The 288,358-nt window shown below is 45.2% G+C and overlaps 1 long non-coding RNA gene across 1 annotated transcript; it reads right to left on the bottom strand.

Annotated features, from left to right (window-relative positions):
* Positions 1-87,029: 87,029 nt before the first annotated feature.
* On the bottom strand, positions 87,030-259,890 carry LOC146835022 (uncharacterized). The gene is made up of 5 exons (XR_014960368.1): positions 259,780-259,890; positions 255,145-255,256; positions 113,699-113,779; positions 109,667-109,738; positions 87,030-87,119 (listed from the first exon to the last, which is right to left on the bottom strand). It is a non-coding gene; the product is annotated as an uncharacterized LOC146835022 (long non-coding RNA).
* Positions 259,891-288,358: the final 28,468 nt, after the last annotated feature.

Genomic DNA, 288,358 nt, shown 5'->3' with positions numbered 1-288,358 from the left:
CTTAGAGGACTCTCTATCGGCAATACAGAAAGATCTTTTGGCGGCCAATAGAGAGAGAACCCAGATAGCGGAAAAAATGCAGGACCTTGAAAATTATAATAGGAGGTCTAATTTACGCTTGGTAGGTATACCAGAGGGATTGGAAGATAAGGATGTAGTCAAGTGGTCAGAGTCCCTTTTGAAAAAAGCTATACCTGAGCTCCAAGGAGATTTAACGATCACAAGAGCGCACAGAGTCCCGGCGTTTAAACCAAATAATCTGACATATCCGCGTACAATTCTGCTTAATTTCTCTGATTTTAGGGTAAAGGAGAAAATTTTAAATACTGCATACTCTAAGAAATCATTTAATGCTGATGGCGCAAATAATTTTTGGATTTTTTCAGATATGTCGGCAGCTTCAGCTCACAGACACAGGGACTTTGTTAAATTGTTTGACTCTTTTAAAAGCAAGGGAGCCCAAGCTATGATTGTGCAGCAATCAAAACTTAAAGTACTGGCCAAAGGGAAGTTTTTTATCTTTACAAACTTATACGAAGCTCAGGTATTCCTTGAAGGTTTAGGTGCATAGTTCACAGCTAATTTTCTTATCATCTGATTGGCGGGTCCACGACGGGGACAGGAAGCACATAAGGATGCAATGACATGGCATGCAAAAAGAAGAAAATTGAGAGAAGGACGGAAGTGGGACACGGGGGGTACCATCCGCTCTGGGGGGGGGGCGTGAAGGGAGGTGAAGGGGGGTGCTGCAGGGGAAAAATAGAGAATTCATATATTGAAGAATTTTATGTTCTAATGCTAACTTCAACACAGTTATGGCACGGATAAGGTCATCTATTTCATCATCTGGACCGATACGTTCGTTATGGTTTGCATATTTGCACAAAGAGAGGGTTTTGCTGCTATTATATGATTGCACTGCTGGCTTGCCTATTTTGCGCAAAGAGAGATTTCTGCTGCTATTACATATCTGCACTGTTTTGCCTATTCTGAACAAAGAGAGATTTCTGCTGCTATTATATATCTGCACTGTTTATTTGCTTTTTTGCACAGTAAGAGGCTATCTGTTGCCCATCTGCAAACTATTGCACAACCGTACTATTTATTTGCTTATTTGCACAAAGAGAGGTTTTGCTACTTTCATATAACTGCACTGCTTATTTGCCTATTTTCCACAAAGAAAGGTTCCGCTGGTATTGCACAACCATACAGCTTATTTGCCTATTTGCTCAGAGAGATGTTCTTGTTCCTTATCTGCGTATTTGCACAAAGTGAGGTCTCGCTATTATTATTATACAACTGTACTCCTTATTTGCCTATTTGCACAAAGAGCCTATTTGCGGTAGTTCTTGTATGATTATTTATTTGATGTATGTTGCTTAATGCTCATCTGCACAGGCTGAGGTCTAAAATTGCCTTAGCCATATTTATTTGTTACGGCCGTCTTTTCGCATGCTCTATCATTCTCCTCTCAAAGAATTAATAATATGTTGAAGTTTGTTTCTTTTAATATAAATGGTCTTAATAATGTTCGAAAAAAAAATGCTATTGAATGTTTGCTTAAAAATCTAAACCCGGATATTATCTATTTACAAGAGACCCATTACAGAGATCAGGATGATTCAGATAAAATTTTGAAGAACTGGGCCGGCCAAAGGATATTCTCATCAGCTGGGCTGGCTCAGAGAGGAGTATGCATATTAATAGGAAAACACGTAGGTTTTACTCTGGCTGGTACAGTTATAGACCACAAAGGTAGATGGGCAATTGCACACGGTAAATTAAATAATATAGATATAATTCTTGCTACAATGTATGCACCAATTTTAGATAACTCTTTGCCATTTTTACAGCTGAAGAATGCCATAACAGGGCTCCCCGGGTTAATCTTTTGGGGGGGAGACTTTAATTTTCTCCAGAATCCTTCATTGGACTCCTCCAAAAAAGATCGCCGGCAAAATAAACCCCAAACTGCTTTGGCCATCCAAACTTGTAAATTAGATCTTGATATCATGGATCATTGGCGATTCTCCAATCCTTTTAAACGAGAATATTCATGCCATTCAGCAAAGTACAACTCTGCATCAGGACTAGATTTTTTTTTAACCTCGCATGATTTAGAGCTATATAATTATGTACATCTGTTTAATGCTGTTTCCGATCATGCGGCAGTCTGCATGGAGGTAAACTTGGGATTACAAGACATAAGCCCTATTAGAAGATGGTTTTTTAATAATCTCCACCTCCTTGATCCTAAATGGTGTACAGACATTGAAGAATTTATCGAGCAGTTTTTTACACAGAATAGAGGTACTGCCCCATTATGTACGATTTGGGACGCATATAAGGCTACACTTCGCGGGGTAATAATATCTAAAGGAATACCAAAGCAGAAGGCAAGAAAGTAGGAGAAAATAAAACTTCAAAGTGATCTCACGGAGGCAACCCAAGAACACTTCAGGGTCAGATCAATGCACTCTGGGCAAAAACTTTACGAGGCTAAGAGCAGGATGAGGGATTTTTATTATGTTTTAGGTGAAACTAATAGTAATCTCTATGCCCAGAAGATCTATGAGGAGAGCGAATACACAGGAAAGCTCTTGGCCTGGCAAGCCAAAGAAAAGCAGGCTCGTAACAGAATAGATCAATTAATCAACCCCATCACTAAATTATATGCTAAGACCACAGCCTCTATTGGCGAGTTGTTTTTAAAACACTATGAGGGAGTCTATCAAGCGACCAAAGGGGCCTCTTCTGTTTCCATTGGAGAGTTCTTAGAGCGATTGATAATACCGAAATTAAATGATGGGGCAATAAATGCCTCACAGAGGACTTCTCACTGTTAGAATTAGATGAGGTCAATAGCTCCCTCCCCAACGGTAAGGCTAACGGTGATGATGGTCTTCCGATTGAATTTTTAAAAAAATTTGGAGGAACCCTACATAAAGAATTTTTACTTTTACTAAATGACCTACTCCAAGGAGGCTCCCCGCCAGACTCATTCCATTCAGCTGTGGTGGTTAGCATTTAAAAAAAAGGAAAGGACAAGAAGAATATAAATTCATATAGACCCATAAGTCTCCTAAATACAGATTATAACATTTTTACAAAACTGTTAGCAAACCGATTGAACACAATAGTGGGATGTCTGGTAGCTAACAACCAGTGTGGTTTTGTTGCAGGCAGGCATCTCCATTCAAACATGAAGTTTGTACTGGAGGCACTAGATTTTTTTTAAACTAATAAAGTGAAGGCTCAAATCTGGCTTTTAGATGCGGAGAAGGCCTTCGATCTAGTGTCATGGGACTGCCTTTTTGCTATTTTGTCCAGCTTTAATTTCCTGGAGGCTTTTATCATTCTCTTAAAACATTTATATATGGATTCTAGGGCACAGATTATCATCAACAATTCTCATATTGGGACATGTCTGGTCACTAGAGGCACGCGACAAGGCTGCCCCCTGTCACCAATTTTATTCGCGTTATTTATCGAACCTTTGGCGATTGCCATTAGGAAAATACGGACCGACACAGTCCCAGTAGATGGCATGACTAATATAAAATTATACGCCGATGATATTGCCCTTTTTTTAGACTCTAAACCCTCTAGCCAATTGAAAATTTTAAAAATATTCTCGGATTTCCAAAAACTAGGGGGTTATAAAATTAATGTTAATAAGACGGAAATTATTCTAGTAAACTGCACTGTAGATACTTTAATACCAGAATTCAGGCAAATATACAACCCATCCCCAAAGAGGTATTTGGGAATATTTATATCGGATAATTTGGAAGATCTGTTTTTATTGAACTTTTCACCTCTGTTAAAAAAGGTTGGGTCTCTTTTAGATCGTTGGAATTTATTACCCCTGACCTTAATGGGGCGAGCAGCATTAATACGAATGTCGGTCTTACCTCTTTTTAATTTTTTGTTCGACGCTGCACCTTGCGCAATCCAGGTCTCCTTTTTAGGTCTCGTATAGAGCAGCGCATGCGCTGCCTCTGCGAGGCATCAAGTGATCAGTAGGTTATGTGAAACTCTAGGTAATTTCTCAGGCTGCTTGCCATTGGTTTAACTCTGGCATTGCTCTTCTTATCCGGCTTTTTATTGGCTGTTGTTCCCATACTCACTTTCGGTTATTCCAGAAGCAGCACAGCCCAACTACAGTTTTTATCCGCTTTTGTGTGTTCATCTGTAGTTGGTGAGCACTATATTCTTTTAGGGTCTCCTAGTCTTCCTCTTCCGACTTCACCACAGACTCACTTGCGACCCCCACAGAAGTCGGTAATGAGGAAGGAAGTCCCGTGCTTTGGTCTGCTCTGGGTGCTCGCCTATATTATATAATTAAGCTGTTTGGGATGCCATTCACTTTAAAAGTTTATTTATTTTATTTAGTGTGGATAGAACATTTCCAGGATATTAAGCCTACTGCCCAGGCTCGAACTTGGATCCCCAGCTCCGAAGCCTGCAGCTCTGACTGCTGAGCCACGGCTTCTCGCGCTGGGGAGACCTGCTGGAGTCGATAACTCTGGGCCGGGCACCTTTGGTCACGATCCCCATGGAGGCCCAGGGGAGATCCAGTGATGCCACTCTACACTGATTGCTGCCAAACTGCGCTGAGATCAGCGGGTCCCCCTAGAGTCACCATTGCAGCAGAGCAGCGGTCCCTAGGCAGGCCACTCCGACCACTGTCCCAAGGAGCCCGGGGAAATCACTGAGCACCGCTCATGTTTTTTCCCGTCTGCCTCCCACAGCAGCACAGGCTCGGTGCTTTGGCAGCGGCTTGAGTCGCAATCAGCTATTGGCACCGGGAAGGGGGTCCAGCCCACGATCGAGCCACATCTGATGCCTAGCGCCACTGCTTGCAGGCCCCAGAGGTCAGGAGATGCCTCATGTTTGCCTTTATTCACTGTGAAGGGAGGCGGCTGCCAGGCACAATCTGCAGCGGTCGCCTTCTCCTGGTCGGGTACACCCGAGGGCTTCACTGAGCTGCTCAAGTCCTCCGCATAGCCTTCAGGATCATGTGGGGTGTCGATGGGGCTCAGGGTCGCCGCATCATGACAGGATTAAGTGGGGCCCAGATGGAACTCCGTGTGGGGACCAGAGGCGGCCGTGGCGCGGACCAGGTCAGGTAAGTTTTCAAGTTTTTTTACTTTATTTTTAACCCCCCGGCCCCCGCGCTCCCCTCCTCCTCCCCCCCCGCGAGTATCGTGAGCCGCGACTTTTGTGCCCTTCTCCGAAGCCTCGCCAAATTCCACGCGCGCTGCTCTCTCTCGTTTCGCTCACAGGCCTGAATACTGGAAAGTTAGCTCAGCCTTAAATCATTCCAATGTCTGTTAAATTAGTACAATAGACTTGAATAGCAGCAGCAGTTATTTACAGCCCTGTGAAACTGTGAGACTATGTCAGCAAAACACTATTGAATAATTCTGCATTTTATTCTGTCCTCGGGGGACATCATTCTGCCAAGCATTAAAACAAAATAAATGCGAAATGTACGGACGTTATTTTTCACGTAACTGTGAGACGATCTGCACCTCTACGAGTTCTCCCCTACTCCCAGACACACATTTTCCTTGTCCCCACGTCCACTTTCTTTTTTAGCCCGTACCACTCTTCAGTCCCCCGATTTCTTATCTTGCCCTTCTCTGCTTATTTTTTTCCGCTTCTCATTCCTCTTCTCCTTGTTCCACTCTTCTCTCCTTTTTTGACTTTTTTATCTGTTGTAAATTCCTACTCACTTTCAACTCTCATTCTCTGTTCTGGCTGGCATGTTGTACTATGTTTTCCTATGTTATGTTGTGATGTAAGAGCACGCACTAGAATTAAGACGTATTTGCTAGCGTTTCACCTCAAGCTCCACAGATTCAAATTCTCACTTGTGAATGATTTACTGTGCTCCCCGGAAGAGCAGTACTGGTGTCTGTACTAGAATAATGGTGTGTCACGTGAGCACTGGTCTTGAAGTCCTGGTGCTCCGCCGCAGCCATTCTAAGAGCAGTGTGATGCCTCACTGTGGACACCACAGCTGTGGTAAAGATGTCTCACTGGAACTTCTGGAAAAACAGTACTGGGTCCTCACTGCAACCTACAGAACGATATTTACTGTGACCACTGATAGAACAGTACTGGCACGTCACTGGAAGCACCGGAGTAGTGGCACTGGCATCACTGGGGACACAGTGCGGTTCGCTCATTAAGCCTACTGTAAGAGCAGGAGCGTACAGTACTGGCGCCTCGGTGTAATGAGCGACAGAGCAGTACTGGTGCAGTGCCAGATAGTGGTATTCGGGGCTCACTGGAGGAACAGCAGCGCTGCCTCGATGAGAGCCAGGGCTTTAACTGGGAAGGAAAAACTGTGTGTGTGGGGGGGAGGGGAGGGGTCTCTCAAAGGTACCTAGCCTATGTAATTTAGGGCGTGGCTTAAAAAAAAAGTAAACTCAAACCCTTAGCATAGTGTGCCACTGACTGGTATTTTGCTGTTTCTATCATTGCATTCAGATATATAATACCGCAAGTAACATTACAACTACAAGCCAGGACTGTTGGCGTTGTCAATGGTTGTTAGTTGCATAAGATAACAAATAAACAACTATGGCTTCGTTGTCTAGAATATTGAAAATGCCACAGTTTTGAAATGATGAGACTGAAATAACTATAACCAGTTTCTTTGAAGTTACATCAAAGGCAGTGAAGGGTAGTGTTGATGCAGAGTTACCGTTTTTTTCACCCTGAGGGTGAGGGCAAACATGGACAGCACCCGTTTGGGCATCTGCTTTTTAGGTCTCGGCTAGGCAGCGCACATGCGCTGTCTCTCCGAGACTTCAAGTAATCTGTGTTTCAAGAAGACACACACACGTAATGACAGGAGGTAATCTGAGACGACAAAGGCAAGCAGTCAGAATGGCAAGAGCACCAATCAATGTTTTTGGTTCATATAGAAAACGATGCTTATGCATCACAGACAAGTGACAAAGGTCTGAGTGTTCGAACAGGATCACAATCAATCAAGGACATCTGAGCTAGCACAAGGGAGTGGAGCAGACCACATTTGTGCATGATAATGATATGAAAACATAATTAGAACATTGAAGTGCCAACCGCAGCACTGGAAACTCTGGTCAAAGATTCATTGCAAAGGTAAGTGGAGCAAGACAGAGAGCTACGGTGTATTGTATTGTATTGTAATTGCATTTATATAGCGCTTACTACCCCTGACGAGGCGTCAAAGCGCTTGAGACAAGGAGGTTCCAACTACAGTTCAGTTACTCTGCAGCGAGTGGGAAATTGATCTTTTTCATCATTCTCCTCCCTCATTTCCCTTTATTTATTCTTTACGTCTTGTCCATACCCCTCCCTTATTTCACTCAATCCCTCTTCTTCCTCTTCCTTGCTTCCCTTCTACTCTCTCTTCCCATTTTTTCTTCTTTACTCAATTTTTCTGTACACCTCCCCCTTTCCTATTTTCCATTTTACTCCCACTTCTTCCCCTCCTATCACTGCATACCCCTCATGTTCCTTTTACTTTCCCCCGCCCTCTTTTCACTGGTATTGCTTTCTTTTCTATATACTTTCTCTTGTTCCCTTCTTTTACACACACCCTCCATCTTCTCCTTTCCCCCTTCTTTCTTTATCTCTTTCTTTCTTTATCTCTGTCCCTTACCTTGTTTCATTGTTCACTTGTTCCATTTCTCTCTACCCCATGGTTGTCATCTCTCCACAAGCTTGAAAAGGGTACAATTTCTCCTTCCACCAGGTTTTAGAGCCTCCTTAATTGGTGCAGTGGTTACCTACTTTCTAGTTCACACTAATGTTCTCTATTGGCACTTTGTTAGGAAAAGCCTCAAATCCTCAAAAAAGCCAACAGGCAGGAGTTTGCTGCGTCTATGGATCAGCTAAAACAGACCAGTTAGACAAGCTCTTCTATGGCACCCTGCAGGCACTAGAATTCAATTAAAGCGCTAGTGCGTGCTCTCTCAAAAGCTAAGAGGGAACCCATCCTCTTCACTGAATGAAAATGTGGGCGTACCTTCCTAGCAGAATGCTGCTTTCAGTTGGCAGCAATTTGCTATGCCAGAAGGGTTTTTAACTTTTTACTGTCAAAGGGCATAGACTAGGAAGTTTGGGGATTTGGTGGTGGAAAGTCCTGTTAGATAAGCTCTTACAGGAAAAGTTTTTATATCTTCAAGACAAGTCGTAAAGATAACCTGTTCTAACTCTGGTCCTCACAGGCTACATTATCAGTGTGAGGGCCTAGAAATAACTTTGTGTATAGTGTGCAATATCTATCTATCTATCCTCCTAGTCATTCTGCCACTCAGTCCCTCTCCTCAACTCTCGATTTCACTCTCCATCTCTTTCTATCCCTTTTCCCTCTGTCCTCCTCCCTCATTTTTAGTCTCATCCTACTTTCGCCCACTCACTCCTCTCAATTTTATTGCCTTCTATTATTTCCCTTTCATACTCCTCATCACTTATTTTCTTTCACTTCTTTGTTTTACATTTCTACCTTCTTACCCATATTTTCATTAGCTCGTGCACACTTTCATTACTATTCCATTTCCCTTCCCACTTTTCTCTCTTACTCTCCCCTTGCCTTATTTCACTTTTCAGTTCCCAACTCCCTCTTGCAATATGTTAGCTTCTAGTTTAGGAATCGGCTCAAAATCCTGTGTTTTTGGGTAAATCACTTAATCGCCCCCCTGCCTATGAACAATGAATATCATCTTATCGTGTAATATAAGTAACAGTTGTGTAAAGTGCTCAAATACATTTGGGCCGAGTTCATGCTATATAAAAACTGCTGAAAATCCACAAAGAGATTAAAACAAAGCCTTAACAAGACACCTTGGTGCCCATTTCCTGGCTGATTTGCACAAAGTTAAAATAGAAAACATGGATAAATTGCGGCTTTTCAGCTTAAATTGTGTGATCTTAGACAAATATTTTATTTCACTGAAACTATTTTTTTCTTCATTAACACTTATGAAAGCACTTTCAGATATTTGAGTTCAGAATGCCAGTTGTAAACAAGCATTTGCAATGCAATAGGTCTTGCATTTTAGAAACTTTGACCTATTGGTATTGTAAATGACAATGCCTTTTATTATTGCATGTTTTTTTAAACAAATAAATAAATTGCATTGCCATTTACAATGCCTTTAGTTCAAAATCTTGCAATTACGAGACCTATTGCATTGCAAATGCTTGTTTAATAAAGTGGATGCCCTGATTTCCTCTTTTCTCTGGGTTAAAAAATCTCCTAGGCTTGCACGCGACACTTTATACCTTCCTTTTGCACAAGGAGGGTTGTCCCTTCCAAATATTAGAGAATATTATTTTGCATCCTTTGCACACCACAGTTTTAGGTTTTTTTTTTTCAGACACTATCGTGGCAGACAATTTTTTTATGAAGAAGATGTTGTCAGAATTAAAAATAATTGATCCGATTAGAATCATAAAAGACCCAAAGAAAGTTTGTTACAAGTCCCTTCAGTGGATTTTCAAACAGAAAACTCAGTTTTTGAAATTTTACTCTATTCATAGAATAAGTAATGCAACGGATTTGAACAACTTTAACTGTGGAGAAGAGGGAGGTATGGATAGTAAAATATTAAATATTTGGAAAGAAAATGGCTTTGTGAAGATTGAAGATTTCCTCACCAGAAATAGGTGGAAGTCATGGGATGAAATCTCCAGACAGGTACATCATTCTTATTCCACCTTGAATTGGTCTTTCTGTATGTTCAATCCAAGGCTTAGAGAGTTGGATATAGGAAATCTATACCACAAAGAAAATATCTCGACAGCTTTGAATAATACATTTTAAAAAAAGATGAGTATCTGGATTAAATTATTAAAAGAGGACAAAGGGCAGGTACTCTCCGGTAGGATCATTGAGAGGTGGAAAAAGAGGGAAAATATTGAAATCAACAAGCTTGTATGGGATAAGATAAATACATTTAATAAAACAATTTTCCGTGGTGCGAATTTTAGACGCATGCAATTTTACAATAAATGGTTGATTTATAGAACTCCCTCTTATCTCCATAGTATCTTCCCCCTAGTTGCTGATAAATGTTTCCGGTGTGAGGAGAAAGGGAACTGGAAACACATTGTCTGGGAATGTCCTAAAATCCAGCCATTTTGGAAGGAAATTGAAAAATACCTCTCCCTTGAGCTCAAAGCCACTATAATATTTGACGATTTAATTCCTGTACTAGGCTGTCCTGTGAACCATACTCCATATGACGAGTCCCTTTTCATAGCCTCTTTAATAGCCAAATCCCTTGTTTTTCAGTCCTGGAAAACCGATCAAGTACCAACTTTTCAGGCTTGGAAGGCAAAATTACTACGAATCCAGGGTAGGGAAAGAAAATACGCATTGAGATCAGGGGCACTTAAGAAATATGAGAAGTTTTGGAGTGTGTTTGAAACGTAGTCTTTTTTATTGTATTTTCTGACAGCATTCAATTTTAACTATATTATCTTAAATAATAGTCTGCTAGACTGCGCTCCATTATGCATTCGGCGCTTTACAAATTCAACATTGCACTGTACAATTAAGATCTGAATTGTTGAAAAAAAGATTTTTTTTTTCTTTCTCTACACTTTGCACTTTATAATCAAGCTCCGAAGTGATGAAATTTGAAAATGCTTTTGTACCTACGTGCCTTGTACCGTATTAATTCTATTACAACTGTGCTTTGTATCGTTTATTCTGCTTTTATGAACTCTCAATAAAAATAATTTTAAAAAAAAAAGATGTTACCAAATGCTTCTATCACAATCCTTACCCAAATTTACACAGACTCACAGTGTGATTTTAGACAAGCAACACTATCCTAGGTGTTTACCAAAACTCATTCACTAGTCTAGAAGAGATAAGGGTACTGTACACAATCTACATATTTAAGTACAGCACATTAGTGTCAAAGCATGACTCATTTTATTAATGCATAAGCAAAGACTGGCTTCTAAAGCTACTAAAACTTGACAACATGACCGGTTTTAAAACAGTTATCTGTCAGCAAATACACAATGTTACCAAATGCTTCTATCACAATCCTTACCCAAATGCACACAGACTCACAGTGTGATTCTAGACAAGCAACACTATCCCTAGCAGCTTACCAAAACTCATTCACTACTGTGCAAGGGGTAAGGAGACTACACACAATCTACATATTAAAGTACAGCACATTAGTGTCAAAGCATGAATCATTTTATCAATGCATAAGCAAAGACTGGCTTCTAATGCTACAAAAACTTGACAACATGACAGGTTTTAAAACAGTTATCTGTCACCAAATACACAATGTTACCAAATGCTTCTCTCACAGTGCTTCCCAAATGCACACAAACCCACAGTGTGATTCTAGACAACAACCACTATACCTAGGAGTTTACCAAAAATCATTCACTACTGTGGAAGTGGTAAGGGAACTGCACACAATCTACATATTTCAGGACTGCACTTTTGTGTCAAAGCCTAACTCATTTAATCAACGCATAAGCAAAGACTGGCTTCCAATGCTACTAAAACTTGACAACAAGACAGGTTTTAAAACAGTTATCTGTCAGCAAATACACGATGTTACCAAATACTTCTCTCACAGTGGTTCCCAAATGCACACAGACTCACAGTGTGATTCTAGACAAGCAACACTATCCCTAGCAGCTTATAAAAACTCATTCACTGCTGTGCAAGGGGTAAGGAGACTACACACAATCTACATAATAAAGTACAGCACATTAGTGTCAAAGCATGACTCATTTTATCAATGCATAAGCAAAGACTGGCTTCTAATGCTACTAAAACTTGACAACATGACAGGTTTTAAAACAGTTATCTGTCAGCAAATACACAATGTTACCAAATGCTTCTCTCACAGTGGTTCTCCCAAATGCACACATACTCACTGTGTGATTCTAGACAAACAACACTATCCCTTGCACTATACCAAAACACATTTCTTCATCTAGAAGGAGTACTACATTTTAGTATAGAAACATAATTCATTTCACAAATTCATAAACAATGACTCGTTTCTAATTCTACCAAAATATAAAAACAGCACAGTTATCTGTCTGCAAACACATGAAAAACATAAATGCTTATCACAGAATGGTTTCTACATGCACACACACTGTCAATAAGATTGTAGAGAAAAAAAGTACTCCCTACACTTTATCAGGAGAAATACATTAGTCTGATTAAAATCAAAATAGTCTACATACATCCCCTCACAATTAAATAACTCACCTTTCAAGTTATTTTGTAGATTAAGAAGTATATCAGTCACACACCAGATTTTCTTTTACAGAATCTCTGCACTGTGCACCTCTCAGCAAAAACAAAGATTGGAAAAGTTTCCCTTTCATTTTCCACACATATACATGTAAACATCAAATCACAATCCTTCACACATAAATTCAAAAGCAAACACACATTTCTATTGGTTAAACATTTCAACCCTTTCCAAATGAAATACATTTCAACCCTTCCCCCAATCTGCCTTCTGCCTGTTACCATAGAAACAGGTCATGAGCACACAGGTCATAAGTTCAGCGCACAATGTTGCTAAACAAGACAGCAAGTGTGCTTGACTTTTCAACATATCAGCTTATCATATATATTTGTTCCTTACAATAAATTTTTGTTAACCAATAAGAATCATGCCTTTAAAAAACAGAAATATACACCCTACCTTTCAGTGTAGAAAGTTGTCATACAACCAATGATTTCTTGTCTTTTTCCCAAAAAAATTCCTTGGATCCGCGCACCCAACGCGAGAGAATCCGTGCACCCAACGCGATAGGATGCACGCACCGTGCGCGCATTTCGCAGTTTAAAAAAAAAAAGGGGGCCCCAGGGGGTCCTTCTGGGACCCCCTAAGCACCTCTAGAGGGTCAGAGTATTTCCACTCTGCCCCCTTTATATGTTTTACACACTTATTCCCCTTGCTTCTTCAGCCTCGCTTCTACCAAGGCAGAAAATGGCCGCCAACAGTTCCTGGTTTCGAATGTAGACAGACACTCGATAGCCAATTAGCATTCAATGCGCAATCGGGAGGGTGCACGCCCCGTTCGAGGAGGGTGCGCTTACGGTGCGGGTAGGGTGCGCGGATCCTCCCCGGCCACAGATATATATGTACTTTTAACTCTAATTTTCTCAGGAACTACTGAACGGATTCACACCATTTATGCAAAAGGCACGAGTCTGAACTGAGGACTACCTCTTTGCCAAATTTGGTGTCATTCCGTTCAGAGGTTCGGGCTGTAGCTGCGACAACAGATCCTATTGGAAATTGCATGGGGAAAACGCGTTTTGGGACCCCCCTTTTTTCTCGGCCCCCGCTTGACGGATCACCGCACTTTCAGGGTAGGAGTGGAGCAGAGCCGGGCAAAAGTTTGGAAAATTTCGCGAGGATTCATCAACCGGTGCCAGACTTATTGGGAATTGAATGTTGTAGATTTCCTATGGAAAATAGGTCCTATCTATAAGGGGACGCCTTGCTGCTTTTGTTTCTGCCCGTTTGGAATCGCCTGCTGCCAGCCTACTTCTTGCGGAACCCGCTCCGCGGGTCCCGCTGCGTGAGGAGTGTTGACCGCAGCGCCTTGAAGGGGACACCGAGGGAAGTACTTGCACGGGGCTGCGAGCGAGTGCGTGAGCTCCTTGGGACTGCATTTCCCAGGAGCACCCGCCAGCCCTGATCAGCTACACCTGGGCCGCTCTCCCCGACCCCTCCTACCCTTCCACCGAGCCCTTATCATCTGCTCTCGCTGAGACGGCGAGTGGGACGCCTTGCTGCTTTTGTTTCTGCCCGTTTGGAATCGCCTGCTGCCAGCCTACTTCTTGCGGAACCCGCTCCGCGGGTCCCGCTGCGTGAGGAGTGTTGACCGCAGCGCCTTGAAGGGGACACCGAGGGAAGTACTTGCACGGGGCTGCGAGCGAGTGCGTGAGCTCCTTGGGACTGCATTTCCCAGGAGCACCCGCCAGCCCTGATCAGCTACACCTGGGCCGCTCTCCCCGACCCCTCCTACCCCTTCCACCTATTGTGTTCATACTCCTTATTAAGCCACAAGTACTCCTGCAGCGCGGGAGAGCGCGCGGGAGAAGCCCGGGACAAGGGCGGGACCGTCTGTGGCCGTCCGGGGCCGAAGGAGGCCGGGCTGGGCCACCCCCCTTACCAGTGACATATAGTATCACCTCCAGTAAGTGGCTTAGAAAAGTTGGATTTGTTTAGTGTTTAACATGGCAACGTCTACATCAACAAACTCTGTAAATAGCCATCAAATAACTCCTCCTGTAGAGTCTGGTCCACTGGCAATTGGCCCCTTAGATAAATTTTTCTTTAATCGTTCACTGGTAATAGACAAAGAGTTGACCTTGGCAGAGAAGCGCGCAGAGCGTAGGCTGTCAATCGAAATACTTAAGAATTCAACGGATAAGTTTTCAAATCTAGCTTACCCCACCCTGGTAACTCCTCTGTCATCAGTGAACCTGCCAGTTGTAAACGACCATTTTGAGGTCCAGGCCCAAAAACCAAACAAGGATGTTGTGATAGAACTAAATAATCCTTGTGGCGGCAAAATCCTACCAGCACCGCTCACTGATTCTGGCGCCCAGGTTACATTGGCCCAACCCAAAATCGGGTCCAAACGGAAACGACCAGCATCTGTAAGAAAATGTAAAAGGGTGGTCAAACCCCCTCAAAAATTCAGGAAGTTACATAAACTCGTGAACACAGGAGAGGTAGCTACTAACGAAACTCAAAGCACAGAAAGTGTTACACCTACTAATCTTGTCTCCTTGAACAGCCAGGACGGAGATGACAATCCTTGTACCGACTCCACTGTACCATGTAAAGATAAGGAGCAATCACTTGTAATTGTTCTCCCTGAACTGGAAAAATTGTTTAGATCACTACTCACCCCCATTGAGGATAGAATTGCAAAGCTTGTAGATAGGCTAAACCATTTTGAACAGACTACCTTAGACAATTTTTATTCCACAAAATCACTGATTAAAGCGAATAGGGTGGAAGTAAGCACAAACTCTCAGGTCCTAAACAACCCTGTTATTCAGGATAAGGGAAGAAATCCCCGAAATAGCTCTCCTTTACCTCCCAAACTGAGCAAACCTACAGTTAAAGCCATTACAAAATCCTCAGACAGAACAGAGAGAGCAAACGTTGGCCCTGATTTACCTCAGTCGACCATAATACACCCTACACAGCCCACAATCCCCCCGACACAAAATACACCAATCGCAACGAGTGCTGAGGCTACAGTGCGTCACCAAGCGGGAATAGTACCAACAAACGCAAACGTAACTAATAGCACGCAGAAAGCTCAGAATATTCCGGTGGGAGGGAATAGGGCTAACACAGGTTTGTTGGTAGGTAAAACTTCAGTACCGTCCCAAATAAATAACAAACAACAGGCGCTGAAGCCTGTCCCCCAATATGTCCCCCAAGTTCCCAAATCTATCCCACCGCCCGTGGCAAAACAACCCCACAGAAAACCACCAATTAATCTCACCCCAGACTCCTTTCCCTATGTAGCAGTTCTTATAAACGTCCCACCATTACCCCCAGGACAGAGAGAAACTTTCCAGATGCTCAAAAACAAGATCATGCACTGGCTAAAGGAAAACCGTCCTCTGCCTGGTGACATCGACGGGCTAATCATAGGGGTAAGGAGAATAGATTGGATGGGATATACATCGAAAACCTTGGGTGGGGATTGCATAGTGGTCAATTTCCAAGACCCAAGGGTGGCGGGATGGATAACAAGGCAGGGATGGGGAACAAATAAGGGAGGTATCGGAATTGTAGACCTTACCTTTTTTTACCCCCGACCGACTAGTGTAACGACTAGTTTACTCAATGAACCCCTTATTCCCCCTACTGTATCATGGCCAGTCAATCCCTTACCACCTCCTCCTGTAGGTCATAATCATACCACTTACACATATTACAACCCTCATGTAGGATGGCAGGAGCCGGGATGGGGATATTGACAAACCAGTACTGACAGTTTAGGAGGGAACACTAACGAGCCAGAAGGGCAATGTGATGTTCATGGTAATACAACTGTTACAAACTTATTGGTCAATTACATCGAGACGGGGGGTTTGGTCGAAGAAGGTGGTTTTAGACTGGGAACCCTAAATACAAATGCCAAGATAACATACCCAGCCAATACGACAGTAGATCCGACAGATGACCAAGAAAGGCAGACTAATTCTACTGAAAGCCCTATGTTAGCCCAAGTATTTCCATTGACTAACACCCGAGATGGGCTAGATGCTAGCATTGGTACGCTTTTATCTTGGAATGTCGCTGGGCTGGCAAGTAAATTGGATTCCCAATCCTGGGTGGATTTTATAAGTGGGTATGACATCTGTTGCTTCCAAGAAACCTGGGCTTGTGATCCCCTTTTCTGTCTTGGTTATTTGAACTATTGTATACCAGCGTCAAAAGGGGGAAGAGGGCGGCCCAAGGGAGGCTTAACTGTTTGGGTTAGACAGGACCTGTAGGTCAACATCAAAATGTTGGACCTGGGAAATTGTGATTTGCAATTATTAAGAATCTCCGTAGCAAAGGGTCAACTAATAGATTTGTACAATGTCTACGTGAGAGGTAGCAACGTAACCAATTTACCCACCATTGAGCTGTTGTCTACTGCCATTGAGACCAAGTCCCAGGAAAGTGTAACGATAATTGTAGGGGACCTCAACAGGACTTTTGAACCTCTGGACTGTACAAATGACCTCTTGGAGAGCGAAGAGGATAATCTCTGGGGAGTACCACCTCTATGCCTAAAACCTGTAAGGAGATGGACAAAAGAGATCTTATCACTGAATGGAATTTGTATGGAACATGGCTTAAGAGCACTGAACGGGAGGACACCTGGGGACAAGGAGGGCAGCTACACTTTTGACAATGGCATCAACAGGAGCCGAATCGATTACATTTTGTGCAGTCTCCAACTGTGGAAAGGGGTTGTTGACATGACAGTTAGGCCCCGGGTTGAAAGTGACCACAACCCCCTCTGTGTGACTCATAGGTGGTGGAATACTGGTGCGGGTAACCCTCTAGTGATATACGATGAAACCCCTGTTATGAGTAATGATGAACGCAGGTTAAAATGGCCCAAGGTACTGGCAAACGAGGCCACTATGACTTACATCAATAATGCTGTTGATTGTGCAATTTCCGCGATGGAAACAGCGGTTCCAGTGGTTCCAGGGGATAGTGGAATCACCGAAATCCACAATAAGTTATTCTCCCTCCTGAGACCATGCTTCTTCATTAAAAAAAGGAAAGGGAAGAAATCTAAAGAAGTGGGAAGGTGGTTTGATAGTCATTGTAGATCAGCACGATTAGCCCTGGGACAAGCCATAAGGAATAGGGACCGCGCCGCTGTGACAAAGAATAGGGAACTGTACAAGATGGCCATCTATCGTGCAAAAAAGAATTGGGATGAAGGCCACTGGGCCGAACTAAAAGAGGCCTCTGATAGTAAAGACTCCAGGGCATTCTGGAAAATCATCAAGTGGGGTAGTGGAGCCGGTCCTGCGAAGCCAGACAACAATGTAGCAGAGGAAGCTTGGGTTGATTACTTCAGACCTCAGTACGCGGAAGTTAACCATCCTGTGGCAGCTGATAGTATAACACCGGTTTATGCAACCGACGATTTGTTCTCCCTTAGAGAAGTGGAAATTGCCATTGGTTCCGCGAAATGTGGGAGGGCGCCAGGTCCAGATGGCATTCCACCTGATATTTTTAAACACGATATGACCAGATGGGCGAGATATACCCTCCTTGTAGCGAATGCCCTAGCCAAGGGGGAAGTGGTCCCAGACCTCTGGAAAGGCGCAACCATTATCCCCATCCACAAGAAGGGAGATCGTTCACTGCCTGCAAACTATAGGCCCATAAGCTTAATAGCCACCATACAGAAAGTAGTTGGGAGAATGGTAACAAACCAGCTTATGGACTGGGTTGAAGACAACAACGCCCTTTCTCCATACCAAGCGGGATTCAGGCGAGCAACCAGTACCATCGATCAGGTCTTCCGCTTTACCATATTAAGGTGGAAGACCGTTGTACTGGGAAGGGGCTGCCTGTACGTCGCGTTCGTCGACCTGCGGACGGCGTTCGACCTAGTCCCTCGGTTTAAGTTATGGTTGGTTTTGCAAAAGTTGGGGATCCCTGCTGATCTGCTAACATTAATTATGCGACTGCACGAATCCAACTTCGCTAGAGTCCAGTGGGGTGGAAGTGGAGAGACAACAGAGGATTTCCCAGTGGAAAGGGGTGTTCGACAGGGCTGTTCCATGGCCCCTTTACTTTTCTCGTTATTTATTAACGGAATCGTTGAGAGGATGCTGAAGGCTAGTGTTGATGCCCCATCGTTAGCGGACACCAGGGTTCCGATCCTGATGTTCGCTGACGACACTCTTATCTTGTCTAAGACCCCCATGGGGCTGCAACGTGCATTAAACATTTTTGATGCTTTTTGCACTGAGCATGGGCTAGAGGTAAATGTGGGAAAAACAAAACTAATGGCTTTTTCCCCCGGACGCAGGAACTACCCCAAGGTAACCTTAAACAGCAGTAGGTTAGACATTGTCAAAGAATTTACGTACCTAGGTGTACAGATCGCAGAGGGCATTGGCTGGACGCATCATGTAGATAAAGTGGTCTTAAAGCACCAGCAGCTTTCTGGTGCTTTAAGGGGGGAACACCGCAAATCCAAAACAAAACCCATAAAACCCGCATTAATAGTGTATGACGCGAAGGTTTTGGGTGCCACATTATATGGCGCGGAGCTATGGGCCTGGGATGGTTTAGCGGCTCTTCAGACTTCAGAGAACAAGTTTATGCGAGGGATTACAAGACTCCCACAGAGTACCCCCTTAACTCCACTGTTTTTGGAGTTAGGTAGACGCACCATTGTAGATAGAGCCCGATTGCGCCCAGTCCTTTACTGGAGACGTCTCTGGACGACTCCAGAAATAAGACAATATGCGGAGGGTTTTCAATGGATTATCAAGGAAGATACCTTCCATAAGATAAAATGGCTAAAACATCTGAAGTCCATGTTAGTAAACTTAGGGTTTTCAAATCTTTGGAATAACCCTGAGGGAGAGATCTTCCCTAGCAAAGAAGCCCTTAAAGAACAATACTGGGATTGGGTTGGCGGTAAGATGCTGAATGACACCAGGGCCGACTCTATGACTGGTCGCTTCCTGGAGATAAAATTTTTTCCTGCCCTGGAAAATTACTGGGACAACATCACGGTACCAATGGACAGGAAACTTGTATTTCAGCTAAGATCAGGATCTATCCCCCTCAAGAAACTGACATCTGGCTGGCACAGACCCACCAATAACTTATGTCCAGCATGCGAAAATGCAGAGGAGAGCATAGGCCATTTTCTTTTCGTATGCCACGCTTATGTGAATCCGAGGAGAAAATGGCTCTCGTCGGTATGCAAAAACTTGGGGACACGAGACAGCACAGTGGCTCTAAGAATCCTACGTACAACAACTCAGGATTCGATAGTCATAGGGGTAGCTAAATACCTGGGTTGGGCATGGGCAATTAGAAGACGGTCCCTGGGGGGGAAGCAGGTAACAAGGTATTCCTCTCAACAATGATTAATGTAATACTATTTGTAAATATGGTTTTTATATGCAAATGTTGTATGAGCTGTACTCTATGTTTAATGAATTTTTAATCCGTAATAATGTATTATTGTATAACTGTGTTGATTTTATGTGCTTTTATGAGAATTGTCTCGAATAAAGCTTATACAAACAAACTATAACTATCTACTGGCAACCGCCAGTAGATAATATTAAAATATATATATATATATATATTTTTTTTTTATTTTATTTTTTTTATTTTTTTACAAATACTTCTTATAGCTTGCACAAAGAAGATGGGGCACTCCAAGCTGATCCAAGTGGGTATCTTTATTCACGGGTTATCCACCAACCTGTAACGGCCATTTTGAACGGTATTTATAGCAGATGCACATTGCAGGGCGAGTATCAAGTAGATATGGAAAAGTTACTTCACGTTTTCTCAAAAATATCTACCAAACCTGGTAACATTTCCAGAATTATCCCAAGTGGGTAACTGTTGGAGTGCAGAATATAATCAAAATAAAGTAGCAATATCTGCAAGAAATTCAAATCATTTCCTGAAGAATTAACATTGCTAGGTATGTACAACCCAAGTGGGCAATGACAGAGGGTTTCATTCTCAAGATGAACTTCTATGACCTATCTAGCATCATTAAAAAATCAATCCCTATACATATGTATGTTCATATTCCCTACTGGCAGTGGCCAGTAGGTATTTTTTATTAGGACCATATTTCCACAGGAAAAGCGTTTCTGAATTGCCTACAAATTTGCTGCCGTTTGATGAATCTTTACTAAATATTCCAAAGAAAGTCCCCCGGTGAATCTTGTTGGGCATGGAAAGTTTCAGGATGATTCGTCAAGTGGGAATTGAGAAAAAAGGGGACCAAAAAATGTGTTTTCCAATGTTAATTCTCATAGACATTTTAGGCGCAACTACAGCCAGAAACGCTGGACGGAAATACAAAAAATTTGGCAGAGAGGTAGCTCTTGGTCCACAAAGAACCCTTTATGTTATTTGGTGTAAATCTGTTCAGTAATTTTGGAAATATTAAGAGAAAAAACAAATTTGTACATATAGGGATGGGAATCCTCCAGGGGTCCAATAGTCCCCGTACTCCAATCTAATTGGTTGCCAACACTTCAACCAGGAAGTCTTGGCAGCCATCTTGAGACTCAGCTTCACCAGAGTCCCTGAAAAAAAGGTGGGAGGGTAGGAATACCCTGACCCCCAAACTGTGGTCCTGGGGTCCACATGTGACCCCGACAGGGCCAAAAAGCACTTTTGTAAAATTCTTGCTGCAGAAATGCAACAAAGCCATGAATGTGCAGTAAAAATTAAAAAAGCAAGTGCAGGCTCTGTCACCTGTTTTGAATAGAGTCCCCAGGTGGGTCGGGTTCCGAGACCTTTTTTTTTTTTTTTTTTTAAGGAGGGGGCTCATGGGCCCCCTCAGACTTTTGGAGACTCACACTATGAAAGGAGCCTCCAAAGGACCAGAAGGGAACAAGAACGACACACAAAATAATCAATCCCCCACTGATTAGAGCCCATCTTTAATCCCTGGATGGACCGCGCTGCCCAGCAATTATGCCGGTAGACCAGCCTTAGCATCACAACAAAACTTGCCAAGATCAGCTGAGTACATCAAAAAACAAAGCACCGATTTCCAATAAAAAAGGATTTACAAAGGCACCTGCTGCCCAAATATTGGAAACACCTACTAAAAATGCAAACAAATTTAGGCAATTTTCCCGAACCCTGACTGCCTGTGCATATACCAGCAGAATAAAAAAAATTGCCACCTGCAAAAGAAGCCTTGGCCCCCGCCCTCCCACTCAAAAACGCCCAATTAACGACAGAGCTTCGCCTGCTCCCTCGGGCCACCTCATCTTACCTCGCTTCCTTGCACAGCAGCCTCACACCTGAGGATCAAACAATGGGACCAGCTTTGCACACAGATCCCCTGCAAATTATGAGGAGGGGAGATGCCACCTCCACCGCCAGAGTCCCCAGGCGGAGGCAACAAGCTTGCAAATCCACGGGTGCATGGGGAAAAATTCCAGAGATGGCAAAAGCAGTCCCAGGGGAGAGCAGGCAACAGGCAAAGCTGCGAAGCAGAACAAACAAAAGAAACTGTCAGGGGCAGTGAGCGACCACAGCCCTCAGGGGCAGGCAGGCAGAAAGGTGTCCGATAGGGAAAGGTTGCTCTTTTTTAACCTGTACTGCCAGGTGACCCGTTGCCCCCAGGAAACTAATTATTGTTGCCAGCTGGAAACCCACAAAAATTTAAATTATGTGGCCACTGTTGGGCCCTTGACCTTCAACTGTCCAATCCAGCCCGCACCTGTTTTCGGGGCCATTTGAGGGTCGATGCAGCCTCTCCAATCTTGAAACGTGTGTTGGCAGGGACCTTGCTGGGAAGCATGATTGCTTTTTAATAACATTTAAATTATGAAATAAATTTAATGGATGAAATGTCATCTTCAGTGCATTATTGATTAACCACTGTGAAAGGTGATGCTCCAGAGAGGCGTGGAGGTTCTGTTTGCTGAGGGTATCTGCCTTCAGCTTTGTGTGAATTGACATTTAGATGTTGCTGGCAACCGCTGTCTACGCAAGCACCACAGACTTGAATTTGCTGCTGCCCTGCCAAGCGTCACTTATCAGGGGTTTAAGTAATGCATATGTGCACTTGTCCCCATGTCACCGCACTGAAATTAAATTAAATGTCTTTCAAATATAAAATCACCCCTGATCTCAACCTGAAGTTGTTTGCGACATTACAGACCGAGTCTCCTCCCTGTGACACCATTTAGCTGCTTCCCCTGCTGTATGTATTCCGTGGTTGACAAGAGGTGATTGTGGAGGGTTACAAGCTATATGTAAATGGCCCTTGTCCCCTCCTTCCATCCTGATCTCTGACACATCATTTGAAGAGGCCGCCTGATGCAAACTGAGTTAGGAACTATCCACCTACTGACCACTATGAATAAGGGTGAGTGGACATGGCAGCGAGCACACCTGATCGGAGGTGAGCTATGGTTGGTAGCCAAGAAGATAATGAGAATGTTGAACAGCGGCTTCAGAGAACCACAGAAAATTGTGGCCTAACTACCAGCGCTGCCAACTTTAGAACTGGGGAACCAAGTTCGAGTCCCAGCATCGGCACAATATCCTGTGATTCTGAGAAAGTCAGTAAATCTTCCCATGAATTAAAAAGTAAACACACATTAACTGACTTTGCCTAACGTAATCTGATGTTCATATAAAGTGACCTAATGCCCTTGGGCCAAAATGTCGCGCTACATAAAAATTGCTATTTTTAAAAAAAGCCCATACTGAGCATCTGTGGCGCTCAATCTATGCATTTAGCGTTTTGTTTGCAGAAACTAATTTGTAATCAGACTTAAAGGTATGTCTTGTTGCTGTTTTTTTTTTAACGTTCACTGTTCCTATTAGGCTGCCTTTTCAAAAACATTCAGTAAAATAACCAAAAACCACTGAATCAAGGTCTTGAAACTCAGCCCCCTCCCCCCGCGAATGATCTGCCAGTAGGTACAGTTTCAGTCTGAATGAAGCGATAGCCCCAATTCATCTTGCCCACCATCACCTGCAATGCCGCACAGTTTGATGTGTCTTGTAGCATGTGTGCACTGTTTGTGCACCCAAGAGTTGGGTACTCCAAGCTCACCTTGTTACACAGCTGCTGCTTGTAAGTCGTAAAAGAGCCCTCTCTCAGCTGTATGCCTTTGTTTTTTGCAATGCGTCATTCAACCAATGCCCCATTTTCTATAGACGTTTCAACCCCCCAACCCTCAAGACTCCAACTCACTTTCTTACAACCTCCCAAACATCGATATTTCTCAAACCTCTATCATGCCAGGTGCTCGATTATGTCTGACAGAGTGAGTGACAATCTAAAGCTTCTTCATACAGCTGGAATTCTGTTTTAATTTGAAGGATGAGAATCGGATTATTTCTTGTACTGGATATGTATCCTTCATAATCGGTTCAAGGAGCCTCCAGGGCGCTTTAGAGAACAAAAGTATTTGGTGGTTCTCACTCTGTGGTACCAGGCATTTTTTAATTTTCCATTTTTTTAATATATATTGCTACCACAAATGTGTGGTTTCAGGGCTCTATACAACAGGAAAGGACACAGACACAAATAGCAAAACATGCTCTTCAGAATTGCCTATAGGAACAGCTGCCTAGGCATTAGTAACCATCAAAGATGCAGCACTTGGTGTTCTGAAGGTTAAAGAAATTCATCTGTGTAACCTCCTCACACTGTCCGTGGTCTAGGATACTGAGCGTGGAATTCAGAAGGCTGTAGAGAAATCTCAGCAGCTCACAATTCAACCACTGGTATATTTTCAAACTGTACAAAAGGAAAGATGGAACAACTACTTGGATGTAAAAGTAGGCCCATGATGCTATTTGAAGGGAATTTTTTGACCATACTAAACCCACACAGCTATTCACACACCTATATAGTCACTCACACACACACCGATTCACACACCCACATAACCAATCACATCCACTCAGAGACCCATACAACCACTCACACACCCACAAAACCACTCATACACACTCACACACCTATACAGCCACTCACACACCCACTCACTGTCTCATACAGCCACTCATATACCGACAAAACCACTCATGCACCCTTTAACAAACCCTTACAGCCACTTACCGACCTATACAGCCACTCATACACCCACTCTCAAAGGTTACAGTTGGGGGGGGGGGGAAACCTTTGAAAGTTCCTGAAAAACACAAAGGTTACAGGGATGTTAACAGTTAGGAAATTGAATTAAAAAATCTTTAGAAATTCACTGGAGAAAAAACTTACAGGAATTTATAGTTAGGCTCAAATTTCAGTCATACAAAACCATTGAAATTCTGCAGTTATATTTGCCTAAGCTAACTATAACTTACGCCCCCGCATTGCACTGCTTATAACCTCACATACTGCATGACTCATGACATGGTCAGTGACATCACTGATGACATCACTGATGGCATCTCAAATGACATCACTAATGACATTATCCACAGAACTACTCACACACCCACTCACACCCCCATAGAGCCTCTCATACACCCACTCCCACACAACCCCTCACATAATCATTCACAGACCCATACTGTGCCGGCACTCACACAACCAATGACTCATCCATAGAGCCACTCACACATACACTTACTCAAACAGCCACTCACACACCCACTAACTCACCTATATAGCCACTCAGGCACCCACTAACTCATCAATACAGTCACTTGCACATGCAATCGTACAGACATAGACACTTACACACCTACAAAATCCCTCATACAGAAACATATACAGCCCCTCATTCACCCATACAGGTACTAACACATCCACAGACTCACCCAAAAAGCAACTGACATAGCCACTCACTCACCCATATAACCACTCACACACACCCAGAACCCCTTACACACCCATTCACACATCCACACAACCACTCACACACCCACTTAGTCACCCTTACAGCCACTCACAGACATTCACTCTCCAACACAGCCACACACACACACTCACTTACCTATATACACACTCAAACATCTGTTTACTCACCCATACAGCCCCTCACACACCCACTCTCTCACCCAGACATCCACTCACAGTCACCCATACAGACCCTCAGACACCCACTCACACACCTATGCAGCTACTCAGAGCCACTAACTCACCCATACAGCCACTCACATGCCCACACACTCTCCAATACAGCCACTCACAGAGCCACTCACTCACCCATACAGCTACTTACATACCTACTAACACATCCATACAGCCAGTAACACACCCACAAAGCCACTCAGACAGCCACTCACACACTGATAGACAGTCACACAGCCACTTAGTATGACTAAATACTAGTACAGAAGAATAGTAATTTGACTTATGCTGTAGCTTAGTATATATATCTTTAAGTCTCAGAAATGTTTATGAAACACTTACAGTCACGGGATGATGTCATCAGTGATGTCATTTGAGATGTCATCTGTGATGTCACTGACCATGTCATGAGTGATGTAATATGTGAGGTCATAAGCAGTGCATTGTGGGGCCATGAGTTAAAGTTGGCTCAGGTATCTATAACTGCTGAATTTCACTGGTTTTGTACAAGTGAAATCTGAGCCTAATTAAAACATCCCTGTAGCCTTTGTTTTATTAAGTGAAAATAAACATATATATATATTTATAAATGTTGGTGTGGAATATATATATTCTAAACCAAAATACTAGAGCACCCATCAGAGTAGATATATCGAATGTGTTTACACCACACAGACGCATTCGGCAGAAGCTGCTTTTTTCGATGTTGATTGTCCAACAAGCCAATTTCTTTAAATCACTCTCAATACATTCCCATTGGGCAATAGTTTATGGCAAGAAAAAGTGGATTACTACTTCGTTTTGAGTTATTCAAACAAGGTGCCGTCATCATTGCGTGTATTAAGCATTAAGTTTGTAAATCAATTAATGATTTCTATAGTTCTTTCTCCATCAGTTGAAATCACTCAACACAGTGGATATGGGTCAACAGAACATATCCAACAGGAGTACTTTGCTTCAAGAAGGTAATTTTGGTAGGATGAGGTGCACATTACCAGTTTATTTCTTGAAGCAAAGCACTCCCGTAAGAAAGGCTAAATGTGTGCAAATGAACCATCATGCAAACAATGAATTGGATATGTTGTGGTGAGTAATTTCTATTGAAGGAAAAGGAACTTCCCCTAGTTTATCTAACTCATGCAAGCTACATGCCAACTTACTCAAGGTTTTGAGTTGGAATATCGCAGCATTAAATGGAAGCTGGGTAATAGTGAGTGTGCTGATTTTCTTACACAAAATGATTTTATTTGCCCCTAAGATTCATGGCATAGAGGGGCCCTTGTTTTAAATGGCTGTGATACATTTGTGTCACCTGCTCTGCCTTCTCGTCATGGCAGAGCTTAGGGTGGGCTTGTTACCTTCATCAGAACTAATCTCACTTGTAATATTGAGGCTATTTATAGCCCATTTCTGTCTATTTTAGGTACCCGCCTGAGTTTTTGAGGGTTTTAGTGATTTATTTTTATCTCCCCCCTCCAGGTGGGCCTATTCTGATAAGGGAGCTTGCTCATTTTCTTACCCTATAGACACTTGCTTTCCTAGCTTTAGAGTTTATCTTTTGATGGGAGATTTTAATTTGCACCCCTGCTCTGATTGATTTCTTTATGGAGATTCGTCTTTCGACGTCATCCCATTAGCAGGTGATCAGGCCCATCTGAAGCAATCACCTGTGGGGGAGACACTTAATAACTTGCTTGTAGAATACTCCCTGGTGAATCTTCTCAATCGCTGGAATTCCTGCTCCTCTGTGCAGGCCCCAATGTTCAAGGGGTCTGGTGTTCACTCTTCTATAATTGATTAAATATTTGTCTTGAGTTGTCCTTTCAATGCCTTAGTCGATTTTAAAATCGTTTGGCATATCTTAAATGACCATTACCATTTATTGGCTGCATTTAGTTGGCCTTCTGCCAAGGTGGGGTTGGTTGTTTGCTTCCAGGAATCGGTTAATCCAGTAGTGGAGGGTCACAGACTCAAGTGGGCAAAGGTGGTTCCCTCTTATTTGCATCTTTCCATGCTCTATTCCTGTGGTCAGGATGTTCACAGCTGTCAGTGAGGGGGCTTCACCAGCTCATATTATGAGGCTTTTATTAACATCGCTGAGCATTTGGAAACTTGGCCTTACGGCCCTCGTAAGAGCACACAGAGTACGACTGACTAAATGGTTTGATAGGGCTTGTTCCAAAGCTCGGAGTTGCCTTATGGCCGCATTGCATCTACAACCACGGGATGGGGAAATTAAGAGAGCCAAGCCTGCATTGTGAGAAGGTGGCCTGATATATGCTGTCCACTAGTTCTAGTGGGCACCTTGCATCAGTCCAAACAACCCCTTATGGTGATAGGTTAAAGACAACCTTATGTTAAAGCTATCCTAGTGGTAGCTATGGAGAGCAGCCTTCAGGCTAAGTCTTGAAGGAATGTAAAGCAGCTTGTTTTACCAGTCTATAATCTCTTGAATGATCAAATGAAAGGACAACCACACCACATATATATTCAAAATATATGTATTTAAGATAATACACACCCCTCTAGCCTCTTTATGAGGCTGGAGTTCGAAGTACTTCAGTTACAAGTATTTAAGTATCAGTAAAAGCACAAATACATATTTGGGCCCTGGGGCGTGCCAAACCATATACTAAAATAGTGGTATAAGAACCACGACTGAAATAGGCAGGGTGCCTATTACCTCTAGAATCGCTGGGACCCCAAGGAACCACCCAAGGTAGTGACACAGGGGACCCACGGGAGCCGTATGCAGTGTGGGAACACTACCGCGGGTTCCAATTACTTTCTATGGGGAATGTCGCAGTTGGAGTTTTAAAGATTAGGGACACTTCTAATCGAACTAGGACCAAACCCTTTTGGACCTAGACAGTTCTAGGGCTAGCACCCTCGCGAGTACCGGAGTACTTGAGTTACCTCACCCAGGGAAGCCGGGTGCATAGGTGTCTTTTGGTGTCGGTTTGTGTCATCGATTCCAATGGAAGCCTGCAAAGAACTGCTGCTGCCGTGAAGAGGAGAAGTGTCCGTAGAGATACAAGCCTGGATCTAGGATGTAAGGAATCTGAAGGCAGAGGGGACAGAGTCTGGGTCACTGGCCAGTGGCCTAGGGCAGGATGGACCAATGCCCACAGATGTCGGGTGCTTCAGGTGAGTTGATGGGTGTCTTGACTCTTCAAAGCGGTACAAAAGGGGGTGGTGATGGATGGAGCATCAGAACCAATCAAACACTCACACCCAGTCAACAGATCTGGGTTTAATCCATCACCGTTCTTTAGCCCACTCTGCCACCCCAGTTCAGACATGGCCATATGCAAATCCGTCTGACCCTGTGCCTCATGGGAACAGTCCAGCCCAAACTGCCAAGCCATGCCTTCCCTGGACCGGAAACAAGCTTCCTAGGACCGGTTTCTGGCTTTTCAGCCGTCTTCAGCCAGGCTTGCTTGAATCCAGTGGCAAAGTGAGTAAGGGACTCACGTCTGAGCATACCCTGCCAACTTATGGCGAACAAAGCGGTACAAAAGGGGGTGGTGATGGACGGAGCATCAGAACCAATCAAACACTCACACCCAGTCAACAGATCTGGGTTTAATCCATCACCGTTCTTTAGCCCAGTCTGCCACCCCAGTTCAGACATGGCCATATGCAAATCACTCTGACCCTGTGCCTCATGGGAACACTCTAGCCAGAACTGCCAAGCCATGACTTCCCTGGACCGGAAACAAGTTTCCTAGGACCGGTTTCTGGCATTTCAACCGTCTTCAGCCAGGCTTGCTTGAATCCAGTGGCAAAGTGAGCAAGGGACTCACGTCTGAGCATACCCTGCCAACTTATGGTGAACAAAGCGGTACAAAAAGGGGTGGTGATGGACAGAGCATCAGAACCAATCAAACACTCACACCCAGTCAACAGATCTGGGTTTAATCCATCACCGTTCTTTAGCCCACTCTGCCACCCCAGTTCAGACATGGCCATATGCAAATCAGTCTGACCCTGTGCCTCATGGGAACAGTCCAGCCCGAACTGCCAAGCCATGCCTTCCCTGGACCGGAAACAAGCTTCCTAGGACCGGTTTCTGGCATTTCAGCCGTCTTCAGCCAGGCTTGCTTGAATTTAGTGGCAAAGTGAGCAAGGGACTCACGTCTGAGCATACCCTGCCAAGTTATGGCGAACAAAGCGGTACAAAAGGGGGTGGTGATGGACGGAGCATCAGAACCAGTCAAACACTCACACCCAGTCAACAGATCTGGGTTTAATCCATCACCGTTCTTTAGCCCACTCTGCCACCCCAGTTCAGACATGGCCAAATGCAAATCAGTCTGACCCTGTGCCTCATGGGAACAGTCCAGCCCGAACTGCCAAGCCATGCCTTCCCTGGACCGGAAACAAGCTTCCTGGGACCGGTTTCTGGCATTTCAGCCGTCTTCAGCCAGGCTTGCTTGAATCCAGTGGCAAAGTGAGCAAGGGACTCACATCTGAGCATACCCTGCCAACTTATGGCGAACAAAGCGGTACAAAAGGGGGTGGTGATGGACGGAGCATCAGAACCAATCAAACACTCACACCCAGTCAACAGATCTGGGTTTAATCCATCACCGTTCTTTAGCCCACACAGCCACCCCAGTTCAGACATGGCCATATGCAAATCAGTCTGACCCTGTGCCTCATGGGAACAGTCCAGCCCGAACTGCCAAGCCATGCCTTCCCTGGACCGGAAACAAGCTTCCTAGGACCGGTTTCTGGCATTTCAGTCGTCTTCAGCCAAGCTTGCTTGAATCCAGTGGCAAAGTGTGCAAGGGACTCACGTCTGAGCATACCCTGCCAACTTATGGCGAACAAAGCGGTACAAAAGGGGGTGGTGATGGACGGAGCATCAGAACCAGTCAAACACTCACACCCAGTCAACAGATCTGGGTTTAATCCATCACCGTTCTTTAGCCCACTCTGCCACCCCAGTTCAGACATGGCCATATGCAAATCAGTCTGACCCTGTGCCTCGTGGGAACAGTCCAGCCCGAACTGCCAAGCCATGCCTTCCCTGGACCAGAAACAAGCTTCCTAGGACCGGTTTCTGTAATTTCATCCGTCTTCAGCCAGGCGTGCTTGAATCCAGTGGCAAAGTGAGCAAGGGACTCACATCTGAGCATACCCTGCCAACTTATGGCGAACAAAGCGGTACAAAAGGGGGTGGTGATGGACGGAGCATCAGTACCAATCAAACACTCACACCCAGTCAACAGATCTGGGTTTAATCCATCACCGTTCTTTAGCTCACACAGCCACCCCAGTTCAGACATGGCCATATGCAAATCGGTCTGACCCTGTGCCTCATGGGAACAGTCCAGCCCGAACTGCCAAGTCATGCCTTCCCTGGACCGGAAACAAGCTTCCTAGGACCGGTTTCTGGCATTTCAGCCGTCTTCAGCCAGGCTTGCTTGAATCCAGTGGCAAAGTGAGCAAGGGACTCACGTCTGAGCATACCCTACCAACTTATGGCGAACAAAGCGGTACAAAAGGGGGTGGTGATGGATGGAGCATCAGAACCAATCAAACACTCACACCCAGTCAACAGATCTGGGTTTAATCCATCACCGATCTTTAGCCCACTCTGCCACCCCAGTTCAGACATGGCCATATGCAAATCAGTCTGACCCTGTGCCTCATGGGAACAGTCCAGCCCGAACTGCCAAGCCATGCCTTCCCTAGACCGGAAACAAGCTTCCTAGGATCGGTTTCTGGCATTTCAGTCGTCTTCAGCCAGGCTTGCTTGAATCCAGTGGCAAAGTGAGCAAGGGACTCACGTCTGAGCATACCCTGCCAACTTATGGCGAACAAAGGGGTACAAAAGGGGGTGGCGATGGACGGAGCATCAGAACCAATCAAACACTCACACCCAGTCAACAGATCTGGGTTTAATCCATCACCGTTCTTTAGCCCACTCTGCCACCCCAGTTCAGACATGGCCATATGCAAATCAGTCTGACCCTGTGCCTCATGGGAACAGTCCAGCCCGAACTGCCAAGCCATGCCTTCCCTGGACCGGAAACAAGCTTCCTAGGACCGGTTTCTGGCATTTCAGTCGTCTTCAGCCAAGCTTGCTTGAATCCAGTGGCAAAGTGTGCAAGGGACTCACGTCTGAGCATACCCTGCCAACTTATGGCGAACAAAGCGGTACAAAAGGGGGTGGTGATGGACGGAGCATCAGAACCAGTCAAACACTCACACCCAGTCAACAGATCTGGGTTTAATCCATCACCGTTCTTTAGCCCACTCTGCCACCCCAGTTCAGACATGGCCATATGCAAATCAGTCTGACCCTGTGCCTCGTGGGAACAGTCCAGCCCGAGCTGCCAAGCCATGCCTTCCCTGGACCGGAAACAAGCTTCCTAGGACCGGTTTCTGTAATTTCATCCGTCCTCAGACAGGCTTGCTTGAATCCAGTGGCAAAGTGAGCAAGGGACTCACATCTGAGCATACCCTGCCAACTTATGGCGAACAAAGCGGTACAAAAGGGGGTGGTGATGGACAGAGCATCAGTACCAATCAAACACTCACACCCAGTCAACAGATCTGGGTTTAATCCATCACCGTTCTTTAGCTCACACAGCCACCCCAGTTCAGACATGGCCATATGCAAATCGGTCTGACCCTGTGCCTCATGGGAACAGTCCAGCCCGAACTGCCAAGCCATGCCTTCCCTGGACCGGAAACAAGCTTCCTAGGACCGGTTTCTGGCATTTCAGCCGTCTTCAGCCAGGCTTGCTTGAATCCAGTGGCAAAGTGAGCAAGGGACTCACGTCTGAGCATACCCTACCAACTTATGGCGAACAAAGCGGTACAAAAGGGGGTGGTGATGGATGGAGCATCAGAACCAATCAAACACTCACACCCAGTCAACAGATCTGGGTTTAATCCATCACCGATCTTTAGCCCACTCTGCCACCCCAGTTCAGACATGGCCTTATTCAAATCAGTCTGACCCTGTGCCTCATGGGAACAGTCCAGCCCGAACTGCCAAGCCATGCCTTCCCTGGACCGGAAACAAGCTTCCTAGGACCGGTTTCTGGCATTTCAGTCGTCTTCAGCCAGGCTTGCTTGAATCCAGTGGCAAAGTGAGCAAGGGACTCACGTCTGAGCATACCCTGCCAACTTATGGCGAACAAAGGGGTACAAAAGGGGGTGGCGATGGACGGAGCATCAGAACCAATCAAACACTCACACCCAGTCAACAGATCTGGGTTTAATCCATCACCGTTCTTTAGCCCACACAGCCACCCCAGTTCAGACATGGCCATATGCAAATCGGTCTGACCCTGTGCCTCATAGGAACAGTCAGGCCCGAACTGCCAAGCCATGCCTTCCCTGGACCGGAAACAAGCTTCCTAGGACCGGTTTCTGGCATTTCAGCCGTCTTCAGCCAGGCTTGCTTGAATCCAGTGGCAAAGTGAGCAAGGGACTCACGTCTGAGCATACCCTACCAACTTATGGTGAACAAAGCGGTACAAAAGGGGGTGGTGATGGATGGAGCATCAGAACCAATCAAACACTCACACCCAGTCAACAGATCTGGGTTTAATCCATCACCGTTCTTTAGCCCACTCTGCCACCCCAGTTCAGACATGGCCATATGCAAATCAGTCTGACCCTGTGCCTCATGGGAACAGTCCAGCCCGAACTGCCAAGCCATGCCTTCCCTGGACCGGAAACAAGCTTCCTAGGACCGGTTTCTGGCATTTCAGTCGTCTTCAGCCAGGCTTGCTTGAATCCAGTGGCAAAGTGAGCAAGGGACTCACATCTGAGCATACCCTGCCAACTTATGGTGAACAAAGCGGTACAAAAGGGGGTGGTGATGGACGGAGCATCAGTACCAATCAAACACTCACACCCAGTCAACAGATCTGGGTTTAATCCATCACCGTTCTTTAGCTCACACAGCCACCCCAGTTCAGACATGGCCATATGCAAATCGGTCTGACCCTGTGCCTCATGGGAACAGTCCAGCCCGAACTGCCAAGCCATGCCTTCCCTGGACCGGAAACAAGCTTCCTAGGACCGGTTTCTGGCATTTCAGCCGTCTTCAGCCAGGCTTGCTTGAATCCAGTGGCAAAGTGAGCAAGGGACTCACGTCTGAGCATACCCTACCAACTTATGGCGAACAAAGCGGTACAAAAGGGGGTGGTGATGGATGGAGCATCAGAACCAATCAAACACTCACACCCAGTCAACAGATCTGGGTTTAATCCATCACCGTTCTTTAGCCCACACAGCCACCCCAGTTCAGACATGGCCATATGCAAATCGGTCTGACCCTGTGCCTCATAGGAACAGTCCAGCCCGAACTGCCAAGCCATGCCTTCCCTGGATCGGAAACAAGCTTCCTAGGACCGGTTTCTGGCATTTCAGCCATCTTCAGCCAGGCTTGCTTGAATCCAGTGGCAAAGTGAGCAAGGGACTCACGTCTGAGCATACCCTGCCAACTTATGGCGAACAAAGCGGTACAAAAGGGGGTGGTGATGGACGGAGCATCAGAACCAATCAAACACTCACACCCAGTCAACAGATCTGGGTTGAATCCATCACCGTTCTTTAGCCCACTCTGCCACCCCATTTCAGACATGGCCATGTGCAAATCAGTCTGACCCTGTGCCTGATGGGAACAGTCCAGCCCGAACTGCCAAGCCATGCCTTCCCTGGACCGGAAACAACCTTCCTCGGGCCGGTTTCTGGCATTTCAGCCGTCTTCAGCCAGGCTTGCTTGAATCCAGTGGCAAAGTGGCCATGTCTGAACTGGGGTGGCGTGGTGAGCAAAACAACGATGGATTAAACCCAGATCTGTGACTGGGGGTGAATGATTTGCCAATGTGCAACATTCCGTCCATCATCTTGTGTGTTTTGCTGTTCGCCCTATGTGGGAAGGGTATGCCCAGACGTGGGTCCCGTGCTCACTACGCCACTAGAGTCAAGCTATCCTGGCTGAAGAGGGGTGAAACCCCGAAACCTGTCCTAGGATGCTGGTTTCTGGTCCAGGGAAGACATGGCTTGGCAGTTCGGGCTGGACTGTTCCCATGAGGCACAGGGTCAAGACTGATTTGCATATGGCCATGTCTGAACTGTGGTGGCGTGGTGAGCAAAATAACGATGGATTAAACCCAGATCTGTGACTGGGGGTGAATGTTTTGCCAATGTGCAACATTCCGTCCATCATCTTGTGTGTTTTGCTGTTCGCCCTATGTGGGAAGGGTATGCCCAGACGTAGGTCCCGTGCTCACTACGCCACTGGAGTCAAGCTGTCCTGGCTGAAGAGGGGTGAATCCCCGGTTTTAGGATGCTGATTTCTGGTCCAGGGAAGACATGGCTTGGCAGTTCGGGCTGGACTGTTCCCATGAGGCACAGGGTCAAGACTGATTTGCATATGGCCCTGTCTGAACTGGGGTGGCATGGTGAGCAAAATAACGATGGATTAAACCCAGATCTGTGACTGGGGGTGAATGTTTTGCCAATGTGCAACATTCCATCCATCATCTTGTGTGTTTTGCTGTTCGCCCTATGTGGGAAGGGTATGCCCAGACGTGGGTCCCGTGCTCACTATGCCACTGGAGTCAAGCTATCCTGGCTGAAGAGGGGTTAAACCCCTAAACCGGTCCTAAGATGCTGGTTTCTGGTCCAGGGAAGACATGGCTTGGCAGTTCTGGCTTGACTGATCCCATGAGGCACAGGGTCAAGACTGATTTGCATATGGCCATGTCTGAACTGGGGTGGCGTGGTGAGCAAAATAACGATGGATTAAACCCAGATCTGTGACTGGGGGTGAATGGTTTGCCAATGTGCAACATTCCGTCCATCAACTTGTGTGTTTTGCTGTTCGCCCTATGTGGGAAGGGTATGCCCAGAAGTGGGTCCCGTGCTCACTACGCCACTGGAGTTAAGCTATCCTGGCTGCAGAGGGGTGAAACCCCGAAACCGGTCCTAGGATGCTGGTTTCTGGTCCAGGGAAGACATGGCTTGGCAGTTCGGGCTGGACTGTTCCCATGAGGCACAGGGTCAAGACTGATTTGCATATGGCCATGTCTGAACTGGGGTGGCGTGGTGAGCAAAATAACGATGGATTAAACCCAGATCTGTGACTGGGGGTGAATGTTTTGCCAATGTGCAACATTCCGTCCATCATCTTGTGTGTTTTGCTGTTCGCCCTATGTGGGAAGGGTATGCCCAGACGTAGGTCCCGTGCTCACTACGCCACTGGAGTCAAGCTGTCCTGGCTGAAGAGGGGTGAAACCCCGGTTTTAGGATGCTGATTTCTGGTCCAGGGAAGACATGGCTTGGCAGTTCGGGCTGGACTGTTCCCATGAGGCACAGGGTCAAGACTGATTTGCATATGGCCCTGTCTGAACTGGGGTGGCATGGTGAGCAAAATAACGATGGATTAAACCCAGATCTGTGACTGGGGGTGAATGTTTTGCCAATGTGCAACATTCCATCCATCATCTTGTGTGTTTTGCTGTTCGCCCTATGTGGGAAGGGTATGCCCAGACGTGGGTCCCGTGCTCACTACGCCACTGGAGTCAAGCTATCCTGGCAGAAGAGGGGTGAAACCCCAAAACCGGTCCTAGGATGCTAGTTTCTGGTCCAGGGAAGACATGGCTTGGCAGTTCGGGCTGAACTATTCCCATGAGGCACAGGGTCAAGACTGATTTGCATATGGACATGTCTGAACTGGGGTGGCGTGGTGAGCAAAATAACGATGGATTAAACCCAGATCTGTGACTGGGGGTGAATGTTTTGCCAATGTGCAACATTCCGTCCATCATCTTGTGTGTTTTGCTGTTCGCCCTATGTGGGAAGGGTATGCCCAGACGTGGGTCCCGTGCTCACTACGCCACTGGAGTCAAGCTATCCTGGCTGAAGAGGGGTGAAACCCCGAAACAGGTCCTAGGATGCTGGTTTCTGGTCCAGGGAAGACATGGCTTGGCAGTTCGGGCTGGACTGTTCCCATGAGGCACAGGGTCAAGACTGATTTGCATATGGCCATGTCTGAACTGGGGTGGCGTGGTGAGCAAAATAACGATGGATTAAACCGAGATCTGTGACTGGGGGTGAATGTTTTGCCAATGTGCAACATTCCGTCCATCATCTTGTGTGTTTTGCTGTTCGCCCTATGTGGGAAGGGTATGCCCAGACGTGGGTCCCGTGCTCACTATGCCACTGGAGTCAAGCTATCCTGGCTGAAGAGGGGTTAAACCCCTAAACCGGTCCTAAGATGCTGGTTTCTGGTCCAGGGAAGACATGGCTTGGCAGTTCTGGCTTGACTCTTCCCATGAGGCACAGGGTCAAGACTGATTTGCATATGGCCATGTCTGAACTGGGGTGGCGTGGTGAGCAAAATAACGATGGATTAAACCCAGATCTGTGACTGGGGGTGAATGGTTTGCCAATGTGCAACATTCCGTCCATCAACTTGTGTGTTTTGCTGTTCGCCCTATGTGGGAAGGGTATGCCCACAAGTGGGTCCCGTGCTCACTACGCCACTGGAGTTAAGCTATCCTGGCTGCAGAGGGGTGAAACCCCGAAACCGGTCCTAGGATGCTGGTTTCTGGTCCAGGGAAGACATGGCTTGGCAGTTCGGGCTGGACTGTTCCCATGAGGCACAGGGTCAAGACTGATTTGCATATGGCCATGTCTGAACTGGGGTGGCGTGGTGAGCAAAATAACGATGGATTAAACCCAGATCTGTGACTGGGGGTGAATGTTTTGCCAATGTGCAACATTCCGTCCATCATCTTGTGTGTTTTGCTGTTCGCCCTATGTGGGAAGGGTATGCCCAGACGTAGGTCCCGTGCTCACTACGCCACTGGAGTCAAGCTGTCCTGGCTGAAGAGGGGTGAAACCCCGGTTTTAGGATGCTGATTTCTGGTCCAGGGAAGACATGGCTTGGCAGTTCGGGCTGGACTGTTCCCATGAGGCACAGGGTCAAGACTGATTTGCATATGGCCCTGTCTGAACTGGGGTGGCATGGTGAGCAAAATAACGATGGATTAAACCTAGATCTGTGACTGGGGGTGAATGTTTTGCCAATGTGCAACATTCCATCCATCATCTTGTGTGTTTTGCTGTTCGCCCTATGTGGGAAGGGTATGCCCAGACGTGGGTCCCGTGCTCACTACGCCACTGGAGTCAAGCTATCCTGGCTGAAGAGGGGTGAAACCCCAAAACCGGTCCTAGGATGCTAGTTTCTGGTCCAGGGAAGACATGCCTTGGCAGTTCGGGCTGAACTATTCCCATGAGGCACAGGGTCAAGACTGATTTGCATATGGACATGTCTGAACTGGGGTGGCGTGGTGAGCAAAATAACGATGGATTAAACCCAGATCTGTGACTGGGGGTGAATGTTTTGCCAATGTGCAACATTCCGTCCATCATCTTGTGTGTTTTGCTGTTCGCCCTATGTGGGAAGGGTATGCCCAGACGTGGGTCCCGTGCTCACTACGCCACTGGAGTCAAGCTATCCTGGCTGAAGAGGGGTGAAACCCCGAAACCGGTCCTAGGATGCTGGTTTCTGGTCCAGGGAAGACATGGCTTGGCAGTTCGGGCTGGACTGTTCCCATGAGGCACAGGGTCAAGACTGATTTGCATATGGCCATGTCTGAACTGGGGTGGCGTGGTGAGCAAAATAACGATGGATTAAACCGAGATCTGTGACTGGGGGTGAATGTTTTGCCAATGTGCAACATTCCGTCCATCATCTTGTGTGTTTTGCTGTCTTGACTCTTCAGCCATGAGGTCCAGGAGGCGTCGACGAAGTCCACGAGCCGGTTTCGAGCTGTCCCATGAAGTCTGTCGAGTGCTGCGATGTCGGCGACCAGGAAGGACCCAACATACCTTGGCAACGGCAAGTCTCTGGAAATCAGAGAAAGGACTGCGATGCAGACCAGCAAGGTCTGATGGACTCACCCAGCATGGGTAAGTAAGAGCAAGTCTGGAGCAACCAGAAAAGCACAAGTAGAAGTGTAGTTGCCTTCGTGGGGACCTACTAGCGAATAGGCTAGTGATCACAAAGAAGCCTCAAGCAGTCACACTTGGAGCTGGTCCACGGGTCACTCGTGGAGTGGAGGCCAACAATCTTTGGTGCAGGAGGTGCTCAAGGCCGGGGCTACTCGGAGCCCAAAGCACAACTTCGAGGATGACCAGGAAGGTGTTGTTGCTGCAAAAGTTCACAAAAGCCTCGGGCCTCAGCTTTGCTGTGGACTCAGGGTATCCTCAGGGAAGTCTAGAAATCTACCTCTGGGGATGTAGAGACTTCGGCGTCCGGCGGGAGCTTCAGTAATGTAGAACAGTCAGTTGCTTCTTTGGTGCCTGCCAAGCAGGGGAGTCACTCCTTGACCCCAAGGGAGATTTCTTCCGTCTTCTAGTTGTGATACAAAGTCGAAGGTCCAGGAAATATGTTTCAGAGGTTCGTCCAGGGTGATCTAAAGTCCTAGGGACTGGATTCCTATACTTATACTAAGTTTAGGAGATGGACTAACTCTAAGGCTCCACCTATGGGTGGGCCTGGGGTGGGGGTGGTTACACCCCTTCCCCTTTGTCCAGTTTCGTGCCAGAGCAGGGGCTGAGTGCCCCTGCAATGGGTTTGAACTGGGCTATGCACAGGGACACCTTGTGTGCCCCAGGCAATGTCTCAAAAGCATTCTGTGAATGCACCCACCCTGCCCCAATACACATCAGCCTGTCTGGGCAGGTGGTTACAACTCCCTGTGACAGGAAACCTATTCTCCAGGCCTTCCCTGCCGGAGTTTCCCCAGCAGCAGAAGGCCAGACCCGTGTCTGTGGCAGTGGCATCCATTTTGTGATGCCAGGGCTTTGAAAGGATTTAACCGGGTTAAGCCAGTGTTAACATGTCTTTCCCTCAAGAAGGGTGTAATGCTACCTCCGCTGCCAGAACAGTATTCCAAAGCATTTGACACCAAACACGACATGTTTTGATGCAGCCATCCCAAAGTTAGCATTTACCACGAGGTTATAATGCACTTAAGAGTATATGGTATGGCTGTATCACAGAACAGCCATAAGGAAGTATTTCCGAATGCTGCAGAGGGGCTCAGCTCATGCTTGGGCACCCTCTCACATAAAACCAAGCACTCTGCCTTCAGGATTTTCAAGGCCTGCCATAGGAGCGGCTTATAGGTTTATATGTGCCTGTATAAGGTAGTGATATAGGTAGCCTATACCACAGTAAGGGGTGCAAGCACACCCTTACCCAGGTTGCAGTAGCAGACCTGTGGTGTCATTTTGGAGTGCTTCCCAAGGGTGGCATAATACATGCTGCAGCCCCTGGTAGGCCTCTGAGGTACCTATGCCCTAGGTACCTAGTATAACATATACTAGGGGCTTATAAGGCACTCCAGAATCCAATTAGATATGTACCTAATGTACATGGAAACCATTTTAGAGAGGAAGCAGCTAGGCTGTGGTCTTGATTAGCAGGGCCACAGCCAGACTAAAGTCGAAAAACAGTGAAACACCAGCAAAAGTGGGGGTACCCATGTGAAGCAGATCCTACACTCCTACATGCATATCATGCTGCCTGTTGTGAGAGGAAAAAGTCTCTAAAGGGGGAGTTGTGGGACCGTTTTTTGGAGGCTGATGCCCTGCGCAACAGCACAGAGTTTTGGCGGGTAGTCAATCACCCTATTTTTTCTTCTGACCCGGTGAGTGTGCAGGCTTTGACTATTCCCCCTCAGACAGGGTCGGAACACTTTGGGGTGATCTATAGATTAGAATCTGGTCATCGGGATGTGCCTGGGGACTGGGAGATTGTAGGCCTTTGCCTGCATCTTCAGGAAGTTAAGAAAGCTATCCTGCCCCTGCCAGCAGACAAGGACCCAGGGTTTGACGGCTTCCTGGGTGGCTAATTTAAGACACATGTAGATCTTTGGGCCCACCTGCTGACTCAACATTTCAATGCAGCTATAAGAAGGGGGATCCCTGTTAGCAGGAAATACTCTGTTATCGTTCTAATTTTTAAAAAAATATTAGCGCTAATCCTGCTTGTTATCACCTCATTTCATTGGTGGCTAGCAAGGTTAAATGCTAGGCAAGGACCTGCTGGACAGCTTGTCCACTTGGGCATCTGATAAGAACATCCTCTCTGAAGTCCAATATGGATTTAGGGCATGGAGAGGCACAGTGGGCCAGACTCTGAATTTGTATCTGTTGATCACCAAGTACACTAGGGCAAGGGAGGGGGCAATCCATTTAGCTTTCATGGACCTAAGCTCGACCTTTGACAGAGTTAATAGATCTAAGCTCTGGCCCGCTCCCGGGTCCATGGGGGTTGATCAACCTCTACTTTCCTTCTTGGTTTTTATTCATGAGGGCTTAACTATCTCCGTTAGATTTGGGTCGGAAGGGACTGAACCCTGCCCCTGAAGCTGAAGAGAGGGGTGCGTCACGGATGCATCCTGGCACCATTCCTCATTACTTTGTATTTCAATGGCTTGGATCTGGCCCTGTTGGATTTTGGGGTTGCTTAGCCAACTGTGGGCGGGTGTCGTCTGCCTGTTCTTCTATATGCAGACGACGCCGTCCTTATGGCCCATACAGCCAAAGGCCTCCAGCTTTTATTAGATCTTTTTGTCAAGTACATGCATGGCCTTGACCTCTCGACCAACTATGCTAAGTCAAAAGTTATGGTGGTGGGCCCTAGAAGCACGAGAACCAAAGATTTTATAGTGGAGGACCATCTAATCACCAGTGTTGATAATGTTTCTTACATGGGGATACTTCTGGATTCCCGTCTTTCCTGGTAACCCCTTTTTATGAAACATTCTTCCAGATTTAAAGAAGTGGCTAGTGGAGTTAGCCTCTTGGCTAAATGTTTGGGTCACACCAACGAGGAGATGATTAAAGTCTTTAAGGCCAAGTGTGTGCCGTTCGCATGTCATGGTTGTGAAATTCTGGGCCATGTTCCTGCATCTCAGCTTCAGGTGGTTGAAAATGGGTTTTTGAAAAGCCTGCTTAAAGTACCAGCCAGCAATGCTTCCGAGATTCTGCATGAGGAAGTGAGCATGGGGTATATTTCAGACTTGATTGGATTTTGCCTTTTGCTGTTCTTCCTGTCTATTTGGCTTAAGGAGGACCTATCTCGTAATAGGGTCATTAAACGGGACTGTTTGGCCCTGGATGGTCAGATGAGCATCTACTGTTTTGCCTATGTTAGGTGGATCTTTAAGTCATTTGGTCGCCCTGAGTTATTTACGCACCTGGAAGTTATAGTTAGGAGGGACATTCCATGGCTCAAACAGGCCTTTTATGACACAATGGCTGCAGATAGAGAGTCTAGGGCCCTCTTTAAGCGCTCTGTTCATCATTTTGTTATGATAAAATCAGTTCCTGGAGGGGAACCATATTTGGGTTTGGAAATGCCTAATTTCCATTGAAGATTATTGCTTTTTCTTAGATTTAATCTTTGTTATTAACTCTTGCCTCCCAAAGGATCTTGGTGTAAAGTTTCAGAATTCTTGGACGATATTTGCCACAAAATCTCCATTCCCGACACATTTCATATCGTCATGGTCTATCCACTTTTTAGCTAACTTGGGCATAGATCTATTGGTCCAATCCTTCTACCCATTAATTTTATACAAGTGAGACCTGTTTTTTATCTGGGGTCATTCAAGGGCAATGATTTCCAGTGACTTTTGCTGTTTTATGCTATGTTTAACAAGTCAGTTATTTACTCTTCTGCTGACTTCTACAGTTTTTGTTAAAGTATTATGTGGTTTGGTTTTTTAGATTTTTTTGTGCATAAGAAGTTTTGTATCTTGTTGATAGGTGTTTTTATTATTTGTTATATTGTATGATTTTATGATTTTCCTGAAAAATCAAAAAAGGTTACGTAAAGAGGCACCCGCTCGACAAAGTTCGGCATTATCCAGCGGCGTTGGTGAATTGTATGTAACAAAAAATGCCTGAACCGCAGCTACCAAAAGGAATGCCACACCTGTAGATACGAAGTCAGGACATTACTGTAATGGAAAAGCTTCGCCTACTCAGACGACGCTTTGCGGGTATGTGGCAACTAATAAAAGGAAATTGCGGTAGGACTAGGGGCACATTACCAATGTATTTCTTGAAGCAAAGCATAGTTTATGGCAAGAAAAAGAGGACTACTACTTCACTTTGAGTTATTCAAACAAGTTACCATCTTCATTGCATAATTTAGCATTAATTTTGTCGATCAATTCGTGATTCCCATACTTGCGGTAGGATGAGGGGTGCATTACCAGTTTATTTCTTGAAGCACGGCACTCCTGTATGAATGGCTAAATGTGTGCAAATGAACCATCATGCGAACAATGAATTGGATATGTTGTGGTGATGCATAGCCACTGTGGTGAGTCCCGCATTGCCGTGAGGAGTATCCGAGCAGAGGAAACGCTGAGAAAAACGCCGACTTAACAGGAGGAGCCGCGAAAGCTATCGGGGGTTGCAGGAACGAAAGCTAGGCTGCTGCACGGGACTCCGTTGCCCAGGAGTCCGTGCGTGGCCACAGGTGCGCTGCTGCCCGTCCACCCGCCCACCTCCTTTGAAAGGACCTCGCGGAACCCGCTGGCGCGGGTCCCGCATTGCCGTGAGGAGTATCCGAGCAGAGGAAACGCTGAGAAAAACGCCGACTTAACAGGAGGAGCCGCAAAAGCTATCGGGTGTTGCAGGAAGGAAAGCTAGGCTGCTGCACGGGACTCCGTTGCCCAGGAGTCCGTGCGTGGCCACAGGTGCGCTGCTGCCCCGCCCACCCGGCTATTGACTCACGCCTATATAAACGTTTTGCCTGCCGTCTCGCGGGACGCGAGCGGGACGCCCCGGACGAAGCCCGGACAAAGGGCGGACAGTCTGTGACAGTCCGGGACTGTCTGAGGCTGGGCTGGGCCATACCCTTTACTACTTTGCTCAAGATTACCAGGACTGCGAAGACATCTACACTGGTAAACTTGCTAACTAGCATACTGCTCAGTAGTGTTACCAAGCTAGTTCTTAGCCTACTGTTATTGACATTTGTAATCCTGTTCTGCCTCTAAAATGCCTATAAGCCAAAGGGATTTATGTATATCGGGGACAGGTCCTCTTGACAATTACCTAGTGAAAAAGGTCAACAAAATTAATAGTGACCGTAGGGCTTCTTTGGGGATGGATAGCCCCCAAGATAATATTCATAACCCTTTAATTGCTGAGATGGGTACGATGGATAAAGGTATTTGTGACCCCCCCCCTTCAGTCAATGCCACTGTTATGGCTACAGTTCAGGTTCATATGGATCCTTTAGACTTGGACTCAAATACAGCGAGTGAAGAGTTAGAAGAGGTCACTTTTGTACCCAGACCCATCAGGACCTGTAGAAAGCAACAAAGCAAAAAGAGGGGGGTGTATACAAAGGAAAAAAAAAAAAGGGTCGACGGTACGGAAAAAACACAGTCCGACTTAACTGAGCCTTTAAATAGCAGTTATGGTGTAAATACCCTATTACTCCCTGATCAATTCTCCCAATTACTCACTTCTGTTGAGGCTTTTCTCGATGCTAAATTAGAACTACTCATGCAACCTCTAGTACAGAAACTTGATATGGTCGCTGACGAGGTTAAGAGGGTAGGAGGATTATTGACAAAACATTTAAATTGGGTAGACAGCAACAAAAAGAAGGGGCAGTTTGTAGCTGGGCAAGAGAGCTTAGATAGAGTAAAATATCAACAGTTACCATCTCAGCCCTCTAACTCTGTTTTAGTCACGCCAACTCCCCCAGCGACTATCATAACCGCTAATCCTGTTATCCCAGCAGTAAAGGACTCGGTCCCGACGTATAAAGATGAGGTGGAATTGAAAAGTAGAACCATAAATTTACCCCCGGCATGCTCCCCTTATGTCGTGATTTTAACTAATGTTCCACCCCTGGACAGGCATTCAGTTTCTTCGCATAAGGAATCGCATGACTCCCTCAAGCAAAAAACTGTTTCGTGGCTACATAGGAAGTGTGGGTTTCTCTTAATTTTTCTAATGACATCTTAAGTACTCGTAGAGTAAACTGGATTGGGCCTTCCAAAAAATCAACAACTGGAGAGTGTGTCATAGTTAATTTTAGACACACACAACATGTGGCTACCGTTCTATTGAGGGCAGCATCTTTGGCACAAGATGTAAATAGTATTCAGGCGCGTCCCCTTGGTTTCTTTTATACTCACCCCCCTCCCAGAGGACGTTTCCATCTGACAAACTGGAGAAACCACATTCCAGTGATGGAAATGACGCCGTTTCCCCATCAGGGTGTAGGAGCCGATTATCAGTCTATGGGTGGGCCCAATATTCCAACGTGTAATCGTTTTGAGGTACTCTCTTTATTGGATTTGTGTGATTGACAGAAGGATGGTATTCGTGGGGGGGGACGAGCTATCCCCTGTTCAGGTTTCTCTAGTAGAAAATCAACCTCCCGCATCTTCCGTATGTACAATTGTTAGTCACCCGATTGTTGATAATTGTAAGGGGGGATCAATTAAAATGTTAACGTGGAATATTGCGGGCTTACGCTCCAAGAGAGACAATACACCCTGGATAAGTTTTCTGAATGATTATGACATTCTGGCATTTCAAGAGACCTGGGAAACCGAATGTGATTTCTGGTTAGACGGTTATACGTCTCATTTTGTTCCAGCAATAAAATCAGCATCTGGGAGGGCTATAGGGGGTTTAATGGTTTTGGTTTCGGTGAAGCTAAAAGGAACAGTTAGCAGGATAACTTGCCCACGAAATACTTTTCTTATATTGGAGTTTAAACTCGCCAATAATACAAAACTATTACTGATAAATTGCTATAATTCTCAGCAAGGGGATTCACCAAATGCTCACTTGTTATGGCTGGCTGACTTTTTAAAAACTTATACTTTGAAACAAACCACTTTTTGTCATTATATTTTGTTAGGAGATTTTAATGTACATTTATGTAGTCATAATTGCTGCTTAAACGATATTGATGGGCCAGGTTTGACATCCCTTCAACATTTTGAGCATTCAAGTAAGGGGGAAGCCTTGGAAAAACTTCTATCCGAAAATCTGCTATTTGATCCAGGCTTCTATGATCAAAATTCACGGGTTCCCACCTTTACTGGAAGGGATAGTAACACAATAATTGACTACATATTTCTTTCTTCTGGTCTTTTAAAATATGTATGTTTTATAATGCTATACAGTCTATTTTTAGCGACCATAATCCAGTGGTAATTGAATTGTTAGATGGTTTTTCCTTTCTAAATATTTTAACCCTACATACGACGGCCACTGAAGTTAAGGCTAAGGATCAGGGGAGGAGGCTAAACTGGTCAAAGGTAATTCCGGAGGAGTTTTTCAAATCAATCAGGCTCGAGGCGGCCCTGGATTTGGAAATCTGTGGTGACCAACACTACACGGGGAAGAAAGTAATTTCCTTGTTTGAAGTTATCTGCTCCATAGTGGCAAAGGACCTAACCAGTAAGAGTAGACCAGCCCCCAAGAATGTAGTTGCTGGCTGGTTTGATCACAATTGTACCAAAGCTCATAATAATCTCAAAAAAGCGCTTCAGGCTTGTCCGAGGAATAAAATCCTGGTGTCGCAGTTAAGAAGCGACTATAAAAAAGCACTGCTGGTCCGGAAAAAAGAAATTAAACCAAATGCATGGGCCGATCTTATGGATAAAGCAACCTTAAAAGATAGTGCGAAATTTTGGTCAATTATCAATACCCCTCTTTTTTCCAATATTAAAAATGGCATGTTGGAAACTAATATAGCAGAGGAGGACTGGTTGAGTCATTTTAAAAACATATATGGTAGCCACCTCGACTTAGAAACCTTTGCTGGGCTCGTCCCGGGTTCCACCATTACACCAGTCAGGTTTTACATAGGAGAGGTTATTAAAGCGATTGAAGACTCCGCAGGAAAGAAGGCCCCTGGCCCTGACGGAGTCCCCACCGTTTTGTATAAGGCCAATCCGGTGTTGGGCCAATACACTAACTAACGTATTTAATACCTCGGCTACTGTGGGTTTCCCTAAATCCTGGTCTCGTTCCATTATAATACCGGTGTTCAAGAAAGGCCAAAGGGCTGACCCTAGATGCTACAGGCCCATATCCTTGATAGACTCCTCCATAAAAATCCTGGGGAAGGTTATACTTGCTAGGATTACGAAGTGGGCCTCGGATAATAACATCCTGTCAGATGCACAATACGGTTTTAGAGCCGGCCGGAGCACGGAGGATCAGTGTTTGAACCTCCTATTAATAACAGCTAAATATACTAGGGCGGCCGGGGGCTCCATTTATCTGGGATTTATGGATTTGTCCACGGCCTTTGATCTTGTAAACAGGTCAAAGCTGTGGACAATGCTCCTGGAGAAGGGACTTGATCCACTACTTGTGTATTTCCTTTCAGAGCTACACAATGATCTGAACGCATCGATAAGGATGTCGACTGATGGGAAGTGTACGTCTAGTTTTAAGTCCAGCAGAGGGGTTCGACAGGGATGCATTTTAGCTCCCATGTTGTTCACCTTATACATAAATGACTTGGAGCAAAACCTGCTGGCAGCAACGCAGGACATTCCGCGTGTGGGAGGTACCCCGATTCCGGTCCTCCTATACGCGGATGATGCTGTCCTGCTGGCCAGGACCCCCCTGGCACTGCAAAGACTGTTGGACTCATTTTGGGACTTTATGCATAACCTGGATTTGGTGGTTAACAACGGCAAATCACATGTTATGGCGTTAGGGCAAGCAAAAAATAAAGTTAAGCCTTTTTTCTGCAAGGGAGCTGAAATCTCAAGAGTGAAGGTATTCACTTACTTGGGAGTAGTCTTTGATGATAAAGGCTCATGGACCCCTCAGCTCTCAATAAAGGTAAACTCCGCGAGAAATTCATCTGCGGCAATACTTGGGTTCGCAAAGAGGCTGGGAGGAAAGCCGACAGAGGCAATACTAACAGTCTATAAAGCTAAAACAATTTCCATTGTAAGGTATGGGGCGTCAATCTGGGGTTACATTAAACACGACGTGATCCAAACGGAGGAAAATAAATTTTTGCGCTCTCTCCTTGGCCTCCCTCAATCAACCGCTTCTTATTCAGTCCATTTGGAACTCGGGATTGGTTACATAGCAGATATGATTAAATTAGCTCCTCTGCTGCTATGGATTAAAATATGGCTAAACCCGAATCTTACTTTAAATCGTAAAATCCTAAAGGACTGTACTCGACTCGACAACATGAATAAAATTAAATGGTTGTCTAATATAGAGTCGTTATCTGCCTACATTGGGAGACCTGAAATTTTTTTTAACCCAGAAACTTTATGTAAGGCAGATCTTGAGTGGGTAAAAACTAATTTTAAGAAATTAAGGGAGGCCGAGCGGGAAGAAGATGAACTTCGTAAACCCTCTGTTAGGGGACATGTCCTGGTATCCCAGTCTTCAGGGTTGTCATTTTACCTTACAATAGTTTCCAATCCTTTTCATAGATGGCTGTTGACCAAACTGCGGTTCAACCAAATACATATAGTACTATGGGATGTGGTTGGTTGAAATAGATTAGAAGATGTTGCCCCGTGCAAGTGTGACGACTTTTCTCCGCAAGACACTACGCACTTTATGCTCTTTTGCCCATTTTTTAAATACGCCAGGAAAAAGTATATTATTCCTTTGTTAAAAAGTAGGAATTTTACACAGTATAAGCCTGCTTTATTGTTTTTAAGCTTGCTCGAGTGTCCATTAATCATGTTTTGTGTTGCCAGCTTTTTGGTAGCAGCTGTCAGAGAAAGGAGGGTTAGATTAAAATTATTACAAGATGTGGACCCAATCTAACATTAGGTAACTGAACCTGCACGAAGTAATTAAGATGATTATGGTCGACCATGAAATTTTTTAACTGGAATGTTTTTATTTATATTTGTGATTTGTAAGATTTTATATATATACTTGTGTAGCACACTTTTATGATTTTAACTAATCGAATAAAGTGGTTTTGACTTGACTTGACTTGAGTGATCTCTACTAAAGTAAAAAGAACTATGGAAATCATTAAATGAGAGACCAAATTAATGCTAATTAACTACACCTGGGATCGCCGAGTTATTCCCCTTTCTGAGGACGGCAACTCATAGCGGCCGGATTAAAGACCGGATTAAAGAGAACTGGCCAAAATCAAATATTTCATCACAATCCCAAACCCTTGACTGCCCCAGCCCTACCCGCCAACCCTGTAGATATGCCCGCACTTAAATCCGTCCAACACGTAATTAGGACCTATGTGTGTTAAAATACAAAATACACCATTTAACAGTGACATACTATTTAGGGTCTTAAACTGCAAAAAGTCCTTAGAGTGGATTTGGAATTTACTGGGAAATGTTACTGCTCATTGTTACTGGTGTGCTTTAATGTGTACACCCCCCCACCCCCCCCACCCCCCCCGCCCCCTTTAGTCCATCCATCCATTCACACGCAAGCTCACCAGTCAAATTCACCCAAAGGCCAACACAAGCCAGACCTACTTGGTTTCGTCGCTGCTTGTTTTATTATGTTGTGTGTCCATCTACAGCCTGGAAGTCATAGAACGCTAAAATTAAAACTAAAACGCGTGCGTTTTAAAACAGTGTAAAAACAAAAAGCCTGGGTTAAACATCCAGAGGCCCTTTCTCTACAATCTTAGTCACAGGGCGGCCTCTGAACGATAGTGCCTGCCCTTCGAGCAGTTCTTATCTGGGGGATGCACGCCTGTCTCATCGCTGCCCCTCCCGGAGCACACCCGCGGGCTCAAGCCTCGTCATTTGGATGTACCCCCAGCGCCATGATAGCGCTCTGCGCGGAACCGAGGGCGTGCACGAGGCCAGGGTGTTCATCACGAGGCCGCAGTGTGCCCGAGCTCAGGCAGCGCGCAAGTCCAGGGCATGAATGAGTCGAGCAAATGGGAGGCGCTCCCTGTTGACGTGATGACAATATTACTGTCTTGCTCTGGGCGACCAGGTTTTCGCCACATTATTTGTCTACTTACGGTACACAAAGAAATAAATATTGCATAAATAACAGCTGAATGCTTAGATAGAACGTTAACACCTAAGCGTCCACAGTGCTGTAAAAATGCTACAAACTACCCAACAGTAGCTAGAATATAGACTACCAATATTGTGAAGGTAAACATGTGTTGGACAGCATAGATTTACTATTCTGAACCCATATAGAAGTACCGTGCAAAAAAAAAAATATATATATATATACATATATATATATACATATTCACTGAAAAAACCATGGGTTTCACACACGTTATAGTTAGGAATTAGCATTTAAAAAACCTTAGAAATTCACTGAAAAAACCATAGGTTTCACACACGTTATAGTTAGGAATTAGCATTTAAAAAACCTTAGAAATTCAGTGAAAAAACCATAGGTTTCACACATGTTATAGTTAGCTGGACATTTTACTCGTAAAAAACCAATGAAATTGCCCCGTTATAGTTAGTTCAGCTAACTATAACTCGCGCGCCCGCAATGCACTGCTGATGACGTCACATATTACATCACTCATGACATGGTCAGTGACATCACTCATGACATCACTGATGACATCTCAAATGACATCACTGATGACATCACTGATGACATCATCCTTGTGATAGAGTGGCAGACCTCCTCTCACCTTAATATAAGCTTTGATACACACATTCAAAAATAGAGACTAAAAATTTCAAAACAATGGACATACCAATACCAGTTACAACAACCTCTTCAGTAATTCTAAGATCCACATACACATCCACTCATTCACCAACAGTCCTATACAGTCACTCATACATGTACTCACTCATCATATGTACTCATACATCTATACATCCTGTTACACAATGCCACTCATCCATAGAGTTACTCACACACATAGTCACTCATGCTAATAAAGAATAAAACATACATTTACTTGCATATACAGTAATACACACACCACCATACTTACTTCTACGGAAACTTACACATACTTAGTCTTTTAAACAATCACTTATAGAAACACATACTTATTCATACAGGAACTCTTTCAATCTCTCCCTCTCACATATACTCACATATATACACCAATAGTCACATATACTAGTTAAAAACATATGTAGTTACTCCTGAAGACACTATTGAGACAGTCATTCACTCACTAACACACCCATACACACACTCATCCACCCATACAGTCCTGCACACATGCTGTCTTCAACACATACAAACAGTGAGTCACTCATTCATGCATCTATGTACTACGTAATACCCCCCACCGTACCATACAGACACTCAGACTGATACTCAAAAAAACAACTAATAACCTATATAGACACCCATGTAGCTACTCACCAACCCATGCAGCCACTTATACACAAAGTGAGAGATACACTTAATCAGTCAGTAACACAATCAATTTTTCAAAAACAAATCATCCATTTAGACACTTATATACCCATTTATTCTTCCATCGACCTTGAGATACACATATATAAAACATATTTAATTTTCAGAAAAACACACATTCACTGGATGATGTCATCAGTGATGTCATCAGTGATGTCATTTGAGATGTCATCAGTGATGTCATGAGTGATGTCACTGACCATGTCATGAGTGATGTAATATGTGACGTCATCAGCAGTGCATTGCGGGCGCGCGAGTTATAGTTAGCTGAACTAACTATAACGGGGCAATTTCATTGGTTTTTTACGAGTAAAATGTCCAGCTAACTATAACATGTGTGAAACCTATGGTTTTTTCACTGAATTTCTAAGGTTTTTTAAATGCTAATTCCTAACTATAACGTGTGTGAATCCTATGGTTTTTTCAGTGAATTTCTAAGGTTTTTTAAATGCTAATTCCTAACTATAACGTGTGTGAAACCCATGGTTTTTTCAGTGAATTTGCAAGGTTTTTTAAATGCTAATTCCTAACTATAACGTGTGTGAAACCCATGGTTTTTTCAGTGAATTTGCAAGGTTTTTTAAATGCTATTTTTTTTTTTTATTCTTCATTTTTTTCAAACATATTTTTAATTTAATTTTCTTATCTTTTATAAAGACTATGCTTAAATTTTTAAAATCCTTAAATATTTTTTTTATATATATTTTTTAAAATAAACATGTAAAATTTATTTCCAGTTTTTTTTTTATTTTTTTTTTATTTTTTTTTATAGTACGCGTACCGTAAGCTCACGGTAAGCGTACGGTTTACGCAACGCCCGTAATCTATCTACGCTGCTTGCGTATAGTTACGTACTTTGCGTAGCCGCGCGTACTGCGCGTGGGACGCGTGCGCGCTTACGCAACACGCGTACGTTACGCGGAAGTGCCGGGGAGTGACTGTTATGCGCATGCGCGCAAGCGCGTGTCTTTTTTACGCGCACGCGTACTTTTTGCCGTAAGCGTACCGTAAGCGTACCGTAAGCGTACGGTAGGTCATGTGATCTTGAAACACAACTTTTGATTGGTTGAAACTACTTTCAGTTCTAGAACTCTCCTACACCACACCCATTCCCCTCATTTCTGCTTGTGATCCCTTGGGAGAAGGAGCTGGTTTGTCTTTGGGATACGATGGCAGAACAGCAGAGCTCTTCTGAGAGTGAGGCTAGCACCAGCAGCACTGTCTTGAGGCAGAGAGCGAGGAAAGTAAAGCCTTCTTATGTTTGGGATTATTTTACTTTTCCAGAAGGCCAGCAAAAGGTGAATGCACCCTTAGTTACTTGCAAGCTGTGTAAGCGTGTACTTTCTAGAGGTAATCCTAACAGGAAGTATTCCTTTGGGAATCACACCATGAAGAGACACCTCCAGGAAGTACACAGAAGGACACATGGTCATCTTTTTGGAGGTAACTCTTCAGAAAGACGAGCCAGTACATCCACAGCAGCTCAGCCTGGACCATCACCTGCAGGGCAGACTCCTTCTTCTGCAGGTCAGGTGAGCCCTTCATCTGTGGGGGGAGAATCTCCTTTTGCTGGCCCTCTGGAAATTAACCCTCGGTTTGCGAGGGTTGAAGTACGGTGCGCCACTTGTCACGATCTAATTACTTATAGGGAGACCAGTGTTTCCCTGGTGAACAGTAAAATAGATCAGCACACTTGTCGTACCGTCTAATATTCCCAATCTTTCTTTCCTCTGTCCCTGCATGAACACAACGGTTCTTTTAAGAGCCAACCTTATCTTTCATCTTTTTTTTACATATGTTTTTAAAAACTTTTTTTTATTTTTTTTTACCGTACGCGTACGGTAAGCGTACCTTTTTTTTATTTTTTTTAAAAAACACTAAAAATCATTTATCACATTACAAGGTCCTTGAGAGACTACAATTATTATTATTGACTTACCATACTCACTCAAAAAAATATTTATTCATTTGTTTTTTTAAAAAATAGTTTTTTAAATGGTTGCAGTTTCCAAAAAATTTCTATATCGATCTGAAAAAAAAGAAAAAAGTATTAATATTTTTAAACCATTTTATAATACAGTACACATATTTACATTGCTACACTCCAGCAAGGGCAACCAGCCTTACTGATGCTGAATGTATTTGCATTACAGACTTAAACCTGAAAACCCCACTCGCTTCTAATTACTGTGCATCACATTAGTGCCAAAACGAAATTTCTTTGCCAATTTGAAAGCACACTTACTGCTCTTTTTTTTTCGGGCCAAGTGAAAATCTCTTTTTACAATTTGAAATCACTTTTACAGACTGACACATTCTGAAACCTTTTTTTTAAATTTATTTAAATGCACATGTCCAAGCTGTTTTTTTTTCAGAGCACCACCGTGTGTATTCTCTGTGACTGCCTACACTCCAGCAGGGGCAACCAGCCTTACTGATGCTGAATGTATTTGCATTACAGACTTAAACCTGAAAACCCCACTCGCTTCTAATTACTGTGCATGACTATACATGGCAAGCACATGGGTGTGTGCTAAGCCTCTGCTTCTTCCCCCAAAAATTCGCTCCCCCTTTCCATCTACTGCAACTGTGAAATCACCAGAGCAAGACGCAATAAATCTCTGCCTATAATTCTTCTATGCACACAGAGTCATGTTTTCACATTAGTGCCAAAACGAAATTTCTTTGCCAATTTGAAAGCACACTTACTGCTCTTTTTTTTTCGGGCCAAGTGAAAATCTCTTTTTACAATTTGAAATCACTTTTACAGACTGACACATTCTGAAACCTTTTTTTTAAATTTATTTAAATGCACATGTCCAAGCTGTTTTTTTTTCAGACCACCACCGTGTGTATTCTCTGTGACTGCCTACACTCCAGCAGGGGCAACCAGCCTTAGTGATGCTGAATGTATTTGCATTACAGACTTAAACCTGAAAACCCCACTCGCTTCTAATTACTGTGCATGACTATACATGGCAAGCACATGGGTGTGTGCTAAGCCTCTGCTTCTTCCCCCAAAAATTCGCTCCCCCTTTCCATCTACTGCAACTGTGAAATCACCAGAGCAAGACGCAATAAATCTCTGCCTATAATTCTTCTATGCACACAGAGTCATGTTTTCACATTAGTGCCAAAACGAAATTTCTTTGCCAATTTGAAAGCACACTTACTGCTCTTTTTTTTTCGGGCCAAGTGAAAATCTCTTTTTACAATTTGAAATCACTTTTACAGACTGACACATTCTGAAACATTTTTTTAAAATTTATTTAAATGCACATGTCCAAGCTGTTTTTTTTTCAGACCACCACCGTGTGTATTCTCTGTGACTGCCTACACTCCAGCAGGGGCAACCAGCCTTAGTGATGCTGAATGTATTTGCATTACAGACTTAAACCTGAAAACCCCACTCGCTTCTAATTACTGTGCATGACTATACATGGCAAGCACATGGGTGTGTGCTAAGCCTCTGCTTCTTCCCCCAAAAATTCGCTCCCCCTTTCCATCTACTGCAACTGTGAAATCACCAGAGCAAGACGCAATAAATCTCTGCCTATAATTCTTCTATGCACACAGAGACATGTTTTCACATTAGTCCCAAAACGAAATTTCTTTGCCAATTTGAAAGCACACTTACTGCTCTTTTTTTTTCGGGCCAAGTGAAAATCTCTTTTTACAATTTGAAATCACTTTTACAGACTGACACATTCTGAAACCTTTTTTTTAAATTTATTTAAATGCACATGTCCAAGCTGTTTTTTTTTCAGAGCACCACCGTGTGTATTCTCTGTGACTGCCTACACTCCAGCAGGGGCAACCAGCCTTACTGATGCTGAATGTATTTGCATTACAGACTTAAACCTGAAAACCCCACTCGCTTCTAATTACTGTGCATGACTATACATGGCAAGCACATGGGTGTGTGCTAAGCCTCTGCTTCTTCCCCCAAAAATTCGCTCCCCCTTTCCATCTACTGCAACTGTGAAATCACCAGAGCAAGACGCAATAAATCTCTGCCTATAATTCTTCTATGCACACAGAGTCATGTTTTCACATTAGTGCCAAAACGAAATTTCTTTGCCAATTTGAAAGCACACTTAATGCTCTTTTTTTTTCGGGCCAAGTGAAAATCACTTTTACAGACTGACACATTATGAAACCACCATGTGTAACTACAACAAAAACAATTCCCATTTCTATTATTCATTTCTTAAGTTACCACATACATCCCCTCTCAAACTGTAAACTCACCTTTAAAATTAGTTAGTTGTGAAAGAAATGTGACACTCAAACAGCAGATTATCAGAGCCAGGATCTCTGTTGTGTTCACCTCTCTCCTCTCAGCAGAACCAGATAATGGCAAACTTTCCCTCTATTTTTCCACACATATACATGTAAGTTTCAAATCTCAGTGCTTCCCCCTTTTTTTCAAATGTAATGACACATTTCTATTGGTTGAAAACCAACCCTTTTCCAAAAGTACCCTTCCCCCAACTTGACTTCTGCCTAGTACCCTTCCCCCAACTTGACTTCTGCCTGCTACCATAGCAACAGCTCATGGAACACTGCTGTGTGCAGTTAGGTCAGAAGTTCGACACACAATGTTTCAATTCCACATCGCAAGAGTGCTTGACTTTTCAAACCTAACAGCAAATCCATAGTACTGTTCTTTGGTTACACATTTTTTTGTACCAATACAAAACATGCTTCTATTAATTTTCACATACAGCCTAGTTTTTTTTCTAGAATGGTATGAAACAGCCAATCAGTTCTTTTTGTTTTGTAAAAAATATGTATGCCTCCATTTCCAAACTGTCTTTCTTTTCATATTGCCATTCTACTGAAAGACACCTCCTGAGTGCATCCAGTTCTCCTTTGAAGATGTTCACAGTGTGGATTGTAGGGCACAGCTATGTCTTCTGGAGTGAAAAGTTTGCAGAGAAAACAGATATGGTGAGAGACCTTGCTTTGCCAAATGTAGACATTAAATGGATTGGTCAGAGAGGGTTAAAGTGGCACCAATTGATGCCATTGGTGAAATCCTTCATTCAAATCCAACACCCTGACCTCATAATAGTGCACTGTGGTGGCAATGACCTAGGCACTTTGACTGGGGTAGGTCTGGAAATGCGTATGAAGGACACCTTTGCACAACTGTTTACACTTTTCCCTAAAACTGCCTTTGTGTTTTCCAACATATGCCAAAGGCAAAAATGGAACTGGTCCAATCATTTCTGTCCACAGATTGACAAAGCAAGAAAGCACGTCAACAAATCTGTTTCTGCTTTCCTCCGTGACTATGGTATGGGTGCCATTTACCACAACAACTTGCGTTACGACATGCAAGACATTTATAGAGGAGATGGTGTGCACTTCAATGATGAAGGGAACAGAGTCTTCCTCTTGAACCTTAGACTCTGCATCGGTACTTACTTGTAGGTACCACTAAAAAAATTACTCCATAAACACAACAGCTCTTTTTAGAGCTCCCTAATTTCTAAACTCTTAAATCTGATTTTCATTTATTTATTTTTTTTTTTTTTACCGTACGCTTACCGTAAGCTCACCGTACGCGTACCCCGTGATTTTTTTTAAAATCAATAAATGTTTTTTTTGTACTTTTCTGTCCTTCTTTGACCCCCTTACAATTGTTAGGGGGTCTGTAACTCTCCTCATTGCCCCCTTTCCTTGTTTTCACTCTTTTTTTTCAGAGTGAAATACACAAAATGGCGGCCGCCGCTTCCTGGTTTCGGCCGATTCGAATGTTTACTAAGATCTAAGAGCCAATCAGAATCGCGCTCGCGCACGCCACCGTACGCTTACCGTAAGCGTACGGTAAGCGTACCGTAAGCGGGCTCAGATATATATATTGATTTAAAGGCTATTTTCTCAGAATCTACTGAACAGATTTACACCAAACCTACAAAAGGCACTTCCTTGACCTAGGGACTACCTCTCTGCCAAATTTTGAGTAATTCTGTTCAGCCGTTCGGGCTGTAGCTCGTTCTAAAGGTCCTATGGAAAAATGCATGGGAAAAACGCGTTTTGGGACCCCCCTTTTATCTCAGCCCCCGCTTGACGGATCCCCCCGAGACTTTCAGGGTAGGAGCGGAGCGTAGCGCCCCACCTATTTTGAGAAATTCGCGAGGATTCGTCGACCGGCGCCAAAGTTATTCAAAATAGAATGTTGAGGTTTTCCTATGGAAACGTGGTCCTAACTATAACTACCTACTGGCGACCGCCAGTAGGTAATATACACATATATATATATAAATATAGTATAAATATAGTATATAAAATCATCAGAGTACACATATGTGCAGTAATGTGCAGTAAAGTATAGCAAACCTATACACTCGCGGCATTTTAATAGATATTCAGGTTATAATAGCTTGGCGTTACAACATTCAAAATATTCTATATTGTGGTACACCCGTTCACACTTATGCATTTATGTGTATGGAGCTGGCTGCCTCTAGGCACTAGTGTAATAGTGTTATCTAATACATCTAGTAGAAGTAATTTTTTGAGATAGAAAAATCCAAAAATGCAACAAAACCTATTTTCTATTTGACTGGCAAATATTGTTTTCTGTGAGAAAACTACACAATCAGAAAGATCTATTTTAAATATAGGTCTGGTTGGTAGTGGTGACTCTTTCGGAAACTCGAGTGGACCGCTTGATTTCTATTCCCGAAAAAATACTTAAGCAATGTCTAAGTTTTTGACAGTTTAAACAAAACACCCTCTTCATAGACGGGCATGCAATGCTAAGGTGAGAGGCTCCCGGAGATTGCACAAGGAAAGCAACCAAACAGCATGATCAGAGAGCACGAAAATACAAAGTGTGTGCATGCAGACAGCACACGAGAAGGTAGTGCACGAGCAAAAGGATGGGACTGTAGTAGAAGGGCCGAATAGAATCCTATTTCGTGTGCTGCGCCGGAGCACATACATTAACTCCTCGCTCGTGCATGTTTTGCTGACAGCAGAGCACTGAAACACAAATCACCGTCTTCTGTTTACGAGCTCTGCTGTCTTCAGCCTATGCTGAAACACCATATAGTAATGCTCTTCAAATGAAGATGTCAAGACTTAATTTATGCACTAAAGACCAGTTCTTAATTTGAGCCAGTGGTTTTCACTTGTTTTTCAAGACTGGCACTATGACAGTCTGACACACAGTGGCGATGCTTGCATAATTTATAGGTGAGCACAACAACAGTTGTTTATTAAATCAATATACATTAAAACATCTAATACCTACCACCCAAGCCATTCTTAAAGCTTTGGGGGCATGGGATAGTCTGACATTTTTCACTTGTAGGTGTGTGATGGTTAGTACTTGTGTAGGTGCTGTCATTTGTAGCGGTTTCAGGGGCAATGGGTAGTGCAAGCTGCAGTGGCCTCATGACAAGGGCCCGGCACTTATTATTTTACAAATTAAGCACTGATGAAGATGCAAGAAAGAAACACACTGACCCCTTCTGCACCGGCGCAGGAGAGAGCAGAACTTCACTTCCAGGCAGCATATAAAAAACTGTTGTTGCCCAGAATGTAATCCTTTTCATTGAAGTTAAACAACCAGTTACCATACACAACCACCCTACTCATGAAATTATCTGGACACACTGTCCCTCTAAACGACCATCAGTATTCACAAGAATACAGAACCCTGGGGCATATTATCAAGGCAGGCGATAACATTATCGCCGCTTTAGCGGCAGAAAACTGCCGCTTAAACGGCGATAATGGGCTTGATAATATGCTCTATGGAATTCCAATTGAAGCCCATGTTAGATGTCCTTCACAAGCGGCGATCATTTTATCGCCTGGCTTGATAATATGCCCCCCTGTCTCACTTTCTTTCTCGCTGCTCTCTTTTTCTCTCTCACATAACCCTCACTCACACCACCCACACATATATCACACACCCTTTCTGCTCAAGCTCCTGTTCAATGTTCACTTTGACCTCTTCCTCCAAAACCTACCGTGCCTAGCCCTGCATAGTAGCAGTACTGTTCACCAGTGCTTGATGTGTAAACAACATAAAGTGACCCACAGGTTTTCCCAGGAGCCTGCCTCAGCTGCTTCTCAATTCCTGGCTGTCGAATACCGAGGGTGCCTAGTCTTGGTTTCACCTCCTGCCTGATAATTCCATCTCCATACACCTTCTGCCTCATTTTTCTCACTCTTGCAGTTATCATTATTTGCTTCTTTCTCCTTTAGAAACTATTTCATTCCCACCCTCCCTTTTCTGCCTTTTTCTACTTTGCTCTGGTTAGAAGTCTAACCTTCAAAAGTAAACCAGTAGCCACGACCTGCAACCACCAGCACAAATTAAGCACTGCTGTGGCCTTCTCCATATGCTTCTAAAGCAGGCTTCTCCAACAAGTTGCTCATGAGATACTGATAGGTCTCTTACTTATAAGTAGCTCGCCCATATGCAGCCCAGCAGAATAACGTAGGTGATTTTGCTTGTTTGAATCAAATTGTGTATCCAGTGATTGAAAAGCGTGAATTTGAGAAAAAAATCTGTGTATTTTCAGAACTCAGAAGCATAGCAGATATTTGCAGACAAGGCTATATTTCCAAAATATATTGAAAGCTAATATTTGCTGAATAAATCAGGAGGCAATAGGAAGACTTATTACTAACATTTTCCCCATGGTTCCAGGGTCATTGTAGCTATGGTTGTTATGTATTAACCCTGTAGAGGGATTCGAAATGGATAAAGCCATATTCACAGTACTGCTGGCAACTTGCCTGATGCATGGAGGTAGTCACTGCTGGTAATTTTGCATGAGCGTCCTCTTACGTAATCTTCTTTGACATGGTCACCATTATCACACTAATAATATTATAATAATATTAGCAACTCTGTATGATTTTCATTGAACATAAGCAGCTATTTTTACAGAAAAGGTTCTAGACCCCTGTTCTAAAGTATCTTCAGCTATTACCTGAGAAAGCTAGCTGACTCCAGCTGTGTCCTGCTACATTACCCTAATCCCTTTCCAACTAATATTGAGCATCAATATAGGACAGCCAGCACTCTGAAACTCTGATGGATTTAAACTTATGATTTGTAGGTTGCACAGAGATCTCTGCAGCAAACACCAAGCCCAGTAAGCTGGTTTGCCAGTTTGTTAGCAAACAATTTAGTATTAACCAATATTGCAAAAAACCACCTTGGTCAACATAAATCCAAATCGAGATTACTTCAAATATATTGTGATATATGCCCAACATCCCTCTACCTCAGTGCAATCATCAGTCACTTAATTGGGTTGAGTTTGCCCAGTTTCTGTCCACAAGGTTGGATATTCAAGGTTCATATTGATACCTATTTGGTTCTCAGATGTGTCACCGCGCCGCCCAAGATCACAACTCATTCACTGCGTACCCTTGATGTCATCACTACCACTCCTTATGTACGGTTCCTGTTAATTGCTTCATTAATTATTAATATCTATGATACCCTCCTTGGAGCAAACAGGTGCCCTCTTATGTTGGTGTGGTGTGATTTGAATGTGCAAGAGTTGTGCTTTGTCAAATTCCTTTTTCAGAAAATTTACAGCAATGATGTGCTGTTCAGTCACTCCCCATTATCCATTTTTTAAAACGCATAGGGCCTGATTATGAGTTTGGCGGTGCAGGTGCAGGCCCCGTCACCAAACCCATGTGCGCACTGCCCACCAGATTATGACTTTTTTTTGTCACTGGCGGGTGGTTCTTTGGCAGTCCCACAGAGATGCCTACGAAATAGGCACCGCAATGGGACTGTCAAAGACAGTTCCTGTACGGCATGGACTGGGGCAGTCCTAGCCGTGTAGGTACTGGGGTGCATACACACAGGTGGGCACAATATGTACCCCCCTGCATGCACCCCATGGCCCTGAGGCACAAGGGGGCCCTGTAGTGTCCCTTTTGTTTCCTCTGCTCCACCACGGTTTTCATAGTGTAGTAACTGCCAAGCATATTGCGGCCTCAAGACCACTGCGCCACCACCAGGGTTCTCTGATCTCTGGCGGTTGTGGTGGTGCAATGGCAGTCCGACCGCCCTAGTTGTAATAGGGTGGTCGGACCTCCGGTGCAGTTTTGGCTGGACCACCACCACCACACCCCCGCAAGTCTGGTGGTCCTCAGACGGCCAGACTAGTAATCAGGCCCATAGCTGTGGTGACACCAGCTGAGCATATAAGGAGGCAAAGTCATGGCAAAACCACATCATGACAAATGATGCTACTACATACGCGGGCCATATTTTAGCAATTACCTGCATGTCAACAATCATTCAAGTTACTTTCTTTCCTATAAGATGGCCCTGTATTTTGGAGGCTGTTTCATAGAGCTTCCTGCCTCCATATATACTCTTATAACACTATTGAGTCCTTTTCCATATGTACTCTTATAATCCTGTTGAGTCCATCTCCATATGTACTCTTATAATCTTGTTGAGTCCATGTCCATATGTACTATTATAACCCTGTTGAGTCCTTCTCCTGCAGGACCAATGAGTCCAGATTGAGTATAAATCTACCTGGTTATGGCCATGGAAGATCTTCCATCACTGATAGCAGACCTATGGCTACTCAAAATGCCAATGGCCGCTTCTTCCACAAGAAGACTCACTAATATGGTTTACAACTATTGTCAGATGGGAAAAACTGCTGACTGCATCCATGAAACAGTACAGCACCCTCTATTTTAAGATTTTTCAATTTGAAAATGTTACTGAGGTAAATATCCCAGGGAATTACAATTCCTTTATTGACAGTTCACAAAAGCTGTTTAGTCAGATCATTTTGAATAGGTTGAGTGTGTGAATGTCTGACACAACTGTGCGAACTCCCTTACAGGCTAGTTTTAGCAACGGCATAGAAACTATCGACCAGGTCTTCTGCTTACAATTGTTATATTGGAAACATGTTCACCTGGGGGGGGTTGCAGACTTCATGTTATTTTTGTGGCCCTTTGGTCTGTTTTTGATTTAGTCCCGAGAAAATCACTGTGAACGGTATTGACAGAGGTGGGGGTCCCTGAGTTTCTTTTAACTAGATTACATTCGAACAGCTATGCCCAGGTTAAATGCAGGCCTCAGGGCAAATTGACAAACCCCATCCCGGTTAATTGGGTAGTAAGGCAGGTGTGATTGCCTGCTCCTACCCTCTTTCTCTTATATATTAATGATTTAGTGTCACAGGTTGAGGAATGTGAGGGAGCTGCCCCAATGTCTTGCTGGGGTTAAGATCCCGACCCTACTGTTTGCAGACAATTCTCTCCAGTAATAAAAATCACCTATTGGGATCTAGAATCTTTTGGATTGTTTTGGGTCCTTCTGCAGTCAGTGGGGGTTGGAGATTAACCTCCATGTTATAAATGGGATTTCTGGTTGGCTAGGGCAAGCGCCTAAGCCAGGCACAAACCACCACTCTAGTAGTCAGGGCAAGGGGGTTACACACCGAAGATAACCACTGCTCACCCCCTTGGTAGCTTGGCAGAGCAGTCAGGCTTATCCCAGAGGCAATGTGTAAAGCGTTTGCGCAACACACTCTCACGGCAGCGGTTCCTCCTGGCGCCCAGTCTGACAACTACTTGCGTTAGATGGCGTGCTGTACTTAGAAATAGTATGATTTACTATTCCAACTCCAGTGTGTGCAACACTAGGGAAAGTGTTGGAATAATAATTCATACTATTCCTTATCCAAGAGTGCCATCTAGCGCATGTTGTTGTAACGACTTGCATTGTAAAGGTAGTGCTTTGCGGCAACGCGGTCGTTGTAACGACCGTGTTGTGTTTGCATCACGGAGTAAAATCCGCGATGTAAACGTTGTTTCCCATGGTTTATTGACTAAAATGTCTTCCTATCTACAATAACCCCCTAAACCAAACATAGGGTGCACATGACACCTGACTTGCCCCTCATGATTCACTAATAGCATCGTCATCAGGACAGATGGGGTTAGTTTCCAAGTTCATCTTTGGAAACTCACTTCTTATAATTGCTACTCAATGCACTGATATAATTAATTGCACCATAGTGAAATGCTCCTGAGTTGTATCCTATGTTTTCATGATGTGTGTTGCATGATTTACATGCCAAACATTTTCATGGCTCGGCTCACGCTAGAGCTCTTAAAATCTAGCTGGACCATTGGCTTAGCTCCAGCTCGGCTCTCCTTGTTGCTTTGTTGGCTCACCCAGCTCTATTAACTTGTGCCTGTGGTAGCTGCGCATAGACTTCATTTACGGGCAGGAAGTGGTCACATTTGCAACCTCTGGCTTGGCCCTTGCAAACCCTGCCACTGCCTTTGCAACCCCTGGCCTCAGTGACAGCAAAATCAGTGTAAAAAAACATGGACAGCTATCCTTATGAGCATCGGTCTTCCACCCTTTTTTTCTGCCTAATTTATATTACAGTAATAGTGAATAATGCTGTATTATTCACTATCGGTGTAATAAAACAATGGTGTGCCAGCTGCTGGAACAAGACCTCCTGTGAGAGATGATGTAAGTAAAACCCTTTTTCAAATGTATGTTGTGGTCATGCTTGTGGGTGAGGGTGTGTTTTTGTGTGAGAGCGCTTGTGTGTTTATGAGCATGTGCCTATATTTGTGAGGGTGTGTGTGAGTGATAATCAGTAATAGGTACCAAGTGAGAGTCAGTGACAGATAGTAAGTGAAAATTATTGAGATTGCATCTCAGTGAGTTTGAGTGATTGAGAATGAGTGAGAATAAGACTGACTACGATTGACTGAGAGTGGTTGAGTGAGAATGAATAAGAATGAGTGTGCATGAGGGGGAGTAAGTGAGTCAAAGTGAGTGAGAATGAGTGAATCAGAGTGTACATGAGTGAGAAAGTATGAGTGAGTAAGAGTTAGAGTGATTGTGAGCGAGTAGGAATGAATGAGTGCGAGTGTGAAAATAGGTGAAAGTGAGTGAGAATGATTATAACTGAGGGTAAGTATAATTGAGTCTGAATGAGTGAGTGAATCAGGGAATGAATGAAAGAGTGTGAGTGAGTGAATGTAAGTGAGCATGAGTTATAAAGTTGTGTAATGCTTGTTTGTCTGCTGTTGGCCCTGTCATAATGAAGGTACTTTGTGGTTTGACAAAATACTGCCACTGGCATACTAATGGCAATTTTTAGCATGACAGGCACCCATGAAAACATACTTGCAATGCCATAATAGAGGCAATTTCTGGCATAATGGGCATATTTGATTAAATGAAGGCACTGAGATTCCGGAGATAATTCTTGGCATGTGGGGTACCCATGGAACAGTGCAAGCACTTGCAGACTTTAGGAAATTCTAGGCATAGGAGGCATATGTAGCAAAATGTTGGCACTAGCTCATCAGAGGTTCTTTTTGGGATAATGGATGAAAACCGTGGTATATGGGAGGGAAGGCCACCATGACAAAATTCTGACCCTGTCACACCTAGATGCGATGTTGACATAAAGTTAAGCAAAGGCATAATAATGGCAGTAATGGTTAAAAACTGACACTGACATATTGTTAATGTCTGTCATAATGGTGCACCCATGGCATATGAGGGGCACTCATGACAAAAAAGACGGCCCACACAAAGGAGGTATTTTTTCTTTTTTACATATGGTGCATCCATAGCACATTTTGAATACAAAAGGGTCACCTTTTCTGTAGGGTCAGGTTTCATTGGCTTGGTACACCATGAATGGATTTGAATTTAAGTGAGTTTCCTTTCACAGCCTATGGCTTTTTAGCAACTTTATGTGAAATTGGACTTTTAAATACACTATATCGCTCATTAAAAAAAAAAAAGAATTCTCGTAGGGCGAAACCCTAAGCCCAAGAAGAGATCAGGCTAGCTATAATTTAGTGCAAATAATACGCCTCACTACTTTCAAAGATCATGTCAGTCACTTATGTTTTGGGGACAAATACACTTTTTGTACCCTATGGGTGGTGGTCCCAGTGATCTTGGTGTGTTCCTCTAAGTCTGCCCAGGAACAGGCATGTACTAGATTAAGCCTGTTGATGCTTACGCAGTGCTCTGTATAAGTAAGCATTCGCTGAACCATTTTCTCCCTTGACTCCATTTTACATGGTGTCCCAAACTAATCTTTTGCTATTTCTGAGAAATGCCCTCTGCTGAGTTTTGTTTTTGCAATAAAGAACTGTTAGTGCCAGCACATAGCTTTCCCACTAGATAAAGGCCCTCTTCCTCCTGTCTGGTAGTTTTATCACAGCTCAGAGTGCAACAGCCTTGGACAGTGCTGAGTTGTGGAGATACGAGAGCAGGAACCTTTTTTTTGTATTTTACTGTCCAGCTGCATCTGCCTGGAAAATTCCACTATGGGCGTGTTATTAACCAACTATAAAATGTACATAATGTATCTCTATGTTTGATGATCTTCAGATACCTCTGTAGCTCTCTCAAGAGATTATGCAGACGTGGACCTGCACTGAGTGTGTGCAAATAAACAGTTATTGGTGTATTTTCCCCACTGTCTCTCCGACTCTTCATTTGGTATGGAAGGCTGAGAGGTGGTCTACTGTGGCCCAGGTGGCCATAAGAGGGCCACTTCCTTTAATTGGTACCCGAACAGGGACTCCTTCGGGTTATGACCCATCCCTTTTCCGCAGACAAAGGGGAGGATAAGGAAATCATCAGGTCGGACTAAGGGCTCAGGGATCCCTGCTCAAAGAACTTTGTTACTCGCAGCTGCTGCCGCTGTCCCACCGAAGGGTGCCTCGCCTAGTGGTCATCCCGACTGGGATCCTGAACGGCGAGCCCTTGATCTAACTGTTTGGTCTGACGAGTCGGCAGTGGAGAACTGGTTTATCTGTACTTCTGATATCAGGCGAATCTGTTTTGGTTCTATGTGGATATGGTACCAGTATGATTTGGTGTTGTTTCAGCACTAGGACTGTTTTGGTGAAAATTGTTTACAAATACTTTGCCAGGTAAAATAACGCTTTATTTTGCAATGCCTGGTTTCAGTAAACTTCGGGTTTTGTGCTGTTATTCTTGTTCTAAAGATGCACGGTTGGAAGAATGCCAGCCTGCACCTCCTGAGGATAGTCCTAATTTTGATAAGTATGCAAAAAATGGTCTTGGCCCTATTTTGTTTAGTACGTTGTGGCACAAATATACGAGGGACAATGCGGAGTTATAGTGGCATTTGACAGGCTCTTTTGATGAACAAAAGATGGGCTTTCCACTGAAATAGTTGTTTAAAAGATGTAGTAGACAGTCTATGTTTGACTCTCTTCTTTCTTGGCAGAAGGAGGCCAAACAGAGGTGATTGAAAATGGAAAAGGATGCTAGAAAGTGAGGTATGCAAACTCTTACACAGAAGGCTGTTGCTTACGATAAGGAGAAGCAGAAAATAGGAGTAGAATGTGAAAATAGGAGATTTTGATTGCAAATTGATAGGTCGTATATGGCTCAGGAAGATAGGGATTCTTTTATGGAGGACCTTTTAGATGCTCGACCCCCGTCACCATATGTCCCAGAACAGATATACCCTGTCGTTCCCCATCAACCACAACAACCTGCACAAGGTGCATCAGTCCCTACCGCTGTTATACCTACTGCCCCAGTTAAAGTGCCTCCTACTCCTTCCCTCTTATTACAATCCCCAACTGCAGCGACACATGTTACGCCTGTCCCAGTCATTCATCATCCATTGTCATTAATTACTGACACACCAGTGTGCAGCCCAGAAGATAGAGATCTGACTGGATTAAGAGAACGGTCAGGTCTGTTAATGGGAAATGGAGTGGGGGATAGAGAGAAGAAAGTAATAGCGGACCAGGCAATAAGGTGGGCTCGCAACCCAATTTACAGTCTTGAGGATATATGGCAGGGAATGCGAGACTTTGAACTCTTTCTGCAGCAACATGCCCTTAAACACTTGTTCTCCACCCTAATTGACCTCTGGCGTACACACATCGAAACAGAAGCACCCCAAATACTACTTGATATTAATGAAGGCGATTATGTAGTTAACATGGAGCCAGCCCAAGTGCTCAGAAATGTTTCCACTTTAGTTACATATAGAGGCAGTCTACATGATAAGAGTCCCATTCACATAACTCAGTTCCCAATGCGAGTGATTTATCCCATTTACCACCCGGAAATCCCTGCCGTGGCAGATAAACATGGGGCGGTTACTAGACCAGCTGTGGCTGCCCGTTTTCAGGAACAATGGGTTTATACTCCATGGAAAAGAAATGAGGTTCTGGCCCCTAAGGCTACGTTGCCCGACCCTAGGAAAAATCCTACTGCCTACTATAAAGAGATGACAGAGGCTGCCTCTTCCACTGTGATGACCTTTGCTGAAATTGAAATGTTTTTTGATTTACTAGTTCCAGTTGACGTTTGGTGGCAAGTTTATAACTAAGGCCATGCCGCAGAGTTGGGTGGAACATGGGATGTGATTAGGGGTTGGGACTGAGATAGGAAGCCAGGAGACAAACCCTGCTCTGAGTTGCTCGCCCTGCCCGGTCGTATCATTACTTATATGCATATACTCATTCCCCCCAAGAAAGTTAGTTGGGACAGATTGACTGCCTGCCAGCAGAAGAAAGACAAAAGTGTTTCTGATTTTTGCACTAGGTTTGAAGAGACGTTTTTGGACTACAGTGGGCAGGATATGTCTACGGAGGGAGGAGTTTGTCTATTTATTGATAGGTTTGTCACTAATCTCCTTCCCGAAATAATGTCTAGACTCAAGTCGTCTGTGAGCACTTGGTCTACATCCTCTCCCTCTGTGAGCTTAAATATGGCACAATATTATGAGCATAGGGATAATGAAGAGAAAGACAGAAACCACAAAAAGCATAAAGATTTGAAGACAAAGGTATTACTGCAACAGGCATATTGAGGTAACTCCAGGGGACGGGGATCCCAACAGCATCTTCCTCATACTATACAGCCTCCAACAACACCTTTGGGGCAGAATCAGTGTGCATATTATAAGGAGGAAGGTCACTGGTGCAGCCAGTGCCCCGTACTTTTGCAAAAAGTTTTGCCCACTCGAGGACAAGGTTCTGGGCCCAGGTGCCGTGGGGCCAATAGGCAGCAACACACTACTACTCCTGTTGACCATACTGACAATTATTTTGATGACACTAAGGACAGGCAGTACTACAATGACGACTATGATATTGATGATGTAACAGGGATGTCTTACAGTTAGGACAGCCAGGGACAGTGAACGGGACCAGTTCAAATACCTGTAGGCCAGTGTGGCCCTTATGTCAAGATAGATCTGCAAGGATCTCCTAAGGAGTTCCTGGTTGATACAGGTGCCACAAAAAGCTTTATTGCCCGTCACCTGGTCCCTGGGGTGCCGCTGCCTGACCATAATAAAGTTTTGGTGGGTTTTTCAGAAGTGCCAGTTGTGAGCCCTATTTCACGCCCCCTTGCTCTTACCATTGGCCCTTTTACTGTGGACTCTACATTTCTTTAAACATCTAATTGTGTTGAGAATTTGATGGGTTTAAACTTACTAAAGAAACTGCATGCTACTATCTATTGTTGCCCCGACGGTGTTTACATTACAATGGATCCGGATGCAGGTACTAGACAGTGTCTATCTGAAGATGCCCCCCTTCCTCCTGAATTTGATCAAGTACCCCATCCGCTATGGACCACTGGTGACACCGATGTAGGTCTATTACATATATCTCCGGTTTCAATACAGATGAAGGACAATGCTATATTGCCCCACATTCCTCAATATAAAATACCACAGGCAGGAGAAAGCGCCCTTCTTCAAATAGTTCGGGATCTAATATGTAAGGGAGTTGTCGAGGAGATTACAGGCAACATATGTAATAATCCTATTCTTCCGGTCCTAAAAAAGCCACTTTCAGATTCCTCTGATAAAGCTGATGAATCATGTCGTTTTGTGATTGATTTGTGAGAAGTCAATAAAATAGTAGTTCCGCAATTCCCAGTGGTTCCTGATATCACTATACGTTTAACAATGATTCCATCCACTGCTAAGTTTTTCTCTGTGATTGATTTGAAAAATGCATTCTTTAGCATTCCTATATGCCCAGATAGCAGATATTTGTTTAGATTTACACGGGAAACAGCGTTTACAATGCTGTCTCCACAACGCGGTACCATTACAGTGCGGTCGTTACTACAACCGCGTTGTTACCACGTGTGTCATTACATTGCAAGTTGTTTCAATGACTTGCTGTAGGGGGCGCACTGGTGTTGGATTCAGAATCCAACACGTTCCCTGCTGTTGCACAAACTGGAGGAGGAATAGAAAATAATACTATTCCTAAGTCCAGCGCGCCCCCTACAGCATGTCGTTGAAACGACTTGCGATGTCATGCTTTGCGTGGTAACAATGCGGTCATTGTAATGACCGCGTTGTGTAGGAATGCATGAACAACGCATTTGTTGTAAACAGCTATATTCATTTACACTAGCTGGCAAAAGATTCCGCTTCTGTCGTGCTCCACAAGGCTATATTGAAGGCCCTAGTATTTACAGCCAAGCATCGAAAGGTCAGTTGGATTCACTCTCACTTTCTCCAGGTAACGTATTGGTGTAGTATGTTGATGATTTGTTAATTGCTTCTGACACGGAGCAAGGTTGCAAGGATAGTACGGTGTAATTATTGTTACATCTGGTACATCATGGGCATAAGGTATCTCTCTCAAACTTTCAGTATTGTTGGCAGGAGGTCACCTATTTAGGTCACCTACTGTCGAAAGAGGGTAGAAGATTAACGCCAGAACGCATCACTATCATCACTAAAATGCCTCTTCCCCAAACTCAAAAAGATGTGCGCACTTTCATAGGCATTACCTCCTACTGTCGACAGTGAATTCCTTATTACTCCCAATTAATCAAACCTCTGCTTGCATTTACAACGAAAGACGTGCATGAGCCTTTGCCTTGAACGCCTGAATGTCAGCACTCTTTTGAACAATTAAAAGTTGTGCTTTGTTCTGCTCCAGTGCTAGGCACACATGATTATAAGAAACCTTTGTGCTTTACGTCCACGAAATGGCTGGCTATGCTCTTTTTGTCTTGACTCAAAGATTTGGTGATAGACAGAGACCTTGCGCTTATTTTTCTGCTGTGCTTCACCCTGTCACATGAGCCCTCCGGAGCTGTCTGCGAGCGGTCGCGGATTTGGCCACTTCGATCAGACAATCGTCTGGACTCGTACTTGATACTGACCTCACAATTATGGTACCCCATGCTGTGGATACACTTTTGAATAAAACAAGGACACAGCACCTCACCAGTGCACGTCTTACTGGCGATGAATTGACATTGTTTGCTAAGCATTTTACGATTAAAAGATGTGCCACTTTGAATCCAGCCAAGTTAATACCCCTCCATTCTGAAAATGATGCAGTCGACAAGCATGGCTGTATCTTACGAACAGAGGAAGAGACGAAAGGACGGGTAGACTTGACTGATGTTCCGTTATCTGATCTCCAAGGAGAAATATATGTCGATCGCTCTTGTTTTGAATTACTAGATGACACAACTACTTTCCACACGGTGGTGGAGACATCCCGAGTCCCTTATCAGTTCACCCAGGCAGCAGAACTCTTTACTCTTATAAGAGCTTGTGAATTGAGCGAGGGTTTGGGTGTCAATATTGACAGAGACAGCCAATATTCATTTGGGGTTGCACATAATTTTTGGCAACTGTGGGCAGAGAGAGGGTTCCTTACTTCCCATGGGACTAAGATACAACATGGACATCTTATACTGCGGTTGTTATCTGCATTAACACTTTCTAAGAGAATGGCGATTGTGAAGTGCAGCGCCCATAGAAAGGTGACAGATGATGTTGGTAGAGGGAGCGCGTTTGCAGATCAGACAGCCAAGGAAACTGCTTGAAGAAAGATGAAGAGAATGTTTGTTGCAGGCCCAGCTAGGTGGGTTTCTGAGAATGCCATGTTGAAAATACGGTTGAGAGTGTGAAAGATATACAAAGTGAGGCAACAATGGAAGAACTAGCGGTATGTCAGGCGAGTGCAGCACAATTAAATGAAGACAGGTGTTGGATTTACAAGTCTGGAAAACAGAAATGGATATTACCTGATGCATATACACTCCCTGTGATTACTATGGCTCATGGCCCAGCTCTGCCTACATTCTCATTCAAAGTCCTCCAAATTGACTTTATTGAGTGTTGTAATAATCTCAAGTATGTCTTAGTGGTTATATGCACGTTCGGTAAATGGGTTGAGGTTTACCCCACTAAAGACAATACGGCCACCTCAACTGTGTAAGTACTCCTTAAAGAGTTCTTTCCTCAATTCGGAATGCCCCAAATTATCTGGAGTGATAATGGATCTCATTTTAATGGAAAAGTGATTAGATTAATATGTGAAGTTTTGCACATTATTCAGAAATTTCATGCTGCCAATCACCCACAGTCAGCGGGTTTGGTTGAGAAGTACAATGGTACGCTCAAACTGAAATTGGCAAAAATTCAGGAAACAACAGGGTTGAGATGGCCAAATACCCTTCCTTTGGCTCTTTTGTCTAACAGGACTACAGCACTACAGCACATTCATGAAAAACTGGCTTATCACCCTATGAGATTGTGTTGGTTGCCCGGCCAATGTCTGGGGAGTCCCACGTTCTTGAAAGTTCTCCAACCCTGAATATCCTGTATTGCTTGATTATCTTGGATAATTGACAGAAAGTTTGCATTCCACTCACCAACAGGGACAAGATTCCTTACCTCCAAACCGGAGGGACCTGGCCACAACATCCAGCCTGGTGATTTTGTGCTGGTTAGGAATTTTCAGAGAAAGAAAAGTTTGGAGTCCAGATTGAAAGGTCCTGAGCAAGTTCTGTTGGTGACGCAGATGGCTGTAAAGGTTGCTGGTCAAAAGAACTGGGTTCATGCAACCCACTGCAAAAGAATACCTTTGCCATTGCCTTATGAACAGTGGGTCAATGAGGGAATAGGAGACGTTGAATGTGAGCAAGTGCCCAGATCTGTGCCGTTCAGTGATGCACAATTAATCTAGACCCAAACTGACAACGAGAACGATGACGTTCTGAACGAGTCTGTCCCACCAGAAATACGAGCTATCCAGGAGCCTCTGTTCAGTGATCACACATTGCCTGGGGCTACCAGGTATGATTTACGTCCTCGGATGAGGACCACCGAACCTAAGGAGAAAAAAGATTAAGGATGGACTGCACAAGGTAGGGCAGTACTGAGTAGCAGTACCAATAAGGGATTGGAACAAGTGAAAATTCTGCATTTGCTTTGCTTTTGTTGTTATGGAAAAGTACACTCTGAGAGTATATCACCTTTATTGTTGTGGGATAGATTAGGAGAAGAGCTTAAGATGGAGCAACCTCCACCGCAAGTGCTCAAGTGCGCCAACTGATTCATGGACAATAGGAGGCTCTGCCAGTGAGGCTCTGACGGACACTAGGAATATTCATATTTTCTTTGCATTTCTTTCTTTCAATTCATTATGCATCCTTTTGGAGGAAAGTTGACTAGGAGAAGCAGCCAATTGTCACTGAACGACATAATGTGATTTGGTCAAAGAGGAGTAAAATGTATGTGTTGTTCTCCTAATAGTGGTGGTGATAATACTGTGTGGGGTATTATGGCTTATGGAGAATGCATATAGTGTACCGACATGTAGTAAAGGTAAAGCTATTCTCCTGTGACATGATAAAAGGGCTGTCACGAGTAATGTGTTTGTGGAAACCCATAAAATGTTCTTTGGGAAAGGGATCTCCTGTTATCTCACCTAATCTGTCACTAGCCTTTGGACGGCGTACCCTTTGTCAATCTTGAATTATACGTATACCCGACCACCCCAGTTTGCAGAAGTAAGGGGAATGTATGGATTTGGTTATCCTGGGCCGTGTCTGTATCATCAGAAGCCACAAGGATTGGGTTACCCAGGTTGTGATAACAATAAATATTGTGATAATTTGTATATGGAAGCACAGAATATAACATTGGTGGGTTGCATTACAAGGAATTGACATTACCCCGGGAGGCCGGTTATTATCCTGCTTGTTGCCCTATAGTGAATAGTACAGGCTCTTCTCTGTACATTAATTGTTCAGGGATAATATTGTTTAAAAATACAGTTCTCTTGGTGAATAAAAATAATCTGAGCACTTTGGGAATGAACTCTTGATACGCTGTGGTGGATTATCAGGGGCCAATATATGCGCACCCAGGGTTTTTGTTTCTCTCTAATGGGACTTATTCCAATGTCCAAAATGGCACCGATGATGTAGCTCTTGGGATGGTGCTGCCATTGGGCTTTCCATGTAAATATGCCCGACCCAAAACGAGGTGGGTAAAAAGGACCTTCAAAAAGAATTCTGTGAAGGAGTAACAGATTTGGGAGTAAATAGTTGTATTAAAGGAATTATATTTGGATACATCCTTTCAGCCATTTTTTCACTCTGTGGTACTGCCATTGCCAGGGGTGAGAAAGCTAGGGAATATTTTGTATGTAAGTTCCATATAATATCCAATACTAAAGTGGCAGCTTTGCTTGATATCACTACTCAGTTAGAAAGCATGCGGTGTATTCAGAACAGACTAGATATGCAGTGGATTTTATCTTAGCAAAGAGTGGTGGTGTATGCGCAGAAGTCTGCGACCAGTGTGTGGTTAGTTCAAAGAATTTGGAAAAAAATATAACACAACATATCATGGATATTATTGACAATGTTAAAGAAATGGAGAGTGGGAATTGGAATTGCTCCCTTTTTGGCAGTTGGGGTTGGATTCTTAAAGAAATTTTTTATTTTATTGTGGTGTTAGTGCTCTGTTGAATCCTCATTCAATGTCTTTCTTTTTGTTGTTCTAATTGTACCACTGTTTTCACGCCCAAACAGAAAATATCAGTTCATGTTACAAATGCCGCTTTGATGCTCCAGGAGGATATTGATGAATTTATGAACATTGATGAGGGAATATTTGAGGATTCGTCCCTCCTTGCTGTGTCCCTTTCGAAAGTTGATTTAAAGAGAGTTCACAGTTTCACCCCAGTTGCATTTTTAATCCTGATGCTCTATTGATTTCTGACGTGTTGATGCCGTTCTCATAACGTTGCCTATCTTTTTTTTTTGCATATTAGAAAATGTTTTTAGCTCATGCTAAAAGGAGGGTCTGTTAGATTAGGCCCGTTGATGCTCACGCAGTGATATGTATAAGTTAGCATTTGCTGCACCATTTTCTTCCTTGACTCCATTATACATGGTGACCGAAACTAATCTTTTGCTATTTCTAAGAAATGCCCTTTGCTGAGTTTAGTTTGTGCAATAAAGAACTGTTAGTGCCACTGCATAGATTGGGGAACAACCTTTACAACGCAACTTTTACAACGCACTACCATTACAACGAAACTGTTACAACGCGAGTGCATTGACAACGCATGCCATTACAACGCAAGTCTTTACATCGACTTGCACTAGATGGCGTGCTAACATTACAAATAGTGTAGTTTACTATCCCAACACCTTCCCTACTGTTAAGTGGACTGGAGTTAGAATAGTAAATTACACTTTTCTAATGTTAGCACGCCATCTAGTGCAAGTCGATGTAAAGACTTGCGTTGTAATGGCATGCGTTGTCAATGCACTCGCGTTGTAAATCTTTCGTTGTAACAGCATGCGTTTTAACAGCATGCGTTGTAACGTCATACATCCCATAGATTTCCCACTAGATACAGACCCTCTCTCTCCTGTCTGGTAGTTTGGTCGCAGCTCAGGGTGCAATGGCCTTGGACTGTGCTGAGTTGTGAATATACGAGAGAAGAAACCTTTTTTTGTATTTTACTGTCCAGCTGCATCTGCCTGGAAAATTCCACTGTAGGCGTGTTCTTAAATAACAATGAAATGTACATAATGTATCTCTATGTTTGCTGACCTTCAGTTCACTCTGTAGCTCTCGCAAGAGATTGTGCAGGAGGGGATCCGCTCTGAGTGTATACAAATAAACAGTTATTGGTGTATATTCTCCACTGTCTCTCCGACTCTTCATTTGGTATAGAAGGCTGAGAGGTGGTCTTCGGTGACCCGGGTGGCCCTAAGCGGGTCACTTCCTTCACATGCATGTCACATCAGTGCTTTCGCTTGATGATTATTTTGTGTTTAATATAACACACAACTTGAACTGAATTTCTTAAAGGTTTTCTCAGATTAGATGCTCAATTAAAAAAGCATCAACAAAATCAGTAGGTCTTGGTTTAATGTGCTCACGCACGCAGCAATAGCATCGTAGAGTGAGAGACTCAAGAAGGTGCCAGCAAGGATGTACAGAGAGAGTTATATTTGTAAAGTCCTCCTTCATGCAGTTCAGTGCATTCATTGGAGTGGAGGTGAAAGGCTATACAACAAAAGTCAAAGCATTAAATGAGAGATGAACACTCCACTGTGCTTACTCAAAAACTGATTGACAAAGTCTCACGCCAATGGATTAAAGCAGCTGGTTGAAGAAAGTCAGTTGTTGAGAGAGGCCGATCCAAAGCCGATTCTGTATATACAGTTATCAATAGGTCTGGCTGACAGAACAGGCTGTCAATAACCAGACCCAAAAATGAGGCACAGTGGAGGGAAGTGATTTGCTTAGAATCTCAGACATTTTGGTCAAATGGGAAAGCTGGGATTTTCTCCTTACTTACACATTGTGCTATTCAGATCCCTCTCTCTCTTCCTTTCCCACAAAAGGGCAGAGTTTTGTGTTCAGTTATCTATTGACCTAAGCTAGTACACTGTGTTCAATAAATACATGTATCACATGTTAATTCACTCTGTAAATGTATAAAATGCCAAGAGATCTTTCTTGAAACACATTAAGCTTTAGCAAAGGCAGGAGACTATTGTAAGTAAATCCTCCGCCTTCCCCGCTATGACAAACAGTAAAGAAGAAGAGGGCCGACCCCTCAATGATGTCAGATGTGGTAAATGGCAAAACAAAGGGCACTTCATTTTCCAGGGGGCCTTCATATGAAGGTCAGCTCGACTGCAGACACTGAAATAGTAAAAGCACTTTTCTAGATTTTGTGCATTCAGCGGTCACCCATCTTGTGTTTTTTTTAACTTCTAAGGCTTGTACCCACACGCAAACTCTTCCAGCCACCTGCATGGCACAGCGTGTCTTTCTCCCAAGGCAGGGGAGAGAGAGCAGGAGACAGAGGCTTCCTCCTCAGCTGAAATGGCCCTGGTCAGTCCGCAACAGTCAGTCACTGCACTTCGAGTATCCGTGTTGTTGGTAGCCAATGACTTGCAGGTCATTGCTCCTTGCCTTGGCCAAATCATTGCCTATGTTTTGCAGAAGTGTTGCCCATGATCTGCAGTCTGCCGTGCCTCCTAGGCCGGAGTAGTTTACGGTGCCTCTGATGTGTGGCATAACAACACAAAACGAAAACAAACTGGCTGGGTAATAAGAATGTGAGGTATATATTTGGTATTAGTGTTGCTGGTGTTTGGCTGATAAGCTAGCCAGACAATTTTGATGCTTTACTAAGCAACCTAGAAAGCTTGGCGTGGGGAAGTGGGATCCAGGTCGCTAATATGAAGCAGGTGTAAAAGTTTATTTTGTATAAGTAACTTTTGACATTGATCTTTCATATGTTTTTAAAAGTGCTCCAATGCTGATCTATAAAGGTGTTGAGGTGTGCTGAGATCAGGTGATGTGCCTAGGATCACAAGATATAACCAGCATTAAAACTTAGGGCCTGGTTACGAGTCTGACGACTAGCAGTGGCGGTGTTCCATCCGCCAGATTATGACTCTCTGAGTTGTTCTGGCGGTGGACCAACAGCTGCACCAGGGAACTGCCATTCACTGGCGGTGGCATGGCAGAGGGACAATGCAATATCCTGAGTGGGACTGGCGCAGTCCCGCCGAGCATATTAAGAGTTCCTTTCAACACTAGCCTTTTCATGGCAGTGAGTCGGCCAAGAAAAGGCTGGCTGTGGGGATACAAATGGGGCTATAGAGGGTCCCTATGCCCCCACAATGCCATAGGGATGCATTCAGGGGGCACACCCCCTGTCTGCTTGCACCCCCACTTCCATCAGGGCATGGACTTCACAGTCCATGCCGTGCTGGGACATTTTTGATCTTCTCATTGCGGTGCCCTATTTCAGGGCACCGCCGTGGGTAAGTAAGGCAAAAGGACCGTCTGCCTGCACGAGTTGTGCTTGTAATCAGACGGGTGGTCCTTGCGTGGCTTTGGTGGCGCTGTGTGGGCGGAGAGCCTGTGCAGCACCGCCAAAGTCATAATCGAGCACATAGACTACTTCATCTACTGTTAACCATTTTACCACTAGCCCGGTGAGGTATGGGTGATGAATAGAAGAAGCAGGAAACGGTAGTTTGATTTGAAGCTCTTTAATGTAGAGAGTAATCTTAAGACCTCATCCTTCAGCCAAGCCAGTGCAACTGACATTAGCTTCAACGCATAACATTCTCTTCACCACACATTCTTTAAAAGAACACCCACAGCGGCTGACATCATCATCAACTTAACATGGAGGCAAAGAAGCCTCAAGTAAGAACACTACATCACCTTCCCCTTTACATCCATCAAACTAAAAAAAACAAAAAAAAAAAAAACATACAAGAAAAAGAGAGAACCCCATAAGATTAATCCTGTAGTCGAAGGGGAACTTTCTTCACTCTGACTGGTCTCATACCTTCTGATTGTGAGAAGTTATCTTGGTTCCCAGAGGTAACATCCTGGCCACACATAGAAGGACACTTCACAATTCTATTGAGGTTCCAGACCCTATGATCCTGCGTTCTCACTGCGTTGCCCAGAAGCTTGACAACTCTGATAGGTTGACTAAACTTGGATACACCAAACCTTCTTTCAGGGAGTTTTATCCTTACCATGTCACCCACTTGAATAACAGTTCTTTTGACAGCCTTTCTCGCATCAAAAATGTCTTTTCTCTTCAACATTTTATTTAACTCACGGTTCTTCCAATCAACACCTTCACCAGTTACACCACCCACTTCTAACCTCTTGGAGGACACCCAAAGAGGATTTACTTGAGTGCCTGCAACCCTTCCTTTGAACAAAGTGAAAGGAGTAACACCCGTAGAGGAATGTGGGGTGAACCTATATTCAAACACCTTCTTCTTGATGGCTTCTTCCCAGTTGTAATTAGAAGTCAAGGCCAATTGCATGGCCTCTTTCAACACCCTCACAAACCTCTCAACCACCCCATTGCATTCCGGATGATAAAGAGACGCCCGCTTATGGGTGATACCTCTCTCACTCAAAAATTCTTCAACCACTCTGGAGACAAATTGTACCCCATTATCAGTCAGCACTGAATTTGGCAACCCTTCATTCGCAAACAAATCATCCAAAAAGTTGATAACCGATGAGGAGTCAACACAATTCACAATCTTGATAGATGGCCACCTGGAAAACATGTCCAAACAAACTAGGACATACCGATCTTGTGACTTAACCTTAACAGGGCCTAAAATGTCAACAGCAATATCCACCCAAGGACCAGAGGCCTGCTTCCTTACTAGCATCGGTTGAGTCCTACATTTTAAAACTTTATCACTACTGGCACACTGCGGACAATCACGCACCAATCTTTCCACGAAAGTATCCATCGCAGGCCACCAATAGTTTTCTCTAAGTCTCTCTTTGGTTTTTGCAATGCCCATGTGACTTGCATGTGCATTATCCACAAGTTTTTTACGCAAAGCCAAAGGAACAATCAATCTGCTTCCTCTAAAAAGAAGACCACTGGAAACAGATAATTCTTCCTTGATAGACCAAAACCCTTTAACCTCCTCATCACACAACCGTTTCTCACACCATCCATCACGAATATAGGAAACAACCTGTTGTAAAACAGAATCATCAGACAAAGCCACACACCATTCCTCTTCAGTGACCACACCTTGAGTAACCAAGCACACTTGTATGTCTTCTCCAAAATCCTCTCCAAGAAAGTAATTATCCTCTTCACCCTCCGGGACAGATAAACCACCGAGTCTCGACAAACAGTCTGCTAGAATGTTACTAGCGCCCGGCAAATAAGAGACAGAAAACTCGAAGTCTTGCAAAGCAACCACCCATCTCCTGATCCTATGTGACACCCGATCAATCCCTTTATTCCCAAATACCCCCTTCAAGGGTTTATGATCAGAAATCACTGAGAAAGCTTTACCCCACAAAAACTTCTTGAGCTTGCGAATGGCCCAATATACAGCCAAAGCTTCCTTTTCCACGACTGAGTAATTGCATTCAGCCCTCCTAAGAGGTCGTGAGATGAACAAAATGGTATTATCTGCACTATCCCCTGGTTGCAACAATACAGCCCCTAAGCCTTTGCCACTAGCATCAGTCATGACAAAGGATTTTTTCTTGGGATCAAAACTAGAGAGATTGGGTGCCTTGTTTAAACAGTCCTTGATTAAATCAAATTCATCACTACACGATTTATCCCAAACAAACTCGCTCCCCTTTTTTAATAAAGATCTTAAATTTTCAGTCTTTTTAGCGAAACCAGGAACAAATTTATTGTAGAATTCTGCCATACCCAAAAATTTTGTAAGTTCATCTTTGCTCACCGGATAATTGAGATTGGAGATGGTTTCAACCAAAGAAGGCTTTGGTTTGATCCCCGAGCCAGAGATTGAATGACCCAGATATTCAATCTCTTTTACATCAAATTTACATTTGTCCAATCTAAGAGTAAGGCCATGATCTTGGAATCTGGAAAGTATAAGACCCATTCTCTCATCATGCTCACGCAAGCTACAACCATACACAAGAACATCATCTTGGTAGACTTTGACTCCATCAATCCCGTTTAGTATATTCTCCATGACTCTTTGGAATACCGATGCAGCTGATATCAGACCAAACGGCATCCTAAGAAATTTAAAGGTTCCAAAGGGTGTTATGAAGGTAGTCAATTCTTGGCAGGAAGGGTGTAACCTGACCTGATGGTAGGCGGAAGACAAGTCTAAAGTTGAAAAATGCGTGGCACTACCTAAAGACGACAACATTTCTGTTATGTTCGGGAGAGGATAGTGATCCACCACCACAGCCTTGTTCAGTTCCCTCAAGTCAATGCACAGCCTGGCCTCACCATTGGATTTTCGAGCCATAACAACCGGAGAAACCCACTCCGTGGCTTCTACTTCCTTGATGACACCATTAACTAGTAGCTTGTTTAACTCATCTTTCATTTTGTCTCTGACCAACAGAGGAACATTCCTGACTTTGGCTACTACTGGGACCGAACTATCTTTTAACTTAATTAGATGTTGGTACTTTTTTAAACATCCAAGCTTTTTATCAAAAACTTTTGGAAACGTATTGATCCAATTGTTGCGGTCAGAGATGGAGGCTATGGTCGGAAGATCCCTCAGACACACTGAAGGCGTTTCGTTAGGATCTAAATAAACACCAAGATCCCTCTGATGAGACCAACTTATCAAAGAGTCTCCCTTCATGGAGACATATATCTTGCCTGCAGTGACCCTGCCTTTATAATCAATCATACCTTCAAAGTATCCTAACAGATTTATTATTTGTCCACCGTAACCCCTTGGGATAATGTCTGGTTTAAATAACTTCACTTTTGTGAGAAGATGTTTTTCATAAAACTCTTTGGGAATTAAAGTGATCTTGGCCCCAGAGTCGAACAACATCTTAACACACTTATCATTGACCAAGACATCTTCCATAGGACCATCTTTCACTTGGCAGCAAATCTGAGACACAATCACTTCTTCACCATCTTGTTCGTAGAGATCTACCTCCCTCACACTTTTTTGATTCTTATTGGATCTACAACATTTTGAAAAATGACCTTTCCTTTTACAAACAGAGCAAATTGCTTTCCACCCAGGGCAGTCTTTGAAATTAGCCAAATGTCCTATGTTCCCACAACGAAAACATTTCACTGAGGAATATCTTGCGTTTGAGGTAGGACGCACACTTTTGGAAGAAGTAGACGCACTTTGTGTGGACCCCTTGGAAACTTTGTCAGACCCTGTAGATACATCTGTTTTTATTTCCTTAACTTCAGCATCAGTACTCTTACTATTGTCAGCTCCTTTGCGTATAGCTTCAGAACAAGCTTTCGAGTGTTCATGCAACTTTAGGGTCGTGATGACATCCTCGAGAGAAGGATTGTCTTTTTACCAGAGGGCGTCTTTCGCTTTATCAATAGATGACCCAAGCATGAGTTGATCTCTGAGTCTTTCTTCTAAGCTCCCCCCAAAAGAACAAGTGGAAGCTAACTTGCGCAAAGAGGTAACATATTGTTCAACAGTTTCTTCATGTTTCTGGAGTCTCTTACCAAAGTGATAACGTTCCAAAACCATACTCATTTTGGGTAGGTAATGTAAGTCCATTTTCTTAATGCAGATTTCATATTCATTTAGGGAGTTCCCCTCACTGTCCGGTAAGTCAGGGAGATGTTCAAAAACTTCCTGCCCCTCCGAACCAAGACAGTGTAAGAATAAAGCAGACTTTCTTTCTGCACTCAAAGACGTACCGCAGACCCTGGCATAATTAGAAAAAACTTTTTTCCACTTCAACCAAGGTATGGGAGGGTCTTCAGGGGCAGAAAGAAAGAACGGTGGTGCGGTGACGTTTTGCATAATGAAGATACAAAATGTCACACGACAGAATAGCAATAATCTGAAGTGAAAAGTGACTACGAACCCAAATTACACACGTCACAATATACCAGCCAGTATCAATATAACGATCTACAACGCCCTGGTACAGTAAGAGCTGTCCCAACTTTTCAGTAAAAGAAAATGGTTACCCTAAACAACCAGTAAGTAGGTTAGAGCATTATTTAGATCTGCAAAAACAATTGTGACAAAAAGAAGCAAAAATAAATAAAAGCTGTGCAGATCAGCGTTGCTCCGGTAAAGAAAGTGAAAGTCAGTGTGGCGAGAATCCAGAAACAGACTTGAACACGAAGGCAAGTACTCACGAGGCGAGGAACCACAAAATCAAGTTTTACCTCAGAAAATGTTCCTCGAGTGTAGTAGCGTAGCCGGGAAGCAAGCAGTTCCGTCTCCGGTAGTATGACGTGTAGCGGAGGACTCGAGGCTGTTGTCAGGGCAACGTAAAGCAAAACGGGTTGCTACGCAACAGCCTTGTTCCTCGTATGAAGCAGCGTTGCCGGGAAGCAAGCAATTCCGTCTCCGCTAGTGTGACGTGTAGCGGGAGGCTCGAGGCCGTTGCCAGGGCAATGCAAATCAAAATGGGTTGCCAAGCGCAGGAGGGCCCAAACGACAAGACCAAACAAAGTAGTCCAATTGGGAGACACCTCACAGGAACGACAACAGGCCCCCAAACCAGCCAATGAGAGGAAACTTCCCTGAAATGCAACGTCAGACAGGAGGAGGAACCAAAATGCGCGTTTCAACAAGGCTCACCAAACATCGGAGGTGCACCGCTTCCAGCGCGCGTTTCAACAAGGCTCACCAAACATCGGAGGTGCACCGCTTCCAGCGCTTGTCCACTCACGACTCAGAAAACTCCGGATGAGCTCCCACGAAGATCCCAGGGAACCGAAGTGTAGACCGAGCCGTTTTGAGTAGTTTCACAGCTGTAAGTAGTAAGCGGTGTGCCAGCATGAGTTCGAAGAAAGAGATGAGTTGAGGTCTCTTTAAGAGTTTCCACTCGTCGCCAAAATGAGGTATGGGTGATGAATAGAAGAAGCAGGAAACGGTAGTTTGATTTGAAGCTCTTTAATGTAGAGAGTAATCTTAAGACCTCATCCTTCAGCCAAGCCAGTGCAACTGACATTAGCTTCAACGCATAACATTCTCTTCACCACACATTCTTTAAAAGAACACCCACAGCGGCTGACATCATCATCAACTTAACATGGAGGCAAAGAAGCCTCAAGTAAGAACACTACACCCGGCATCCCCTCTCCGCAGTTCACTTCATTGCTTCAGTCACATGAAAGAGTAAACATGTAAGGCAGAGCTGAAAAAAGGTTTTGTTTGCTACCCTGGCTAAAGTGAAACCGGCCCCTCCTCCAGTCACTGCTAATCTACTTTTGGATGACCACAATTCTCACCATGCATAATTTATTCTGAGCCTATAAAAAACAGACCTATGATATGTTGAGAGCTTGCCCAGGATCACAAGATTTGACCAATTAGCAAAAACTGGTATGAGAACTTAAGATGCCTGGTTCCTCATTTCACATGATCACCAATTGACAATCTCCCACCCTCTTTCACACGCTCTGTGCACATTCAATCATTGTCCTCTCTGTTGATGAAACAACTAGTGCAAAATGCAAGCAAATGTCTTGCTGTTCATAGTGTAAGGTCCTTGGACCCTGGGATGAATGTGTGAGAGAGCAAGACAGAGAATTTGCATGGTGAAGGGGTGGTGATGCTAGGAAGTACATACAGTAGGAGAGGGTGAAAAATCAGCGATGAAGAGGATGACCCGTTAGATTTGCAGATGGAAGAAAACTAGGCGTGAATAAAAGAGAGCGACTGCGGAGGAAATGTAATGTGATGTTAACAAGAGTGAGACGCTCTGAACACTACTACCCTTTGCACAGAACTTTGCACTGTGTAATTCCCATTCATAATGTCACAGCTGAAATATTTTCAATTCTAATTATTTACAAGACAACCATTGTTGTTACTCATTTATTTGATAGAGTTATCAATCATTGACAAAGACAATTGATCTGGCTTGCTTCAGGTGCATGTCCCTTTTGGGAGATATGTCTGTATGTAATCACAGAGAACTCAGAGATGCACCGAATTACTGGTCAGGTGGCATGCTATGTGAAGCATAAGAGTTTAGGTTACACGCCTACAATTATTTGGGACACACCTCTTGGAAAGGATTTCTACATATAATTATTTGGTCAAGCCCCTTTTACAAACTATCCATATGTCTGAAATAATGGATGTACCACCAGACTGTGCATGCAGACGCGTTGCATATATATCCGTGCAGGAAATGTATATGTACATTTCCCCCGAATATTGGTAACCTGGCCTTAGAATTGTAAATTATGATAGCCTCGAATATGTTAGCGTTGTTCGATGTATTGCTTCTAAGGGAAACAATGATTTTCAGCGAGGCCGCTCTGATACATTGTACTGGAATTATTGTTATTTGAAGGTTAAAATACAGCTTTGGTTGGCGGTACCTCCCCTGCATTCCACGCTCGGAGCAACAGAAGAAAGCCGAGCCGGTATCTCGTCCGACCACTCTCTCCACGGGTCCCCAGAGGGTCCGGCCTAATGACAGACCGTCTCGCACAAAGGGATTCCGCCTTTTGAGGAGCGTCCTCAGCCGAGGAGCGGCGCGAGAAGGCGTGATGGGAAGAGATTCCCAGAGTGCGCCGCGCCTGATGAGCTGCTGATAACGGAGAGATGACAAAAAGGACGATGCTGGGCCGGGGCCAGCGCTGGAGTGTCCTGTAAACACCGGCCCACCAGGTCGGATTGTCTAATTAATACTCATTGGTAGACTGATAACCCAGAACCTTGTTTCCCGAAAGTGCGTTTTTGTAACCGTAAATTGGCCCAAAAGTTCCCCTTTAACCCTCTCTAGATTAAACAGCGTGTTACTGCGTGTTCTGTACGTAGCACAACTACGCCGCCCACGATTGTTACATTCAGTGTTATTTTTAAATGTCTTTATTAAATCCTCGGACGGCACCTTTTCCCAAAGTAATCACTCATTGATTACTTGCTGATGGAGCAATAAAGTAATCAGTGATATACAGTGGTAGAAGTGGAGTAAAAAACAGAATGGGACCTGTGGTAATGTGCGCAAATGGGATGGGGTAAATGAGTGTGGGGTCGGGGTGAGTGAGTGGTGGGGTGGGGTCAAAGGCGTGGTTAAAAAAACTAAATATTTTGTAACTTTTTTCGGTCTTTCACCTTTGGGTAACCACATATAAAAGAATGCACAGCTAACATTTAAAATTAATGCAAGTTAAGTTGATCAGTGGGCAATGCACTATCGTACATTAAAGAACCTCTATTAGTTAATGCACTGCAGAGGTCTGTTTCTGTAACCTGAGAACCACAGAATTAAAACCTGGTTTGTACAGTGGAGAATAGTGTCTTGTGTATGTTTAGTGCTATTTATAGTGCTATGAGTTCCCAGTCTGTGACATAAAGCACTGTGAATATATAAGTCATTATTTTAAACTTGCATTGCATATAGTAGAAGATAGGCTGCTATAAAATGCACAAAAAGGTTTAAGATTCCAAACTATAGGTTTTAGGAATACCCAGACTGTAGGGAGTGCAATTTCTTGTATTACTGTTGTTTAAAAGCAAACACTTCAGAGCTCAGCTGCTAACTCCCTTCCAATACCACTTAAAAGGAATACATCTGTAACATCGGGTAGCTTCAAGTGATTTCATCAATTAAGACAATACCACTAATAATAATGAGTTGCGCACATTTACATTTTTTTCAAGCAAGGAGACACCCTGTCAAGATAACTTATTTAGCTGTCTGCCCCTTCCTCAGTTTCACAGTACAGGAGACTTCCTGCCTTACACTTCTGCTGATGCATTTCAACTGTCGGAATTAACCATTCCGGGGCGGTTGCCTTTTCATATAAAAGTAGGGCAACTGTTTTTCTTAAATTAAAGAAGCATGGGAACGTCTTGCCCCTCAGATCCCACCCACTGTTACCACTGGTGATACACCATTGTTTGCTCAGGTGGGGAAAGTGACAAACGGCCAGTTAATCATCATATTTGCATTACTTTGCTGCATGCACTGATCAGTTCACTTGGAGCAAACATGAAGATCGCTTGTTCAAGAAGTCGCTTTGGCCCACCTTTTAAAGATAGACATTGAAAAAATAGTGCCTTGAGGTTAGTGCCCTCTGCTATAGTCAATGAGAAGTGTGCAGGTCACAAGTTGAACTCAACATTTCACCCAGATAAACTTGATTACAGGAGTGCTATTTAGACAAGTGACTGTGACACATATTATTTCTATGTATTGTAAATGTTTTGGGGAATTTCTATGTTTGCGCAGGAATTGTACGACGGTTGAAGATTTCTGCGCACATTCAGAGGTCCTTATGAAAAAACTGGGAGACAGAGGTTACCCAAAAAAATTCATCAAAAACTCATTCAAGCGAGCTAGCTAGATTTTACGATTGAGATTACATGCTCGACATGACTAGAGACAGGAAAAATATAAAAAATAAAAGGAGAAAGACATAGAAAAGGTAGCGTTTGTGAGTCAATTCTCCAACGTCAGTTATCAGATTAAAAATATAATGAATAGGAATTGGAAAATTCTTAATGACGAGAGAGAAAATCGTCTAGACAAACCATTATTTGCCTTCAGACCGAATAAAAACATACGAAACTCCTTAGTCCACACCTATAAAGACAGTGAAGTTAGTGTACAGACTACCATAAACAATCAAAAAGCATTAGGCAATCACAAAAGTGGAACTTGTTCAATTTGCGAACATTGTATGACCGCTAAAACATTTGTCTTTGATGGTATAACACTCACTCCAAAATCACGGAATAATTGCCGTAGTAAAAACCTGGTGTATCTTTTGATATGCCCCTGTGGTTTAGGTTACATGGGCGAGACCAGCTGCAAACTTGGACTCAGACTTTTAGAACATAAATCAGCTTTTCGAACAAAAAAACAAAATGCGCCACATACTGAACATTACTCTAGAATCAACCATCAGAGTGATGACTTTAAGTGGTTCATTTTGGAAAAATTGACAATAAATAGGCGAGGTGGTGACACAGATAAGCACAGAAAAAAGAGAGAGCAATGGTATATGTGCAAAGTTGATACCATAAACATGGGCCTGAATTCCAGAGAGGACTGGATGTCCTTTATTGTGTAAGTATATAAGTCATGCAGTTTAAGACAGCTTCTAATGCTACTGCCAGTATAGCATATTCAATAGTACATACCGAGAATATGCAAGCCCCCGTGTGACATCCTATTTGATTACAAAATAATTCGATATAATAGTGCCAACAAAGTAAAAAATATTGAGGATTTATGAGTCAGGTAAGATGTTACAATCTAGAATGACGATTCTCCAATTATCATATAGAGAGAATCTTGATTTCATTAAAGACAACGGAGGCTAACATTATGCACTATACTTTTATTGCTGACCCAACATGAAGCCCTTTAAAGAACACATTACATCATGAATGCATTACATCATGAATAACAAAATTCCGAACAATAGTATATAGCGCCATGGCAACAAGTCAACATCCTCTTAAAGCTACGACGGACAATCTTAAATGTATTGACGATGAGCAGTATTTCACAAAGATGAAGAATCTGAAAGAAAAGAAGAAATTAAATTGGTAGTTCCATTTCAAACGAATTAAAAAACCTGCAATCAAGGAAAGAAAAAGTAAGGAGTTAAAGTTCAATATAAAATACATCAAATTTGTTAATCTGAAACCTGTAAAGAAGGTTAGATCACAAGAACAAATGCAAATTTGATAAAATGCTGAAAAAAAAAATAGTTAGTCTTCCACCAGGGTGTGGTGGGTGGGATAATGTTAGGCTTCGTTGGCTTTAATGAAATCAAGATTCTCTCTGTATGATAATTGGAGAATCGTCATTTCATTACAATACCGTAGGCTACTATTATGCATTTGTAAAGCTTTTTAATGCTGAACTGCTCACATGTTCCACAGGTCTAAGGTAAAATTGTGAAAAAGTGGAAAAACTTGACCAATCAGCAGCTTTTAAGATACCAGTAAGTGAACCTCCAGCCCAGAACCCTTTACTGACCAAAGCTCCACGAGAAGAATGAACCCCAAACTTAGATAAATATATTCCTGCTTCTGACATTCTAAATTTGACCCATCTAGCAATGGTAGCTGTGGAAACTGCTTTGGAAGGTTTTACAAACAAAATTAAGAGTTGTTTTTCATCAATAGGTCTAAGGGTTTGCATTAAAGTATCATAAGATATCATGCAGTCAACTACACATAATTTCTTGCAATCCGGGAAACAGGGAAAAAATGTTTTCCGTCATAGTTTTAGTTCTTTTCCAAATTTCAAAATGTACCCCGTCTGGGGAATAAACTCTACTAGATATATCTAAAGCCTTAACATCTGAAACCCTTTTAAATGATATCATATAGAGTAATGTTGCTAGTTTAGCCGTCAGTTGTTTTCTTGAAAGGGAATGATTATCTGGCTATGTAGAGAAAAGATAAAAAACAAGGTTAACATTCCATAAGGAATCATACCTTGTCGTGGGGGGACGTTTGAGTCAAATTCCTTTCATTACTCTACGGATCGGACGGTCTGAACCAATTGAACAGTCATTAATTAAGTAATTTCCTGCAGATATGCCCGATCAATACCAGTTGATTGGGCTATAGCATAGGCCTGAATTAAATAAACCAGCAAGGAAGTTTGCTAAATCCACTATAGGAACTTCCACAGGATCCAGATCCCGTTCCAGGCACCAACTACATTGTTTTTTCCAAACTCCAATGTATCTTCTCCTTGTTTCTGGTGCCCATGACTCATCCAGAAGGTCTTGGCCTGAGTATCTCTTGGCTCTCCTGAAATCTTCCAGGCAAGAAGGTTCATGTTGCCTTCTAGGAGGACAGGATTTTCTTCTCCATCCTGTCCCTGAAGATGACCACTGTTCCCCAGGATAAAACGTGGAACATCTTTTGCTAGTTCCATCGCTCCGGGAAACCAAACTTGTGTATTCCAAAAGGGTGTAACTAGGACTATCATGCACTCTTCTGTTCTGACTTTTAGGAGAACTCTCTGAATTAGGGCAAAGGGGGGAAAAGCATAACAATTCAGATTGTTCCAAGACTGGGCCAGGGCGTCCACTGCTTGGGCGATGGGATCTGGTCTCCAACTGTAATAAGTTTCGATCTGAAAGGTAAGTCTGCTGGCAAACAGATCTACCTGAAAAGGACCCCACAGGTTCTGGATCTTTCTGAAGACAAATGGATTCAGTTTCCAATCACTCGAGTCTTTTAGGAACCTAGAGTTCCAGTCGGCTCTTGTATTCTGATGACCAGGGATAAAATCTGCTTTGAAAATACTTTTCTGGTTCCAACAGAAGTACCAAATCCTTTTGGCTAGATCCGCAAGGATCTTTGATCTTGCACACCCCAAGCTGTTGATATAGGAAACTGCTGTGAAGTTGTCTAATTTGATGAGAACAACACTGTTCCTCAGGGTGGATTTAAAACTCATAAGAGCGTTTAAGCAAGCTAACATCTCCAAACACTTTATGTGGAGAGGGGGTTCTTCTCGGGACCACTGTCCACCTGTTTCTAACAAACCCATCCTGGCACCCCATCCTAGGTTGCTCGCATCTGATTCCACTGTGTGCTCGGGGGTGTTCCCGAAGATTGCCTTCCCATTCCAGCTGTCTAGGCTGTTCCACCACCATAGAAGATCTTCTCAGGCCTCCTCCGAAAGAGGGAGTGTATCTGAATACCATAGGCCCCTCCTTAAGCCCAAGGATTTCAGTCTTTGTAAGGCTCTGTAATGTAATGGGCCTGGTGAAACTGCTTGAATAGAAGAGGATAGGAGTCCAACTACTCTCGTAAAGTCACGTAAGCTGGCTATCTTCTTGGACATAACGCAAGAAACCTCTTTCTTTATCTTGGAGAGTTTCTTGGAAGGGAGTTGTAATTGGCTTGTAGTTGTATCTACCTGAAATCCCAAGAATTCTAAATTCTGTGAATTTTCGCGCGCTGTGCGGAGGAATACAGAGTCTTAAAATATGACACTCATCCACCTATTGTCTTTGCCGTATCCTGGTTCTTAAATTCTATATGGCATATCCGGCGGGCCTTTCTAAAGTAGTTTCTGTATTGATAATGTAATTGTCTAACCTGTACATGGCCATATTGGCCCATTTTAACTTGTTTCTATTGTCATACTTCACTTTTTTTTATCTTAGTAAATTTCAGGACGTGTCTCTTTTCCACAGATGACTGTTTTATTGTACTTTAATCCAGCCTAGGCCCTTGTATTAATTTTAAAACGACATTGTATAAGAGTCCTCATCAGTCTGTTTGCTAGCTCTGCCAACTTTGTAGATGAAGCTAGTTTCAGGTTGTGTAATTTCCAGTTGAAATTGTACATATTTTAATGTGTCTCTTTTTTTTTTACAATGCACTTTTATGGCCTGTGTGGCCGAAATAAAGTTATTGAATGGAAAAATTCTAAGAAGGTGTCAGAATAGATTTTTCCATAATGATGATGAAGCCCAAACTCTCCAAGAGATCTACTGTCCATTTCATGTGTCTCAATAAGTCTTCCTGATTTTGCGACATCAAGAGGATATCATCTAGATAGATTATTAAACGGACACCCTTTCTTCTTAAGGCTGCGACTACTGGTCTTAAGATCTTGGTGAAACACCAAGGTGCTGAGGAGAGTCCAAAAGGAAGGCTTTGAAATTGGTACGTTTTATCTTTCCAACAGAATCCTAGAAACCTCTGAGTGCATAGGAATTGTGAAATAGGCGTACTTTAGGTCCAGTTTCACAAGCCAGTCCTTCTCTTGCAGGATGTCTCTTAGGAGGTGAAAACCCTCCATTTTGAAGTGTCTGTAAACCAGGAAAGAATTCAGGTATTTTAAGTTTATAACTGGTCGCCAACCCTTTCCTTTCTTTTTTACTAAGAAAATCGTGCTCATGAAACCCTGTGTTGAGTCTGACACCCTGCAAATAGCATTCTTTAACAACATCTGACTCACTTCTGTGTTTACTAGGGTGGATTGTTCTTGATTCAAAATTAACTCCCTGGGTTGACGTGATTGGACGGGTGTTGAAATAAAATCTATTTTGAACCCCTTTACAGTTTCTAGTACCCAAGGATCGTTCGTTTTTGAAAACCATTTCTGATAGAAAAGTCGGAGTCTTCCCCCTACCTTTATATGGGAAAAAACAGGAGGTGGATTTTGAGATCTTACCTTTATCTCCAAAGCTTTGAGATCAGTTTCTGCCACCACCACGGGTACAGGAGTTTCTGCCTCTTTGTGGGAAGAAGGAGGAATTGTGACCTCTGAAGAGTCTTCCATATCCATGTTGGTTTTGGTAATACGGGGACCTGTATTGCCCGTGGCTGGAAGCCAGTCCCCTCCTGCCAGCCCGTCCAAAAACTCTATTGCCTCCGAACATACGTCTCATATTGAATTGTGCCTTACTAAAGGCCGAAAAGGTGGCAACATATTTCCCTAGGAGTTTAACGAAATTTTCGCCAAATAGGAGGCCTTTGGGGTCGCCTTGGACTTCTTTAGAGGCGAGGTCCCCAACATGGGATTCATTCTTATATGAATTGCTCTTCTACGTTCTGACGTTAGGCCGGCGTTAGCATTACCAAGCAAGCATAGTGCGCGTTTGCTCCAACCCCTCAGTAGTTCTACATCTACTGGGGTGTCATTCAGAGATGCTTCCTCTGCCAAATCCAATATTTTGGCTAAAGGGCCAAGAATGTTGAGTAACTTATCTTGGCACTGCTTGAGACAACATTCAAGACCTTTAATAGGGTCTCGGCCTGCTTTGAAGAGAAAGGTTAGGAGTTCAGGATCCAGGTTAGGGGTTAAGGCACATTTATTGTCTAGAAAAGGCCTAGGGCACTCAGCCCTCATGAGGTTTCTGGTTTCACTTTCAAGGGGTTTACGGATCCAGAACTTGATGAAATTGGATACGTGGTCCATTGACCACCACCTTGGGTGAGTAATATGAGTATGGTTAAACATCTCCTGAGGGGTCTTTAATTGTATTGATCTTAGATGATTCGACTAGATCCTCGTCTAGGAGGTCAATGTCCAAGGTCTCAAGGGGTCAAAAATGTACTCATTCTCGTCCCCTTCAAAACTACTAGTACAGGGAATTCAACGTTATCAGTGTGCAGACTGAGGTCATTTGTGCCAAAAGGGTCACTGTGTCTTCTTGTGTCGCGAGGGACACCTCTTCTTGTTGCGCCAATAAGGCTGCTCTTTCTAGTTGTGTCGCTTTGGACACCTGGACTGAGAGTAGTCTGATCTTTCGTAGCGCGTAGGCTATCCTGTGGTAAAATATGGTCTTTTGTAGTGCTTAGGCTACCTAGGGAGAAGGCTTGGTCCTTTGTAGCGCATAGGCTACCATGGGGTTAAAGGTGTTTAGTTTTCTTTGAAGCCTTTCCTCCTTTTTTAGGTGAGGGTTCATCTTCTTCAGAGAGGATCACTGAGTCCTCTTCAGTCACAAAATCCCTTTTTCTTTTGTTCATAATAGAATCAACAGCCTCTTTTAATGAGGACTTAAGATGTTTTTTCCAGATAATTTGGCTTTATTAGGGAAGGTATTTCTCCTTTTATAACATTTTTATTCTATAAGTAAGGAGAGCTTGTTATTAACAATAATCCTATAACGAGTGATAAGGTGGAGGTCTTACCACTTTGAAAGTCTTGTGGGAGGCCGTTAGCTGCTCGCACTGTGTGTTGTTATGGGAAACACAGTGCAAACATATTTGCATTTCTCTTCTCGTCATTAATATTTATCTCCCCTTTCTGTCTTTATTTGATGGGAAATTGCTGTATAGATACTGGGGGGAGAGGTCACGAACGTAGCGTGACCTCTGCCGTGCACGTTGTGGTATGGGGAGAGTCGGGCAGATGGACCGCTCTCCTCGAAAGAGTAAAGCCCCTCTGAGGTCTCGCAGCACAGGGAGGAAAAAGGATTCCCAGCGCGGATCAGCTCAGGGCGTCTGAGGCCTGGCAGCACACTGAGAAAGCTCCCAGCGTGGCTCGGTTCAGCGCGTTAAAGAGCTTCCAGCGTGACTCGCTTCAGTGCATCATAGAGCGTATGACCGGAGCAAGGTAAACGGTCATGTTAAGAGTATTCGCAGAGTTTTTCCTGTTAAAGGTGGACAATTAAAGGAAAGGAGAGGAGGGGATGGCCCAACCATAAATTGGAGGGGGTGATGAATCAAACAAAGTTAGGGAATAACTTACCTGAGAAAGGGTTGTAAGAAAATATCACAAATATGAAAAATATAACTGACTGTAACTAGTTAAATTTGGTAGGGCTACTTACCTTGGTAGCTAGTTAAGTTAAGAGAACAATGAATAGGAATTTAAATGAGGGTCATAATGAAATGAACTAGGAGAGTGAAGAAAAGTATACTTAACTGTCCAGGAGCAGCGAATAAAAGAGGATGTTGACTAGTTGCCATGGCGCTATATACTATTGTTTGGAATTTGTCTTATTCATGATGTAATGCATTCATGAAGTAATGTGTTCTTTAAAGGGCTGCATGTTGGGGCAGCAATAAAAGTATATTGTATAATGGTAGCCTCCGGTCTTGTAATGAAATTGTAAACATTGCACAGTGAAAATGGTGAAAAGTAACACATTCCAAGATGGCGGCAATTTCCCTGTAGAATGTAAGCGTAGGTGTGATGGCTATCCCTCTTCTATTTTTATTACTGACACCGGAAGAGCTGCCTACCCCGGAAATAGAATTCCGGGTGTACTCAATACAGGATGGGCAAATTACAATCAGATGGAGCCGGATCAGGGTAAATAAAAAGAGAGTGGTGAGAACAGGGTTGTTAAACTTCACAAAAACCGGGAACAGAACGGGACGCCTAGCCAAGCCGACAGGTAAGCATGCGGCGTCCATATTACGACACATGGGGAATCAACTCTGTGCATTTTTTTAGCAGGAAGGGGACCGTGATATTGTTTCATGCAATAAAAACAGCATGAGGCCCCACAAGGTAAAATTGTTCTCGGTAAATATTCAAGAAATCTCCTAAATACGTTTTCCTCAGTCCAGAAAGCGAAAACAATTGGACTTCATGATATTTTATCACGAGGGTTGGACGCGATGTGCTTCACATATTTGAAGCTTAAAATTAGGTCCCTCCATTTGGAATGATACTCCAGCAATATCGCGTGAATTAATTAAAACCCGGGGTGGGTTTTTCTATGGCAAGGAGAGCCTACTATCATGACAATTTTCATGATATTTTTCCCTTTCTCTAGACCTAATTGAAAAAGGGTGGTTGGATCAAAATTGGCAGGACCAGGGATTTGCATCTAGTGTGGCAGGCTCGTCCTAAAGGTATGTCAATAATACAAGCACACGCAGTAAGAAAAAGTAAAGTTAAATAATAAGAGGCAACTAAGGACCTAGTAGTACTTTGTTCTTACATGTACTATATTCCTGCAGATCACAACAGACTAAACGAAGGGTGTGATTGAAACCCCAGTGATTTTACTACCTGATGTTTGAAAATATTCTCTTTTTATCAGGACAGAGACACAGGTGAGGGACCAATTTTGCTGTCACTATGAGTGTATTCAATATAACTGCAGGCAATAGATGATACAGAGATTCAGATCTTTAACACTCTATTCATATTCATATTTAATTAGAATGGTTCTTTATTTATAGATACGCCCAGAGACTTAGACTATGAGATACAGTCAAGGAGGACGGAGTTACTTACTCCTCCAGCTATCCGTTATACAAACAAACTCAAGAGAAAAAACAAAGAAAGGTTTTTCCCTTCATTTAATCAGCAAGTACAAGGTGAGATAAGCAACAGAATAACTATCCCTATAGATTATTTACTAAAGGGTCTGTGCCTCGAGTGAGTTAGAAGCCCAATATTGGGGGTGTAAGTTAAATGTTTTGAGTGTGAGTGTATGGACATATAGGGGAATTATAATGTGAAGCCCAAATAAATGGCGAATATTAGAAATAGGAGTTTCTTTCTAAATGGTTTATCAATACAAGTTCTTCTGGTGCTCTATTGAAAATTATTTTTTAAAGATAGGATTGTGGACTATTTCCAAATGTGATGATAATACCATAAGCTACATGCTTATGTACATATACTATGACGTTTTGTGATTTGAATTAAGTAAAATACAGTTAGTTGTTGATAAGTAGAAAATTATGTGTGTGCTAACATATGGGTATTTTTATTTTAGTTTTCTTCAAAAAATCATTTGACCAGGAGAGTTACAGATACAGTCTTGAAAAAGATGGTGCAATAATACTTTTCCATCGAAACGAGTGAGACGCTCCATGACACAATCCGTTATGGCGGGAACCACAGATTACTAATTAACTCTTCAGTATTGGGTTCAAGTGCTTGATATTGTTTTATCATGGATGTGTATTCTTCCAATGACAAAGTGTACTGTCTTTTATGTGTACTCTCTATGTTAGATCGTATAGATTTTTTATTGTGATTCCGGGTTAGGAATTGATTTGGTTGGTCATATTACAAAGGAACATTACCAACCATATATGTGTAATATTTTGGCTTGTTCTTTGATTAAGTGTTATAACAAACAAAGTCTTTTCAATATGGATTTCAATATGTATTTCTTCTTGTATTTCGTTTTGATATAACAATAAATTGATCTATTTTTCATATTTTATTATTGTGAACTTGGGCTTACTATTATATCTCCCTTGTGTAGCTGATGCATGTGTAGTGGTTGAAAGATTGTATGGTTGAAGCCAACACGAGTGGATGTGATTAGCACTTTGCACTCTCAATATAGGGTAATCCAAAGGAAATTGCCTTTTTGATAATGTTTAGGTAAAGTACTTACTACCCCTGATGTGGCATTAAAGTACTTTGTGGCGAGTAGCACACTATTCCCTGGAACACAAGGTTTGGGTTAATTTAGTCGTTTTTGGTTGATGAGTTTAGTCTTTACAATGCATGCCTTTATCACACATGTAACACATGTAATACCACGTATTGACCTTTGCAATGGGTGGCATTACATCGGTTAACCTTTATCACACATTTTGATATAGATAGATAGATAGATAGATAGATAGATAGATAGGTAGGTAGGTAGGTAGGTAGGTAGGTAGGTAGGTAGGTAGATAGATAGATAGATAGATAGATAGATAGATAGATAGATAGATAGATAGATAGATAGATAGATAGATAGATAGATAGATAGATAGATAGATAGATAGATAGATAGATAGATAGATAGATAGATAGATAGATATACAAAAGAAGAAGCTGGGAACACTGGGTAGTCCCTAAGTTTCAGATGGAGAGTAGTTCCTTTGTTTCAGCCTGGTAACTGAGAGGTGACACTACCAACATTCCAAATCTGCTCACCTCAAGTACTCAAATATCTGTTTTTCAAGTAAACATTAGAAGCATGGGATTAGCACTGTACCATCCATGCAGCTCTAGAAAGTGACAAAGCGTTTTGACATTTTGACAGCACAGTATTTAAGTATAGGATTAGAAAGTACCATGCATGTTGAGCTAAGAAATGACAAAAGCTTTTACTATTCCAGGCACAGTAGTATAGCTTTGAATTGGTAAAATACCATCCAAGCCAACATGGAATCAAAAACAGCAACCCCTGACACATGTGTTTGACTCATGTTAGAGCTCGTCAGAGAGGTATAGCTTTAACCAGAGTTCATGCGTGATCATCAAAAAAGTGTTTGAACTGGAAGAGGATAAACTGCAACCTTGAGGGCTAAGGAGAACTCAAGTGATGAATTCACCAACCTCTGCAGAGCACAAAGGTGACTCTGAGTCCAGAAGAATGTCACAACTGCAGAAGATTCACCCACTATTGGTAAAGCAATCCCCATTGCAAGACACACCAGCTACAAAATCCAGAACATAAACAGAATCACTTCAACCAATCTCTGTTTTGAGTAGGTTTTTGGTAGTACCAGGACTTAAATCAAGATCACAGGCACAAGAAAGTCAGAAAATCAACGTCATCTACCATGAAAATAGAGAAGATATCACAAGAATATAATAAAAATAATTATATGTGAATCAAGAGCCATTAATCTATTGACATGGGGAAAATGAACAGCGGCCCAAACTCAGCAGGCTTGAAATTAAATATCATGAATGTCCTGTAGCCAGTGTTTCCTTTGAGTGGATTTCGAGTGCAGCTAGTGCAATTTTCATGGTCAGAGGGATGAATCTTTCTCCTCAAAATGTGGGGAGGTGGTCAATGAAAAGATTGACAAGTTGGCCTGGTATATGCTGTCCACTAATTAAAGTGGGCACCTTGCACCAGTCTTAACGACCCTTACGATGTATGAGGTCAAAGATAACCTTTAGAAAGCTATCCTAGTGGTAGCTGTGGAGAGAAGCCTTCAGGCTTAACCTTGAAGGAATGTAAAGCAGCTTGTTTTACCAGAATATCACCTCCTGAATGACTAAATGAAGGGGAACCACACATTAGCTATATAAAAATATGTATTTATTAATATAACATTCTCTACTATCCTCTACACGAGGATAGAACCCAAAGCACACAATACAAGATCAATAGAACAGTTGTAAGTAGTACAATAGATATGGGGCTCCACGGGGAGACCAAACCATATACTAAAAAAGCAGGGCACAAGTCCTAAAAAAAGAAGTGAGGGGACTAACCTAATTAATCAGTATGCAAGTGGTATCACAGCACGTGACATCACGGCGCATGAGGAGCATAACATCACATTGCGTGACATCAGAGGAAGTGGCATCACAAGAAGTAACATCAGATCTTAAGACCTCAGATATATGTTTTGCAGGTCTATCATGAGTACATTTATGCCCATTTTGAGTATACTTGCAAACCCTCCTGATTTAGGCAGAAGATTCAGACTTTTCTAAGATTCACATAAACCAGTGTTGCCTTTTGTCAGAGTAAAGCTTCCTCTATCCATAGTGCTTTAAAAGAAAAAATAGTGATATTTAAATTATTATAATGCCTCCTCAGGGGTAGTATGCACTATATAAATGCTTTTTATTTTGTGCAAATACTGGGAAAGATCGACACATCTGACGTTCTTACAGTGCATGCATATCTCCTAAACAGAGCCTGAACCAAGTGAAAAGCTGCCTCTCTTAACTATGTGTGAAGTGCTAACAAGATGTGAGACTTTGTTTCCCCTCTGCTGCATTTGCTTCTAGGTGTGAGGCTCCTGTCCACTTTCAGCCAGGAGACTCGAACAAAAGGAGGCCTGATGACCCATCAGATTCGACCTTTGTTATGGGCCCAGCAGGAGTCTGAACTAAGAAAGCCCCGTACCCGTGTGCACGTTGTTGTGGATCGAAAGCAAACAACAACGTGCAGGCCTGCTGAAAGTGTCCCTGTATTTGGAAATTACACCGGGACGAATTCAGCATCTTTTTCAGTGGGGCCCAACTTCTTGGCAAAAAAGTGGGTGGACGCCGTCCACCCACGTGTATCCCCGACTCGTGCCCTGTAAAATAGTGGTATAACAATCACGACCTGACTAGAGACAGTGCCTAGTGCACGTAAAATTGCTGGGACCCCAAGGAACCACCCAAGGTGATGACACAGGGACACCACGGAGGACGGTGCATTGAGGAAACTGCGTGCTCCATACAACTCTGGGAAAGTTGCGGTTGAAAAGTTAAAGTTTAAGGACCCTTCTAGGAGGACTTTGAGCAAACCCTTTGGGACTTAGGAGGTTGGAGAGACGCCTTACCCGTGGATAGCATAGTACCAGAGTAACCTAAGCCGGGTGCATAGGTTTGAAGTGGCGTTGGAAACCGCAGTCGTTCTCTATAGAAGGATGTGAAGAAGTACTGCTGCCGTGAAGGTGAAAAGGATCCGGTGAGATCCAAGCCTGGATTCTGGAAGGAAGGAACCTGAAAGCAGAGGGGAGAGAGTCTCGGTCACTTCAGGTGCGAAGAAGGGATGCTTGACTCTGCAGCCACGAGGACCTGGAGGTGTTGAGGATGACCAGAAGCTGGATACAAGCTGTTCCAGGAATGATGTTGAGTGCTGAGGGGTCGGTGTTCAGCTGGAGCACCAACAAGTCTTGGCAAAAGCAACCCATGCAGGAAGGTCAAACAGGTTACTGTGTAGACCAGCAAGGTCCAGGGGACTCACCAAGCAATGGGGAGTCAGGGCGCATCTGGAGAAACCAGAAAAGCCCACAAGAACTCAAGATGACCCTCTGGAGGACCCACAGACCGAATGACAAGGAGTCGTGAGGGTACCTCGAGCAAGATTGCAAAGCACCAGCCCAGGAGCACACGGTATGAGGAGGCCGGAGTTCTTTGGTGTGAATACTGCTCAGGGTCAGGACTACACAGAGTCTAATGCACAAGCTCGGGAATCGCTAACAAGAATATGCAACTGCAAATGGATGTGGTTCAAAGGGGTTCGGGTTAGGCAGTCCCCACGAGGGATAATGGCCTCAAACTCAGTGAGAGGGCAGATCAATCTCAGGGACCCTCAGAAACCCACCTCCTGTGTGGCCGAAATCTTCGGAGTCTGCAGGAGCTCAGGAGCAGCAGACTGTTCAGTTGCAGTTAGGTGCCTGTGAATGCAGGGGAGTGACTCCTTCACTCCAAGGGAGATTCTTCAGTTGTCTTAAGTGCACCACAGGTCCTGCACAGACCCTGTATGGAGCAAAGGCACAAACTAAGCTTCGGACGGAAAGGGGGATGAAGTCGAGCCCAGTCGAGGTCCAGTGAAGTCCAGAGTGTCCAGATGGTCGAAGGTCTCTGGTTTCTTCTTGTAGAATCTTGTCCACATAAAATCTAAAGTCTTACAGCCAGGTAAGCCCTTTTGTACCCACAGGAGAGGGTTGGACAGATTCAGGGGACCCTCCTAGGGGAGGGGCAGGACAGAATGGTGTTTACACCCATGTCCTTTGTCCAGTTTCGCGCCAGGGCAGGAGACAATGGCTCCCAGAACTGGATTGAGCTGGACTCTGCACAGGGACACCAAATGTGCCCCCTGTGCAGACTTTCAGGCACTCTCAGAGTGCACCCACCCAGCCCCAATACACTAAACCCTGTCTGGGACGTAGTCACACCTCCCTGTGACAGGAAGCAGGAGGGCAGAAATGTGTCTGTGGTCAGCAGCATCCATTTTGTGCTGTCCGGGTCGAGAAGGCTGGCACTGGTTAGACCAGTGACCCCAGGAAGCTTGCTTCTGAAGGGTGGAATCATACCCCCCACACCAGTTACTGGTGTAGAGCTATGATTCTATGGTGTTTTATACTAAATACAATATGTTTCTATGCAGCCGTTTTCGAGATGGCATTTACCGCGAGGTTATAATGCACCTCTACCTATATGTCCGGCTGAGTCACAGACAACCCATGAGAATGGTCTCCGAAGGCTGCAGAGGGGCTCTACCCCTGCAGGGGCACCCTCTACGATAAAACCCAGCACCCTGCTTTCAGGATTGTTAAGGCCTGCTATAGGGATTGTGTTAGACCTGGCACCTTGGCGTGGCTCTCCGTTTTTTGCTGGTGCCTCATGTGTTTTTGCTGGTTATAGATGCTTTGGGCACTGTGCCACTGCTGTCCAGTGTCACAGTGCAAGTGCTCCCTATGGTAAATTGATGTATGAATTAGTGATTCCATGATTGGCTGGTTTGGTTTACTTGTCAGACCCTAGTACAGTGCACTGAGTGTGCCCAGGGCTTGTAAACCAAACGCTGCTGGTGGGCTTGCAGTACTGGTTGTGCCACCCACAGAAGCAGCCTGTAAAAGTGTGTCTCAGATCTGCCATTGCAGAGCCTGTGTGCAGCCTGATACTGCCATGCTGACTGGGCAAGTGCACCCACTTGCCAGTCCCTAAACCTTCCCTTTTCTGCATATTAGTCACCCCTATGGTAGGCCGAAGGGCAGGGTGCATTGTAAGTATAAGGTAGGACATGCCTTGATGTGTGTGGCATGTCCTAATAGTGAATTACAGCCATTTTCGTTTTTCACTATTGCAAGGCTACCTGTTCCCCATAGGGCAGATTGGGCAGTTTGATTATTACATTTTATAATCCTAACTGAGTCAGAGAACTAGGTAGAAATTTGAGTTTAGTGCGCCTAAACTCAGAATGATAAAATGCATCTTTTAGTGAAGTTGGTTTTAACATTCTGTGTTTGAAAATACCACTTTTAGAAAGTAGGTATTTTCTTGCCTAACCATCCAAGCCTGCCTTTGCTAGGTTGTGTATTGCTTGTCTAGAGTTTGAGTGACAGGGGCTGGGGGATTCCATGAGACAGGGTGAGTGAGCACAGGGCTGAATAGAGAGATCTGCATGTAGATGGGTGGGGCCTGAAAAGGGCGGTGCCTTCCCTCCACAATGCTGGCTCCACCTCCTGTGGTGCGTCTGATGCAGCCGCGGTCGGTAGTAGGAGTAACTGCAGGGCGGTGACGTGGGGAGGAGGAGGGGCAGGGTGGGGGGTAGTAAACTATGGATTACGGAGGTTTACAGGTAAGTTAACATATAAATTAATAAAACGAATTTCGTTGCGTGCACTGCCTCGCATTTGGGATGCAGTGCATGCAACGAAATTCGCGGCTGGTCTGATGTCCCTGCCCTGCACTGTGAAAGGAAAGAAGGATTCTTGTCAACAAAGTGCTCCAGGACTGACCAGAACTGGTTTGGACTAGGCAAAGGCCTCTCTGCCTTCAGAGAACAAAGAGAAACTGTGTATAAAAGGGGGACCCAGACCCCAGAACTTTAGATCACTTTTGGGAAACAAGAAGAAACCTTTGCTGAGGAGAGGAACCAGAGAGACTGAGGAGAGACTATCCCTAAGCTTGAGGGATTGGCCTGCAGTGGTTGCCTGACTGCCAAAGAGAGGAGAAAGGAATTTTGTGTGTACTTTATTCAACTTGTGAAGGATCTCCAAGGGCTTGAGAAAGAGCTTGCCTCCTGCTGAAGTCTCAGGGACAATAGAATTCAACCACCAGCTCTGCAAGAGTTCTTTGGAAGTGCTTACAGTTGTGTTGGGCTTTCTGAGGGACTGCGTGTCACAAGGAGCTGGAAGCGCGACTCACGAAGAAGAAGCGTGTTGCCGCCACAGCCGCTGTCGTCGCATCGCTGAAGAAGGGTGTCGCCACTGCAGCTGTCACATAGCATCACAGAAGTGTCTCGCATCACCGGAAAAGCATATCGCCGCTGCAGCCACTATCGTCACATCACTGAAGAAGGGTGTCGCCACTGCAGCTGTCGCATCGCAAAAGCATCTCGCATCACCGGAGAAGAGTGTCGCCGCCGCAGCCGCTGTCGTCGCATCACTGAAGAAGGGTGTCGCCGCTGCAGCTCTCGCATCGCATCACCAAAGTGTCTCACATCACCGGAGAAGCGTGTCGCAGGGCCTGTCGCAGCTCAGAAGAATCGTTGAGTCACCTCCCGGCCGTCGGGCGTGCACGCATTGTGTCGCATCAAGAAGAAGATGCCATCTTTGTTTCATTGCACCAGATCTTCATCGCATCACGGCATTGCGGGCCGTATCACCATGGAAGCGCAGTAAGAATCCGACGCATCACCGTTCCTGCGTGTAAGGAACCGATGCATCACCTTCCTTGCAACACTTTCCCTTTATAGCGTTACGCATCCAAAGGTACATTGAACTCAAAGAGTCGCATTTTAACATCTAAAGACAACTAAGCTAGTTCTACCATTTTAAGTACAGTATTGTGGATTTTTATCGTTTATGGTCTTGTGTTAAAACTACATAAAGAATACTTATTTTTATACTACAAATTGTGTGGTGTCCATCTGTAGTGTTGTCACTGGGTTACTGTATGTGTTCAGAAATGCTTTACACACTGCCTCTGAGATAAGCCTGTCTTCTCGTGCCAAGCTACCAAGGGGGTGAGCAGGGGTTATTTTAGGAGTGTACCCCCTTACCCTAACTAGACGCAAGGGCCCCTATTTGGTCAAAGGTACCTACCTCTGCCAACTAGAGACCCCCAAATCTAACATTGGTGGCAGCAGTAGGATTCTGTACTTGCATTTGTGACTCATATACAGTGATTGGTGAACACTACTAGTGAGTGCAGACCAAAACGCAACTACATACTTTTGGTAGATTGTTTTTCCTGGGATTTTCTATTTTTGCAAAGAACTGCCAAGTTTACCCAGCATGGAGAAAGCAGCATCCATAACATCTGTTGATTTTGATTGGGAAGAGGAGAAACTGGAATGCTACAATGTGAGACAGCTGAAGCACTTCTGCAAGAAATTTTAAGTTGCAATGACCGGTCTCACCGAGAAGGATGAGTTCCAAAAGGCACTGAGGGCCTGGGCCGCAGCAAGGAGTACCCCTGAGAATGAGGAAGGGGCTGCGGGTGCAGAAGAGCAGCTGGAGGGGCCATTGGGTCCAGGGGGAGGAGAGCAACTTCCCCAGTAGGTAGCAGTGTTTCTACCAAAGTCCTGTCCCCAGAGGAGTTGGAGGATGCATCAGATGGAGCTGACCAAGTTCAAGTTAAAGTGGGCAGTTATAATTTGAATTGCAAACTAGGAAATTGGCCCTAGAGGAAAAAAGGATGCAACTGGAGCATGAGAAAAGTTTGAGGGAGATGGAATTGAAAGCAAGGAGCTTAGAAATGACTCCCTCCGGTGGCAGCACACTGTCAGTGCCTGTGGAAGCTAGAGTGTATATTCCTAAAGATGTGGTGAAAGAGTTTTATAAGAATGACGACATTTGGCAGTGTTTTAAGGCCTATGAGGTAGCCATGTCTTCCAACCGGGTCCCTGAGAAGGATTGGGGAGCGGGGTTGTGGGGGCAGTTCCTTAGTGAGGGGCGGGATACACTGTTAGACTTGCCCTCTGAAAGCCATAATTCTTATAGGCACTTGAAGGAAGCATTGATGTCCAGGTATGGGTTGATTCCTGAATTGTGTAGACAGAGGTTTGGAAATTGCAAGAAGGTGGAGTCACGCACATGGGTAGAATAAGTAACTTTCTTTTGCAGAGCATTGGATGGTTGGGTGAAGGGTAGCAAAGTGAATGCTTTTGAGGGGCTCTTTGATTTAATTACATGGGAGCAGTTTTCAAGTAATTGTTTTCCAGAGCTACGCTAGAACCTGATTGATAGCAGGCTGACTAACCCTAGCAAGCTTGCTGAGGAGGCGGACCGCTGGGTGAGCATCCAGGTCCACAAGGGTCACATGGGAGCCTCCGCCAAGAGTGGGCAGGGTCCCCTGCAGAGGAGTGGGGGGACAAGGGTAAACAGAGGGAGTTCCAGAGAGGGCCCCAAAGTAATTTCCAAGGGAACCAAGGGAAAGGTTCCCAGCCTCCCCCTGAGAAGAAGCACAGGGCCCCGACAGGTAACCCTGTTCCTAGGGGAACCCTGAAGTGCTACAAGTGTGGAGAAATGGGCCATAAGTCTAATGATCCCCGGTGCCCACAGTTTGGAAAGACAGCACCCACTGGTGCTCCACCCTGGCAGATGGCCAGTATTGCCCTGGGGGAGGAGAGGGGTGTTCAAGGTGGATGGGGTCCCACAGAGATGTCCCTTGTCTCTTTAGGAGATTAGGGGCTGCCCGGTACCTCAGCACGTTTGATCTATCATCTGGGTACTGGTAGATTGCCTTGACTGATGGGGCAAGAGGGGGGTCAGCATTCTCCACACCAGATGGGCACCACCAGCACTGGGTGATGCCCTTTGGGATGAAGAATGCCCCTGCCACCTTTCAGAGGTTGCTCCATTTCCTTTACAGGGGATGGACTTCACGGTTGAACACCGCCCTGGTATAGAACACGCCAACGCAGATGATCTGTCCAGGTTGTTCCACCTTAGTGAAGAGAACTCCCAGGAGGTTGGGTAGTTCTCCCTACTTTCAGCTGGAGGGGACATGTGTTAGACTTGGCACCTTGGCAAGGGTCTCCCTTCCATGTTTTGCTGTTGCCTCATGTGTTTTGCTGGTTATAGATGCTTTCGGCACTGTGCCACTGCTGTCCAGTGCCACAGTGCACGTGCTCCCTATGATAAATTGATGTATGGATTAGTGATTTCATGATTGGCTGGTTTGGTTTACTTGTCAGACCTTTGCTGAGGAGAGGAACTAGAGAGACTGAGGAGAGACTATCCCTAAGCTTGAGGGATTGGCCTGCAGTGGTTGCCTAACTGCCAAAGAGAGGAGAAAGGAACTTTGTGTGTACTTTATTCAACTTGTGAAGGATCTCCAAGGGCTTGAGAAAGAGCTTGCCTCCTGCTGAAGTCTCAGGGACAACAGACTTCAACCACCAGCTCCCCAAGAGTTCTTTGGAAGTGCCTACAGTTGTGTGCTGCTTTCTGAGGGACTGAGTGTCGCAAGGAGCTGGAAGCACGAATCACGAAGAAGAAGCGTGTCACCACCCCAGCCGCTGTCGTCACATCACTGAAGAAGGGCGTCGCCGCTGCAGCTGTCGCATCGCATTGCAGAAGCATCTCGCATCACCGAAGAAGAGTGTCGCCGCGGCACCCGCTGTCGTCGCATCACTGAAGAAGGGTGTCACCGCTGCAGCTGTCGCATCGCATCACCAAAGCATCTCGCATCACCGAAGAAGCATGTCGCAGGGCCTGTCGCGGCATGCCCACATTGTGTCGCATCAAGAAGCTGACGCCAGCTTTGTTTCATTGCACCGGATCTTCATCGCATCATGGCGTTGCGGGCCGCATCACCGAAGAAGAGTGTCGCCGCCGCAGCCGCTGTCCTCGCATCACTGAAGAAGGGTGTCACCGCTGCAGCTGTCGCATCGCATCACCGAAGCGTCTCGCATCACCGAAGAAGCATGTCGCAGGGCCTGTCGCAGCGTGCACACATCGTGTCGCATCAAGAAGACGACGCCAGCTTTCTTTCATTGCACCGGATCTTCATCGCATCATGGCATTGCGGGCCGCATCACCACGGAAGCGCAGCAAGAAACCAACGCATCACCGTTCCTGCATGTAAGGAACTGACGCATCACCTTCCCTGCAACACTTTCGTTGTATAGCATTACGCATCCAAAGGTACATTGAACTCAAAGTGTCGCATTTTAACTAAGCTAGTTCTACCATTTTAAGTACAGTATTGTGGATTTTTGTCGCTTATGGTCTTGTGTTAAAACTATATAAAGAATACTTATTTTTACACTACAACTTGTGTGGTGTCCATCTGTAGTGTTGTCACTGGGTTACTGTATGTGTTCACAAACACTTTACACACTGCCTCTGAGATAAGCCTGTCTGCTCGTGCCAAGCTACCAAGGGGGTGAGCAGGGGTTACTTTAGGAGTGTACCCCTTACCCTGACTAAACACAAGGGCCCCTATTTGGTCAAAGGTACCTACCTCTGCCAACTAGAGACCCCCAAATTTAACAAGTGACTTATAAGTTTTAAGTGTAGTGACCAATAGATATAGTAAACCTATATTTAAAGCAAACGGTGCTACCACCATCTTACACAGGCTGCAGTAGCAGACCTAGAGTTCCATTTTGCATGGCCTCTCATGGATGGCATAATACATGCTTCAACCCACGGAAGGCCTCTGGAGTACCTATGCCCTGGGTACATGGGTACCATATACTAGGGACTGATAAGGGTACCCCAGTATACAACCTAGAGTGTACTAGAAGTACAAGTATGTCAATTTAAGGGAGAAATAAGATAGACTAGGGTCCTGATTAGCAGGATCCCAGTCAGACTAGTCAAAAGAAAAGTGGGAGTAACCATAAGAAGCAGATCCTACTTTCCTGCAAAAAGGAATAACTATTTTATCCCCAAAATTATCAGGCTCCACAAGACATAACAATGGATGAAGGTGATTTCTCAGACATCACAAGGGTGGAGAGTGATTATCCTCCAGACAAAGCGTCAGGATATTAAGAAGTCTACATTCTGGGCTAAAAGGTAAACTTACTAGTAACACATCAGAAATTAAAAAATAGTCTTTTTTATTTTTATATTTGGTGTGCCACAAATGTAAATGAATTCTAATATATCAGTGGGCAGGGCACAGACATACACTGAAGGAGGAAACAGTCATTTGGCGACAAAGAAAGGCACTCATTCAAACTTAGTATCAACCTTAGACTTGGTATTGAGCAAGGGTCTCTCAGTCTGCAACAGACACCTCCATGTTCTGAAAGAACAATATTCCTCCCATGCCTAACCCTCCATTCACCATGCCCAGCTATCAGCGTATATTCAAAGGACTGCATTGCTTATGTGTGTGAGTTCCATGAAATAAGAGACACATCGATACCACACTTGGAACAAGTGACTTGCATTATATAATAAATGCCAAAAATGATTAATGTGACAGATGGCAGTGGCTATAGTAAGCCTGCTATTTTTAATGTTTGGGTGATCTTTCTGGATGCCCCCCACCCCTTTGTGTCACTGTGAGTGTTACTTGATTTGCCTTTTGTTAATTGCACGCCAACTTGGTTCTTCTGAGACCTCTCAGTTTATCTTGACTCCAAGTCTCAATTTGCTTTCCATTTTTTCTTCCTGTATCGCCCATCAACAATATTAAAAGGAAGGACCTCTCTCTATCTACCTATATGGGGAAAGACTCAAATCCCTAGGGACTGGAAAGAGGTGATTTGTTTGGAATAATGATGACCAGAGGTCATGTGTCCTTGTGAACGATGTTCACCTCTACTTTCAAATATTGTCCTTTTTTCAACAAGTCTTCTTTTCTACAAGAGACCTTCATGGTGCTCCTACTCTGTGCTTTAGCACTGTTTCAAAGTTGGACAATACCAGAATACAGTTTTAACATTTTTATGCAGTATCAATTTTAGAACTGTGTATATCCTCTCTATTTTGCATTCCAGCCTATGGCACACTTTCAATATCTGACCCCCTTGCCATGGGACTTTTCTTTCTTGGTGTAGGGGTCAATTAAATGTTTTTATTTTCACTTACTATCATATTTTTTATGGCGGTGTGTAAAAGTAAACACTGGTCATTTGTGCAACCCACTCTAAGTGAATTCTGGCCTGTGCATAAATCACTGTTTACACAAATTATGAGTTAGAAGGTATTTGACTTCTCCAATACCTATCGGATGCATTAAATACCTCACCTTCATGAATTTTTGTCTTTTCAAACCTGTTAAAATTTGACTGGGGAAAAGCATATGGTATTGGCCACATCATGCTGATTTTGATGCGTTAAACACCGAAATCGATTCCATATGCTTACGGATGAATCGTACTCGCTCGCTCAGACTCCCGGAGCTCATTTCGTCTGGAAAACCCTCTGGATCCGAGCAGTATGGAGGGCTTTCCAGACGAGATCAGAATCGGGCCCTTAGTGGTGATTCCGAAGGGAAGCACCCTATTTCCAATTTTACAACACTAATATTGCGGGAAGTGGTAGGCCTTCAATGGTTATGGACATGGCAGGGAGCTCTTGCAGAGAGTGATACATAGAGTATGATGAAGCCTTTTTGTTCTTTATGATGGGCCAGGTTTGTGTGTCTCTCTGTAGGTAGGTGGGCCTTCCCTGTGTACACTGAATTTTACTGATTAACAAATAGTAAACAAAACCGATAGTGTAACAAAAGGAAGAGACCTTTTGTTAATATAAAATAACAATATTCATTTTAAAGAAATTAAAACCCAGCTACCCACGCCACCCACAACAGACCCCCCTCCCTAAACCATAAACTGCTCAGTGCCCTACCTCTTCCCCAGCTCATCCCACCAACATCACCTGCAGAAGATCCATCCACTCAATAAACTCTAAACAACACACTATTCTATTCCTGCCCCAACTAATTTCTCCCTCCACTGCAACAGATCCATTCCATCTTTATGTAAATACCCTCAATATTTTTAGAACATTTCTTAATTCATCTTGTGCACTCATGATGTCAACTTGTCCCCTCCTCAAAGTCTCTCAAGGCCCTCGTGGTGGAGGGCCTCTCCGCTTGCGGGATTAAGGGGAGGCTTTGACACCTTGTGAATAGCAGGGGTGATGCAGTTCGACCCCCTATGGCTGCTGTAGTGTTCCCCAGCCGGCTGGGAATTTCAGGCACCTGCTGCCTCCTCTTCCTCTAGGTCCCCCAGTTGGGGAAACTCCTCTATTTTAGACCTGGTGCATTTGAGTAGCTAACTCTCATTGGACCTTTCAATGTGGGTCATCCTCCTTGGACTGACCTCTAGCAGGAGCAGAAGCCCGGTTTAAGGAACGAAGGAAAACACCTGAACTGTGGCTACTCAAAGTTTACGGTTGTTGACTCTCATTCTGACAACATTGTAGGTTGTCCAGTGCCACTGAAATTATGTGAGTCTGCATCACTGATTTTTATGCATATTTACTGTTTGCAATACTTGCCATGCATTAAATCACCACCGCTTGCGTAATTATTAATAAAAAAGTATTTTACTTAAGCAGGTGTTAATGGTTAAAAAAAAATCATGAGATGACACTCATTCCAGACAATATTAACGGATGTTTATAAGCGGTGACCAAATGGCAAATTTAAATTGCCACAAAATCATGTGGTGCATTATTTAAGTAGCACAATTTATTGGATTTATTATGCAACAAAATCATTGATCTGTCCAGGCCACATTGCTTTTGGACTGCTATTATCATATAATAATTCCAGTTGCCATGTTTTTCCCCTATCCAATTCCCAACCCACCTGACAGGCCTGGTATCCTTGGCGTGGTTCTCTTCTATTTCTTTTGCCTTTCATCCTCCTGTTTTTTCCTAAATCATTGCCATACAACAAACACTGCTCCTGGTTTACAGAGCGAGTGAGTGTTGGGCAACGTTGACTTTAGGTCTGACTAGAGCTTTGTTTGCGCGTAGCTATGGATGGAGTATATGGTTCATGTAAGGTACAAGCTGGACCGATGTGAGGTATGGCTTAAGAGAAGAAACTCATGAAGAAGGTGTGGGGGGAATGTGGCATATGCCTGTATGGCACAGGATTGACATGGAACAGGAGAGGGAAGTATGGATGGGCAGCACATCTCCTCTACTCATTAATTAAAACGTCTGAGAGGCAGAGGTACATTGTAAGGTGTCTAACTTTACTTGGGCTTGAGGCTGAGCTTAGGGACAAGCAAAGAATACTTTGTTAACAAATGCAGCAGTTGTTGTTAAGAAAGGATCTTGGATTACCATTCTCACCAGCAGACTCTTTCCACTAAGCTTCCTGACCATAGGCGCCATCCTCCACCTCATGTTATGGCTCTACAAAAAATCAACTTATTTATTAATATCATTACCAACTGCAGTATTTTCACAAGTAAACAAAATATTTATTTATTTATTTATTTTTGAGATTTATACAGCGCGTACAATTGCCCGTAGGCGTCTCGGCGCTAGAAACTTTGAAGGTATTCCCGAGGTTAAGCCGGTAACTATTCTTGATCAAACCGCCAGGTCTTTATCTTTCTACGGAAATGCATCAGGGATGGGCTGTCTTTGATGGATGCTGGCAGGGAGTTCCATAACCTGGGAGCTGCCACAAGGAAGCGTCTATCGCCCCAGTTAACTGTTTTTGTTCGTGGTATTTGAAGGATTTTAAGGTTGTTAAATCGGAGCGATCTTATGGAGGACTGGTATCTGAGATGGGATTTCAGGAAATGTGGACCACAGTTGTGCAATGCTTTATAGAGTATGCACAGCGCTTTAAACTTGATCCTGTTTCGAATCTTGAGCCAATGCAAGTCCCTTATAGTCTCAGAGATTGGTGAGAACTTAGGGATTCCAGACAGGAGGCGAGCTGCGGCATTCTGGATGGTCTGCATTTTGTTGGTCACTCTTGCTTGGGCGTTGATGAATAAGCCGTTACAATAGTCAAGAGATGACAGCACGAGGGCGCTTACCAGCGTCTTACCTGCTGAGGTTGGTAAAAACGGCATGATTTTCTTGATCAACCTAAGTTTGTGATGGGCTGTTGCTGCTATTTTATTTGAGTGGGCCATAAAATTTAATTTATCGTCAAAAATCACCCCCAGATTTCTGACGGTGATGGCTGGTGTAGGTGGTGTTCCATGCGTGGGGGGCCACCAGGTGTTTGACCATCCTGGGGAGAGATGTCCAAATATGACGACCTCCGTTTTTTCGGCATTTAACTTTAGACAGTTAGAGGCCATCCACTCACCGATCGCCCGCATGCCCTCTTGAAAGTTTTCAGCTACCTTGTCTCCATTCCCGTTAATGGCCAACACAAGCTGGGTGTCATCCGCGTACGAAGTAAGGCTCATCCCATAGGCCTTGATGACAGAGGCCATGTCCGACACGTAGATATTGAATAGTGTCGGACTAAGGGATGAGCCTTGGGGAACCCCACACGGTAGTGACAGCTTGTGCGATTGGAAGGGCCCCAGTGTGACCACCTGTGATCTACCGGCCAAGAAGGAGGAGAGCATATTTCTAGCCATGTGGCGGATGCCCAGGTTTTCGGCACGGTCGGCCAGGATCTTGTGGTCGACCGTGTCGAAGGCTGCCGACAAATCGAGCAGTACGAGTATTGCTGTACCTCCCTGGTCCCGGATCACTCTTGTGTCCTCTGTAGCTTTTATTAAGGCAGTTTCGGTTCCATGGAACTTGCGGAAACCAAATTGGGTGTTGTCCAGTAGTTGATGTTTTTCTATGAACTCTGAGAGTTGTGAGTTCATAGCCTTTTCCACTACCTTTGCTAAAAAGGGGAGACTGGCTATGGGGCGGTAGTTTTTTGGTTTGTCCTTGTCCAAATTAACTTTCTTAAGTAGGGGTTTGACCAAGGTATTTTTAAGGGAGTCTGGGTATATCCCAGTTCTGAACATTGTGTTGCAGATTGATACAATGTCAGGGGAGAGATAGTCCATGATCGGACGAATGACTTTTAGAGGACAAGGATCTAATGCTGAGCCTGATTTGATTGTGGCCGTTGTTTCCTTGATTTGTGTTTCTCCAAGGTCTAAGAACTGAGAAAGTTCGATATTGTTGGTCCCGTTGTTAGATATGGGGGGGCTGATTACTGTTTTTGTGGAGAATGTTTGATATATATCATTGTGAAAAAGAAATCAGCCAGAGAATCACAAAAGACTTGGGATTGTGGAGGATTCAGGTCCGTTGCGTTTCCCGCTAATCCCTTAGTTATCTCAAAAAGTTTTTTACTTGAGTTTTTAGCAGAATTGATTTGTTCAGTGAAATAGGATTTTTTTGTCTCGACAATAAGAGCTTTGTATTGTCCGAGTGCTTCCTTATAGCTGGTCTTGCTTTCAGCGCTGTAGGATCTGCGCCAATGTCTCTCCCTGTTTCTACAGTATTGCCTCTTAATACGGAGCTCCTCTGTAAACCATGGGGCTGATGGCGTTGCTCTATTTCTAGAGAGTTTTTCAGTTGGGGCTAAGGAGTGGGTGGCGGTACCTATCCACTCCTGAAATTGTCGTGTGGCCAAGTTTGGATCAAATGTTGAGTCAGGACGAGTTTTTTCAAGTAGGCTCGTTAGCTCAGCGTGATCGATGTCCTTCCAAACTTTGATGGTTTGTGGTTTCGGTACAGAGTGGGGTCTGAGTCTATTTAATGTGACTGATATTTTTATAAAAATGGCGAAGTGGTCGGTCCATGGCATTGGTAAGGTATCTATTATATTATCGCCTTGCATATTAGTAAAAATGCCGTCTAACGTGTGACCGGCTATATGGGTGGGGGTGGTTACCAGTTGCCGAAGACTCATGGTGTGCATGTCTGATATCAAGGACTGGGTATCTTTGTCAGATGCATTCTCAAGATAGAAGTTCAAATCGCCCAATAATGTAAATGAGTCTTCCAGCGCTGGAGCTTCTAGTATTGCACCCAGATTTGCTAGAAAGTTGGTGCGAGAGCCTGGTGGTCGATATAGTAGGATGCCTTTAAAATGAAACGATGGGGTGAGTTTAAGATCGAAAAGAAGGGCTTCGCAGGAGGTTGAGTGAATGTGAGATATTCTGACCGTTATGTGGTCGCGGGCGATGATGGCTAGTCCTCCTCCACGCTGCCCCACTCTATCTAGGCGATAGGCGTTATAGGCTGGGGGGGTCGCAACTGCCATGTCAGGATCGGATGCTCCATCCGTCCATGTCTCCGTGAGAAAGAGACAATCCAGGTTGTTGTTGATAATAAGATCGTGTATTTCTTGCCGGTGCTTGACAAGAGATCGTGCATTGATTAGTGCAGCGGTGATGTCCGAAGACATAGATGCAGTGACAGCATGCTTTTTGATTTTTTCATTCATTATCTGTAGCTTCACGTTACAGTGGGGACATGTAAATTTTGTGAGATCTCTGACCATAGGTGTGGATTATATTGAGCGCAGTCGGTGTTAGGCGTGCGCAGTGCCATCAATGTAGATTTGGGGTAGATGTGGGGAGCCTGTCGCGGGGATTGATCAGAGGTTCTGGCCCCTGGCCCGGTCTCGGCACGGTCGAGCACAGACGAGCTTGCCTTATGCGTGCCTTCGGCGCGCATTCGTCGCGCCCGCTGCGCTCGTCCGCTGCGCTTCCGGAACATGCACATATTTGTAGGGAGGGAGCAATGCGAGAGACGTGGCCTCAAGGTGGGCGTGTCCCAGTCAGGGAGAGGGGAATGAAGTTGGTGGGAAAACGGCGATTTTGCCCTTACCAGTGCTCGTTTTTCAGCAGGAAAGGGTGCCTGCACACTGCAGTGATGTGACAGGGAAGGTGAGTGATTTTAAAAGCAAAGTGAAATTTTACACTTTTAAAACAAAGTTATGCTCAGTTTTCCTTGCTACTCCCGGCTGTGCCTCAGGAGGGTTCAAAAGTTATCTAAAGCGCTAGTAGTCAGCGCGTCTTTTATAACTTTGAAGAGGGGGGGCGTGGCCTCAAGGTAGGCGTGTCCCAGTCAGGGAGAGGGGAATGAAGTTGGCGGGAAAACGGCGATTTTGCCCTTACCAGTGCTCGTTTTTCAGCAGGAAAGGGTGCCTGCACACTGCAGTGATGTGACAGGGAAGGTGAGTGATTTTAAAAGCAAAGTGAAATTTTACACTTTTAAAACAAAGTTATGCTCAGTTTTCCTTGCTACTCCCGTCTGTGCCTCAGGAGGGTTCAAAAGTTATCTTTTTTGACATTATTGCTAGGTAAAGTATCACTAGAAGCTATGTAGTATAAGGAATGTGTAAGTAATTATTGTCAAATCAAAGAAAAATAAATATATATGACTTACCAGCAGTAGACAAGCTTTTGACCATGGTGGAGGTTGTGGCATTGTTCGAATTCACCTTGTCCCTTGTCTTTCTTGTTTATCCTGAGAGGAAGAAAGAAAAAGAAGACGCTAATTGGCTGCATTTCCAATGCACAATTAACAGACAAACAAATCTACTGCTTCAATAACTAATCCTGTCCCCTCTTTGTCCACTTAATAATAGTTTACTGCCCTTCAGATATCTACAAATGATTTTCTACCTCCCCTACCTTCAAACGTTTTCACTATAACCACGTGAAAGATATCCACAAAGTCCTACAATGTGCACCACTGAGATGTTGACTGTGCAGTTACAGAGAACTCATGGAGAAACCCCACCACCCTTGGGATCTTCCTTCTTTCCTTATCACTTCCTGCCTATCAGTCTAAGCATGCCTGGCTCCCAAGCTGCCTGCTGCCACCCTAAGATAAACCCCAACTCACAGCTGAAAAACATTACCAGGCATGAATTGACATCTTATCTGTACATAACTAAAAAGTCAATTATATATATATATATATATTGGGAGAAGCAGGTCCTCATGAGGCAGCACCTAGAGGTCTACATTAACAATATTGATTACTGGTTACGTTATATTGACGATGTATTTATAGTGTGGAATGGGAACATGGAAAGTGCCAATAAGTTTATTGAAGAGATTAATATAAACTGTATGAACCTACACTTCACATCGCATATAAATCACTCTAAAGTAGAATTTTTAGATGTAAATGTGTTAATCAAGGAAGGCAAAATTGTCACTACTGCCTATAGAAAACGAACTGCAGGGAACACAATTTTGCACGCAACCAGTTCGCATCCTAAGCACCTTATCAGTAGCATCCCATATGGGGAACTTTTGAGACTCAAACGCATTTGCAGTACCTCAGCCGATTATGATAAATGTAAAGAAGAAACTTTAATTCGGTTGAGGAAAAGAGGTTATAATAACAAAATATTGATGGAAGCTGTGAATAAAGCTGAGAGTCGATCAAGAACATCACTACTTCCACATGATAATGAGAATGACATGACTCCTGTAGACACAGTCAATGATGTACCTAGACTTATAACAACATATAGTCGACAGGAGAGAAAGATAAGATCGATCATTAATAAAAATTGGCCCATTATCCTCACTGATAGTGTTTTAAATTCGAGACTTCCGGATAAACCAGTGATTACTTTTAGAAAAACACAATCCATGGGATCTAAATTATCTAAAAATAGCCCAGAACTAAACATCAATAAATCCTGGTTAAAACCAAGACAGGGCTTCTTTAAATGCACATCATGCAGAGCCTGTAAGTTTGGAGTGAATACAACTCAGTACAAAACACCCTTTAGAGAAAATGAAATAATTATAAAGGGCAGTTACAATTGTCGTACTGAGTATGCAGTATATGTTCTTACGTGCACTTGTGGGCTTAGGTACGTGGGAAGTACTAAGCTTCAAGTGCACGTGAGGATATTGCAACACTTACGAGCGATCATTAACAACGATCCGGCTTATCCAGTTGCCCGCCATTTCAAGGAAGCGCATGATAATGATGTCAAATGCTTATCTTATTTTGTAATTGATTCAATTCCAGCCCTACGTAGGGGAGGAAATCGGGAAAAACTATTGAGACAGCGTGAGACCAAAACTATCTTAGAACTCGATAGTAAATTCCCGAATGGATTAAACAATACGGAGGATCTACACACGTTTCTGTAATCAAATTTGCATACCTCCTAATCGCTTCCTTAGAAATGGGTTACCATACAAATGATGATGTAGAGAAATCTTTTTATGGGCTATGAACCAATCTTCAGCTCATTTAAAATAACAAACACCAGCAACACGTTACAATTGCTGCTATATTAATTTACCCATGTGAACAATGGTGCTGGTAATAAGATGAAGTCTCTTAAGTAAACTCATTAGTGCTCACTTCATTCATTTAAATATTTGATTTTATAAATATCACCCACCAGCACTTTTCGCTCGTTTAAAGAAACACCCAAAAAAGTAGCTTTTTTAACCACATTTTATATAAATTTTTATCACATTTTGTGTTATTTATTTATAAATTATGAATGTTGGGCATTAAGCACTTTATAAATTTGTAAATCAATACTTAAGAAGTATTTGTAGTATTATGCTGATATTATGAAATTTGGAAAAACAAAAAGCACTAAGCAGTCATATGTTTTTCCAATGGCAGACATTTGCACAGATTATTGCTAAATTTTACATCTGTCAATGTGAAAAAAATATGTATATTTTAAAATATTTATACATCTTTATTTATTATTGAAAATTCATTGTTTTTCTAATATTTAATACATTTTAAATTATTTATGTAGAGTGTACACCGCGACAAATGTATATATCAATGATATATGAGATATGCAATACAACAAACCAAAGTCTGTCTTCAACTATCATTGATGTGTGATAGGTTTTGGAGTACGTAACTAAAGAAAGTGTTTCTTCACTGTTTAGCACTATAGGGGTGTGTTCTTTCCCATTGAGTATATATAAAAAAAGATGGCGTACTACAAGCTTTTTATGTGATCAAGGGCACTTGATGCCCGAAACGCGTCATGAAATGAGGGACAAAGAACAATAAAGAAGAAATATTGCCCCTAACTTGTCCTGGTGGTCCGTTTCTGTCAGTTCGCCGAAAAGGAAGCGCTGAGAGGTGTTTGAATGCATATATATATATATATATATACACATACGTACATACATATAAATATACATATATACATACATATGTATGAATGTCTTATTGGGTTTAATTCACACATATATTGTTATTATAAACAGGAGGTTTAATCCAAACAGTAGAAAGAATGTGAATCAAGTGTGGTGGCTGGTGCTGTGTTGCTTTTAATCAATCAATCAAAGCCATTTATACAGTGCACGGCTACCTCAGCTGGCGCTAAAGCTCGAATGAAAAATAGACTGACCAGCTTAGTCTACGCCTGACTGAAGAGCCAAGTTTTTAAGTCCTTCCTGAATCCCTGTTCTGTCTCAGCCAAGTGTAGTTGTGTGAGCAGTGCAATACAGAGGTTTGCCGTCCATACCGAGAAAGACCAGCCACCTTGTCGAGCTTTGGCATACCTCAGAATGTGAAGAAGTTGCAGATGATTAGACCTCAGAGCTGGCTCCTGATGGTACAAGCTAAGCCTATTCCGTTTGATAGTGTGGCCCTATGCCCTTAAAGGTCTGAAGGCCAATTATCTGGGCTTTAAATCAGTCCTCTTGGCCACGGGGAGCCAATGGAGCTGTCTCAGGTGGGGGGAGATATGATGGCAAAAAGGGATCAGACGAATGATCCTAGCTACAGTATTTTGAATTATTTGCAATCGGAGAATCAAATAAGCTGGCAGCCCCAGGTATAAGCTATTGGCATAATCAAAGTGTGAGGTCACCAACACATGGACAATGATCTTACAGCTCTCCTCTGGGAGAAAACGCAATAGCCTTCTGATAGATCTTAACTTCACAAAACAGGATGAGAAAATACGCCGGAATTGAGTCGCAAAGGAAAGATTGGAATCAGACCTAATTCCCAGGTTTCTAGCAGACGAGACCAGAGTTGATGGTGGGTTCAACTCCGAAGTCTATGATGGTCTGGATGGAGGAGGCATCGCCTGACTGAAAAAGAGTACCTCAGTCTTGTCTGTGTTTTATTTCAGAAAGTTGCTGTTCATCCACTTTGGAATATCTTTCAAGCACTCTTTGAAATTAAGGAAGGCTGCTTCAGAGAGTCCTCTAAATGAAACCACTAGCTCTGTATCATCCGCATAAGAGACAACCTTCAATCCCCAAGAGTCAATGAGAGTGTCCAAAGGGGCTAAATATAGATTAAAAAGCAACAGGCTCAGAGCTGAGCCCTGTGCACTCCGCAAACCAACGGTTTGGATGAATATGAAAAGGGGCAAAGGAAGACCCGCTGAGATCAATCTTCTAGAAAAGACCACAGCCAGGATAGCACCGTACCCTGAAAGCCAAGATGACAATCTCTTCAGCAGGGTCGGGTGAGCTACCGTATCGAACGATGCTGACAGATCTAGGCATACTAACATAGCGGAAGCACCACCGTCCAACGTCTGTCTGACCGTTTCGGATACTTCCAGTAGTGCGGTCTCCGTGCTATAACCTGCACGTAAGCCGGATTGTGTATCATGCAGCAAACCATTGGCTTCTAGAAAAGCTGCTAATTGTCGCTGAGCCATCCTTTCTAGGATTTTTGTGGGTGCTGATAGCAATGAGATGAGCCTAAAATTGCTAAGCATTCCTGGATCCGCATTGGGCTTTTTGAGCAGTGGCAGCAGGAACACCTGTTTCCATACTGTAGGCAATATGCCAGATTTATGAGATGTATTCCAGATTTGATTCAACAATGGATTTACACTAAAAGCCACCATTCTGAGAAATTGAGGTGGGTAAGGATCCCCTGGGGAGCCAGACTTACACTTTAAAAGTTCCTCAAGTGAATCCTTTTCAGATATTGGATAACGATCTGAAAAAGTAGCAGGAGGGTTGTTGGAAGATGGTTGTTGGTGGTTGTCAAGTCCAGCTTCTGGCGGGAACGAAAAGTCACGTTTTTGAATTTTTTGCCTACAAAATCTGAAAGGCTCTTGCAGAGAGCAGAGGAAGGAAGAAAGGTACTTTTCATGGCCTCCGGAGTGGTAACAGATTGTATTATATTAAAGAATTCTTTAGAGGAGTTCTACGCATTCTCAATGCGCCTCGAGACATATTCTCTCATCTTAAGCTGCATCGGTTTGCAGAATTTTTTAGGAGCCCCCTTATAGGCATTTTTTAGCTGAGGGCTTATTCAATATTATGATTATATTATTTAACCAGCAGACTGTGCATTCTGCAAGGCTACCACTTGCCAGCCTGCAGTCAGCATGAATTGAATAGAATATAAGTATTGCCACCTCCTCAAAAATGTTGTAGAGTATCATGCCTGTGTTGCGCCCACGAAAGTGGTAGTCAGACCTGTTGCCTGCCTGTGCCATGACTGGGGTGATGGGTGACAATTTAAAAGCAAAAGGAGACAGGCAGGGAAAAATAAAAATGGAAAAAAAAGCATTTGGGGTGGGGGTGGGAAATTCATGACGAAAGTGAAAAAAGTTCAAAATTAGGACCAGTGAGTAGGAAAAGTGACAAACTGGAGAACAGACATGTAGGAGCAGGCATCATCAAAATTACTTCTCAAGGCCCGGGTTCCATTCCCGACCAATGCACCAGATGGGTCACAGATGGGTCACAGGTGGGCGGGTGCGCAGCTGGCAGACAAACACTTGGGCAGGAAACTCTTGATCAATTCCATTGATAGGTGTAGACACATTACAATGGTCAGGGGAGATTGCCCCAATAAAGCACACATGGCCGGAGGAGGTACCACCTCCTAAAACGGAACACATAGCAGATCAGGATATAGGACATGTAGTGGTCACGAGCTCCCCATGCCGGACATCTGGACACGTTCACAATTGGTCACACTGTGTCCACGCAAGGTCGAGACCCACCCGTAGTAACCATTTGACCATTCATTTATGACTCCAAAGGCAACAACCAACATTCTTAACCATATATGCTATGCTGGAAAAGTTTTATTACCTGTTGTATTTTGTACATAGGAAGGACACAAACCAAACCTAAATTGATACAGTCATCAGACCATGTGCCTGTAAGTGTTCTTCCACCCAAACTGTTCAATTAAACAAACTGTTCCTGTTTTGCCAAACGCTTCTTGTCTTCTGTTTGTTCTAAGGAATACTAACCCAAGCAACACCATCACACACAATTTCATGGTCGTTTTATAGTGGGAAATGTGTTGGCATGCACATTCGGGATATAAAGTGCAAGGAATACCATTTCGTGTAATTACACATAATTACAATAATAAAACGAATTTCATTGCGCGCGCTGAATCGCATTTGGCATTTCAGCGCGCACAACGAAATTAGTTTTATTTAATTATTCGTTTACATTACTCCGGTCTGCCGTGAGCCGGCGTTTACTAACCCCCTCCCCCGCCCCACCCCACCACGCCGCGGCACTCCCTCCACGGGCCTCTACTGACCCAGCCATATGCAAATCATTCTTGACCCTGCTCCAAATAGGAACAGTCCAGCCCGAACTGCCAGGCCATGTCCCTTCTAAACCAGAACACAAGCAACCCAAGACCGTTTTTACCCTGATTGGGGCTCTTCAGTCAGGTGTAGCTTGGTTACTGTGGCAAGGTGGGCATAGGATCCACGTCTGGGCATATATGTCTCTCTTAGTGCTTAGTCTGCAACAACAACAACAAGGTCATGAATGAAATGCTAGAATTAATCACAGCCACTGGCAATCACTCAGGGCCACATGCCGGTCCACCCTTTTTGCACATCTCAGTGTACTGTTGCTTCGGTTTGTTGCTGCAAGTGTACCAAGTTCAACTTCTGTTCTCTGAGGTAAGCCTTAAAGCATGTGCCGATGCTGCCAAGGGAGAGCCAAGGGTTTCCTCAAAGAAAACAGTTTATGTTTAGGATTCAAATTATTCGGTGCTTGCGACAGCGCAGCATAAATTCACATCAAGGCTGTGACATCTTTCTCCCGTTGTATAAAAATGCAATTTCTTAAAAAGAGTGAATGCATATTGTGTGATGGTAAGGTGTCGGTAATGTGATTATGATATAATGTGTCTTTTGTTTGGAGGTAGTGTCTGCATATGCATGGGTGGTGGTAATAACTGGATGAGTGGGTGAAGGAACATGCAGCTGTCTGATGAGGACCAAGGTCAATGTTATGTTGAGCAGGGGTTCTGGTGCTACACAGTGGCAGCCCCAAAAAGGATCATGCAGGAGATTTATTGTTTTTGTACACCTTGACTTAGGGTGCCCAGGCAAGGATAACCTAAGGATTTAGCTGGGGTAGGTGGATCTTGGCATTTGACCAGCTGCTTGGCTTCTCATCCCATGTAGAATAATTTCTCCATTGCATTCTTCTGACTTTTAAATGGCAAAGGGTGCCTTGAACTTCAAATTCCCATTCTTCTAAATTTAAAGTTGCAGGCTGTGCTGCAGTTTAGTTTCAAATTTGTTTTTTTTGGCCCACTAGAAATGGTTTTCCTTAACCAAATTACAAGTAAGATGTAAAGCCTGGTTAACAGACTTCAAACATCTAGAGCACTGACGTAACCAGTGATACTAAAGATGAGTTATCGGCGCATCATAGAGAGGCTTAATGAAGAGTGTAAGAGATGGCACAAGGTTTTTGGCTACACTAGGTCCAGATAGATAAGCAAGGGTCAGAGCAGAGGAGCATCTGCATATTCAACTAATTGATTCCTTATATATCCCCTTATTTGTTGAAATCTTTTGCACCATGCTAGATTTTTATAGTACTTTAGCCCTTTCAGTGAGTGATGGTGAGCCGGTAAGTGGTGTGGGCAGTTCTGATATAGTCTGGTATTTTTGTTGCAGCAAATTCGGGAAACCCATGTTGTTTGGGCATCGGAGTCTTTAAGACATCAAACTAAGGTGTTGTTGTTAGGTGTGGGCAGAATATTCCGTTCCACCCACGGAATTTGCCGGATTTTGGTGACACTGCACTACTCTTGTAAAGCAGAGTTCCAACCAAATTGCCTCATGGCTAAATTATTTTTCTGGTTGCTAAGAGGGCAACCGGAGAGATATTTCTAACGAGGGTGGTCATGAGCATTGGCAGTCAGTAGGTTGCCACCCGAGTAGAAAATCTAATTGAGCAGTAGAGAAAGCAACTTGAGTAGCTGGGCCCTCTGGTGCACCATGTGGTGCCGTTTGTACTGATTTTTCAGCACGAAACGCGCTACCAGTGCTAAATCATAGAGTGAGCAGTGCAACCTGCCTATTTCCATCTGTTGGCGGAACTCAGTGGAATCTGGCTGAGTTTTATGTATCTTTGCAGAATTCCACTGAGTCAAATTCTGAAAGATCCACCCACCCCTAGTCGTTGTAGGGCTTTATTTTTAGATCGGTTTCTAATGGAAAAAGATCTCCTGTGACCTGAGGTTTCGTTGAATATGGTTTGTGGCAGTGTTTCGGTCCCATGATAAAAAGATCCGAGATGGTTTGTTCCAGGAATCAGCTTACAGAACACATTTGAGACATCATGAAACAAGTATTTAGAATATTGTAAATCTGGTTGTCATTTGTTAATGTTATATTGTATTTGTGTGAGTCTACTTGGGAAGGAGCTACATGCATAATGTCAGAACATATTGGTTAACCCTGGGCGTAGTTTGCGTAGTAGCGCTATGCGTAGCTACGCAAAGTGCACTTCGCACTACGCGAGATACGCGTAGCACTACATGAACTGCATAGTGCGCTGTTCTGGGTAATTGCACAGTTCCGGATGCTTGTCCACACTGTGCAATCATTGAAAACGGCATCTCGCACAGTGCAAGCTGTCGTTTTCTGCCACTCAAGTAGAATTTTACTCGAGCGGCAGCTTTCTCAACGCGGACTAGTAGTTTCTCATCGTGAGCAGTCGCGGGCATACGCGACCACTCGCAATGAGAAACCTGACCTCCCAGGTTTCAGAATCTCGCCGGGAGGTTTATTTTCCACGCCTGCGATCGGCAACTTGATGTTGCAGATCGCGAACGAGGAAAAGGTTTCGCTGGGATGTCATTTTGCTCGTTCGCGGTCGCCAACTTGACGTTGAGGACCACGAGCGAGCAAAAAATGCCAACTACGCTACGCTACACGTTTTTGCACTGTGCTACGTGCAATTCGCGTAGCGCAATGTAGCACAAACTACGCAAACTACGCAAGCATAGCGTAGTTGGCCGCCCAGGGTTAATATTGATCAGCATTCTAAAACTCTGATCAAATGTTTATTGAAATACAGCATCCAATCACCCTTTTGGTATTGCTCTAAAATACCTTACCATCCTGTCACTTGTGGGACCCGCTTAATACACCAGGTAATTTTCCTAAACAGGTAGTGTTAGAAATGAGGATTTCTGGTTGGCTGAGGCTTGCGCCAAAGCCAGGCAGAAACCACCACTCTAGTCAGGGCTGGGGAGTTACACGCCAAAGATAACCCCTGCTCACCCCCTTGGTAGCTTGGCACGAGCAGTCAGGCTTATCTCTGAGGCGATGTGTAAAGCGTTTGCGCGCGCACCCAGCAACAACACCCAAGGCCCACCACAAAGGAAACTCCACACAAGGTATTCTATAAAAATAGCCTTTGTATTATACCAAACACATTAGATAAAAACACACACTTTACAATGTGCCAACAGGCACGGGCAGAATTTACAAGGGATTATATATACAGGGGACAGGGCCACATGGACCACTGTCAGGAATTAGCACTTAGAACATAGCACAAATCACCAATAGTAAACGTAGAACATAACACACAGTAACTGTAGAGCACAACCAGTCTCTACTGGCGCAATAATGACCTCAGCGTCATCACACTAGCATCAGGTGTAAAACCTATCCTGCATCTATCACAGGGACACAAATCACATTATGCAATTTCTCGCAAGTCTAACGCATTAGACCTAGCCACCTAAGTATACCTACACTAGGGGCGTACATAACACAGGGAAGTACATTCTCCCTACCATCAACCTAAACAAGGTAAAACAACCTCCTAGGCAGAAAAGACCACATTTAGAGGTATAAGACACAGGGTGCGCAAGACATGCTATATACAGTACATTTCCTAGCACCAAAAGCATGAACACAGGGTGCGCCAAACATACTACACAGTACATTTCCTAGCACCCAAAATCACATTAGAGTCCAGGTTGCGCCAGAACCTAAACGTAGCAGCTGCCCACTACTTGCTGGGCAGCTGGGGACAAGCACAGGGCCTAAACGCTGCAGCTGGAACTAAGTGCTGCGCAGCTGGGGGAAGGCAAATAAGGCGTGGGCTCTCAATAGCCCTTAAAACAATATCCAGAACGTTGGAGCCACCTAGGCTCTAAAGCAACATGTCCCCCTGGAGCACACTGGCTCCTGAAATCATTATGCCCCAGCGTTGGAGCCATCTGGGGCTCTAAAACGACATGCAGGCGCCCTCCGTTGGAGCCTCGTGGGCTCAGGACACCCAGGAAATGCCCCCGAAGCCGAGCGCACTAGCGCTCTAAAAACAAACACTGGCCCAACCGTTGGAGCCTTCTCTGGCTCTAGAATGACCATGCCCCATCGTGGGGGCGACCCGCTGCCCGACGGGGCCGCCCAGGAAACCGGGACACTGTGCCTTCACTGGCACTCTCGGGGCTTCGGCGGCCTGGGGGGGGGGACGCGGTCTCACCCCTCCCCGGACACTCAACACAGCCCCACTCACCGGGCTGTTGCAGGCCGACTCCTTCGCTTCTCCTCGATGGGGGAAACTCTCTTCTTTGCTACCGGGGCTCCCACCAGCTCACGGGCGCCCCGCTCGGACCGGCAGGCCTCCTCTACACCCGGGCCCCCTCCTGGGACCCGGGGCTTCAGGTACAGGTGCGGGGCTCTCCCCACTCATGGGAGCCCCTCGAGGCCTTGCAGTCTTCCGGGCCATCCTCTCTTCGGCGGGCGGGGCTTCTGGACTCCAGGGAGGCCCCGCCCATGTCCCAGGCAATCTCTGCCTGACTTCCGCCTCAGCCGCGCTGCGATCGGCAGCCTCCGGCCGGCTCACTTCAAAGCGGGCTGCAGCGGCGATCCTCCCAACGCAGTATGCGGGGTGGGCACCCGCACTCAACACAATTGGGAAGCCGCCATGTGGGGTAGGCACCCACCAGTCAAAATAGCAGGGGAGCGGGGTGGGCACCCGCTCCTGACAAATTGCAATCAGCACTCCAAACGCGGGGTGGGCACCCGCCTCACATCGGACAGTAAGGGGGAATCCCCATGTCGGGATTCCCTCGGCGGTGATTGCAGCCCAGCGCTGCCAGGCAAAAACAGGAGCTCTCCTCAGGGCCCCCCAAGCGCACCTGAAAATATAAAACACGGGGCCCACAGGGTGCCAGGGCCATCAAAAGCAAGTCCTTTTTGGCAGCATCCAGGGGGACAAGGTAGGGCCCAGGGGCCAGCACACAGGGCCCTCCAGCAGGGAGGTAGCCCCCATGGCGGTCCCTCCTGGGCCCCACCAGCAGCAAGCCCCCCTCTGTCAGGATCCAAAGGAGAACAGTTTCTGTGGGGACACAGCCCCATTTTTATACAGCAAACCCCTTTGTTCTGGGTTCAGGGTGAGGGGGAAAACCAGTCGCAGCTGGTTGGGGAGCACCCTTGATGTGCTCAGCCCCTCACTCTATTCATTGGCAGGGCTAGGGTCGTCAGTCGCACCACAGGGGGCGGGGCCAGCATTGTGTGTGGAAAACCCTGTCCTATTCAGGACCCAGGTGTACTCCTCCCACCCATCTAGCTGCTGATCTCCCCATTCACCACTGGGTGACTCATCCTGACTCTGGGGAATCCCTAGCCCGTCACATGATATGACCAGCCAATCACGCGACAGACACACTGCACACAGAAGTGCCCACTTCTAGAAGTGGCACTTCCACACTAGGTACATGCACGCCGCACACATCATCGCGCAGCATTCACTCCCACGTGTCCGCACATACCAAACTCGGGCCTGCACACCCCACGCATCAGGAACTACCAGGGACACATACATTCCCCATGCATTCCTATGGGAGGGCAGGCCTATCTCACCACATGCACTCAGAGCACGCACGCACTTTACCCTGGGACACAGGGAAAGTGCGCAGAAACCAAGAAAATCACCACACCAAGTCACCAATAAAAGGCAAAAAGTTCAGGGGTGAACCTGCCAGAAGGGCCAAGTCCAACAGGTAGTAGTACCTAGTGGTTTTTATATCAAGTCCTTGAGATGCTGGTGCAAAGAGTAGGCTGATTACTGCCTGCAACCAATGTCAATCATTTTTCATTGAACTAGCCTTCTACTTAGAAATGTGTATTTCTGGGCTTATGATGACCTATGCATTAGGGCTAATTTTGCTCTAGATGTCTCCTTTTTTCTAAGAGTGAAAGTACTGTTTTTCCACACAAATAACTAATACATAATACAACTGAAAGATCCACAGGACACAATACACATTGTGCGTGCGGTTTCAGTATGGAATAGGATTATGATAGTGGGTTTATGGGAGAGGTGAATCTTTAGAAGTGGTTTATGGGATCATCCAAACCCTAATATATTTATCCACTTGCAGTTGAGAAAGCAAGTCTAGGAACATCCAGTTGAGTGTAGCAGAGTCTCTAACAGGTTGAAGCTTATAACAGCAGCACTCACAACATAGACATGTGTGCCTCTAAAATTTTCTTTTAGCCCACACTCTACCCACACATTACAGAGGTTGTGCATAGCAAGGCTTTGCCATAGTTAGGTGTGGTAACAAAATCTTACTTTACATTAAAAATCCAAAGAAATTCAACAAAAAAGCAAAGGTTAAAATGATGCTATAATTATGTCAGTTAAAACATAACATTTTAATCTCAAAAAGCCACTAAAACTCACCAGTTATAGTTAACTCAAGTTACTATATTGTGCTCCCTTGCCTTTCACTGCTTATGACCTCATGACATGTTCTATGGCATCATTAATAACATCACTAATGACAACTGAAATGTCATCATTGATAATATCACTGGGCATGGAGAGGGCACATGCTATAGTAAGTTGATGGATCAGTGCAAAGTTTTCCAAAAAGGAGACAAGGCAAATGCACTTTTGTTTTGGAAGGTTTCTGCAGATTTGTCAAAGGGCACTAAAGTTGTTAAAGATACACAAAATGGTCTTCCTATAGAAACTCTGACCTACCTATAACTACATAGCAGCGAACGCCACACTGGTTTATATATTTGTGCTTCAGTTGCATTAACTCATCGTGTTATTTGTTGGCACCATAACATGTAACCTGCTGCATATAAGCTTCAGGTTATAGCTGCCACAGACGCTCAACCTCACAAGCTATCTCATTGGAATTGTAGCCTAGAGATTGCACAGTCCCTTGATATCTGAAAAACTGTCAGTCTTTTAAAAAGATGTTCTTAAGTTAATTTTTTGCAACCCCCACAGATCTCATTATTTGAACAGATTGGCTTCAGGATTGTGTTTACTTTATAAAAAAACATTTGTCATTCCACTGGCATCTCTGAACCTCCATCACACATCTACCCCACTGATACTTCTCTGCTACACACTTGAAGAACCATTTATTACAGTTTGGTAGACTGTGGTGCTTGTAGGGATATGTCAGCGTCTCAGTCACAAATACACTAAGATATGTCCCTGTCTATAGGGTTTCTTCAGTGAGGTATAGTGTTAACATTCTTTCAAATTAGTTCAGGCCTGTCAGAAGGAGAGCATAGGTATCATAATGGACAGAGGGATCATAAATCTAAGGCCAAATGCTTTTTGAGGGCCCCACAATCATAGTGAAAAATACTTTTATAGATTTTGAAGTATGCCTGCCATACTTATTAATTACAAGGCAGCTCATATGTATAATACCACTAGATGGTGTCAGATGCAGGATCTGGCATGTTTTATCCTTCCCTGCAGAACAACTTGTTTTACATTTTAAAGCAGGTCCGGTCCTAGTTAGGCCCCACTTCCGTTTGTTGTCCCAGGTCTCACAATAGCTTCTGGCTTCACTTAAGGTGAGGAGTACTTCAATCCCATCGTTAGCCAGTTCTGGAATAAGAATAAAGGTGAGCTAGAAAGGTATCCATTTCACAGCCCCAACATCAGTCTGTCTATTCCGTGTCATGGTGTTCCAAATTTCACAAGTGTGATATTAGGCTTGATTTGGGGGAAGATTTTGGTATCATTTTTAAATTATCAGTAAACAGACAGTTACATTTTTCGGGATAGCTCATTGCGGTGACTTGTCATTTTACGAATTTGTTGCTTTCAGTTCTGTGGGTTACCTTTATGAACTATTAGAAACTATCTGTAATGAAGTGGTTACTTTCAAAAAGATACCTATCAAACTCTCACAAAATGTCTCCTGTCATGAGCAGGAGTATTTCCAAAGTGGTAAAGGAGAAGGCACACCCCTATATCTAAAGTAACAATGAAGTGAAGGAAGGGGACATCATATTATGTGTGATGAAACAAGAGAAAAAAAGCTGTATTTGTAATGCACATTAGCATCATATTTCCATATTGCATATGTTGCAAATTCTAAATTCTAAAATGTAGGTATGTCAATACTACTGGAAATCTATGACTATTTCATGAGTTCTCTATGAATACTTTTCATTCTCATAAAAGCTGACATTTACTCCGTAATAGTGCTGTGGGAGAGAGCTTCCAATTTACTGCCCTAAATTGTGTGGCTCAGACCTATGAGTCATAGTTTTCTAAAACTAGCATCATCAGTTTAAATTGACTTGGAATGAGAGCACGAAAACATTGTACGGAAAGAACTGCACTGCAAATCCTCACTAGTGTTATAGTGCTGCAACAAATTATTATTATTATTATTATTATTATTTATTTTTGTAGAGCGCGTAGTCACCCTGAGGTATCCCAGCGCTAACGAAAACCCTAACTCTGCAGTTCGGTGGGCCAGGGGCAAAACAGAGGTGAGGGGGAGGGGGGGAGGGGACAAAGACTCAGTGTAAGGGAAGGCGTGAGTCATTTGGGAAAAAGATGAGTTTTTAGCTGCTTCCTGAAGCGAAGGTATTGTGGTTCGAGTCGCAAGTCGCGGGGGAGCGAGTTCCAAAGACGTGCGGTTTGAACTGAGAAGCGTCTTCCTCCGGCTCGGGCTTTCTTGAATCTGGGGGTAGTGATGAAATTTTCTGTGTCAGACCGGAGGGATCTTGTGGCTTTATAGGGAGTGATGAGTTTACTAAGGACTGGGGGGCCTTGTTTTTGCAGAGTTTTGTGGGCTAGGCATAGAGCCTTGAATTTGACTCGCTCCCTTATGGGAAGCCAATGGAGGAGTTTTAGGGCAGGTTTAGCGGAAGTTCTGGCAGGGGTATTTGTGATAATCCGGGCTGCGGTATTCTGGATTCTCTGAAGCTTGTTGAGGGTCGCTTCAGGAGCGCCCAGATAAATCACGTTGCTGTAGTCAAGCCTCGATAGTATAAGGCCTTGAATTAGCAATTTTTGTGAGTTGAAGGGTAAGAGGGGCAGGACTTTCCTCAGGGATTTTAAGAGGCCGAAACAGGTCCCGGCTACTTTCTTTGCATGTACTGTGAATGAGAGGTCAGTGTCGATCCACACCCCCAGACTTTTAACCTCTTCTTTTGGGTCGGGTGGAGGGCCCAGGCAGGAAGGCCAGATGTTAGGGGAGAGTGAGAGGCCTTTCGGGCCGAGGAGCAGAACTTCGGTTTTTGTCCCGTTTAATTTTAGAGCTGACTTATTCATCCAGCAATGGACCTGCGTAAGGCAGTTGAATAGGTCTGCTGATTGTTGTCTGGGGTGAGACAAAGACACCACTAATTGTGTGTCGTCAGCATAGCTGACGACGCTCACTCCGAATGGGGTAATGACCTCCTCCAATGTGGACATATAGATATTAAATAATGTGGGGCTCAGGGAGGAGCCCTGAGGCACACCACATAGGAGGGGCATTTCGGAGGAGCAGGCGTTCTTCTCCCAGATCTGGTAGGTCCGTTGAGCTAAAAAGGATGAGAGCCAGGATAAGGCCGAGCGTTCCACACCAACTCTTTTAAGTCTTCTAATAAGGAGTTGGTGGTTGACGGTGTCGAATGCCGCACTTAGGTCGAGGAGGATCACTGCCACTGATCCTCCTCCGTCCAATAGTGTTCTGGCCTCTTCTACCGCTGCCAGGAGGGCGATGTCAGTGCCCTGTCCTGGTCGAAAGCCCGTCTGGGAACTTTTTAGTTTATTATTGACCTCAAGAAACTGCGAGAGTTTCCTGTTGACTAGTTTTTCAGCGATCTTACTGACTCCTGGGAGAAGGGAGATGGGCCGGTAATTCGTCAGATTTTCGGGGTCGAGGGATGGTTTCTTTAATAGGGCTTTTACGACCGCCGTCTTCCAGTTCGGGGGAACAACTCCCTGTTGGAGTGAGGCATTGATCAAATGGGTCAAAGGGGGAGTGATCGTGTGGGCTACCTCCTTAAGGATCCAGAGTGGGGCGGGGTCCCTGGGGGATCCGCTCTTCATGGATTTGAGCGTGTTTCCTACTTCTTCCGTGGTAACTTGGCCCCAGGAAGAGAGACGGATAGATGATGGAGGGTACGAGGGGGCAGTTTCTTCACACGAATTCACAGAGGGAATTGAAGCAAGAATTGTTTGAATTTTGTCATGAAAGAAATTAGCCAATTGTTGGCATTTCTCCTGATCAGCTTTGGGGTCAGTGTGGTGTCTCGGTCCCGGTTCTGGGGTTTTTAACAGCTCTTTAAGGATGGCATAGGATTCCTTACTGGAGCATCCAGCTTTCTCTATTCTCCCCTGAAAGAAAATGCTTTTGGTTTTTCGGATAGCGGTTTTATAGGTAGATAGAGAGGTGGAATAGATGTCTTTGTTGATCTCCGATTTAAATCTTCTCCAGGAGCGTTCCGTTCTCTTGCACTCTTGACGCAGAGCTTTGAGCTCTGGGGTGTACCAGAGAGCGGAGGATAGTCTTTTAGGATGTTTAAAGATCGCAGTTTTTGGGAGAAGTGTGTCTAAGGAGGAGGTGATCCATTCATTAAACTGTCTGTCAGCTATGGCAGGGTCGGTTAAAAGCTCGGGGATGGAGTCTGTGAGGGCGGCGGCCCATTCATCAGGTGCGAGTTTGCGCCACCGTCGGTCGGTAACCTGGATTTTAGAGGTTAGGGAGTTCGTGGTGGAGATTTCCCATAAGATGGGGACCATAAAATGGTCGGTCCATGGAAGGGTTACGGGAGGTCTGGTGGTAATGGTTGCTATATTAGTGAGAATGAGATCCAACAAGTGTCCCTTCTCATGAGTAGGCTCGTTGTTGACCAATCGGACGTTTAGAGATGTTAGGTCTGGCCGAAGGTCAGAGGCTAACTGATCCGTAGGGTCCATGAAGTGGAAGTTTAGGTCACCTAGCATAAGGAAGTTGGAGGTGGACGATGCTAGCTGTGACACTGATTCGATGACAGCATTAATAAAATTACCAGGAGCACCTGGGGGGCGGTAGATCAGTAGCCCTGACAGGGAGTGAGCTGGGGAAGTTTGGATGGAGAATTGACAGCTCTCACAGTCCTCAATGTGAGCGTTGGAAGTTCTACAAGTGAATTGTTCCCTGAAGACTATAGCTACCCCCCTCCCCTCCCTTTCGGTCTGTTTAGGGCTTGGCAAAGGTACCCTGGGGGAAGGGCCGTGACGATGTCCGAGTCGGTGCTATCTGAAAGCCATGTTTCCGTTAAAAACAGGAGGTCGAGATCCTGATCTTGAATGAGCAGATTGGTTTCGATCGCATGTTTAGAGAGGGAGCGGCAGTTAAGGAGTCCCATCTTCAGTGCGGGTTTTGTCAAGTTCGAGGGGGTCGGATTACAGCGCATACAATTGGAGAAGGTAGAAACTTCAGTATGTGTGTGGTAACAGGCAAGAATTTTCTTAGGTTGTAGTGCGCGAAGTGCCTCTCCAGTATATATCACACGGTCACGAGGGCTACCTGGTAGAGTAACTGGGCCTGGGCCCGGTTGGGCCCGGACGGGCCCAGACGGGCTTGCCTTTGGCGCGCCTTCGGCGCGCTGACGGCGCGCCCGCTGCGCCCGTCCGCTGCGCTCCCTGAACTGACACATTATTTATGGGCGGAGGGGGTGTGACCAGTGACACCGGTGAGTGCAGGGGGAGAAGTGCACAGTGGGTTTAAAAAAACACAAATTCAGACAATTTTAAAAGATATACGATCTTGTGCAAAGCGTTGCTCCCGGCTTCCGCCTCAGGAGTTTAAGGGTAAAGTGCAGCTCTCGTAATCAGAGCGCGCTTTTATCTGTTTTCGTGGGCGGTGGGCGTGGCCACCCGGAGGGGGCGTGTCCTGGTCTCCTCGTGGCCGGTAATGGCGGCATTCAAGTGGGTCCTGTATACCACAGCGATCAATCAGCTGTTACCAGTGACACCGGTGAGTGCAGGGGGAGAAGTGCACAGTGGGTTTAAAAAAACACAAATTCAGACAATTTTAAAAGATATACGATCTTGTGCAAAGCGTTGCTCCCGGCTTCCGCCTCAGGAGTTTAAGGGTAAAGTGCAGCTCTCGTAATCAGAGCGCGCTTTTATCTGTTTTCGTGGGCGGTGGGCGTGGCCACCCGGAGGGGGCGTGTCCTGGTCTCCTCGCAGCCGGTAATGGCGGCGTTCAAGTGGGTCCTGTATACCACAGCGATCAATCAGCTGTTACCAGTGACTCCGGTGAGTGCAGGGGGAGAAGTGCACAGTGGGTTTAAAAAAACACAAATTCAGACAATTTTAAAAGATATACGATCTTGTGCAAAGCGTTGCTCCCGGCTTCCGCCTCAGGAGTTTACACACAAAAAAATTGCATAATATCTGGACGGCACTAAATCAATTACATCACATTTTTCCAGTATTTTGGAATTAAACAGATGGTACTGGCTCTTGCATGGCTTTGGATCACATTTGCACTGACCAACTGGTTGTATGACATAACATTAACTACAAAACGTTTGCAATGTTACATACTTATACTGAAAAGTCCAAGAATATCTGCTTCAATAATATTGTGAACCAAAATGTCTACTTTACATAGGTATCTGTGTGTCTATATATGTTCTACATAAATATATATATATAGACTGAAAAAAGGTTAAAGTAACGTTATAGTTAAGTGAATTTGTCAGTGACAACATTAACATTTTGAACTAAAAACTATTTGAGATTACATCAATGATGTCATCAACAATGTCATTGAAGATGGCATGAGTGATGTAATATATGAGATCCTAAGCAGTGCATGGTGGGGCCAAAAGTTAAAGTTAGCTGTGCTAACTATAACTGGTGAATGCCTGTTTTTCTTTGTTCAAAACGTTAATGTTGTCAATGACAAATTTACCTAACTATAATGTTATCAAATCTTTGTTTTTTTACTGTGGATTTCTAAGGTTTATTTTAAACAAAAACAGATCTTTTTATCACACCTAACTATAATGTTACTTTCACTTTTGTTTTTTTATGTGAAGTTCTAGTTTTTTATTAACATAAAGTAATATTTAATTACAACACACACTGTGTGCGGCTGTGGGTTGGCTGCAGGGACTATGGCCAAACCCCGAGTGCAGCCAACCCCACGTTGTGGACGGCCTTAGGCCGTGTGCAGTGGTAAGTTGACCACAATGCCTGACTTGTGTCCAGGCCTTGTGACCAACCCCCATAAAGACATCCAGTAAAGTTGCATACATGAAACTGTAATAGAATACAGTGGTGAACAGAAAAATAGCGTGAGTATAGTGGTGTGGACTGGAGTGGCATAGAGCAGAGTTGGGTGGAGTAATGTACAGTGGATTAGCGTACAATGTGGTGGTGCAGACTTGAGTGTCATAAACTGGAGTGGCTTACTCTAAATAGCTTACAGTCAACTGTTATAAAGTGAAGTGGCATAAAGTGGAGTGTGTAAATTAAAAAGAAGCATGCAGTTAAAGTGTGTAAAAAGATGTCAATGTAATATCTCAGAAATATATATTATAATATCTAAATGTAAATGTTCTGGTTGTATGTGTAAATAGCGTAAGTAATGTTAAACTTATAAGTTGTATAAAACTTAGTTTCATATTGTGCTATGGTTTACCATGGTATGTTCACAGTATACCATGGTACATAGTGCTGTGAACTGGTTGTGCGATTAGTTGATGGCTGCTTTTACCAAAGGTAATAATCAGCCATGTAGTTTTTGTCACAGTTTTGCAATATTGTACTGTCAGCATTTCACAGCAGTCTGAGTTAGGGTCTCACATATACTTAAGTATTAGGTGTTATTGTTATTAACAACCTATTACCACTTTTTTCAAGTGGAAATAGGTTAACTTTTTTGTTTATAAAGACATAGAGATTTTTGAAGATTTGTCCCTCAATAACTTTGCACCTCTTTGATGTATGTCTGCCAGATTTTGCGGACCTGTTACACCCATTTAATTGTCAGGGGGTAAATGCTATGTGGGGTTTCATCAAGGGGGTTCAAAGAAAAAAAGGGGTCCCAAAACATTCTTAAATCCAATGTATTTTCCATCCACTTTTGTGGTTTTATTAGCGTGAAAACCGTCATTTGGATTTTGTTAAAATTGGCAGGATTACATATTATGGTGAGCAAATTAATATTTAGGGTAGTGTAGGTAAGAAGGGCAAATATTTAACGTTTTTAAGGAATTTAAACTTAGTGAAATCTGTTGTCGCAGTATTTTAGCAAAACGCGGGGCTATTTTGCTGTACTACCACGGCACATAGTGATGACAAGTCCTTAGCTGATTGGTTAATGACTGCCTGTACATACGTTAAAGGCAGGCATGTTGTTGTAGTTACACTTTGCCCATGTCTGGCATTAAGCCTTCCGATTTAGTTAAGTTTTAGATTTGGTACTTTTGTCCTACCTGTTACCACTTTACTAAAGTGGTAACAGGTAGTGCAAAATATTTGGAAATTTCTATTTATTTGTTTTTTTTAAAAAGCAGTGGTGTGGTAACACCGCAGAACCCCCAAACAACTTTGTATGACTAACATAATTGTTTATAAAATGTCTATATATTTTTCCAGCAGTCTACGGTGAACTGTGTTTTTGTTTTAAGTAGTGCAGTAATTTTTACTAATTAACGCGCTGCGTGTTCCATGTTGTAGTTCAAATAAATGTTTTTTTTTTGTACTGCGGCAGTACTGCAGTATTCTCTGTTTTTATTTTTTTATATATACATTTATAAATATTTTTCTGAACCTATAACCACTTTACTAATGTTGCAATAGGTATCGGAATAATACAAAACATCTACTAACTTAGATTGCAAGGCAGAAAACAGGGAAACACAAGCTAAAAAAACATGGCTGCCTTTAACCTATGACTATATACCTCCATAGTTCTGGTGTACTTCCACAGATATCACTAAGTTAAAAACGCTTAAAAAATTATAAAATACTTACCCTACTTACCTGCACTACCCTACAGAATCATCTGCGCACTATAATCTATAACCCTGAGTCACAATTCTGACACAAAATACAGATTACGAAAGTCTATGTCAATTGCATTGGATTTTATGCCTGGTTTAAGAACCCCCTTTTTTGTTTGAACCCCTTGACCAAACGCTGCAAAACTTTCAGTACGCTGTCAATGAAACAGATGCATCAGGTCTGCAAAAGTTCCATGGACATTCGTTAAACTAGTGCAAAATATTTAAGAGACAAATATCCCTATGTCTGGGGATAAAAAATATAAAAAAATTATATATATATATATATATATATATATATATATATATATATATATATATATATATATATATATATATATATATATATTCACTGAAAAAACCATAGGTTTCACACACGTTATAGTTAGGAATTAGCATTTAAAAAACCTTGCAAATTCACTTAAAAAACCATAGGTTTCACACATGTTATAGTTGGCTGGACATTTCACTCGTGAAAAACCATTGAAATTCCCCCGTTATAGTTAGTGCAGGCAACTATAACTCACGCGACCGCAATCCTCTGCTGATGACGTCAGATATTACATCCCTGTATTTAGACACTTATTTACCCATGTCTTCTTCCATTAATTTTTAGCTATACATATATTACAAATATTTTTTTTCAGAAAGACACATATGTCATCAGTGATGTAATATCTGACGTCATCAGCAGAGGATTGCGGTCGCGTGAGTTATAGTTGCCTGCACTAACTATAACGGGGGAATTTCAATGGTTTTTGACGAGTGAAATGTCCAGCTAACTATAACATGTGTGAAACCTATGGTTTTTTAAGTGAATTTGCAAGGTTTTTTAAATGCTAATTCCTAACTATAACGTGTGTGAAACCTATGGTTGTTTCAGTGAATTTGTACGGTTTTTTAAATGCTAAGTTATGTATTTTTTTTTAAAAAGATTTTTCACCGTGCGCGTACCGTACGCGCAGGGTGCGCTTTGCGCACCGTGTGCGCGCTGTGAAGCGCACCGTGCACCCACGTTACGCAGTTCGCGGAATTTTTCCATTTCTACCGTACACGCACGCTACGCATACTCTGCGATTTTTCGCAAAAAAATTTAAAGGAAATTTTGGCCCTTGGGGGTCCTTCTGGGACCCACTGACAAAGGCTAGAGGGTCAGGAACTGTCCACCCTGCCCCCTTTTCACATTCTCCACCTTTGTTTTTCGCCCCCTCAGACTGAGAGAGACAAAATGGCGGCCGACACTTCCTGGTTTCGACCGATTCGAATGTTTACTAAGATCTAACAACCAATCAGAATCGCGCTCGCGCACGGCAGCGTGCGCGTACGGTAAGTTTTACCGTACGCGCACGGTGCGCGCGTATAGATATATATATGTTTTTAAATGCTATTTTCTCAGGAAATACTGAACAGATTTACACCAGACCTGCAAAAGGCACATCCCTGACCTGAGGAATACCTCTCTGCCAAATTTCAAGTAATTCTGTTCAGCCGTTCGGGCTGTAGCTTGGACTAAAGGTCCTATGGGAAAATGCATGGGGAAAACGCATTTTTGGACCCCCCCTTTTTCTCAGCCCCCGCTTGACGAATCCCCTCGAGACTTTCAGGGAAGGAGCGGAGCGGAGCGCCCCATCTATTTTGAAAATTTTGCAAGGATTCATCAATCGGCGCCAAAGTTATTCCAAATAGAATGTTGCGGATTTCCTATGGAAACACGATCCTAACTATAACTATCTACTGGCGACCGCCAGTAGATAATATATATATATAGAGCTATTACAGGGAGAGATCAGGCATACCCCGTCGCTAGACATTTTGAGCTGCTACATGAGAGTAACCCCAACCTTCTCCTTTACTATGTAATTGACACGGTCCCACCAATGAAACGGGGTGGTAATCGGGAGGGCAAATTGCGCCTGTTGGAGACTAGGTATATTCTTGAGCTCAACACAAAAAATCCGGCTGGATTAAATGCTAGTGAAGACTTTTTTACTTGTTTATAATATCAGTCTGTTCTTTCAATAATTGGCTTATTTAATGAATTTCGTGAGATATATGACCGCTTGTTTTACAAACAGAAAGAAAATTGGGATTAATGAATGGTTAATAATTATTACCATATGTTAGTAGTTCAGAATATTTATTCTAATCCCATGCATGTATGTGTATATATATAAATTTTTCAAATCTGATGTAAATGAGGAAACTATCTGGCATTGTTTTTAGAGGAAAGATTATTTCCGCTGCACAATTTTTGCACTATTTGCACATCATTTTTGAGTGGGTATTTATTTTTAGAAATGGGTAATGAAGGAATGGCCTCCCTTTTTTAATAATGGCCCACTTGGGCGTTATTTTTTCATTAGATAAAGAAAAGTTAATTGTTATTTGTGGAGATGTTAGCAACATATGAACTTAGGAATCTGCTGTAATAAGAAACGCGGACCAAGTCAGGGAGTTCTATTGGGAAACCCATTATTGAAAGTACGGACTGCGTGATTAAATTACAATTATTATGATATAAAAAAATAACAAGATTGATGAATAACCATTGAGAAATCCTATTTTAGATATATTTAGATTTTAAATAATTTTATATATTTTGTATGTATTTATATTTATATATTATATATTTATATATTGTGGGATTTTCTCGGTGATCATGATATTATTGTAATGACTTATTGCAGTATGTTTTCCATGTCTATTTTAGTTGCAACACACGTGAAAGCCATTTCCTGTCCATTTTCTTAAATACCGCTGTTTCCGTTAGCAATGTGTCATGTGATCAAGACCCGAGTGGGGGTCGAAACGCGTCATGACGGACTGGCTGGGCAACTGAATAAAGCACTTTAAATTGGCACAAAACTTGGGTCCGCTCTTCGTCTCTTGTGTCTTGGGAAGGCATCGACAGTGGCGATTTACGTTCATATATATATATATATATATATATGTTCCAAAGCTTGCCCTGTGCTTGGAGGATGCACTCCACATAAGATAGGTTCCACTGAGCCTTTATTCTTTGCCAACAGCAATCCAAGCAAAGTCTTTTCAAAGAGTCCCTGACGCGTTTCGGGGCAGCATGCCTCTTAATCATAGGGAGAAGCAATCAGTGCGCGGCTGCGCATTACAACCCTTTTATTTGTATTCCTGATCTACATGCCGCTCACAGGTGAGTATTCTTAACAGCATGCTGGGAGTTGTAGTGCTTTAAACCCTCCAGTGGGTAATTTCCATGCCTCCAGTGGCTTGCGAGCACTGACCTTGTTGTTGCTTTATCAGTCTTAATTTGAAACCCTCCAGTGGGCCTCTGTTTGGAAGGCTGTTTGCTAAATTAGAGTTAATCTTGGTGCCGCACATCGCGCCAGCATGATTCCGGCGTGCAGACCCGCCATTCCTTCACGCGGGCGGTGCATCCTCCCACGGTCGGACTGCCGTGTTGTAAACATGTTCCAAAGCTTGCCCTGTGTTTGGAGGATGCACTCCACATAAGATAGGTTCCACTGAGCCTTTATTCTTTGCCAACAGCATTCCAAGCAAAGTCTTTTCAAAGAGTCCCTGACGCTTTTCGAGGCAGCATGCCTCTTAATCATAGGGAGAAGCAGTAAGTGCGCGGCTGCGCATTACTACCCTTTTATTTGTATTCCTGATCTACATGCCGCTCACAGGTGAGTATTCTTAGCAGCATGCTGGGAGTTGTAGTGCTTTAACCCCTCCAGTGGGTAATTTCCGTGCCTCCAGTGGCTTGCGAGCACTGACCTTGTTGTTGTGTTTATCAGTCTTAATTTGAAACCCTCCAGTGGGCCTCTGTTTGGAAGGCTGTTTGCTAAATTAGAGTTAATCTTGGTGCCGCACATCACGCGAGCATGATTCCGGCGTGCAGACCCGCCATTCCTTCACGCGGGCGGTGCATCCTCCCACGGCCGGACTGCCGTGTTGTAAACATGTTCCAAAGCTTGCCCTGTGCTTGGAGGATGCACTCCACATAGGATAGGTTCCATAGGATAGGTTCAACTGAGCCTTTATTCTTTGCCAACAGCATTCCAAGCAAAGTCTTTTCAAAGAGTCCCTGATGCGTTTCGAGGCAGCATGCCTCTTAATCATAGGGAGAAGCAGTCAGTGCGTGGTTGCGCATTACAACCCTTTTATTTGTATACCTGATCTACATGCCGCTCACAGGTGAGTATTCTTAACAGCATGCTGGGGGTTGTAGTGCTTTAACCCCTCCAGTGGGTAATTTCCGTGCCTCCAGTGGCTTGCGAGCACTGACCTTGTTGTTGCTTTATCAGTCTTAATTTGAAACCCTCCAGTGGGCCTCTGTTTGGAAGGCTGTTTGCTAAATTAGAGTTAATCTTGGTGCCGCACATCACGCCAGCATGATTCCGATGTGCAGACCCGCCATTCCTTCACGCGGGCGGTGCATCCTCCCACGGCCGGACTGCTGTGTTGTAAACATGTTCCAAAGCTTGCCCTGTGCTTGGAGGATGCACTCTACATAAGATAGGTTCCACTGAGCCTTTATTCTTTGCCAACAGCATTCCAAGCAAAGTCTTTTCAAAGAGTCCCTGACGCGTTTCGAGGCAACATGCCTCTTAATCATAGGGAGAAGCAGTCAGTGCGCGGCTGCGCATTACAACCCTTTTATTTGTATTCCTGATCTACATGCCGCTCACAGGTGAGTATTCTTAGCAGCATGCTGGGAGTTGTAGTGCTTTAACCCCTCCAGTGGGTAATTTCCGTGCCTCCAGTGGCTTGTTAGCACTGACCTTGTTGTTGCTTTATCAGTTTTAATTTGAAACCCTCCAGTGGGCCTCTGTTTGGAAGGCTGGTTGCTAAATTAGAGTTAATCTTGGTGCCGCACATCACGCCAGCATGATTCCGGCATGCAGACCCGCCATTCGTTCATGCGGGCAGTGCATCCTCCCACGGCCGGACTGCCATGTTGTAAACATGTTCCAAAGCTTGCCCTGTGCTTGGAGGATGCACTCCACATAGGATAGGTTCCACTGAGCCTTTATTCTTTGCCAACAGCATTCCAAGCAAAGTCCTTTCAAAGAGTCCCTGACGCGTTTCGAGGCAGTATGCCTCTTAATCATAGGGAGAAGCAGTCAGTGCGCGGCTGCGCATTACAACCCTTTTATTTGTATTCCTGATCTATATGCCGCTCACAGGTGAGTATTCTTAACAGCATGCTGGGAGTTGTAGTGCTTTAACCCCTCCAGTGGGTAATTTCCGTGCCTCCAGTGGCTTGCGAGCACTGACCTTGTTGTTGTGTTTATCAGTCTTAATTTGAAACCCTCGAGTGGGCCTCTGTTTGGAAGGCTGTTTGCTAAATTAGAGTTAATCTTGGTGCCGCACATCACGCCAGCATGATTCCGGCGTGCAGACCCGCCATTCCTTCACGCGGGCGGTGCATCCTCCCACGGCCGGACTGCCGTGTTGTAAACATGTTCCAAAGCTTGCCCTGTGCTTGGAGGATGCACTCCACATAGGATAGGTTCCATACGATAGGTTCTACTGAGCCTTTATTCTTTGCCAACAGCATTCCAAGCAAAGTCTTTTCAAAGAGTCCCTGATGCGTTTCGAGGCAGAATGCCTCTTAATCATAGGGAGAAGCAGTCAGTGCGCAGCTGCGCATTACAACCCTTTTATTTGTATTCCTGATCTACATGCCGCTCACAGGTGAGTATTCTTAACAGCATGCTGGGAGTTGTAGTGCTTTAACCCCTCCAGTGGGTAATTTCCGTGCCTCCAGTGGCTTGCGAGCACTGACCTTGTTGTTGCTTTATAAGTCTTAATTTGAAACCCTCCAGTGGGCCTCTGTTTGGAAGGCTGTTTGCTAAATTAGAGTTAATCTTGGTGCCGCACATCACGCCAGCATGATTCCGACGTGCAGACCCGCCATTCCTTCACGCGGGCGGTGCATCCTCCCATGGCCGGACTGCTGTGTTGTAAACATGTTCCAAAGATTGCCCTGTGCTTGGAGGATGCACCCTACATAAGATAGGTTCCACTGAGCCTTTATTCTTTGCCAACAGCATTCCAAGCAAAGTCTTTTCAAAGAGTCCCTGACGCGTTTCGAGGCAACATGCCTCTTAATCATAGGGAGAAGCAGTCAGTGCGCGGCTGCGCATTACAACCCTTTTATTTGTATTCCTGATCTACATGCCGCTCACAGGTGAATATTCTTAGCAGCATGCTGGGAGTTGTAGTGCTTTAACCCCTCCAGTGGGTAATTTCCGTGCCTCCAGTGGCTTGTGAGCACTGACCTTGTTGTTGCTTTATCAGTATTAATTTGAAACCCTCCAGTGGCCCTCTGTTTGGAAGGCTGGTTATTATTATTATTATTTATGGTTTGTAACACGCTAGAATCGACTCTATACAGAGTATCTCTGCGCACAGAAAGCAAAGAGAGAGAGAGAAAGAAGGATACCAGCAGCAACACTTTAGCTTATAGTTCAGTTCAGTATGGACATAGGGTACATGAATTAAATCTAAAATAAAAATGTTTTAAGTTTTTTTCTAAAATTAAGATGTTCTGGACATTGCCTAAGCTCGAGAGGAAGTTTATTCCAAGAAATTGGTCCGACAACCGACAAAGCTTTGCCACCTTGTCTGGCCTTCTTTGTGGTTGGTACTCTCAATAAAAGTTGGCTGCTTGACCTGAGAGATCGTGTGGGATTATATGGGATAAATTTATCCTTCTAATAGGAGGGCCCACATCCATGTAGGCTCTTATGGATCAGGCAGCAAATCTTAAAATTGATCCTCTTATGGACTGAGAGCCAATGTAATTTATCCAGGAGGGGTTTCGATGGCGTTCTTGGAGGGGCATTCTACACTAGCCTCGCTGCAGTATTTTGTATCACCTGGAGTTTTGCTAGGACACCCTCATAGGCTGACAACAGGAGTCCATTGCAATAATCCAGGCGACTCAATACTAGTGCCTGTACCAGAGTTTTTCTGGTGGAGTCCGGTAATATTGGAAAAACTTTTCGTAAGAGTCCAATAACATGGAAACATTGGCCAACCACCCAGTTACCGTGTTGTTTAAAAGAGAGCTCTCGATCGAGGCGTACCCCTAGGTTTTTTACAACCTGTTTAGGTTCTGGCACTTGGCCAAGCTCGCATGGCCACCAGTCCAGCGTCCACAAAGCTCTTGCCTCCCCGAAAAGCACGACTTCGGTCTTATTTACATTACATTGGAGATAGTTCGATGTCATCCACTTTGCCACAGCTTTCATGCCTTCGGAAAAGGCCGTCCTCACTTCGTCGGTGAGACTTTTGAAAGGAAATAAGAGCTGGGTATCATCCGCGTAGGAGACGGGGATGAACCCAAACTCTCTCAGAATTCTGGCCAGGGGTGCCACATAGATGTTAAAAAGAGTCGGGCTCAAACAAGAGCCCTGTTGCACCCCCTTCGTGATGTTAGTCTCAATCGACCGAAATAAGCCCATGCTGACAGCTTAGGTACGGTTAGATATAAAGCTCTTTAACCAGGCTAATGCTGTGCTCTCAATGCCGATCATGGTCAAGCGTTCGATTAAGATTTTATGGGATATCGTGTCGAACGCTGCCGACAGATCTAATAGTACCAGGATAACAGAGTATTCTCTGTCTTGGTACATGTGAAGGTCATCAGTCACCGATAGCAGGGCAGATTCGGTGCTGTGTTTTGGTCTAAAGCCAAACTGAGAACAATCTAGCCTACCAGTCTGTTCAATATAGTTTGATACATGTTTATTAACATGTTTCTCTATAAGTTTCTCCAAAAAAGGAAGTAGGGAAATAGGCCTAAGGTTAGACATATCAGTCCAGGGAGTGGAAGGGTTTTTCCTGATGGGCCTCACTAATGCTTTCTTCCATTCCCCAGGAACTTGACCCTCCATCAGTGAGAGATACACAAGACATTGAATCTGTGGGCTAAGAGTCTTTCCTACTATCAGTACGATTCTGGCCGGGATGATGTCTGAGGGACTACCGCTCTTAATCTGGCCTAGGTAGCATTCAATCTCTACCAGGGAGATGGGGGGAAAGGTGTCCAAGGTCATCGATCCTGGTTCTTTTCCTTCTTCCAGGAATAAGGGTGTGTCTGCTGTAGTGGATAAATTGATTCTAGTGATGTCATCATGTATCCTATTTATCTTGTTAGTGAAAAACTGAGCAACTTCGTTGCATAATTGTTGTGACGCTAGTTCAGGAGTTTCGCAAGCAGCAGGTTTCACAAACGACTGGAGGGTTTGGTATAAAATCCTGGGGGTATTTCCTGCGGCAGAGAGAAGAGACTCTATATGTGTTTTTCGGGCGCATCGAATTTCTTTATGATAAGTGGTGAGAGCTGCCCAGTAATGGTTCCTGTCAGTTTCACCATGGGTCGTTCTCCACACCCTTTCTAGCTTTCTAGCCAATTGTTTAAGTGATTTTAAATGCTCCGAAAACCATGCTTCCTGTTTACAAGCTAAGCGTGGTTTAAACGTTTTCATGGGGGCAATGCAGTCGACCGCTTTAAGAATTGCATGATTATAATTGGCTAAAACAGTATCAACATCCTCTGAAGAGCTAATGAAAGGTTCAACAAATTGCTCCTGGAACGCTTCAGGGGGACCTTATGCCATTGCCTGCGTCTGGTAGGAAAGGCTTGCACCTGAGGGGGGGCTTTACCTGGATGGGAGGTGTGGAATTCCAAAACAAAATGATCTGTCCAGTTTACTTGTGTTGGAGGAACGCATGTCATGGTGTTGAATTTATTCGTAAAAATAAGGTCCAAAGTATGTCCTGCTAGGTGTGTAGGACCAGTATTCATTAGAGTTAGTCCAAGCAAGGAAAGATCAGTCAGTAAGGACTGTGCATCTCCATTTTCCTTCAGATCGCTGTGTACATTGAAGTCTCCTAAGAGTATAAATTCATTCTCAGTGTCAATGTGTCTGGCTAATATCTCCAGCAGTGAGATGTTAAAGTCGGCACAAGGGCCTGGGGGGGCGATAAACTAGTGCCCCTTTGTAACTGATTTTATTAGAAATGCAGACTTTAAAAACCAGAATTTCTAGATCTGGGGTGCTATTTTCTTCTAAAATGGTGATCAATAAGTTGTTTTTATATACGATCCCAATACCTCCCCCAATCTTAGTCGGACGATCTAACCTGACTATTTTGTAGCCTTCTGGGATCCCTAGGGTAATAGCTGGGACAGAGTGGAGTTTTAGCCATGTTTCAGACAGATAGCAAAGTTCCGGTTGCACCGAGGAAATCATGTCCCATATTTCACTATAATGCTTAGACAGTGATCTGATGTTACATAAAAGGTTTCTGCTTTTTAAAGGGCCCTGTGGGACTACCTTTAGGATGGTGGTTTCATATGGAAGGAATGGCGAATGATCATAAAGGGCTTGGTATTGACATTTGCGACAGGCAAAAGGTCCCTCTGGAGGTACTCCTCCTCCTCCTGAGCAACCCTGATGTGGTGGCTTCCAGATACGTAATAGATCCAGTGATGAGTATCTTGCCCGAGGTTTGGCCTGGTCAACGGGAGGGGCAGATATAAGGGCCATATCCTCTAGCCCCTAGCCTCGTCCAGTCGCGGACGGGCGCAGACGGGCTTCTCTTTGGCTTGTCTTAGGCGCGTTCTTAGGCGCACCCCTGCGCGCGACCGCTGCGCGCTCCGAGTAACAAGAGGGCTATGTAGTCCTCGCAGCTGGAAAAGCTAGAGCACTAACCGCTCGTGATGCGGAAGTAACTGGGTCTGCCTGTCCGCCCTCCGCTCAACGGTTGCAATCACCGAGTCGGACCGAGGCGTGCAGGCTGACAATTGAGCCCAGACCTCCCTACCGCATCTGTGCGAGTGAGTGGAAACTATTAAATCAGTTTACAGTGCCGTTTTTAAAAATGATTCGTAATTTTAAAATTTCATTAGAAATAAAGATTGTGCAGCGCTGACCCTTCCACTGAGTCTAGTTCGCTTCCTGCAGCGCTTGCTGGCGTCTAAACGGATCAGGGGAGACTCTGCCACCATCAACACCTTACCGCAAATTAGAGTTAATCTTGGTGCCGCACATCACGCCAGCATGATTCCGGCATGCAGACCCGCCATTCGTTCACGCGGGCAGTGCATCCTCCCACGGCCGGACTGCCGTGTTGTAAACATGTTCCAAAGCTTGCCCTGTGCTTGGAGGATGCACTCCACATAAGATAGGTTCCACTGAGCCTTTATACTTTGCCAACAGCATTCCAAGCAAAGTCTTTTCAAAGAGTCCCTGACGCGTTTCGAGGCAACATGCCTCTTAATCATAGGGAGAAGCAGTCAGTGCGCGGCTGCGCATTACAACCCTTTTATTTGTATTCCTGATCTATATGCCGCTCACAGGTGAGTATTCTTAACAGCATGCTCGGAGTTGTAGTGCTTTAACCCCTCCAGTGGGTAATTTCTGTGCCTCCAGTGGCTTGCGAGCACTGACCTTGTTGTTGTGTTTATCAGTCTTAATTTGAAACCCTCCAGTGGGCCTCTGTTTGGAAGGCTGTTTGCTAAATTAGAGTTAATCTTGGTGCCGCACATCACGCCAGCATGATTCCGGCGTGCAGACCCGCCATTCCTTCACGCGGGCGGTGCATCCTCCCACGGCCGGACTGCTGTGTTGTAAACATGTTCCAAAGCTTGCCCTGTGCTTGGAGGATGCACTCCACATAGGATAGGTTCCATAGGATAGGTTCCACTGAGCCTTTATTCTTTGCCAACAGCATTCCAAGCAAAGTCCTTTCAAAGAGTCCCTGAGGCGTTTCGAGGCAGCATGCCTCTTATCATAGGGAGAAGCAGTCAGTGCGCGGCTGCGCATTACAACCCTTTTATTTGTATTCCTGATCTACATGCCGCTCACAGGTGAGTATTCTTAACAGCATGCTGGGAGTTGTAGTGCTTTAAACCCTCCAGTGGGTAATTTCCATGCCTCCAGTGGCTTGCGAGCACTGACCTTGTTGATGCTTTATCAGTATTAATTTGAAACCCTCCAGTGGGCCTCTGTTTGGAAGGCTGTTTGCTAAATTAGAGTTAATCTTGGTGCCGCACATCACACCAGCATGATTCCGGCGTGCAGACCCGCCATTCCTTCACGTGGGCGGTGCATCCTCCCACGGCCGGACTGCCGTGTTGTAAACATGTTCCAAAGCTTGCCCTGTGCTTGGAGGATGCACTCCACATAAGATAGGTTCCACTGAGCCTTTATTCTTTGCCAACAGCATTCCAGGCAAAGTCTTTTCAAAGAGTCCCTGACGGGTTTCGAGGCAGCATGCCTCTTAATCATAGGGAGAAGCAGTCAGTGCGCGGCTGCGCATTACAACCCTTTTATTTGTATTCCTGATCTATATGCCGCTCACAGGTGAGTATTCTTAACAGCATGCTGGGAGTTGTAGTGCTTTAACCCCTCCAGTGGGTAATTTCCGTGCCTCCAGTGGCTTGCGAGCACTGACCTTGTTGTTGCTTTATCAGTATTAATTTGAAACCCTCCAGTGGGCCTCTGTTTGGAAGGCTGTTTGCTAAATTAGAGTTAATCTTGGTGCCGCACATCACGCCAGCATGATTCCGGCATGCAGACCGGCCATTCCTTCACGCGGGTGGTGCATCCTCCCACGGCCGGACTGCCGTGTTGTAATCATGTTCCAAAGCTTGCCCTGTGTTTGGAGGATGCACTCCACATAAGATAGGTTCCACTGAGCCTTTATTCTTTGCCAACAGCATTCTAAGCAAAGTCTTTATAAAGAGTCCCTGACGCGTTTCGAGGCAGCATACCTCTTAAGATTAGCTCTAATTTAGCAAACAGCCTTCCAAACAGAGGCCCACAGGAGGGTTTCAAATTAAGACTGATAAAGCAACAACAAGGTCAGTGCTCGCAAGCCACTGGAGGCACGGAAATTACCCACTGGAGGGGTTAAAGCACTACAACTCCCAGCATGCTGTTAAGAATACTCACCTGTGAGCGGCATGTAGATCAGGAATACAAATAAAAGGGTTGTAATGCGCAGCCGCGCACTGACTGCATGTCCCTATGATTAAGAGGCATGCTGCCTCGAAACGCGTCAGGGACTCTTTGAACGGGGGAATTTCATTGTTTTTTTACGAGTGAAATGTCCACCTAACTTTAACCTGTGTGAAACCTATGGTTTTTTAAGTGAATTTGCAAGGTTTTTTAAATGCTAATTCCTAACTATAATGTGTGTGAAACCTATGGTTTTTTAAGTGAATTTGTACGGTTTTTTAAATGCTAAGTTATGTACTTATTAATATATATATATTTTTTTTAAGGTTTTTCACCGTGCGTGCACCGTGCGTGCACGGTGCGCATCTCGAACCGTGCGCGCGCTTTGGGCACACAGTGCGCTGCGCGCACCGCGCACGGTGCACGCACCACGCGATTTTTATAAAAATAAAAAAAATGTTTATTTCATCCATGGGGGTCCTTCTGTGACCCCCTGACAAAGGCTAGGGGGTCAGGAACTCTCTTCCCTGCCCCCTTTTCACGTTTTCCACCTTTTTTCCCCCTTTCCTTTTCAGTGCGAGAGACAAAATGGCGGCCAACACTTCCTGATTTCGACCGATTCGAATGTTGACTGACATCTAACAACCAATCAGAATTTCGCTCGCGCACGGCACCGTGCGCGCACGGTGCGCGAGTATAGATATTTATATGCTTTTAAATGCTATTTTCTCAGGAAATACTGAACAGATTGACACCAGACCTGCAAAAGGCACTTCCCTGACCTGAAGACTACCTCTCTGCCAAATTTCAAGTAATTCTGTTCAGCCGTTCGGGCTGTACCTTCGACTAAAGGTCCTAGGGAAAAATGCATGGGGAAAACGCGGTTTGGGACCCCCCTTTTTTCTCGGCCCCCGCTTGACGAATCACCCCGAGACTTTCAGGGTAGGAGCTGAGCGGAGCGCCCCATTAGTTTTGAAAATTTCGCGAAGATTCGTCAACCGGCGCCAAAGTTATTCAAAATAGAATTTTGAGATTTCCTATGGAAACAGGGTCCTAACTATAACTATCTACTGGCGACCGCCAGTAGATAATATATATATATATTATATTATAGTTTCCATAGGAAATCCGCAACATTCTATTTGGAATAACTTTGGCGCCGGTCGACGAATCCTCGCGAAATTTTCAAAATAGGTGGGGTGCTATGCTCCGCTCCTACCCTGAAAGTCTCGGGGGGATTCGTCAAGCGGGGGCTGAGAAAAAAGGGGGGTCCCAAAATGCGTTTTTCCCATGCATTTTTCCATAGGACCTTTAGACACAGCTACAGACCGAACGGCTGAACAGAGTTACTTGAAATTTGGCAGAGAGGTAGTCTACAGGTCAAGGAAGTGCCTTTTGTAGGTTTGGTGTAAATCTGTTCAGTAGATCCTGAGAAAATAGCCTTTAAATCAATATATATATCTGTGGCAGCTTACGGTGCGCTTACCGTGCGCTTACGGTAAGCTTACCGTACGCGTACGGTGCCGTGCGCGAGCCCGATTCTGATTGGCTGTTAGATCTTAGTAAACATTCGAATCGGTCGAAACCAGGAAGCGGCGGCCGCCATTTTCTATCTCGCACTCTGAGGGGGGGGAGGAAAAACAAAAGCAAAAAAGATGTAAAGGGGCTGTTTAGAGTGCTCCCAACCACCTAGCCTTGATGATGTTGTCCCCAAAGAACCCCCCAGGCAAAAAATTCAATTTTTAATTTTTTTTTATAAATCGCCGATTACGCTTACCGTACGCGTACGGTAAAAAAATTAAAAAAAAAAAATTTAATTATCCACACTCTCCACACCCCGTGTGCCAATTGTGCCCGGAGGGCACCATTTGTGCATGGGATATAAAATGATGTTAAAAACATTACCTTTCACAACGATGCGCATAATATGTCCTCCATGTGCGCACGGTGCACGAAGCGCATCGTGCGTACATGGCCCATCCAGCGTAACGTGGGCACGCGGTGCGCGCGCACGGAACGAACTGCGTTAAGTGGGCGCGCACGCCACGAATGGCGTAAAGTAACTTAGCATTTAAAAAAACGTACAAACTCACTGAAAAAACCATAGGTTTCACACACGTTATAGTTAGGAATTAGCATTTAAAAAACCTTGCAAATTCACTGAAAAAAACCATAGGTTTCACACATGTTATAGTTAGCTGGACATTTTACTGAAAAAAAACCAATGAAATTCCCCCGTTATAGTTAGTGCAGGCAACTATAACTCACGCGACCGCAATCCTCTACTGATGCTAATACTGTATTTAGACACTTATTTGCCCATGTCTTCTTCCATTAAATTTTAGCTATACATATATTACAAATATTTTTTTTTCATAAAGACACATATGTCATCAGCAGAGGATTGCGGTCGCGTGAGTTATAGTTGCCTGCACTAACTATAACGGGGGAATTTCATTGGTTTTTTATCAGTAAAATGTCCAGCTAACTATAACATGTGTGAAACCTATGGTTTTTTCAGTGAATATATATATAGATGTATAGCTATATAGATATATAGATATAGGTGTGTGTGCTTGTCCATCTATCCATCTATCTAACTCTCTGTATATCTACCATCTATACTATCATTGAAAGAAAGTGACATTATACTCAGATGACAATGCCAGCAACATAACATTGGAAACTAATAAAAAACACTGAAATTCCCCAATTTTGTTAATTAAAGTAACCATAACTCAGCCCTGAAGTAACTATAACTCGCTTATCTGGCATTCCCAGTGCTGTCATTAATGATGTAATCGCAGATGTTGTGTTATCAAAGCTGTCACTGTACATGACATTGGTGATGTAACATGGGAGAGTATAAGCAGTGCATAGCGAGGGCATATCCATTCATTGGAGGATTCAGATTTACTATTCTAACGAATATTGAGAAAGTGCATACTCTTGGAGGGGGGTAGGGCGAGTGTCAGATGTACTATTCTTAATCCATTCTACCTTGGGGAAATGCACACATTTGGAAAGGGAGTGGCAGATTTACTATTCTACCCTTATAAATACCACAACCTGAACTTAAAGTGTAAAACACAGAACATTTAACAATTACGCAAAGAAAATCAAAAAGAGAACAATATCAACACCATTAACATCAAATCATATATATATATTTGCATTTTGTAAAATGTAGTTTTGTAAAGCTTTTAAGATATATTTTATCGAAATAAAGCTAATATGACTGACTGACTGACTGATATATAAAAATAATGTAATCCAGTAACTTTAACAATCCAAAACAAACATGTAATACATAATTAAAATAATTAAACAACACATACCAATTAAAATGCATAAATAATAAACAAAATAGTCAACAAATTAACAAATAATTAAAAAAGCTCTACAACCCCCCCCCCCCCAATTAGCTCAAAAATTCCAACTAAATGTACACATTAAAACTATTTTTTAAACAAATAATAATTTTCAAGTTGCATATATAACAAGATACACACATAAGAGAAATGCATGAAACAGCATAATAAAACATGATATTAAGACAAACGCTATTTGAAACGTCGGCATAATAGTAAAACAAGAGTATACTTCAACATTTTGGCCCGTGATGTTTTTGTGTTGATTTTAAGGATTGGAAGGCCGAGCAACCGGCGTAAATCTACGTGCTGCGCCTGATTAGAGGTGAGAATGTTTTTGCCCCGGTGCTGGTAGACAGCACTCGCGTATATTTTTGCACTGGTTATTTATAGCAGATATCCGTTTTACATCGGTCTGATTGTGTAAAATTGCTCCAGCACCCCCGTAATTGATGTAGTGTAATCTTAGGCAATGCCACGACGCTTTTACAAATGTCCTTTGTGTACTGGTCATTCAAGTAATCATTCATTGCAAATGTCGTTTTTACACACGTGTAGTTCTGCAAAAAAGGATCAGTACCAGTTTACGCAGATCGTCGGTAAATAATTGTGTCCGAATTGCTGTTTGTAAAGTTTTTATTTCTCTCCAGTAGATGGCGCCCACGCGCAGTATTTTTCTTTCTATTAATGCAACAGAGTTGCATAATCTAGAGATAAAATCGTTGCACCCAGAAGATGTATCTGCGGATAGAACACCGCAGGAGCAGGCCTGCCATATTTGGATTCTTGCATGCCATGTTTTACCGGTTCTGTGACTGACCTATTTTTATAACTTACGGCTTGCGTTTGTGTGCCCCGAAGTCTCCGGTTTACCTTCATATAAAGCAGTACAACAGCTCAGTGAGTTGAACTCATAATGCAGACAGTGCTGGGTGGCAATCCAGCCACGAATTCGAGCAGCCGGCGAGCCTCCTTCCCACAATGATGAAAGGAGTGCCACTTTGGGTACGCATGCCAGTGTCTCCGTATTTCAACCACTGTAACGCCTGACAACTCCTTTTCAAAAAGAGGCGCAAAAAGTTACATTCTTCGTAGGTTTGTGTCTGAAGTTTTATCTCCGTTTAGCAGCCATAACCAACCTGTTGAAATATAGAACAGCCAATGGGTAAAACCATGTGATACATCTGGCCCTGAATGCGGCTGGTGAGAAACCGAAGGGTTTAAAACGACATTCCCCTGTATACAAGGTTCCTTGTTTTTGTTTGAAAGTACCGTACTTTTGCCCAGGGGCGTGACTACCTCTGGTGCAGCAGGTGCAGTGGCACCGGGGCTTAGAACCCTGTGGGCAGGGCTTTAAGTGGGCCGGGTCCTGCTGGTGCTCAGCACCGGCACTTCTAAAAAAAAGCAGGTGCTGAAACGGATTCTTATCAGGCTCTCCATTTTTACCCTCCATGAACACAACATCATAACTCTGCAGCAGTACCACTCTTCACTGCCTTTAATGTATCTTTCAGAGTGACTGGTTATAGTTCTTTCTGTCTCATCATTTCAGAACTGAAGCATTTTCAATATTACATAAAACGAAGCCATAGTTGTTGCTTTTGTTTATCTAATGCAACTAATAGCCATTGACAAAGCCAATAGTCTTGGCTTGTTGTAGATGTAATGTTACTTGTTGTAATATATATCTAGATGCAATGACAGAAACAGCAAAATACCGGTCAGGCGACACACTATGTTGCGCAAAGATTCTTAGCCACGCCCTTAATTACACAGGTCACGTCCCTTTGAGAGACATAACACCCCCCAGCCCCCCCAGTTTTTTCATCCCACTTAAAGCCCTGCCTTTGGGGCCCATTGAGCCTGACAATTGTATTTTCCACCCCAACAACAGTCATAGGGGACATCTTCCGTGCATGCACCAGGACCCATGGCATCCTTGCTCCGCTATTGCTGTTGCCACCCGGGGCTGGCTTCCGGGCGTTTTGGTCAGCTGCCAAGCTGGGGCTCGATTTTACTGCTGTGGGGGCTGATTTATGTTGATGGGGACCTGCATTTGCTTCTAAGTAAAGAAAGAAAAACAAATGGTTTTAAAGCATGTGTTACTTAGAAAGGCCCGGTAGCCAGTCAGGCTCTGCGGCACCTCTTCCATGTATTCAGAGCAACCAGTACACGGAATACACGGGTCAAGGTGTGACCGCTCCTTTTTACTATCTTAGTAGAAGTGTAGAAGGAGGAGGTTGTGCCCAAAACTTCGATCATAGTATCCTGTAGAAATCTAATACAAAATGCATTCTTCGGTTTTTATATTTGTTTATTGTGGACAGATCCAATGAGCCAAGACAAAAGGAACAGCCGACACGTGTTTCGCCCATGGGGCCAATAGGCCAAGGGATTTTTCAAGGCCAAAGGTCTTGTTAAAGGTCATGTGACTTGAGATTGTTCTTAGTTGCAGTCTCTGCGGTCCCAGGAAAGGGAAGATTTTAATATCTAGTGCTAATAATGTGGAACTATGCGGCATCTGGATTCCCAGTGCACACAGGGTCCACGAGCCTGGTGTACAGCTTATCGACAGCGAGAGAGTGTTATTTGTGGTATTATATGCACAAACACACTCAGTGAGGAACAAAGCTACTGGAGTGCACGACTACATCAAATATATACATTTACACCAACATGCAAAAATACAATTACAAATACACCTTAATATTAAGATGGCAAAGATATAATATATGAATCTCACAGTATAACAGCGTGGCTGCGAGTAAAGGTGGGGATCAACTAATGAACGAGCGAGGGTGTGGGGTTAAAAACAACATTAATGCTGGTCCACCATGGGAAGATGGAGGCGAGTCCACAAACAGATGAGTGGGTCATGGTGTGTAAGACCAAGAGGTGATAAATTCCCGATTACACGTATTGTGGAATACCAGGTGGAAAATCCCAGCGGCCGGAATTACCTTTACTGGCTGCAATCTCTCTGTAGAAATCCTGTTGTTAGGAGTTAAACCTATCAGAAGGAGTGATGACTCTGGAGGCTCGGATTTACCAGGCAACATTCCACACGGTATTCCTTATTCGGAGCTGTGTGTGGGGGAGGGGGAGGGTGATGGGGGTCTGAGGGGACAACACGGACATTTACCCTCTACTCTGAGCAGAGATTAGAAGGATGTCCGATGGTGTAGGGAGCCTCACTTGCTACTCTCATCCCTTGGATGGGAGTCAGGCGAGAGGTGGGAAGACAGGTTTGGGCCGCAGTCCAGCCCATCCCCCACGTCATTGCTTAAACCGGACAGATTTTCCAACTGGTAAAATTGGCTCCGGTGTTCACGCACCTGGAAAATTCGATTGCAGGAACTCAGGACCCTTTACAATTTTGAGCAGCGCAACTACCCGTGGGAATTCCACTATGGGAAACTTATATTCGAGAACTAGGGGTAAAGACAGGGCCACTAGGATTATTGTGGCAGGGAAGCATCAAATTGTGCGGCAGGGTTGACTAAACTGTGAAGTAATAAAAGGCAAATTATGCAATCAATCAATCAATCAATGACATTTATAGAGCGCGCTACATACCCGTAGGGTCTCAAGGCGCTGGGGGGGGTGGGGTGCCGCTACTGCTCGAACAGCCAGGTCTTCAGCTTCTTCCTGAAGGAGAGGTGGTCTTGGGTCAGGCGCAGGTCGGTCGGGAGGGAGTTCCAGGTCTTGGCGGCCAGGTAGGAGAAGGACCTTCCTCCTGTAGTCGCTCTTCGGATGCGGGGGACGTCGGCGAGGGCGTGGTTGGTTGATCGGAGGTGGCGTTTGGGAGCGTAGAAGTTGACTCGGCTGTTGAGGTAGCTCGGGCCTTGGTCGTGTAGGGCTTTGTGTGCGTGGGTGAGGAGGCGGAAGGTGATTCTTTTGTTGACGGGGAGCCAGTGAAGGTCTCTCAGATGTCCGGAGATGTGGCTGGTTCGTGGGATGTCGAGGATGAGTCTGGCTGAGGCGTTCTGGATCCGCTGGAGTCTCTTCTGGAGCTTGGCGGTGGTACCGGCGTAGAGGGCGTTGCCGTAGTCCAGTCGGCTGGTGACGAGGGCCTGGGTGACGGTCTTCCTGGTCTCGGTGGGGATCCACCAGAAGATCTTCCGTAGCATGCGAAGGATGTTGAAGCATGCCGATGAGACGTTGTTGACTTGCCTGGTCATGGAGAGGGAGGAGTCCAGGATGAAGCCCAGGTTGCGTGCATGGTCTGTCGGTTTGGGTGCGGTGCCCAGGGCGGGAGGCCACCAGGAGTCGTCCCAGGCGGAGGGTGAGGAGCCCAGGATGAGGACCTCCGTCTTGTCCGAGTTCAGTTTCAGGCGGCTGGTCGTCATCCATTCGGCTACCTCTTTCATCCCTTCGTGCAGGTTGGCTCTGGCGGCGGCGGGGTCGTTGGTCAGGGAGAGGATCAGCTGGGTGTCGTCGGCGTAGGAGATTATGTTGAGGTTGTGCTGGCGTGCGATGGCCGCGAGGGGGCTCATGTAGACGTTGAAGAGGGTGGGGCTCAGAGAGGATCCTTGAGGGACGCCGCAGATGACTTCGGTGGCCTCTGACTTGTACGGTGATAGACGGACTCTCTGTGTTCTTCCGTTGAGGAAGGAGATGATCCATTCCAGCGCCTTGTCCTGGATTCCGACGTTGCTGAGGCGCTGTACTAGGGTGCGGTGGCAGACAGTGTCGAATGCCGCGGAGAGGTCTAGGAGGATGAGGGCCGCTGTTTCTCCGTTGTCCATCAGGGCTCGGATGTCATCTGTGGCGGCGATGAGGGCGGTCTCGGTGCTGTGATTGGCTCGGAAGCCGGACTGTGAGGGGTCGAGGGATCCATTCGTCTCGAGGAAGGCGGCCATCTGCTTGTTGACGGTCTTCTCGATGACTTTGGCTGGAAACGGGAGGAGCGAGATGGGGCGGTAGTTCTTGAGTTCGGTGGGGTCCGCTGTGGGTTTCTTGAGAAAAGCGCTGAGTTCGGCGTGCTTCCAGCTCTCAGGGAAGGTGGCGGTGTCGAAGGATGTGTTGATGATGTCTCGCAGGTGGGGTGCGATGACAGCGTCAGCCTTGTTGAAGATGTGGTGAGGGCAGGGGTCAGTCGGTGATCCGGAGTGGATGGAGTTCATCGTGTGGGTGGTGTCTTCGGTGCTGATCGGGGTCCAGGCGTGGAGGGTGGTGGTGGGGGGTCGTTGTTCGGTCTTGGTGTTCGTTGGTTGGTTGTTGAAGCTGTTGTGTATGTCCGCGATCTTGTTGTGGAAGTAGGAAGCGAGGGAGTTGCAGAGGTCTTGCGATGGGGTGATGTCGTTGCTTCCTGCGCTGGGGTTGGATAGCTCTTGCACGATGTTGAAGAGTTCCTTGCAGTTGTGTGCGTTGTTGTCCAGCCGGTCCTTGAAAGCAGTTTTCTTGGCGGCGCGGATCAGCTGGTGGTGCTTCCGGGTGGCCAGCTTGAGGGTGGACCTGTTGTCTGGTGTAGGATCCCTTCTCCAGACTTTCTCGAGGGCTCGGCAGTTCTTCTTGGAGCTCTTGAGTTCGTCGGTGAACCACGGGGCTTTCTTGCTGCCGGATCTGCAGGGCGGGGTTCTCAGCGGGGCGAGTTCGTCCGCGCAGTTGCTGATCCACTTCGTGAGGTTGTCGGCGGCCTGGCTGGGGTTCGCTGAGCTGGCGGGAGGGTGCTGGCTCAGGGAAGCGGCGAGCTGGTCTGCTGTGATCTTGTTCCAGCTTCTGCGGGCGGCCTGATGCTGGTGGTGGTGGGTCGTCGTTCTCTTGAAGGTGAAGTGGACGCAGCTGTGGTCCGTCCATTGAAGCTCTGTGGCGTGGCTGAAGTCGATGGCTGTGCTGGAGGAGAAGACTGCGTCGAGTGTGTGTCCGGCGAGGTGGGTGGGGGTGGACACCAGCTGCTTGAGTCCAAGATTGGCGAGGTTGTCGAGCAGGGTGCTGGTGTTGCGGTCGTTGTTGTTCTCCAGGTGGAAGTTGAGGTCCCCCAGGAGGATGTAGTCAGCGGAGGGGAGGGCGTGCGGGCTGACGAAGTCGGCGATGTCCTCGCTGAATTGGGTGCGTGGTCCCGGAGGTCGGTAGATCAGGGTGCCTCTGAGGGTGGTGTTCGGGTTGGTGTGAATCTGGAAATGCAGATGTTCGGCGGTGGTCAGGGTGTTGTCGGTGCTGGTCGTGAGACGGATGGTGTTCCTGTGGATGATGGCGATGCCTCCTCCCATCTGGTTGGCGTTGCGGTCCCTCCGGACGATCTTGTAGCCCTCTGGGATAGCGATGGCGATGTCGGGAGCTGGAGAGGCGTTCATCCAGGTCTCCGTGAGGAAGGCGACGTCCGGGGCAGTGGTGTCTAGGAGGTTCCAGAGTTCGATGGCGTGTCTGTGGACGGAGCGGGTGTTGAGCAGGATGCACTTGAGGTGGGTGCTGCTGGTGTTCGACTTGGCGGGTGCTGGTGCGAGGCAGGTCAGGATGCAGGAGAACTTGCAGGCGTGGCAGCTGAAGGGTCCGTGGGTGCGTCGTGGTGTGGCTTGGTGGCACTCTGGGCGTCGGCCGGTGTTGAGAGCGGTGAGGGTGGCGGCGGAGTACGTCAGACGGGCCGGTCGGGGTCTTCGTGGGCCAGGGGTCCTGGCACTGGGCGCGGTCCAGGCGCGGACGGGCGTAGACGGGCTTGCCTTTGGCGCGCCTTCGGCGCACAATCGGCGCGCCCGCTGCGCGTGACCGCTGCGCGTTCGCACGGTCGCCATTTAAGGCGAAGTGCGCGGGTGGGCGGGGCAGCTGGGAGGCGGGAGCGGGGAGGGAACAGAAGGGAAAAAGGGCGTGGTCAGCGGTGGTGGCGGGAAGCGGGGAGCGGGGAGCGGGGAGGGAAGGCGGGGGGGCGGCGAGGTAGGCGGGCAGGCAGGAAGGAGGACGAAAGTACGGGCAGCAAGTGACCAAAACAACAGGCACTGATGCTTAGACAAGACGCTAACACGGGAGGAAAATACAGTGAAAAAAACAGTGAAAAAAAAACAAGCACAAATGAATTACAGAAACAAAACAAAACAGACGGCAGCGGCGTCAGCCGGTAACGAGGCAGGCAGCGAGGCAGAGGGCAAAGCGATGTGGCACACGCAGCAGCTGGTGGCCGTGCGGCGCGGGGGTGTCCCACAAGTGGTATAATGCAGCATATTTTTATCGTATTACTTCATTGTTCTGTAATTTTTACACATGGTAATGCTGTCTGGGCAAAGATCTTACTCCATTAGTATCAGTTTAACAACCAAGTACAGAAATAGGCACCTGAGAGATGACCAGTTAACCTTGGAGAAGGGTCTTCCAGCGCACGCCATGTTATAGGTACATTTTGATCCATTTGAACAAGAAATAATTGTGTTGTTGAAATTCGCAGATTATGCAGCAGAGGTTGACTTATGTAGCTAATTCAGCAAATCCTTAATAATTTGAAAAAAAGCTGTGGCTGCAGAATTGCATAATTCCATAATTCCAGTGGCCCTTGGTAAAGAAAAAGTGTCTCACTGTCATACTGTGCATTTGCTCTGGGTTAAAATATGCTGAGTTACTCTTTGCGCGGCATGTTGGCTATACATTCCCAGCCCTATGGTTCGGGCCGTAATGCTGTTTCTATTATTATTAATGCTGGTAGTATAATTGTTGAAATCGTTGTCGTTGTTCTTCATCTTGTTGTTAGTCTTGCTTTCATTATGCTACGTTATTATTACTTTATGTGCTAAATTGTATGTATTTAATGTTATTTTACTGTTTTATTTTAATTGCAGATGCAATAGGCCTCCAGAGCCCAACATAGACAATTGAAAACAGGCAATGGCAAAATCAAAAATACAAAGTTTTTCAAAAGGTGAAAGTACTTTATTGATTATCAAGTCAGTGTGTGAATGGAAAAGTGAGTGATTGAGTTCAGGGACGAATGGCTGAGTATATGGAAGAGTGTCACATGAATGGATGAACTGGTGAATTAATGTATAAGTAGGTAACAGAGCAAACGCATATGGGTATGCATAAATCCATCAATGCATAAATTGGTGAGTGACGATATGGGTGGGTGTAATATCGGCACTTGTTAGAATTGTTTACATTACCTGTGGTGTGTTGTCCCCTCAATAGATTAAATTAGAAGGTGCCTCTGTTCTTCAAACCATCAAATTTAATTTCAACCCAACATTCACAGATTTACTTGCATGCAACTAATAGAGCATGTGAATTGATTCTTAGAAATCCACAAATTGGTCCCATGATGGTAGAGCCAGTATTATGTCAGAAGACTGTAGCTTTGTGTGAGATCTGCAAGGGACATCACCATGCCAAACTAAACTCCCATCAAGCCAAGTGCACAATATGTCAAGCATTTACACAATCATGCCAAGGCCATCATTAGTTACACATGGGTACAGTTATAACATGTATCTCCATATTATGCCAAGAATTAACATCTTTATGCCAGAGATAGGTGACATGAGCTATACGCTAAGAATTACAACTATTATGAAAGACTTAGCATCAAGTGAGGCAGATGACATCAGGCCACGGGTATCCACAGTATGCGTAGAAATCAGGGGTGGCTCCTCCTCTAGGGCGGAGGAGCGTCGCCCCACTGCTCTCAGAGCTGGAAAAGGGAAAAATAAAATGATAATAACCCAGTTATTATTTTTGTTTTTACTACGTGGCTAGGTTAGGATGGGGCAGGGCTGGAGTCACAGGGGAGAAGTGGTGGGCACACTCAAAGTGCGCAAGGCGGTTTGGCCAGCCATCTTGGGCTGACCAAACAGTCATGTGCGCTTTGCATGTTCCCCACCAAGCTGTAATACACAGCCTGGTGGGGAACATGTACAGGCTCCCTGTTCCCGTCTGACTGCCAAACCCCAGTGCTCAGACTAATCACAACGCTGCATTGCAGCGTTGTGATTGGCTTTGGGGAGCCTGTGTGCTTCCTGCTTTTGGGCCCGAAGCTGAGGAGAAGGCGGCCGTGAGAAGGGACCAAAGCTGAAGAGAGAGGCGGGTGTGAAAATGTAAGTGTTTTTGTTTGCTTGTTCACCCCCGCCCCGTGCCCCTGCCTCGCCACCTCCGTTCCCTGCCAGCCGCCACTGTAAAAATACTATTACTTTGGCAGAGTCGGGTTGAGCTAGTAGTGGTACATTCATCATGCGACAGATGTCTACATTATGCTAAGAAGTACCACCATTATGCCAAGAACCATTGTGTCATGGATGGGCCCAGACAGCTCCAATGGCATGAATGACAGTCACAACAACCATTTGCTGTAGGGCAGGCTGAGCTGCATGTCATTGGCCCGCTGCAACCAATAGTGGAGTGGGCTCGCATATCCTTACTATCTTTGGGTATGGTATTAGTGGTGTATGCCCGGGGAAATAACCAGACATAAACCATTCAATCATTCAACACTTTATTCGATTTTGTAAAAAAATCATGAAAGTACAATACATTACTATTTAAAAGCACAACAATAAAACATCATAAATCAGATAGTTTCTTTTACATTGTATCAAAATGCTAATCAAGGACAATGTGAAATTTTCATTCTAGCATAAAAAACACCCAGAGAAATCGTGACACACTACATGGGAAGCAAGGATTGTAAATATAAGTAGGCAGGGCGGCATTGTATAAAATTAAGAGGTCATAAACTAGGTAAAATGTAACGTTTTCTCAAATGACTATAAAATTTACATAAATAAACGACGTGCATGGTACTCCATGCCATCATGCAATCACAGGGACAATTTATTAGTTTTGTGGACCACACCTTCGTTTCAGGCAAGCTCATCAGATGATGAAAAATATCCAGAATAAATCTACGCCTGGGATTTAAAACAAATTTGAGATAAGGTTTCATTTCATGCGTAGTTACAATAAGTTGATTTTTTAAACCACTAGACTTCTAAATTTCAGTGATCACCCTAAGGTTCTCAAAATGCGCCATACACTTGTTTTTCAGTTCCTTTCTACTGATTCCAGCGATTCAGGCGTACTCAGAGTAATCAGGGTGACCCAGATCACAAAAAAGCGTTGAAAATACATCAGCCAAGGCATATGCGAAGACAAACTCGACTTGAGGCAATACCCAATCGTAGCGCGATTTAGGCCACTGTATTATGATGACCAGAACTTATGCCATAATACTACACCAGTCATAAAAAAGAGACTAAGGGGCATATTATCAAAGAATAGCGATAAACATCGCTAAGCAAACTTAGCGCATTTCTGTTTATCGCCGTCTATCGCCAGATTACATCGCAGTGTTAGCGGCGTATTATCAGCGCTTTGTTAACAGGCGATGTAATTCCAGCGACAGAGGACGAAAATGAGAACTAGCGTGTGAAATCCAGCGCAGATTTCACAGCGCTATGGGGCTGCTTGCTGATAGGGGAGCGTGGACCTAAACATACAATCCACCTCCCATTATTAGTATAGGTAAGTCAAATAAAAAGCAGACGCTAAATTCCAGCGATAAACGCGGTTAGCGCGCTTCTTTTTTATCGCTTCGCGGGTCTGCTGCAGGGTTGTAAATAGCGCGAAGCCGTGTCGGCGTGAATTGACATGGAGTTATGGACGACAACACCTACTTTGCATGTCATTAGCGAAATTGATCGCTGACATGCAAAGTAGCAAGGAAACACGCGCTAACGCTTGTTAGCATGTCCTTGTTGATAGAGTGATACAAAAATTGCCGCTTTTTCGGCGCTATGTGCCGAAAAAGAGGCGATTACATCCTTGATAATATGCCCCTACATGTGTGAAGACTTCAGAGTGAAAATCTATATATTTATGGCTGTGCTGGCATGGTGGTGGTGGTTTTACAGACTGTAAATCTCTAGGAAACAAGTATTCCAAAGGCCAGCACTGAGCAGGAACATCCTTGTAGTCTAGTCTTCAAATAGCGTCAATTTACAGAGAGGTGCTAACATAAGCAAATATTTGTGATTCTACTTACAGGAAGCAATGAGATGGTGTTATTTTATTAGAGCAATAGGAACATAGTTTGGGGGACTTCTTTGTTCTGCTAAATATAGGTTTTGCATGTTTGCTTTGACACTTTTTATCTGGCGCAAACTTGGCTCAAAGGCATCAGAGCGCTCTACATGAGCACTAAATTACATTACACAAGGCCGGGGTTTAGAAAAAATAAAATGTAAGGCACGGGGCGATTAAGTGATATCCCCAGGATTACACAATGCTGAATCTAGAGCAGAGACCAGGATTCAACCTGGGTCCCCAAGTTCCAAAAGTGGCGGCTCGAGCCACTAGGCCACATCAGGACTCTATTTGAAGTTGGGAGGAGGAGGGATTTTTCAGAGGGTGATGGGGGGAGTGGCAGGAGGGCAAGTGTTTCTATTTTAATCTGTGGTGGTGAAAGGTTTTATGTCAGCGATGGTTGTGGCGTTAGAGCCAGAGCCGCCGACTTTGGATCTGAAGAAGCAGGTTTGAATCTAAGCATCGGCTCAACATCCTGTGATTCTCAGCAAATGACTTCATTTTCACCTGCCTAACAAATGAATACAAATCGGCGTAATGTAACTAGTGCTCATGTAAGGCACTCCAAAACTTTGGGGTCGAGTTCGCACTATACAGAAGTGCAAAAAACTTTCAGTGGCAGGAGGCCAGTTTAAAAAAAAAATATATTATATATATATTCTTCCCCTATTATTCTTCTGCCCCTGTGTATATGCTGGAAGAGGGGCACATTATTTGGGATTAGGGGGGCATATATAAACTTAAAATTACAGGTGCGGAAAAACGCTTATAACAAGGATTTTACTCATCAGAGGGGTTCTGAGTGACATCAGATAGATGAGAGAGAAGCTCCAGTTGTCTATTTGATGTCATTCAGAAACCAGAAGCGCCCACACTGAAAGAAGATAACCTGCCTTTCTGTCACCTACCCCCAGCATCCTTGATGCATTTCCATCTCCTCCTACTCCAGCGCCGCACACTGTGAGAGCTACTGGTCAGCATCAGTGACATTTTAAGGCATGGGCAAAGTGGGCTCTGGCCCAGGGTCCCAGCTTTTCAGGGGGCCCCCGGACAGAGCCAGCTCTGTTCTGCAGAGTCTTGCCCTGATTTCCTTGAATAATTTTTAACAGATTGTTTTAATATTGTTTCTTTTATTTTATTCTAAATGAGGGTGATGTGTGAGAGTCTTTTACAGACAACAAATAATCTGATTCCAGTTTAAAGTTTGAGCTGATTCATGTTGTAGGTTGTGGTCTCCAAAGCTGCAGAAATTTACAAAAACATAAGATTATTGAGATCACAGCTGATAGAGCACAGATGTTATCGTACATCTGATCTCAGTGAACTAACCCTGGAAAGAATTATTTAAGACAATAATTTTCGGATATGAATGAATGGATTATTTATATATAGCACGTACAAATACCCGAAGGCGTCTAGGCGCTGATGCAGCTGCAGTGTACTAGTGAGGCAGAGTATGGAGGATCAAATTTCCAAGGCAAAAAGCCAGGTCTTCAAAGCCTAACGAAAAGGAAGGTGGAAGAGTATTCCAGAGCTCAGCTTCCGCGACCGAGAAAGCTCTTCCTCCCCATGGTGCTCTACTGGATCTCGGAACAGCCAGCTGATTTTTATTGGTTGATCTCAGTTGTTTGTTAGGGACATACCGGTGGAAGATGTTCCTGATTCCCTCTGGTCCTATATTGTGTAGTGCCTTATGCACAATACACAAGGATTTAAATAAGACTATTTTTCATGCTGAAAGCCAATGCAAATTCTTGATGGCAGCCGAGATTGAGTGGTATTTAGGAATGTCCAGTACTAGTCATGCTATAGTATTCTGTACCAGCTGGAGTTTATATGACAGATGTGACATGTTATCATGTTTTAAGGACAAGCACGAAGTAAAGAGTGATTTAGATACTGTATCATAAAATCACGCAGAATGTTAGACGTTGATTTGTGATGACCCCTAACCATAGATGAAACTAAAAGAAAAGTATAATAAGCTGATCAGTATGTTTTCTATATGCATAAAAAATTAAAATTAACAGGCAAACAATAATATAGATGTCCTAAATGTGTGTATGAATAACAATTTTTAAGTCTTAGGATAGGGGTGGGCGTAGTTCGCGAAGTAGCACTTCGCGAAGCTACGCAAAGTGAAGTTCGCACTACGCGAGCTACGCGTAGCACTTCGCGAACTGCGTAGTAACATGTTCGCACTGTGCCAGATGTCGTTTTCAATGATTGCACAGTGCGGACAAGCAACCGGCACTGTGCAATCATTGAAAATGGCATCTTGCACTGTGCGAACTAGTAGTTTCTCATCACGAGCGGTCGCGAGCATACGCGACTACTCGCAATGAGAAGACTGACCTCCTCGCGTTGGGAATCTTGCCGGGAGGTTTATTTTCCTTGTTTGCGATCGCCAACTTGATGTTGCTGATCGCGAACAAGGAAAAAGTCTCGCCGGGATGTCATTTTGCTTGCTCGCGGTCGCCAACTTGACGTTGAGGACCGCGAGCAAGCAAAAAATGACCGCAGCACTACGCAACACTACGCTACGCGTGTTCGCACTGTGCTACGTGCAGTTCGCGTAGTGCGAAGTAGCGCGAACTTCGCAAACTACGCGAGCGTAGCGTAGTGCTTCGCCCAGGCTTAATCCAGATGCTATTATTTGAATGTGAAACGTGAGCACTGATATCGAAAAAAAAATAATGTGTGCTTGTAACATTGAAATTTAGCAATGCTTCTAATTACTGAATGGTGCAATAAGTTTGTAACATGAACCAAGCACTGAAGAACCAATCTGTGAATTGACAAAAAAGTGTTCTAAATATCGTTTTTAAAAAAAATAGGTATTCCATACTTCCATACTGTAGATATAGTTAATAATTGACCTAATTGAAGAACTAATGGATTGTATTACAATAATGTGAAAACTCATATTTTAGCGCAGCCACAGTGTGCAAAGACTGCATTTCATGAAGGCCTAAAACCTTTCCCTCTTAGCATGAACTAATGAACTGAATAGCCGGAGGCCTATAAAAACTTTCAAGTTTCTACTTGTGTTCTAACACTGAATAACTCCTTTCATGTTTGCAGCCTATTTGGCCTTACTTGCAACAAAATGTGTTACTTTCTAGAGTTTGGGAACGGACTCACAAAGGATGAGAGCATGTACTCGCCTACTTCCTAAATGTCATAACAAATCGGACAAATAAAGTCAGTGGTTTTATGGAAAATGCAAATGAATATATTACCTAATCTTCCGGATGTTGTACATTTTACCTACTCCATCATCTCATCCTATCAAAACTGACCAATGGTACAGAATGGTCCGATCAAATTGGTGATGTCGAGGGGTGTCAACCAGAAATCAAAGGAGTATGATTGCCCAAAGTACAGACAGGCGGTTCCTATCTTACCCATCCTTTTGACTCACCTTGTGGTACAGAGACTGATGATTTGGATTTCCAGAAATGAACGCAAACTGGGATATACTGTGTTTGCTGCCGGTTGGTATGCATGCATAAGGGGAACCTCTCCTGCTGGAAGGTTTCCGACAACACTTCTGGCATTTGATGCTACAATATGGACAGAGACAGACGAATCTCTTCACGAACTGGAACTGGTAATTTGCGGATTACTGAATTTACAATCTAGGGTTTGTATGAGGGTTATATCTTTTAAAGGCTGTTTTCTCATGATTTAAACTCACTCCACGGAGTAAGATTTCCCTTTAAACTTGATTCCTATAGCTTATTAATACATATTAAAATCCACAGAATCATCCTAGATTTGACAACTTTTTTCTTTAGCTGCAATAAAGATACCAAGGGGCATATTTACAAGAACTCAACGCTGCCGTAGTGTAAATTGTTTTACATTACTGCAGCTTTTTTTATCGATATATTTACAAGTTGCCACTAACTCATGTTAGCAGCACTTTTCCAGCGTGAACGTGAGATGAAAGGTAGGTGTTCTCATGAAAAAACTGCTGCTAAAAACACAACGCGACATTTACAAGTAAACCGCAGAACATCGATAAACACAAAAACTGCCGCTAAGTCCAACTAGAGGCAGTTTTTTAAGGCCAGAAAATAGCGGGTCTTAAAATTGGTGCAAACACTGGGGCCCACATATAAGATGTCTGGGTACAGGACAGCGCTGCAAGGAATATTGCCGAGGAATATGGCTGCGCTGCCCTGCGCCACAACAAAAGGTCAGTAATGCCTGGGCCCCGTTCATAAAAAGTGTTGCATCACTGAGATAATACCGCGATGGGACACTTTTCACTGTGCCCTCCTTGCGACACCATGGCTGCGCCATATTTACTGTACGGTGCTCCATGTCGCAATCAATGACAGATACGTCTGGAATCCTGACATATATGTCAGCGCTAAAGTCACGCATTGCTGCAGTTGTGTCGCAAGCATGACGCAACTCCAGCAACGCATGGGGCCAGCTTATCCCTATGGCACTGTGTCACCCTTACGTCGGCAAAAGGCAGGCGTAAGGTTTTAAGGCAAGGAATTGCTGCATAAGAACACCCACCCTGCATACATCATACCTGACAGAGGTATAATGTGGCTCTGGGCTTTACAAGGTCATGCATATGCCTAGATGTGTCACTTTGTAAATACGGCGCAATGTGGTGCAAAATTCACGCTGCAAGGACATCAAGAAAATGAAGCACCGGTGTTGTTAAACTGTCGGAAGGGGCTAATGAACAAGCCCCCCTGTATTTTTCCCCGACGTTGACGCACAATGGCTGCCTTGCGCCAACGCAGGCACCCTTGAGCCATGGTGCAAGGGTGACTGTATTGCAGAGTTGATTGATGTTATGCAGAAAGGGACACCTACAAAGAGGAGAAATGAAAACTTTCATCCTCGTAGCACCTCCCAAACGTCACCCTTGGGGTGGTATTAGAATCTGACACATCCCAAAGGTTTTCGGTTGCTCGGAAACGTGGGAATGCTTCAGATTCCATTGGTTTTGGGCAGAACGCCAACAGCAACACCCATTGAACGCCCCATTTCACACTGTTTAATGCATGCATGGCCTTGTAAACATGCCTTGGCACATTGCGCAACCGGAAAGTCAAACACGGGACATCACACATTGCAAGAGTGCCTCTAGGGCCTCATAAATGAAGCCCTTGGATATTAGAAGAACTCCCACAATTCATCCTTGCAAAGGACACTGACACCATGGACCTCCTGCCATTGCAGCTTGGAGCATCATGGAGGCCACCACCCCTGACATGCATCGCTCACCTGAACAACAACTCCATTCCCTTTGGGTGACAACTGGACCTGATCCCCTCTAAGTGCGGACCTCTGTACAACGGACCTTCAGCAACAGAAAGCTGGAGAACCACAGAAAACCAGAGACTTTCCAGAGCTGTCTGTAACCGTGGAAGAAGGAGGGACGCACAACCAGTCAACATTAAGTTAGGTCATCTGCCGTCTGAGGAGTCACATCCGGGGGCTGCACGGTCTCCGCACGGCAGTGGAGCACACGTTGCTGGGGGGAGCGTTCGGGGGAGTGTTGGTATCCTGTCTCTGAGTGCAATTGCACATCATCGCCGTGGCATGCAGCTCCTTCCGCTTCCCTTGTATAACCAGCTGTAGATTGGGGTTGACTTGTAGTTGTGACAGGGATGCCTGCTCCTCTAACGCCTCCCAGTAGGAATGGCTCCACGAATGACAGCTTGTTACGCAGACCATTCTCTCCCTGTCTTCAGCACTTGGCAACCAGTAGATTACAGCTAGATCCAGATCTGTTCAGCAGTGTCAAAGATTTGCGTGTCAACATCTGAGATCTCTCGCAGAATTTACGGGTAGAAGAGGGGGTATTTAATGTCCAACTCTCGGAGGCATTGCTTAACCACTAAAGATGAGTCTCTCTGCACCCCCATGGTATATTCAGGGAAGAAAATAACAGTGGTGTTATCCACTTTCACCTCCCCCAGCTTGCGTAGCTCCCTCAGGACAGCATCATGATCTGTGTAAGAGGAGGAAGAGAAAGGTTCTAGGACCTGTGACCTGCAGCGGGCGGCTCATCAGCACTCGACGGACCTGCTCCACGTCAAAGAATGGGGAGAGTGCACCTGCTAGCAGTAGGTCATGCAACCATGCATCAACCCCTTCTGCTCCCTCAGGCAGACCCAACACACCCTCACGTTGTTACGCTGGAAGCAGTCCTCCACATCCTCCGCTGTTCTTGCCAGTGACTTCACATGTGCTATTAGCTGCTGCACCTCCAAAGCTGTGCACAGGGTAATCTGGGGGACTTTTGCCGATTCTTGTTCAATGTCGCGTACCTTGTAAATCAGCTTGAGATAATCTGCGCGCTCCTGGATAAAGTCGACTGTGTTTTTGTCTATGCGGCCCTTAAAGAAAGTGCATGTTTGTTTGAGGGAGGTACCCACCAGGAATACAGAGTCTAGTTTGGAGTCCAGGTTGTCCACTGTCACCCGCCCCTGCTGGCAGGGATCACCAGCTGCTTAGTTCACCGACATGGAGGAGCGGCCAAATGTCGATGACGCCTCCATCTGCAGACGGGCCATCGTTGCGCCAGATGCCCAGGCACTATGTATGACATGCAGTGCAGTGCGGTGTGGCCAGCCAGCCCCTCTCCTCCAGTCAGGTGTATGCTAGCTAGCCAGGAATCTTCGTTCAGGCGGCACCAATGGCAATCCCCCTTACACCTAAGAGGTCAATACCAGGGATTGGAGAAAGGGATTGTGTGATGGAACAATGCATGCCTCAACAATGCATGTCTGAACCACGCATGTCTTTACCACACAAATTCATGGTAAAGACATGATTGGTAAAGGGACATCTGTGATAAAGATCAAACTCCTGCCCCTCTGCCCTGAGCCCTAAACCTCAAACCCCTAAAAACTACTCCAAACCCTGTCCTTGTCCATGAGCCCTAAAAGCAACCCCCACCCCCTCAAAGCTACCCCCACTACCCCCTGCCCAACTGCCCTCTTAGCCTGTTAACTGCCACTTTTATGTCCCCTGCCTGTGCCCTAAAAATTGCGACCCCCTCCAAGCCCTGAAAACTACCCCCAACACCTACATACTATCCCCACTTCCTCCAAACCCCACATACCTCAGCGCCTCATCCCGATCTTTTGTCTTCCTGCTCTTCTGCCGAGCTGCAGCCAGCAACTAGACCGTACATATGCCTTTACCACGCATATGTGTGTTTAAGGCATATGCGTGGTTAAGGCAAGCGTGGTTACGCTTGGGATGTTGGATCATGCATGGCTGAGGCTGCGGTGTTCCGACTGTTTCCTAAGGAAAGGCAGCACCATCCGGTCGCCTCCTAGATCTAACTGTGGCGACCAGATTACGTGTTCCCTAGTGCCCCAGTGAGTGACTGCAGATCAAGCTGCATGCCCAAGGGCCTGGGCTCGACTCAACCCCTTGCATCGCTTCCTGTTCCACCTTCTCCTCACATGGACATTGGCACCAGGGCTCTCCAAATCTGTAACTCATCCAGCAGGAGCCTCAGCCAGGCGGGATTTCACAAGCCTGGGTACAGCTGTTGCCGCAAAGTCCGCTGGGTAACCTCCCGATGCAGGTGATACAACAGGACCCCCTTAAGCATGAAATTGCAGCGCTCCTGGCACCCAAGTTCGGCGCTGCTCAGGGGCCTGACCATCCACAGCATGCGGGCAGCGCCACATCCTCTGGCCTGTGATGCAGAGAGGCACGGCCCACCATTGGCAATCTGCTCCATGCACTCTGGTGTAGTGGTGGCGTGTGTTATGCAATGCAGACCTCCCTACGTCGGTGCGCAGGAGCGCCTCTATGGATCACAGCTCCAAGGGGCACCGGGGGTGTCTTCTCACACAGGTCAGCAACGTGTCTCCATGTGACCTGCCAGACTTAGCCACCAGGTAAGAGTGATCACCACTGCCTGAATGTCTACCGCCACAGCCCACAGGCTTTGGCCGGATGTGACACACCTCCACCACCAGGCCGCATCGACTTCATAGCACCGCCGCCGCCTACCACTCCGGGTCTCAGATGCAGGCCCAGAGAGGTCTCCGGGCCCCGGAGACTGTCCGCGCTTCCAGGCATTGGCTGTCATGGTGTCGCAAGGACGTTGCTGTGAAAAGTGCTGCATCACTGTTTTTCCCCAGTGATGCACCTCTTTTCATACATGTGGCCTTGGTTCTGCATTTTCTCTTCCTCTGGGACTCTGGCTGGTCATCCTGGTTGTAGGGGGGCTTCGGAAGTGTTGTTGTCCTGTGCTGAACTTGGCCCTGGCTGCTCTATTCAGCATTCCATTGTTTTTAAAAAAAAAATTTTATAGGTGTATTTATAGGCTATTTTTGCCTCTAGAGGCTGAAAAGTGATGTTGGGCTGACTAATGTGAATTTTTTTTGCTGCTAGTGGGCCTTTCGTCACTTTTCTCTCGCTAACATGAACATTTTATCGCCTTGACGCTAGTGTTAGGGACAGTTTTCACCGCGGCTAGCTGATACTATCGCTATGTAGTGAAGTAATGTAAATACGTTGCTAACAGGACGATAGTTTTCTGTGATAGACCGCGTTAAAAAATTGCTGCTAACTACCGCATAAACGAGTTAGTGGCAATTCTTTCAAATATATCCCCAAGTGAGATGCCCATTGTGCTGATCTTGTCTCATTCATTTGTTGGGGTCATTATGTCTCTTTACCAAATTCATTTGAATCTGAAAGGCTGCTCTTTGATCTAGACCATTTGGTAAGAAAATACATTTCACTGTTATCTTATTCCAGGTCCTCATATGATAATAGTTTATCCTCTGATTATTCTAGTCACTTTCAGCAAAGAGCAAGATACATTGGAGGACCAGAAGGGAAAATACTACATTGGTAGCTGAGGTTATTCTGGGAAATTCATTCTGTAGTAAAATAGTATATGAGGCCCAATATCTTTACGCTACAACGCAGCCACTGGCCAATTTACATTGAAAGCATGTTTTTATTATGGCTTGCCTGGGCATGAAAGTTATAAAATAAGATGGAAATTAGCAAAAAGTCAGAGGTGTTGAGTGAGAACTTTTTTTTATTTAAAAAAAAAAATGAAAACTTCAGTAATGTTGAATGAGCAGAGAATATTTCAGAACAAAAAAAAATGATAAAATCAGAAGCTTCCCCCAGAGTATCAAAATAAACATTGAAGTTGTACTTGTAACAGCATCTACATGGTTGCAACTCAACAAAAGATAAGTGGTCACTCTTAAAAGTTCAGTGTGCTCTATAACTAATGAAACTCTCTTCAGAAAACAGCTGAAGGCAAGGCTATTTAGAGTGGCTTGATCATTAAGGGAGCAGCTGTTGCACTTCACAGGCATTTTATTCATTCATTCATTAATTCATTCATTCAGTAGATATAAGTTTAGTCTTCCAAAAACCCGTAATTTCGTTAAAAATAGAATACCTATCACACATCATTTGTGACAGGTTTTTTTTAGCAAAGAGAGACTTTTTGGATGGGGTGTTTCCTCCTGAAATCCGGGCCATTTTCAAAGCGGCATTGAGGCATTGTTACGAGCAAGCAGCGGGGCACTTACCTCGTTCTCTTCTACCCCCTCCGAAGCCGCAGCCATCCACAACCCGCAGCGGGGCACAGCGAGGACTCCAGCTCCCGGGCTCCCTAGCGGCGGAAGCCCGCCCTCGCCAGAAGCGCGCCAGGAGGCGCTTAAAACAGAGGACTTCCCCGGCAAAAGCGGGTGTTTCCTCCTGAAATCCGGGCCAATTTCAAAGCGGCATTGAGGCATTGTTACGAGCAAGCAGCGGGGCACTTACCTCGTTCTCTTCTACCCCCTCCGAAGCCGCAGCCATCCACAACCCGCAGCGGGGCACAGCGAGGACTCTAGCTCCCGGGCTCCCTAGCGGCGGAAGCCCCCCCTCGCCAGAAGCGCGCCAGGAGGCGCTTAAAACAGAGGACTTCCCCGGCAAAAGCGGGTGTTTCCTCCTGAAATCCGGGCCAATTTCAAAGCGGCATTGAGGCATTGTTACGAGCAAGCAGCGGGGCACTTACCTCGTTCTCTTCTACCCCCTCCGAAGCCGCAGCCATCCACAACCCGCAGCGGGGCACAGCGAGGACTCCAGCTCCCGGGCTCCCTAGCGGCGGAAGCCCGCCCTCGCCAGAAGCGCGCCAGGAGGCGCTTAAAACAGAGGACTTCCCCCGCTACGCGGGACGCACGCGGGCCAGGGCTAAGCCCGGGCAAAGGGCGGGCCGTCTGTGGCCGCCCGGGGCAGGTCGTGGCAGGGCAGGGCTATCCTCTTTACATTCGGTAAGAGTGATTTGTTGGTTGGAGCTCTGCCTGTGATTATTTGAACTTGGAGGTATTGACATTTGTTGTCTATTGCTGATTTGTATCGTTGCTGGAAGTGTACTTGGGACATTTATTTTGAGTAGGTCATGGCTAAAAACATTAGCAAGGGTTCTGTCATAGGGGGCTCTGGGACATTAGACGCCTACTTAAAAAAAGTTGAATATGCTGTCTCTAGGGAAATTGAAATGGTGGAAAGGAGGCTTTCTTTAGAGCCTGTAAACCAGCCTAACCCGGAGTTACAATCTGGCGATTCTACTGTAGGTTTAGGCGGGGACCCAGTTATATATCCGCTCCCGCAGGGCTCTGTACCAGAACCCACCCCTGTTATTATGCCCCCTCTCACCAATGTACCGACCCCCCTTTTTTCCCCTCCTGTGACACGCACCAGGCAGTTAAAGCTCCCTCCGGTCGCACCGGTTAAAACTTCTAAAGGAAAGAGAAAAGCAAATAATGTCCCTAAAGGTTGCCGTCAACAGGCTAAGTTACCCAGGCTTAAAGATTCCGCCCTGGGGACGGATTGCCAGGAAAACGGGCCTGTGGATCAGCAAATGGGAAATAAGGGAAATGGTTGTCATGTGCATTCTGCCCAAGGGGAAGTTGCTATAACGGGGGATAAATTAGATGATTTGATTAAGCTAATGGATGAGCGTCTGAGAGCGATTATTTCGCCAGTTATGGACAGTCTCAGCAAGATTAATGATAGATTGGTTATGATCGAACGCCACATAGCGGGGCAAAACGTTTCGTCATCTAGGCAAAACGCACCTGAACTCCATTCTCTTAACATAGCTACCTCAAGAGTCTCGGAGTTGGTTGAATCCATGACGGCCCCTATTGTAGGTAACATAAATCTACCCCCAGTAGTTTTGGGATCAAATAAGGGTATTATTGTGGGGATGAGTGGGCTGATTGAAAAACCATGTCCTCCGGTAGAGGGCATACGTAAGGAATTTTTTTTGCACTTACCGCCAGAGGCTTGCCCTTATACTGTCATTTTAGCTAATGTTCCAAAAATTTCTGATGGGAGGGACGAGCACTGGTCTTCTTTAAAAAATAAAGCCCTTCATTATTTGGCTGGCAAGACTGTCTTGGGGAGCCGTCTTTATGAATGCTTCAAAATGGTTAGAAGGGTTCCATGGGTGGGGAAATCTAATAAGTCACTCAATGGTGACTGTGTCGTAGTGAACTTTAATTCTCCCGACATAGTAGACCTTATTTTGAGACAGGCAGGGTCAAGTAGATTGCATCAGGATTATGTTAATGTACTCCCGTTGGGTTTCTTTTACCCACCTCACATTCAAGGGTTGGTAAGACCTAGAGAGCATATTTCTCATCTAATTCCTGTAAGTAAATCATTGGCCTTAAGCAATAGATATGAGGTACTTAGTTCTTTGGACACTAATGACTGACTTAGACTGGTTCGTTCTAATACACTTAATGATCCAGCCAGCATAGTTCCATCTAAACACCCCGGATCTTTATTGCCAAGGTCTATTATGGTACATGGGGAGGATGGTGGTGATTTGTTGGACACCTTTTTACCCGATCAGGTTGTTAAACAGTTAGGAAATGTGCAGGGGGAATCTCATACTGTTCTGCTGAAAAGGAGTAGTATAGTTCCTGCTGATGTTATTGGGAACCTGAATGTTGCAGTGCCTGATCAGAATGGGGAAGTTGATTCTCATTTTTTATTACCTCATACAGATAATTTCCCAACACAAGAGTTAGATAGCGGGGGAGGTATTCCAGTAACGGAGAAAATCACCATACTCTCATGGAACATAGCTGGTTTGCGTTCGAAAAGAGAGGACAAAAATTGGAGGGACTTTCTTTCGTCGTATCATATTATTGCCCTTCAAGAAACCTGGGAGGCGTATGACCCATATTATTTGGATGGGTTCCAGTCTTTTATTAAATATGGAGTCCCTTCCGCCATGGGGAGAGCCCGAGGGGGTTTATTGTTACTATTTAGTTTAAAGCTTTTATATAAGGTTGAATTGATAGTGACCAATTCTCCACACATTTTGGCTGTAAAACTTGAAGGGCCCAATTTGCCCTCTTTCTTAGTGGTAAATTTTTATAATTCATTTGTCAGGTCTGATGAATTAGAGCACCTGAAAGCGCTGAACATTTTCCTGGACGAGTATGATACAGGAAGAGTCACACCTTATTCACTTTTACTTTTTGGCGATTTTAACATTCATGTATGTCATCTTAATTGTTATGGTTTTAGTAATTATGATATATGTGGGCAGGAGGCTATTCACTTTGAACATTCTAAAGGTGGGATATACCTGGAGAGTATTATTTCTGCTCTTCACTTATATACACCGGACCAAGATTCTTTGTCTTGTCTTCCTACATTCACTGGTCAGGGTCATTATAGTACGATTGATTACATTTTTTTACCTTATCCGCTGAGGGACTTGGTAGGTTCCTTTTGTGTTATTGAAAATCCTTTAAGCGATCACAATCCGCTTAAAATGGAACTTAAAGTGAATGCATTAGCAAAGGAAATTTTATTGCCTTTGACATCCAATAAAAATCTAGTCTCTTCTAGTCAGGGTAGGCGCCTGAGATGGGACGTTATTACTCCGGTCGCTTTCCTTGAGAATTTATATAATAACAACAATGAGGATTTTAGTCTGTGTTTGTTTACTGAGTCGCTTCCAACGGAAGTTCTTTATGCCTTCGACAGGATAACCAAACAAGTTTCAGGTAATTTGTTAACCCATGGGAAACCAAGGCCCAAGAAATTTAAAAGCTGGTTTGACCATGCCTGTTCCAGTGCCCACTCCGCGCTTTTGTTAGCATTGAAAGAAAGAGACAAAGATCTAAAAAAGATTGTAGAGGCAAGAAGGGCGTATAAAAAATCTATAAAGCTCAGGAAAACCCAGTTAAGAAATTTGGCTTGGGATGAACTGACAGATGCTAGTGTTCTGACAAGTAGTACCCAATTCTGGAAGGTGATTAACAGCCCACTTTTTAATGAGCTGGAGAATAGTAATAAGGATTGTTTAATCCCACCAGAGAGATGGGTGGACCATTTTAGTGGCCTTTATTCAGAAATTGATGACCCTGACACTGTGAATTACGCGAATAGCATTTTAGCCTCAAAAATTCTTTTTAATGAAGAAGAAGTGACAAAAGCTATCAATACAATGGCCAAAGGTAAAGCTCCAGGCCCAGATGGCGTTCCCGCGGATCTTTATTGGGCAGACCCAGGGTTCTGGCCTAAACTTCTAACTGTTGTTTTTAATGCCGCCTCTAAGGCTGGTGTACCTAAATCATGGGGCAAAGCCGTGATTGTTCCACTATTTAAGAAAGGATCTAGAGAAGATCCGGCATGCTACCGGCCCATTTCTCTTTTGGATTCCGCCATGAAAATAATGGGTAAAGTTGTCCTTGCTCGTATAACAAATTGGTTGGATGATAAGTCTATAATTTCCGACCTGCAATACGGGTTTAGACCGGGAAAGGGTACGGTGGGTCAATGCCTTAATTTGCACCTTATTATCGGGAAATACACGGTCGCGAAGCAGGGGGACCTTCACCTAGCTTTTATGGAGTTGTCCACTGCTTTCGACCTTGTGAACCGGCAAAAACTATGGGCTTTATTGGGTGTTTTGGGGCTTGACCCAGTATTGATATCCTTCCTGGCCGTTATGCATGAGGACACTACTGCTGTCGTCCGCTATAGTGAAGATGGGAGTCTATCAAATGCTTGGCAGGTGAAGCGAGGGGTTAGACAGTGGTGCATTCTTGCTCCCCTGCTTTTCTCGCTCTATATCAACAATTTGGGTGAGGTTTTAAGTTCAATCAATACAGACATTCCTAGAGCCGGCTCAAAATTGATTCCCGCGTTACTATATGCTGACGATACTGTTTTACTGGCGAGAACAGCAAGAGGTTTGCAAGCGCTTTTAAATGGATTTAATGATTTTATGGTCTCTTTAGACTTATTAAATAATTTTAAAAAATCTCATTCCATGACAATAGGTGCGGGAAGAGCCAAAAGGGTTAAATTCTATTGTAATGGCCAGGAACTCACAAAAGTACAGACGTTTCCATATTTGGGGATCGTATTTGATGATAATAGCTCCTGGGTTATGCAACGCTCCCAAAAAAAGAATACTTTTGCAAGAGCCACAGGAGCGTTGTTGGGTTTTGCAAAGCGTCTGGGATGCAGACCTCTACCTGCATTATTGAAAATTTATAGAGCTAAGTGTTTACCCATGGCCCTATATGGTAGTGAGGTATGGGGTTACAAGACCTCGGCAGAAATGCAAATAGTGGAAAATAGTTTTTTCCGTAAACTGCTGTCCCTTCCTCCTTCCACTTCAATTTTTAATATTCACGAAGATCTCGGGATGGGTTATCTTACTGAGGAGATTTCTGTTGCCCCATTACTAGGTTGGCTTAGAGTGTGGGCCCAGCAACCCCCAAATTTAGGTCAACTTATTGTACAAGATTGCCTGTCCCTTGATGGGGCTATGTCTATCCCTTGGTTTAGGTACGTTAGAAATAATCTGAAATCACTTGGGTGCCCTGAATTGTTTGATAGGCCATGTGCATTGAGTAAAATTAAAATAAAAACCGTGAAGAATCAATTCTTGAGCAAAGCCATGTCACTAAGGGAAGAAGAAGAACTGGGAAAGCCGACAGTTAGGAGGTTTGTCATGTTAAGTACAGTCAGAGGGATTCAATTTTACCTGACCTTTATAAACAAACCTTTTCATTTGTTTCTGTTAATAAGGTTTAAACATGGCATGCTTCCCTGGCTTTTGGCTCACCCTAAGGGTTTCTTCAAAGAAGGAACCCTGGGGCCTTGCCCCTGTGATAATACTTCCGAACAAAATTTGTTGCACATGGTTTTCTTTTGTGAATTTTACTCTGTACTTCGTAAAAAATATATTGTGCCTATCTTGAAGAAGCAAAACTTTGTGCAGGTCAGGCCTGCTTTGGTATACTTGCAAATGCTTGACTCCCCTGTGGTATGTTTTGGGGTAGCAAGCTTCATTACAGGTGCCATTAGGCGCAGAAATAGAGTTTAATCCTATTAGTAATGATCCCCAGGCCTTCGGAGTGCCGTTTTTTAATTATGATACTTGGAATGTGATGTAGAAATGTTTTTAGTGAACTGTAATTAATTAGATTTATTTATTGGACATACTTTTAATGTGTATTGCGCCAATGTTTTGTATTATATTTCTTGTGAAATTCTTTTGTACCTGCCCGTACCATGAATTATTGTACCGTGCTTTGATGGTTTAAATATTAACCGAATAAAGCAAATCTTTTGACTTTGACTTTGACTTTGGATGAGTGGACTGTTGCTCAGAAAGTGTTCATTTTGATTTTAAAAGTGAGCCTTGTGCAAGGGCATAGTCAACATTCTGCAGAGCTGCCCAAGGCGCTTTTAAGACTTGCAGTGAACCCTTTTTAGCTTAAAGGACTGGCCCTTTCCTTGAAACGTCTTTGAAAGGCTCAAGGTTTGTAATGCTAGCTGTGTCCAATAAATATAAGTCACCTGATTCTCTTCCATATTTGAACATGAGAGCTAAGTAGGAAATTGCTAAGCGCCAAGGGGCATATTAATTCAAGAGTTGCGTCTCCCTTGCCACACACAACGGGGTACAAGAGCAACAATGCAACTCTTAAGTTAGATTTACCAAGCCATGCAAGGCCACCTTGGTGAAGGGGACCACATAGTTGTCTTTGGGGCCTGAGAGTAGTGATATGGTAGGTAGATAATGCTAGGATTTTTAAGCCAGAATGTCAGAGGCAAGACTGCAAACGATTTTGTACACAATTCAGCGAGCTTTGAACCCAATTTGTTTCTGAAGAGCGAGCCAGTGTAGCTGACACAAGTGGAGTAAGACACATTCTAATGTCTTAACAATAAAAAAATGGTTCTAGCTAGGATGTTTTGTACCTTTTGCAAGCATCTGATATATTTTTTAGTAAACCAGTATATGCTGAGTTGCCATAATCTATTGTAGATTGCAACAAAGGCATTGGTAACTGTGATTTTGTGGGTATAAACTAAGAAAGTCAAATGCGTCAAAGAGCTCGGATTTGAAGAAATCATGTCTTTATGATTCTGGAAAACTGGGTACTCAGATTAAGATCAGAATCTACTTTAATTCCAATGTCACATACTAATGTCACTGGGTGAAGGCCTGCTCCTAGTTCTGAAGCCATAGAGTTACTGCAGGAATTGGCTTTATTAAAGGCAGGGAGAATTTCTGATTTGGTGGGATTTATTTTTAGATAGTTGAGTTCCATCCAGTTTACGACAGACCTCATGCTTGGATGCTAGTTGCCTGGAATGAAGGGGTCCTTATGCAAATTGTCGATTAGTTGTGTATCATCAGACATGACCCCTAGATCATTTAGTAACTTAGCCAGCAGTTGTAAATATATGCTGAAGAGCCGTGGGGATAGGATGTATGCCTTGAAGTAAATCCCAAAGGGAAGGTCTGGAAGAGTACGACAAACTGCCCATTTGAATAGCCTTGGTTCTGCCTGATATTAGTGACTCGAGCCATAAATGTGCCTCACTGTTAGTGAAGTGTGTAAGGCAAAGGAGCAGAATAAAGTAATCTAAGGTTCTCCAATGTCGGTCCTGGACGGCCAGATCCATGCCAGATTTTTAGCATATCCTCACTGAGATAAATGTAGTTATCTTAAAAAATCTGGCATGGATCCGGCCCTTCAGGACTGACATTGGAGAACCCTGGAGTAGCTGATAGTATTAAATGTTGCGGACAGATCTAGTGAAATTGTAACCCCAGAATCAGCTGTGTGCACGGTTATTCTTAGATCATCCACAGTGATTACTACTTCTGTAGAGAAGCCAAGCTTGACCATGCATGGGTGGGGAAAAGGATACTCTGCAAAGCTTTTGAGATTTTTCATGACTACTGTCTCCAAGTGAATGCCCAAAAAAGGGAGTAAGGATATGGGCCTGAAATTGACTGGATCACTGGAACTGCAGCTATATATTGTTAGACTGGGGTGACCGATTTATCAGTTAGGCTGTCTGGGACTGACACAGACTTTAGAGAGACATTGATGATAGATTTGATTGTTGGAGCTTGAGGAGTATACAGGTTTTTGGAAAGCATCTGTATACATGTCCAGGGGGAGCCATTAAGTTTACTCACTTGGATTAGTTTGAGGCTTTCTATCTGAAAAAGAGAAGTGAATTCAGATAGTGGTGTAATTGTCTGTATTTGCAGAGCGTTAATAAAAATGTATGTTGAGTGTTCTGATGTTTACTGTAAAGTAATTGGGTAGGGAGTCCATCAGATCTTGATTTGGTTCTACCCTATTGATGAAACCTATTGTTGAAAAGTGGGGGACCAAGAAGAGATTTAATAGGAATAGGTTTTGATGGTTGCTATGAGTTCACCTCCGCAAAAATACTATAAGCTTAATGAAAATACACTGGTATTACCAACATCAATTATTTTTCTCTAAATGTTACATGATGGGACCACAATACATAAATGATCACTGACAGAATATAGGAAACAAAAATATTGCATGGACAGAATATTGTGTCACACAATATTTTTTCTAGGATATTCTGTTTAAACACCCACATAAAAATACATCATCTATTAAAATGAGTATCACACCATCTTAAATGTATTCTGGAATACCGCTATTCACATTCCTAATTCCTAGAAGATCCTGGTGTAAGAAACCCTAGAGAATCACCCTTGCTATTCAACTGAAGAATTATCAGCACATGAGATGGCTACCAGGGCTGGACTGCCGTAGCAGGCACCGGGTGTTTTCCCAGTGAGCCGGAAGGTTGGGGGCCGGTCTTTGACCCGTGGGGGACAGTTTTGTTACTGGGGGCCGGTTTTGCAACAGTACAACAAAATCGGCCCCCTGTAACAAAAGCTGCAGCGGTGTACCAGCACCTCCCCCAACCTCTCCTTCCCCGAGGCCGACCGAGCTGAAGTGTCAGGGTTGGTTTCTGTTCCCAGTCCGGCCGTGATGGCTACGTAGGAGCAGAGGGAGGTGGCTACTCTGAATTCTTCTTCAAAAGACTGTGCTATTTGGTGCAATGCATGTATGCATCTCCTTCAATTCTTTAGAAGTGCCAAAACTATAAGATATTCCCTTTTCCACCATTTCCCCTTCCCCCTCACCTCCACTTCCCTGTGTCTGATCTCTTTGTTCCATGTCTCCCCTGACCCTTGTTCACCTTCTTGCTTTCTGTTCATGTCTTCACCTCTCTTGGGTATGCCATAGATTTATTTGCACAGCGAAAGTGATTTCCTCAATTTTCTTTTCTGACCCTACAACTTCTACAGTGCCTTGAAGTGATACGAATGTGCAGACCACAAGTCGCGTGGCAGTGACATTGCTGCCGGTATTGACCAATGTGGAGTATGAAGTGCTGTGGTATTAAAGTGCTATCTTATCAACCACTCTATCGTATCGGTCTCTCCGGTTTCTTTCTACCCCTTGTGTCCAATTTTCTCCCACTTTGCCCGGTTGCCCCATCACAGTGTGTCCTGTGGCACCCTGTCCACGTTGTGTATATTTACAAATAAAAAATTGACTGGGGCATATTATCTAGGGACGGCGATAAATAACGCAAAGCGCGCTTAGCGCTTTTTTATTTATCGTCCATCGCTGGAATTTATCGTCCTGGTAGCGCGTTATTAACAACGCATTTCTCCAGGGCGATAAAAATTCCAGTGATAGCGGGGAAATCGCCGTTTTGCAGGGAACATCGCTGGTTTTCCAGCGATGTCCCCTGCAAAACGGCGATAATCTTGCTGATACGACCCTGTGGTCGTATCAGCATAATCCACCCCAATGTTAGGGATAGGTAAGTCTGCATTTTAGCAGACGTTAGTTTTTGGCAAAAACAGCGGTTTTCTCCAAAAACTAACGTCTGCTTAAATGCTGGGGCAGCCTTGTAAATATCACAATGTGCACATCAGCGATATTTGCAAGGTTGTACTGCCCAGTGACGCCCACTTTGCATCTCATTAGAGATACAAAGCAGGGCATCGGTAACAAGGCTGCTAACATGCGCTAATGCATGTTAGCACTGCCTTGTTAATAGGGTGAAAACATTATCTAGTTTTTAAAGCCAAAAAAGCAGAGATAAGGCCCTTGATAATATGCCCGACTATTTTTAGTGGTCTCACTTTGCTACTTCCCTTACAGTCTCTAACGAACAATGCCCAGTCCCCTATCCCCCTATGCCTCTATCCCCCTTTCTCCGTTAGGGGTCACATCACATGACTGACTGTAGATTCATTGCCACGGAACAGTTATAATGCCACAGTGGTGGGGCAGGTAAGAGCTACATCATGAACTACATGATGTCTCCCCATTACATGCTTATTCTGTATCCCAACCTCCCACTCCCTGTTGACTTTCTCCACTGTCTCCCATCTCCCTATCTTCCATGCCACCTCATATCCTGTGTCACCATGGCGACCAATGTTGTTTCACATAACAAGTATACACTCACCAATGCCTTCAGCTGATGATCTCACAGTACTTCTTCTTTTATTATAGAATCTATGAAGCAGCCCAATGACCCACGAGAAGGATCCTGAGACGGTATTACAGAAACTTGCAGTCCCCAAAAAAACAGGGCAAAACCGTTTGCACCTATATTGCTGAGTGCGAAATAGAAACTTGAGCAAATTGTATTTGCACCTTGGAAAACAGGGACAAATTATTTGATAATATTTCGTCCATCTTCCAAATGTGAAAGACCTTTGAGGCCGAATTTGTAGATTTCATTTGCATTAGATCAGTTGCAGACACAGTGTAAAATGAGTTTCTTAGATTATTTTTAAGGGTTCATTATGGATGGATGTACTTATTAAAATCTCTGTGACGCCAGTAAAATGTATTAAAAGCAAAACATGCACTACGCAGGCCTAGGTATGGTTCTACAATTAATTTCCCCTTATTTGCCCTTTTGCAAAAAGCTTTCTCTTACATGGTTGGTGGAAACATCGTTTGCTAGATTCAAAACAGTGCAACATACTGTGGTTTGTATTTATAGAGCTGTACTGTTTCTGTAATATGGACTAGATATCCTACAGGTTGTCATCTGTAGAAAATGACAACTTCAGCTGCAAAAATGGACGAGGAGCTGCCAGCTTTTCCAAGCCTTAGAATTTCAAACAACACAAACCTCACATAGGGCTGAGGAGAAGGCGCACTCCAGGCTGTTTCTCCCCTGGATCCTGCAACCCACATGTTAAAACCACACTCATTTAGTGGATACCGTCTGCAGCAGCCTGCACTCCCTCTCCACATGGGACCACTTCATCAGGCAGTCTGCCTGCACCTCTGCTAGACTTCTCAATGCAAACTCAGCCAACAATACTTCCACAATTCCTTGGCACACGGCTGCCTGTGGCTGCTCCACCAACACAACCCCTGACACCACCGTAGGGGTACACCCAAGTATGGGAAGAGGCTTAAAGGGGAGCAGAGAGGAATTCTGTGAGGAGAAATCTTACAGTAACAGGAGGAACTTAGAGGGGCATGGCTCCATGTGGCATAGTCTGGAGGCCATGTTGGAGATATGGTGGGCTGTGGTTAACTAGGCGCAGGCCCACTAATATTTGCTTGGTGATGGTCCACCAGATGTTACATGGTGGAACTGAGGGTAAACATGTTCAGGTTAAATGAAATTGTTTCTTGCACTTGCTGTGAATAGGCAACAACCCAACAGCAAGAGGAAACCAACAAACTTAGCAGGCTATATCATATGAAATACCATAAAGGGACCCGTGGAGCTGTTCAAACTACCAGCATACTAAAAATCGTAAAATTGCATTTCTGTCTCTCACACTTCATCATCCAACGCACTGCTATGCGATGTGTCCCTTAACACGATAACCATGGTGATCATCCTGGAACACTTCCCACATAAGATTAAAACAAAGACAACACCCTTCCAACCACACACTCTACACAGTGTAGAGTGCTACTCACATAGGCAAGCACTTCAGCATCCCACGTAGGGGCAGTAAGCACTATATAAATGCTGCAATACAACAATACAACCCTCCTGCTGAGTCTATCCCAGTGCAGGACCCTTTTCAACAAATCCTCTCAGTATATAGGTTCAAAAATAGGTTCTTACGGTGTCTCTGACCAAAAAACCCAAATAAACAAGCACACCTGGAGGAATGGATCACACAGCGCGCCATGCCATGCCAAAAACATGCCTGTTGTGTCTGATCCACCTCTTTTCCACTCATAATGCACCCAGCAATGCAGACTCTATTCAACCTGATGACAAAGCATTAACGAATGGACAAAGAAGGATGGGCATCAAAAGCGGGTAAAGGCCTCCGGTACGATATGCAGTGGGCTGAATGAGCATGGGTTAACCTGTGTATTGAGGGAAAGGGTGTAGGATTCGAAGATAAGTTGGTGATTAGATTAATAATAAGCATAAGTGCTTATTATTAGCATCTAGCAAGGAAATGTGAACTGCAAAGACATACTGTTAGTCCTGGCATCATTGGCGTGGGTATCCCCTGTATTTTTGCCTTTGCCTCCGCTAATTTTGCTGTGTGTTGGACTTCGATTTTGCTGGTGTAGATGCTTTGGGCACTTTGCCACTGCTGTTCAGTGCCAAAGTGCAAGTGCTTCCTGTAAATTGTTGTTATGGATTGGTGATTCCGTGATTGGCATATTTGATTTACTAGTCAGTCCCTAGTACAGTGCACTGTGTGTGCCCAGGGCCTGTAATCAAATGCTGCTAGTGAGCCTGCAGCAGTGATTGTGCCACCCACATGAGCAGCCTGTAAATGCAACTCAGACCTGCCACTTCAGTGTCTGTGTGCAGTTTGGTACTACCATGTCGATCTGGCAAGTGCACCCACTTGCCAGGCCCTAACCTTCCCTTTTATGACATGTGAGTCACCCCTAAGGTAGGCCCAAGGTACCCCTGTGGGCAGGGTGCAGTGCATGTGAAAGGTAGAACATGCACTGATGTGTGTGGCATGTCCTGAGAGTGAAATACTGCCAGTTTCGTTTTTCACTATTGAAAGGCTATCTGTCCGATTGGATAGAATGGAAAATCATTTATAACTCAGAATTTAAAGATGCATCTTTTAGTAAGAATGACTTTTACATTATGGGTATGAAAATACCACTTTTAGAAAGTAGGTATTTCTTGCCTAGCCATCCTGTGTGCCTCTGCTAGGTTGTGTATTGACTATATATTCTTTTTGGAGTGACAGGGGCTGGGGATGTGCACTCTTTTCAGACAGCCACTTGGGGGGGTGAGGTGTGTCCTGCCTTTCCCGGGTGCGTCAGGGTTCGGCTAAATAGACCTGGGCTGCATTTAGATTAGGAGAAAGAGATTTCTTTCACACCTGAATGGACCTGGTCTGCCTTGGACAATGCTGTCCCCACCTCCTGCCAGGAAGCTGCACCAGAGAGGACAGAACTGGTTTTGACTGAGCAAAGAGCTTCTCTGCCACTAGAGAACACGTGATTTTGTGCTATAAAGAGTAGAGCCCAGACCCCTGAACTTTAGATTACTTCTGGACTTCAAGAGGAACCTTTACCAAGGAGAAGAGCTGGAGAAACTGAGGAGAAGTACTGACCCTTTGCTGTGCGCTGTCTGGGTTTGGCCTGCAGTGGCTGTTTCTACCAAGGAAAGGACAAGGACATTGCTGTGTGCTGTGTCCCCTACTTGAGGAAGATCTCCAAGGGCTTGAAGTAGAGCTTGCCTCCTGTTTTGAAGTCTCAGGGATACAAATACTTCACCCCCAGCTCCCATGAACTCCCTTGCCGAGAGTTCTGACCTGCCAAGAGGTGCCTGTTGCAGTTCTGGGCCTCTGAAGGTTGTTCATGCTGTTTGGAGCTGGAAAAGTAACGCAACAAGGAGAAGTACGACACATCCACACCTGTTACCGATGCATCGCCGAAGAAATCGATGCAGCGACTCCCGCGGCTTGAGAAATCACAGCACACCGCATCGAGTGCACCGATATTCGAAGGCCGAGATCACTGCACCGATTCTGACACAGGCCCTGCTGTGTGGCTGCAAGAAACAATGCATCGTGGGACTGCGGCTGCAGAAATCAACATAGCTCCATTGGCGCTGCCGCGTTGAGAACCGGCGCATGCCCTATCCTCAAGCATCGCACCAGGGTGCCAAGTCAACAAGGATGCTGAGATCGCGGCTGAAGAAATCAACGCAGCGCCATTGCCTCCGCCACATAGAGGACCGCCGCATCCCTGATCCTCATGCATCACACCAGGGCGCCAAGTCTACAAGGACACTGGGGCTGCAGTAAGAAATCAATGCATCACCTCCCTGCACAGTAAGAAACTGACGCATCACCTCCCCTGTGTGGCAGTAAGGAACCGACGCATCATCTCTCCTGGAGTATGAAAACCGATGCATCACCTTCCCTGTGCATAAGAAACCAATGCATCACCTTCCCTGCTGCTGCTCTTGCTTTTGATTTTGACGTATGCAAGGTACTTTGTGTTGAAAGTGTCACATCTATAATTTGCTATGGACAGAACTGTTTCTACCTTTTAAAAGTCATATTTTGATCACTGTAATGTGGATTTTAGTCGTTTTGGTTTTGTTTGGTTGAGATAACGATTATTTATTTTTCAAAACTGTTGTGGTGTACATTTTCACTGTATTATTGTATGTGTGTACAAATGCTCTACACACTGCCTCTGAGATAAGCCTGTCTGCTCGTGCCAAGCTACCAAGGGGGTGAGCAGGGGTTATTTTAGGAGTGTATCCCCCTTACCTTGACTAGGAAGAAGGGTGCAAACCATTGCCAACTAGAGACCCCCATTTCTAACACATACTGAAAAATAGAAAAGCAAAAGTAGAAATAATGATGTAAAGTAGAAATAGAAAGACCATCTCTATACAGTGCTAGGCGGGAAGAGAGTTTTCATGACATTTCCTGCAAGGGGTAGAGGGGATGCGTGGGGGTTTTCAATAGTGCTGATAATGTCCACAGATAGGGGGTGCTGTGAGGAAGCCATTCATACAGCCCAGGAAGGCAACAGGTAACTTACCTCCCCTGTGCCTCTATCGGACCAAAATACAAAGGCATGCTGGTAGTGTTGGTAGGTGACAGAACCAATGATGGCATTCTGCACATAATTACTGAAAGTGCCAGCAGACATTTTAGAAGGTAGGAAAAGTGGTGGCAAGCAGGGACTGATAAGGACAGGTAAGAGCTTAATGATGGTAGAGGAGTGGGCTGTTGTTGAGGATGAAGAAGGGAAAAGAGAGGTGTTTGGTCGGTGCAATGACGTTGCCTCCCCAGCTGGCACCACACACAAGAAGGGACCAAGATTTTCCTTCTATGTGGAGTATTGTGTGGCTCTTTTTTTGCCCGTTTTAACACCTCATCCAGTGTTAGTCACTGGTTCCTCTGACAAGGTGGATTGTCTTTGCATCCTTTTTAACATTAGCTGGAGATCTCCCACCTCATCATCTGCTGTCAATGTCTGCCCATGGTCCACATGTGTCCTTCCCATGAATGGTGCTGTTGCTGTTCCTTCTGTGAAACTGGTGTTTGCTGGGAGAACAAATACGCAGCTTTTCATTTGAACATCCACACCAAGCTGACAGGCATCTACAGTCACTGTATGCAATCCTGACCGCCACTTCACCCATGTGCGTTAGACTCACTAATTCTAGCTGCCAGATATGACCCCATGTTATCTCATTCCTCTTACCAGGGCCGTGTATCTGAACATGGGTCGTGCACTGATGCAGACTGTGGTTATCGCAGCAAACCAATGTCCTTTTGTTCAGGTCTTCCATAATACATGATGGCATTATTCTTGACATTAGGTCGTACAATCTGACTGCCTTGGGCGCCAGGAAGTGCCACACACAATCCCACTAAGCATGCGTAAACAAGTACATACATTGCAAAATCATGCCACTGCACAAATGAACCATTAAATACGTGTCGAGTCATTCCCTAGAAATAGTCAATGTCCTTACAATTATGAATGCAGCGCGTCATTGCTAAAGCAGCACCTGGACAGTACCTAGAAACCCTGATAACTGTGAGCAGAGACACTGAAAATAAGATGTTTGGGTATATACTGTATATAATTTCACGTTGCAAGTGATCACCACTTCCACCTCCTTGGCATTGGGTCTGGTGGTGGCGTAGAGTGACAATGAGACTCCCGTCCTGCTGTATCATACAGCTGCTGGATCACAGAGGGGCAGGGTCCATTTGGTACATCAGATAACAGTGACTAGTAAGTAGCATGCCAGAGAGCAATCTTCTTGGACAAACAGCAGACGTGCTGTCATTATGAACCACTGTCACCATGAATGCTGCAGCTTGTCATACAAGGACTGATGACCAAACATTGTGATGCATGGCTGTAACATCCGTGCTGCCATATCTGAGGTTTCTCACGGTGCTCAAGATGCTCGTCAGGAGGTTGTTGCTCTAGACCCAGGTCTACTCATTGCATTTGCTACATCTTCTTGAGTATCTTACATCATGAATACTGGACTAGAATTCCAAGAAGGCAACGTGCAAACCAGGAATGTATGAATTCTTGATGTGGTCCAAATAAATGTCTACAAGTGCTATCACGAATTGCATACGTCTCCAAGGGCTAAGCTAAACAGATGTCTATTGCATGATTAATCACGAGGAAAACATGCTGCCCTCATTTTTAGACTTTATCCACCTAAGATTCAGATGCACTGTTCAACAAGGCAAAGGGCTACCTCTGTCTTTAGAGAGCTCACCTGCCGGGGAAGAATGCGCCACCGCCCATGATTTGTTGGCCTACAATACATCCAATCAGATCAATTAGCACAAACCTAAATGCTACTTCTTTGGAGCCTCAATAGGCTGGTTGGGATGATAGACTACCATGGAAGTTCTGAACAAGAGGACTAAATAAGGGGATTAGGATGGTCCGGCGGTCCACACACATTCCTTCCTTAAGTGTCTCTGGGACCAATGGGGCAATTGCCCTAGCTGCACACCATACTGATACAATGTATCTGTGTGTCACCTACAGCTTCTCTTTCTACTATAATTTGGCAAGTAGACGAGGGCCGATCACCACCAGACACGTCCTTGTAGTAGAGGGGGCCACCTCAGTATATAAATTGCCTCTGGTCGCCTCAAAATAGTCACAGTGTCTTCTTGAATCTTGAGTTTGGACGTGTTTCCTACCTGCTCTCTTGGCTCCCAATAAATAGAGGATATTTGACGAGGACCCATTTGCTAACAAACCCTTTCCTTCTCTTGCTCAGGCAGTGTAGGAGCTAAATGGTCTTCACAGCAGCAGCACAGAGGTAAATTTTGTTGTAGGGTCCCTGGATAGCTCAACAATCGAGGGGTTCTGTCCCTGCTGATGTATTTCATGATGACATCCACACACAGATTATCATTGCAAAACTCCAGACTGCAAACGTCTGCAGGTGGAGCTCTGAAGTGACTGCACATTGATGAAAGACAACGCTGATAATGGTCGGAAGTTCTGCCGCTCATGTGACCCATGAGCGACAAAGTTTTGCCCATTCAGACCATAATATGCCTCAGCCTCCAAAAGGATATTCCTCACACGCACTTCTCCACCAGCACTTTACCAGGAATAAGTGTATGGTATCACACTATCTACATCCTTTTTATATTCTTCTCGCAGTGCTGCATGCAGGAGTTGGAGGAAAGAATGAGAAGGTTCGACCACCCCATCTGAGCCAGAGTCAAAGCTGATCTCATTTTCGGTGGTAAATGAAACCATTTTTGGGCTGTATTATTTCCTGTAATGGGTGATTACTGGCGGTAATAGAATTAGTGCAAGTGGAAATTCACTTACCACCTCTGCAACATTTATGGTGTGATTTTACCACCTTGAAGTCCTTTCCATTTCTCTGCAAGAAGGCTTTGCACATCATGTGGTAGGAAGTATTTACCACCTTTTGTTTTTTAGATGACTCTCTTTTTTATTTAATCTTTGTTGCAGGTGTCCTGTCTTACGAAAGCTCATCTGTTTTCAATTCCTCATCAGTCAACACACCACTGAACTTCAAATAAAGCGAATTCTACCAGGAGTTGGGAGGGAGTCTCTTCTTTTGTGTGCACACAGAACACAATGCAAACACAGCCTGGGGTAGGAGTGTTGCCAGTGACAGTGTGACATGTATACGAGTGTATGATGCTGATGGCAGTGAGCACTAGAAATGGAAATCAGAAAACGTTTGCTGTCAATATATTTTTTGCAGTGGCGGCTTCTACGCTAAGGCAGAGGAGCATTGCCCCACTGCGCTCTGAGCAGTTCAAAAAGGATAAATAAAATGATAATAAAGCAGTGTTATTATCATTTTATTTTTCCGGACTGGCTTAGGTGCGGGAGGGGCTGGGCTGGCCAGAGCAGGGGGAGGAGTGGTGAGCACTCTCAAAGTGCGCATGACGGTTTGGCCGGTCATCTTTGGCCGGCCAAATATTCATGCGCACTTAGCATATTCTCCACCAGGCTTTATTACACAGACTGGGTGGAGAAGATGCACAGTCTCACATTCCCTGTCTGAGCGCCGAATTACAGCGCTCAGACCAATCACAATGCTGCTGTCATGCTAGTGACAGCAGCATCGTGATTGGCTTAGGGGAGCCTGTGTGCTTGTCTGCTTCCACGAGTCAGAAGAGGATGGAGGCGAGGCGGTTGCAATACCCAGGTAAGTTTTATATATTTTTTTCATTCCCGCCCTCACCACCACCGTTCGGTAGCAGCCGCCACAGATTTTCGGTACAGTCTTATTCACACGAGTGGATATTGTAAAAATGAAGATGTCATTAATGAATGGATTAAATGTGGCATCTTTTTGTAAATGCTCAGCGTGACTGCGGTGGAAATGTAAAAGTACACTAATTAACAGAGTCTAATTCCTCCTGATTAGCATGTGTACAGAGCAGCTAATCAGAGGTCTTTGTTTTAATCCATCTGCACATGAATATTTCACGGCATCCACTGCCGCCTGGCCTGGCTGCCTTTAGCGACTCACTTTCTCAGTGTCATCACTGGCATGTCATTCATTCGGGACATTTCACTATACAATAAACACAGGTGGGTGGGGCTGGGAGATAAAACTACAGACCCATTTTTGTAGATTTAATATTTGGTCCCTCTCTCATAATTCGGTTAGGATTTCCCTAAATTTGTTTTCTACCTCGTAAAAACAAAATTCTGAACATAAACGTTTTCATTTGAAATAAAACATGGGATAATATTTGTCTAAAGGGACCTAAGATATTCTTAGTTCTGGCAAGTCTATAATCAGGAATGGCTGTTTGTCGGGCCTGACCTAACCTAAGGACAAGGGAAAAGCACAGACGCTTTCAGATCCATGCCATAACATAGCAAGAGAGAACCATACCATAACATAGCAAGGGAGAACCATAACATAACATAGCAAGGGAGAACCATACCAACATATATCAAGGGAGAACCGTATCATAACATAGCAAGGGAGGACCATTCCAGATCATATCAAGAGAGAACCATGCCATAACATATCAAGTGAGGACCATGTCATAACATATCAAGGGAGAACCATAACATAACATATCAAGGTAGGACCATACCAGAACATATCAAGGGAGAACCATACCATACCATATCAAGGGAGAACCACACCATAACAAATCAAGGGCGGACCATGCCAAAACATATTAAGGGAGAACCATACCATAACATATAAAGGGGAGGACCTTACCATAACATAGCAAGGGAGAACATTCCAGAACATATCAAGGGAGGACCATACCATACCATAGCAAGGGAAGACCTTACCAGAACATATCAAAGGGTGGCCCATACCAGAACATATCAAGGGAGAACCATAACATATGTAGGGAGGACAATACCAGAACATAGCAAGGGAGAACCATAATATACAAAGGGAGAACCATACCATAACATATCAAGGGAGAACCATACCAGAACATATCACAGGAGAACCATACCATAACATAGGAATAGAGGTCAATACTATAACATATATAGGGAAGACCATACAATAACATATTATGGGAGGACCATACCATAACATAGCAAGGGAGGACAATACTAGAACATATCGAGATAATCATACCATAACATATCAAGGTAGAACCATGCCATACTAAGTGAGAACAATACCATAATATATAAAGGGGAGGACAATACCATAACATAGCATGGGGGAACCATACCAGAACATATCAAGGGAGAACCATACCATAACATAGCAAGGGAAGACCTTACCAGGACATATCAAGGGTGGAACCTATCAGAACACATAAATGGAGAGCCAGAACATATCAAGGGAGGACAATACCAGAACATATCACGGGAGAACCATACCATGCCAGCACATAGCAAGGGAGGACAATACTATAACATATCTAGGGAGAACCACGCCATAACATATCAAGGGAGGACCATACCATAACATATCAAGAGAGAACCATACCAAAACATATCAAGGGAGGACCATTCCCAAACATAGCGATGGAGAACCATACCAGAACATATCAAGGGAGAACCATAACATAACATATCTAGGGAGAACTATGCCATAACATGTCAAGGGAGGACCATACCATACAATAGCTAGGGAGAACCATACCAGATCATATCAAGGGAGAACCATAACATAACATAGCAAGGGAGAACCATACCAGAACATATCAAGAGAGAACCATAACATATCAAGGGAGAACCATACCATAACATTTAAAGGGGAGGACCATACCATAACATAGCAAGGGAGAACCATACCAGAACATATCAAGGGAGGACCATACCATAGCATAGCAAGGGAAGACCTCACCAGAACATATCAAGGGTGGGCCATACCAGAACATATCAAGGGAGAACGATACAATAAGATGGCAAGGGAAGACCTTACCAGGACATATCAAGGGTGGACCCTACCAGAACACATAAATGGAGAACCAGAACATATCAAGGGAGGACAATAGCGGAACATATCAAGGGAGAACCATACCAAAAATAAGTAGAGAGAACCATACCATAACATAGGAAGGGAGGACAATACTATAACATATCTAGGGAGAACCATGCCATAACATTTCTAGGGAGGACCATACCATAACATAGGAAGGGAGAACCATACCAGAATGTATCAAGGGAGAACCATAACATATCAAGGGAGGACCATACCATAAAATAGCTAGGGAGAACCATACCAGAACATATCTAGGGAGAACCATAACATAACATAGCAAGGGAGAACCATACCAGAACATATCAAGAGAGAACCATAACATATCAAGGGAGAACCATACCATAACATATCTAGGGAGGACCATACCATAACATATAAAGGAGAGGACCATACCATAACATATCAAGGGAGTACCATAACAGAACATATCAAGGAAGAACCATACCAGAACATATCACAGGAGAACCATACCATAACATAGCAAGGGAGGACCATGCCAGAACATATCAAGGGAAGACCATAACGTGGCAAGGGAAGGCCTTACCAGAACATATCAAGGGAGAAGAATACCAGAACATATCTAGGGAGGACCATGCCATAACATATCAAGGGATGACCATACCATAACATAGGAAGGTAGAACCTACATTATCCTTAAAAATCTTCATAGGGAAACCATAAAATTGAATAAATGATTCCTCTCTATTCAAGAACTTATCTTTTAATCTGCTATAGTACTCCCACCACATAGTTGTTTCTCCAAGAAACATTAATGTTGGACTGCACCACTTTTTGCAGTTTTATGTAGTGCAAGCTTGGCCCCAGGGCATTAGAGCGCTTTAAATGAGCACTGGATTGCATTACACAAGATCAGACTCATTCTTTTTGTTGGAGAGATTAAGTGATTTGCCCAGAACCAAAGGATGTTGAGCCAAAAATTAGACTTGAACCTGAATCCCCAGTTACAAGGCCACGAGCCATGGTCTGAGTAAGACAAAAAATAGGCCAGCGCACCAAAATAAAATAACAGCACGTGTATAAGATATAACAAACATTAGCATAGCCAATAGGTCTCGCCTTTGGGACCTTATAAGCCTAATAGCCGCACAGACATGCGATCAAAAATTATATGAGAGGTGAAAGAACTGGATGCCTTCATTCCACTGAGGTCTGGGCAATAAGGGAGAATATGGGCAGTACAATGTGTGAAAACCAAAAGGATTATAAATATGTTGATATGGCACTTCGAGTGGAACTAACCCACCGCGGGTCTGTCCAGAAAGTGTTTTTACTCCCACTGAGGCATGTCAAGGTAATAAAAGTGAGACTCAAAGGGCAGGAAGCCCCTTGAATGTTTAATTTCTTCCTGGATATCAATGTGTAGCAAAAACCAAAGGAAATGATGGACGGAGTGTTGAACATTGCAAGCACTCACCCCCAGTCAACTGATCTGGGTTTAATCCATCACCGTTCTTTAGCCCACTCTGCCACCCCAGTTCAGACAAGGCCATATGCAAATCAGTCTGACCCTGTGCCTCATGGGAACAGTCCAGCCCGAACTGCCAAGCCATGTCTTCCCTGGACCGGAAACAAGCTTCCTAGGACCGGTTTCTGGCATTTCAGCCGTCTTCAGCCAGGCTTGCTTGAATCCAGTGGCAAAGTGAGCAAGGGACTCACGTCTGAGCATACCCTGCCAACTTATGGCGAACAAAGCAAAAATGTGTAGCACCATCTGGGCTCCGGGGAGGAGGGGCCATGGTTTGGCTTCCGTAACTGGTGGTACAATGTTGGGGGCTGCACTGACCCTGGCAGGGTGGGTGTTTAGGAGAGAGACGTCAGCTGTGTGAGGGCACAAGTGCTGGTGCTAGAGTGTGAAAGTGGAGGGAGAGCAGAAGGGTCTGTATGCCAAGGATAGACCCCAAGAAACCGGATTTTAGGAAAGGGAGAAAATGTAGGAGGTGTGGGAGGAATTTTGTATGTGTGCACGTCCGCATAATGATCATGCCTTGATTCCTAGCAATGCAGGGTTGTGAATAGAATAGATGCACTAGTACTGCAGTAGGGTAGCGACAGTGGGTTGCGTGCTTGTAGGCACACGCGGCCGGAGGAGTGTACATAGGTGTGTCTGTCAATGCCCTGGCGACATTTTACATAGCATTCCGGCTTTCATTGTTCCGAGGTCAGTTACATGAATTACTATAATTCCTGAAAATAACAGTGGGGTCTACGGTAGCACTTAACTTGCCTACAACCTGGGACCAGGAAGCTCTAGACGCGATTCTTGCTCCTCCTTTCGTCCAGACGAGGGTGGCTTCTGCTGCACCCATCTCAGACTGGCAGCGTGGTCCCTCACCCGCCCTGGAGCTGCAGGCTCGGACAGCCCCCTTCACCGGATGCCGGTGATCGCTGCTTCATTGCCTTGGTGGTCTTGATGTGCTCCATGACTGTGTAGAGTGTTCTGGTGGTCTTGATGTGCTCCATGACAGTGTTGTGTTGCCAGTGAGGTGAGGGAGCGGCGCGGCACACAGGGAGGGAGGCAGGCGGATCGCAGTGCCAGTGGAGGGTGGTAGGGGGGCTGATCAATGGGACGCCATGTGGCGGATTATTCTGAGGGTGTTGCAATTGCATTCGTGTAGCAGTTGGCGAAATGCTGATGAGCATTTGTGGAAGGGTAACACACTGCTGTGATTGTGCTATGGATTGAATGGGGTATGTGTGCTTTGCATTTCCTACACAAGGAATGGAGTGGTGTTGATTTCTTGTTCTTGTTGCTGTGACGAGGCACGCATGAACTGAAGGTGCTGTGTTTAGGGTTAGGGGGAAAGCGTGCCAGGGGGAGCGGGGGGGGGAAGAGGGCACTAATTTAGGCTGCTCAGGCAGCGACGGGTCTAATTACAGTGTCAAAGGGGGGGGCAGGGGAAGACGCCGTCCAAGAGAGGGAATTTTTTCTGATAAGGAGGACAAGGTGGGGCTGGCCAAGACCCGTTGGGCGGTCACTTAAATCTAGTCTGTGCAAGGTGGGGAGCGGGTGCATCGCCCCGTTGGGCGCGCTTCGGATGGAAAAGGGGTGTCTGCAGCCCTTTAATCAATCATGGGCAGCGGGCCCAGCATGCAGGCAGAGCATGTGCGTGAAAGTGGGTAATTCCCGTGTTTACCATTTGTTTTGCAGACCGCTCCCTCCCATGCCCTCTCGCGTGCTGCTTTACTTTCAGGCGAGGCTTTGCAATGTATAGGTCAGGAGGGGGGATTACTCTTACAGCAATATGTAGAGGAGATGGAGGGGAGCTCTAAGAAGGAATAATAAAATTTATTTTTTAAAAAGCCGCATTGAAAAGGTAAATGGTCGTTTGAAGACCTGTAAAATAATCGGGTACATGTGGCTTTATGTAACGCAATTCGTGCTCATGTAAAGGCAGGCATGTGATTTAACTGCCTGTAGATACTGTTAGGTTACTAATTAACCCAGCGCGGTCGTGAAAGTGAAAGCGAACCGTGCTGGGTTAATTAGTGACCTGATCCTGGAACGCAGCTGGCACACTGCGCGCCGCTGCTCGATCCGCTCACTCCCGAGACCCATAGGCTATGGGAGTGAACATTTACAGAAAAGGCGGGACATACCCCCGCCTTTGGCCATTTGCGTGCTTTCATTTTTGAAAGCCACACGCAAAGGCCAATGGAATCTGTGGGAGGAGTCCAACCCACACGGAGAAGTCTCTTGGAAGTCTGGAGTGATTCCAAGAGGCCCTCTCCTAGAGCAGCGCATGTGCGCTGCGCTAGGCCCGACCTAAAAATGAAGGGCCTGACGTACAATGATTACATTCACAAAAAATGTTTGCACATGGCGTATCATCTTTTTGCAAATGCAATTGTATTTTGTGAACTGGCCTACATACAATTAGGTTGGTTCACAATGTACCGAATCTCAGGGGATTGACGACCAAGTGTCCTACATTGGATTCCGAAGTCACTGCCAAAGGGTGTTTTTGAAACCTTCTGGTCTCCTCTCTTCACAGTACTGAGCTCTCTGCTGTTCCCCATTTGAGGAGGGTATAAAACCATGAGGTCAGAGAAAGAAGGCCTTTAGTTTTGCAATGAAATATAATCTCTCTCTCTCTCTTAGGAAGGTTTAGGGGCAAGCAGTTAAGGCGTGAGCAGCTCGGTCTGTTTTGGAGTGCTTATAGACTACCAACGCTTTTAGTGGTCCAGCAAATGGATTAGGTTGAACTGTAATAGAAAAAAGCATGTATAATATGTAGGTCTAGAAGGGGGTAGGTGCAGAACATGAAGTCAGCCATTTTTTTGCACAGCAACTGGGGCAAGTGGAAGATATTCGGGTCAAGTATTTATTAAGCACCACAAGAGAGAGATGGGGTCTGTGCAGTATTTTGTATTTTAATGATTTGAACTTTACCTTCTGGGTCACTATGCAGTGAAAATCCAATGCACTCGTCCATTCTTTGTTGTGTTAGACTTGGCTTGAATCAGCTTCCCAGTTGTCCCTCAGGGAAGTCAACTTCAGAGATGTATGATGTAAGGGGGGCTTATAAAACCATGAAATTTGTTGCCTTAGATGTCCCATGTCATGTATAGCGTGGACTAGAGGGTACATCTCTAGAGGCAGTTTAGGATGGGCTATATCTGCTATATTGCTTGTTGAATAGTGTTGTACAGGAAGACTTGGCTTGTATGAATTTGTCTGTAAGTTCTTCAAAATCTTGGAAAATAAGTACTGTCACAATAACCTTCGTTTATATGGTCTACCTGAGGCTCTTGAAGGCCCTAATCTTCTTGAATTCCTGACAAAATTCTTCTCAGACCTTCTAGGACTTCCTACTGCTCCTCCTCCTAATATACAACAAGCTGATCGTTTGGGGTGACTTCACCCTCATTCTTTCAAACCTCGAGGCATAATTATGCTTTTTCTAGAATTTACAGACCTTCTTCATTTTTTGAAGGCAGCAAAAGACAAAAGGCAACTTGTCTGGCCTGGTCATAATATATTCATATCTCAAGATATTTCTTCTGCAACTAATGCCAGACATAAGGAATTTCTCAACTTGAAGCCTCAAATTCAGCAACTGAATATTCGTTATTCATTATGACATTCTTCATCCCTACTTATACAAGGTAACTTATGAAGGCACTGCTAAATCCTTTAAGGATTCTAATAGGCCGAGAACGTTTCACCAGACTATTATATCGCACCAAATGGATACTATTGCTCCAAACTCTTGAGATGTTTTTCTGTTTTTGTGGCTTTTCCCCTCTTATCTGTATTTTATTATGTTTATTTTCGATACTCTGCCATTGGTCTTGTCATGATGCTGGCAGATCTTCTGCCACTTTGTGTTAGTTAGCTACTCAGATCTGGATGTTTTTTCCAAGATCTGCTTTTCTTTCTGCTTTCTCAAGTTTGTCCTTTCATTGCTTCTATTCTTCTCTCACTCTCTGTTCTTTGTGAGTGTTTGTCTGATATTTGATTTTTCTTTTTGTCCTTTCTTTTCCTCGTCTTGTCTAATAATTTTTGGTATTTTGTCTGTAGCCTGTCACCCATGTTCCTATATTCCTATCCTCATGTATCCAACATGTTAAATGTTGTCTCATTGGATGTTCGTGGACTTGGCCATCCGGTCAAATGACAAAAGATACTTTCTCACTTATCCAAACGTCAATCTTAAATTGTCTTTTTACAAGAAACACACTGCAAGGGTCAGAATCTGTTAAATTGAAGAAACAATGGGCGGGTCAGGGTTTTTTCTCTCCTGCAATTGACGGTGGTGTTGCTATTCTTTGTCATAAAACTTTGAGACTACAACTTGTTTCCACTGAATGCGATAAAAATGGAAGATAAGTACTGGTTATTGCCATTAATTACAACAAGCATATTACTTAGTTTAATGTTTATGGTCCTGTTAAACCTGACACTGACCTTTTGCAATCCATTAAAGTAAAACTTGCTAATATTTCTAATTCCAATATCATTATGGCCGGTAATTTTAACAGATTGTTGAACCCTTTTATAGATAGCAAATCTAAGTATGAACTTAAACCAGATATTTTACATAATTTTCCAATGTCCACAACACGATGTCTAGACTTGATTATATTTTGGTCACTAAATCATTTCTCTCGGCTCTTCAATACTCTTACATTGGTTCAAACTTTATATCTGACCATGCCCCAATATCGACCACATTAAATATTTTCAATATTGATTCCAAGGCTGGTAGATGGAGATGTAATAATTCTTCATTATTTGATTACCAATTTATGGCTAAATTTACAGCCTTTAGTCAAGATTTCTTTTCATTTTATCTATTCTAATGACACTTCTATCGCCAACAATTGGGATGCTTCCAAATCATCATTTAGGGCCCTTACCATTGCTGATTGTGCCAGGAAAGAAAAGGATTAAAATGCTTATCAGGCTATCTTATTGAAACAAATTATGACACTTGAACATGCTTACTTTACTTCCAAATCTTCATCTATGCTGCATTATTTGAATAAAGCTACATCATAACTTGCTACTGATGATGATTGCAATAGGCTACATAAAATCCAATCCAAATTTCATGGTGGTCAAATCTAAGATGGTAAAATGCTTTCTAATTGTTAAAAATTAAAACAGAGTGTAAAGCTATTGGGTCCTTTATGAATTAAGTTGATAACTCTGTATCTATCGCCACTGCTGAAAGTTCTCATTCATTTCACTCCTTTTATAAAACATTATATTCTGAAGATGCTATCCACTCTGCACCTAATATTATAAAATCTTTTGATGATTTTACTCAGCGACCCTCCCATACACATAAATTTACTGAATTGGAGGCCAATATTGCCCATCAGGAGGTTTTGGATGCAATAATTAAATCCCTGTAGAGAGCAAAGGCACCTGGTCTAGATGAGTTTTCTATTGAACTTGTTTCGTCTTAGTCTCTATTTTTTGCTCCCAAATTATTAGAACTTTTTTATTCCTTTGTTTCTGATTCCAAAGTTATTGCCACCTTTTTGGAAGACTTGATAACTATAATACTCAACTCAGACAAAGATCCTAAATTTTGTAAAACTTATAGGCTCATTTCTCTTATCAATTACGATTGTAAGATCTTTGCCAAAATTTAGCTTTCCACTTAGAATCTGTTGTCCCTCTTCTTGTTAAACCCGATCAATCGCGTTTTATAAAGGGAAGACTTGCTGCTAGTAATGCTAGAATGTTCTCGAACATCAGTTTAGCTGGACAATTTAATTCGCCACTTGTAGCCCTCTCATTGGATGCTAAAAACGCTTTTGACCGACTTAACTGGCATGTTTGTTTACCATCCATCATTGGTTTGGTTTTGGTCCAAAATTAATTTGTTATATAAAATTGCTATATTCTAACCTCAAGGCTAGTGTTTGTGCCAACTGATTTTTTGCTCCCTACTTTGAGTTACAAAGAGGTACCAGACAAGGTTGCCCCCTCTCCCCCTTGTTATTTGTACTATGTTTGGAACCCTTACTGAACAAATTTATTGTAATACACTTATATCTGGCTTCAAACATGCTCCTCTAGAAGTTAAGTTACCTGCATATGCGGAATGTATCCTAATATATATGTCTACTCCTCTAACCTCTCTTGATCAATTTTTAAAAGAAGTTTCCTTATGCTCTAGTATCTTGGGATATACATTTACTTTTAATAAAATTGAGAATTTACCCATAAACTCTTCTTGTTTTCAACACATGTTTGCCAGTACTAACTTTACATGGTAATCCTCAAAGATAAAATATCTTGATGTTTTGTTCACCCCCTCTATAGGAGAAACACTCTCCCATAATGTTGTTATGTTGAAATCCAGAATACAAGCCTTACTTTTGACTTGGTCTCCATAATATTTATCATGGGGGAAGAATATACCGTTTTAAAATGATAATTGTGCTACATATTCTATATACAACTTCCATGTTACCTTTTAAAACTCCTATTGTTTATTTTAAACAACTTGACTCCATTTGTATAACATTTTTAAGGAATAATAAAACTCCATGTGTTGCTCTCTCTAAGTTCAAATGCCCAAAATGCAAAAGAAGTGTCAGGTTCCCGGATTTTAAGTTATATCATTCCTCACTTTTAATCAGACAGTTTTAGGTCTTGACATATGACTTTTAAGATCAACCTATACCAATATGAATTAGTTTTGAATGATCTTTACTGAATATTTTTTTTCCTTTAGAGATGTCATTCATATGTCAAATATGTCACACTATTTATTACACAGAATATTTATTGCTAAATTTAATTTCCATCAGCACCATTTGGTATAATATATTTCTTAATTACATAATAGATCTTTCTATTTTGAACATTGGAAAGAAAAATGTATTATTTTTGAACACCAACTTGTGAGTGACACTTGTTTTGCAACTTTTGATTACTTGCAATCACAATACTAATTACCAGACTCCTTTTTTGAGGAATATAAGTTAATTTCTTCTTTTATTCTAAGTTTTTTCCAAACACCACATAATTCATTATTCATTGCTACCAGTACCTGATACATCCCTTGATGATGTTTTGCACGGCACTATTCCCAAGGCTTCCCTCATTTACAAGACCTTACGATCTCCGGATTCCACAAGAGCTGAAGGCTCTTTGGAACTGCTATGGGAAGATGATTTGTCCATATCATTTTCTCCCCAATTCTGACATAAAAATTAGCTTAAACTCTTTACAACCTCTAAATCCTCCCCATTATCTAATCACTTTTTTTTATTTATCATAGAGCTGTTATTACACCAGGGCACATCTCAAAATTTGACCCCCCTGCTTAGTCTCAATGCTGGACTTGACCTACATATAATGGTTCCTTAGTTCATATATTATACCACTGTTGTTATATTCAAGACTTTTGAACTCTAGTTTTATCTAAATGCTGGAAAGTATATCAATGTAATATTCTGTTTACATTACAGAATGTTTCCCTTGGGTCTTTATTGCCTAACTTTGATCATATGTCATCTAGACCTCTACTATTTGATCTTCTCATTGCAATTGCTTTTAGAGTAATACTTTCTTTTTTGGAAAGACTTTTCTAAATTATCCATGCTGGTGGAAGTTGTATGTGATGAACACAGAATACACACTGAATATTCTTCAACTTTACATCAGAAAGTTGAATCTGATTTATACTGGTTACCTTTCACTACTTTTCTCTCTTTGCACTCTTTTAATCTGTTTTCCTACCACTTCCCCAGTCTCCTTTCTATTCTCTCCCTTTCTTTTTATTCTAAACAAAAAACCCTTCTCCTAATTATATACATTTTCCATGTTTGCAATCCTTTTACTGTGTATACCACTCTATGATTGTCATTTTGTAGTAGAATTGCCATATGAGCTTGCAACAAAAAACAGGTAAGGACACCGTGTGAAGCAGTGTAAGCTGATTTTGTACATGTGTGTGTGATGGTGTTTGTGTGGTGCGGCATTGGTTTTGTGTGTTAGAGTATGTTAGCAACTGGTGATGTGTGTGATCATGCATTGGGGTGATAATGTATGTGTGTGATGGTGAATATCTCATACTGTAAAGATGTGTGTTTGTGATCTGATGTGTGTGAGTGATGGAGACATTTCTGCAATGGTAAGTTTGTGTGCATGGTTATTAGGGGATGTGCAAGTGTATGTATCAATCAAGTAATCCAGCAAGACTTGTAAAGCGTGGCTAATTACCAGTGAGGGTATCCAGGTGCTGAGAACCTTGCTACAAGGAGGGGTTCAGTTGAACAGCCAGGTTTTGAGTCCTATCCTGAATTTTAGCAGGGAAGATGGGGTCCGGAGGTGAAGGGCGAGGTCATTCCAGGACTTCGTGGCAAGGTTGGAAGAGCGTCCTCCACTGTTGCTTCAGTGGATGCGGGGGGTGTTAGTGAGGGAGAGGGAGGTAGAGTGCAGGTGTCTGGTGGGTTGATGGAAGTTCAGGCGGTGGTTGATGTATGCTGGTCCTTGGTTGTGCAGAGTTTTTTAGGTGTGGATCAGCATCTTGAATTGGCATCTCTTTTGAATGTGGAGAAAGTGGAACTTCTTGAGGATACATGTGATGTGAGTGCGCTTCTGGAGATCGAGTATGAGTCTAGCCACTGAATTCTGTATGGTCCGCAGTCTTTTCAGGAGGTGCAAGGTGATTCCTATGTAGAGTGCATTGCCATAGTCCAGCGGGCTGGTGTCTAGGGCTTGAGCGATTTTTCGTCTGGTGTGAATGGGGCGCCATTTGAAGGTCTTATGGAGCATGTAAACAGTGAGGAAGCAGACAGAGGAGACTGCATTGATCTAGCTTCTCATGGAGAGCTCGCTGTTCAGGATGATGCCAGGGTTGCGGGCATGGTCAGTTGGAGTGGGGGGGGGGGAGTCCTAGTTCAGAGGGCCAGCAGGCATCGCTCCACAGGTAGATCTTGTCCCCGAATATCAGCACTACAGTTTTGTCTGTGTTGAGTTTCAGGCAGTTCTCTCTCATCCAGTGAGTGATGCTCCTCAGGCACCTATGGAAGTTATCCAACGTGGTGGAGGAGTCTTCTGATGAATGAGAGGATGAGCTATGTGTCATCGGTATAGGATATGACATCTAGTCATTATTTTATGATGATGTTGGCCAGGGTGGTCATGTAGGTGTTGAGTAGGGCTGAGGGACGAACCTTGAGGGATGCCACAGATGAGGTTCCTAATGGTTCCAAAATAAAGGGTGGTAGGTGGATTGTCTGGGTTCTACCGGTGAGGAAGGAGGCGATCCATTTGAGGGCTCCTCCTCGGATTCCAATGTGGTGAAGCCTTCTGATGAGAATGTCGAACGCTGCTGAGAGGTCGAGGTGGATCAGGGCCACAGTGTCTCCCCGGTCAAGGAGGGTTCTGATGTCATTGGTGGCAGCCATCAGGGAGATTTTGTTGCTGTGGTTGGTGCAGATTCCGGATTGGGAGATGTCCTGAAGGTTGCAGAACTCCAGGTATTCCATGAGTTGGCAGTTGACGTCTTTTTCAAGGTCTTTGACAGAAATAGGAAGCAGAGGGATGGGACAATAGTTCTAAAGTTTGCTGGGGTCGGCGGAAGGTTTCTTGATAAGGGGTTTGACTTCTGTGTGTTTCCATTCTTTGGGGAAGGTAGCCAAGGTGATGGATGTGTTGAAGATGGTGGTAAGCTCGTTGCTGATCATCTTGCTCCAGAGGGTGAAAAAGTGGTGTGGACAGGGGTTCATTGCTGTGCCTGAATGGACAGAGTTCATGAAGGTGTTCATGGTGTGGTTTCATATGTGGCGAGCTGGTTCCCGGTGGTGAAAAGATGGTGTCCTACTTGTGCCCAAGCCGGAGTCGCCGCGGTAGAAGGGGTGAGGTTTCCGCTGGTATAAAATGCGAAGCGTCCAAACATCGAGCGCTTCACGTTTTAGTTGTTCGTGTGAGGAGACGTCACTTCCGGGTCGGCCCTTCCGCTTCCGGGACTCGCTCTGCAGCGGTGATGCGTCGCGTCTGATTCCTGCCTCCTCCTTCTCGGGACGTGTCGAGAGTCCCTCTCTGCTGTTAACCTGATGCCGCTGACGGCGGCACGAGAACCGTCAGTGGCATTCTCCGCCTCTAGCGTTCTCTCCAGAAGGAATTTCACCAGTCTGGCGGTAACGCGCTAGCGGTAGTCAAGTGGTCCTGTCCCTCCCTCAATGCTCCTGCGGCTGGCCATGTAGGGGCTTAATTTAGCGGCGCTCAGGCGTTTGTTTTCCTCAAGGCTCCATTGCTGGCTATGTAGGGGCTCATTTCAATGGCGCTCTGGCATCTGCATCTTCGTTATATGTTTAGCAATTAACCCCTTCTGCGCCCATGACGTGCTGGACTCGTCATGGAGCACAGTCGCGCTGTGCCCATGACGAGTCCAGCACGTCATGAGGCATTCCTGGTGCAGGCACCAGAGGGATTCCCTTTAATTAAAAATAGCCTCGGGAGCTGGGGAAGAGCTTCCCCAGCTCCCGAGGCCCCCCCCCTTTCAGTGTAATGACGATCGGCGCGCACGTCGCGCCGACGTCATTACACTGAAAGTGAAACTGAAATGAGCCAAGAGGCTCATTTCAGTTTCACTTTCTACGTGCTCAGGGGGCAGAAAGCCCACTATACACCAGGGATTTCTTTTCATTTTTTTTTTTAGGGTGGGGGCTGCCCGAAACGGGCACGCCAATGCCCCCACCCACCCGCCACCATTACAGCCTTTCTGCCCCCCTGGGGGGCAGATGGGGCATCGCCCCCCAATCTGCCCCCCATGGGGGCAAAAAGCCCACTAGACACCAGGGAATACAAAAATAAAAAATAAATAGAGGTGGGGGCTGCCCAAAATGGGCAGGCCCATGCCCCCACTCCACCCCCCAATTACTACAGTCTTTGTGCCCCCCGGGGGGCAGATGGGGCATTGGCCCCTAATCTGCCCCTTCGGGGGGCAGAAAGCCCACTAAATACCAGGGATTAGTTTTTAGTTTTTTTTTAGGGTGTGGGCTGCCCGAAACGGGCACGCCAATGCCCCCACCCACCCGCCACCATTACAGCCTTTCTGCCCCCCCTGGGGGCAGATGGGGCATTGGCCCCTAATCTGCCCCTTCGGGGGGGCAAAAAGCCCACTAGACACCAGGGAATTAAAACAAAAAATGGGGGTGGGGGCTGCCCAAAACGGGCAGGTCCATGCCCCCACCCCACCCCCCCAATTATTACAGTCTTTCTGCCCCCCGTGGGGCAGATGGGGCATTGGCCCCTAATCTGCCCCTTCGGTGGGGCAGAAAGCCCACTAAACACCAGGGATTTATTTTTAGATTTTTTTTAGGGTGGCCTCACATGTGTGGGAGGCCTAAGGACCCGCCACGGGCAAGGGTCCAAAACGTAGTTAGGCGCACTACATTTAGGACCCTTGCCTGTTGAGGCGCACTACGTTTTGGACCCTTGCCTGTCGCGGGTACTTGGGCCTCCCACACGAGTGAGGCACCGTTTTTATCGGGAGACCCGGGGGAACGCTGGGTGGTAGGAAATTTGTGTCAGCCCGGTGATGCCACAACTTTCCCACACCAAAATGTGTCAAAAAGGTGATTGTTTCAGCTAAATTTGAGGTTTGCAGGGCATTCTGGGTAAGGAAACGTTGGGGGATCCACGCAAGCCATACCTCCCTGGAATCCCCCGGGTGTCTAGTTTTCAGAAATGTGTGGGTTTGGTAGGTTTCCCTAGGTGGTCGCCGAGCACTGGGCCAAAAACCCAAGTGACCCCCCCTTGCAAAACCAGGTCGTTTTGAGATAGGCAATTTTCATGTCGCCTCACCACGTTTTGGGCCCTTGCCTGTCGCGGGTACTTGGGCCTCCCACACGAGTGAGGCACCGTTTTTATCGGGAGACCCGGGGGAATGCTGGGTGGTTGGAAATTTGTGTCAGCCCGGTGATGCCACAACTTTCCCACACAAAAATGTGTGAAAAAGGTGATTTTTTCAGCTAAAATTGAGGTTTGCAGGGCATTCTGGGTAAGGAAACGTTGGGGAATCCACGCAAGCCATACCTCCCTGGAATCCCCAGGGTGTCTAGTTTTCAGAAATGTGTGGGTTTAGTAGGTTTCCCTAGGTGCCGGCAGAGCTAGGGTTAAAAAACTACAGCTAGGCACTTTGCCAAAAAAAGTTCATTTTTCACTGCGAAATTGAGGTGTGTCCACGATGCGTTTTGCGCCGTTACCTGTCGCGGGAACTAGGCCGACCCACACAAGTGAGGTACCATTTTTCTCGGAAGACTTTGGGGAACACTGGGTGGGTGGAAATTTGGGGATTCCAGAGCTTTCCACCACAGAAATATGGGGAAAATGTCTTTTTTTTGGCAATGTTTGAGGTTTGCAAGGGATTCTGGGTAACAGAACCTGGTGGGACGCAGTCAAGTCACCCCATACTGGATTCCCCTGGGTGTCTAGTTTTCAAAAATGTATAGGCTTCCTAGGTTTCCCTAGGTGCCGGCAGAGCTATGGTTCAAAAACTACAGCTAGGCACTTTGCCAATAAAGGGTAATTTTTCACAGCGAAATTGAGGTGTGTCCACGTTGCGTTTTGCACCGTTTCCTGTCGCGGGCACTAGGCCGACCCACACAAGTGAGGTACCATTTTTCTCGGAAGACTTTGGGGAACACGGGATGGGTGGAAATTTGTGGATCCACGCAGATTCCAGAACTTTCCACCAGAGAAATGTAGGGAAAATGCATTTTTTTGGCAATTTTTTAGGTTTGCAAGGGATTCTGGGTAACAGAACCTGGTTGGAGGCAGTCAAGTCACCCCATCCTGGATTCCCCTGGGTGTCTAGTTTTCAAAAATGTATAGGTTTGCTAGGTTTCCCTAGGTGCCGGCAGAGCTATGGTTCAAAAACTACAGCTAGGCACTTTGCCAAAAAAGGGTCATTTTTCACAGCGAAATTGAGGTGTGTCCACGTTATGTTTTGCGCCGTATCCTGTCGCGGGCACTAGGCTGACCCACACAAGTGAGGTACCATTTTTCTCGGAAGACTTTGGGAAACGCGGGGTGGGTGGAAATTTGTGGATCCACGCAGATTCCAGAACTTTCCACCAGATAAATGTGGGGAAAAAGTGTTTTTTGGCAATTTTTTAGGTTTGCAAGGGATTCTGGGTAACAGAACCTGGTGGGAGGTAGTCATGTCACCCCATCCTGGATTCCCCTGGGTGTCTAGTTTTCAAAAATGTATAGGTTTGCTAGGTTTCCCTAGGGGCCGGCAGAGCTAGGGTTAATAAAACTACAGCTAGGCACTTTGCAAAAAAAGGGTAATTTTGCATTGTGAAAATGTGGTGTGTTCACGTTGGGTTTTGAGCCATTTCCTGTCGTGGGCACTATGCCTACCCCTACAAGTGAGGTACCATTTTTATCGGGAGACTTAGGGTAATTCAGATTTGTAAAGGAACTGTTATTACCTATTTACTTTCGATGCATTTCTGCCTTCCAAATGAAAGACATTGTGTAAAAAAGAAGTCATTCTAAAAAATGACTGATATTTCTCATGCTAGTATGAGTATTCCCAAATTCGGAAATGTGCAAATATCTACTGTTTCTAAACTCAATATTTTGTTCCCATTTCAGAAATACATAGGTGTCTTTCATACCGATTTTTCCATGTACACATTTTTACAGAATAATTACTACATACCCGGTACATAATAAAAAACCACTGCAAGTTGCTGCTCAGTTTTTGGCTCTGGATTCATCGGGTTCTTGGTGAACCTACAAGTCCTATATATCCCCACAACCAGTAATGTCCAGCGGATGTAACGGTATATGGCTTTCAAAGAGCTGTCATAATTAGAAGAAGTTACAGGTGAAAACGTTGACACAAAAGGCGCTTTTTTCAAAAAAAATTCAATTTATCCTATATATTTAACTGTTAGTTTCTATAAAGAAACCTTGATGGATCTACACAAATGACCCCTTGCTGAATTCAGACTTTTGTCTACTTCTCTAAAATGTATAGCTTTCCAGGATCCATTATTGCTTTTGTACCCATTTCTACCATTAACTGGAAGGAGGTCAAAAGCACAAAAAATAGCAAAAATAGGCTATGTCCCAGAAAAATGCCAGAACTGTGTAAAAAATGTTGGGTTTCTGACAAAAGTCTGGTATCCCCTAAAAGCTGGGAAAATGGTGATTTCAGCCCCACAAACCCTTTTTTGATAACACTTGCAGGGAAAAACCCAGATGCTTTCATTTGCAGCCCGTTTTTCCCATTTTCCCCCCAAAAAACTAAATTTTGCTGTATTTTGGCTTCCTTCTGTGACCCCTCCAGGGGAATCCACAAACCCTGAGTACCTTCAGAATCCCCATGATGTTGGAAGAAAAGGACGCAAATTTGGCGTGGATACCTTATGTGGTCAAAAAGTTACAGGGGCCTCAGCGCGCACTACCGAGTAGTGGCAAACAATATGCTCAGTGGAGATTAGAAAATTTGCGCTGAAAAAACAACCTACACGATATAGTGTTTTCGTATATTGTATGTTCGTTTGATTACTGGGAGGTTGTGCTATTAACAACCCATGCTATTTTTGAAGCCACGATACATTACATGTTCGACAAATGGAGAGGGTAAGAAGAGCCATTTCTATACTACATAAAATATTTATTGTAATGTAGAGCGCTTAGATATTCACATATCTTTCTTATGTTTAGGAGCATCACACCTGTCATCCATTTTTACCATTTTGTGGACACAAGTGGAAGAGGGGAGATGTTCAGGTAGATAATTGGACCTATACTTAGCTCTGTTGTTTAAGATCTAGCCTCACTGTCTGCTAAGCTTCACTATTTGCTAACATAGCTTTCTGTTTGCAGGACTTCTTTTGGATCTCAGTGAGGCTTTCATGGTGTTTGGAGGTGCGTTGGACCTGCCCTGTCTCTCCTTCCCTTGTCTCCCCTCTTCCCCCCACTCACTTGTTCTGCTTTGACCTTGTTGGGCGGGCGAGTGGTGGAGGGAAGTTGGGAATTATCATCTGGCTCCTGCTTCCTGCCCCTGCAGAGACCTCAGGTGAGCCTGACAGATGGTTGGGGTTTGCATCAATGGGAAGGAGATAACTGAGGAAGTCAGCGGTGGTGGGTTTGAGGAAGTCAGCGGTGGTGGGTTGGGGTCTGAAGTTCTTGTAGGTGGTGGAGATCTTGTTGTGGAAGAAATCTATCAAAGTGTCACAGAGTTGTTGGAAGAGAGTAAATATTTTTGGTGGCTGAGGGGTTGGAGAACTCTCTTACGATGTTGAAGAGCTCTTTGCTGTGGTTATAACAGGCTTCGATGTGGTTGGTAAGGGTACTCCTTTTCATCTTCCTCAGGAGTAGGTGGTTGTTAGACCTGGCACATTAGCGTGAGTCTCCCTTCCATTTTTCGCTGTGCCTCATGTATTCTTTGCTGGTGTTAGTTGCTCAGGGCACTGTGCCACTGCTGTCCAGTGCCACAGTGCAAGTGCTCCCTTTTGTAAATTAATGTATGATTTGTGATTCCATGAGTGGTTGGTTTGGTTTACCTGTCAGACCCTAGTACAGTGCACCAGGAGTGCCCAGGGCTTGTAATCCAAATACTGCTGGTGGGCTTGCAGCACTGGTTGTGCCACCCACAGAAGTAGCCTGTAAACATGTGTCTAAGGTCTGCCATTGCAGAGCCTGCGTGCAGTCTGGTACTGTCATACTGACTGGGCAAGTGCACCCACTTGCCAGTCCCTAAAACCTTCCCTTTTCTTTATATCACACACCCCTATGGTAGTCCCAAGGGCAGGGTGCATTGTAAGGATAAGGTAGGACATGCCCTGGTGTGTGTGGCATGTTCTAAAAGTGAATTACAGCCATTTTCGTTTTTCACTATTGCAAGGCTACCTGTTCTCCATAGGCCAGAATGGGCAGTTTGGTTATTTCATCTTATAATCCTAACTGACTCAGGGAACATGGTAGAAATTCGAATTTAGTATGCCTGAACTCATGATGATAAAATACATCTTTTAGTGAAGTTGGTTTTAACATTCTGTGTGTGAAAATGCCACTTTTAGAAAGTAGGCATTTTCTTGTCTAACCATTCAACCCTGCCTCTGCTAGGCTGTGTGTATTCCTTTGTCTGGAGTTTGAGTGACAGGGCTGGGGATTTCCAGGAGACAGGGTGAGGTGTCCCAGTGGTGAATAGAGAGATCTGCATCCAGATGGGTGGGAGGAGTTGTACCTGGGACCTGAATAGGGCTGTGCCTGCCTTCCACAATGCTGGCTCCACCTCCTGGGGAGCGGCTGATGTCTCTGCCCTGCACAGTGAATGAAGAGAAGGAATTCTGTCAACAAAGTGCTCCAGTGCTGTACTTGCCTTCCACAATGCTGGCTCCACCTCCTGTGGGGCGTCTAATGTTTCTGCCCTGCACTGTGAAAGGAAAGGAGAGGTCTGGTAAACAGAGAGCTCAGGAACTGGTTTGGACTGGGCAAAGGCCCCTCTGCCTTCAGAGGACAAAGGATTTCTGGGTATAAATATTGGGATGCTGATCCCAAGAACTTTGATCACTTTGGGAAAACAAGAAGAACCTCTGCTGAGGGAGGAACTAGAAGAAGCTGAGGAGGAAACTATCCCTGAACCTGGGGGATTGGCCTGCAGTGGTTGCTTACTGCCAAAGAGAGGAGAAAGGAACTTTGTGTGTACTTTTGTTCAACTTGTGAAGGATCTCCAAGGGCTTGGAAAAGAGCTTGCCTCCTGTTGAGTCTCAGGAAGAACAGACTTCACCCCCCAGATCCCTGGAGTTCTTTGTAAGTGCCTGCTGCTGTTGTTGGGCCTTCTGAGGGACTGCGTGTCGCAAGGAGCTGGAAGCGCGACTCAAGAAGGAAAAGCGTGCCGCCGTCGGAGCTGTTGTCGTCGCATCTCGTAAAGTGTGTCGCCGCTGCAGCATCGCATCGAGCGGAAGCGTCTCGCATCATCCAGGAAGCGTCTCGCAACGCCAAAGAAGCGTGTCGCCATCGCAGCCATCGCAGCTGACGCATTGCACCGCATCAAGAGAAGAGTCTCGCATCGAGGAAGAAGCGTGTCGCCATCGCAGCCATCGTAGTTGTCGCATTGCACCACATCAAGAAAAGCGCCTCGCATCCACGGAGAAGCATGCCGCCGTCGGAGCTGCAGTCGTCGCATCGCGTAAAGGGGTGTCGCCGCTGCAACATCGCATCGAGCGGAAGCATCTCGCAAACATAGGAGAAGAGTGTCGCTGCCAAGGCTGCTGTCGTCGCATCGTGTAAAAGGTGTCGCCGCTGCAGCTGACGCATCGAGTCGAGTCTTCTCGCAACATTGGAGAAGCGTGCCGCATCTGGAAGACCTTCACGTCTTTATCTCTTTGCACCAAAAACTTCATTGCATCAACATCGTTGCAACACTTTCGTTGCCCTGCGTGTCGCATCTAAAAGGTACATTGACTTAAAGTGTCGCATTCAAGAACTTAAGAGAACTAAGCAACATCCTACCATCTAAAGTAACAGTATTGTGTGTTTTTGTTGTTTAATGGTCTTGTGGTAAATCGATATAAAGAATACTTATTTTTGATATAAAACCTGTGTGGTGTCCATTTGTAGTGTTGTCACTTGGTTACTGTATGTGTTCACAAATGCTTTACACACTGCCTCTGAGATAAGCCTGTCTGCTCGTGCCAAGCTACCAAGGGGGTGAGCAGGGGTTATTTTAGGAGTGTACCCCCTTACCCTGACTGGAGGAGAGGGTCCCTATTTGTCACAAGTGCATACCTGTGCCAACTAGAGACCCCCAAGTCTAACAGTGGTATTTGTTGAGTATTGAATGTCACCCTGTCTGTGGGCTCCTTGCTGGTGTGCCATTTCCTTTTCCAGTCCTTTTCAGTTGCGTTTGGTAGTACTGAGATCCGTGGTGTACCAACTCGCCTCTGTTGGGTTTAGTGAGCTAGGCGGGTGTCTCTGTCTGAGCACTTGGTGATCCAGGCGGGGAAGTTCTTGACCAGTGCTAGTGGCATCAAGGTGGGAGGTACAGAGGGCATTGGTCCACTGGCTCTCAGACAATTTGCTCCAGCTGCAATCAGAGGTGCTGGGCGGCTTGGTGGCAGTGCCACAGGATCCTGTGATGGGGAAGTGAACAATGGCGTGGTCTGTCCAGGTGAGTTCAGTGACATGCCTGTATTTGACTCTGTCACTGGCCGTGAAGATGAGGGTCGAGTGTGTGTCCGGTGATGTGTGTGAGGTTGGTGCCAGTTGGGTGAGCCCGATGTTGTTCAAGCTTTCGAGGAGGTTGGCGGTGTTGGTGTCATTAGGATCATCGAGGTGAAAGTTGATGCTCGGAGAAAGATGTAGTGTTTGGAGTCAATGGTGAGTGGGGCAATGAATTTGGGGATGGTGCCACGGAAGATGGGGTGAGCTCCTGGAGGTCTGTAGGTGAGTGTGCCTCTGATAGTGGTTTTGCCATCAATTTAGAGTTAGAAGTTGAGGTGTTCCATGATGAGGGTCCTGTCATCCGAGGCTTCTTTTTGGATGATGATGATGATTTCCCCTCCGTGTTTGTTGATTCAGTCTCGGTGTGTTATCTTCTAGCCAATGCATGTTGCTGAGGCGATGCCAGGTGCTGGGTTGTGCCAGGACTCAGTGAGGAAGATGACATTGGGGTAAGAGAGGAGATGGCATCTGAGATCTTTGTAGCGTTCTTGCAGAGGGATTGTACGTTGAGCACGAGACAGTTGAGTTGTTTTGGAGCAGTCATGGTTGCCATTGTGGTGGTCGTCGTGCATGTGGGTGCTCTGGTGTTGCAGGAGAAGAGACAGTGCTGGCAGGAAAAGTTACAACCGTGGAATGGGGTATGGCAGCAATTGTTGTTGTGGAGTTTGGGGCCCAGAGCTCGACAGCGGTTTAACTGCAGGTAGCGGGAGAGCCATGGTCCCTGGCGCTAAACGCAGTCCAGGCACGGACGGGCACGGACGTTTGGTGCACATCCTCTGAGCGGCGGTGCAGCGGTCTACAGTAGGTAGGTCCTGGGAGGAGAGAGAGGTGCTGTGAGGCGGTGGGCGGGGCTGGCGGGAAATGCAGCAAAAAACGGAGGGAAAGTGTCAAGTACAACAGCAGCAAAAAACAGGAACAAATTAACTAAAAACCACCTTAAGAATCTAATGTTAACCCAAATGGACAGTGCAATACAGGAAAATACCGTAAAGCAGCAAAACCAGAATGAACACTAGGCAGCAACAAGTGGACGGACTGGAATGAGGGGAGCAAAACAATACAATAAAGCAACACAGTACAATTACAGAGAGAGCTAACTTCACAAAGTAGTATGTTAAGCAACACAAGGATCTTCACCCTGGCTTTTTCCTCTGCTGCTTTGGGGGCTCCTCTATATAAATCATGACGGGGTTGTTGTCGGGCGGATGTTTTCGAGTAAGTTGGTATTGCTGCCTCCTAAAGATAGCAGCACCATGGCTTGTTCCATGTGTTGCCGATGGGACTATGAAAGGGGACTGACTGACAGTTGAGCCGGTGAAGCCAGTTAACCAACGTGTCAGAGCCACACCAGGGCAGCAGGCTGATTTTGGAGCAGAGCCCCCCGCATACATTCAAAGCCCCCACCAAATCTATATCATGATTGCCAAAAAAGACTAGGTCCGGCCACTATGCCATGCTCAAGAGGATGGTTGTGATAAAAGAGAGTGGACCATTGAAGTGGGGACACCATTAAGGCCACCTAGTTACGGAAGAATGAGGGAGAAGGGAGCATCATGATGGAGGGAAGTAGTAAAGAGCAGCCATCAACATAGGGAACCCAGGTCTGGGAACTGACTCACTTGCTAGCGGCTTCAACGTCTTTACCAATATAACAGTAATGTCACTTGCAGTGAAGGATACATTTCTGCATAGAGCAGGATGGATCCTAATCATATACCGCAATGGGCATCATGGCAAACTCTTTGAGCAAAATAAGGACATGGAACGCATCCAGTTACATACTGCAGAGTGGTCTGTTACTTGATAAGATATTTCAATAAATTTCCAAAGTATCAATGGGACGAAACATAATGACCGTTATGTCCACCAATACTTCCTGTTTTTGCAAGTTAAACATCTCTGAAAGGTGAACAACTGTGCAGACTCAGAATTTCCAGGCATAATTCTGTATGGAATTCCTTATTCTGGGGAGCTTAATGCAGACATTTACAATCTGCTCTGAGTTGGTGGGAAATATCCCCTTTGGGGTAAAATGAAAAATAATCTGCAAGAGTGTGATAAAAAGACAGAAAGTGTAGGGTGGTAGAAGAAGAATGCCTAGGGTGGAATCAAGATGCGGCAACCTAGGAACTCAGCAACCCCAGCATCATTCTTCAGAACTAGCAGCAGGCTGCTATGAAATACTTTGAGCTTCTTCAGTTCCTTTGAACTTCTGTATATATATTTATTTATTTACAAATTAAGCACCGGATTATGTAGTTGCGACTGTCTGATAGAGAGGATGAGGCTTGTGTAGACAACTTACTTTCTTTTGTGCAAATTATCCAGGGGAATTTTTGTTTTCTACTGCCCATTTGCTTATCGCTGTGTACTTTTCTGCATTTTTGTAATAACCATAACTTTCTGTTTTTAATTGCAAAAGTCACCACACATGTGTCTGCCTTCCTACATTGTTAAAATATGCTAATATGTTAATAAGTTCTAGTCACCACCAATTAATCCTGCTTTATCTAATGACCCCTCCTACCTGCGCTCGATCTTTCATTAAAAATGCAGGAACATTTAATTAACTCTACCTAACCATCTAAGCTTTCAGTGGCCTGGATCAGTATAAGTGATTTTTTAAAGGCTGCTCCCCAGCAGAGTACCTACCATATATCCCAAAATAAATAGCATTTATATATCAGGATCACACTTAGTAAATAGTCTAGTAGTTAGTAAATACATCAAAGAATATAGATAACATCTACATGCTGCATTACTAAATAATATTCTGTTAATTTGGAATACCACTGCACTCATCAATTATTATGTCAGGTACATCATGAAAAAATTATTTGGTTGGAGGCTTTTAGTGGCTTCACCATTTCAATGACTGGCGAAAAGTAGACCTCATTCCAATCCACTTCAATAACACGGGATTATAATTCCCCCCATAGTTCATGGGTGCACAGTTATTATCCATTAGCAATTCTATTTTTGTATTGTATTGTATTGTATTGTATCGCGTATTTATATAGCGCAAAACTGTCACCCGAAGGGTATCCTGGCGCTTTAACATTCTACCAATAGCACGCGACAATACAGTAACCAAAAATGTAATCTAACCTAGGAAAGAGATGAGTTTTTAGTCCTTTCCTAAAAGAGGAAAGATCCCCTTTACTTCTCAGGCATAGGGGTAAAGAATTCCAGCATTGGGCTGCTGCAAAACTGAAGGACCGCCCACCCATCCGGGCCCTCAAAACCTTTGGAACCAACACTAGGTGTGCTGACATAGATCGAAGGGAGCGTGTGGGCACGTACCACTCAAACATATCCCGCAGCGGTACAGGCCCTTGCCCATGAAGCCCTTTAAACACCAAGCACAGTGCTTTAAAAACAATCCGCTGCGGAATAGGCAGCCAATGAAGGTCCACCAGCGCCGTGATATAAGAATCTGAGCGGCGCCGAGAAAGAGCCAGCTTAGCAGCCATATTCTGCACTCGTTGCAGTTTGCCCACCAGATTAGCGGGTGCTCCTAGCAACAATGCGTTGCAATAGTCTAATCTACTCAATATGATGCCACGCACCACCTCTGGCCGAGCATGGACCGGTAGCAACGGAAGGATTTTCCATAGCATACGGAGCAACGCCATGCAAGTGGCCACGGTCTTATTTACAAAAGCATCCAATTGGAGATTGGACCCGAACATCACCCCCAAGTTCCGAACGGAGGCTGCTGCCGGAGGAGTGTCCTGGAAGGAGATAGGCCAAAAATCAAGTGGCAGTGGTCGAGAGACACGGTCCATCGAGCAATGCAATACCTCTGTTTTGGAGCTGTTAAATTGCAAGGAATTTTGCCTCAACCAATCTGCGGTTGCTGCCATGCACTGATGGAAAATCTCCAGGGGCACCGCATCCTTACCCTCGATGGAAAAAATAAGCTGCGTGTCATCAGCATAGTTAGTGACCGCAATGCCAAATGATTTAATCAAATTCACAAAAGGCCGGAGATAAAGATTGAACAAAATAGGGCTGATGGCAGACCCCTGAGGGACACCCTGCCCGACCACCTTGATGTCAGACTGAAACGGTGGCAAGGCTACTACCTGACATCTGTCTCCCAAATAGGAGACCAGCCAGTCACGGGCCAAACCCGTCACGCCAACTTCTTCAAGTCTTCTGACCAGGATGTCGTGGTTGACCGTGTCGAACGCGGCCGACATGTCGAGCAGTACTAAGAAGGCTGCCCGTCCAATGTCGACTCGCGAACGAAGATCATCCAAAACGGTCACCAAAGCGGACTCAGTACCTTTTTCTAAGACAAAATATCATTCACACACACTATGCAATGGTTGGACAGTATGCCCAAAACAGTTGTGCACGGTTGTGAAAGTTAACCCGGGAGTGTAATTACATTTTAAAAAAGTGAGAATATTTTGTGACTTACAATCAAAAGTTAACAAAATTAAACTTTCATTGTGAAATGTACATAGGCAGTATCTTTCATTGCTTGTTTTTGCCCAAGCATGGACCTCACGTAATAAAAAGGTTTGCAAGATACAAGCAGGAGGCCGGTTCAAGTAGAAAATTAATCTTAATAAGACATTTTCTCTGTGAACTAGTCTACCACTGGTATTTTGCAAGATTTTTGTTTTTACCTGGGACGTGTTCTCCGATCAAAAAAAGTTACAAAAACTTCAAATATTTTTTAAAAATTGATGAATTTTGCATAATGCAAAATTTTGGAATATACCTAATTAAGACAGAAACATTTACTTTTCGGGCAGACCTAATATTTGACTGAAAAGAATGCTGTTTTAACATTGCAACTATATATAACTTTTGTCCAGTGTGTAATATACATTTATGGACAGTACCTCATGTGGCTTGAACACAATAAAGGCCTGATTCACAAAAGTAAATTTACACTTTTGTGTAAATTTACATTTGTTTTGCAATTAACCGATTTAATAGTAAGTTTACAACTGCAGAGTCTCCACAGTCGTGGCGGAGACCTCCACATGTAAAAAGATACATCGTGCCTATCTTTTTATGAGCAGAGTCTTCGCAGTCATAAACTTACTATTAAAAGTGTGTTTGTGAATTTCAATAGAAGCGTAAACTTACACAAAAGTGTAAGTTTACCCTTGTGAATTAGGACCTAAGTATCCTCACTTATGAGTAATGGTAGACAAAGTTTTCTTTTCACAGGCTCTTTATTTCTGGCCTACAGGTTAATTCCCAGAACACTGTGAGATTATTTTCATGGTACTTGCTGGAATCTACTGCCTGGTATAATGCATTCTCCACATTGATGCTCTCTGCCTTGCTGCTCAGCTGCTCAGCCAGCCTGTGAGGTCATTAGAATGCTGAGAGCGTTTGTGCTTGGATAAGAGTCAGTTGGAGTGTATGGGCTGAGCACCAAGAAGGCTGCTCCTGGTGGGACATTACATTGGAACCTACCATCTTCCTGTGGCCTGTAACTGAAGATATAATATAAAGAATAAACTTATATCCTTTTTCTACATGACCTAACTATATGGCATCCAGTTTTCCTTTGTATAGTGGCACTGCGCAAGGAAAGAACAAACTGTTCTGCAAAGTACACATTATGCCATTTTGTTGGTGAGCAGCAAGGATACATTTGACCTAATTTTTCACAAGAGTCTCAAAGTTCATGGATAAATGAAAAAATAAAAAGCTTTGCGACCGTTACAGAACTTTGCAACAGTTGCAAAAAGATGGGGCAAGTAAAAACAAACAATAAGGAAATAATCCCTACTGAAGAAATCGAGGTTTATTGTGTGACAGAAAAAAATCACAGAATGTATTGTTCCTTCAAGGCCCATTTTTCGTTCTTATCACATAAAACCACTTTTGGTCACATAGACAGCCTTCCTCATATGCCTGTTTAAGTTTTAAAACAAGGTGGCTCTTTTGTATATTTTATTGTTAACTCGTGTTACATATTCCCTTTCACAATATATATATTCTTTTTTTAAGAAATGCCTCTAGCGTGGAAATTAGGTGATTTGCAATGAGGTACAAAAACAAATAATTCAAGTTACTTTAATCAGAGACTTCCTCTCAGATAACAGTAAGGGGACTGAATAATTGAAAAGGCTGAAGCAGTAATTGAAAGTAAGTCTCGGAATCGCTTTTTACTGATGATGAGCGTCATTATGTTGAGTGAGTTACGACTTGAATTAGAATAGTGCCAGCCTTAGCGAGAGTGATTTGTTTGAATTAATGACTTTTTAACTAGGTTATTACTAAAGATTCTGAGCACGACCGACCGCGGCGAAGGAAGGTTTGTTGGAGTGAAGAATTGATGGTAGGCAGGCTGTGTTGTGTCTCTTCAAGGGCTGCTTAAACTGGCTGAACATAATCTAACACAGTAGGTTGGCCACTGCAGGTGGAGCTTGAGGGATCAGGAACCCTGACTTTAAGGATGTATGTCACGCTGTGGCAGCGGCAGCCACGACTGGAAAGCGCAGTGAGGCGGGGTGCGGTGGGGGGAGGGGAAGTCGGCAGACAACGGAATATGTATTATTTATTTATTTAATTATACCTATTACGTCATCTATCGACTCCATCACTCCCATTCTGCCCCGCCCCACCATGTTTACCTTTGCCGGCCGCCGCAGCTCTGTGGCACTATCCTCAGTGTTGTTGTAACTAATTACAGTCACACCAGCCACACCTGCTGCCACAGTCATGGCCATCCTCACCCCCTTGCAATTCTGCTATATTACAGACCCACAGATGCAGTGCAGCTGTGCCACAATTTTAGACATTGGTGTGATGTCCTGGAGATGGTCTTAACTGGTGCTGCAGGGATGTTGTGCACCTATGATACTCACACAAGGGCTGTCAGCTGGGTGAGTACCCCTAAAACCTGTGTGTCTCTCCTTGTGGGTGGCTGCCCCTCTTTTGCTGCTTTCTATTGGACTCACAGTTACTGCTGCTGGTATTTTCCTAGAATGCAATAATCTAGACAGAATGGGCTCATTTTATCAGTTCTGCCAAAGAGTGATTACATTTGGAAAACCTTACCCAATGTCTTCTACCGCCACTGCAATAGAACAAGTCAATGGACCACACTGGTGCACTATATGCAATCAAAAGCAAGAGGGTTAGAGGACACGAAGACCTAAGCCCTTGAAGTAGGAGTGTGTTAGAAATTTGGTTTATGGTGGGCAGAGGTATGCACCCTGTCCAAGCAGGAACCCCAATCCTAGTCCTGACACAAACACACCCTAAAGTAACCTGTTCTCAGCCTCTGTTAGCTTGGCACAAAGCAGTGAGGCTTAACTCAGGAGGCAATGTGTAAAGTATTCGTGCACACCTTTAAACACTAAAACTGTGAAAACACCACCAAAAAAGATACCACACCTGGTTAGAAACATAGAGCTTAATTTATGAACAAAACAAGGCCAACATGACAACAATCCAATAAGTAGACCGGAGTTATGAATTTTTAAAGATTATGTTGAAATATATTGCTTAAAACCATAAAGCGCCAACTGGGGTTATCTAGCAAAACGCACAAGATGATGGACGGAATGTTGCACATTGGCAAAACATTCACCCCCAGTCACAGATCTGGGTTTAATCCATTGTTATTTTGCTCACCACGCCACCCCAGTTCAGACATGGCCATATGCAAATCAGTCTTGACCCTGTGCCTCATGGGAACAGTCCAGCCCGAACTGCCAAGCCATGTCCTCCCTGGACCGGAATCAAGCATCCTAGGACTGGTTTCTAGTTATCTAGTCGCACGTGGCTGGGACAAATCCAAAAGTTCAGGCCGACCACGATGTAGCGCAGGTCGGACACAGTGACCAACCTTGTGCCATTGCAAAGTAGCAAATCAAGGATGACTAGTCGTCGAACCCTTCTTTTATAGGCGAGGCGTCCTCATCGAGCTGCGCAGCTGGCAATGCTCTGTCTCCGAAGTGGCTACACATCGGCATCGAGGGAGATGAGTCGGATCTGACCGGAGTAGTGACGGCGATGTGTGGGCTTTTGCAGTTGCAGCACTTTTTTACCCAATTCCAAGGGCCCAGGACTGGACTGGCACCACTTGGCAGGGCAAGACTCTCAGGTGGCAGAGTTCAGGTGCTGTTGTTGAGTGGATTGTAGTCTTTGATGTCCCTAAGATGTCTAACAGGAGGCAAGCCAGCAAGCCTTTGGAGTCACTTTGGTTCTTGGTTGTAGATATGCAGGTCCAGTCCTTCTCACTCACAGCCAAGGAGGGCAGCAGGCAGCAGGTCAGGCACATCAGAGCAGGAGTCCAGCAGAGTCCAGTATAGTGACAGTCCTTTCAGCAGCACAGCAATCCTTCTTCCTGGCAGAATCTCATCTTGTCCAGAAGTGCACTGAGTTGTTGGTGTCAAAGGTCCAGTAATTATACCCAGTCAGGCCTTTGAAGAGGGGGAGTCTTCAAAGAGAGGCCTTTCGGGTGCACAATGTCCCTGCCCTTCCTACCCTGGTTCCAGGCTCACTACAGAGGGGTATACTGCTCTTTGTGATGGGATAGGGACAGCTTATTCTGGTGTAAGTGTCAGCTTCTCACTCACATCTTGCCAAGGATGGCCCATCAGGATGTGAATGGTCCATCAGTCACACATAAGCTCCCTTTGTGTGTGGCTGTCTGGAGGGAATGCACAAAACCCAGCTGTCACCCACCCCAGACATGTATTCAGAGACAGGCAGTAGGCACCAAACGGTTAAAATAAGAAAATACAAACTTTCTAAACGTGAGATTTTCAGAATTACAATTTAAAATCTAACTTCACCATGAGCTAGGCTTATAAATTGTGATTTCAGAGACACAAACCTTGGGGGTCCCATCTCATCCCAATTGCAAATTACACGTATAAGATGAACTAAGGCAATACCAATATAAACATATGGAGGAGATAGGCCATGCAGTTGTGAAAAATGCATTTAAGAGTTTTTCACTACCTGAACATGTAAAACTTAAAAATACATGTCCAACTTTTTAAGTACACTGCACCCTGCCCTTGGGGCTACCCAGGGTCTACCTTAGGAGTGACTTGTATGTATTATAAAGCATTGGCAAAGCCAATAGGTTTCACCTATGCAAGATCTATTGGCTTTTTCAATGCTTTTTAGACATGTTGCCCAGCAACCCTATGCAGGCGAAACCTAAACAGAGCAATGGACAAATTGGGTAGATGAGCAGTTGACAGACACAAGATGGGATGGGGGACCCAAGGGTCTGGTAGACATAGGCTGGTTAAAGACACAGTGGAAGTAAGAGAAAGTGTGGGTGAATCGCTGTGGCTATGGTGATATCAAGTGGTGGCAATGTAATGTTGAAGTGACAGAGGAATAATTGACAGATAGATGCCCCTGGGCTTGATAGACATAGTAAATAAGGTATGGACGGGGTGACAAAGTGCATCGCAGTAGCAGATATAATGGAGTGAAAGATGCAGTGAGAGTGTGGCAGACTGGTTGGTTACAGATACAGTGATTTTGAATGACACAATGAGGAAAATAAAGTGGTGTGACAGATGGTGAATACTGTTGCTGTTATGTGGAAGACACTAAAAGGTGAAAACTTTGGTGGATGAAATATACAATGAAGGTGCTGACAGGTAAAAAAAAGTGAAAGATAAAAGGGGTTCCAGGTACAGGGATAGGGTATGAAAAAGTGGTGTTTGGAAGCAGATACAGTGGAGGCAAAGAATGTGGGGGTGGCAGATGCTCTGTTGAAGGTATAGACAACCAGATAACAAATACAGTGAGATTTGCTGACAGCAGATTTTGTTGATTTTCAGTGGTGAGACAACAAAGTGAGATTAGAGTTTCAGTGGATGCGGGCAGACACAAAGCAGAAACAGTTACAAAGCGAGTGACAGCAATGTTACGGATCAAGGGGAGGATTTACTGTGCTAGGCAAATAACGTGGGTATTAGGCAAGGGGTGAAAAATACAGAAGGCACAGAGGGGGTTATGGTGACATAGATGTGCTGACAAAGCAAAAAAGTCACATACATTTGTGAAGATGAAGATCAGGTGCCACACAGTGGAGTAAAAATAGGTGATTATGCAGACTGCAATATGCGGGTGGGTGAATTTCGGGCTGCTGCCATGGGCGTCCGCAGAAATTTTTCCGGGGGGGGTGGCAAAATGTTAACGTCATCACCATCCTCTGACATGATATGTGCCAGGTGGGGCACAAGAAACACTGGGGCTCAGGAGGAGCCATGTAGCTCTGAATGCCCATCTTGCTATTTTCCAAGCCCTCTGCACTTCCTAGGTCATTCCTGTGCATGTGACAGACAGGCTACCTCGATGGCACTGCTGAGCTCCACAAGAGTAGTCTTCATCTATAGATATTCTGTGTATTATGTACACCATGTACACTCATGTCTATCTGGGTGTGTGCAAAGAGCCACAGAGACTGCTTCTGGGGTAGTTTCCAATTCAGCGCCAAGAGACCTTTGGTGTACGTGTGCTCAATAAATTCCCTATAACATAACAATAATCTAATAGAAAGAGGCTGAGGCAATAGAGCATCACACCTAACAGACAGTCTTTGCACAGTCGTGTGTTTGCAGCGCTCATTTAAATAATTAAAATAAATAAAAACAAGAAATAGTAAAAGGGTGGATGGGAGACAGGCAGGCGGATGGGAGCTTACAGGCAGGCAGGTGGATAGTAGGTTAAAGGCAGGCAAGTGGGTGGGAGGTTAGAAGAGTCAGGTGAATGGGAGACAGGTAGGTGGATAGCAGGTTAGAGGCAGGTGGGTGGGAGCTTAGAGAAGGCAGCAGGATGGGAGCTTAGACGCAGGCAGGTGAATGGGAGGTTAGACGCAGGCAGGTGGATGGGAGACAGGCAGGTGGATAGTAGGTTATAGAGGCAGGTGGATGGGAGCTTCGGGGAGGCAGGTGGATGGGAGCTTAGAGGAGGCAGGTGGATGGGAGCTTAGATGGAGGCAGGCAGGTGGCGGTTATTGGCAGATGGATGGATCAGACCAGGACGTGATAGTGGTGGTGGCCTATTAAGTATAATGTCCTGACATACTCGAATGCATTCAAACTTCCCCAGACAGTGTGGTATATTTATTTTTCCTCCACGGGGCACTGTTGGAGTGAGGTGGAGCAGGAACTGGCCCTGTGCCCTTAAGTGGCCGGTGACTGCTCCATAATACTGGGTGAACTTTTCTCCCACACACCTTTGGCTGCAAGGCCCTGTTTGTGCTCAGCATTATAGCTAGTACTTTCGGTTGGCCCTTTCCTTGATTTTCCTGTTCTCAAGTTAGTCTAGGCCTCACACGTAGCATCTCCTAAAAGGGTGTTAGGGGTAGGTGCCCCCTATCCCCGTCACCCCCGTCACCCCCTCGTGTCCAGGTCAGTTTGTTGCTGAAGCTGCTCTGAGCAGGCCTCATACTGGCCTCCTGTCCTCTGAGGTTGGAATGCCTGTCACACATTGCACCATCTACGGGGGGCCAAGGGCATGTTCCTCCCCTTACTCAACCCCCACCCCCTCCAGACCCTCTGGTTCAGGACTGTGGTAGGAGCTCAGAGCACACACCTTCCTGGCCTCCTGCCCTCTGAGGTTGAAGTGTTCCTCACAAAGGTGTCTGTCCCCTTACAGTACCAGGGCAGTAGCTGGCTGGCGCTCTGAGTCGGCCCCTTCCTGGGTGCTCCTTCCCTCTGGTGGGTCAGGCCCTCACACACAGCCCCAACGGACGAGAGCCGAGGTCAGGTGCCCCAGCCTCGAAGGCTCGTCTGCTGTAGTGTCCTAGCATGGACACGTTCTAGTGTTCTGTCATGTGTGTATCACACTATACACCCACCCACCACAGACGTCACTGGGTCAGGTGACGCTGTTAATAAAAGGGCCGAGCGCACGTGCTCGTGGCCATTCCCACTACCCCAACCATGTGTCCGTGTCAGTCCTGTCACCTAGCATGAGGGCCTAAGGCCCAACATAAAAATGGCGACGAGGGTTGTAAGCCCCAGCGTGCAGCAGCAGCCCAGCTGATCGAAAGGGGGAGAGAAGTGCTGCGTGTGACCCCCCTGCAGGCGAGGACAGTGCTTAATCGCCCGCCGGGCGTGCAAAGAGCCCTGGACGCGAGCGGTGACCGGGAGCCCACCCCGCACCGCCGCGAAGACCTGCGGGCGGTCACTGTGCCCCAGAGTGTAGCGAGCCGTGCGGAGCCCACCCGCATCGGCCGCAACCAGGCAAGTGGCGGCGACCACGCGGAGCCCACCCGCGTGGAGGAAGGTGAGGAGCTGCGTGGGGAAAGAAGAGTGAAGCCAGCCGGTGCCACCCCGCATCGGCGGTCGACCCGTAGTGAGGCCACGCTGTCTTCCAGAAGCGCGATATGCCTGACTGGCTGGAGGGCGTGTAGAGAGCCCACGGAGGGGGCGGAAAAGCAGAAACTGAAAGCGGAGCCCACCCGCAGTTAGGCAAGGACTGTCAGCACCCCCCCCCCCCGCAGCGCAGCGTATGGAAGGAGAGGCTGCTGCGGCGGGGTGTGGGGGAAAAGAAAAGGAAGTGCCCGGCCCACGGCCAGAGAAAGAAGCGGCACCGGCATAAAAGAGGAGCCCACCCTCAGACGCCGCATCATGGAGAGACCCCCGCTCCCCGCGCGGCATGCAGGCCGAGTGAGGCAGCGGGAGAGAAAGGGAAATCGGTGCGCGGCCCGAGGCCGTTCGAAAACCGAGTACAAGCGGAGAGGGAAGCCTACGCCGCCGGCCAGTGCCGGTACTCAGCACCAACCCTCCCCCGCCCCGAGCAGCGTGAAGACAAAGGAGCTGCTGCGGGCGGGGAAAATTAAATGTGCATAAGCAGTGCAATTACGCACAGGGCGCTAGGCCTCCCGGCAAAACAAAGGCGCATCTGAGGCAGATCAGGGTGCTAATGAAGTAAACTAATGTGATGAGTGCGAGGCCTGCCTGGCCCGCGACGAAAGGACAGTAAACAAATAAAGCACATGTAGTGCACACCAAGCCCCAGCCGCCATCCACGCGAAGAATAAATGATGCCCCAATTCACGAGTGATGCCTCGCCTCTGAGCAGCTCCCGGACAATGCCTGTGCCCCCCCCCGCCTCAATAAATAAATGCATAAAGACTTACCTGCTGTCCAGCCACGTGTCCTGCCCTCCACTGCCTTGCTCTAGCTCCAGCCCGTCTGCACAGCCTACCAAAGCCTGGAAAAGAACAAGGAGGAAAAGGTTAGCAGCAGAGAAGGTTGCTGCTGACTGGAAGAAAAGCATACCCTGCACTGCCATCTAGTGGCCAGAGAGCAGCATTGCACCAGCTGCAGGAAAAGAATAGAGAGGCTAAAGAAGAGGCAGCAAGGCATGTACCGCAAGGGCAGACTGATGCGCAATGGTGAGCGCACGGGAACGCGATGGAGGCTCACAGGAATGCGCCAGAAGCGCAGGAACGCGACAGAAGCGCAAGGAAGAAGAGACAGTGTGCCACCGGGATGCAGCACCATCCCACAGCGACAAGGAGAAGAACGAAGAGGACCAAGAGTATGGCCCCACGAACTTCAACAACCAAAGTAACTGGTGAAAAGGAGAAGACGAAGAGAAGGTCACGACCCTAACTCGGAATGCTGAGGAAGATGGAGAGAGTGCCCTCGGACGAGGACAAGACCAGGGGGAACACGTGCAGAGTGCGCGCGCTGCATGGAGAAGCCTGGCCAGACCAAGAGGAGAAGAGAAACGGTCCAGAGTAGGTCGTGAAGCGAAGGGATGAAGATATCGGAGTGGCACGTTTGCCACTACAAGAAAAGAGGGAAGAAGATATCGGAGTGGCACGTTTACCACTACAAGAAAAGAAGGAAGATGACATCAGAGTGGCACGTCTGCCACTAAAAGGAAAAGGGGAAAGAAAGAGATCTGAGTGGCACGGTTGCCACTGCAAGAAGAAGGAGAAGAAGTCAGAGTGACTCGACACCCTCACGGAGAAAAGAATCAAGGAAAGAGAGAGGAGTGTGGCAAGACTACTCACACCTCGAAGATAAGGAAGGTGACAAGTGCCAGAACATGGAGAGCAAGTCCTGAGAACACCCGTGGCACGGAGAGAACATCATCTGCTTGACGATGCTTTCAGCACACCTGGGATCTGCAGAGGTGAGCAGGCCGGACCGTTCGGAACATCCACCTTTGGGGTCACGCGGACACTGGACAACGCCAGCCGTGGTGACTCAGGGGCAAAGGCCTCAGGGATGCCAGTGAGAGAGAGCATCCCCGCGACGAGAGATGGTCATCAGCCGCCCTTCAGCAAAGGTCCCAGGAGGATGAAGACATCGCGCGCGAAAGACAGGAGCCAACAGCTACCCTCCAGGTCTGACTGCGGAATCTGAGGTGAGACCTGTCGTCTCCTCCGCACCCGCACTTATCGGCATGGGAGTAACACGATACAGGACACTCAACCCAGGACAGATCTGATGAAGAGGGCCTCAGGGATATCCCGTGGCAGGGGAACACCTGCGACAGAGGCATCATGGTGAGGGGGGTGTCTTGCAACCAATCCGTCTTTTGCTAAAACAGAATACACGCCACCGATGAAGAATAGGACTGGACTAAAAGATGAACGGCAACAGCTAGCGGTGAACCACAAGAACTTCAACTGCGTTTGTCGCCATGGAAGTAAAGTGAAGAAAAGACTGTGAGTACAACTTCAAGGCAGAGTCGTCAACGGACTAGATCCATCGAGCACCCATGGCTGGTGCCGCAGTAAACTGGTGGTCTCCGCGACAAGAAGAACATCGTCTGGGACCCCCAAGCAGCGGAGGCGTAAGAGACTCTACAGAAGTTTTGGTCACTGTCTTACATATGTATGGGTTTTCTTTCTCCCACAGGTTGAACTTTGACTTTGGGTTTTTGTCATTAAAAATTGGGAGGGATGTAGTGTCCCTGCATGGACACGTTCTAGTGTTCTGTCATGTGTGTATCACACTATACACCCACCCACCACAGACGTCACTGGGTCAGGTGACGCTGTTAATAAAAGGGTCGATCGCACGTGCTCGTGGCCATTCCCACTACCCCAACCATGTGTCCGTGTCAGTCCTGTCACCTAGCATGAGGGCCTAAGGCCCAACATTACAGTCTTCACCACGGCTGAAAATACGCATTACTGGAGCCCCGAACACCAGGGATTGAGGGCGAAAGCCAGGGTGCTAGGTCGCCAGCCTCCCTTGACCATGGGGACGTCTAGGCGCGTTGCCTCCGAAGCCTCCACATGTCCACAAGTGCACCTGGCCGCTGTGGTGCTGTTCTGCGTGAGACCGAGGTGCATTCAGAGCTGGGCTCCGTCCTTTTTACAATGCAAACCCCGCTTGTTCCGAGGACTCCGGTTAAAACACTCACATAGTCAGATCAAAAAGAGTCACCTAAGTACCATTCAAGGAAAATATTACGTATCGTATGGTGTACGGGCGAGAGTGCTGTACAGAGCATTCTATGAAGCAGGTGTGACTGCCACGTACATAGCATATCTCTGCTCTGAGAGTACCTTCTCATAGCGGAATCCCTATATAGGTGTCCAGCGGGCAGGTATTTTCGTAAATAAAGTGCCTGGTGTAGTGGGTGCACATAGATCGTGCTAACGTCCATTCCGAGGCGGCACTTTGAATTAGAAAATGTGAGAAAAAGACATTCCCAACAAAAGCTATTACTTCCCTTTTAGATCGATTTCACAGGGGAACGAATGAAGCAAAGGAGAGGAAAGAGAGGGCAAGAGGCAGTTCTTGGAGTCACGGTTTTCATCAAGTGAGGACCTAGACAGAGACAGAAAACAGGAGAGGATATGACTTACCACAAGCTGGGGGGGGGGGGGGGCGCAGGCAGGCCCGGGCCTTCTCTTTTGATCTTGCCGATCATCAGCAGCGGTTTTCCCACTCCTCAGGCAGGGCCTGCAGACAAACACCACTGTGGGGGCTTTCCTTGACCTTATGCGCGGTTCTTTACAGCGTAAGATAGGTGGCGCAGCGCTCGTCATGATAGGGATTTGGTGCTGCTGGCCTAAAATATATATTGAAGAGGCCTGCTCGCAAAATTAAAAGATCCATCCATCCTAGTGTCACGGCAAGAGCTGGGACAGCGTTACTAAAAAGAATGGCACCGCACCACGGCACCAGCACTGCGGGCCGGGTGATGGGGGAGGGGCGTCCCCCTGCGGACGCCCATGGCTGCTGCCATAGTATGGAAGACCAGGGCCTCTTACCAAAGGTGTGCATCTGTTGGAAGGGCAATCGGATTCCATGGCTGAGGTTCTGGTGCCCCGTCATTCTAAAGAGTTTGTGGAGCAGTGATCTAAGGTAATTCTTGCAGGATGGAATGAACCTGGGGTGAAGTGGGCTTGCCGAACAAAAAACAATTGTGGCCGGAGTCTAACAATATTTCATTCCAGCTAGGGCAGTGAAAATCCTTCAGCTGGCCCAAATTGAGAAAAGGCCCCATCGCAGACCTATAATGTTTGTAACAAGCAGTCCTACGCTGGTATCTGGATCATCTACCTGCTCGGCATCTTTAACAATAATGATATTGGTTTTCTTTGTGAAGTTTTAACTCGGCCCTAAGGCATTGAGAGCGCTTTACATGACCACCAAATTCCATTACACATGGGCAGATTTAAAAATGTTGGGGCAGATTTACAAGCCCCTTGCGCCACTTTTGCGTCACTTTTGCCATATTAAAAGTGGCGCAAAGGGCTTGTAAATCTGCCCCTTTGTTTTTACTTAATCACGGGGAGATTACGTGATTTCCCCCGAATCACAGGGTGTCTAATCTTGTGTCACTAAGGTAACAGCAGCAAGCATTTAACTCAAAAGGCGTTCTCGTCAGCTCCCTAAAAGTGAAGTCCACCTTCAAAATAACTGCGACCCTACACCCGCAGCTCGCAGGGATTCAGGGGAACAAATAAATGCATATCAATGGAAAGTGAAGTTTCCTTAAGATGGAAGCGACTTGTCAGATCCTACCTGCGGGTATATCGTGCACAGAAAGGGCTGCACAATCTATTCATGTTATTTTTATAAATAATACAATACAATACTTCTAGTCAGCCTCAGTTGGCATATGAATGGATTTTCTTTATTTTCAAACTGAACCAAAACCACTCGAGAATAGCCATGTGAAACCATGGACTTGCCACATCCGTGCTTTCTCTACACCGGCTCCTCCCTGCTGTAAGAAATCATCCCTATACGTCTATTTTTAGCCTGCCTTCTTTCTTCATTTCGGAGCTTTTTAGGTCTCGCCTGAGACAGCGCTTTAGCGCTGCTCTGGCGAGACTTATAGTAAGCACTTTTGGAAGTGCAAACGAGTGCTTTCAGGCCGCCAACTACTGTGCATGTGTGCCGGGCGCGCGCACCATTTGGCAGCCTGAAAGCACTCGTTGTCTTTCACTTTCGCGGCCGCTCGGCCGCTTTGATGTTTTATCGTGATCGCGATCACTTTCACATTCGCGGCCGTACGGCCGCTTCCCTTCCTACTTTAATGCACTGTTAAAGCAGAATCCACGCGTCGTAAAGCATGCCCGCCCCCACTCCCCCCTCCCACTCCCTCCTCGTCAGCTTCAGTGCGCTCTTGTTTTCTATGTTGTAGAGTGCATGTGCAGACTGCTCGTGTTGCACTGTCTGCGCTCGCCCATACACCTCCCACTCCGTTTGTTCCACCCCCTCCCTAGGTCCCTGGCGTCTCTCCCGCCGTGCTTTCACGCCCGCTCTGTTTATTCCAACTCCTCTGTGGCCTCTCTTCTGCCGTGATTTCACATCCTCCCAGTCCGGAAAACCATTATTCAGTTGCCGCGAATGCCAGTCTGTTGTGGCACACGCAATGTTCTTTTAATTAATATTGACATTGAGCACTTCTGAGAAGTGCCTGCACCTTTAAATCCTGGCTTGCGTGTAGCTGCTCTGCTTTCACCCCTCCCTTTTTCATTCCGGATGTGTCCAGGCACCCGGAAGCAGCAGCTCCTTGTCCTCCGGGTTGCCGATGAACATGGGGGAACTACTGGTTTAGACCGTGGCGGTGGAGGGGGCTCAGAGTGTTTGACCTACTGCCCCCTCTTGAGCCCTTCCAGCATTCGCCAAGTCATCTCTCCAGTGTGCAAGTCCGAGGCACAGAATCCGGGAAAGCTTGGACCGGTTCCCATCCCTCAAATCACACTCTCTCGAGTTGTATTTCCATCTGAGCTCCTGCGCTTCATGTTTTTGATGCTAACGCAGGGGATTCAGGTGCTTGTGTTACTTCCGCTGGTGCTAAACTGGTAACATGCTGAGTTGTGTACTACCCATTATTTAAGCATGGCCGGAAATGCAGTTTGTGTAGCTAGATACACAAGCGGTTAATATAATGCTATTATAATAGGAGAATGGGTTCCCAATTGCACATTATAAAAAGCATGTCACCTCGTAGTTCAATGACCATATACAGGCATGATGCTGACGAATGAGTGCTTGGTTAAGGGCATGGAAGTCTGAAGAGATTTACCAAAGTCTTATAAAATGGGTCTGGAAGAACCCAAGCAGTCTGGCTCAGACCTGCAGCCCCTCTCCTGCCCTCGTTTAAACCCCGCTAGTGTCTTCGTAGCGCTGCACAAGAGAACATCCTCGGCTTTCCAAAGTCTGTCACCCACCTCACTGCCATGTGTTTGACTTTTTCTGTACTCCCCCTTGCATCTATATGCCCCTACACACCGTGCTCTTTCTCCTCTCCCCTTGACTTACTGCGTACTATTTCAAATATCTCTACTCACCTATCCTCCACCCCCATCTTTTCATCCCCCTCCCGACCAGCTGCCCCAACCCCTTCCCTCCCACCAGCCTCTGCCCAGACACAGCCTGTTTGCACAGGTATCAAACGGCCATCGTGGCAATAAGTGCGACTGAACCTACCTGAAAATAGATTCCTACAAATACCCGCCACGCCTGGCTCTGCATGCAGTGCCTGGATGGGCGCCTTTCTTAAAGCAGCGCTAAGCATAGCATTTCATATATATGCGCATGTGTGTGTGATGTGTTTGTATATATATTGTACGTATTTACGTCTTTGGGAGTGTGAGGTGAATGCAATTGTGTGTGTGTGTAGTGGTAACGTGTTTAGTTGATGTGTTAGCATTAAGTGTGCATGTGTGTGTAAATGATTTCACTGGAACAAAACCCCGTTCTAATTTTTTCACAGCTGGCGAGGTGCAGAGAGCAGCACTTGGTGCTGGAAATAATTCCATTTGTGCGTCTCTGAACTGGTCGAAAGACCCCGGTCTGGAGTCTAGGCGCTGTGCTTTTTCCACGAGTGCTGCTAACGTCTGAATTTCAGTGCCGAAGATAGAAGGAAACGCGCGGGTCAAAGCCACAGGCCTATGAGATGTTAAACACCGAGATTCTTTCCTAATTTATCGCGAAACAGCGCGGTGACAGCCCCTTGATTCTCTTGCCTTCCTCTTTGTGCCCATTTTACGAGTGCACGGGTCATAGCACTTCTGCGGCAAGCACCCTCCAGCACCTCTGAAAACATACTTCAGCTTGTTGTGTTATTGTGCTGGTACACATTACCAGGCTAGGGTTTGAAATCGGCAATTTAAACATACATTGTGTGATCTTGACAACTGCTAGCAACAGCGGCAAATAAAGTATGGAACTCTCAGGGTTTGAGTTGGAAGTGACTAGTTAAAACTGCAGTCTTAGGCACAGATATCAATTTTTAGAGGCCCGCTCTACCATCCAAAGTTTGGACTCTTAACACCCGCAAACACCTCCCAATAACTTTGCTAAACATAACAGCTTGCGAGGGGGAGAGGATGTGGCCTAACAGCTAGAGCGGGTCGACCTCAAACCTGGGGAATTGGGTTTGGGTCTCGGCAGACACGCTCAACATCCTGTCATTCTGGGCAAATCACCGAATCTCCCCGTGCCTACCAAAAATGAATGTGTCTGTGTGAAACGTAACTAGTGCTCATGCAAAGCGCTCAAGTTTGGAACGGAGTAAACCGGTTTAAGACTCTGCGTCGGCTCCACATTGTGTGATTCTGGGCAAACCGCGTATTCTCCCCGAGCCTACACATATGCATTTGACCTCGTGTGAGTAGTTTGGTGCTCATGTAAAGCGCTCAGAAGCCCTTGGACCGAGTTCTCGCTATATAGAACAGAAAATAATAAATGTAAAGCATAGTCACTGCCTGTTGGATTGACCTTGTCTGTTTACAAACTTGGCCGTACCCTGGCTGGTAAACGGTGACAGCAGGAATGCACCAAGTATCATGACGGTACCAGACCAGAAAGGAGATCTGCAGGCAGCACTCTCGCAGACGCACATCCACAAAATGGTGCCTTACTTGCCTTTTAAACAAGCATTTGCAATGCAAATAGGTCTCGCATTTACGTGAGTAAGCTATTGGCATTGTAAATGACAATGCCTTTTATTTATGTTTTTAAAACGAAAACAAAAATAAAAGGCATTGTCATTTGTAATGTCAATATCTCAAACTCTCGTAAATGCGAGACCTATTGCATTGCAAATGCTTGTTTGTACATGCTGACACAACAGTGGGTAAAGATGATTAAAGCTTTTATGTTCACAGGGGCCCTTGAGCTCTCCTGATCTGTCTGATAACACACCACCAATGACATCACACAAGCATCTCTTAAAGGGGAGGAGAATCACAACAAGAGAGACACAGGGAAAGCAAACCACAAAACAGAGGGAAAGAGGGATGAGAGAATGCTGGAACATCTCTTAAAAGGGAGAATATAAATACCCCCACCCCCCCCCCCTGCCGCCCCCCTAAAATAGGAGGAGCGCCAGCACTTTTCAAAGGGAAAGAGAGCTACAACACGAGACAGATGAATGTTTTATTGTTTTAAATGATCCATTTGATGTGATCCAAAGACCCTAAAATGAAAGGGGAGGGGATGTGGCGTTACAGACAGAGCTGCCAACTTTGGAGCTAGGCAACCAGGTTTCAGTCTCCACTTAGGCTCAACATCCTGTGATTCTAGGCACATCACTTAATTTCCCCATGCCGAAAAAAACAAATGTAACTGGTGCTCATGTAGGAACTCCAATACCACTGAACCGAGTAGAGTGGGAGAGGGGTTTGGGTAAAACCAGGGGAGCAGGAGGAGAGCGTGGGTGAAGGAGAGGGACTACAGACACAAAATTGAGACAAGAGATATGCAAATATAAGTACGGCAAGTCAAAATAGCAACATTTCAGCACAAGGCTCCTTTTAGACCCTATACAGTAATTCTAGTTCAACAGTGAAGGATTTAGAATTGTGCATGTGGTCCACTGATGTGAGAGTGCAGATACACTACTAATCCAGTGTTCGTTGTGAGTTCTATGAAGAATGTAACCTCGACTGCAAGGAGCGAAGTACGGCAATGCTGGGACCACTCGGTCCGGTTCCTGCCAGTAAAAAACAAAATATGGTGAGCCAAGGTGTAGGCGATGCGTGTTGCCGCTGAACACTTTGTTTAAAAATAAAGAGATGTGCTGCAATAGTGTCAATGCTTTAGGAAACAAATATGGTGGCGCTCCCGTTAAGGGAGTTAAAGTAATCCTTGAATGGCCACGTCAGTGGCCTCCGCTGTTGAAATGGAGAGACCGGAATGTGGGAAAAATGCTCCCGTGGCGGTGATACACCAGTGAGGCACACAGGGAGCGTGCCGCATAAAGTGGGTACCACCTGGGTCCATAGTGAAGATACACAAATCCGTCCCTTTAAATTAATTTAGTAATCTGGGCTAGCAGCACTGGCACGTTGAGAAGCATCTCAGGGAGGAACACAAATACAGCCTCCAAGCCATTTAAGGTGACATTAATATTGCAGGTGCACCATTCAGGTAATATGGTATCAAAGTAAAAGCGAACTAGAAGTCTCACCCCCGTTAAAGCTACTGGTGTGCTCACAGTATTCATGGAATGGAGATAAATACAGAAGCGCCAGTGAGTGCTAGCGTAAGGGTTACAGTGGTCGACCTGGAAGCTGGGGAGCAGGGTTCAAGTCTCAGTGGGAGGCACAACATCCAGTATTTCTATACAGATCTCATAATCTCTCAGTGCAATGCACTGATACCTTCTTTGGGGTTTGTGCTATGTGTAATTTAGCACATCAATTAGGATCAGAAATTCCACTAAAGTGAATGAAAACAGTACTTGGGCGACGGGACACTGGTAAGAGAAACACAGGAGAGGAAGAACAGGAAATAGTATGCTATAGCCAATAGAAACAGAGGAAAAGTAAGGGGCAAACCCACCAACCAATGAAAAGTAAGAGCGGAATGTAAGCCTCTTTTAAGATTTATGTTAAATACAATAGATTTCCCAAGCACAGCTCAAGTGCTGTACAGCCTAAAAAGGAAGGTTTGGGCCTAGGAAGAGGGTTAACTTCATAAACACACTTAGGATCAGAGGGGATTTGAGGAAGCCAGAGGGTACTGATCCCTCAAAAAGAACAATCCCTGTTTGACTTGGCATCATTGGCATGGTTTTCCCTGACTTTTGGTTTCTACCTATTGTGTTTTTGATGCTGTGCTGGTTTTTTTTTTTGATGGCTTAGATGCTTTGGGCAGTTTGCCACTGCTGATCAATGTCACAGTGCAAGTGTTCCTGTGTAAATTGTGAATAAGATTGGTTCTCACTGATTGGCATATTTGGTTTACTAGTAGGTCCCTTGTAAAGTGCACTACGTGTGCCAGGGCTGGTAAATCAAATGCTAACAGTGGGCCTGCAGCGCGGATTGCGCCACCCACATGAGTAGCCCGGAAAAGATGTCTCAGGCCTGCCACCATGGTGCCTGTGCGCAGTTTGTTAACTGCCAGGTTGACTTGGCAAGTGCACCCACTTGCCAGACCCTACCCTTCCCTTTCCTTACATATAGGACACCCCCATGGTAGGCACAAGGTACCCCCCTGGGCAGGGAGCAGTGTATGTCTAAGGTAGGACATGTACTGATGTGTGTAATATGTCCTGATAGTGAATTACTGCCAATTTCGTTTTTCACTATTGAAAGGCTATCTTTCCCATAGGACAGAATCGGGAATGCTTTGTGACATTTTACAAGCATATCTTCCCATAGGGATAAGATAGAAAATTTGAGTTTAGTATCCCTGAACTCAGAATTGAATAACACATCTTTTATTGAAGATGGTTTTGAAATTATGTGGTTGAAAATACCAGTTTTAGAAAGTGGCTATTTTCTTGTTCAACCTTACTGTGTGCCTCTGCCTGTTTGTGAATTGACTGTCTGACTTTGGAGTGACAGGGGCTGGGGTGGCTTCGGGAGTCTGGGTGAGTCAGCACTAGGCTGAATAGGCCTGATCTGCATTTGGAGTGGTGGTAGGAGTAGCACCTGTACCTGAATAGGGTTGTGCCTGCCTTCCACAATGCTGGCTCTGCCCCCCTGCTGTGTGTCTGGAGCCAAGACTCACACTAACAAAGGATGTTGTTGTGGACTGGCAGAGTGCCCCCAGAACTGGTTAGAACTGGGCTCAGAGCCCCTTGCACAAAGAGAACAAAACCATTTTGGGGTATAAGTATCAGACGTAAAACCCCTGAACTTTAGATCATTCCTGGAATTCAAGAGGAACCTTTGCCAAGGAGAAGAGCTGGAGAGACTGAGCAGAAGTACTGCCCTTGCTGTGTGTCTGGGGTTTGCCTGCAGTTGCTGTTTCTGCCAACGAAAGAAGAAGGACTTTGCTGTGTGATCTCCAAGGGCCTGAAGTGTGCTGGCCTCCTGTTCTGAAGTCTCAGGGACACAAAAGACTTCCTGCAAATCTTCTGGTGCTGATGGACTCTGCCATCTGTGAGTCCTACCCTTGCCTGAGGTGCCTCCTTCCAGTTACAGGACCTCAGAGGTGGGTTTTGCAGCTAAACTTGCAAGAACAGGTGCAAAGCATCGCGTAGCATTGCGAAGCCGTTCAAAGCCTCTGGGAACCGGCGCCAGACGACACGAAGCCTCGCCGGACGACGCAAAGTCTCGCCACGCAGCCTCCAGCACCAACGCCAGATGGCGCGAAGCCTCGCAAAATGACGCATTACCTCCGGTGTGTCACGTATCGTACCTGTGCACTAAGTTTTCCACGCATCACCCTCAGAACAGAACCATCCTGGATTTCGACGCCCTTCAGTCCGGATTCGACGCATCACTTCTCCTGTGTTCAGCAGAACTGTCGCCTCGCCTCCCCAAGGACTCAGGAACTGACGCATCACTGTGTTTTCCAACGCTTCCTTTCTCTGTGGCTGTTTGGCCTTGTGAATTTTGAAGCATCTTCAGGTACTTTGTGTAAAAGTCACACATCCATAGTTTTCTATGGTACAAGTTCTTGAAACCTTTTGAAAGTCATATTTTTAACTGTGTATGTTGGATTTGTATTGTTTTGGTCTTGTTTAGTTTAGATAAAGATATTTTATTTTTCTAAACTGGTGTGGTGTCCATTTGTGGTGTTTTCACCGTGAGTGTTGGTACAAATACTTCACACATTGCCTTTGGGATAAGCCTGTCTGCTCATACTAATTTACCAAGGGGGTGAGCAGGGGTTATCTAAAGTGTGTATCACCCTTACCCTGACTAGAAGCAAGGGTCCCTATCTGGACAAAGGTACCTACCTCTGACAACTAAAGTCCCCCATTTCTAATATTGGTGGTCAGCGGTGAGGATTTGAACCTGTAATTGTACTTGACCCACAGTGATTGTGTACATCACTAGTTTAGTGCAGACCACTACGCAACCACAAAATAAATTGCCTTTGGAGGGTCAAAAGAGGGCAGAGGAAAGCAAGAATGCTCTCGCTTTGGAGGAAGAGAAATTGTTTTTGGATCATGAGATGAGCATGAGGGAACTGGAAATTAAGGCCAAACAAGTTGGGTCTAGTTCAAATGGTGGCAGCGCACAGCCAGTGCAAGGGGGTAAGGTGTACATACCCATGGACTTAGTGCAGAATTACCAGAGGGGTTATGATATTTATGCATGGTTTACGGCGTATGAGATAGCATTGAGAATAAATGAATGAATGTGGTTCCTGAGAAGAATTGGGGGGTGGGCCTGTGGAAACTCTTTGAGGCCTCTGGGAGGGACACCCTACCACCTTTAGAGCAAGCGGGTACCCTGACCTATGCCCATATGAAGGAGGCTTTATGCCTCAGGTATGGGCTCACCCAGAGCAGTACAGAGAGAAGTATAGGAACTTCAAGAAGCTTGATTCAAGTACCTGGGTTGAATGTGTGAACATGTACACTCGTGCCCTGGAAGGTTGGATAAAGGGCAGCAAGGTAACTGATTACCAGGGGTTGTTTAACTTAATCAGTTGGGAGCACTTGAGTAGTCTGTGTGTTCCAGAGCTGCGCCAGCATCTTTTGGATAGTAAGCTAACTGATCCCAGGGAGCTTGCTAAGGAGGCGGACCACTGGACTAGCACCAGGGTTCACAAAGGGATTGTGGGTAACCCAGCCAAGGGTGGGCAGGGTCCCCAGCAGAAGAGTGGGGGGGACAAGGGTAACCAAAAGGAGTTCTCTAAAGGACCCCAAAATAGTTCCCAGGGAAAGGAGTCCCAACCCCCCCATGCCTAAAACATCCTGGCCCCCTAAGGGCAGGTACGACAGTCAAGATCCCCCCAAGTGTTATTCATGTGATCAGTTGGGCCACATTGCAAGAGATCCCTAGTACCCCAATGCACCCCCAGCACCATTTCTAACAATCCCTATCACACAAAGTACGTCCGGCTATACGTGAGAAAGAGAAAAAAGGAAGCTAGAGGTAGTGTAATATTTATAGAAACGATAGAAGTAGAAATGTCCTTCAGGACAGGAACCCTCACTCACCGTTAGGTGACATACTTCTTCATATGGGTTTCCTCCTCACCGTGGTGTGGGCTACGACTCCCCCTGAGGAGGAGCTGAGGTGTTTTCTCAAAGATGAGCGTGTGAAAGTACAGGTGAATGAGGAGCAGAGTGCAAAGAAAGTTAGTGAGTGTCTTTCTGGATCCACTGAATTTTTATTAGGTGGTCACAGGGACACGATTAAAAAGCAAGAGGGCTGGGGACTAAAGCAATATATCACTTGTTTAAAGTCAACATATTTCTGCAATTCATTGGTGCCCTAAAGAGATCTGGAGGCATTCGTTGGGACCTTAACTAGATAGTCACTCTGCATATGTGATAAATAAAATAAATATACCGGCCACCACAGGAACTTGGCGGTCAAATGTTGAACAACCCTATTCACTTCAAAGGGGTTCGTTTACTGTGGAAAAATAATAATGATAATACAAATAAACATGCAACAAAGTTCAATTATTGTGAAAACATTACACAATGTGTACTCTATGTTCTCGTGTACGATAACCCTTCCCTTTAGTGCGGAATATCAAACCCACTCTCCATGCTCTTGTACCGTCTCATTGTGCCCAACTGTAAAGAACATAGAGCATAGTATCTACTACCGTGAAAATATTATCCCAAAAGTTTTCTTGGAGGGAACAAAGGGCAATACTGTTTAATATTTTATTGAGGGCATGATTCTATGTTTGGTCTCCATGAGACTGTGCAATACGATAGCGCTACTTTATTGTGCGTCCGTCTTTCCATGTGCAGTGTTGTTTAGCCCCCACCCACGGGGGTTGATGCGTCCCAGCAACTCCTGTCCTCCCCAAGACCACCTGACAGTAACACAATGTAGTACAGCAGTGCCCAGTTGGACTCAGCGCATGGTGCATGTCTATCAATATCCACAGGGAGAGCACCCAGGGTGAGGTGTGCTCGGTTCAAAACCGGCACAGAAACCAAGGCAGGTGAAACACGGTCAAGTCAGGGACCCACTGCGTTATTCAGCATTGTGCTTGAAGTGTATAAAGCATGCCGGATGTGACCGGCATGGAGTGAAAGCATTGCACCGTCCCACCCAGCGTATGTGGTGGGATCTAAGGTGGCCCAATACTGGGAGGTACAGGTCTCAAGTGACCCTTCCTCGTCCCACACAAGATAAGTGTCCTATGTTGCACTAGCGGGGAAAGACCGATCAATAGAACTAGAGCTGGGATTGGAGGCATGCCGAGCACACGGCTTGCATGCGGGAGCTGAAACATCTCCTATCTCTCTCAGTATTTACTGGGAGACGTGGCTTACCTCGATAGAATGGTGCACTCAGCAAAGGAGACGTCAGGCTAGAGTGGCGAAACCACTGCCTGGACTGTGGAATTCATACTGAGGCATCCAGCACGTACTGGAGCGTAAAAATGAGGTTGGCAAAATAGGAGGTCAGAAGAAGGCAAAATGTCAGGGGAAACCATGCCAAGGATGCCAGGTCTAACAGAGAGCACAGAACAGCTATGCTAACTTAGAAGGCAGAGGGGATGAGATATGTATTTTCCCCCTAGGTACACCTCTTTCTGTTGTAATAACAACGTGAGTGTGACATGCGCGCGCAGTAATATAGAACTGCCAAGACCTGTTAGTCAACCATTGTCAACTGAGCCTGTGAATTCGTACCCTGTTTTAATTGTTTGTAGACCGCTATTTTAAATCAAAACTCGACTTTCTGCATTTTAGAATTGTCGTTCTCTGTCACATTGCTATTTTGCACATAAATTTGTTTTAGAACTATATTTGCACAAGAGTATTTAAATGTACTTGCCGTGACCGGTTGCTCCTTCCCGTTCCACCGCGGGTGTAGTCCCGATTGTTGTGGAGGGAGTCTGCTACTTCCGGTGCTCGGGAGTTGGCGCTCTAGTTGCTGCACCTCTCCCCCTCTTAAAACGGATGCCTTGGCTAACGCGCAGCGGACGCACGCAGCGGGCGCGCTGACGGCGCGCCAAAGGCAAGCCCGTCTGCGCCCGTCTGCGCCCGTCCGCGACCAGAATGCGGCCGGGGCCAGGCATGCTGTTCGTAGTGGTGCTTGTGAGGGGAAGATCGTGTGGTCACGAGAGGAACTGTGGAGGCTTAATACAGATGCCATGTGCTGCACTCACAGGATCAACCTAAGGTCTGAACTCCTCACTCACACATGTGGGGCGTGCGGGAAATCGCTGGGTGTGTGGGGTAATGGAGAGGAGAAGGGATACAGTAAATCCAGACCGCTCAGTAACAAAAGCCTAAGAGTTGGGCTCTTGAATTGCAGATCCATATCAAAGCACGCTAGCGATATCTGGTCGCTATTGGATGGTCATGAGTGGGATGCCCTATTCTTAACAGAAACTTGGCTTAGTGAGGACAATGTGACTGCTATAGCGCTGGCAGTACCCCGAGGCTACACAATGTGTCTCGCTAACCGAGTAGGTGGTAAAAGAGGAGGTGGGGTGGCTGCTATATTTAAAGAACAGTTCATGTTAACATCCTCTGCCCCTACTCTGGTTCCGGGACTGGAGGGATTACGTTTTTGCCTCCAGGTGGGCCCGCAGCTTTCTTTAGCGGGGCTAGTTATTTATCGCCCCCCTGGCGGGAACGACTCCAATCTTACAGCTCTGCTGGATGTGATAGTGCAGAGCTCTCTCCTCCATCCTTATTTCCTTGTAGTGGGGGACTTTAATATCCATATGGATATAAAGGATTGCGCCCAGGCAGAGACATTAAGGGCCACTCTGAATGCTGCCAATCTGAGACTAATTAATGAGGGCCCTACACATAGAGCAGGTCATACACTTGATCTAATTCTTTCAAATATTGAAAATGTGACGATGGAAGTGGCTTTGCCTTTACTTTGGTCCGACCACTTGCTTATTCCATTTGTAATAAAATTGTCGGTTGACAGACCAGCGCCATGCAAGCGAGTTTTCATGAGAAGATAATGGAGGAAGCTAGTCCCTACCAATATGGGCCCAGTACTAGCTCAGAACAAACCAACTTTAACCTTGAATGCCAACACTGACGCTCAGCGGTTTCATCAGTGGATTGGGAACATGGTATCATCCATTGCTCCAGCAAAACGCACAATGTCCAAGAGGGAATCCCCCTCGGCTCCTTGGTTCTCACAGGACCTTAGAACAGAGAAGGCAACATGTAAAAGGTTAGAGAGGCTATGGAGGGTAAACTATGGAACCTTGGAAAAAGCACAATATAAGGTAGCCTCCCATAAATTTAAGAAGGCTGTGAGAAAGGCAAAAAAACTGTTCTTTGCGGCTTCTATTCAACAGGCAGAACACTCAAGCAAAGAAGTCTTTAAGGTGGTCCAGTCCTTTTTCAAACCTAGATGTATTGAAAGGGAAATACCGCCATCGGTTACTTTTTGTAATAAAATCTCTGACTTCTTTGACCAGAAAATTAAACGTGTCTATGACTCTTTCAGCCCAGAGGAAAGGACGGTGAAAACAGATCAGACTGTCAAAGAGATGACAGGTGGATCTATGGCTCATTTCCAGCCGATAACCCTGACCTTGGTCATGAAGGAACAAAGTTGCTGTAAGTCAGGATCTCCGGACGACCCATGCCCCCCTAAGTTGTGGAGCACAATGGCGGATTTTGTGGCTCCCTCCTTACAGCACATCTGGAATACGTCCATCTCCACCGGAGTGTTCCCGGAGCTATGGAAACACGCCACCCTCCTCCCACTAAAGAAAAAACCCAATGGGGATCCTACGGATCTCAGCAACCTTCGTCCAATTTCCCTGCTGGCTGCACCGGGCAAAATGCTTGAGAAAGTTATCCAGCGGCAGCTCAGTATATTTATAGAGGACAATAAGATTCTGCATGAGACACAGTCAGGTTTTAGACCTGGCTTTAGCACCGAGACAGCACTGATTGAGGTGGCAGAGTCAATAAGATGGTCGTTGGATTCGGGAGACTCAGCTATGCTGGTGCTCCTGGATCTTTCAGCAGCTTTTGACACTGTCGACCACGCAAGGCTGTTGAAGCGACTGGCAGAAGTGGGTCTGCAGGATCAAGCCCTGGATTGGATACAGTCGTACTTGTCCCAGACAACCCAGTAGGTGGCACTGGGGACTATTTCCTCAACACCTAAGGCTTTAAGCTGTGGTGTTCCTCAGTGTTCGGTGCTTAGCCCTTTATTATTTAATATCTATCTGGCCCCGCTTTTTACGTTGATTGCCAACTGGGGGGTCAAGGCACTATCATATGCCGATGACACCCAACTGGTGTTTCCATATGCAGAGGTGTCAGAGGCGGCCTTGTCAAGTTTCAAGGGCTGTCTTCAAGATGTTGCGCGCTGGATGAACACCAACAAATTAAAACTCAATGCAGACAAAACGGAGGTGTTTTTCTTTGGTAAAGGTGCCCCTCCCCCCTCTGAATTTTGGTGGCCGATGGCAATGGGCCCGGCCCCTTCTCCTAGCCTTTCGGCAAAATATTTGGGGGTGCGCTGGGACAACAATCTGTCATTTGTCTCGCATACACAACAGTTGGTTGGGGGCTGCCTAGGTAAGCTAAGGAATCTTCGTAAGATTCTGCGACTTTGACCGGTGAGTTGCAGGAAAACTGTAATCCATGCGACAGTAACATCAAGACTGGACTACGCGAACGGTCTGTATCTGGGTTTGCCTAAATATCTAATCCAACGCTTACAACTGGTCCAGAATGCGGCTGTGAGACTGTTAATGCATATTCCATTCAAGCATTCTGTCTCTCCGCATCGTCTCTCACTTCATTGGTTACCAGTAGCCAATAGGATCAAATTTAAGGCACTTACATTGGCCTTTAGATCTTTGTTTGGCACGTGTCCAAAATACTTGAGAGATCGGTTGCTGAGATACACTCAGTCCCGTTCTCTCCGCTCCAACTGCCGGATTCAGCTAGCAGTTCCTCGAATAAATAAGGCACGGCTGGGAGGTAGAACTTTCTCGGCCAATGTAGCAAGGTTATGGAATTTACTACCCCCTGAGCTTCAGCAGGCCCCTTCTGAACCTCGCTTCAAACAAATGTTGAAGACTTGCCTCTTCACCCAGCCACGCTAACTGCTCGAATCGGTTTATGTATGTCTGCCTGTGTCTAGCGCCGGGACACCTCCGTGTGAGGTAGCTGTTCGCGCTCTACAAAACTCTGTATTATTATTATTATTACATGCTACACTCATGTAGAGAAGGAACTACTCCTTTTACAAAGAGCTTTGTAGCACTCATACAGCTGTTCTTTATTTTGTAGAACAACTCTTAACAATTGAGGCCATTAGGAATGAATAAGGTTCATATGAACCTCAAATTAATTGACCTCAATATAATTTTCATCACCAGACGCTGGTTGGTTATGATAGTCAGCTAGCAAGATATGGCTAATGTGCCATTTTGCTGTAATTTAAGATATTTAAATGTTGGAGGTTAATGGTATATATTAAGTGATATATTGGGGCCAGGATTGCACACTGCATTCAAGAAAAGAAACTGGAATTCAAGGTTTGGCCGCCTGGTACCACCAAAGGCAACAAAGCGACAAAATGACTTTTAGCTACCAGACCTAAAAATCATCACGAATAGCCTGCAAGCACAGCAGCCAAAACTTAACAAAAAGTAAATTGCCAAAAATAATCAAGTAAAGTAATGTGATATTCCAAGTCCTTGAGACCAGATGAATAACATTTTGAAGGTACTTTTTTTCATATCACCACAAAGATTAAAAAAGAACTGCCTGGCTTTCAGAGAGACAGAATGGGCATAAGAAACTGTTTAGCCACACCAAGGACTACACTATTTGTCGTTAGTAGATGTACTGTTATTCCCTAATATTCAACATGCTGATTTGCCTTTACATCTGACATCAGCATATTGAATATATGCAATACCTAATTGGAGGCTGGGCAGTGGCACAAGTATGTAGTTGAACTCATGGATGTGAGTGCTGCTCTGGGTGACGCCTTTTTAGTTCGAATCATCTTTCACATTCTGCAATGAAATCCTCCAATTATGGAGACCGTTTCCACTGGGGGAGGTTGCTCTACCAAACTGAGCTCTCCTTGAAGCAAATTTAGCCTCCTTAGTGGAAAAACATCTGTCGCCGTGGTGATAAATCCTACTTTTGGCAGATCTTCTTCTGCCACCTTGGTGAAGGAGGGATGTAAGCAACAAGTATTAAGTATAAACTCTGTGGTCCAGACTCTAAAGAAGACCAAAATGATGTACTTTGTATCTTACTGAATCTATTCAAAATCAACTCTTCTATTTAGGAAGCCAGAAAATGAGGGCAGAGCATCCTTGTTATATTCTCCAGCCTGAAACATTATTCCTCTTCTCTGTGAGGAAAAACACTGATTTCAGGAGGCTACTCGATTCTGCAGCTACGTGCTTGTTTCTGCATAATTATGTACTTGCAGATATTACCACATACTCCAGCACCTAGCATAGAATGCAGTTTTTTCTAAATACCAAAGTAAAGTCCTAATTTTATTAAAGACGTGGAGGCAAATATTATGCTTTCATAACTTGGTTTAATCATTATAGCAGCCACGAATCACAGACAAATAAATTGCCCTGAACATCCTGGGTCACAAACTACAGGTTGAGGGGAAGTGATATTACCAATCGGTCATGAGCTTAGTTTATATATAGCAGTCACCAGGAACCAGCCTATTATCTTGAGGTGAAGTCAAATTTAACTCCATGAATGAAACAAAAGATCAGCGTCAGAAAACACCAAACAGAAAACAGAACAACTTCTTTGAATTTCCAGATAACTCATCAGAAATATCCAGGCGTATGGATACTTGTGCTCCATATGTGTCCTCTTGAGATGAAGCATAGCCTGGAGGTGTAGAAATTGAAGCTGAAAGAATCAGGAACATTTGTAGTATAGAAAATGTAATGGAAGGGAAAAAACATCTGACAAGATAAAGGCAGTGAAGAGATAATATTTGCCACTGTATCTTTGATAAAATTAGGACTTTCCTTCATTATTCCAGATAGGAATATCTGCATTTTATTACAAAACCGGAGACTCGTATTGCACTTGTTTCACAGTTTTGCACTTAAAATATTGTGAGTGTTGATATTGTGGACCAGTCAGCAGATCTAAGAATATCCTCTAACCAAGTCTCCTTTTGTAAAAATGAGCCCCAATCTTTTTTGTACCTAGCAGGAGAAGATACAGGAGAATATTTTTTAGATAGAGGTTAACAAATCAGAGGATGTTCTTACATCAGTAGTGGTTAAATCTTATTCTTTGAGGCCACACTATAAACAGCTTTGGAGGAGAAGGAAAATAAGGATGCTTATTACTAGTGGAGGCATTGCTCATGTGACTTATAACAGAAAAGAACACCCAAAGGAGAAAAATTTCTTGTAGAAACAATTGGCACCCTCTAATTCAAGACTCTTTCAAAGGTAAATCAATCAGATTGGTGGGATTAGATTTGCAATTATAAGAAGTCATTGTTGGGCCATTCTTTGGATCAATTGCAGAACAAGTTCAATATCCCATGATGAGTAGTAACACGGTTCAGTTGGTGGAATAGCCAATATTCATGTGACAACTTACAGAACAAAGCATGTTCCGCTATGAGTTTGTCCTAGAAAATGTCAGCATCAGCAGAATATCAGATCTGTAGCCATTAACAGTCCTAAAAGACTTACCCTGAGATGCCAATGAGGGCAGAAAATTCAGAAAGGAAGGTACACATGCTAAAAACCAATATCAATTCCATTGCATACACCAATCAACCCCAAGCTTGCCAAACTCTCTTGTAAGTCTTGGTGGTAACCAGGATGTAGGAAGCTTTAATGAACAAGCAGCTGAAAGCAAAAGGCCTGTCAGCAATCAAGATTACCCAAAAGTTAAGGCGCCAGCAAATGTAGATTGGCAGATAGAATTGGATTGTGACTCTTGCAAAGGAGTGGGTTACCCATTGTGAAACTATTTACCTCCTCCCTCCTGGAAGTACTGATGTGTGTGGTGAGTTTTCACCCACTCATCCCCTTAATATTGTCTTTGATTTATCAGAGGTAATATTGGCAATCAATAAAAGCACTTGCTATAATGTGTCAGACATGATGGGGTACGGTTAGACCAGTATAAAGTTGATACAGAGCTAGGTGCACCAATCTTGACTTATGCTATAAATGCAGCATTTAATTCAGGTATACACCGGTCTTAGAGAAATGCAATTATTGTCCTGGTCTTTAAAAAGCGTAACCACAGGGACCCATGCTGTTACCGTCCAGCATTCCTGCTGGATTTAACAGAAAAATAATAGATAAAATTGTTCTTGAGAGGCTCCAGCGGTGGCCATCAGAGTGTAATATTATTTCTGCTGCTCAGTACGGCTTTGGAGAAGGCCTTGGGACACTTGAACAGTGCCTGAATATGTATTTACTTATTTCTAAATATACTGTGGCTTTTATAGAGCCTTCATGGATCTTTCAAGTGCTTTCAATAGTGTAAATCGATCCAGGTTGTGGGAGATCCATCTGGATATGACATTGACTCATGCCTGGTGTTTTTTGCGTGGATTAGAGCCCATTCCTGGGTTGCTTGTGTTCCGGTTCAGGGAAGACCTGGCCAAGCACTTTGGGCTGGACTGCTCCCTTGAGGAGCAGGGTCAAGACTGATTTTCATATGGCTGGGTCCAAACTGAGTTGGCATGGTGGGCAAAAAACAATGGATTAGGATGCTGCCAAGCCATTGCCAGTGGTTGAGATTAATTCAAGCATTCCATCAATAACCTTTGCATTTGATGCCCTATGTGCACCAGGCATGCCCAGACGTGGGTCCCGGGCTCACTGTGCCACTGGACCCAAGCTATACCTGGCTGAAGAGCCTTAATGGGTGAATCTGGTTCTGGGTTGCTTTTGATCTGGTTAAAGGAAAACCTAGCTTCACTTCAAAGAGCTTTATTTCGACAATATTGTCATAAAAGCAAGTACAACATAGTATACATAATTTAGCTACTAGATCGATCTTATGACTCAATATGTATCAATATGTACAGGTAATAAGAGCAGAAATTAATCATTTCATCATAAAAAAGTTTTTATAAAAGTCGACAATCTCATCAATAATACCACCATAGAATCACGTAACATACACTATATACAGTAGTAACATGATTTATAATGTAATAAGACAGCACAACTGAGGGGCACAAATCTCAAAACACAAGGTTAACCAAATGGAAGGTAGTCTATAAAATGTATCAAAACAATAAAATCAGACGTGTAATAAAACTCGAGGCATGGATGAAGATAAAGAGGTTACAAAGTTATTAAACACGTTATAAAGTGCAAATAGTAAAGAGTTTCACACGGTGGGATTCAGTTAGCACCCTGTGAAGGTCAAATTAATACTTCAACGGCGGGAAAACCTGGTAGCAAAGGTGCTAAATCATTCTCAATTGATGCAGTATTTGATCTGATGCACCAAACCCACTTTAGAAATTTGGCTAGGGGAATAGCATAATGAAGCGAGGGGTCAGTCCTCAGAGTTCTAAAAGCTTTGCTGCTTTGCCTGGTGCCCAAATTCTTACCTATAGGCTTTAGCCAGATCTTTCGTGAGGTAGCATAGGCAGGACATACAAAGAGAACATGTGGGTATGCTTCTGTGTGTTCAGCAAAATATGGACACTTATTGTCTACCGATACTGACCAATTTGCAGTAAAGGTTTGTAAGGGTAGGGTACCGACTCTGAATTGAAAATAGAGTTACGGTCAAGGGGCTTGGAGATAGTATCCCAGTATGGTTCAAGATGGAGGCAAGGTTTAGCTAACAAGAACCTCCCAGTCAACATAGTACTATCACTCCGCCTGCTATTGTTTTGACCCACCATGTCCCAATATTTATTCTTCAGTACAGCTTTGGGAATAGACAGTAAGTTAGATGGATTCTCCCACAAATTGTTCAGGCCCATTGAAGTCAGTGCCCCCTGGATATCTCTGAGTCAGCTTATTTTATGGTGGCGATCAGCATCTAGGACATCCCTGAGTCCCCTTGCGAAGGTGGATAGCTCAGGTGTGACCCAAATTCGACACCAGTATAGTAAGAGATGAAGCCTCGCTATATCTGCCGTGTCGTTAAGCAATGGGAGTGAAGGAGTGCTTTTGGGGAGACTGAAGATCGCACAAAAGAACTTGTTTTCATCAATGGTTAACTGTGCAAGTTTCCATACCCCCATAGTTCCGAGCCATATAAAACTGAGCTAATTACCTTGGCCTTATATATCTGTAGTACAGGACTAACGGGTTTGGTCAAGGACAGGCTAAATTCTTTACTTAGGGCACCCGCTAGCTGTGTTTTAATGCCATTTTTTCAATATGGGATCTCTATTTCATCCTTTTCTCCATGGTGACACCTAGGTACATAAATGCATCTACTTCCTCTAGTGCAACACCCTCCATGATGATTTTCAACCCAGTATGATCTGTGTTTATTAAAAGACATAAGTTTTGTTTTGTAGGCGTTGATCTTAAGCCCTCTGAGTTTACAGAAATCTTCAAACAAGCCCAACACATGTTGTAATCCACTAGGAGTCTTGGAAATGATAAGGGTGTCATCTGCAAACATAAGAATTGGGACCTTGGAGCCAGCAAGGGTCGGGCATCAGTGGTTAAGGCAAACAATTTAGCAGCCTCATTAATAAAAATGGAGAACAACATGGGTGCCAAGAAGCATCCTTGGAGCAGTCCCTTATCAACCTGGAATGGGTCCATAATTTCTCACTGTGTGCCCCAACCTCTGTGAGCAAAGTTGCTCTCATGAAGGTGCACTAGAAAAATGAACAAGTTAGCCGGCATGCCTAGATTCCGCAGCACCTTCCACAATTTACTAGGAGACACTAGATCAAAAGTCGATTTTAAATCAGCAATAACTGCGTACATACTGACTTCTCCAAGCACCACTATCTGCCAGTATAACAGAATAAATCTAAAAACTTGATCTACAGTGCTAATGTGGGCCAGAAAACCAGCCTGATGAGAAGTTAAAATGCTATTATCGTCAACCCATTCCTGATTTTTTCCGAGGGCAAGGCGTGCCACCACCTTTTGGATGGAATCAATGGGGCTAATAGGCCAATAATTCACAGGCTGTTATCTGTCTCCCTTCTTATAGACTGGTATGATCTCGGCCCCCTTCCAAGAATCGGGAATGGGGGCACCCTGGGCCCGACCATTTACTAGCAGCGTTAGATACCTGCACCCTTTTTCCTATGATGTAAAAAAATATCGGAGGCAATACTATCAATACCCGGGGCTCTTCCCCCCGTGATGGCATTTAGGGCAACCATGGCTTCCGAGGGTTCAAATACCAGGCTCATCCGCTGGCTAGGTACCTTTAGAGAAGGTTCAGAGATTCCTACTTAATCTATTGAGAAAAATGTTTTACCCATTGTTCAGGCACTACATGATTTTCCCCTGGAGGAGGATGTGCCCCACTACCCCATTTTACAAGAGCCCAGAAGTGTTGCAGATTGTTTCTTGTGCATGCTGTCTTCAATTCCTGCCACCTTCTCTCATCCCACTCTCTTTTAGCTTTGCTCTGTGCAGTTCTGTAAACATTCCTGCCTTTCCTAATAGAGTCTGAATTTCGGGTTCTGATAGCTACCCATAGGGCTTTGCAAGCTCTACTGTATTCTTTATTGTACCAGGTTTGTCTATTTAGTTTAAAAGTGCCTTTGTTACTGCAGGGTTTCTAAAAGTGGGTCCGTACTTTATTAAATAGTGAGGCATGGATGGTAGTAGTAAGGCCTATTGGTTGAGCACTAGCACGAAAGGCCTCTAGAGCAACAATCGCCTCATCAACATCCGTACTGATGATGGACAATGCCTCCAGATCACTAACTATTTTGGACCATTTGAGTCTCCTCATGTCATTACTGACAATTAAGTCTCTAGCAGATGCTAAGTTAGCTGGACGGGCGGGATCATCCAATGGCAAGAGAGAAAAAGTTGTGGAGAGTGGATTATGGTCACTTTCATCTCGTTCTATGATGGCCATGTTGGTTAGAGTGTGCCATAAGGTTAAATCAATGAGGAGATAATCAATGCGACTACTGTAGGGCCCATTGTTAAATGTGTTGGTCCCTTTTCCGTCAGAAATGGTTCTACCATTAGCCGCCCTGAGTCCTCTTTCTAAGCAAAATGCCTTTAGTTGAATTCCTGCTTCTGTCCAACGTTTTATTGGGACTAACTCCAATTTAAGAATACCCCAGGTGCCATCCTCATCCTCTGAAAAGTCACTGTCATCCCTGTCCAGCGGCTCAAAGGTGGTATTAAAATCATCTGCTATTATAACCAAGGATTCGCCTGATCTTGAGCCCATCTAGGGCCTCTACTGTATTGGATTTCCTACCACCTCTAGCCCCTCGCGCGTATTTATTTATTTGAAAAGTTTTATAAAGTGTGAACAAGACCCGATCGGGTATCAGAGCTCTGTACAGAAATGGGAAAACGAGGGTAACAAACTAAAGGAACAGTACACAAAGGTTACAACACAGTGGGGAAACAGAGTACGTTAAGAGTTAGTGGTATCAGAGGTGTCTTACAGCATGAAAACAGTTGACCAAAACAGCATACAATAAAGCGCACTTGTGCATTACAATAAGAGTCAGAATATTAACAAACAAGAGTGTGAGAGTCAGTGGATGTTGTTAAAGTTTGTTCATGAGTAGCCGTTTGACCAGTTTCTTGAAAGATAGTGTGGAGGGATTGGATCTGATCGCAGGAGGCAGGGAGTTCCAGATTCTTGGAGCCAGACCAGAGAAAGTATGATTGTAAGATTTATTCTTTTTGAATCTTGGTGGTTTCAAGAGTAGGGTGGACGTACTTCTAAGGTTTCGGCCAGCGCCCGAGAGTTCAAGCTAGTTTGCCAAGTAGATCGGAGTGTTATAATGTATGCCTTTATGGGTCAGGCGAGCTATCTTGAATCGGATTCTGTCTTCAATAGATAGCCAATTTATTTGCAAAAGGTCAGGGGAGATGTGGTCATGCTTTCTGGAGCCTGTGATGAGTCTCGCCGATGCGTTCAGGGTAGCTCGGAGTGGGGCCAAGCTAACTTTAGGAAGTCCAGCAAGGGTCACCAGACCATAGTCCAACATAGATAACCAAGGATTGAACCGCCGGCTTGATGTCTTTGGGGGGGAGGAAATGTTTGATTTTCTTAAGGGTGTTAAGTTGAAAGTTGGCTCCCCTATTAGCTGCACTGATGTGCGCTTGCATGTTTAAGTGTTTATCCAAGGTGATGCCTAGAGATTTGGCAGAGTCTACAACATGAGGGGTGCAGTTCAGAGCGGTGAGTTGTTTAAGCCAATCCAGGGTAGGAGCCGAGTGATTGGGGGGGAAATAAAAAGGAATTCCGTTTTGAGACTATTTAACAGCAGATGGTTCTGAGCTAACCATTGTTGGGTTTGTGGAGGTGCATCATTTAGTGTTTTTATGTCCTCTTGAGAGGAGATCTTCAGGTACAATTGCGTGTCATCTGCATACATGTGGTACTGAATGTTAGCAAGGTTCAGATTGACAGAAAGAGGTTCCATAAAAAGGTTGAAGAGAGTGGGAGAGAGAGCGGATCCTTGAGGCACTCCTATCGTGACAGGGGTACTGGAAGCAAGGGCCTGGTTGATTTTGATCCTTTGTGTACGGTTATACAGGAAAAAGGCGGACCAATTTAGGACCGGGCCCGAGAGACCCATCCTAAGATGAAGAAGATCAATCAGGTTCACATGTTTCACGGTATCAAAGGCTGAAGACAGGTCCAGAAGGATCAGGAGACAAGGGACATTTTGGTCAAGAGATCTCAAGGCGTCATCTACAATGTGGGTTAGAGCCGTTTCAGTACTGTGGCCTGATCTAAAACCTGATTGATGGGGTCAAGGAGTTGATATTTCTCAATGTATTTGCATAGCTGCGAGTAGACGCATTTTTCGAGCAGCTTAGCTAGAGTCATAATGCAGGTGATAGGTCTGAAGTTGTTAGGATCCGACAGGTCCACGTCGGGTTTCTTAGGGATGGGAGTAACTTGCCCAACCTTGAGGCAGTCGGGTATCTTTCCCTGTAAGAGGGATTCATGAATGATCCTGGACCAAAGAGAGAGAATGGCTGAGTTAATCTCTTTAAAAATCTTGGCCGGTAAAGGATCACTAAAATGGTTGGAGAGTTTAAGGGACGAAATGTTGTGTAGAAGCTCCTTGACATCTGGGAGGCAAAAGGCATTCCAAGAGCATCCTAAGGGCGATGATATTGTCAAGAATTCTACCATCTTAACTGGAAAAGCGGATGGGTTCAGAGGCCTCAGAATTGGAGTGCCCGGATGTTACTCCAGCTCGATTTTTTTTGTTTTTTCAGCAAAATGAACAGTGAAACCAGCACCACTAGGAAGCAAGAACACCGGAGAAGTGATATGGTTGGAAGAGTGGTTGGTTTGTTCCTTGATGATTTCAAAGAGTTTCTTGGGTCTATTTTTAGCTCCTTCCAGCTGCGTTCTGAAGTGGTCAATTTTAGCCACGCGGATGTGTTTGTTGTATGTACTTTTCTCAGTTGAGTGAGACTGGAGGTGGAAGGCGTGTTTCTCCAGAGTCTCTCTGAGAGTTTAAGATTGCGCCGCTTGTCATTAAGGGCACCCTTAAACCAGGGTTTGGATTGTTTGACTGGAATCCTTTTGAGTTGCTTCGGTGCCATAGTATCAAGAATTTTAGACACCGTGTTAATGTAAAGATCAGAGAGATCATCAAGGTTGGTCATGTTGGGGGGGCTGTAGTCTATTTTTAGTGATTGAGGTTAGCGTATTGATGTTAAGGTCTCTCACATTGCATGTCATTTGTTTAGCTTTGAGGGGTTGTCCCTGTCTACCCCGGTCCTTGTCCAAGATTCTGAAGGGAATTTGATGATGATCTGACCAGTCACAGGGTAAGATGTCGCCTACTTGTATGCTATTGTCTTTAGCAATTATCAGGTCGAGAGTAGCGCCCTTAGTGTGTGTAGGGCCTTTGCATAGCTGTGATTGGTTAAGGTCAGAGAGAAAAGACTTAAAGGAGTAGACTATGGGATCATTTGCGTCATTCCAGTGAAGGTTAAAGTCTCCGAGGAAGATGCGGCAGAGTTGATCTGAGCTCAAGCTAATGATCTCCATGACTTGCTCTATGAAGACCAGATTGTCTCCTGGTCGATGATAGATGGAGTGCAGTACAAAACCTTCTTGCCTTTACTCCAGATTTCGGTGGCCAGTTGTTCCCAGGAGGATAACACAGCGCATAGAGATTGTTTTATGGTGAGGTTGGAGCAATGAATGCATGCAATGCCCCCCCCCCCCTGGTTTTAACAGGTTGATCGCTTCTGATAATGGCGTAGTCTGGGGGGATTAGGATGTCGAGACTTGGGGAGGAGGTGTCATTGAGCCAAGTTTCAGTGAGAATCAGTAGGTCCAGGTTTTGTGCAATGATGAGTTCTGAAATATCCGCAGCATGTTTCACAGCTGATCTGTAGTTGAGTAGCATCGATTTGCGTATATGTTATAAATGTCAAGGATGCTAGAGGGGACTACACGTCAGTCAAATGGCAAGGATATCAGGATTACCTGAGGGGAGCTCATGAACCAAGAGGCAAATACCTTGGCGAATCCAGATCATTAGCCACCCTGAGGGACGACCCTTGCTTCCAGTGATAGCAGGAGCTAATGGCTGGCAGGCAAGGGCGGTTGCAGCAGTAACGGACTCCAGCACTGCGGGAGCTCGGATCCAGTTTTACGTGCCTCCTGGGGCGAAAAAGTGCATGCGTGCTTCGGCGGCTCCTGGCGCAAGGATATCTGAGGGATGGGGTCCCCAGCAATGGCTGGCAGGCAAGGGCGGCGTGCAGCGGTAACAGACTCCTTAGCGTGACAGTTTGGGCTAGACTGTTCCCACAAGGAGCTAGGCTAAGACTGATATGCATATGACTGGGTCCAAACTGAGTTGGCATGGTGGGCAAAAAAAGATGGATTGGTATGCGGTCCAGAGCCATTGCCAGAGGGTGAAATTAATTCAAGCATTCCATCTATCACTTTGTTGTTTTGCATTGGGTGCCATAAGTGTATGCCCAGATGTGGGTCCTGGGTACACTGTGCCACTGAAACCAAGCTTTACTCTGCTGTAGAGTTCTAATAAGCACAAAACCGGTCCTGGGTTGCTTGTGTTCCAGTTCAGGAAGAACCTGGCCTGGCAGTTCCGACTGGACAGTTCCCATGAGGTGCAGGGTCACAACTGATTTCTTGACTCCGTACAACCTGAGGTGGCATGGTGAGTGAAAAATGATGGCATGTGATACGGCCCTAGCCATTGTCACTGGCTGAGATTAATTAAAGTCTTCCATCATTCACCTTGTTGTTTTTACATTTTGATTTGTCAGCATCCATACGCTTTGGAACTTATGGAGAATATACTAGTTCTTTTGGGTTGGCACATGGAGTCTGGCAAGGATGTGTCCTAGCCCCAATTTTGTTTTTATTAAACATTAACATGTTGAAGACTGCTCTGCTGGAAGGTGGCCAGGATATGCCAGTGGTTTATACCAGGCCTGTGCCCGTTTTTTTCTGTATGCAAATAACAGTCATCATGTCTAGAAATCCTAATGACCTAAAGAAACTCCTTGGATCATTTGTATAGTTTATGGAGCATTTAAATTTGGAGAACATTTTATAAAGACATTTACTATGGCTTGTGGCTCTAAAAATCTGAAGTTCTGTTCCTATTCCATTATGGGTAAATGCATGGAGAGAACTTCACATTTCCCTTATATAGGGGTTACTTTTGATTACAACTGTACTTGGGGCCCTTGTTTGCTTGCCGGGAAACAAAGTTTTATTAGTGCTTTAGGTTCCTTATTTTCCCTGGTGACAAACTTAGGAAAAAACAATCATGTCCTGTTTGGAAAGCTCTAAACAAAATTGCCTCCCAAAATGAACATTTGGGACTGGAATTCTGGGGTATTGTTAGGTTAGTTCTCTGCAGGCTGAGGAAAATCACGCCTGTCTGTGCATTCTGGGCCTTCCTCTGAGTACCTCTAATTACAACAAACATGAAGAATTGGGGACAGGGTTCGTAGAGGACAGTATTAAGTTTGCTCCCCTTTTATTATGGTGTTCTGTATGACATAATACATCCACATATTTGAAAAAAAAGATCATAAGAGACTGCCTTTCATGCGATTTTGCTTATACCATCCCCTGACTTCAATGTATGAAATCCACTGCGAAGCGCCTTGTTAGACCGTCTTAGTTTTCTGCCCCGATAAGCTAACCGCTAGTTACAATGCATGGGTTATTCTAAGTTTTATGAATGCAAGGTTTCTGAATGGAAAAGTGTGGAACTCCTTAAACCATCACTCAAAATGTAAATACTGACACCGACTACTGAACTGTACCTAGGGCCATATTACAAATGTGGTGCACTTTCCATGTTTGCGCCACTAAACATCTTTAAATAGGTGCAATGTCCGGAAACAGGGAAAGTGTGCCCTATTACAGTGAATGTGCAGCCCCAGATCAGCTGCAAACTTGTGCAGACTTGAGGCCAGCGCATTCAAGTGAAATACAGAGCGACTGCTTTAAAACCACTCCATGTTTCACTGTGCAGGTAGGAACTTTAAAGAAGGATTAGAGTTCTCTTTGCAGGTGGGTGCAGGATGTGACTGCACCCACCTGCAAGGGGATGACTGGGGGGTGTACATAGTACCCCCTCTCCTCCCTCTAGAGGCCTGCCATCAGGGGATGCACTGACATTGCCCCACCTTTTCGTGGCTCACTTTCAGTGCACCTCCTGACAGCTTCTTGGCCTTTGTGCCCACGTCCATAATACAGCATGGGCCCAGCGGTAAAAAGATTCCTTCATTAACAATGGGCCACGCCCTCATGCAAATGAGGGAATGCCCTCTTGAGATGATGCTATATGTGCGTGAGTGCCATCTGTATTACAAAAGGGGCTGCACAAGCGTCTGCAGCCCCTTCTGTAATAATGTGCTGTCCTGAGATTTTTCGGTGAAGCATTTTTTGCATATGGTTCCATAAATATATGTAAAAAATGCCAGTATTTAAAACTGACACCAAATATAGGTAAAGTCAAAATGAATTACTTTAAAATATTGAAAATGTTTTAAGGTCACAAAAACAAGACATTAACTTACCTTACATCTAAAATTATAATTCAGTGGGAAAAGACCGACGTGGATTTACCAGGCAAGTACTGGGGAGCCATTTACAAGAGGAACAGGGAAATGCATGCACAACCATGGAGTGCTGAAAGGAAAAGAAAAACATAGGCCATTCAAGTCAGCAGTGGAAGGATACTACAATTGTTATCAGATCATAATGAGACCAAAATGCTCCTGGGAGGGACAAATGCAGGAATAGAGAGGAAACCTCTTGAATCAAGAGCAAAGACCTGAGACGGATACTAAAGCAATCCAATCATGAGCAAAGGGCAGACCAAAAGCCCGCATTAAGCATATGTAATGTATTGGAAAAAACAGGTCTCCAACAGGAAACAAAGGGTCTCAAACAGATAGCTAAAGCACCCTTTAGCGGAGATCTAAAAAATACAAAAGGAGGTAGACTGGAGCAAGTCAAGTCAAGTATATGGTGAGTTGCAAGGGCAAGCCCACGATCACACAGGTGTTTGTTCAGATGGCAGTCAGGCGCGCAACACCCATTGGACTCACAGGGCTTCAGCCCCCCCCCCCGTCGTGTGTGGCAGCCCGGGCTGAGACACCTTCCCGGGCAAAAAAGCAGCCGCGCCCGAGCACTTCACAGGTCTTTAAAAGACCATTTGCATGTTAATGAGGCCTTGCTGTTGTTTCACCCCTTCTAAGAGCCCCTGAGCTCCACTCTGCCTATTGCTTAAAGTTCAGCCCCCCCCGAAATTTTTGCTCAGCCCCCCCCCGAAATTTTTGCTCAGCCCCCCCCAAAATGTGGCTCTAGTTGCGCCTCTGATGGCAGTGCAGTACCTTTGTGGGGTGACCATGCATTGGTATTGAACGTGATCTTGCAAGTGCCTTTCTGCAGGCGAGGGTGAAGTTTTTTCATATATTAAAATGTTTGCATTAATACAGCATTAACACATAAACATGATAATGCAATTTGTAAAGAAACATGTTCTTTTATGTTAAGATTGACTAACGTTCATGGGTACTCGCAAACATTTTCCCAGGGGCCAAAATGTTAAAAGGTTGGTCTGTGGTGTGAATGATGGCTGCACTGATACCAGCAGGGTGGCGGTCGGGGGGAGGGGTGAGGCAGACATAGGGGAAACAAAGCATGTACATCTAGTGGTTGAATTGCACAATGTGGAACCAGAACACCTGGGATCAATCCTAGCTTCCCCATTTGATTAAATTGTGTGATCTTAGGCAGTTGTTTTATTTCACATTTCTTTTTTTTCTTCATTATCACACATGAGAGCCTCAAAAAATATGACTCCAGGATATGCGCTGTACAAAACCTTCTTCTATGTTTGGTTTCAAACACTATATTCTTATTGATATATAATAGCAACCCAGGCCACATAAATTGTGCTCATAACACCTGACTTGCCTCTTAGTTCACTATTTGCATTGTTGCCAGGGTGAGCCAAAGCATGAATGTTTCTAAATTCATGTTTGAAAACTATCACTTTAAACAAACATACTTCTTAATGCACTGATATAATCTGATATACTAAGGCGAAACAGGTCGGCAGGTTAATGAAATAAACTTTTTGAATTTTGATGCGACTTTGTCATATGTTTACTGTAATATGTTTGCTGCAATATGTCTTTAAAAATGAAGGTATTCCTAAAGTAAAGCAGTGCAGGACACCCTAGTTTCTTCCTTTCTTTAACTTCAATTAACCTTTAAATGAAAGCTTGTCTGTTTATTTAACATGTTTTTAATGTTATTGCTGAGTCGAGTTAACAGAAGCCCAGTGATGCCGTTGACCAAGGGGTCGCATGTAATGGTCAAGAGGGCCAGATGCACCCCTCGGGCTGTACTTTGAGTATCACTGCTATAGTTGATGTAGGTCTGAATGTAAAATGGCAACCACTGTTTGCCAGCTTGCTTTGTGACACATGAACATTGTATTTCCAGGTGAAGCTGGAGTCGTAATTAACGAACGCAATATTCTGCATGCCTTCTTTCCCATGTGAAGAAATGATTTATTTTCTTTATGCTAATCATAGAATGTTTTAATGAAAAGTGCATTTACAAGACACCTCCAGGATGCAGGCTGGCTCCTGTCTCTAATCATGTTATAGATAATTTAAGTACGAAGACACTGAGAGAAACTTGTGCTGTGAGAAGTCCCAAGAACTTAACGAGCTAATGTGTCATTTCACTTTAAATTGATTAGACTGCCTCATGAGAGCTGCGTGTAGGTGTGGCAAGTCTTAGAATCGTCTGTTTTACATTAGCGTGCTGTAGATTAAAGTCAGAGTGTGTTTTTGATGCAGCTTAGAGAAGAATAGGTGACTTAGAGCAGCACCAGCTTTAGGGCAGTGTGACCGGTGCCACTGCACCGGGCGCTAAGCTTGGGGGGGTGCCATTCGCAATGTAAAATCAGCTGGTACCTGTCTCATCACTATAAAGTCTTAGCTGTGAGTATCGTTGTCCATTTTCAATTCCACTGCATCAGGTGTTGCGGGGGGGGGGGGGGGGGGACAGACTATGGCGCCCACGCGGTTGGGGGTAGGCGGTCCTTCCTGTGACCTGTCTGTGCAGATTGAAGGCCCTCTGCTGTCTGCATCTCAGGAGCTGTCGGAGGCATTGAAAGCTTCTCCTTTGCTCAGGAATCTGTCTGTATATTTCGCAGTGGCAGTGGCACCAGCACTTACCGCTGGGCTCTGTGCTGCTGGCAGTAAACGTCTTTCAGGTAAGGCTCATCAGATTTGCAGATGCCCTGATCCAAGGAAGTGCATAAACAGAAGTATGAGATCTGTGATCCTGAGTGCACTAGGGTCGAGTCAGTGGATGTGGAGTCAAGGCCAAAGACATAACTAAAAAAAAAAACTTTCGGCAACTCTTTTTGGTCTTTCACCTTCAGATACAATAGTGGACACAGCCTGAATGAAAAACAAAAGTTAGACTAACTGGTGGGAAATACACCCTCGTTATGACACCTCAGTTGGTTAGTGCAGTCACTGCCGATGTCTGTGTGTTTAATCAGCAAGTCAGCACACCGGGGACTGGTAACTTGTGTACTTATAGTGGTAAGAGATCCCAGCCTGTGACACAAAGCAGTGCGGATTTGTAAATCAATATCTTAACATTGTATAAGCTAGGCTGCTGCAAAGTGTGAAAACCTTTATTGTTTGAGGTAAAACAAGTGCTTTTAAAATAAATCTATTAAGACACGCAGACTTCCTTGAGAATTTTTTTTTATAAGTCTCCATTGAAAAGATGCCCACCAGAACCCTTATATAATCTAGATTTATACAGTATATCTTTAATTATGTGTCAAAGAAAACATAAACCTCAAGTAAACAATAAACAATAATGTATCGCCCACCGCAACACCCGTCGCCCACCCCTTTCACACTAAGTATAGCGTGAAAGGGTGCCTTATTTAGAAGGTGACGTTAAGCGGCTTAACGCCACCTTGTAAATAAGGCGAAGCCGATGCCACCTGGCTGGGTACCCACGACTGTTCTGCCAGTGGTTTGTGGTCTCCCTTGGTCTGGGCTTCAGCAATGACTTTAGTTTATGGTCTGGCTGTTGTTGCTGTGTTGTAGGATTTCATTTCGCGTTAGAAGAGCCATGACATTGGGGCTTTTTGTAAGGCGATGTAGTCTTCTAGGTGTTATGAATTTTTCGAGGTAGCTACACTTCCTATGGGCACAAATACCCTTGCAGGTCGACAGGTCAGCTGTCCACGGTCGGCTGTATTACATGCTCACATCGGTTGTAGTCCTAGCTTTCCTTTAGTGGATCTGTGCGATCCTCAGAAAAAAAAAACATTCTCTCTCTGTGCTTTTTTGATGCCTCTATCTAAAGGAGGAACAAGGTAGATTGCAGCCCAAGTTGAAAATTATTTGGTATATAAAAACGGGATATTCATTTGTAAATTACTGGGCCACATACTTTTATTTCAATCTGTCTTTTCTAGTTCGGTTTCAGTTGTCTTTCTGTAATGAAAGTATTATACGTGTAAGCAGTACTGCTCCCAAGAGAACGAATTGCAAAAAAGAAAATATTATGCAATGGTGTTAATTATGTTTACCTTGAATCAATCGATAGGACTTAAACCTTTGACTTTTTGACGGCAGATCTCCGCAGTGCTAGCATTAGTCTCGTGATCTATACAAGTTATTGCCAACGTGGGCCTCAAAATATGCATCTCGTTTAGATTGGAAATCTGTGTGTTCTGATGAAGTTTCAATCCAATCAGAGGCGGAGCTGGTGGTATGACCCTTGACACCAACTAGTTGTTAGCCAAGACACCATCTTGAGCAGGCCTCAAGGACATTCTCTCCCAGTTTTGGGAGCACACGGGGTAACTGTTCTGGAATTTCCTTTTACAAGTCATTGCTTTCAGGAGTGTCGATCAATTCGATTTAGTTTAATTGATGAAAGACTACAACTCCCAGAATGCACAGGCATCTTAAATGAAACAAAAGACTGAAAGCAAAGTGCCCAAGGAACATGGCATTATTTGGTGGCTGTATATTGAGAATAATAGCATTATTTGTTGTTGTGCGTTATTAGATAGGATTCAGGCTGCAGGAGCCGCTAATATTTATATTACTACCGCATCAATGTCATCCCTCTGTGAGACTCATTCCTCTCACCTCCTCACAAGCGACCCATCAAACTGATGCTCCCAGTCTGCTGTCCATTAATCACCAGCTGGTTTGCAGGGACCACCAGGGAGAAAGCGGGGAAACATCGCCCACCGCGGCGTTAGAGTGTGGGAACCCCGTCATGGCGCAGCCGCACATCACGTGGCCTCGTTCCCTCATTTGCATTCATGCCTCCCCAGGGTGCTTTGGGAGCCGCCACAGGCCGCCCCCTCCATTCTCCTCTTAATGACGCCTCCGCGTTACTGCTTCTGAATTAATATTACGGCCCCACCTTGAAGGTCACAGGGCAGAAGCAGTGTCTCCCCTGGGGCGCGAGGTCAATGAATCTGTAATTGGCAGTCTATGTTTAAGGCGGCTCAGCATCTGGGAGTGTAAAGAGTGTTTCAATTAGGGCTGATGTGTCAGTGGAAGGGCTGATGTGTCAGTGGATAGTGGAATACGGGCAGAGGTGCTTCATTTCTCAGGACTAGTTAATGGCTGTTTTAATGTGACTGATATAATTTAAAGATCGGCTCAGTTCTTCTCTCTCTGTGATGGATGAGATGTGATAGGGGAAACCCCCCCTCACGCCTTCTCTGCAGACACACTGATGGGAATAAACTGACCTGCCCTTCATGCCGGACTACATGCATCAATGTACTCTCACCTTCGACAAGGTGCAAATAAAGCAGTCTTTCTAATTTTCTTATCTTTCATATGTTCCCTACCCTGCAGCTAGTAGCCATAGGCTACATAATGAGGCAGGTTAAAATGTCACATATGCTATATGTGTTCTGATTATTTCTTGCACCATATAACCTTCTCTGGCCTCCCCAATAAACTCAGTGACAAGCTCCAAATACTTCAAGACCAAGCGCATGGAATGTGTTTTAAGCTTTGTTAGCGCAATCACCCCAAATCCACCATTAACGCAGTCCACTTGTTCCCTTTAGATACCAAGATTAAATGTAAGTTTGAGTGCAACATCCACAAAATGTACTGGGGTAAGGGGGATGTCAGTTGCAGAACAACATTTGAGCCCCCCCACATGCAAATTACATTGTAGGGGCACCCCATGCTCCAGACCCAGTCTGGAGCTTGCAGGTCAGGGCCCCGCCGGCCGTGTAGAGTGCCGGAGGGGCCCTCTAGAGCTCAGGGGCCCCCCACTGCAGGGGTTGCGTAGGCTATCATCATCACACTGGGGCCGGTATAGGCTCTACCCCCTCACCTTCTCAAAGAGCGGGTGTGTCGCAGTGGCCAGAGCTGCTGACTATGGAGCTGTGGATACAGGTTTGAGTCTTGTCAATTGCTCAACACCCTGCAATTCTGGGCAAATTGCTTAATCTCCCTATCCCGAGGAACTGCGCCTAGAGAACCCCAGGGGGGGATTAGCTGTGCTCCACAAATGCTAGTACATACATACTGAATTTGTTGCCATAAAATTCCTGCCAAGAAGGTGAGCCATCACACTAACCAACCAATTTTCAAGAGAATAACATAGGGAAGCAGATCACTAGGTATTCAAGGGCCTAGACCAGGGCTCTCCACAGTTGGTTCTGAGGGCTGGATCCATGCCAGAGTTTAAAGATTACTACATTCATCTAAATGGGGATATGCTAGAATTCTGGCATGGATCCGGCCCTCAAGGATTGATTTAGGAGAACCCTGATATAGATTCTGGAGCATCCTCAACCCATAATTAAGATCCAAATCCAAGCACATGGAACTCAGGGCTATTATGAAAATGTAACATACAATCAAAAAATTATAAAATATTTTAAAACAATCAAAACATATACTATATACACCTAAAACAACAATATTAGTTACAATGAAATCAAACACAATATTTTTAACTATGATATTGAAAGAAATGATATTCTTACCTGCAAAGTATTATTCCATGATATTCTTGACATCATAGCATTTTAAACATGAATGGAAAATATATTTGATTTATTTATCAATATTATTTAACATTACGGTGCCAATTCCGATCCGGTAAAAAATGTGCCCGTATGACTCGTATCCGTATATTTTTACGTATGAATCGTACAAGTCCCGTCCCACCGGTGAAGTACGATTCGTACGTGAAAAATACATACAAATCGCTTCAGGAAAAGGTCTACGACAGTTTTGCGTACAAATCGTAAAACTGAAGTCCGAGCGCACAAGTACGATCCATACCGCCCTTCCGAATACACAAGCGTATGTAAAACATCCCGTACGGAGCGAGCTCTGTACCACTCGTATCCCGGGTAAACTTGTGCCCGGGATATGAGTCGTACAGTCCCCTCCTCCCCCCGCGTATGTCCGCACGTACCCCCGTATGTCAGCACCGTACCCCCATGTCCGCACCGTACCCCAGCCCCGTACTTGGACGCACCGTACCCCAGCACCGTACCCCAGCCCCGTACTTGGACGCACCGTACCCCAGCACCGTACCCCAGCCCCGTACTTGGACGCACCATACACCAGCACCGTACTTGGACGCACCGTACCCCAGCACCGTACCCCAGCCCCGTACTTGGACGCATCGTACCCCAGCCCCGTACTTGTACGCACCGTACCCCACCACCATACCCCAGCCCCGTACTTGGACGCACCGTACCCCAGCCCCGTACTTGGACGCACCGTACCCCAGCACCGTACTTGGACACAATGTACCCCAGCACCGTACCCCAGTCCCATACTTGTACGCATCGTACCCCGGCCCCGTACTTGTACGCACCGTACCCCACCACCGTACCCCAGCCCCATACTTGGACGCACCATACCCCAGCACCGTCCCACAGCATCTCGTATGTACGGCCCTTTGAACAACATTGCATATGCGAGCACGGTACAACAACATCACGTATGTACGCACCTTACATACATGAAAACGACTCGTACTGAACCAGGACACTGTCAAACAGCACAAGGAGGGTCAATTCGATTCGCACAACACCACAAAACACGTCTACAGTAGAAAAAACATCAAAATGACTGACCTGGCACATCCAAACAGGCAAACAGAGACCCAAACTCACAACCACCTCTTATAACACACCCACCAAAATTTCAAACTCAGGCACACCCACAAATGGACCAATAAAAGGGCCCACACACACAAACCATGAGCCTTTGCAACAGACTCACTGCAGCTACAGAGCACACCCCAACAACTGCACCCATACACCTTAACATATACACCTCCACACAAACTCCTTCACACATACGCCCTCTTCACATTCCCACACACACCTTCACATTCACACCCACACCCCCACAACCATCCACACAATCACCCACACCATGCCCACAGACAAGAATCCAAAGTTCACAAGGGAGGAGCTGGACATCCTTGTCAACAAAGTCATCAGAGTCGAACCACAGCTCTTTGGAACATTGGTCAGACAGACCAGCATAGCCGAAAAATCACGCCTGTGGCAGAGGATCGTCGTTAGGGTGAATGCTGTTGCACCCATCAGAAGGACCAGGAATGAATGCCAAGCCAGGTGGTACGATCTGCGGAGGGCAGTCAAGCGGAAAATGAACGAGGACTATGCCCAGAGCAACATCACTGGAGGTGGGCTGCCCCGAAGACCGGTACATTACCATCCCTGGGAGGAAAAGGTGATGGCCCTGCTTCCGCCGGTGGGAGTACACGGACTCGAAGGAGTTGCAGAGCCTGGTGAGTACACAAACAACTTACGTAACATATCAAAAAAGGTTGGCTTGAACAGCACTCCCATAAGTAAAAAACTAGGTCATTCACACTAAACAATTGTCACAGACCAGTGGCAGTATAATATCTATTGTCTCCAAAGTTCTTATGTAATTTGCAGGATATCCAAAAAGTTCCAAATTATGAAATAAGGATCCACCAAACTACTGAGTGTGTCGATGATTTTATTGTTCTTCAGTACATGTTGAATAAGGATAACAGCCAACACGTGTTTCGTCTGTACAAGTTGAGTACAACGACTTTTTCAAGGCTGTGATGGAGTAAAATGCAAGAAAATCACAAACTTTAGAAAATATTTAAAAAAACTTTTAAGTACTTATATGTACAGTCCAATAACCACTACTGATGCCAAAATGGTAACAAACTTACATTCATACAGGGTAATACCATATACAAAAGTGTGTACCATTGACAAGAAGTGAATATAGCAAAAAGTCAAAACAAAACAACAAGCCTGCACATATAATTCGTTGTGAAATTAGCCAACGACAAACATGATGCAAAAAATGTTTAAGTTTACACAGAAGAAAAATAAACAGATTTGTAATCAGTGAAGTTGAAAAGAAGAGAAAAAGCATCAGAAAGCTGAAGCCAAATTGGAAAATTGCAATTTTAAGAATTAAAGAGATCAGAACATAAGTGACCCTGAATTCAGAAGAGAGAAAAAAGAAGAAAAAAGAATAACGTGCTGAATTAAGAATATTAAATACTAAAAAACAGTGGAGGTTTAGAGAGCAAGGATACAACCAAATCCAAAAGTAAAAAAGAGAGTAAAAGAAGCGTATAAGACAACTCCCTTGTGGAGAAAGAGAAAACAGAGCCCATAGTAGATGGGGTTAACCGATAAAGGTGTGTCACGTGACAAGATGTTGAGATATCAGGACACAAACAGTATCCCTTACCAAAAGAATGCGCCTTGTCACTTATTCACAAAAGACTCAATAGAAAGGTGCATTTGGTAAAAAAGAGACACAAATGTGACATACCAATATGAAAGTACGAGATGCATTCAAAGAGATTTCCAATCTGTATAGCTACTGAGTTCAAAATCCACGAAGACGTATCCAATAAATGAGTCCTCCGTTTGTGCAAATCTAATGTACAAGTGTTAGACCTGTCAGCCCTTTGGGTGGTCCCTCCTCATCATTATTTATTTTGTCCCACTTTTGCCTCAAACCCTGTTATAATTTTTCCTTTTTTGGGAACCACCAGACTTTTTAGTGTTGATGCAGGGTCAGGGAGCCATTTTCCCTACCCCTGGAACTTCTGTCTAAGGGCCTGAGACACAAAATGGTGGCCATCCATTGACACCTGTGATATCACCAGAACCTCCTGGAACATTCTAGAATCCTGTGACAGTGGGAGGCAGTTTAGAATGTTGGGAGGCCATCTCAGTGTGAGGTTCTGGACTTTTAAGAGTCCAGAGGTGTCAGGGAAACAACACCCGAAGACCCCTGAGTTCCCCCTGTCCCGGTGCACAAACAAACAGAGACACGGGCTTCTCGATGGCGGCGTCAAAGACCAAGGTTTATTTACTGCAGGGATACAGAAATCATAGGAACCACACAGAGGCAGAATCTAGGAGACTGTTCGAATTGCATTAAGTGGGTTGGTTCTTAAATACAAGAAAAATGTCTTGGGGCAACATTACACGAATATTTCTCATGCCCAACCCGGTATCCCAAACAGATAATAAATAAACATCGAACAATGATTAGTTGTAGGTTTTCGGTATTCGATCAGGCTCTCTTGTCAGTTCTTCATTCTCTACTTGATCCTCCCCATCATAAAAATAGTAACCTCCCCATTGTAAAAGCCCAGAAAGAAAGGAGCAGAGCCAGGTGCAAAGGATTGAAATGTAGGATAAGAGGTGTTTATGGATCATAAACGGGCAGGGCAATCGTCTTCGGCCTTCAGTCAGGACAACGGACACGAGAACCAGTATAGCAGGACTGGCCTCAGGCAAGGGAGGCAGCTTGGTTCTGCCTAGTCATGTAGCGTCAGCCTTTCTCGGGGCTCGAGCTTACGTGTCCTTAACAAGGTGATCCTGCCGGGGTCATCGTCCGTTCATTGGCTATGTGAGGGCAAGAAACAAAATGGATGCCGTAACTAAAATGGGTGCCATGACTTTACTGACAGAATGCCCTATTTTCCAGTGAATTCATGCCAGTTGCGCAGCGAAAACACTGTCATGTATATAATGGATCATTTGCGGTTCATTGATACCAAAATCGTGTCAGTAATATGATACCGAATTCACGGGTTCGGATTGCTACAGAACCTCAGACCGTCCTTTTGCCCTTACATAGGCAATAACTCACTCTATGTCAGAGTCCATTTCTATGTTCATTAGGTCACTGATATGTTGTTGTAGCATTACTTTATCTCGTGATGCATCTCCGAAAACAGGTGGTCTCCTTACGCACGATGAAACACAAACGCTACATAAGGCAGGGCCACACTGAATAATGAGACAGCACGAAAATAAAAATACCAACGTAACACCGATGACCATTAGAACCTTCCACCCCCATGCAGATAACAGATTCCAGAACCATCCCATTAGTGACCAGTCACCTTCCTCTACGTGAATGGAGTCGGAGATTTTGTGTAACTTAGAGATGGCCTTGTATACTGTTGGCGCATTATCTGGGATAAAAACGCAGCAACTTGATTGGATCATTTTGCATACCCCACCTCGATCTGCAAGTAACACGTCAAGAACCATACGGGTCTGTAACGTCATGAGGCGATCCGCTTGAAGCTCAGCTGTCCGGTTACTAAGGGCACCTGTAGTTTCGATAATGGTGGATTCAACTACTCGTGTTAGTTGACGCAGGTTTCTACTGTTGACCATAGGCCCCCAGAACGGGAGGAAACCTTTGAAAAAGTCTCCTGCTTCTTGGCCAGCAGTATCCTCTTTACTGAATACACCTCTCACAACTCTCGTTTTGTGATAATCCGGTGCAGCAGTGTATGTCGGAGGTAACAGTTGAGCGATATAACATGAGCCTGAGAAGTCAGCGGGCAGCCATGTATATGCTCTGTCTTGACAAACAAAATAGGTACCCTTAGCGGCTAAGAATGCAGGGGAAGATTGTGACGGGAACACGTACGTTTCAATACAGTCACTCTTCCCTAGTCGAGCTTTCGGATTCCTCCCATTTCCTTGCAAACAGACCTGACCTTGGTGGGGTACGACCCAGATCGGAGTTGAGCTCTTACGTTTGTTCTCACCCAGAGTGATGCCATATTCTGTAATGTTCCACCCCATGTAAACTCGCAACTCATCCTTGGGAATGTACGGAGTATTAGTGACATCTCTCACCATATCAGTGATTCCTTTTACCAAGGCTCTATTAGCAGAGTTATACCGGGTGGAACGCGGAGGTCGTGGAGGGTAGGTCTCTAGAGCATAGGCGAACATGGTTTGAAATGCCCAGAATGATCCATTCTAACTGAAAGGCAGAACCAAATAAGGGATGCCCTTGTCCATGGTATGTGGTATCAGGCCACATACCCAGCAGTTTGTTGTGTTAACCACTAGTTGATGTTGGTGCAAGAGCTGAATGAAAGTGTTATTTATAAACTCAGAGCGTCGAGCTTGCTCGTGGGCAGGAAAAGGATGAAAAGAATGAATAGAACCAATAGTCGGGGAAACAGAAATATGGGGAGATACTGTAGACGTAACAGGTGCAAAGATCAATTGAATACCAAAAATAATTCCGCCTATCAGAGTTATAAAAACAATCAGAAGTGCCAGGGCACATTGCATTAGGAAACATTTACTATACAATATGTCATATAATTTTGTCTTGTGCACCTTTATGACTTTAACCCGTCGTGATTCAGGAAGCTCCATCTTCTACAACCGTTCGCAACGGATGGTTTGTACCTGTTAAAAACTTACCTCTGTTTATCCTGGGAGTTCCCAAGACAAACAGAAGAAACCGACCTAATGTCTGATTCCCTGTAAATTAAAACAAGGCACACGTTATGACCCTACGGTAACCCAGACGGCAAGGCAAGAGGATAGCAAAAAATAAAAGCAAACTTCCTGACTGTACGGGATGTAAATACGATCAAAACAGTTTTACAGTTATCAAACGGAAACGTAATAATGCAATGTCATCAGTTCATCACATGAGAACGTAGATTATATCTGTATTTTCCAGGTCTTGTTTGGTCTTGAAATAGCTGGTCCACAGGTGCAGAAATGTTCGATTCCACAGGCGACAAGTGTTCACTTTGTACAATGCTCGGTTCAGGATTCAAAGGAGTGATTTGTGCTGAGGTGCCAAAGTTCTGCGTTTTAGTTCGTGGATGGTCCGTTAGGTACTCTGCATCGCTGAAAGGGATGTGCCTAGGAACAGGTTCTGTCTCGGATACACCAATTCCCTGTCTAACCCAATTGTCATAGGGGAGTGGGAGAGGGACACGCTTCGTGTGGCTGGCGTGCACCCAATTTTTCCTGCCAGCTAGGCGTACTGCAGTTCTGGTTACGAGGAGGACCTGGAACGGGCCCACGAATCTTGGCTGAAGGTTTCGAGTGCGTTCAAAGTTCCGCACTACAACCTGGTCGCCGGGTTTCAACGTATGACCTGGACTCTCCGGCAGTTTAGGCAAGGATTCGAATACCTGTTGATGAATAAGGCTCAGTTTAGCAGTCAGATCATGAAGGTAATCAATCAACATTGGGTATTCTATCTGTCTGAATTCCTTTGGCCTAGGGACTCCCCAAACATTAGCAGGGCGGCCGAACACAATCTCATATGGGCTAAGCCCTACTCGAGAATGTACAGTCGCTCTGGTGGACAGTAAAGCTAGAGGCAGTGCGTCTGGCCAAGAGAGACCAGTGGAAGCTTGAATTTTCGCAAGCTTCAGCTTCAGGGTGCCATTGTACCCTTCCACCAAACCTGCTGACTGTGGATGGTTCGCACTGTGGAATTTTTGTACAATTCCTAGACCTGCACACACACTCTTCATAACTTTCCCTACAAACTCACTTCCGTTGTCTGACCAAACAATCCGTGGCATACCATACCTAGGGAAGTATTCTTTGAGGAGGATTTTGGCAGTGGACATGGCAGTGTTATCCTTTAATGGGTATGCCTCAATCCATCTTGAAAAGGCACATACTACCACTAGGACATACTTGAGATTGTTACGCCTGTCCATGTGGATATAGTCCAATTGAATCACTTCAAAGGGACAAGAAGGGGGAGCAAAATGACCAGTTGGGGTTGGGGTTCCCTTGCCAGGATTATGCATCAGGCATACCATGCAGTTTTTCACCACTCTTTCTGCACACTTAGTAATTCCATCGTTCTTCCATACTGGAGCTAACATTTTACAGATCCCTTTCGAACTGATGTGCGCTGCTCCATGCGCCATCGTGACTACCGCAAGTACGTACGCGTCAGGTAACATCCAACGTTGCTGCTCAGACAGATCAATCCAACATCCACTTGGATCCATTTTACCCGTTTTCTCTTTCCATTCATTCTTCTCATTTTCAGTTGCCTCATTTTGGATTGCTTTCACACTGTCAATCGTATTCTCACACATTCCTGATTCAGCAATCCATCTTGCAGACGTTGCAACATACATTCGGCTCGTCATGTTCTTGGCCGTTTCTTTAGCGACCTCATCAGCAAACGCATTCCCTCGGCCAACATTATCCGTAATCTTTCGATGTGCACTGCACTTCACAATCGCAACTTCATTCGGTAGGGTCAGGGATTCTAATAGATCGTTGACTAATTGTCCATGTTGGATCTTAGTTCCGTGGGACGTGAGAAAACCTCTTTCTCTCCAGAGACGCCCAAAATTGTGTGCGGCGCCAAAGGCGTACTGGCTATCAGTAAACACATTCACTCTCTTTCCCTCAGCTAAAACACACGCTCTTGTCAATGCAATTAATTCTGCTGCTTGGGCAGAATTCTGACTCACTCTTGCCGTCTCAACAATCGTACTCAAAGTCGTAACTGCATACGCGGCCGTCACATCACCATTCTGTAGTTTAAAACAGGACCCATCGACATATAACGTGCCGTCTGGGTCTGATAACGGAGTATCTTTCAAATCAATTCTACCTTTTGTCTCTTCCTCAGTTCTGAAACAACAATCATGGGGCTCTGAATCACTCGACTCCTGAGTAGTCGGCAACAGTGTTGCTGGATTCAATATGTTGCATCGCTTGATCTGAATGTGACTTGCCAAAAGCGTCAGCTCATAGCCTGATAATCTAGCACTGGTGAGGTGCTGAGTTTTCGTTCTATTCATGAGTGTATCCACAGCATGTGGAACCATGACTACTAACATGTTGTTCATGACTAGTCCAGCAGACTGTCGAATAGACACTGCGGCTGCTGCCGTGGCTCTTAAACAACTTGGCAATGCTCTGGCTACCGGATCTAATGTGGATGAAAAATATGCACAAGGCCGTTGTTTGTCGCCGAATTGTTGTGTTAATACGCTCAATGCACAACCTTCTCTTTCATGGACATATAGTGTAAACGGCTTACTGTAGTCAGGAGTACCCAACACAGGAGCTGAACACAGCGCATCACGTAAGTCAGAGAAGCTCTGTTGACATTCATCAGACCATGGCAAAGGGCTTGGAACACCTTTTCCAGTCAGGGCTACCAACGGTTTTGCCATGAGAGAAAAATTTGGGATCCATTGCCTACAGTATGATGTAATACCCAAAAACGCACGCACTTCTCTTTGTGTGCTTGGTACAGTCATCTGTGAAATTGCTTTGATTCTCTCTGGGGTCAACCTTCTTCCCTCCTTTGACAAAAGATGACCTAAATAGGTCACTTCTTGGCAACAATATTGCAGTTTAGAAGGTGACACCTTGTGATGTAAGTCTGACAAATGACGCAATAAAGAAATTGTAGCTGCTTTGCAAGTTTCCTTGTCATCAGCAGCCAGTAAAAGATCGTCTACGTATTGGACCAGAGCAACACCATGAGGAAGTACAAGAGCGTCTAATTGACTTTTTAATGCTTGGCTATAAATTGAAGGGCTTTCACAATAACCTTGTGGAGCGCGTTTGAATCTGAAACTGCGTCCTCCTAATGAGAAACCAAAAATGTCTCTACTTTCCTCGGCTATGGGAATGCTGAAAAAGGCATTTTTCAAGTCGATCACTGTAAACCATGAAGCTGAGGCAGGAATCAACGTCAATAATGCAGTGATATCTGGTACCACGGGAAACTGCGGAATCACTATTTTGTTAACCTCTCTGAGGTCAATCACAAATCTGTAGATTGGGGGTTTGGAAGGGTCAGTACGTTTCAAAATCGGCAGAACAGGACTATTGCAGACGTTTCCTCTAGTTTCCTCTATCACATCTTTCTGTATCAAGTCTTTTACAATTAGTAAGAGTGCTTGTTCACCTTCGTTTGAAATCCGATACTGTGGGATTCGTGGAAATTTAACATTCGCTTTTAGACTTACCACGTAAGGGGGAATTTCCAAGAGGCCTACATCGTTGGGACCAGTTGCCCAAAGAGTATCAGGGAGAGAACGCAACTCCGGTGGGAGCTTGTCCATCGACATGTACATCGGGGAGATGACTCCTTTACCTAATGTGAGCTGTACTCCCGAAGGAGAACAGTACAACGTCGCATGCAGGCGTTTCAACAGGTCTAAACCAAGCAGATTCTCATTACAACCGGTTGTTAAAATGAGGGGTGCTTCTAGCTCGCATGGCCCAACAGTGATAGATAAAGGACTGGACACAGGATTGTGAACAGGGGCGCCTGAGAAACCTACTGAAGTGTTCGTTAAGCCGGACAAAGGTGCGCCAGGGAGTTTCGCACGCATGATTGAACTTTTTGCCGCACCAGTATCCAACAGAAACGGTTCGACCACGCCTGAGGTAACTACTGTGACATAAGGTCCACTCTGATCAACTGGAACTGATACTACTCCCTCTCTCTGCCTGCGGCTGTCCTATTGTTCGTTTCTTTGAATCTCTTCATTATGATCATAGTAATCTTCAACATGATACTGTGGAGATCTACCTGACTGCGTAGGTTGTACATTTCGCTGGTCGAAATAATTCGATTGGCGATCAGCCTGTGGTGTCATCGTACCACGCCCTCTACCTCTAGGAGCTTGCATAAATCCAACATTACCTCTCTGAGCTGGGACACCACTAGTTTGTGGGTGTAGTACTGGACACTCATTCTTATAATGACCCTCCTTTTTACAATAGGCACACTGATTCCATGCTAACTGTTGTCGGGGATAACTATAATTAAATCTCTGGGCCGTCCCTTGCTGGAATTGTGGCTGCTGCTGAAACTGGGGTCGCTGTTGTGAGTCTGACTGATTCGAACGAGGCGGATATGCCTGTTGCAAAAGAACTTTGGTTTTTAAATCTTTCGTTTTCTTTTCTGACTTTTCCTTCTCTTCTTTCTCTCTATTCTCGTAATACTGAGCAGTTGCAAGTATCTGTGCTGTCGTCGACACTGCCCATGCACTTTAAGAATCCTTTAACTTGTTACTAAGCTCAGGTAGTAAATTAAACACGAACTTATCAACAAACAATCTCTGACCTCCCTCGGTACTCATATCTTGCCCACTGTGATCTACGAAGGTCTCTTCAAATCTAGTGAAGAAGTCAGAGACGCTTTCGTCCTTCTTTTGCTTGCATGCTGATAGTTTATCCCAATTTACTCGTAACGCTGGCATCAGCGTTTTCATCAGGTTAATTATTCTGCCAGGTAAGTCAGCAATCAGAGGTTCAGGTTTAGCTCCACCAACCTGCTGTGCGTCTGCCGCTACGATAGCTGGCCAATCACCTCCGAAGGCGACTGGGTGGTTCTCTTGCCGAATCTTGGCCCATATAGGTTGTGGTACTACATTACCAAACAGCATTTCAATGTCTGCCAAATTCATGATACACGCTTGGACTGTCTGTGTTAATTCTTTGTAATAACCAGCAGGATTCTTACGAGGGTCTGGTAATGCTTGTTTTACTGCTAATACTTCAGCCCGTTTCCAAGGAATGTGTATCCACACTCTCTGGAATTGTGCTGGAGCAGCTGCAATACCCAAGTTCGCATCAGCGGCAACTGCTTCGCGCCATATGGGCGGAACTTCTCTCATCGGATACTGACCTCGTCTTTTCCTAGTTATCGGTGTACCATCAGGGTCTCTTGTCGCCCGAAAAGGGGACTCATCCCTATAAGCTAAAATTAATTCTATCGCTCTCCCTACTTCTGAACCTATCACCATTCCTGCGGCAAATTTCTGCTGAATATTTATTAAATCAGAAGGTACGGAATCTAAGTCATCATCTTCCCATTCCTCACGCACAAGAGAACACATCACGTCAAAAACATAACGTTGAGTTGGTTCATTCCACTGCATAAATGTGTCTAATACTCTTCGTGCATCATACTTCACAGCTTTCGACATCCACCTAAGAGCTGTCGAATCTAACATCTCTCGTTCCTCGGGACCAGGAAGCTGGCTACGTCTCTGTATAGAGTCAGAAACGGGGGTCCCAATTAAGGACCTGTAAAGAGGGGTTAATATATTAGTTACAGAGTCGGTTATTTTCCGACGAACGGAAAGCGGAGTCAGAATGACAGGGCTTGGGGACAGGGCAGCTGAAGCAGATGAATTAGTAAGGGTAGGAGTAGTAGGTAAAGCAGTTTGCGAAACGATAGGCAAAGGCGGAATAGGCGACCCAGGAAGAGGGGGTGCCGTAGGATCATTGACCACGGGAAAGACAGGAGCTGGATTCAAAGGGAGTGGAGCACCTATCCCAGGCTGACCAACAGCTGGCTGTACAACAGGTAGTAACTGTGGTACTGTAATACCATGTGCATACGGTGGAGGTGAACTCAACAGGTAAGACAACAGGGGATCCTTTTCAGGGTCCTCTATCGGCTTAGCAGGACAAGATGGCAATACAGGGTAACATTTATCAATTGCCAAATTATGTTTTCTACTCGCCATCTCCATTGCTTTCTCGGTCTCGTTGACATGCAGCTGCCTAGCAGACTCCATTAAAGTCAACCCTTTCTCTTTCTGTTCTTTCTTTGTTTTCCTAATTTCTCTCTGTTTGGCTTCTTTGCGCCATACGCGAAAAGAATCAAACATCGCCGGCCGGGCTTTTCTCTTAAACAACTTCATTTCTAAATTATCTAGAATTTCCGTTTCGAAACTACCATGCAGTGGCCAACTAAGGACACCATCTTTCTTGGTATAACGGACCCATACTTCATTATACGTAATAGGACCCACACCATGTTTACAATAGAGCTCATATGTAGGAGTCCCAATCGGAGGAACCAAACACGAGTCCTCCAACCGTGAATCCCCGTTGCAACGTAACCAGGACAAAAAACAATTGTTACCCTTAGTCATGACTACAAAGACAAATTCCAACCAAAATGCGCAGAGAACTTAGGCCTACCAAAATGAACCAATACCAAATACCAAGATTATCTTAACAAGAGCAACCAATGATAATCTACAAATCCAAAACGTATCCGAATAACCAAACTGAGCACAACCCACTTAATACTTAACTGAAATGTGGAAGACGTCACCAAGGAGAACCCGTCTTCGTCTCGCCGTACTAAGGTCTGCACCTCGGGTCCAAGACAGGGCGACAGTCAAGGCAGCGGTCCTCTGTAGCCGTCTGGGAACGGGAACCCTCGTGGAAGAGATCGTCGGGCCACTTTTACGACATGCAGGGATCGATGAAGCGGGGTACCTCCCTCCGGAATCTTCACACAAAACTTCTCGAACTTTTCAGGCTTTGGACCGGTACCGGATGACGTCGCCCCACGTTGGGCGCCAATTTGAGGTTCTGGACTTTTAAGAGTCCAGAGGTGTCAGGGAAACAACACCCGAAGACCCCTGAGTTCCCCCTGTCCCGGTGCACAAACAAACAGAGACACGGGCTTCTCGATGGCGGCGTCAAAGACCAAGGTTTATTTACTGCAGGGATACAGAAATCATAGGAACCACACAGAGGCAGAATCTAGGAGACTGTTCGAATTGCATTAAGTGGGTTGTTTCTTAAATACAAGAAAAATGTCTTGGGGCAACATTACACGAATATTTCTCATGCCCAACCCGGTATCCCAAACAGATAATAAATAAACATCAAACAATGATTAGTTGTAGGTTTTCGGTATTCGATCAGGCTCTCTTGTTAGTTCTTCATTCTCTACTTGATCCTCCCCATCATAAAAATCGTAACCTCCCCATTGTAAAAGCCCAGAAAGAAAGGAGCAGAGCCAGGTGCAAAGGATTGAAATGTAGGATAAGAGGTGTTTATGGATCATAAACGGGCAGGGCAATCTTCTTCGGCCTTCAGTCAGGACAACGGACACGAGAACCAGTATAGCAGGACTGGCCTCAGGCAAAGGAGGCAGCTTGGTTCTGCCTAGTCATGTAGCGTCAGCCTTTCTCGGGGCTCGAGCTTACGTGTCCTTAACAAGGTGATCCTGCCGGGGTCATCGTCCGTTCATTGGCTATGTGAGGGCAAGAAACAAAATGGATGCCGTAACTAAAATGGGTGCCATGACTTTACTGACAGAATGCCCTATTTTCCAGTGAATTCATGCCAGTTGCGCAGCGAAAACACTGTCATGTATATAATGGATCATTTGCGGTTCATTGATACCAAAATCATGTCAGTACTATGATACCGAATTCACAGGTTCGGATCGCTACAGAACCTCAAGTGTGGCAGTTGGCAACTGACTGGAGAAGAGAGAGGACAGAGATAGAAGGAGGTCGGAGTAAGGCAGCAGAGGTGGAAACCAGTGCTTGGAGTGGGGTCCAGAAACCCACCCTTGATGCTAGTCTCTACTGACCAAGCCCAACCTAAAGCCCTGTGTGGGACCAAGACCAGAAGAACCATCCTAAGGAACTGAATATTTGGAACAGGCCTTAAAGAAGAAGAACAGCAAGTTCCTGACCTGTTCAGCAGTGTCCTCCTGGAGTCCTGACGTCGAGAAGCCTGGAGACCTGGGGCCTGAGGTCGAGAAGCGGCGCTGACAGAAAGCAGACGTCGTACCCGGAGCCGCCAGAGGTCGAGCCGAGGCCGCCCAGCGACATCGAGCCGAGGCCGCCCAGCGACATCGAGTCGAGACCGCCCAGCGACATCGAGTCGAGACCGCCCAGCGACATCGAGTCGAGACCGCCCAGCGACATCGAGTCGAGACCGCCCAGCGACATCGAGTCGAGGCCGCCCAACGACATCGATCCGGAGCCGCCTCACGGCGTCGACACGGTGCCGAGCGGAGTCAATCATCTTAAAAAGGACAGTAAGTGGTAGAGGGGGCGTCTGAGGTCCCGTGGAGCCCTAAAAGACCATTCTAGGGGCTAGAGGGGTGTTAGAACCAGCCTGGGAGTGCCAGGGGTGAACTGAGACTGGTACAGTGACCTCCATAAAATTGGTGTTCAGTGGTGGGATAGAGCTGTGCTTGCGTCTACTCGACAATAACTGTGGGTAGTCCATAGGCCTACACCGGGAGTTTTCTCCAAGCGGACTTCCTTATTTTGAGTTTTGTTTTTTCCAAATTTACTTCTGGTGGTGGGAGGAGGTATTACAAAAGGTACCCCCCTGCATAGCTTCTGTAAGCAACTGTCTTCTATCCTGAGTGGGCAAAATGGAGTTTGTGTTGGAGGATGTGGAAACTTACACTGTGGCCCAACTCAGGGAGTTTTGTCAGCGACAGGGGGTGTTTTGTCCCCAAGGTGCAAAGAAGGGTGAACTCCAGACCAGCTTGAGGGCTTGGGGGGAGGCACGGCGAGAAAGTAAGGTTGAGAAGGAGGACAGGGATGGAGAGCCTGACAGCGAGGGGGCTGGTATGTACCAACCTGAGGTGGGGGACCTAGTAGCGGGGCCCAGAACACTTTCAAGGAAGGGCAGCAGTGTCTCTAGCAACGGCTTATTAGAAGCAGAATTCACTGACCGGAGGGAGAAAAGACAGCTCACATGGGAATTGGCGAAGCTGGAGAAAGAAAAGGAGGAACGGAGGATGGCTCACGAGTTGAGGCTCAGGGAGATAGATCTCCAGATCCTACGGGTTGGGGCACACCCTGTTCCTAATGGTGGCAGCGAAGAAAGAGAAATCACCAGGGAATCCAAACCCTATTTGCCAAAAGACATAGTAGCTAGCTATAGTGCGGGTGATGATATCGCCAGGTGGCTAGCAGCCTATGAGGTCTCTTTAAGAGTCCATGGGGTTCCAGAGAAATATTGGGGAGGGGGATTGTATAGATACATGCCTCCAGCTGGTAGGGATACATTATTGGCCCTGGAGCAGGATGAGCAGACCCACTACCCCACCATGAAAGTGGTGCTCGTGAGGAAGTTTGGACTAACACCCGAGAAGTACCGACAGAAGTTCCGGGGTAGCCACAAACTGGGCCCACAGAATTGGGTGGATTTCCTGGACTATGCAAAGAAGGCATTAGAGGGTTGGATACAGGGCAGCGAGATGAGGGACTACGAGGGGTTGTTTGATTTGATGTTGAAGGAACACCTGCTCGAAAAAATGTTTCCCTGAACTGCGTCAACACCTGGTGAATAGCAAGCTGACCAATCCCCGGAAGCTTGCTGAGGAGGCGGACATTTGGGCTAGTACCCGGGTGTCCACAAGGGGGACTGGAGGGGACTCTCAAAAGACCGGACAGGGCGCCCCCCAGAAGAAAGAGGGAGGGGAAAAGAAAACAGAGTTCTCTAAAGGCCCCCAAAATAGTTTCCAAGGGAAGGGAACAGGATTCACCCCTAGGGCTAACCCACCCAGAAACCCTAATCCTGGCCAGAGTCAGCAGCCAAGGGTTGTCCATTGCTTCGAGTGCGGTGGTGTCGGACACTATAAGGGAGATGTGAAGTGCCCGAAAAGACCACCCCCTCCCATCGGAGGAAAGGCCCCCGGAGTAGCTAGTGTAGTGCTCGGGGAGGAGATGCCCTTAGATAAGGGAAGGGAGTGCGCGGGTGTCACTTTAGTGTCCCTGGGAGAACGGGAGATGGTTCCTAAGATCCAGGTGCCCGCAAATACCACAAAGTATGGGCAGTGGGTCACCATCAACGGCCAAAGAGGGGAGGCTCTGAGAGACACAGGAGCCAGTATGACTATGGTACGTAGCCAACTGGTGTCTCCAGAGCAGGTGATTCCCCATGTACTCCACCCTGCCGCGATGGCTGACGGCAGAATGGGCCACTATCCGGTGGCCGAGGTTCCATTTGAATGGGAAGGGGTTGCAGGGTTGCTTCGAGTTGCCGTAAGCCCTGCCGTGCCAGTCGATTGTCTGCTGGGGAATGACATGGAGCATAATGCTTGGAAGGAGGTGGAATACCGGACTCATGCTGAGATGCTGGGTACACCTGACTGGGCCTGTGTCAGCACAAGGTCTGCGACTACCCGGAGGGGGAGTTCGTTTAGGCGGGAGCCTGGAACAAAGGCACCGCCGGCTGCCAACCAAGGGAAGAACCGAGGGCAGGAGGAGCCTGCCTCGGCATCCGCGCCCCGTGTGACGGATAGGCCACCGGAGGTGGTGGACCAGGAGTCCGCGGAGGGGGATGTTACCAAACTGGAGAACCTACTGATCCCGGCCGAGTGGCACGTGGAGGGAGGGCCGACCAGGGAGGAATTCTGCAAGGGCCAGAGGGAGTGTCCTACCCTTGAGGGACTGAGGCGACAGGCCGAAGCCCAGGCAGCAGGGAACGTTGAGGGGAACTACAATATTTACTGGGAGGATGGCCTCCTCTACAGTGAACCCAAGGCACCCATGCACGGATCGTCACTGGCCTTGGTTGTCCCTCAACGTTACCGAGCCTTCCTTCTGGAATTGGCTCATGAGATTCCCTTGGCAGGACACCTGGGGCAAGACAAGACCTTTGCCCGGCTTGTCCCACACTTTTATTGGCCTCAAATGAAAGTGTCGTCCGACACCTACTGCCAGACGTGTGTGTCTTGTCAAGCCAGTGGGAAAACAGGGGTGAAGCTGAAAGCTCCCCTGGAACCACTTCCTGTCGTTAGCACCCCCTTTGAAAGGGTGGGCATCGACATTGCGGGTCCGTTAGATCCGCCTACTACAGCTGGTCACAGGTTTATCCAGGTTCTGGTGGATCATGCCACACGGTACCCAGAGGCTATACCTCTGAGGACCATTACTGCACCTGTTGTGGCTAGGGCCCTGATGGGAATCTTTACCCGAGTGGGTTTTCCCAAGGAAGTTGTGTCCGACAGGGGGACCAACTTCATGTCAGCATACATGCGGGCCATGTGGAAGGAGTGTGGAGTGACCTACCGGTTCACCACCCCTTACCATCCCCAGACCAATGGTCTGGTGGAAAGGTTCAATAAAACCTTGAAAGGCATGATCAGAAGTCTGCCTGAAAGCCTGCGGAAGAAATGGGACGTCCTCCTACCCTGTCTATTGTTTTCTTACAGGGAAGTGCCACAGAAGGGAGTGGGCTTCAGCCCCTTCGAGCTTTTGTATGGGCACCCTGTGCATGGACCTCTCAGCCTGGTGAGAGACGGATGGGAAAGAACTCCCAGAAAGCTTCCCCAGGATGTGGTGAGCTACATGCTGGCCTTCCGGAGCCAAATGGCTAAGTTGTGGAAGCAAGCTTCTGACAACTTGGAAGCCAGCCAAGCAGTGATGAAGGCGTGGTATGACCACAATGCTCACCCGGTGGAGTTGGAGCCTGGCCAGAAGGTGTGGGTGATTGAACCAGGAGAGCTTAGCGCCCTCCAGGATCGCTGGTCAGGACCCTTTGAGGTGTTGGAGAAGAAGGGTAAGGCTACCTACTTGGTGGATCTGAAGACCCCTCGCCAGCCCCTACGGGTGCTGCATGCCAACCGCCTCAAACCCCACCATGAGAGGCCCGAAGTCATATTGCTGATGGTGACTGACGGAGCAGAGGACGTGGAAAGCGAGCCTCTCCCCGACTTATTTGCGTCTCAAGAGAAGGATGGGTTGGTGGAGGGAGTGATTCTCTCCCCGTCCCTAACTCCTGAACAGCAGGAGGACTGCCGCCAGGTCCTGGGGCAGTACTTTTCGTTGTTCTCTCTTGTTCCGGGTAGGACTCACCTGTGCGTCCATGACGTGGACACAGGAGACAGCCCACCTGTGAAGTCAAAGATCTACCGGATGACAGACAAGGTGAAGGCCAGCATTCACAGTGAAGTCACTAAGATGCTGGAGCTAGGAGTGATTGAACCTTCCAGCAGCCCCTGGTCCAGTCCGGTGGTACTAGTACCAAAAGCTGCACCACCGGGTGCCCAACTGGAACTGAGGTTCTGTGTGGACTACCGGGGACTGAACTCAGTAACTAAGACTGATGCTCATCCGATACCGAGGGCGGATTAACTGATTGACCGGCTGGGAGCTGCCCAATATCTGAGTACCTTTGACCTTACTTCCGGGTACTGGCAAATCTCTCTGACTGATGGAGCTAAGGAAAGGTCAGCCTTCTCCACGCCCAAGGGCCACTACCAGTTCTGCGTGATGCCCTTTGGACTCAAGAACTAACCTGCCACGTTTCAGCGTCTGGTGAACCAGATCCTCGCTGGTATGGAGAGTTTCTCTGCTGCTTATCTGGTCGACATTGCCGTCTTCAGTAACAGCTGGGAGGATCATTTGCGTCACCTGCAAGCTGTTCTCCAGGCCCTGAAGCACGCTGGTTTAACGGTCAAGGCCAGTAAATGCCAGATCGGGCAGGGGTCGGTAGTGTACCTTGGACACTTGGTGGGTAGGGGAGCGGTGCAACCCCTCCAGGCGAAAATCGAGGCCATCATGGCCTGGGAACCCCCCAAGACTCAGACCGAGGTCCGAGCTTTTCTGGGCCTCACCGGATATTACCGCCGCTTCGTGAAGGGGTATGGTACCATTGTGGCCCCCCTCACGGTGCTTACGTCCAAGAAGCAACCTCGACGGGTAGTCTGGACGGAGGCTTGTCAGCAGGCCTTTGTGAAACTGAATCAAGCCATGTTTCGAGGCCCCGGTCTTAAGGGCCCCAGATTTTTCCAAGGAGTTCATTGTCCAGACGGATGCATCGGAACATGGCATTGGGGCAGTGTTATCGCAACTCAATGAAGAGGGTCTGGATCAACCCGTGGTCTTCCTATCCCGGAGACTACTTCCCAGGGAACAGAAGTGGAGTGCAATAGAGCGTGAAGCCTTTGCAGTGGTATGGGCTCTGAAGAAGTTGCGGCCATACCTGTTTGGCTCGCACTTCCTAGTTCAGACCGACCCCAGACCCCTTCGGTGGCTGATGCAGATGAAGGGGGAGAATCCCAAGTTGCTAAGGTGGTCTATCTCCCTACAGGGAATGGACTTTCAGGTGGAACATCGGCCTGGAGTGGACCACGCCAATGCAGACGGTCTCTCAAGGTATTTCCGCCTTAGTGATGAGAACTCCCAAGGGGTTGGGTAGCTCTCCCCACTTTCAGCTGGGGGGGACGCATGTTAGACCTGTCAGCCCTTTGGGTGGTCCCTCCTCATCATTATTTATTTTGTCCCACTTTTGCCTCAAACCCTGTTATAATTTTTCCTTTATTGGGAACCACCAGACTTTTTAGTGTTGATGCAGGGTCAGGGAGCCATTTTCCCTACCCCTGGAACTTCTGTCTGAGGGCCTGAGACACAAAATGGTGGCCATCCATTGACACCTGTGACATCACCAGAACCTCCTGGAACATTCTAGAATCCTGTGACAGTGGGAGGCAGTTTAGAATGTTGGGAGGCCATCTCAGTGTGGCAGTTGGCAACTGACTGGAGAAGAGAGAGGACAGAGATAGAAGGAGGTCGGAGGAAGGCAGCAGAGGTGGAAACCAGTGCTTGGAGTGGGGTCCAGAAACCCACCCTTGATGCTAGTCTCTGCTGACCAAGCCCAACCTAAAGCCCTGTGTGGGACCAAGACCAGAAGAACCATCCTAAGGAACTGAATATTTGGAACAGGCCTTAAAGAAGAAGAACAGCAAGTTCCTGACCTGTTCAGCAGTGTCCTCCTGGAGTCCTGACGTCGAGAAGCCTGGAGACCTGGGGCCTGAGGTCGAGAAGCGGCGCTGACAGAAAGCAGACGTCGTACCTGGAGCCGCCAGAGGTCGAGTGAGGGCGCCGACGGAGGTCGTGGAGAGACGCTGGAGGTCGAGTGGAGAGTCACCCGAGGTCGAGGTGAGGCGTCGACGGGGGAGTGAAGTCCGCCCACCGGAGTCGCCGGAAACTGAGGTGAAGCGCACCGGAGGTCGGGAGTGGAGATCGCACTCCGGAGACACCAGGAAGTGGGGAGTCCGAGTCCCTGCGACGCCGGAAGGCGACATCGAGCCGAGGCCGCCCAGCGACATCGAGCCGAGGCCGCCCAGCGACATCGAGTCGAGACCGCCCAGCGACATCGAGTCGAGACCGCCCAGCGACATCGAGTCGAGACCGCCCAGCGACATCGAGTCGAGGCCACCCAACGACATCGATCCGGAGCCGCCTCACGGCGTCGACACGGTGCCGAGCGGAGTCAATCATCTTAAAAAGGACAGTAAGTGGTAGAGGGGGCGTCTGAGGTCCCGTGGAGCCCTAAAAGACCATTCTAGGGGCTAGAGGGGTGTTAGAACCAGCCTGGGAGTGCCAGGGGTGAACTGAGACTGGTACAGTGACCTCCATAAAGGGTTGTGTAGTTTGGAGGGCCAGATCTTTGGGTTACTCTTATCCTGCCTCAGCTTAGGCCCCAGCCTTGATCAATCTAGGTGGGACACCCCCATGCCATCCAAGTGTCCTTAAGTTGTGTATGGGCAAAGTAAGACCAAGTGACCTCATGAAAATGATCTGAACTGTAATTGTCATTGATTGTTTTACCTTATTTATTGAAGGTGCTTTATTTATTGTCTTCCACTGATTTATTCCTGCACTGTATTTATTGTCTGACTGTATTTATTTGCCGTCTGTATTTATTGCACATCTATTTATTCTTTGCTTCAGGGAGACTTGAACCTATTTATTGAAATTCCAAAGTAGCATTGTTTAGTGGACCTGCTCTTTTAAAGAAAAATCCTATTGTATTGTATTTATGTTATGAAACCTGCAACTGAGAGAAAATAAGATAAAGACATATATATTTTCAACTTGACTTGCATAATTTTTACGGTGTAGTGTCGTTTTTGGAACGGATGAACGCATGGCTATTGTGAGGGTGTGACGTACGCTTAACACGGTGCCTGACCCCCCAACCGCTCGAGCCAAGCTACCATTGTGCTGGGAACCTGGTGACTGCTAACCCGGTTGCCCGGTTTCCAACATAAAATTGGTGTTCAGTGGTGGGATAGAGCTATGCTTGCGTCTACTCGACAATAACTGTGGGTAGTCCATAGGCCTACACCGGGAGTTTTCTCCAAGCGGACTTCCTTATTTTGAGTTTTGTTTTTTCCAAATTTACTTCTGGTGGTGGGAGGAGGTATTACAAAAGGTACCCCCCTGCATAGCTTCTGTAAGCAACTGTCTTCTATCCTGAGTGGGCAAAATGGAGTTTGTGTTGGAGGATGTGGAAACTTACACTGTGGCCCAACTCAGGGAGTTTTGTCAGCGAGAGGGGGTGTTTTGTCCCCAAGGTGCAAAGAAGGGTGAACTCCAGACTAGCTTGAGGGCTTGGGGGGAGGCACGGCGAGAAAGTAAGGTTGAAAAGGAGGACAGGGATGGAGAGCCTGACAGCGAGGGGGCTGGTTTGTACCAACCTGAGGTGGGGGACCTAGTAGCGGGGCCCAGAACACTTTCAAGGAAGGGCAGCAGTGTCTCTAGCAACGGCTTATTAGAAGCAGAATTCACTGACCGGAGGGAGAAAAGACAGCTCACATGGGAATTGGCGAAGCTGGAGAAAGAAAAGGAGGAACGGAGGATGGCTCAAGAGTTGAGGCTCAGGGAGATAGATCTCCAGATCCTACGGGTTGGGGCACACCCTGTTCCTAATGGTGGCAGCGAAGAAAGAGAAATCACCAGGGAATCCAAACCCTATTTGCCAAAAGACATAGTAGCTAGCTATAGTGCGGGTGATGATATCGCCAGGTGGCTAGCAGCCTATGAGGTCTCTTTAAGAGTCCATGGGGTTCCAGAGAAATATTGGGGAGGGGGATTGTATAGATACATGCCTCCAGCTGGTAGGGATACATTATTGGCCCTGGAGTAGGATGAGCAGACCCACTACCCCACCATGAAAGTGGTGCTCGTGAGGAAGTTTGGACTAACACCCGAGAAGTACCGACAGAAGTTCCGGGGTAGCCACAAACTGGGCCCACAGAATTGGGTGGATTTCCTGGACTATGCAAAGAAGGCATTAGAGGGTTGGATACAGGGCAGCGAGGTGAGGGACTACGAGGGGTTGTTTGATTTGATGTTGAAGGAACACCTGCTCGAAAAAATGTTTCCCTGAACTGCGTCAACACCTGGTGAATAGCAAGCTGACCAATCCCCGGAAGCTTGCTGAGGAGGCGGACATTTGGGCTAGTACCCGGGTGTCCACAAGGGGGACTGGAGGGGACTCTCAAAAGACCGGACAGGGCGCCCCCCAGAAGAAAGAGGGAGGGGAAAAGAAAACGGAGTTCTCTAAAGGCCACCGGAGTCGCCGGAAACTGAGGTGAAGCGCACCGGAGGTCGGGAGTGGAGATCGCACTTCGGAGACACCAGGAAGTGGGGAGTCCGAGTTCCTGCGACGCCGGAAGGCGACATCGAGCCGAGGCCGCCCAGCGACATCGAGTCGAGACCGCCCAGCGACATCGAGTCGAGACCGCCCAGCGACATCGAGTCGAGACCGCCCAGCGACATCGAGTCGAGGCCGCCCAACGACATCGATCCGGAGCCGCCTCACGGCGTCGACACGGTGCCGAGCGGAGTCAATCATCTTAAAAAGGACAGTAAGTGGTAGAGGGGGCGTCTGAGGTCCCGTGGAGTCCTAAAAGACCATTCTAGGGGCTAGAGGGGTGTTAGAACCAGCCTGGGAGTGCCAGGGGTGAACTGAGACTGGTACAGTGACCTCCATAAAGGGTTGTGTAGTTTGGAGGGCCAGATCTTTGGGTTACTCTTATCCTGCCTCAGCTTAGGCCCCAGCCTTGATCAATCTAGGTGGGACACCCCCATGCCATCCAAGTGTCCTTAAGTTGTGTATGGGCAAAGTAAGACCAAGTGACCTCATGAAAATGATCTGAACTGTAATTGTCATTGATTGTTTTACCTTATTTATTGAAGGTGCTTTATTTATTTTCTTCCACTAATTTATTCCTGCACTGTATTTATTGTCTGACTGTATTTATTTGCCGTCTGTATTTATTGCACATCTATTTATTCTTTGCTTCAGGGAGACTTGAACCTATTTATTGAAATTCCAAAGTAGCATTGTTTAGTGGACCTGCTCTTTTAAAGAAAAATCCTATTGTATTGTATTTATGTTATGAAACCTGCAACTGAGAGAAAATAAGATAAAGACATATATATTTTCAACTTGACTTGCATAATTTTTACGGTGTAGTGTCGTTTTTGGAACGGATGAACGCATGGTTATTGTGAGGGTGTGACGTACGCTTAACACGGTGCCTGACCCCCCAACCGCTCGAGCCAAGCTACCATTGTGCTGGGAACCTGGTGACTGCTAACCCGGTTGCCCGGTTTCCAACAAGAAGTATAAGTATATGCCAGATTATTTAGCAATCAAGGGACCCAATGTGTGATATATCTGAAAATCCTTGTTATACCATAAGGTAGAAATGAGCTATAGCGGGTCATTGAATATTTATATATACACATGATCGTAATACAATAACAATCCCCATGAGCAAATATTGTTAAGAGATAGCCAAAACTGAAAATGTATCCGATCTGCGAACTTACATGTACAGCAGCCTGGGGATCTAATGTAGGTGAATACTAAACAATGTGAAAAGACAATTCTAAACATATTTAGAGCTATTGACCACAAACAGCCACAATGTACCCCCCTAGCCAGAAAATCTTAATAATGAAGAGCCCCTGACAGAAGCACCAGGCGCCTCCCAATGAAGGAGAGCAAATCTGCCGTCGCAAGTGTAATCATAAAAACACGCATCTCCTAATGGTGGATCCATATTGCAGGTACCACCAAATAACTCTATTTTATGTATAAAAAGATGGTCACACTAACCGTGCTTGTGATGTATCCGTTCAGTTAGAAATGTAACCAAAGCGTAACATGTAAGTATTAGAGAGCAAAACAAATAAGATTCGATGCACGTAGCTTGATCTAAACCTAAAATTGAAGAAAAATTGTGTGACATAGAAAGTGCCAGACTGCACAATAATGATATTAAAACAACTTTGACAATGTATGAAGGAAGGAAAAACAGCAACTCACCCCCTGGAGCAAAATCAAACTCAATGGGAGGTCACGTAAAGAAGGACAGGCACAGCGTAAGGTGACATAGTCTAAAAAGTCAAAAAGACACGTCCCAGTTCAAATAAGACGCCGCAAGTTGAGAAAACATGGTCACCATACAGTAACAAGTGAGGATAATCCCAAAAGGACCACACACTTACCACGTCTCCAAGCTAGTACCAAGAGAAAAAGTAACACGCATGATAACGCCTGTTAGAAATGGGATTTCTGGCTGGCTAGGGCTTGCGCCAAAGCCAGGCAGAAACCACCACTCTAGTCAGGGCTGGGGAGTTACACGCCAAAGATAACCCCTGCTCACCCCCTTGGTAGCTTGGCACGAGCAGTTAGGCTTATCCCGGAGGCGATGTGTAAAGCGTTTGCGCGCGCACCCAGCAACAACACCCAAGGCCCACCACAAAAGAAACTCCACACAAGGTATTATATAAAAATAGCCTTTGTATTATACCAAAACACATTAGATAATATTCACACAATTTACACTGTGCCAACTGGCACTGGGCAGAATTTTACAAGGGATTATATGTACAGGGGACAGGGCCACATGGACCACTGTCAGGAATTAGCACTTTTGGAACTTAGCACTTAGAACATAGGATATAAAATTACGATAGCACAAAATAACACATGTAGCACACAACCAGTAACTACTGGTAACAGGTAAGTACCACCTACGCAACCCTAACCACCTTAGGAAAATGTCACGCAGGGAACCAGGACCTCACTAGCACCACCTGTACTAGGGAGAATAACCACCTAAGTATCACAATACCTGTAGGGGTATAAGCACATTACCCATGATGCATCACAACACATTCAGAGGTGTAGGGAAGGAAAACACATGATGCATAACATACATTCAGCGGTGTAAAAACAAGGCACATGACGCATAAAAACACATTCGGAGGTGCAGGAAAACACAATTGCGCCAAACTGCGCCAGGTACCCTAGGGGAGGGCACAACACAGGGAAACTGTCCCCAGGCCAACTTGGCCTCTCAGGGGCTCAAACGCCCTTTGTCCGGCAGAGTCAGGGCACGGCTGCGTAGACTGCGCAAGCCAGGGCGCACAAGGCACAACCTAAATGTTGCAGCTGCCCACTAAGTGCTGGGCAGCTGGGAAAATGAGCGTGGGCACCACTGTGCCTCTTAAAACAAATATAGCAGTTGTTGGAGTCTCTCCTGGACTCTAGATAAATGATGGGGCCAAACGTTAGAGCCTCATAGGGCTCTGGGCATGACTAATGCCCCCAAAACAGCGTGGGAGCCTCGTGGGCTCTAGGACACAAACGAGAAGAGACGCGCCCCAGTCACGTGGAGCCTCGTGGACTCTTAACAGGTATGCCCTGGTCGTTGGAGTCCCGCTCGGGGGACTCAATCAGGACGAAGAGGCCCCCTTCGTTGGAGTGCACTAGCGCTCTGAGCAAGCACACAATGCCCCCATATGTTGGAGCCTTCTCGGGGCTCTAAAACAAGCACAGTGCGGAGGAGAGACCGGCGGGGACACCCACACTTACCGGTTCTCCGCGGCATCGTCCTCCCACTTCTCCGGGACCGGCAGCACTCTGGCCGGGGAGCAGCGACGCTGCTGCTCGCAGACTCGCTCTCTGTTCTTCCCTCAGGGAAGCGCGGGGTAGGCTCCCGTCCGCTTCCTTCAATCAGAGCGCGGCTTCGGGGGAAGAGGGAGGAGGTGGCTCGCGCCTCCTCCACTCACAGCGCGGCTTCCTCCGTCGAGCCCCCGGTCACGTGGGCAACACTCCCTCCCGCTGGACCAATCCCAGCGCGGCAGGGAGATGACGAGGTGGAGACTCCGGGCCTGCGGCGGTGATTACCTTCCTTCACACCGAAGCATGGGGTGGGCTCCTGCCTTCATTCTAAGGTAAAAATACACGGGGATAAGCAGGGTGGGCACCCGCCAACGAAATAATTAAATAAGCGGGATAGGCACCCGCCGACGAGCGCCACTATGCGGGGTGGGCACCCGCTTTGAATCTAGGGCAAAGCGGGGGAATCCCTACGTCGGGGTTCCCTCCTAGATTATCGCAGCGCCGCGCTGCTGGCCACAGATGTAGGCGCTTCTCAAATAAAAGTGCAGCGCTTCCCAGGCGCTGGCAGGCAAGGTCCAGGAACAAAGTCCTGGTAAAGTTCAGGAAGGTAGGCAGGGGGGCAAGGCTGGGCCAGGGGCCAGCTCACTGGGCCCTCCAGGCAGGAAGGCAGTCCTAAGTGGCGGTTCCTCCTGGCCTCCAGCAGCAGCAGCCCCCCTCAGATAGGATCCTGGAAGAGAACACCTCTGTGGGGACACAGCCCCATTTTTATACACCTTTTCCCTTTGTTCTTGGTTCAGGGTGAGGGGGAAAACCAGTTGCAGCTGGTTGGGGAGCACCCTTGATGTGCTCAGCCCCTCACTCTATTCACTGGCAGGGCTAGGGCCATCAGTCGCACCACAGGGGGCGGAGCC

The sequence above is a fragment of the Triturus cristatus genome, chromosome 4_2, assembly GCF_964204655.1.
Source record: "Triturus cristatus chromosome 4_2, aTriCri1.1, whole genome shotgun sequence".
NCBI classification, from domain to species: Eukaryota; Metazoa; Chordata; class Amphibia; order Caudata; family Salamandridae; genus Triturus; species Triturus cristatus.
This window is presented reverse-complemented; position numbering and strand designations above follow the sequence as displayed.